The 285,154-nt window shown below is 42.4% G+C and overlaps 2 protein-coding genes across 2 annotated transcripts; one reads left to right on the top strand and one right to left on the bottom strand.

Moving 5' to 3' along the window:
• The first annotated feature begins 34,514 nt into the window (after positions 1-34,514).
• On the top strand, positions 34,515-47,752 carry STARD4 (StAR related lipid transfer domain containing 4). The gene is made up of 6 exons (XM_061623881.1): positions 34,515-34,729; positions 37,995-38,112; positions 39,328-39,377; positions 43,187-43,313; positions 44,658-44,772; positions 46,545-47,752. The coding sequence occupies exons 2-6, from the start codon at positions 38,008-38,010 to the stop codon at positions 46,769-46,771; spliced, it is 624 nt and encodes a 207-aa protein (XP_061479865.1). The 5' UTR covers positions 34,515-34,729; positions 37,995-38,007; the 3' UTR covers positions 46,772-47,752.
• A 20,219-nt stretch (positions 47,753-67,971) lies between these two features.
• On the bottom strand, positions 67,972-257,698 carry CAMK4 (calcium/calmodulin dependent protein kinase IV). The gene is made up of 11 exons (XM_061623869.1): positions 257,452-257,698; positions 177,951-178,029; positions 166,608-166,670; positions 165,941-166,023; positions 133,056-133,128; positions 102,253-102,343; positions 99,077-99,151; positions 93,125-93,200; positions 77,297-77,423; positions 73,245-73,397; positions 67,972-69,222 (listed from the first exon to the last, which is right to left on the bottom strand). The coding sequence occupies exons 1-11, from the start codon at positions 257,661-257,663 to the stop codon at positions 69,022-69,024; spliced, it is 1,233 nt and encodes a 410-aa protein (XP_061479853.1). The 5' UTR covers positions 257,664-257,698; the 3' UTR covers positions 67,972-69,021.
• Between the last annotated feature and the right edge of the window lie 27,456 nt (positions 257,699-285,154).

Raw genomic sequence — 285,154 nt, 5'->3', positions numbered from 1 at the left:
GCTAGTGTATTCTGTAAAAAAGAGGAACAGAGATGCGGCTTTGCAACAATATTTCAGTGATACGTTCGGAATTGATGGCAAAGAAATATCTGTGATAAAGGAAATTCCTATCAGACTTTTATTATATGACTATGACAGCAAGATTATTGGGTGCGTGAAGATGGAAGATGGAACCAACACAGATAATGGAAGAAGAGCGATTTGAAATTACTGGACTTAATAGACTTGATGAGTTGGATTAATTGACATGTTTATCTAGAAAAAAAATTGATGGACATATATCTCAAGGATTGGAAACTTCTCTTTGACTTTTTGTGGAAGAATAAAATGATATGATGTTAATGAGATTTGATACCAACTAAGATAACCGCTGGAGGAAGGTGATTTTATAATCTATTAAGAGACAGGCTTGTTATATATTATAGACTTATAGCTGAACTACGACAAATCGGAAGTCAATAGTTTTTATTCTTTTTTTCCCCTTTTTTATTGTATTGATCTGTGGTGTTTTTTTTTGTATTGTTTTGGTTTTGAAAATCTGAATAAAAATTAATTAAAAAAAAACAAATGGAGAGAATGCTGCTATGTTCAGGTCCTGCTTGCTGGCTTCCCATAGGCATCTGATTAGCCACTGTGATGGACTAGACAGGCATTTGGCATGATCCAGCAAGGCTCTTATTATGTTCTTAAGTAAGATCCACTGATTGAGATTCAAATTCCAATCTCTCCAAGGAGCTATATCATTTACCTTCACAACAACCCTGCGAGGTTTATTAAGCTGTGTCAGGGATTCCTCTGGTTCTTACTTCATGTAAAACAGGCTTCTGTAACCCTTTTGCTGCTAATTCACACAGAATACTTCTTTAAACCCACTTAGTAGCATGAATGGAAGGCTTTAGGTGTGAAGTGACGCCACCACTGGGAGACAGTATAAATCTTAAACTATGTTGTAGGTTCATTAAAGGGATATTATTTACAAAGGGGAATAGGGTTACTTATTTTGGTGCTTGCTGATAGGTTCTAAAGTCTCCAGAGATACCATTGCTGACATCAACCTCTAAGTGGCTCTCCCCACAGGCCAATTTCCCTAAACCTCCACCCCAGCCAAATACTCCCACAACCCAGTCCAGCTACTGGGGCCACTTGCCTCTGTGCCCCAAAACTCCTCTGGTTGTGCTTCTGGCTGTGAGACAGTTTATCCAGTGTTATACCCCTGCTTGTATCACATCCCTCTGGCAAGACCTTTCTTCAGAGCAGCCTCTCAAACTCACTCAGTCACTGCCCTTCTGATCTTCACCAGACCACTATTAATGATACCCTGGGTAATGATATATGGGCCTCAGTCCTTCCCTTAGCTATTCTCAACAACCTTAACCCACTAGACATGTTTGATAACATTTTTGCGTTGTGAAACATCGTTATGAGGACTTGATTAACAAGGTGAATAATACAATTTAAAAGTACTAGCAACCATTGGTGTGCTGTATTTAAAATCAGAACTGTAGACATAAATGTGTGTGTGTGTTTTAGATCTGAAAGAAGTATGGAGGTTTTGCATTCCCTTTTTTGGTTTAAAAATTTGTGTGTGTGTGTGTGTGTGTGTGTGTGTGTGTGTGTGTTGGTGGGCTACTCTGAGAACAGGATGCTGGACTAGATGGACATAAGAACATAAGAACATAAGAAGAGCCTGCTGGATCAGGCCAGTGGCCCATCTAGTCCAGCATCCTGTTCTCACAGTGGCCAACCAGGTGCCTGGGGAAAGCCCGCAAGCAGGACCCGAGTGCAAGAACACTCTCCCCTCCTGAGGCTTCCGGCAACTGGTTTTCAGAAGCATGCTGCCTCTGACTAGGGTGGCAGAGCACAGCCATCATGGCTAGTAGCCATTGATAGCCCTGTCCTCCATGAATTTGTCTAATCTTCTTTTAAAGCCATCCAAGCTGGTGGCCATTACTGCATCTTGTGGGAGCAAATTCCATAGTTTAACTATGCGCTGAGTAAAGAAGTACTTCCTTTTGTCTGTCCTGAATCTTCCAACATTCAGCTTCTTGGAATGTCCACGAGTTCTAGTATTATGAGAGAGGGAGAAGAACTTTTCTCTATCCACTTTCTCAATGCCATGCATAATTTTATACACTTCTATCATGTCTCCTCTGACCCGCCTTTTCTCTAAACTAAAAAGCCCCAAATGCTGCAACCTTTCCTCGTAAGGGAGTCGCTCCATCCCCTTGATCATTCTGGTTGCCCTCTTCTGAACCTTTTCCAACTCTATAATATCCTTTTTGAGATGAGGCGACCAGAACTGTACACAGTATTCCAAATGCCGCCGCACCATAGATTTATACAACGGCATGATGATATCGGCTGTTTTATTTTCAATACCTTTCCTAATTATCGCTAGCATGGAATTTGCCTTTTTCACAGCTGCCGCACACTGGGTCGACATTTTCATCGTGCTGTCCACTACAACCCCGAGGTCTCTCTCCTGGTCGGTCACCGCCAGTTCAGACCCCATGAGCGTATATGTGAAATTAAGATTTTTTGCTCCAATATGCATAATTTTACACTTGTTTATATTGAATTGCATTTGCCATTTTTCTGCCCATTCACTCAGTTTGGAGAGATCTTTTTGGAGCTCTTCCCAATCCCTTTTTGTTTTAACAACCCTGAACAATTTAGTGTCGTCAGCAAACTTGGCCACTTCACAGCTCACTCCTAATTCTAGGTCATTAATGAACAAGTTGAAAAGTACAGGTCCCAATACCGATCCTTGAGGGACTCCACTTTCTACAGCCCTCCATTGGGAGAACTGTCCGTTTATTCCTACTCTCTGCTTTCTGCTTCTTAACCAATTCCTTATCCACAAGAGGACCTCTCCTCTTATTCCATGACTGCTAAGCTTCCTCAGAAGTCTTTGGTGAGGTACCTTGTCAAACGCTTTTTGAAAGTCTAAGTACACTATGTCCACTGGATCACCTCTATCTATATGCTTGTTGACACTCTCAAAGAATTCTAATAGGTTACTGAGACAGGACTTTCCCTTGCAGAAGCCATGCTGGCTCTGCTTCAGCAAGGCTTGTTCTTCTATGTGCTTAGTTAATCTAGCTTTAATAATACTTTCTACCAGTTTTCCAGGGACAGAAGTTAAGCTAACTGGCCTGTAATTTCCGGGATCCCCTCTGGATCCCTTTTTGAATATTGGTGTTACATTTGCCACTTTCCAGTCCTCAGGCACGGAGGAGGACCCGAGGGACAAGTTACATATTTTAGTTAGCAGATCAGCAATTTCACATTTGAGTTCTTTGAGAACTCTCGGGTGGATGCCATCCGGGCCCGGTGATTTGTCAGTTTTTATATTGTCCATTAAGCCTAGAACTTCCTCTCTCGTTACCACTATTTGACCTTTGGCCTGATCCAGCAGGCTCTTCCTGTGATGATAATAAGATACACTGTTTATACAAAAGATACTTATTGTGGACTCGCATTAAATACAAACAGAGTTTCCTAATTGGTGAAGTGGATGCACTCTGTGCATGTCATGGCATTTATTTTTGAGGCTTACAGTTCCTGCTCTCATGTTTCTGGGCCCGTTGTTTGGTCTCCAGCGTGGCTCTGGCCATTTCGGATTTACAACTGCTGCTGCCTTGGCTTTTGTTGTTGCTGCCGCTGCTCTCCGGGTCTTCTGGACTGCCTGTTGGTCGGTGTTTGGCTTTGTCGTCGGTCGCCGGCTGCCGTGGCTGCGATACGCCTGTGAGTCCTGGATCGATGCTGCTAGGTTCTGCTGCTTCTGCCTGCTGCTCTGTCGCTGGATCGATGCTCCTGGGTTCCGCTGCTTCTGCCTGCTGCTCTGTCGCTGTTTCATCGTGGCTTTCTGCCTGCTTGCCGCCACTCCATTCAAGTTCGCTGCTTGGGGCGTGTCTTGTCCTTCTGGCTTGCTTACTTGCTGTTTACTGGGTCGCGGGCAGATATTTTACAACTTTATTTGATGACATTACTTATGGATGAAGCTTGATGCGGAGGAGGATTTTAACGTCGGCTGCTATTGCTGCTGTTTGGGTGCATTTTAATTGTCTGTTTTGTCTGTTGTGTGTATGAATGAGATTGTGTGGACGTGTTTGTGTATATTTATGTGTATTTTTATGCGTTGTTGTGTGAATGTGTTTGTTTGTATTTAAATATTTTTAAAATATGCCTGGGAGAGCATGCTTTGTATTTAACGGGGGGGCTTCCGGGGGCCCCAATTAGCGTAGTGATGGGTAATGGGAGGTATGGCGTTAGGAGGAGAATGTGCCAGGTAAGGGGAACTCGCCCCAGACAAGTTGTGTCTGTGCCTTGTTCCGGTTCTCCTCAAGACCACAGAACTGCTGGTTGTTCTATCAGCCAGCCCTTAGATCTCCAGGTGCTGCTTTTGAATGCCAGGTCAGTATATAATAAAACCTCCCTTGTCCATGATTTAATTGTGGATGAGGGTGCCGACCTGGCGTGTATAACCAAGACCTGGGTGGGTGAGCAGGGAGGAGTTGCCCTCTCTCAGCTTTGCCTATCTGGGTATACGGTGCAGCACTATGGCAGATCTGAGGGCCGGGGAGGCGGGGTCGCTGTGGTCTATAGGAGTATTTTCTCTCTCACCAGGCATCCTGTCCAGATGACGACTGGTCTAGAGTGCCTCCACCTTGTACTGGGCCAAGGAGACAGACTGGGAATCTTGTTGGTGTACCGCCCACCTTGCTGCCCAACAGCTTCCCTAGCTGAGCTGACAGAGATAGTCTCGGAGGTGTTGTTGAGGTCCCCCAAACTTGTGGTGTTGGGGGATATCAATGTTCATGCTGAGACTGTCTTATTTGGAGCGGCTCAGGACTTCATGGCCTCCATGACAACCATGGGGCTGTCTCAATTTGTTACTGGCCCAACGCATGTGTCGGGTCACACTCTTGATTTGATCTTCGCCACTGGTCATGGAGATGGTGATCTGGAGGTGGGGTATTTTTCATCTACTCCATTGTCATGGACAGATCACCGCCTGCTGAGTTTTAGACTTACGACGACTCTTTCCCTCTGCAAGGGTGGGGGACCTATTAAGTTGGTCCGCTCCCGGAGGCTTATGGATCCTATTGGTTTTCAGAGGGCTCTGGGAGTTTTTCCAGCTGATAGCACTGGCGCTCCTGTCGAGGCCTTGGTCGAACTGTGGAATACAGAGATGGCCAGGGCTATCGACACGATCGCTCCCGCGCACCCTCTTCGATGCAGAGCTCATACAGCTCCGTGGTATACCCCGGAGCTGAGAGTGATGAAGCAAGAGAGAAGGAGGCTGGAGTGCAGATGGAGACGAACTCCAGACGGATGCAATTATGCTTTGGTAAGTGCCTCTACTAAGTCGTACATAAAAGTGGTAAGGGCGGCGAAGAAGTCCTACTTCGCTGCCTCTATCAAGACATCTCTCTGCCGCCCAGCAGAGCTTTTTAGGGTTGTACGAGGACTCTTACATTCTGGTCCTCAAGATACCATTGAAACATCTGAAGCTCGCTGTAACGACATTGTAGGGCACTTCCAAAATAAAATCGCATACATCCGTAGGGACCTAGACTCTGATGTTATGACAGATGAATTCATTGAAGTGTCCAGAACACGGTCTTGTCTTTCATTATTGGATGAGTTTCAGTTGGTGCAGCTTGAGGAAGTGGACAAGGTGCTTGGAATGGTGCGGGCGACCACGTCTGCTCTAGATCCTTGTCCATCTTGGCTGGTCAAGGCTAGCAGGACTAGTACCACCGGCTGGGCCAAGGAAGTGATAAATGCCTCCTTGAGTGAGGGAGTAGTCCCTAGTAGCCTCAAGGAGGCAGTAGTGAGACCTCTTTTGAAGAAACCTTCCTTAGACCCAGATAACTTGAACAATTATAGGCCGGTGGCAAATATCCCCTTTTTGGGCAAGGTTCTGGAGCGGGTGGTTGCCAATCAGCTCCAGGTGCTCTTGGATGAGACCGATTATCCGGATCCGTTTCAATCCGGTTTTAGGCCTGGTTTTGGCACTGAAACAGCCTTGGTCGCCCTGTACGATGACCTCTGTCGGGAGAGGGACAGAGGGAGTGTGACTCTGTTGATTCTCTTTGATCTCTCAGCGGCGTTTGATACCATCAACCATGGTATCCTTCTAGGGAGACTCGTGGAGTTGGGAGTTGGAGGCACTGCTTGGCAGTGGTTCCACTCCTACTTGGCGGATCGTCGCCAGAAGGTAGTACTTGGGGAACATTGCTCGACACCTTGGACTCTCCATTGTGGAGTCCCTCAGGGGTCGATTTTGTCCCCCATGCTTTTTAACATCTACATGCAGCCTCTGGGTGCCGTCATCAGGAGTTTTGGAGTGCGTTGCCACCAGTACGCTGATGACACGCAGCTCTATTTCTCCTTTTCATCTTCTACAGGTGAGTCTGTGGATGTGCTGAATCATTGCCTGACCACGATAATGGACTGGATGAGAGCTAATAAACTGAGACTCAATCCAGACAAGACTGAGACACTGTTGGTGAGTGCCTTCCCTGCCCACATGGTGGATGTTCACTCTGTTCTAGATGGGGTTACACTCCCTTTGAAGGAACAGGTTCGTAGTCTGGGAGTTCTTTTCGATCCTTCCTTGTCTCTTGAGGCGCAAGTGGCCTCGGTGGCAAGGAATGCGTTCTACCACCTTCGGTTGGTAGCCCAGCTACGCCCCTATCTGGACAGGGATGACCTCGCCTCAGTTGTTCATGCTCTGGTAATTTCTAGGCTGGATTACTGTAATGCGCTCTACGTAGGGCTGCCCTTGATGACAGTTCGGAAGCTTCAGCTAGTGCAAAACGCAGCAGCCAGACAGCTGACGAGGACCAGCCGGTCAGAACACCTGTTCTGGCCCATTTACACTGGTTACCTATTTGTTTCCGAGCCAGATTCAAGGTGCTGGGTTTGACCTATAAAGCCTTACATGGCGTGGGACCGCAATATCTTGTGGAATGCCTCTCCCGCTATGAACCTACCCGGTCACTTCGCTCAGCATCTAAGGCCCTCCTCTGGGTACCAACCCATCGAGAAGCCCGGAGGACAGTTACTCGATCTAGGGCCTTTTCTCTAGTGGCCCCCGAACTGTGGAACAGCCTCCCCGAAGAAGTACGCCTGGTGCCTACGCTTCTATCGTTTCGGCGCCAGGTTAAGACCTGGCTATGCTCCCAGGCATTTTAAGCATTTATGTTATAATTTTATATTTTTATTTTTTATTTTTTTTTGTTGCTGCTTGTGTTTATTGTTTGTTGTCTGATTTTATTGTTGATATTTTGTATTTTAACTTTTTTGTACACCGCCCAGAGAGCCACTCGCTATGGGCGGTCTATAAATTAAACAAATAAAATAAATAAATAAATAAATGTTTCCTCTGCTCAAGTCTGTGAAAGTTGGCTTGGTTTGTAAGGACTTGGTGGTGCTTAGGCTGTATCACACTTTGATTGGGTAGAATATTCCTTCTCAGTAAGCCAAATGGCAAAAACCTCCTTGCCTTAATACCTTTAAAAAACAAGCACACCATAGGATCTGGAGACTTGACTTAAAAATACTTGTCTCCGTCACTGGCTCATTGTGTGGTGTTGGGTTCATTACTCTGGTATTCTTTCAATCAAAAGGGGAGCCAAATAGCCATGCCTTACCGCAGAAATGAAACAATAGTCAAGTAGCACTTTAGAGACTGTACATAGGAACAGAAATGTAAACAATGAAAAATACAACAAAATGCCCAAAATTAGGTTTTTTTAAAAAAAGGCTAGATTTTGGCTAGACAGTTTCATGAAAAACATAATAGAGGGCAAAAAGGTATAATGAGGTATTCGTAAAAAACACCAGATTCTGACTATAAAATGTTCGACATCCATTAGATTTCCCACTAGCCACTAGACAGGAAAATTTGCCACGTGACACAGCCTAAAAACACTAGATTTAGTGGAAAAATCACTAAATTGGCAACAGTGGTCTCTAACTGCTAACTGTCAGTTAACTCTCAACTGCTTGTGTAGAAAATGAACAAGAAATAATGCTTATTTGGCTTTTGTAGAATCTGCTTGGCTTAAGGAAAATAAAGACAATACCGGTGACTTAGTGAACATTCCTTAGGCACGTACTTTGCTGTTTACATAAGCTGGCCTGGCTATCTCTTTGTTTGTGTAAACTACCTTGGCTTGCAAAACCGGTTTTGCAAGTGCTTCAAATGGCACCGAGTGAAGAGACAACGCCTGTCTCAGGAATGTGGCCAAGAGCCAAAAGGACCTTATATGGAGAAGATCGGGAATAAGGAAGTAGGCTGAGCAGGCAGTTAATGTATGCATGATGTATGTGGTGACAAGGGTATAAGACCTGGCTGCGTCCAGGGAGGGGCAGACTCGGCTTTGTTCGTTTCTCCACTTGCAAGTGCTTCAATAAAACTCTGGCTTTACTTTTAAGACCGTTTCGTCATTCCTTGAGTAATATTGAAACCTTGTACTTGGGAGCGGATCCTCGCCTAACAATAAAACAAATATTGTGGGCGTTTGTTACAAGTGGCGACCACAAAGGGATAGGCAATTGAGCGCCCCACGGCATTCCGGAGGCGACATGGCCGAGTGGAAAGAGCGCTCCGGGCTCCGTTGAGGCCTGTTCCGCATGGTTGACAGGCGTGCCGGGGCGCCGGGGTAAGCGCCAAGCATCTCCATAGAAATCGAAATGAGTAAAGCCAGACTTCGGAAGGGGTAAGTCGCCCGGAACAGGGCCAAAGAAATTTGTGAATGTAAGAGTGTGTATGAGGTGTGCATGAGACGGGACGAATCCTAACGGTTATCCCGAAGCGAGAGTGGACCGGCCAGTAGTGCATTTTCCACATCCTCGCGAGAGGCCGGGCCACAACAGCAGGGAAGCGCAAGTTGTTTGTCCTTTCTGTTTTCGTCCGTAAGTCCTTGTCTGTGTTCTGAGAAAGAAGGGGAACCAGGGACCGAAAAAGGGTCACTTGACAAGAGAAACGGGGACCGGGAGGGTCACCTGATAAATAGTTACAGACAGACAGGGTGGGTTTTTGTCACCTGAAGGACGAGCGTTTCGTATTAGACACCAAAATACCCCAAGCATGGGACAAGGTGCGTCGAAAGCCGTTGCCAAAGGGACAGCCCAGAAGACGAAGCGGAGGGGTGGGCAGCCTTTAAAGGGAAAACCGGGTAAAACACTGCTTGAATGTGTATTGAGTGATTTCTTGAGCTTCAAAATTGGGGTTGTTTTGGCGGGGGGTCCGATACCAACACCGGAGAAATTAGAACAGTTTTGTCTTATTGATTGGGTGGAATTGGGAATTTCGTGGCCACCGGGTGGGACTTGGGACAGTAAGAAAATCAGTCGCCTAATATCCACTCTGTATGATGCCTTAGCAGAGACGGCCGACTCTTGGCATTATGCAGAGGGGTGGAGGGCAGTAAGCCGTAATCCGCCAACAGAATGTGCGCTGGAAATGGTCATGACTCAGTCCAAAGGGGAAAAACCTGTCCTGCCGGACAGTGATGATTTGAATGATCTGGCCATTAGGAGGAGGGTCGTGGCACCACTGGCACCACCTGAGGGTGCAGGTGAGGGCCCGGCTCTAGCTCTGCCCCACCCCCCACAACAAATAGTGCCCCCTCCGCAGCCACCACTAGGGAACCCGCCTCCCTATGCTGACCAGGCAGGGGCTCTGCCACCAACTGCCCCGCCTGAGCACCCCGACCAAGCGGAAAGAGTGCGGGAGGAGTTGGCTCAGTCCCGACAGTTATGGGAAGAGTTGGCCCAGACCCAAAGGGAACGTGACGCGGCACACGAGAACACGTTAAGACTCTATGAGAAATTGGCAGAGAGGGAACGGGAGGAGTTACCCGCGGCTACTGCAAAGAAAAGACAAGAGCTGATAAATGCTATAAAGACAATGGAGGATCCCATGACATTAAGAGGGGGAAAGCAATACGGGTGGAATAGATCCAACTCAGTTTCGGAAATAAATTTTGTGGCACCAATGAGGGAGGTGTTGGACGCAAATGCCCAGGTCGCGTTTGTGCATGCCCCATTTTCCACTTCAGATTTATTTAATTGGAAAAACCAAATGCCGGGGTTACGGGAGGACCCAGATAAACATTATCAAATGTGGGACTCCATTTTTGCCAATCACAACCCCACTTGGGTGGATATACAGACACTTTTGAATATGCTGTTGACACAAGAGGAAAAGAGCCTCGTTCTTTCCCAGGCAAGGGCGGAGGCAGCCCGAAACCAAAGGACAGGAAATAATGCCGCTGATCTGGCACCTGAAGTGGTCCTCCCTATAGCAGATCCTCGATGGGTACCTACCCCCGGTGAGGCAAACCCACTGTTAACCAATTACAAAAGACTCATTCTTTATGGGGTGAGAAATGCCATACCGAAACCAATGAACATGGCCAAGTTGTATCAGGTACAGCAGGAGCCAAAGGAGTCACCCTCCGTGTTTCTAGAAAGATTAAGCACCACAATGCGGAAATACACGTCCTTAGACCCAGATTCGGAAGACAATCAGAGACTGCTGATTACTCTATTTATTGGCCAAAGTTGCTCGGATATTAGAAAGAAGCTACAGAAGATAGAGGGAGTGATGGGCATGCGCATGGGACAGATAGTAGAGATTTCTTACAAAGTATACGTGAATAGGGAGGAGCAAGTGAAGAAGGAAGAAGGGAAGGTTAGGAAGAAAGAATACGGTATGATGGCAGCCGCAATTGTGGAAGAAGTTACCCATGCCACTCAAGGTATGAGGGGGGTATGGATCCCCGAGACACGTCAGTCAGCGGGGAGCCAGGAACCGCCCCACACTACAGAAAGACCAATGCGCCCGGTGTTTCAAAAGGGGCCATTGGGCTCGGGATTGTAAAGTAAGGACTACGGAGAATCGGGAACGGGGACCTGACCACCAGTTATGGCAGGAAGGCAAGAGGGCAGAACAGCCAATGTGGAAAGGCCCACCCAAGGAAATGGCGCAATTTACAGAAGAGTATGATTCTGAATGAAGGTGGACGGGATACAAGGGGGTCCGCAGGCAGAGCCAATGCTAAAGTTAACAATCAATGGAAACCCTTTACAAGGGCTGGTTGATACGGGCGCCTCTTTCTCAATGATGCCCCGGACCTGTTCCCGTCAAAAGATACCCCTTACGTCTCAAGTTGCCACCGTGATGGGAATAGAAGGCAACAAGCAGAAGATACCCGTCTCACAACCCCTAGCCATCAGGTTCCACGATAAAGGAACAGAGTTTAGTCATCAATTTTTGATATCATCTGAATGCCCACTCCCCATTTTTGGCTGAGACATTCTAAGTAAGCTGCAAGTCCGCATCACGTTCCAAGACAATGAATTACACGTACAGGTCCCCAAGCGGAACGAATGTGCCTTCCAAATGGCACTTGCAGGAATAAAGGAAAAGAATGTCCAACAGGAGCCTCTCATGATTCCCAATGTACACCCAGACGTATGGGCAAGAAAAGACAATCTGGCAAGGGCAAAGAACGCTACTCCGGTCCAAGTACGATTGAAGCCCGGATCTGCCCCAACGCCAGTAAAGCAGTTTCCCCTAAGGGCTGAGGTCCGACAAAGTCTACATAAAATGATCATTTTGTTTTTGGAATACGGATGGATACACCAGACCACTAGCCCACACAACACCCCGATATTCGGAGTCCCCAAGGAAGGACGGCCAGGCCAGTATAGGCTAGTCCAAGATTTGAGAATTATCAACGAAAAAGTTCTGGAAGATGTGCCTGTTGTACCGAATCCACACACACTGTTGTCATATGTACCCTTTACATCTACTACCTTCACCGTCCTCGATTTAAAGGATGCCTTCTTCTCCATCCAGCTACATGAGGATAGCCAAGATCTATTTGCCTTCCAATGGGAAGCCCCGGAGGAACCACGGGCCTGTCAGCTCACTTGGGGCGTGCTCCCACAAGGATTCGTCAGCTCACCAAGCGAATTTACCAAGGCGTTGCAGAGGGACCTGGCTGGATGGTACCGAGAAAAGAGACCATCGACGCTGCTGGTTTACGTGGATGACTTGCTGATATGTAGCCCGACAGAAGAAGCCTGTACCGAAGATGGAAAACACCTGTTAAATTACTTGCATAAATGCGGATACCGGGTTTCAAGAGAAAAGGTCCAATGGAATCAGAAGGAGGTGACCTATCTAGGGTACCAGGTCTCATCCCAAGGGCGCCGGCTATCTGATGAGCGAAAGAGGGCTATTTGTGCTGTCCCACCACCAAGGGACATTAAGACTTTAAGATCCTTCCTGGGACTGACAGGGTTTTGCCGACAATGGATCCCAGGGTACAGTGAATATGTCGGACCTCTGTATGAACTCCTCAAGAAGGACTCCAAGTGGCACTGGACGAAAGAATGTGAAAAATCATTTCAGAAGATTAAAAATGTGTTGCAACACGCTCCAGCTCTTGCCTTGCCCAATGGAAGTAAACCTTACAGACTGTATGTGGCAGAGCGAAAAGGCATGGCAATGGGAGTGCTGACAAAGAAAATGGGACCTGACCACCTCCCAGTGGGATATTACTCATCAAAATTAGATCCAGTAGCCCAAGGGTGGCCTGCTTGTCTGAGGATTGTGGCAGCCACAGCAGTGGTGCTAACAAAAGCTGAGAAAATCATGATGGGCGCGCCAGTAACAGTCCTTGGCCCTCATGACCTCCGGAGGATCTTAGGAGAAGCAGCATCAAAGGTTTTAAGTCCGAGTCGCCAAACTCAATATGAACAGCAACTACTGGGTCGCCCAGACCTAACACTGAAAACCTGCAACACTCTGAATCCAGCAACACTTTTACCGGAGCCAGGAGAGCTCGAGCATGATTGCATTGAGACCCTAGATACCACCCTATGCCCAAGAATTGACTTGACAGACCAACCAATAGATGGAAGACACGTGTTCATTGATGGGAGTTCCCGGGTAATAGACGGAAAGAGGAAAACAGGATATGCAGTATGTGAAAACATGAAGGTTCTTAAAAGTGGCCAACTACCCTCGACGCATTCCGCCCAGGTGGCAGAGCTAACAGCAGCAATAGAAGCATTAAAGATGATGAAGGACCAAAGTGTGACCATCTATACGAAATCAAAATATGTCTTTCAAACAGCCCATGCATTTGCAATGATATGGAAAGAAAGAGGGTATGTGAAGAGTGGAGGACAGCCGGTGGAACATCGAGAGCAGATCATCAAATTTCTAGACGCCATCCAGGAACCGAAAAGAGTGTCCATCGTGCATGTGCTAGCTCACGGAAAAGATAAGAATTCGACATGGAGACAGGGCAATCAATTCGCAGACCAAAAGGCGAAGGAAGCAGCACTTGAAGACGATAGCGACACGGCAACAATGTGTGCAATCCAACTACCTCTTCCCACCAAGGTACCAGAATACTCTCAAAAAGAAAAGAGCACAAGGTCAAAAGGCTATAAAACTAGAATCCGGATGGTGGCAGATACCAACTGGACAACTCATCATCCCACGGCAGATCCTCCGTCAACTCATACAGGATTTACATGCGCAAACGCATTTGGGTGGAAACGCGCTGGGAGATCTCCTAATTTGCCAGATCGTGGCACCAGGACTGTATGAGGAAACTAAAAGAGCCATATTCAACTGTGCTATTTGTGCGGCAGTCAACCCAGCACCAAAGCCTCCTGTGCCAATGGGAGGAAGACCATGGGCGTATTATCCATTCCAACGGTTACAAATCGACTTTGCAGAACTGCCCCGCAACCAAGGCTATAAGTACTTGTTGGTAATCATTGACCAACTAACGGGATGGCCAGAAGCGTTTCCCACTCGTAATGCCACTGCAAATACTGTTGCTAAAGTTCTACTGAAGGAAATCATCCCACGGTATTCCCTACCAGAGACTTTTGAATCAGATCAAGGACCCCACTTTGTCAGCCAGATTGTGAAAAATATAAGTTCCGCTTTGGGGTTTGACTGGAAGTTACATACCCCGTGGCGGCCCCAATCATCCGGTCAGGTAGAACGTGCCAATCGGACAATTAAGACACTGCTGACCAAGGTGTGCCGAGAGACATCACTAACATGGGTTCAAGCCTTACCATTGACTCTGACCATTATGCAAAACACTCCCAGAGGAAAAACTAAATTGACACCATTTGAGTCCCTTTTCGGACGACCTCCCCTTGAGTCACGGCCCCAGACAGAAAGGGCTCCCATAACAGGGGATGTGGGTGCAAAACAGTTAAAAGAGTATGTAATTGCCTTGCAGGATGTTCTCTCCTCTCTCCACAGGCATAGTTGAGAATTCCAGAGACTTCCATTGGATTTGGCAATCCATAATTACCGTCCAGGCGATTGGGTCCGGGTCAAGCAGTGGAAAAAGGAGCCCCTTCTACCAACCTGGGGACCAGAGAAGCAAGTCGCCCTCGTGACGGAGGCAGCCGTAAAAGTATTTGGAAGCGACAAATGGATCCATGTTTCCCGTATAAAGAGAGCATCTGAACCACTTACCATTCAGGAACCAGAGAAGAGGGTAGCGAAGGACCCTCCAACTGGCGGGGTGAACAATCAAGAACCCGAAGCTAAGTGGTCTTCGAGGGTCGTGTCGGACTCTGACCTGAAGCTCAAGTTCTCCAGGAGAAGGGACAGTTTATAATCATGAATCCAGTATTACAATTTAGACTGGGGACGGTTTTCTCATGTTCCCTAATTTTAATTGTATTGTGTGTAAATTTCTTTAACCAACCTCGATTTCACGATGAGCAGTGGAGAAATATCAGGTCCGCATCCATCGAGATGGACAGGACAAACACATTTGTTGAACTTGCCCATCAGGTGTCTAAAGTATTTTGTCTCAAAAACTGCTGGATTTGTGGGAGCCCAAAAGGTTTTCCAGAGTGGCCATGGATTGCATTCCCGGTAGCACCCCGGTGGCTTTTAAGTAATGTAAGTGAAGTGCATGTCAATTTAAGCACCTGGACAGAACCCCATATCTCGAAGTTACATGGGGCAGGAATAGGTAAATATTGTATTCATCAGAACATCTCAGGGGGGATACAGGTTGGACATAGTAAATGTAATTGGACCCTGGAATGGAGAGAGTACTGTTCCTTTAGCAACTGTCCAGTCACAAATTGTACTAAGTTTGCCTCTCAATGGAATAACACTCATATCCAATTGAGGAATGGCACATGGTGCTCATGTATTCCTGATGCACGCAATCGAAGTTCATGTAGATCTAAATGTGATGATCCCAACGTAGATATCCAAGTAAATGAATGTCAGGAGAGGAATCTAACAATTCCTACAATCTTAAAAGAACAGAGTTGGTTATGGACACACCTGAATGGAACGGTTACCAAGGGATTTCATAACTATTGGACTACATGGAATCAGACTAATAACCAAACTATCTGTAAATATAAAAATGACTCTTGCATATGGAGATGTAGTTACGAAGAGAGAGGGTACCGGATAAGGACAGGACCCCTTGGGGCAGAGGACAGTTATTATATCCCCTACAAAAAGAAATCCCCAATCTTGCACAATAGCACTAGGCCTGCGTTAAAAGGACATTATTGGATTTGTGGGAGTAAGGCGTATGCCATTCTCCCCTTAAATTGGACCGGCACTTGTTATGTTGGAGTCATACAACCCCTCTATACCATAAAAGGAGGTAGTTTTAATCCTTTAATTCCAGTGTTCGATGAGGAGCGAACTGATAAGAGAAAACGCTCCATAAATGTTAACTTAGCAAGAGGACAGGACAATGGATGGAGGGATGAATGGCCACCTGAACGCATCATCGCCACATATGATCCAGCCTCCTGGGCACAGGACAGTATGTATGGATACAGGACTCCTATTTATTTGTTGAATAGGTTGATCCGGCTACAAGCTGTGGTAGAAATCCTCACTAATCAGAAGGCAAATTCCTTAATTCTGCTTGCTGATCAATCAACTCAAATGAGAGAGGGGATACTCCAGAACCGGTTGGCCCTGGATTATTTATTAGCAAAAGAAGGTGGGGTCTGCGGACTCCTCAATTTAACGGAATGTTGTCTCAAAATAGATGACAATGGAAGAATTGTAAAAGATGTGGCAAATAGGATGAAGAAGCTTGCACACGTACCGGTACAAACTTGGAAAGGGCTCGATCTTGGGGATTGGAATTCATGGTTCAACTGGTTCGGAGGAATGAAGACTATGGTTATACTAGTTATGCTAATTTTAGTAGGATGTATGCTTTTACCCTGTCTGTTACCAATAATCATGAATGGCATTCGTAGCATAGCGGACAATGCAGCAACAAGAAATAGTATGCAACTGTATGGAAAAATAATGTATCAAAGGGTATATAAAGAAGATCCATGGGAGGCAAAAGGAGGGAAGAAGGAAGAGCCCATTTAGTATAATGTAAAATGGGCTCTTGAGGGGGGAATTGTAGAAAATAAACAAGAAATAATGCTTATTTGGCTTTTGTAGAATCTGCTTGGCTTAAGGAAAATAAAGACAATACCGGTGACTTAGTGAACATTCCTTAGGCACGTACTTTGCTGTTTACATAAGCTGGCCTGGCTATCTCTTTGTTTGTGTAAACTACCTTGGCTTGCAAAACCGGTTTTGCAAGTGCTTCAAATGGCACCGAGTGAAGAGACAACGCCTGTCTCAGGAATGTGGCCAAGAGCCAAAAGGACCTTATATGGAGAAGATCGGGAATAAGGAAGTAGGCTGAGCAGGCAGTTAATGTATGCATGATGTATGTGGTGACAAGGGTATAAGACCTGGCTGCGTCCAGGGAGGGGCAGACTCGGCTTTGTTCGTTTCTCCACTTGCAAGTGCTTCAATAAAACTCTGGCTTTACTTTTAAGACCGTTTCGTCGTTCCTTGAGTAATATTGAAACCTTGTACTTGGGAGCGGATCCTCGCCTAACAATAAAACAAATATTGTGGGCGTTTGTTACACTTGGAACCTCCAGCCAGTCAGAAAGAATGTACCTGATCGGGCTCCATCCACTAGACTAGAGTCTCTACTCTCAGAACCCGTCACCAAGCAACAACTGCCAAGCAGGCTTGCAACAATGTACTGCCAAAACAAGGCCTCATGGCAGTCACAAAGATCATTTATTTTTTATTTATTTATTTAATTTAATTTATATACCGCCCTAAGCCCGAAGGCTCTCTGGGCGGTGTACATAAAAGATAAAACAAGCACATATATTTCTTCAAACACAAACACATTCTCACAGCTGCACAGGGATTTGAATCTCACTGCCAACCTTAAGATTCTAGTAGGGTATCCTGGTGAAAAACAGGACAGGGCTCCTCCAGCTTTAACAATAGTGCAGAAAAGATTTCAGCTGGTGTAACTTGTCATGCAGCTTACAATATGACACTGGTATCAACTCACTGCTTTCAAAATGGCAGGCATTTGAAATATATAACTGGAGGTATGTAAAGTGGTCCTCCTGGACAAAGCAAGTACCTTTTCCCAATGTCACCCATCAAAAAGATAGGATTTTCACTAACTGCATCATTTAAAAAAACAAAAAACAAATTATGACAGGGTGTTATAAATAATGTAGGGGAAATCTTAGGCCCAGGGCCTCAACCTGACTGAAAACATTACCCTAGGAAAATCCCACATTGATTTATCAAACAATGCATCATATTTTGGTTGATAAACTAATTGTACCATCACCATCAATTACAAACAGAAGAATACTAGAAGGCAATAAAAGGCAAGCTTAGGAGATTTTGAAAAATTAGTGTTTTTGTGCTACTTATAATATTAGCCATGCAGCGATCTGCTCACCAAATGTCTAAAAACTCATATGCAGAAAATGCTGAATCCAAAATGATCTGCAGAATGAAATAAACAATGTTCTAGCATTTAACTATCAGGCCAATTCTCAACGCATTTGTGGGTAAAAGCCTAATTGAAATGAATGGGGCTTGCTTCGGCAAGCAGTTGGATGATCACAGCTACATTCTTCCTCAGGCAATGCTTTAATAAGTGGTTCAAAATCTTGTTTATTCCAACCAATAAAACTTCACAGGAATTATATTACACGTTCAGCCAACCAGTCTGCCAGATCTGATTGCACATAAGCCAGTTATTTTGGAAACTCAGCAATAATTTGGCCAGTAACCCTGTAAACAGGTAGAAACTCCAACTTTAACACAGAAATAAAATGTGTTTTTGCTTGAAGAAACTCTTTAGTTAATTTTTGTTTGTTTGTGGTAACTATGTTAAAAGTAAATTACAGAGCCATTCTACCCGCTATGCTTAAAAGCTGGCACTAGTGGTTGATCTAGCTCCTGTATCTTGCGGGAGTTCCTGTGTAGACCATCATGCTCCAGCAAATGAGGACCTGCTCACACACATTAACAAGTATGCTTTTACCTGGTGATAATGCCGTAGCTTAGTGGTGGAGCATCTGCTTTGTGGGCAAAAAGTCCCCAGTTCATTCCTTGGCATCTCCAGATAGAGTTGGGAGAGACTCCTACCTAAATCTCTGGACAGCCACTGCCAGTCAGTGGACACAGTACTGTGCTAGATGGACCAATGATCTGACTTGGTATAAGGCAACTTCCTGTGTTTGGTTATTAAATATAAGTGCCTAAAAGAAAATCAAACTTATATTGGGAACCTTTAAATTGGGTCTGTGAGGTAGGGTCAGTGACTGGAAACTAAGGTAGCTCACAAGAAATAAATCCCTTTAAAATGCAATAACCATAAATACAGGTATAAACAGTTGTAAAACAGCTTAAAGTGGCAAGATTCTGAATTTTGGGTTGGGTGAGTAAAGTTCCTTATCACTTGAGGTTGCAGTTGTGTCCATGCTTCCCTGTTTGAATAAGCCCCATTGAAAACATTGGGAATTGCTTCTGAGTAAACAAACAGGATTGCACTATAAATATCTTTATAGGTTGTGGAAATAATAAACATTTTTGATAGTCATATAAATATTTCTTCCTACTATGTCTCGATATGTATCTGATTTCACACTATAGTTGTACATTATTATTTCCTCTACATTTTAAGTGTGCCCTTCCTTCCTTGGGGTGGTCATGGTTCCGCTCTGTTGTTTTTATCCTGAGGGGTGGATTAGGCTGAGAGATAGTGAGTAGCCCATAGTCATCCAGTAAACGTTATAGCTCATTTCCCTTTAAAAAAAATTTAAATGATTTTCATGCAGGCAACGTTTATTGACACGATATGTTTAAAGCACATCCAACTCGTATTTAAAGCATATGACTTCCCCTAAAGAATCCTGGAAAGTGTAGTTTCCCCTGACAGTTATAGTTCCCACCACCCTTAACAAACTACAGTCCTCATGATTCTGTGGTGCAATTCATGTGCCTCAAATGTGTGTTTAATGTGCTTTAAATGAATGGTGGTGTGGATCTGCCCTAGGTATTATGTGCATTTACTAGTGAATTGAAAAGAACAATTTTAACAGATATTTTTTTAAACAGGGGAAGGGCTGTAGGTCAGTGGTCAGGCATATGCTTTGCATGCAAAGGTCCAAAATTCAATTTCTAGAAAAGACTATTGCCTGGAATCCTGGAGAGCCAATGCTAGTCCATGTCATCAGTACTGAGCTAGATTGTACCAAATGGCCTGAGTAAGGCAGATTCCTTTGTTCCTAAAAATGGAAAGAGACCCAAGGGCCACAGTGACTCCAAAATTTATTTATGTATTTTATTTACAAGATGTATATGCCACTTTATTGTAAAAAATCTCAAAGCGGTTTACAGAAGGAATTAAAACAATAAAATTATTGGCAAAAACAGTTAAAAACAGGTATTTAAAAATATTCAAAATAATAAAACCAACAATGAGTTAAAAACAGATAAAAAACACAATAGCTTCTACATGCTTGGGTAGGCTTGCCTGAACAAAAATGTTTTTAGCAGGTGCTGAAAAGAGTACAAAGGAAGAGTTTTCCTAATGTCAATAGGCAGGGAGTTCCAAAGCATTGGTGCTGCCACACCAAAGGACTGATTTCTTACTAGAGCAGAATAAGTACTACGTGGCACCCGTAACATGGAAATCACACCTTGAACTTGGCCTGGTACCAAATTAGGTACATTGGTCCAAGGCCGTATAGGCTTTAAAAGTCAGAACCCGTTATTTGAATTGGGCCCGGAAACAAATTGGGAGCCAGTGGAGTCGATAAAGCACGGGGTGATATGATCCCTGCTCCGCGATCCATTTAATAGTCGGGCTGCTGCATTTTGAACCAACAGCAATTTCTGAACCATTTTCAAAGGCAGCCCCACATAGAGTGTGTTACAGTGACATGTAGAGTGCATTACAATATATGTAAGCAACATCTGCCTCTTCCACCCTAAGTGCTTTGGCGTGTTTGACAGCTTAATTTCTTCCATGTATTTCAATGCATGTTTATTTTAGAATTCACAGAAATTGATGTGAAGCCATTAATTACTGCAGACTAATCTCATAATCACTAACCTAAATGAATTTTACCTACCATCCTCTCATTTGCAATACTACCTGAAAAAAAAGTAAAATAGCCACTATACAGCATGTTCATTGTGTAAACTAAAGACTAATTAAAATGTTTAATGAGTCACTAAGGCTGCAGTCCTAAATACAAGCAAGCCTCACAGAGCTATATAGGACCTTTTTCCAAATAAACATGCTAAGAATTGCACTATATGGATAGAATTCAATGCACACCAAAGTCTCATTGAACGGAATGGGACATGCACCTAAGTAAATATGCAAAGAACTAGGCTGTAATTTTCATTAATAGTTGTGAATGCAGTAAAAAAAGATGCTATATAAGGATAAAATGGATTGCTCAGTGAGCCAGCAGCATGGGAGAAATTAGGATGGGTCATTCCTGTATCAGAAAACAATGGACTGTGCAGTCACAGGAAGTTTAGAAATGCTCATAGTATCCCCTGTACTCTGAATGAATAATGTTACAGTACTCCTCACTATTCTGTAAGCTTTTCTCAAGCGTAATAAGTTCTGGTTTCTTTCTTCTTTTTGCAGAGAGCATGGATTTCCCCCCTCCAACACTGTGTACAGGATATTTTGCACTCTTCTGCCACCTAGTGGCTTTCACTTAGATTTGCACCACACACTACAACTAATTCTAGGCATGTTTATGCACTTATTCTGATAATTCTTAATTCTTCAGATGCAGAGTTTTCAATGGTATCTAGAGTAAACCATGCAAAACAAAGCATATTTTGCTAAAGATCAAATAAGGAACAGATCTGAGGCTTTAAACTTAGTTGACAGAGAACCAGAAGAACTATGGAATGAAGTCAGAGACATGATCAGGGAAGAATGCAAAAAGACAATAGCTCTAGTTAAAAAGAGAGAAAGACCTCAATGGATGACTGAAGAAACTCTTGAAATGGTTAAAGACAGAAGGAAAGCAAAAGGAAGAGGAGATAGAAACACGGCCGGAACCCTAATGCAACAATACAGCGACTAGTACATAGAGACAAAGAAAACTATAGAAATAAAAGAGGACAACAAAAAGGGAAGAACAAGAGCCCTATTCCAAAAGATTAGAGAAATTAAAGGGAAATTTAAACCACAAGTAGGGATGTTGAATAATCAACAGGGGAATACACTGACTGACCAAGATGAAATAAAAGGAAGATGGAAGCAATACACTGAAGAACTCTATAAAAAAGATGCAAGGATGACAGATTCATTCACAGTGGAACCATATGATGAAGAACCAGAGATTTTAGCACGTGAGGTAAAAGCAGCTCTTTAAATACTTGGAAGAAACAAATCACCAGGAACAGATGGCATACCAATAGAGTTGCTACAAGCTACTGAGACTGAATCTGTCCAAATTTTGACAAAAATCTGTCAAGAAATATGGAAAACTAAACAATGGCCCACAGACTGGAAGTGTTCAATATATATCCCAATTCCAAAGAAAGGGGATCCCAGGGAATGCAGTAATTATCGAACTATTGCCTTAATATCCCATGCAAGTAAAGTAATGCTCAAGATCCTACAACAAAGGCTCTTACCGTATATGGAGCGAGAAATGTCAGATGTCCAAGCTGGATTTAGAAAGGGAAGAGGCACCAGAGATCATATCACAAACATATGTTGGATAATGGAACAGAGCAAGGAATTTCAGAAGAAAATCAAATTATGTCCCTTGCTACTATATGCCGACGATGTCGTTTTAATGTCTTTATCGAATATCGGCTTAAAACGGCTTCTACTTGCTTTCATGAGCTATTGCTCCGAAAATTCTTTAACTATCAATTTTCTTAAATCTAAGATCATGGTATTTTCTCGCCGAACCTCTATACACCCTTGGATTATTAAGGGCCATTCTATCGATCAAGTCAGGCCGTTTAAATATCTGGGAGTTATATTTCAGGCAACACTTTCTTGGACTGCCCATATTTCCTCTGTGGTTCAAATTGCCTTGAACACCTCCAAGGCTATACTCCGGTTTTTTTTTTTTACCACGGGTGGGCAATACATCCCTGCTGCGATTCAAGTTTTTAAATATAAAATCTTTTCTCAACTTTTATACGGAGTTCCGATCTGGGCCATGGGCTTTAATCCCAAGGTGGAATCCGTTTTATCTCGCTTTCTGAGATCTATTTTTGGTATGCCCCACTGTGCATCTGTTGCTGCTCTCCGTCTTGAGGCTGGGCTCCACTCCACTGAATGCACGGCGTGGCTTATGGCCTTTAGGTATTGGATTAAAGTAATTTATGCTGATCCCTCGAAAGGTTATTTACATCTTCTATGGAAAGACCCTTTTACCAGTTCTTGGTCAAAGAACTTTCAGAATAAATTAAAGATGCTTGGCCTTTCAATAGACTTTCTATCTGTTATGGATCCGTCCTTAGCCAAGCACACCATAGAACAACGTATCAAAGATATTGATCTCCAATACTCTAGATCGAGGGCCAACACCACTTGTTCTCCTTTGTCGTTAGGCTTGAATTTTGCTTTTCCCAACCATGCTGCCTATTTGGCAAATTTAACTACCTCCACTTATCGTCTGGGATTCTCTAGAGCAAGATTTAATTGTTTCCCCTCTGCTATCCTTGAAGGTCGCTTTCAAGGTATTCCATTGGCGAAGCGCCTTTGTCCTTGTACTTTTACTGAGATTGAATCCCTTGCCCATACCTTGCTCCGTTGTAATGTGTATGATGCAGAACAATCTAGACTTATTTTTCCTATTATTAACCACTTCCCTGGTAGGTCCTCCAAATGGTATTTGCATTACCTTATGTCAGACGTTGATAAGATATTGACACAATCTGTTGCCAAATTTTTTAATCTAGTGCAGAGGCTAAGAAAATCTTCCCCGTTTTAAAGTGTATATGTGTACTAATGACTTATAATGTTTTTATAGTTGCTGTATTACTGGTGAACTTTTACATTTCTTGGGTCTTTGACTGCAATAAACCAATACATACAGGGTCACCATAAGTCATAATCGACTTGAAGGCACATAACAACAACAAAATGTGGAAATGTGGAGAAATGGAAAGGCTGGAAAAATGAGAAACAGAGTGAAACCAGAACTGACACATTCACACATACCAAGTAATTTGTTCCAAATTTGCATCTAATATAAATTAGCCATGCAAATTTTATGCAAATCCATGTTCTTTTTTGCCCTCTTCTTTGGCAATACATAAGTGGCTAGCTACCCTCTCACCTAGTGACCCTCACAGTAGAGCAAAGATTTGAATCCAGTGTCCCCAGTTCATGTCCAGTTCTATTGACTATGCCACACTTGCTCTATTTTTGCAGCTCTAAATCCTGATGGTTTTCTGATGCTAGCTTGTGAAAGGCTACTTCATCTTGCTCAATGCATGCAAAAACTGACTGTGACAACTGGAAATCCTTCCCTCATACCATGAGACGCAGAAGACGTCCAAGAGTGGACACAGTCAGCAACTCAATGACTACTCAAAGAGCACTAAGATACACATCTACAAGAAAGAAATGAACATTCACGGATGGATCACTATAAGAATCAACATACAAACAGATTTCTCAAGGACTGAATCACAAATTTCTAACATGCACAAAGGCTAAGTTGGTGCAATTTATCACAGGCCAGGGTTGGCAGAAACATAATGAGCTATTTAGTTAAAAGTTTTATCTATTTGCTACTATTCAAATTTATACTATCTTATTCTTCTCAGAGGTAATAAACCTCAGAAATTCGACCGACTAATACAGGGCTGTCAATGACAACACCTGTAAGCAGAGTAAGCTTACTCTGTCTTTTATTAGTCAGGTACGGGGGTTACATGTTGGGGGGGAAGTTATGTTTTATTTGGGGTTTTCAGAGCTACACATTCAATATATGTTATAATATATGGTTAAATACAGAAATGTTAAGATGGAAATGGTACAAAGATAAAGGATATTGGTATATTCAGGTGATCAAAACCATCAATGTGCTTATCTCTAATGGTTGAACTTAAAATACTAACTCTAAATGTAAGGGGCATGGGAGACGTAATCAAAAGACGGAGAGTTTCAGACTACATCAAAAGTCAACAACCCTCAATTATATTTCTTCAAGAAATATATAAACCAAAACCTAACTATCATCTTCTTCCACATAAATATTTTGGTAAGCAATTTTTAGCTACGGGAGGAAATCACTCAAGAGGAGTAGGAATTATTTTTGCTAAAACATTAGATTTTCAGGTTCAAAAACAACAAATAGACCCAGAGGGCAGATATATATTCCTTTCAGGATCACTACAAAATCGTAATTACACCCTAGCTTCAATTTACTCTCCTAATACTAATCAGCTAAATTTTCTATCTAAAACACTCAAAAAACTTCAGAAATTCGCCTCAGGTGAAGTTCTTATAGGCGGGGATTTAAACATATGCAGTGACCCTATACTAGACAAAAGCATACGACTACCAAAATCGCTTGCAAAAACATAATCTCCCATACAGTCTCTACTACAAAAACACGGGTTAATAGATGCATGGCGCCACATGAATACTAATATCAAAGATTACACATATCAATCACCCAGATTTAAAACTTTCTCGAGACTAGATTACATCCTAGTATCTTCAACACTCCTCACTAATATCACCAAAGCAGAAATATACCCCAGATTGGTATCAGATCATGCTGCAGTAGGAGTAAATTTAAACACCCTAAAATACACTCCATACAACTCAATATGGAGATTTGATTCTTCCCTTACTACTGATCGATCAGTCACTAACATACTACAAGAAAAATTAAAAGAATATTTTGAATTCAGCACTACCCCTGACATTACAATGAACATTTTATGGGACGCAATGAAAGCAACAATGAGAGGTCACTGTATAAATGAAATGGCCAAAAAGAAACGTCACACCGACCCAATTAAAACCCAATTATTAAAAGAAGTGGACAAATTAGAATCTCAGCATAAACAAAATAATTCAGACACCACATTAGAACTACAACAGAAAAAAAAAGAATTAGAAGCTATAGATTCTATGAAAATAGCCAAATCTCTCTGGTATACTAAACAAAAATACTATGAATGGGGAAATAAACATTCCAGATTACTAGCTCATGCTCTAAAATCACAATATACAGCTACTACAATTACAACAATTTCACATCAAGAGAACATAACCTCTGATATTAAAGAAATTAATAAATGCTTCATGGATTTTTATAAGAAACTATATAATACCACACCTATTAAAACAGAGGAACTCCAAAATTTTCTCCTTGACTTTTCCCCACCCACTCCTTCAGATGCTCAAAAAACACTTCTAAACCAAGATATAACAACAGAAGAGGTTTCTACGGCAATCATAAACCTCAAACACAATAAGGCACCTGGACCAGATGGCTTTAATAGCACATTTTATAAAATCTTCAAAGATATATTAACTCCACACCTCACACAATTATTTAATTATATTTGGTCAGGTGGAATTATCCCAGACACCTGGAAAACATCCCGTATAATAGTTATACCCCAACCAAATAAAGATAAATCAAAAGTGGAATCCTACCGCCCAATAAATCTTCTTAACCAAGATCAAAAATTATTTACTTCTATATTAGCAAATAGAATCAATTCAGTGATAACTGATCTTGTTCATGTAGATCAAACAGGATTCATTAAAGGAAGACATATATCTGATCCCATCAGAAGACTGCTTAACATCATATATCACGACAAAACAAACAAAAAACCATTAGGTATCTTATCCTTAGATATATACAAGGCCTTTGATTGTTTAAACTGGAACTACCTAATTAAAGTACTAGATAAATATAAATTAGGAAATAGGATACTAAACATGATTAATCGATTATATGACATCACCACTGCAGTAATTCGCACTAATCATCTGGATTCTGACCCCATAATAATACAAAGAGGCACGAAACAAGGATGTCCTCTCTCTCCATTACTGTTTGCTCTGGCTCTGGAACCTCTAGCCATGAAATTACGCTCACATGCTCAAATACAGGGATATAAAATTAATACGACTGACGAAGAACATCTATTAAATTTATATGCAGATGACATGACATTAATGTTAGGAAACCCATCACAATCAGCCTCAGCACTTAAACTGATGCTTGAAACATTTACAGAAATATCTGGTCTTAAAATAAATTTCAACAAATCCTCTATAATGTTTTTTCATGTTGGCCCTCAAGACCAATTGACCACCCGCAAAATACTGGGAATTAATATATGTAACTCTGCTTTTAGATACCTGGGAGTTTTAATTCCCAAAAATACATCAAAACTGTTTTATATTAATTATTACCCTTTAATACGAAAAATGAAACTAGATCTCAATAAATGGAAAAAACTCAATATAACCCTATTAGGCCGAATAGCGACTGTTCGCATGAAAATAATCCCCAGATTTCATTATTAATTTCAAGTACTCCCTCTTCTTATTACACATACCACTATTCGCAAATGGCAAACCATGATAAATAACTTCATCTTTCAAAATAAAAGACCAAGACTAGCAATGACATCCTTTTACAAACACACAAGTTCTGGAGGTTGGGGTCTTCCGAATTTACATTTATATTACATAGCATTTCAGCTTCGCCAACTTAGCTTCATCATAATGAAATCAAAAAAATCTTGGATTAGATTAGAAGAAAATATGTTATCGAAAGGCAAGATTTGGAATCTACCCTTCTTACCAATCACCCACGCATGGATTAAAACTATTAATAATCCATATACAAAATCCACATTCTCCATCTGGAAACAATGGCAATTAAAATTATCTTCAATATACTCCCCTTTAACTCCCTTACCTGCTTACCCGAAAGCAGGAGATGACTTCTTGAAAAAATATATAGAAATAGGAGAGGAGAAAAATTATTTTAGATTGAGAGATTTTTCCCCACAAGGTAACCCAATCACTATTCAACAACTAAAAATTGATATTCCATCTTGGAACTTAGATTGGTTACATACATACCAATTACAAACTACCCTAAAGGACCCTCAAATCAAAACATACGCTACTAAAAATATCACACAATTTGAAAAAATATTACTAGATAGTGGTCGCTCTGGTAAAGGAATAGTCTCTAACCTATATAAAATATTACTAGAAATTGATATGGGAAAACTGACAGGTCTGAAAAACCAATGGGAAAAAGATCTGGGATATCAGCTAGAAACATCTGAATGGTCTTCAATCTTTCATTCTAAACACAGCAAAACAATTTCTGCAACACATAAACTATGCTGAAAACAATTCACAGATGGTATTATACACCAGTACAACTCTCTCATATATCTTCATCAACATCTCCCTTATGTTGGAGAGGATGCAATCAGAAAGGAACATACTTCCACCTATGGTGGAGTTGCCCACAGATCAAAAAATTTTGGACTTCAGTACATACCGAACTTAACAACATTACGAAAGAAAAAATACACTTAACACCAGAACTATTTTTATTATCTTTATTCAAAGATGAAAACAAAACATTAAAATCAAAACATCTGCTATGTAAACTACTCATAGCAGCGAGACTAACAATATTACAATACTGGAAAAATCAAGATGGACTTAACTTGCAGATTTGGTTCAACAAAATATGGACGATAGCTATATTGGACAAAATCACGCTGCATCTTCGATTTCTAAGAGGTGCTGCAAAACCGGAATTGTTCACGTCAGTATGGTGGAACTACATGGAATACACCTCACAACGAGACCTACATACCCAGCTTTCTTCATCTGCAAAAACTATCTGGTTTTCCTAAACGAATAATAATACTCCTACCATTTTAAACCATCTCATGTTAATATTGTATTTAATTTTCATTCACTACAATAATCACCTGTATACCAATACTTACCAATATACTTTCCATAACATAGCACATAAACCGAATCAAAACAGGAATTGGCTCTAAAGTGGGGGGAGGGGGGAGGGTATTAAAGTTAAATTGATGTCTTTTTGTATCATTATATTATTCATGTTAAATTACTATGAAATCAATAAAAACAATTAAAAAAAATGTGGAAATGTGGAGAAATGAACTTAAGGCTGGAAAAATGAGAAACAGAGTGAAACCAGAACTGACACATTCACACATACCAAGTAATTTGTTCCAAATTTGCATCTAATATAAATTAGCCATGCAAATTTTATGCAAATCCATGTTCTTTTTTGTCCTCTTCTTTGGCAATACATAAGTGGCTAGCTACCCTCTCACCTAGTGACCCTCACAGTAGAGCAAAGATTTGAATCCAGTGTCCCCAGTTCATGTCCAGTTCTATTGACTATGCCACACTTGCTCTATTTTTGCAGCTCTAAATCCTGATGGTTTTCTGATGCCAGCTTGTGAAAGGCTACTTCATCTTGCTCAATGCATGTAAAAAGCTTTAATTATCTGATTTTCATGACTGTTAAAACCTGATTGATGTTTACATGAAGATGGAAAGCTTGGTTAACAGTACAGAAAACTGAAGAACGGAGAAAAAGGAAGAGGAGGCTACCATCTTTCAAATTGTTCATCATTATTGATTGGTTTGTAAAGCAGAAAGCTTCAGAAACCTGACCTTTAATAAACCTTTCTATTTTCAAAACCAATATTGTTTTAGAAAAGCTATTCTTAAGGACATCCTGAGAAGAGACAAATTAAAGTTGCCATATTTTTAATGTGGTGCTATCATAGCAGCCCAGATTAATTTGGTATAGCTTTCCTAATCATTGCCTTCTTTTGAAGAGAAGTGTCACCTGTCAAATTTCTATCTGTTGTATGGCTATTAGGAGCAGACGTTTTGTCAGTAACAGTAGCAACTTCAAGAGGGCAATCCCATTTACTCAGAAGTAAAACTTACTGTGTTTGGCGAGATATCCTCTTGTGTAAGTGTGCTTAGAATTGCAACCTGAGCCTTTAATTTTTTTTTTTAAGTAAGTAAAATCCAAGTTTAAAGCAAAGCTTGCCAACCTTTCTGGATCAGGGGGCACATTTCAAATTCTAAGAGAGTACTCGGGGCACCAGTAACAAAATGGTTGCCATGGGAATGGGGGATAACACAAAATGGTTGCCATGGGGGCATGGTATAATGAAACACTGTTGCCAGGGAAGCAGGGCCAGAGCCAAGCATGACTGGGCCCTTGGGCGCCAGCCTGTCCCAGGCATCCTGCATCCAGCCCCCCCGAACAGACTGTGTGGGACCACTCCACCTTCCTCTCCTCTCTTTCTGTGAATGCCCTGTGCACTGAGCAAGCAGGTCGCTGCCATCAACCAAGATGGTGGCAGAGGCTTCTCTAAGGGGCTGATACCCCTGCCGCCATCTTCACTGATGGCATGCATGCATGCTATGCTGCGTGTGTGCAGAAACCTGCCATCAATCAAGATGGCGGTAGGGGCATCTGCCCCTTAGAGAAGCCTCTGCTGCCATCTTGGTTGATAGCAGCTGCTCACACAGCGCACAAGACATTCACAGAAAGGGAGGATAGGCAGGTGGAGCAGGCGGGCACTGCAGGTCTGCACAGTCTGTAGGGGCAGGAGCTGGGAGCTCCGTCTCTGTGATCTGCGGCAGGGTCGGGAGTCGACCCTGTCGAGGATCGTGGAAGGGGAGCACTACCCCATACCCTAAGGAGGGGCCCTTCAGGGGTCCCTCTGGGCCACAGGGCCCCCCGGGCAGGGCCTGACCTGGCTGCCCTTTGGTGCCAGCCCTGCAGAGAAGGCATTGCATAACACAAAATTAGAGAGAGTACAGTAATTATTGTTTCTCCCTGCCCCCACTCCGACAGCCTCATATTTACCAGTTATGTTCTGTTGGTCCTGATTGTGAAGATACAGCCATCAGAGGCACAAGAACCCTGTTTTCCCCAATGGCAATCCTCACCCAATCTTAGCCTGGCATCCTGTACTCAGTTACTTGGGAGTAAGCTCCATTAAATACAAATATACTTGCTTCTGAAGTAGACATGTACACCATTGTACTCTAAGTTAACTATACATAGAATTCTTAATGAGTGCCTGGACATCAGCTCCTGCACAGCAGGAGGCATGCCTATGCCTCTTTGCAAAGGTTTCATATTTTACATTTGCCATTTGGAGAGGAGATTCTTTAACATCCACCTACACCTACTGTGTGGTACAGCTTGCAGAAAAGAACTTCTAGGCCCTAGGGAATACCTGATGTCAGATGAACCCACCACAGGAAAGATATATCCTGGTCACTAGGAAAAAAGGAAAGGCAAACTACAGAGATCCCAAGGACTACTGTTAAATAAGGCAGAAGCAGAAAAAGTACATTAAAGGGGAGGGGAAAACAGCAGCTTTTTAGGACCCCAGGGGTTCCTATTGCCTGGTGTCCAAGCAACACACTTTTCAATCACAGCTCTTAAATCACTCATTGGCTAAACACACTGACAGGTGGGAGCAGCCAGGTTGGCTCATTTCATGGCAATCACTTAGATGGGTACCTACACATTTTGCTTCATAACTTTCTTTCTAGGAGGGCTAGATCCTTTTTAAAAAAACAATTGAAAGCTGAGAGGCTGGGAGCCCTTCCTAGGGCACCAATGAAGGCCTTCGTGGGCACACCCTCAAGAACAGCCATTTATAAAGCTATACTCTGTGAATTTGCCAAAACCCATTTTAAAGCTATATACACTCCAGACACTAGACAGACCTCATCTGGAATATTGTGTCCCATTTTGGGTGCCACATTTCAAGGATAAAGACAAATTGGAACAGCCTCAGAGGAGGATGCTGAATATAAGCACAGTATGGAAAAGAAGTTCTACAAGGAAAAGTTGAAATAAATAGGCATGTTTAGCCTGGAGAAGAAAAGCCTGAAGAGGGGGAACATGATAGCACTCTTAAAGTACCTGAAGGGCTGTCACATAAAAGAGAAAACACTTGATCTCTACTGCCTCAGAGGGCAGGCCTAGATCTAACAGGTTTAAGTTACAGGAGGGCAGATATCGGGTGAACATTAGGAGAAACACCTTGATGGTAAGAGCAGTTTCACAATGGAAACAATTGCCTAGAGGGGGCATGGGCTCTCCCTTGCAGGAGGCGTCCAAACAGAGGCTGGGCAGCCCCCTCCTGGAGATGCTCTAGTTCTGGATCCCCTCCATCAAACAGGGAGTTGGACTAGATAGTCTTCAAGACCCCTTCCAACTCTATGGAATAGTCCATGATTCCACCACTTAATTCTCCTGAATATGTAGACCAAGCCTTAGTCCAGCCACTATGCCACACTGTTGGCTGGCTCTCAGATCCTGCAATCGTCTTTGCTTAATGCTGACCCCAGGATGATGCTGAACTTGGTTACTAGTTCCCAGTTCCCGCTTCCTTATTTGCTTGAAAGTTCAAACACTGAAACAGAAGGAAAGTTCACAACTCCCTGAACTCCAAAGTAAAGTTTATATGTCCCTGAACCCCCCAAAACAAAATACAAACCTCTGTATCATATATCTCCATGACTGGGGGACTCTCCCTTTCAAGCACAATAATAAAGTTATTGGATCAAATGACCTGGCTTGAAAAATGACCATAAATGCATGAAGACATCATAAAATAATAAAAATAAGTAACAGGGGTGCCTACCCCAAAATATGCTTTGGGCCAGGACAAATAATACACCTAAACAAATGGAAGAGTGGCCTCTATGAGATGCCAGTGCATCCCACCTGCCCCAGAGCAGCCAGTGGGTACATGGTATGAATAAGGGCATATATGCACAAAACAATAGCCAAAACATATAGAAAAAAATAGGTAACTGGGGGTGCCCACCGCAAAATGTGTTCTGGCCCAGAATCATGACAAATTAAACACCCAAGCAAACAGGAGAATGTCCTCTGTGAAATGCCAGTGCATCCCACCTGGCCCAGAGCTCCCTGTGGGTACAGAGCATGGATAAATGTATCTATGCACAACTATGCACAACAAAAAATTGCCAAATTGCCATTTGGAAAAAATAAGTATCTTTGGGTGCACACTCCGAAATGTGCTCTTGTCCAGGACATTATACATCCAAGCAAACAGGAGAATGTCCCTACAAGATATCAATGCATCCCACCAGGTCCAGAGCTCCCTGCAGGTACATGGCATGTTCAGAGGCATCTATGCAGTATGCACGCCACAAAAAGAAGAAAAATAAGTAACTAGGCACCACAAAGTATGCCTTTGCGTAGTGCAAATCATACTCTCTCTCACTTGGAAGAGTATCCTCTATGAGATGCTAATGGTACATGAGCCAGAGCTTCCTGTGGGTGCCATGGTCAATAACATCTCTGCTTAACAAAAATAGCCAGAATGTGTAGAAGAAATAAGTACTTGGGGTACCCACTCCAAGGGATACTTTGGGCCAGAACAAATCATATACCTGCACAGACAGGAGAGCACTCTCTATGAGATGCCATTGGCTCCCACTTGGCCTGGAGATTCTTGTGGACACAAGGCACCAGGGCTGGTGCCAGGCATGACTGGGCCCTTGGGCACCAGCCTGCCCCGGGCGCATGGCTCCTGCCTGTTCCACCTACCTCTCTCTTGTGTTCTGCTACTGTGCGTGCTGCGCTCACAGGGCTCCCATCAGCCAAGATGGTGGCAGAGGCTTTTCTAAGCGGCTGATTCCCGTTGTCATCTTGGTTGATGGCATGCATGTGCGGTATGCACAGTAGGGATTTTAATTTAAGTTAACGTAATTTTAGAATCTGCTGTGATTGATTTTAGATTGTTTTATTTTTTCTTATGTTTTGGCTGTATTATACTATGTGATTTTATTGTATTTCTTGTGTTCACCGCCCAGAGAGCTATTGCTAGTCGGGCAGTATACAAATCTAATAAATAATAATAATAAATAAATAATAATCAACTAAGATGGCGGTAGGGGTATCTGCCGCTTAAAAAAGCCTCCGCTGCCATCTTGGTTGATGACAGCCCTGTGTGCAGTACATGCAGCAGCAGAACACAGGAGAGAGGTAGGTGGAGCGAGCGAATGGGTGGGCAGCCTGGAAGCGCCATCCTTGCGAAGCCCTACTCTCCCACCCCAATGAGGGGCCCCTCTGGGCCGCAGGGGCCCTCGGCCAGGGCCCCACCTGGCAGTATTTGGCCCCAGCCCTGCATGGCACAGTTACATGCATCTGTGCACCCCATGAATAGCCAAAACATGTAAAAAGAGCGAGCGAGAGAGCGAGACAGAAGGGGGAACATATAAACTTTACTTTGGAGTTCAGGGAGTAGTGAACTGTCCTTCTTTTTCAGTGTTTTGAACTTCCAAGCAAATAAGGAAGTGGGAACTAGTGATGAACTTTAGCATTGTAACCCCATGTCAAGTCCAGTCTTCCAAACAACAATTTCAGCAGCCCTGTGGCATTTATCTATTCCCTTAATATCCACACTATACATTTAAAGCACATAGCTTCCCCCAAAGAATTCTGGGAGCTGTAGTTTGTGAAGGGTGCTGGTGACTGTGAGGGGTAAACTATAGTTCCCAGAAATCTTTGGGAACAGGCACCTATTTAAAATGTATTGTGTGGATGGTGGTTTAACTCTGCAAAGGAGCAGCTCTACCTCCTATTTTTTACCTTCACCCTGGGGCTGGCTCCTCCTTTCCTACTTTCCAGAAAGGTTGCTGTGGAGGCTGCTAAGGCAAAACAACAACAAACTGTCTTGTACTACCATAAAGTCTAAGAAATTTATTATGACATACGGGAACTTTCTGGACCACAATCAGGCATGCAGCTGATGAACTGAACGGTTGTCCAGAAAAACTTAAACCATTCGCCAGTCTTTAAAGCGATTCTTTCTTATTATGCCCACTTCATCGCTTCATCTTTACGTAAGCCAATCATCGCGCCTTGTTCCGCCTTGGCCCAATGAGCAGAGTCCGTCTGTCATCCGATCTGCAGTGAGTAACCCCGGTATTTTGCATGGGTCGACACTAATGGCGGGTTGGTAGTTGGAATAAGAAAGGAGAGGAGGAAGAGGGGCGTGGTACTATTGGCTGCTGCGGGGATGCCGGCTGAGCTCTGATTGGCTAATGGTGTGAGTTGCTGAACCTGGTGAGCGTAGGGACGAAGAACAGAAACCAAGAAGGGCGAAACTCGTTCGTGACCACAGGAGGGACGTGCGCGGCAGCGAAGGCCAAACCAAATCGTTATCTGGAAAAGTCGCCCCTTGCAGCTCGAGATCCTGGTAAGCTTTGGACGGCTGGGGAGCGGGGCAGATGCGTCAAGGGATGCTCCTTTGGTCCGCTAGATGTTGCTGAACTACAACTGCCATTCTCCCCAGCCATTGCCCATACTTGCTGGGGCTGATGGGAGTTGTAGTTCAGCAACATCTGGCGGACCAGAGGCCCTCGCCCTACACCAATACATCATCACACTGACTTTCCAGTTATTCAGGAGTAAAAGGACATGTGGCCTTATCCAAGTACCTATTAAGAATGTATGTGGGCCCCAAGAAAGGCAGAAGCAGATAGTTTCACTTCCTGCTCTGGCTCTGAGTTGGACACCTGTCTTGGTAAGGATTCCTGCTTCAGTAGCAGCTGCTGTTGGTGTGGGGAATAGATGTGTGGGCCTTTTAGAGATCTGGGACAGACGCTTCTTTGTTATGGTTGGCCTAACACATTATTTATCTGTGTGAGAGATCAGTATGCAGGGGAACAAAGTTCATCAAGTTAGGGAGGGCCAGTTTGCACAGCCATATAAAGGTAAGTCATGAATGCTTCTAATGATAAATGACCTGATCTATTTTTAGGGGCTACACATGCATAGATGGTTCTAATAATAATAATAATAATAATAATAATTGTTATTTGCTTTTTTCAGAATGAAACTCAAAGCAACTTACAAAAAAATCTCAAAAACATATACAGAATAAAGATAATAGTACAAAAAGAAAACCTAGAACAATATACCAAGCAAAATTCAGAAACCAATACAATTAATAAACAAGACAATATACAGTACAATTCAAATACAGTACAGCATACAATTAGGTGTCATCTCACAAGCTTAAGTAGATAAAAATAATTAGATAAAGGGACATCCTCATGCATACTCTTACAATTACCATGGTACAGCAATACAAAAATAAAAACTTAAAAGGTACAATCTTAAAGTAGAAAGAAAAAAATCTTTAAAAACAACATACAAACTAGAAGAACCACTTACACTGCCCCCCCCCGGCAAACAGTCTACTATATCTCCTATCACATCTACAAAACGTCATTATTCTGAGTGGAGGCTTGTTTACTGCTGTGGCAATGCCTCAGCAGCAACACAGTATTGGCAGGCAGAGGTGTGGATGCCTCCCCTTCAGCGCAGGTGTAGGCTTCCAAAGGTACTTTGGGGTAAAAGGGGCAGGGCAGATCTCCTCCCAGGCTGGCAGAGCTTCCTCAGGGTAGGCCCTTTTTACCCCAAATGAATGTTTGCCAATACAAATGCCTTTTTGACCCTATTTGTCACCGGCCTCTCCCCTCTGATTCATGCCAGAGGCCATTGTGAGTGCAGGATCAGCATTTGGTTATGCAGCCTGCATGCCCAAGACTTCAGTAGAAAAACACAACAAAGTATCCACATGCTGTAAGCATGACACCTTCATGCTGTCTCTATTCAGTGCCCAAGTATGAGCCAACGCTTTAGTCCAAGACACACATACTAAGGATCTAATGGTATTAATGGAACTTACTTCTGTGTCATGATGTGCTAAGAGAGTGCTAACCATGTGCTGATTGTCCTAAGAGAGGTAGACATTACCAACTGGATGAGCCCTCAGAGCCGGGATGTGGAATCTGTGGTCCTCCAGGTGCTGTTGGACTACAACTCTCATCATTCCAGACCATTAGCTATACTGGTTTAAATGATTAAAAAAGTTGAATCAATTATAAAAATACCCTTCAGTTAATCAGATAGTAAATTTTTAAAAAGATATTAATACAGGCACTTATAAAACCTGCAAACGGCAAGTACTGTCTTAAAGGAGGCATCACCCCCTTTTCTCTTATGTAAAAGGAAAGCTTCTTGTAAAAAAAAGTCTGCTGTGAGGCATGCATGCATCATCTAACAACAAAGAAATCATGCTTCTTGCTTTCATATTGTTTCTATCATGTAGATCTATGCAAATTTAACTGATTCATCAATTCATTAATTGACTAAACTCATCCAATTAACTGACTAAGGCTGTAGTTCTATGCACAGTTTCTTGAGAACATAATCCATTCAACACAGTTGGTCTTACTATTGAGTAAACTTGCGTAGAGTTGCGCTGCAAAATGTTTTCAATCAGGTGACAGCCTTACAAATAAACATCCTACATAGAGAGCAATTTCTTTTTGAATTTGCAGTCTGTGTTTGTTCTGTTTTGCCCTTCGGTGAAGGTTTCATTTCCCTCCAGAGAACAGGCTGCAAAAACATATTTATAAATAGTTAATTTAAGTAATCTGCTTTATAACACCATGTGTCAGCAAAGTTAGGGCCCCTTCACCCGCAGTGGTTTCTTGCACAGGAATAAGTTCCATGTAGGAAAACTACACATGTGCAGTCACACATGATGAGCACACACCTGGCAAAACAGGCGGGTGCTAGTTGTGTGCAGTGGGGTTCATGTGATATACCGATGGTTGTACTACACCCAGAAGTGACACTTTCGTAGGAATCTTCATGCATGAAGCAGTTGCACTGTGTTTGCCATCCTGGACTTCTTCTGGGAGGAAGGGTGGGATATAAATTTAAAAAACAAAACAAATCAAAATAAAATACAATGGAAGGCACTTTAGTTTCCATTTAAAGAGGATGTTATGCTAATGGAAACCAATGTGGGCTAATTTTAGGTTTTGTTTTTGTCCAAGGACCCAGACCATCTGTGTAATAGGCTGTGAGCACTGAATCCTTAGTCTGGCAATCCTCTTTGTCCTCTTGCCTCCTCTTTGTCTTTTTGGGCCCAATCATGTCTGATGTTATAGGGGGCCTATGTTGGCATGAGCCACACAGCCTCTCTGGGCACCGTTTGCTTAGATTCTCTACTGTTACAGAGAGACACATCAACTTGGAACCTTGCAGTAGTTTAAGGATGTGCTCTAGAAATTTTTGTGAGTTCCAAGATCAACCACTGTGAACCTGAACCGCCTTATCTAGGTTAGTGTGCTACGGCCTTCCAAATGTCACTTTCTTTTTGTTTGATGGTTTGACTTAACGTTCAGAGCTTCTCTCCAGAGGGAGTCTGGTAACACTTGCAACATATATGTGTAATTCTTTAAATTTGCATATTTCAGTTGTGGGACTCAAAAAGGAAGTAGTTTCTGCTTTTGGCACTTATCCCAGATGGTCCTGAATCATATAGCTGTGCAACTTAAAAAGAAATATGTGGCTGATCTGCTTATTGTAGTGTTAATGCCAGCCAGGAAACTGTGAAAAAGAAAGTTTGTCTTTGTTATTCTTGTATCCTGTTTTTTTTGTAGAAGTCAAAAGAGAATGGTAGATCTTCCTGATGTAGCTTCTGTGGCTTCAAAGCTGAAAAATACACTCATCCAGTACTACAACATTGAAGATGGTGAATGGAGAATTACTAAGAAAACAGTAAGCATGCTCTTTTTTTTTGGTTAAAAATAGTATGGTGATTTATAGCATTTTAGGCAAGCATATTTGGCATGTTGATTAGAATAAAATAGAACAAAAAGAATAAGACACTCAATGGGGAGATTCCAGAGCCCTGTGTGGGTGTTCCCTTCAGATGATGAAAATCACGCAAAGGAGAGTGAGGGCACCTTCCCCTTTTCCTTCCAGTTCTCCATGATTTGGAGGTCAAACTTCTAAAGCAGGGAGTCTCCTCTACTCACGGAGAGTCCATATGTGATTTAAAACCCTGGCTTCTAAATTGCACGGAGTGTTTCCATGAGTACAGGAGGCTCCCTGCTCCAGGTCATGGCCCTCAAAACTCCTGGGAGGCTATAAACTTTGTAGCACTGATGTGCTGGAGGGGGTGGGGTTTGGCAACTTACCTCTGTTTTTCCTCATGAGTTTATTTAAACATGAGGAGATTGAATGTCTGAATAGGGCTTGAGACAGGAAGGGCCATGGGGTATGCATGCTTAGAGAAAAATGTGTTCTTGTTATCCAGTGGTGCTATCTTGTTATTGCATGAATTCTAGAGTTGACACAAGCATAATATTATTTTTCCTAGACTGCCATAATTTTCAACAAAGCTAAACTAAAATCTAGTTTGACATCACATCAGCTTTTTCTACTATCAAAATCACACCTATCTAGCCTATCTTGAATCCTAAACATTTAATTTGTGTTAATGGTGATGCCTACACAATGTAAATATTATCCTGGTAAAATTTGATGTTGTGATAGTGTTGCTTTTGATATGCTCCATCCCAAACACGGATATGATTTAACAAGTTTAGTTATTAGTTTTTCTTTTGTTGTCATTTAAAAGTTTTTTTTTAAAGAGGGTGGGATAATATGAGTGGCCTTAGTTAATGGGGCATGTATTCTCATTTATATTGATTTAACACTATATTTTGGTGTTTTGTGAATGAGGAGAAAGAAACAGAAGAATTTATATGGCAATGTATTGTGTGAATTTTTTTTAAGTACAGTTGAATTCATGTATGTGTGCTGAACAGGCTTGTAAAAGATGCACAGTATCTGAAAAGTTCCCTCTGAGATCTGTGTAGTCTGAAATGTATTTCTTGACACCATTATTTAATTTTTACTTTCAGAGGTATGACTTGATTGAGGCATTTTTAATATACAAGTGTTGTGATCCTTCATTTTCTCTTGCAGAGAGATACAACGGTTTGGCGGAAGCCATCAGAAGAATTCAATGGATACCTGTAAGTTAATCTGCAGAGGGAATAAACTTTTTCACAAGTGTAATTTCTGGTAGAAAGGGGTGTTGTTATTGTTTTGTGGAGGGAGAAAGTGCCCAAATTAGAGGAGAAGTGGACCACTTGTTAGTACACTGTGTCCTTGAGGCATTGTTGCTGTGTCACCATCCATTTCAGCACAGCTTTCAGCCTGCAAATGTAGCTGCTTAACATCTGCACTTGGTGCGTTCCTCCCCACGATTCCAGACATGAAAGCATAAAGTGTGTAGGAGAAGCAGGCACATGGATGCCGGTCCCCCCCTCCCTGCATGATCAGGGTTCCTGACTGTGATTAGACTTCTAAGTGTGGATAAGAACATAAGAAGAGCCTGCTGGATGAGGTCAATGGTCCATCTTGTCCAGCATCCTGTTCTCATAGTGGTCAACCAGTTGCTCATGGGAAACCCACAAGCAGGACCTGAGTGCAAAGAGCACTTTCCCATCCTGCAGTTTCCAGAAACAGGTAGAATCATAGAGCAGGAGAGTTGGAAGGGTCCAATAAGGCCACTGAGTCTAACCCGTGATCAGTGCAGGAATCCAGGTTAAAGCATACCCAACAGGTGGCTGTGCAGCTGCCTCTTGAATGCTTCCAGTGTTGGAGAGCCCACCACCTTCCTAGGTAATTGGTTCCATTGTTGTAGAACTCTAACAGGAGGTTTTTCCTGATGGTCAGTCAATATCTGGCTTCCTGTAACTGGAGCCCATTATTCCATGTCTTGCACTCTGGGATGATTGAGAAGAGATTTGGCCCTCCTCTGTGTGACAACCTTTCAAGTACTTGAACAGTGCTGTCATATCGCCCCTCCTCTTCTCAAAGCTAAACATGCCCAGTTCTTGCAGTGTCTCCTCACAGGGCTTTTTTTCAGTCCCCTGATCATCCTTGTTGCTCCACAGAACTAGATGCAGTACTCAAGTACTAACCAGTGCCGAATAGAGGGAAACTAGTACTTCACATGATCTGGAAACCATACTTCCATTAATGCAGCCTAAAATAGCATTTGCCTTTTTTGCAGCCACATCGCACTGTTGGCTCATATTCAACTTGTAATCAGCAACAACTCCAAGATCCTTCTCCCACGTAGTAGTGCTGAGCCAAGTATCCTCCACCTTATAACCGTGTGCTTGGTTTCTTTTTCCTAGGTGCAGAACTTTGCATTTATCTCTGTGAAATTTCATTCTGTTGTTTTCAACCCCATCCTATCAAGATCACTTTGAATTTTGTTTCTGTCCTTGAGTATTAGCTATCCCTCCCAGTTTTGTGTCACCTGCAAATTTAATAAGCACTCCCTGCACCTCCTCATCCAAATCATTAATAAAAATGTTGAAGAGCACTGGGCCCAGGACTGAACCTTGTGGTACCCTGCTTGTTACCTCTCCCCAGTTTGGGAAGGAACCATTGATAAGCACTCTTGAGTATTATTCTGCAGCCAACTGTAGATCCACCTGATAGTTGTTCCATCCAGCCCACATTTAGCTAGCTTACTAATCAGAATATCATGGGGCACTTTGTCAAAAGCTTTGCTGGTCAAGATGTGTTATGTCCCCACAGTCTATCACAGAGGTTACCTGATCAAAAAATGAGATAAGGTTCGTCTGGCAAAATTGTTCTTGACAAATCCATGTTGGCTTCTAGTAATCATTGTATTGTTTTCAAGGTGCTTACAGACTGACCGCTTTATAATCTGTTCCAGAATTTTCCCAGGGATTGAGGTCATGCTAACTGGTCTATAGTTCCAAGGTTCCTCCTTTTTGCCCTTTTTGAAGATAAGAACAACATTAGCCGTCCTCCAGTCATCCAGCACTTCACCCATCCTCCATGATTTCACAAAGATAATAGACGGTGGTTCTGAGTATTCTTCAGCTAGTTCCTGGTTACATGTTCCGTGACCATTTGTCTATCAATCTCAAGCTGCAATCCTGCCCCTTCAACTTGAAGTTTGCCAGAAGGGTCATAGACTCTCTGTTGGGAGAAGACTGAGCCAAAGTAGGAACTGAACACCTTTATCATTTTGCCATCCTCACTGAGTAGCTGTACCACCATTTCTTTTCTCTGTCTTTTAGTATGTATGTACCTGAAGAAAGTTTTTTTCTTTCTTTTAGCGTCCCTCACTAGTTTCAGCTCATTCTCAGCTTTCGCCTTCCTGATGCCATCTCTGCAATTCTGTGCTACCCATCTGACTCTTCCTTTGTGGCCTGGCCTTCCTTCCCCTATTTGGAAGCATATTGTCTCCACCTATGGAGGCACAGCATAGCCATCATGGCTAGTAGCCACTGATAGCCTTTTCCTCTATGAATTTGTATAATCCTCTTTTAAATCCGTCCAGGTTGGTGTCCATCACTGTCTCCTGTGGAAGCAAATTCCATAGTTTAACTATGTGCTGTGTGAAGAGGTACTTTATTTTGTCTGTCCTGAATCTTCCAACATTCAGCTTCGTTAGATGTCCAGGAGTCCTAATCCCATGAGACAGGGAGAAAAACTTTTCTGTGTCCACTTTTTCCATGCCATGCATAATTTTACATACTTCTGTAATGTCACCTCTGATTTGCCTTTTCTCTAAATTAAAAAGCCCCCAGTGCTGCAACCTTTCCTCATAGGAGAGTTGCTCCATCTCCTTGAGTGGGAATAGAAGCTCTCTTCTGTGCTGGGTGGTTGGATGTGGAGAGCACGTTGAGATGTTGGGGTCAGGGCTGGCAGACGCCCACTCATGCCACACACGTTATGCCCACACACATCCTTCTGAATGCATGAAAAGGGCTCATGGCCACTATCACTGGATGCTATTGGTCATCAGCTGGGTATGATTCAGACTAACATTTCTCCCCAAGATTCTGGACACCTTGACCACCATTGTTGAGTGCTGCTGTCATCAAGTGGCCATGATTCAGACTACCTTTTTCTACACTAGGACTGAGAATATATACAAGCCATTTGAGTTTCTTTATAGATAACTTGTTCACCAAATTACGCAGTGGAGTATCACAATTTTTCAGCACTGAAAACTTGAGGCCCCTACTGTTCCCTTGTACAGCCCCCATTCACTATAATAGGGCTTGGACAGGAAAACTTTGTAGATTATATTCTGGGTGTATAAATCTAAGGGCCTTTCCATCTAATCCTGAATCTTGCCCAAGAAATGAACAGTTATCAGTTGGGGATCCAAATGTCTGTCTACCATCTACTACATCTGTTCATGGGAAAATGACACTTTCTTGCTGCTCAAACAACAACATTTTGTCTTTGGGAGAATGCAGCACACCCCACCACTGCTGCTAGCCTCTCTTATTGCAGCTGGGAGTGCTCTGTGGAATTTCAGGCGTGTATAACACAACTGGTGACAAGCAGGGGCCCTGCCATTGCAATTTATTCATTATAAAAATGGTTATTTTATTTGTATACAGTTCATGTCATTCTTTGAGGCTGAGTAGGTCTTGTTTGGGGGGGTATCGTAAGAAAACCTTTGGCAGACAGGAGCAGAGCTCCTCCTTCCTCTGTCTTGGACCAAATGAAAACAATCCAACAGGGTACCCTTCCGCACCTGCCCTCAAAATTAACAGAGAGTAACCTTTCACTTGGATAGAAGAGGGTTGGGTAATCTCGGGAATAATGAATGAAATATAATACAGAAGAAAACACTTCCAAGAGTTCTAGATACTGAAGGAAAATAAAAGGGAAGTTGGCAGGTACGTTACCCATATATGAGCTATTTCCAACTGGTGGAATATTCTTAAGGGTTTGACATTTTCTGAACATCATTGTATTAAATCTGATTCTGTAGCTACAAAACACAAGGAATTGTGGAGGATGTCACCAACAGGATAGTAGATCACATTCGTCCTGGACCCCATCGACTCCATTGGGACAGTTTAATGACCTCAATGGACATTGTGGATGAGTTTGAAAAGGTAATGCTTTGCCCATGCATTGCATGTGCACAACCAGACATTCTATTCATAAATTTCTCATTTGGCACAGCAGTTGCAAGACAACATTTTACAGCCAATAAGAAATGAGCCTCTGTGCATGTATATATGCTTCATTCATTATGCTTTGAGTGACAGTCTCACCTTTCTGTACTAAAGAATCCACAGTACAAATGTTTGTTCCACTGGTAACAGTTCTGATATCAAAACCGAGGTTAAAAAAAAAAGTCATAACTTTGGCATTTTTCAAGAATCTTCCAGTTGTGAGGAGCTGAAATACTAGGGCATGATCCTGTCAAATCCAAGCTGTTTTAAGCATTAATTTTGATAGGACTTCCAATGGAACTGACACCATCCAAAAGCAGTGTTAAGCCCCATTGACTTCAGTGGGAAAGTTAATCTTATTGTGGTCGATGGAACTTAAAAGTGTTTACCTCTGGTTGCATCATGCCCTCAAATTTTTCAATTTCAAGCATGCATTCTTTTGAGCTTTAGATTTTTCTAGTTTGCTAAACTGAGCCTTTTAGAAAAAGTTACTAAAAATCCTGCAATCTGTTTATTTTGATGGCGTGAACTGCCTGTCACCTGTAAGCAGGGATTGATGAGTAATAAGCATAAAATGATTTCCTTCGCCTCTTTTGTTGGACAAGGAGCGATCCTCAGCAGGATTGTCCTGGTTTCAGCACAGCATCTTAATGAATCCTGGAACCCAAACAAAGGACAAACAAAAAGCCTACAGATTCTACATCAGTTCTGGCTACTTACACTTTGCCAGGCAACTGTCATTCTGACATATGTGACTTTGAGCCAGTTTTGTACTATCATTGTAAATCTTTTTATCACATGCTGCATTTAACTCCCTATCAAGAATCTTTCACTAACTCTCTTTAAAAGGTTTATTATTTAACATAAGGCGGATGATTCATCTTGGCATGTTGGAGTACTCATGAGCACTTGCGGGATAACCTATTTTTCTTCTTCTTCAATTAAGAGATAATGTATTCATTCTTGGAGCAGGGAGAATTGAATCTATATAAGGCCATTGAGTGCAACTCCCTGCTCAATGTAGGAATCCAAATTAAAACATATGTCATTGCACACGTCATTGATGCAATAGTAGTGCATTAGTGGTGGGTTTATGCTGGACTATCCACACATCATTCTGCTTTTCATTTATTCTGTAATGCCTCCCGTGTTACATTTTTGCCATAGTATTTTCAAAACGTAGTACACACCATGCCTTTCTTTAAAAAATACAGTCTTCACAACTCCTTGCTTTATACAGATGAATATTCCCTAACTTGGTATTTTGTGATTGCTCTGCAGAACTGTTGTATTATGCGTTACACCATTGCTGGTCAATTGTGGAACATCATTGCTCCAAGAGAGTTTGTTGATTTCTCCTGCACAACAGACTATGAAGAAGGCCTTCTGTCATGTGGTAATTCTCGTTAAACATCTTTTATCTTCTATGCCTACTCTTGCATGTGTTGTGTAAATTTGTATAAATGTTAGCAGAGAACATCAGCGGTCTGAAATGTGTGTGTGCCAGTGTGTGTGTTTACCTAAGAAATCAGGTTTTTACCCTGCATTGAGATCACTGAGACTTAAGACTTAGTAAAAGAAGAAAAGCTATTTTATTTATAGAAATACAGAGTAGATAGAAAGGCATACCTAGTTCTAACTAACTAACTAAGTTGGAGGTGCAACGCCCAGGCTTGGGAGTTGCCCTCATGGCTCAGAAGAGAGAGAGCAGAGGCAAAGGTGTCTCCTCTCTCCCCGGACAGTCAGAGAAGAGAAGAGAAGAGAAGAGAAGAGAAGAGAAGAGAAGAGAAGAGAAGAGAGGAAAGGGCGGAAGGAGGAGGGGCAGATAAGCTCCCTAAGACATATCAGTCTAACGACAGAAGGAAGTCAGTCAGAGCATCACAGGTATAGGCAATCAAGCCTATCCATCCGGAGGACTCCAACTCCATCTGCCCTCTGAAACACAAACAAAAGAACAAAACAGGAGTTGCTCTTGTCCCACTTCCAACAGCATGTAAGCCTGTTGAAATCAAATCAAAGGTTTGGGCTGCTGTTTGCCACAAATGGTTGGACTACCATTCATTTCTTCAAAGCTAAAAACTAGCTCTGTGAAGAAGGATAGCCTGGCTGTCATGTGGCAATTGAGTGCTGTATCAAAGTCACTTAATGCAAAGGAGACATGCGTGCATATCATGGCTATCTTACGTTTTCTGGGTAATGTGTGGCAAGTGAACTACACTTGGCCTCAGACTAGGATTCCCAGACTGGACCTGGCTCCTGTGCCTTTCCCAATTGCCTGAAATACAGAATTTGGGCAGGTTCTGTTTCCTCACTATAAAAGTAGTTCTTCCCTCTATGTAATTATTTAGAGGGGCAGAGAACACAGACACATATTTTGCTTGGGAGATTGTCTCGGGTCAGACTGGATTTAGAACATGGTAAATATTGCATATTGACTTTAAAAAAACATGTTTGGGTAACTTCCTCCTCCCCATATCCTGCCTTTGTATGCTGCATGGGTACCCTCTGTTACACAGGACCAGTTTTTGTCCAAGCCTGAGCCTCCTCTAGTCTGTATTGGGGCTGGGCATGTTCGCCATAGGATTATCGGGTAGTACCCTGGATATAAATCCTTCCATTTTAAGTTAAGCTCAATGGTGAGGCAACAATGTATGTATCTTCTACATTTTTCTCTCTCTGCAAATCTATGGTGTTTGGAGGGCTACTTCACTCATTACAATTTCCTTGCATGACAATAATTTCTATGTTGGAAAATATAAATTCACAATGATACTGGAGGGTGCATGTGTGGTTCATGCTGCACTTCCTGTGGAATGCTTGAAATGACTCTGAGATAATGCATCAGCTATCTATGATCAAGTTAGTCCTCTTCAAGAGAGGCATTTTTTCTCTTTGGCCTGAAGAACTGTGGAAGCTAGTGATGAATGCTGATTGCACAAGACTTCCTCACTTTATTTATCTGAGTACAGCTTCCCCAGGTGAGGCAGTGACTGCTGAAACTCCAAATCTCCAGAGTCCAGAATTTTGGATTGTTTGAAGGATGCCTTCCCCACAGGCTCCTTTGGATCCTGGCCATAATAGAATCGTAAAGATGCCCCATGAATAAAAATGGGTGTATTCCTTTTTAATGAGAGTTTCACCCTGCTGCTGTGTTTTGTTTTAAAACAGGTATTAGCCTGGACTATGGGGAAGTAAGAGCGAATTGCGTCCAAGGATTTAACCACCCTTGTGGCTGGTTCTGTTTCCCACTCAAGGACAACCCTAGACACAGCCTGTTGATTGGTTTTATCCAGACAGATCTGCGTGGGATGCTCCCCCAGTCTGCAGTGGACACAGCTACAGCTAGTACACTAGTTACTTTTTATTCTGATCTCAGAAAAGCTCTGAAAGTGTAGTCGGTGCTGACCTCAAACTCTGTGTGTCTCTTGTAATCTTCTGCACCTTGTAGTAGATTCTCCAAACATAGGATAGATTGGAAGCTTCCTGCATGAAGGTCTGTAGTATTATCCTTAGAGGTGCCAGTAATCCCATTTGCACATACCAACCGAAAGCACATTTACACTGACGTTATAACCAATGAGTTCGCTTCTTGGAAAGGATTTTTTTTGGGGGGGAGGGGTTATAGCCCTGAAAGTCCATATGATTTTTCCAGATAATGCATGGAAAATGCATGAGCCCTAATTTTAAGACATGATTTGTATTCATTACTTTGTTGTCTGAATATACACAACCCTTTAAAGCTGTTGGAAACATTGATTTCATCTCATTCATTTCAGGCAGACTATATTAAGAGCATAAGAAGAGCCCTTCTAGAGTAGACCAAAGGCCCATCATCCTGTTGCCCGTGGTGGACAACCAAGTACCTTGACTTAAATGCACAGATTCAGAGCTAACTGGACTATGAATCAGTTCTCATTGCCTCTGAATGGGCATCTTTTGCACATCCCTTGGCTCTTGGTAATATTATATGCAGGTATACATCTGGATGCACATTTGCTTATCAGGTGCATTATGTGAGGCATCCATAGTGTGGATAGACATTGCAATCCACATTGCAATGAGAAAGGGAACGTGCGTTGCCAACCACTGCCTTCGGTTGCGCATGTGTTAGGTTGTGACAATATCTGGATCTTTATATAAGTATTTGACTGTCATAGGAGTAGACAACACAAATGAAGCCTGATAGTTTAAAAAGCTGACTGACCTCAATGGCTTTTGAAGACAAAGGTAATCTTGTTACATCTAGAATGCTGTATATGAAATTTAATTTTAATCCTTCCCCCCCCCAAAAGTAAACAAAAATACATTAGGATACAGAGCTTGAGATTTGTGCATGGTTTGTTTAATTGGACCACTGAACTCTGAAAATGTCTTCATTTAGCAATCTTTGTTGAGAGTTAAAGCTAAATTTATTATAGGATTATGAAATGCATATGACGTGAATGAGCTAAACACTGCAGGAAAAAATGCTGATGTTTGCAAATGGAGTTTCAAAAACATCCCACATATATGCTGTGTGCACTATGCAAGGGTTTGATTGCTGTTTCACTTTAATCTCAAAGCAGGGGTGGGTATAGTGATGAATTTGAATATTTTTGAATTGTACGCACCAAAATTTCCACAGTGGCTCCAAAAATGCTGCCAATGTCATCCAAATCACTGTGGTGCCATCTGTAGCACCCATATAAAGATGCTGGTTCTCACAAATGGCAGCTGTAGAACTGGAAAGGAGAATTATGTGAGCAGTGCTTAATGGCACACGTGTTGCTCCATCCAGATAGGACTAATTGTGCAGGAACCTGCTTTTGTATGTGTTCTGCTCTCTCCTGCCTCTGTTACTTCCAGGAACAAATAGCCGTCATGATTAGAAGCCTCATCTTCCATGAATGTGTCTCAAGAAGTCTAAACTAATGGCTATGGCTTCTTGATTAGTAAGGCTGCCGATGTGTGATAATTCAGCCGGTGCTTTCTGTTATGAGGTGTCTGGTTATGTATTCCCGTTCCGTGCCCGGTACCTGCCGGGCAAAGGGGCGTGTTTGCGGCTGCTGCCGAAGCCAGGCCGCCATCAAGGGTGTGTCCGTGCGCACGTGGCGCGCCAGCGCGCCGTCGTGACGCACAGTAAGGAGGCGGGGCAGCTGAAGGCCATTTAAGGCCACTCCACCAGCCTCCCGCCCTCCTTTGAATTTTGGCGGCGGAGGCCTTGTGGCGGCGGCTGCTGCGCGCCGCGGGGAGCCTTCCGGCCGCGGCGGGCCCTTTGGCCTCCCGCCCTCCTTTGAATTTTGGCGGCGGAGGCCTTGTGGCGGCGGCTGCTGCGCGCCGCGGGGAGCCTTCCGGCCGCGGCGGGCCCTTTGGTGCGCTGGCCTAGCGCGGGCAGCGGCGGCAGCGGGACGCGAGGGGCCTTCGGGCCGCGGCGAGGCTCGGGAGGCCTTCCGGCCACGGCGAGGCCTTTGATGGGCCGGCCTCGCGGCTGCGACGAGGCACATGGGGACTTCCAGCGGCGGCGAGGCACGGGAGGACTTTCAGCCGCAGTGAGGCCTCTGATGGGCCGGCCTTGCGGCTGCGACGAGACGCGTGAGGACTTTCAGCCGCAGCGGGGCACGGGTGGCTTTCCAGTTACAGTTTCAGTTTCAGTTACCCCTGAGGAAGAATCTTTAATTCAGAACATGTCAGGCCTAAACAAACTGCACTGCTATGGGGCCACCTTTGATGCTCTTCTGCTCTCTCCTGTTTCTTTCCTTCAAACTATCACCTTCTGATTCCATCATTTATCATAGAAATAATGTTTGGGATTAAGGGAAACACAACAACCTACTTCTAGTTAAATAGTACCCTAGACTTTCTATCATAAACCTGGAATATGTGGAGTAGGGGGAGAGACAATGTTTAAAATTTAATTCTATGCTGATAGTAAAAGAGAGATTGAAAGGCCAAATATGTCTTGCAACCCAGGGCATGTGTGTCTGTGTTTTAAGTATGCAGAGAGAAATGTTTACTTTAGCTGAAGGTGAATCACAGTCAGCATTTTTATGGATTAAATATAATTTGAAAAGAACAGTAGGGGAAAAGGTTATTTTAAGGATTTTCTATTTAAACTAAACAAAATATTTATGCAGGCAGGCTTCTGTGCAGAACATAGAGGCAAGTATTCAGGGAGAGCTCCTGTCTGTTTCTCTAAGCATAGTAATGCAGCAGGTAAAGGGATGATGCATAGACGAAGAGCTGTCTCTCTACTCTTCTATGTATTTAGGTCCAGTTCCACACTTTATGTGGCAATTGACATTGCCGCTTGCTCACTACATGTCTCTCACAATGCTGTAATGGGTGGCAAACCTCCAGTTAGGGCCAGGAGATACTTCTATTGGGGTCCCCTTCCCATTACAGAAAGCAAAATAGGAATAGACTCCTTTTCTTGATACTGAAGTGTATTTTTAGTTTAAACTAAATGTTACTTTTCAGTTACCAATTACCTAGAGAGGTAGTGGGCTATCTGACACTGGGGGCATTCCAGGGGCAGCTGGAGAGGGGATGCTTTTATTAAGGGATGTACTGAGAAGGCCATCCCACTTCCTCACTGTTTTGCAAACCAGGAAAGTTCAGAGAAGGGGTTAGTCAATTAGGGAGAACTTGAGATGAGAGGGCCCCCCCAAAAATTGCCTGCACTCCCACACCCTCCTGCTGCCTGTGGCCGCCACTTCTTTTGCAGAATAACCTAGAAAGATGCTCTGTCATAACGTAGCGGCCATTTGGATTGGAGCAATGCAATGTAATTACAAAGAGCAGAGGCTTTTTGATGAGGGTGGGGGGCAGCTGGAGACAGAAAGGAGGCTGCAGGAGCCAGTAGGGACCCCCAGTTAGTGCTGCAACCTCACCTCCAAAACTACTTCAACTCCAAATGCAAAGGGAACTCATCCCCCCCTTTTTTCACTGTCAAGCTTCTCCCCCCCCCAAATACGTTCTTCAAAACCCAGGTAAAAATATATGAACCTTTCCATCAGTTAAGTCCCATAAACCTCTGTCCTAAGACCCATTTAATCTGTGGTATTCTGAGTAAACACACATAGGATTCTGCTGTATGTGTGCAATCACATGCCCCCTTCCGGGGGAAGAAGTAACGATACACTCGGGGATTTTCTCATAAGTAAGTATGCATAGAATTGGTCCAATTCATATTTCTCTGAGTAAATTATTTAAACATAATGGAATTAATCACGTGCAGGCTGCACATTTGCTTGCATCTTCTCTTTAGCTAGTTTACAAACTGGTCTGTAGATAAGGTGCCCACCTTTTTTACAGGCCTCTAGTCCTGTGCTTTTAAGAGTCATTTGATCTGCAGACATTAGAAGATGACATTGCTTAACTCCATGCCATCTAATAACTGCTGAATACGAACCTGCTATTAAAGGCACAACAACAAGCCAGAAGGATATGTGGGGCCAGGGCCCCCCAAAGGAGTGGGAAGCAGCCCCCAGCAGAGGCTGCTTGAGAAAAGTGTCCCTTCCCAGCTACGCTCGAGGGCTATGGACCTTGCTTGCAGACTGCCCAGTTATGGGGAGACTCATTTTATGATGTGGTTTTTCTTTATTATGCGGTTTTCCGGATCCTATGGACGCACTGGTCCAGGGGACAATTGATGAAGACATACAGTTGGGCAGGGTTATTGGCCCCTTCCCATCATCCCCTACCTCTGCTCTCTCAGGGCCCCCCCCCGTATAGTGCCCAAAGTGGCAGTGGGCAAAGTCTACCTGATTCACCATCCGTCATACAAGTGGGGTCAGTCAGTGATGGCTTCATACCAGATAGTCTATGCACAGTGCACTACACTTCATTCAATATAGTGCGCACCTGTGGCAGAGATGCCTTATGGGCAAGTGTGGCAGCTAATCTGCCTGCGTTGCCAGCTGTTACACATGGTGGATTTTGAGCTGCTGAGTTTTGCTTTTTAGGTCAACTATGCAGCAGAGCATTACCTATGGGCTGCTGTATTCTTGCATGGAGCACTTCAGCCCCTTCTTGGAAGGGACAGCCAGGAGACGAGAGGCCCCAGAAGCGGTGGGGCACTATTTTCATGATGTCCAGTTCTCGGGTAGGGCAGACTTTGGGTGCATGTTAGCGCTTGATGGCACAGTTTATAGCGTAGCGATGAACTGGGGAGTTCTTTTGGCAGCTGGGGAAGTGGAGGATCCTGCCCCAGTGTTCACCTTCCAGGGTATTAAAATCGACTTTTGGACCCAGGGCTGTAGGCTGCCTGGGAAAAGCTTGAATTGTTGCAGATCAAGATCCTGAAGTTTTCAGGGGCTGGGAAAGTGTTTGCTTTCTGCCCTTCAGGTATTGGGGGCCTTCTGCGGTGGGGTTTATAGTGCCATAACAGGGATTTCACAGCCTTACCACAGGTTCAGGGTTTTGGCTGCCTTATGCGCCAACCTGCGGTGTGGCCCCCTCCGTTCCTGCAGTGCGTCAATGGTGTTTCAGTTAGAGGAAGGACCGACTCTGCTAGTCCCATACCGCATACTGGGAGATGGAGGAGGGGAGTCAGAGATGGTCAGGGCAGGAGGGGATTCCTGGGAGTTGGGGGATGGCAGGGGCTATGCAAAGCGTGGCCTATTCCTAGGAATCACGTCCTGGAATTCATCACAGATGGTAGGAGTAAAGCTTGTCTGCCAGTGTGTCGCAAGGTAGGCTTGCAGGGGGCCTTTAGGACCATTCACATGTCTTGGGATATGTCATGTGCTGGCCAGCTGGCCCATGCACACCCCCATACCCCTTATCCTCACCCTCCATGTTCACCTGACCCGCCAGGGATTGTTGATCAGGGAGGTGCCCTGTGACCATCATGCTTCAAAGCTCAGCGGTTACATGTAGCACCCCTCACACTTAATTTTGGAGCCTTCCGGATGGGGGGTGGGGGTGTTTGGGGCCAGGTCAGACTTCCCTTCGAGCCATCCTGGGGTCCAAGGTTTGTTTCCAGGCAGACCAGGGGTACAAGAGTCATTCCACATTATTTTACCCTCCCCTGGACTGGACACTTCCCCATGACGGCGACATAGTGTTTTTGGCCGGAAGCTATAGGCCTGGTTGCCTGATATTCAGGGGGAGCGATCTTCCCTCATAAAGTTTCGGTCTAGTGTCGCGATGCCTGGGAGCGGACCCATGGGGGTTTGAGGGCCATGCCCCTCCGGAATTGGGGTTGCCTACCTGGCAGTGGAATTGCCTACCTGGGACGGTCTATTTGGTTTTGTATATGCAGGTGCAGGCCGTTAGGAGGTGGAAGTAGGGGGCGCATGGAATACATTCACCGCAGGGGCGAGTCTGAAGGTCTGGGACCCAACTGTTCACGATTGTTTCTGTTTTTGGCAGGTTGCTGGACGGGGATGGAGCAGACGCGCAGTCTACTCTGCAGCCATGGCATGAGCTCATAGGCTGGCCTTGGGGCCGCAAACGCACATTGGTTCACAGCTGGGCCTCTGATGGTGGGCCATGGTTTGGTGACTGGGTCGACAGAGTATGCGCTGGAATGGTCTCCTACCCATGTCGTTCCAGCAGGTTCTGGGCAGAAGGTTACTGAAGGGCAAGACATGTGAGAACATGCAGTTGAGGCCACAATAGCCTCTGGTCGTCTGCTATGGTCAGACAGGAAGGGCAAGGCCCTCAGTGGCAGGCATGTGAGGACATGCAGCTGAGGCCTTGGTAGCCTCGGGTCGTCTGCTGTGGTCAGACATGGAGGGCAAGGCCCTCAGTGGCAGGCATGTGAGGACATGCAGTTGAGGCCACGGTAGCCTTGGGTCGTCTGCTGTGGTCAGACATGGAGGGCAAGGCCCTCAGTGGCAGGCATGTGAGGACATGCAGTCGAGGCCTCGGTAGCCTTGGGTTGTCTGCTGTGGTCGGACATGGAGGGCAAGGCACTCAGTGGCAGACATGCTTGGACATGCAGTTCGGGAGGCAACGATGCCATCCTCCTGAGGGACCTGCAGAGGGGTCTGCATGAGATTCTTATCGGGTGTGGGGTAAAGGGAGACTAAGCAGAGGCTTGTCCCCCTTTTGTGGCAAAGAAGTGCGGGAAAAGGTTTAAAGGGAAAGGGCAGCTAGGTGACACCTTTAGGCACCTTTGGGGGCGATTGGCGGTCCGGGGGCCTGCAGCTCAGGGCTATACGGCCCGGGGGGCAGAACACGGGCCGCCTTTGGGGCCAACGTGCCTCATCCGCTCGGAGTTTCACGGCTCCGGGGGGCGGTGATGCGGGTTGGACCCCCTACACATCTTCTGGGTGTGGCCTGAGCTGGGGGTCTGGCACAGGGCAGCCCCGGGCTCAGGCAAGGTTTGATCGCCCTATGGCTGCAAGCAGGCTTTGCCTGGATCATCAGAATGCTCCCGCACTTGATTTCCCCTCTGCAGGTTCATTATTCCAATTGATTCCGTTTAATAAAGTGGCCCATGATTTAACCCAATGAATGGTGTTTGTGTTTTATTTCGGCAATAGGCCGCAATCCCGTTCCGTGCCCGGTACCTGCCGGGCAAAGGGGCGTGTTTGCGGCTGCTGCCGAAGCCAGGCCGCCATCAAGGGTGTGTCCGTGCGCACGTGGCGCGCCAGCGCGCCGTCGTGACGCACAGTAAGGAGGCGGGGCAGCTGAAGGCCATTTAAGGCCACTCCACCAGCCTCCCGCCCTCCTTTGAATTTTGGCGGCGCCCGCCCGACCCTCCCTCTACTGCAGTGTGATTCATTTGGTCGCTACGGGGCCGACTAGGAATTTTTGGCCTGCCTGCCTTGCTTTGCTGGCAGGTTTCTTTTGCCTACTCCACACTGTGGTTGGGGGGACGGGTCAAGGGTTAGCACGGGTGCCTTTGGGGTTAATAGGCTGATTGGTGTGTTTTTAGCTTCAATATGTCAACGGTCACTTGTGGCAAAGAAGTGCGGGAAAAGGTTTAAAGGGAAAGGGCAGCTAGGTGACACCTTTAGGCACCTTTGGGGGCGATTGGCGGTCCGGGGGCCTGCAGCTCAGGGCTATACGGCCCGGGGGGCAGAACACGGGCCGCCTTTGGGGCCAACGTGCCTCATCCGCTCGGAGTTTCACGGCTCCGGGGGGCGGTGATGCGGGTTGGACCCCCTACACATCTTCTGGGTGTGGCCTGAGCTGGGGGTCTGGCACAGGGCAGCCCCGGGCTCAGGCAAGGTTTGATCGCCCTATGGCTGCAAGCAGGCTTTGCCTGGATCATCAGAATGCTCCCGCACTTGATTTCCCCTCTGCAGGTTCATTATTCCAATTGATTCCGTTTAATAAAGTGGCCCATGATTTAACCCAATGAATGGTGTTTGTGTTTTATTTCGGCAATAGGCCGCAATCGTTTGAAGTGACTCTGGGTCATCCAGGTTAAAGAACAAAATTTAACCGGCCTTGTCTTTTTCGGGAAGAGCACAACAATGTACTTGCAGTTTTTGGTAGCACAGCAAATGCATAATTAATGCATGTGATCAATGTTTGGGAAAGAGCATTTGGCTAAACTCAGGAAATATATTGTAAATGAAATAATCATGTTAAAATAGTACTGTAATTCCTTCTCAAGTTGTATTCATAAACGATTGCTTCCAAAGTAAATCCTGAAAGTTGATCTGGGAGAGAGTTATGCAGACCAGTTTGTACCTATCCAGCAGAGCCCTTCAGGTCAAAAATGCATAAGCTTAGATTTGGCTATGCAGTGGCACAAAAAACACACCAGAACATTTTTCATTCTTTCAAGAGATTATCTGTAACAGTATAGGAATACATTAAGGATGAACATGTAGCACTGTTCGTTTAATGGTTTTGGCATTAGTTTGCCTGCCTTTCAGTCTATTCACCTTCACTTAGCTATGTATGAATTATTGTTGCTGATGAGCAACCAGAACAGCTTCCCTCTTTAGAAACATGGGAAGGATCATAGGAAGCTGCATTATACTGAGTCAGACCATTGGTCCACCTAGCTTAGTATTGTCTACACTGACTGGCAGCAACTCTCTGGGATTTCAGATGGGGGACGTTCCCAGTACTACCTGGAGATGCCGGGGATTGAACCCGGGACTGTCTGCATGCAATGCATGTGCTCTACTGCTAAGTTACAGCCCTTCCCCACCACTGTGGCACTAGCCACAATCAAGAATTGATGGTTTGGTAACTGGACAAATGTAATAGAGGGAGGTTGGCTGCAGCGGAAAAGCTTATTAATTCCTAATATCCTAATTCCTTATAGCAGCTGCTTCCTTTGCAAGATAAGAACAATTCTCACCCTTGCTAACTTCACTCCTAAAGGAAACTAGGCAATGGTAGCAAAGCTCTGCCATTCAAGACCCTCTTTCTTTACCAAGACTGCATCTGAAAGCACATTCTTACTAGGGAGTAAGCCTCATTGAGCACAGCAGCACTTGCTTCTGAGTAAACATGATAGGAGATGGGCTGTAATGGTGAGAATAGCTGTACACTTTGTTTTTCTGTTAAAGGGCTAAATGTGTATAAATATGACATGTTCACCTTTTCATGTGATACATGTTACTTACTAATCCTGGTCTAAAAATTATTTCAAAATGTTTTTATTCTCAAAACTGCAAAGTTTGATGCAATAGAGATAATTCTGTGCTTCTATTTCCATGCTTTTCTTTTTAAAAAAGCTTTTATAATTGGAGTAATTTGTCATTAGTTATCTTGTATCCAAAAAGTCAGCTTCAGTGGCTATTATTGGTAACAAACTAGTGAAGCATGTAGAGATATATACAACTGCTACCATTATTTTTAGTAGATGGCTGTGTCAATGACAATCAGAAAAAACAGTTAAGTGTATTTTCTTTGAATAGAACATCAATGGGACTTTAGCTTGACTAGGTGGTACCCAATAATTTATTCAACATTTTATGCAAAAACAGATTAAGAATATTTAAGAAACCATAGTCCAGGATGCTAGTTTCTTAGGGCTGCTCTTCTATAAACTTGTCAGGAAAGAATTCATTTGAGAGCTTTGGTAGAATATAATCTTCTTATAGCTTTACAATGACTTTTATTTCTTTAAATTGTTAATACGCTTCAATTATTTGAACAGATGTTTTTAAATTTACTTGCTGGCACAAGTGACCATTATTACAGTGAAAGTAATAAATGGCTTCTGGTCATAAGATGATGCTACTACTGGAAGCATATCTAGGAACTCTGATATAGTTCTGTTCTATAACTGATAAAGAGATTGTTTATATAAGATGCTTATGATGTATATTAAAATATTCAGTTCAATATACTGATATGTGTGTGTGTGTTTTAATATAGGATGACTTTGTCAGTCATGGGAAGCTGTCTTTTACAGAGTCAGACCATGGTTTGTGTAGCCCATCACTGCCTATTCAATTGGCAGTGACTTTCCAAGGTCTTGGACAAACATCTTTCCCAGTCCTGTTGCTTGAGGTCCTTTTTGCTGGGATGCAAGCAGAGACCTTCTGCCTACAAAGCGTGTGCTCTTACACCAGAGAAGGGGAACTAGTTCTGGCAGGTGAGCCAGATCCTGCATTCACCCACCCCAATGGGCCACTTTGTCAGGGGCTGGGTCCTAACCACTTTTCAGTTGCCTCATGTTGCTATGATGTCAAGTGATCCAAGCAGGGCTTGAAGTTACCACAAATCAGCTGACAGTGCTGACTTTAAGCTTCCCTTGGGGCAGGGGTCCCATGGGGAACTCATAGCACAGCCAATCGCTGTAGTGCTGCCAATCCCAGCAGGCTTGAAGTTGGCATCTTATCAGCTGATGGGTGGTGACAGGAAGCCTCCCTGCCAATGAGTGCAATTGGGAGTGCTCTTTAATGTTCCTGATTGTGCATTGGCAGCCACATCTCGACCTGCCCCACACTTGACGTCCTGTATGATGTCTGGTTTGGGAGAAACAGCTTTGCAGGCCAAATGTACGACCTATGCCAAGCCTTATTACGTCTGCATGCTGGAGGCTTCCCATGTCTGTCTTACACGGAGGACTGATGGTGACTATGGGTCAGTCTTGGCACTCTAGAAAAGGAAATGTGATGTGACCTGACATCTCCTCCATTCCTTTTCCCCATCCATTTTTCCTTGCTACTGTATCTGATTTTTATTTTGTCCAGCAAACCTCCTTTAGGCCTAGTGCCAGTTATACCATCAGGAGATCTACTCCCCTTTTACTTCTGCTCTCAGTGTTCAAAACGTTACCCATCAGCCATTCTTTTATAGTAGTCCTCCCTTTCGTTTCCCATGCAATATATCTGCTACTGTTATTACTCTTTTCTTCAAAAAACTGACTCCTGTATCTGTTACAGCAACCTGTATCACCTAAGCCGATTTGCACTGCACTCATCTTGCTGGGGCTGTGGGCAGACTTTTAACCCTTCATTCTCCACACTAAATGCAACATTCCATTAGCACATTTTTTAGATTTCCTCTATAATCACAAGTTCACATGTGTCTGTTGTGAGCCACCTCCCATAATTCACCATTTTGAGATCTGGAGTTGGATTTCAGGAGTTACGAGCTAGATCTTGGCATCCTGCACAGATTTCTTTCCTGTCAGCATTTCTAACATAAGGAGCACAGATTTCTTCTAACAGAAAGAGAACAGAACCTGGACACTCTCTAAAAGCTGGTAACTCTTCCAGATCACGTCCAACACACTGGCTCAAGTCTCATCCCCCCCCCCGAAGGATCCCAAAGCACCCTAATCAGAAACCTCAATTTTTCAAACTGGCAAGATGTGGCCTGGCTCTGAATTTGTCACTGTATTTTAATTTTTCATTAACATGAAGTTCTATCCTCCCAGGGTTTCTATATAACTTTGATATCACAGAATGACAAATAGGCATTTCTAGGCATACATGTTTTATTTTCATATGGTACATGCAAATCACTTCTCAAACTTTTCAGCATCAAAGTGTGTCCTCTTCATTCTGCAGATAATCAGTTTTGATATGGGTATATGAAAAGCTATGCAAGTTCCACTTACTAAAGCTTCAGAAAAGGCAGACATGCCTAATTCTGAGACTTTTACAATACTTTTATCATGTAACAAAAGTTTTGCAAGCTTGATCGGTCAGACCTTTTAACCAAGGGTCTGGCTGATGAAGCTTGCAAACCTTTTCCAGTTCTCAGGAATTTCCACAAACAGGTATTTCTTGTTCTTTTGTAACATTGTAAATGATTTTTAATACACTAAACAAAAAGGTGTTAGATGTTTGGAGGAAGCAAATATAACAGAGGTGGAAAGGGGATGCATATCAGTTATGCACACACATATGTTGTCCAAACCAACCCTAAGGGCCTTTTGCTAGTGCTACTTTTATAAAATACAACTTGTGTTAACCATATAATTTGATGTTTTTGTGGAAAGTGGTCCACAAAGAGCAAACATTTTGTTAATGGGGAAAAAGATTTAAGCCAAGTACAGTTAAGTGTGCCTATTCCCACTGATTTAAGACTGCAATCTATAGAGTTTATTTCTGAGTAGACATGCATAGGATTGGGCTATTCTGTGTTGGATAGTGGTCCTTATCTTTTAAGAATCTGGGACACATTACTGTAGTGCCCACCAGGATCTTAAGCAAGAGAAAAATTTTGTTCCTTCTGAAGTCATAAATTGAAATACGAATGTATTTAACATTTATATATGGGTTTCTGTGTTCAAACCACTGTGTGTGTGTATACACACACACACACTAGCACTATAACCTTTACAACAGCCCTGTGAGATAGGCCTGTATTACAGTCCCCTTACTGCACATGATGCTGGAAGCTGAGGTTCAGAGATGGTAGCTTGCCAAAGGCCACCTAATGAGTTCATGGCAACCTTTTTTTCTTAGCCACAACATTGCACTACCAATCCGAGCACCCAAGCTTTCCCACAATTGGACTACATTAGATGTGAACTCATAAACTAGTTTATGCTTGTGCTTGTCTTCATTTTTTGGAACAACAATCCTCCTGAGCTGTATCATAAACTGATTTTGAAAGTTTCATGGGTGTTCATAAACCGATGCATTCAAGGGCTTCTATGTCCATGACTTTTAAACATTTTACTAAGGTCATACGAACATAAGTAGTAGATCAGGCCAATGGCCCATCTAGTCCAGTATCCTGTTTTCACAGTGGCCAACCAGATGCCTATGAGAAGCAGCAAGTACGATTTGGGCACAAGAGGCACTCTTCCCTCTTGGGGTTTCCAGCAACTGGTATTTGGAAGCATACTGCCTCCAAATATGGAGACAAGTTTCCCCCCTCCCCCGCTCATCTAGTTCTCTTATGCTACAAATGGATTCTATATTGGACACTTGAGAGTATTCTGTGGCAACTAGACTAGGGACACATGCTCCTGGTTGGGTTTCTGCCATCTTCTTTGAACCCCCTTGTGAGGTCAGCCTTTAGAGAAAAATCTGGTAGCCACTCCTAATCTGTATCTATACCTGTGGTCTCTTTATGTGTTGTTTCCAAGGGTCAGGCTTCCTGACCTCTAAAATTATTGCTATCAGGTTCTTTATTGAAAATGCAAACGTGGGTGACACCATATAATTGGTGGATCTTTTTTACATTTACTCACATGCAGGATTAATACAGAAATTATAGCAGCAGGAGATGTATATGCTGCTACACTTGGGGGAGCCCTGAGGTTTGCAGAAGTACAAAAATTTTAGGGCAAAAAATCCCCAACAGCCCCGTGAACACTGGGTATGCTGTGTGGGTATGGAATGCTTACTGACTGTTGGAGGTGGGGGAATGGAAAATCAGGTGGGAAGGGAAATAGAATGAATTGTCTAGAAACCTGAACAGGCCACTCCACATGCTTCAACATTTTGTTGCAGGTTTCACTTGTCCCGTTAGCAAAGTCAGCCTTGGCATTATGCATTAACCATTGCTGATGGGTATCTTGGTCCTGGGTCTCCTGTGGGTATAGCCAAGGGGGATAGTCAGACAGAGACTTAAATGAACTTAAGCCAGTAGATTGATTTGCTGCTGGTTTGCAACAAGGAACTGCTGAAGTGGCAACAGAAGCCAGCATTCATGAGAAACATATTCTATGAAATAATTTATAACAGTACTTATTATACTAGGCCCTAATCTTATCTCATCTGTCGTAATAATAAAAATATCCATGTCTAATTAACTGTACCAACAGCATGCATTCAACCTAAGTCTGCACTTCATTTTTTCCTATCATAGTAAGTTGCATTTATGCTACCACAAGAAATGGCACTACTATTCCTTGTGTGTGTTGTGTTAAGTGCCTTCAAGTTGATTACGACTTATGGTGACCCTATGAATCAGAGACCTCCAATAGCATCTGTCATGACCCACCCTGTTCAGATCTTGTAAGTTCTATTCCTTAGGCAACCACAAAATCAAAGTCACATTTTAAGGCTGCAATGATATGCACACTGATTTGGGAGCAAGTTCCATTGAATTCAATGGACCTTAATTTTTAATAAATATGCATAAGAAAAGCTGAATGACTTAAAAACGTGACTTTCCACGGCCCATACAGGAACTAGATATAACACATTCCCTTGATTTGCCATGATGTTTATCGTTAGAACGTTCAGTCCAACATGGCAGAGTGCTGGAGATGCATGTATATTTAATACTGAGACTTACAGAAGAGGATTTATTTCAAGCATACTGAATAGAAAATACAACCATGGAGGATTTAGTGATCTAATGTAAGAAAATTCCTGTCTTCTGGTGAATATGGAACAATGGTGGTTTCTGAACTGTACTGTCATTCCTTAGCTGTCCCATATTGTTGTTGTTATGTGCCTTCAAGTCAACTACGACTTATGGCGACCCTATGAATCAGTGACCTCCAAGAGCACCTGTCGTGAACCACCCTGTTCAGATCTTGTAAGTTCAGGTCTGTGGCTTCCTTTATGGAATCAATCCATCTCTTGTTTGGCCTTCCTCTTTTTCTACTCCTCTTTTTCCCAACATTATTGTCTTTTCTAATGAATAATGTCTTTTCATTATGTGTCCAAAGTATGATAACCTCAGTTTCATCATTTTACCTTCTGCTGATAGTTTTGGTTTAATTTATTCTAACACCCAATTATTTGTCTTTTTCGCAGTCCATGGTATGCGCAAAGCTCTCCTCCAATACCACATTTCAAATGATTTGATTTTTCTCTTATCCGTTTTTTTCACTGTCCCACTTTCACATCCATACATAGAGATTGGGAATGCCATGGTCTGAATGATCCTGACTTTAGATTACCCTACTTGGATTCACAATTATGGTATATTTCAAACATTTGATTACTGATTTCTGCAATAGAAAGATTACTATGGCATAACAAACAACAGTAATGAATCATCCTTAAGCAAAGGTGTGATGTTTTTGTCAGGGGGTAGCCAATCTGGTGCCCTCTAGATGTTGTTGGATTACAACTCCCATCACCCCCAGCCAGCATGTTCAATGGTCAGGGAAGGTGGGAGTTGTAGCCCATCAACATGTGGATGGTTGACTATCCCTGCTCTAAGAGATTGCAGTTTCATTGCCACAGAACAGGGGGTAAAGAACATAAGAACATAAGAAGAGCCTGCTGGATCAGGCCAGTGGCCCATCTAGTCCAGCATCCTGTTCTCACAGTGGCCAACCAGGTGCCTGGGGGAAGCCCGCAAGCAGGACTCGAGTGCAAGAACACTCTCCCCTCCTGAGGCTTCCAGCAACTGGTTTTCAGAAGCATGCTGCCTCTGACTAGGGTGGCAGAGCACAGCCATCATGGCTAGTAGCCATTGATAGCCCTGTCCTCCATGAATTTGTCTAATCTTCTTTTAAAGCCATCCAAGCTGGTGGCCATTACTGCATCTTGTGGGAGCAAATTCCATAGTTTAACTATGCGCTGAGTAAAGAAGTACTTCCTTTTGTCTGTCCTGAATCTTCCAACATTCAGCTTCTTGGAATGTCCACGAGTTCTAGTATTATGAGAGAGGGAGAAGAACTTTTCTCTATCCACTTTCTCAATGCCATGCATAATTTTATACACTTCTATCATGTCTCCTCTGACCCGCCTTTTCTCTAAACTAAAAAGCCCCAAATGCTGCAACCTTTCCTCGTAAGGGAGTCGCTCCATCCCCTTGATCATTCTGGTTGCCCTCTTCTGAACCTTTTCCAACTCTATAATATCCTTTTTGAGATGAGGCGACCAGAACTGTACACAGTATTCCAAATGCCGCCGCACCATAGATTTATACAACGGCATTATGATATCGGCTGTTTTATTTTCAATACCTTTCCTAATTATCGCTAGCATGGAATTTGCCTTTTTCACAGCTGCCGCACACTGGGTCGACATTTTCATCGTGCTGTCCACTACAACCCCGAGGTCTCTCTCCTGGTCGGTCACTGCCAGTTCAGACCCCATGAGCGTATATGTGAAATTAAGATTTTTTGCTCCAATATGCATAATTTTACACTTGTTTATATTGAATTGCATTTGCCATTTTTCTGCCCATTCACTCAGTTTGGAGAGGTCTTTCTGGAGCTCTTCGCAATCCCTTTTTGTTTTAACAACCCTGAACAATTTAGTGTCATCAGCAAACTTGGCCACTTCACTGCTCACTCCTAATTCTAGGTCATTAATGAACAAGTTGAAAAGTACAGGTCCCAATACCGATCCTTGAGGGACTCCACTTTCTACAGCCCTCCATTGGGAGAACTGTCCGTTTATTCCTACTCTCTGCTTTCTGCTTCTTAACCAATTCCTTATCCACAAGAGGACCTCTCCTCTTATTCCATGACTGCTAAGCTTCCTCAGAAGCCTTTGGTGAGGTACCTTGTCAAACGCTTTTTGAAAGTCTAAGTACACTATGTCCACTGGATCACCTCTATCTATATGCTTGTTGACACTCTCAAAGAATTCTAATAGGTTACTGAGACAGGACTTTCCCTTGCAGAAGCCATGCTGGCTCTGCTTCAGCAAGGCTTGTTCTTCTATGTGCTTAGTTAATCTAGCTTTAATAATACTTTCTACCAGTTTTCCAGGGACAGAAGTTAAGCTAACTGGCCTGTAATTTCCAGGATCCCCTCTGGATCCCTTTTTGAAGATTGGCGTTACATTTGCCACTTTCCAGTCCTCAGGCACGGAGGAGGACCCAAGGGACAAGTTACATATTTTAGTTAGCAGATCAGCAATTTCACCTTTGAGTTCTTTGAGAACTCTCGGGTGGATGCCATCCGGGCCCGGTGATTTGTCAGTTTTTATATTGTCCATTAAGCTTAGAACTTCCTCTCTCGTTACCACTATTTGTCTCAGTTCCTCAGAATCCCTTCCTGCAAATGTTAGTTCAGGTTCAGGGATCTGCCCTATATCTTCCACTGTGAAGACAGATGCAAAGAATTCATTTAGCTTCTCTGCAATCTCCTTATTGTTCTTTAGTACACCTTTGACTCCCTTATCATCCAAGGGTCCAATTGTCTCCCTAGATGGTCTCCTGCTTTGAATGTATTTATAGAATTTTTTGTTGTTGGTTTTTATGTTCTTAGCAATGTGCTCCTCGAATTCTTTTTTAGCATCCCTTATTGTCTTCTTGCATTTCTTTTGCCAGAGTTTGTGTTCTTGTTTATTTTCTTCATTTGGACAAGACTTCCATTTTTTGAAGGAAGACTTTTTCCCTCTAAGAGCTTCCTTGACTTTGCTCGTTAACCATGCTGGCATCTTCTTGGCCCTGGCGGTACCTTTTCTGATCTGCGGTATGCACTCCAGTTGAGCTTCTAATATAGTGTTTTTAAACAACTTCCAAGCATTTTCAACTGATGTGACCCTCTGGACTTTGTTTTTCAGCTTTCTTTTTACCAATCCCCTCATTTTTGTGAAGTTTCCTCTTTTGAAGTCAAATGTGACCGTGTTGGATTTTCTTGGCAATTGGCCAGTTACATGTATGTTTAATTTAATAGCACTGTGGTCACTGCTCCCAATCGGTTCAACAACACTTACATCTCGCACCAGGTCCCGGTCCCCACTGAGGATTAAGTCCAGGGTTGCCGTCCCTCTGGTCGGTTCCATGACCAACTGGTCTAGGGAATAGTCATTTAGAATATCTAGAAACTTTGCTTCTTTGTCATGACTGGAACACATATGCAGCCAGTCTATGTCCGGGTAGTTGAAGTCACCCATTACTACCACATTTCCTAGTTTGGATGCTTCCTCAATTTCATATCTCATCTCAAGGTCTCCCTGAGCATTTTGATCAGGGGGACGATAGATCGTTCCCAGTATTAAGTCCCTCCTGGGGCATGGTATCACCACCCACAACAATTCTGTGAAGGAGTCTGCCTCTTTTGGGGTTTCCAGCTTGCTGGATTCAATGCCTTCTTTCACGTATAGAGCGACTCCGCCACCAATACGTCCTTCCCTGTCCTTCCGATATAGTTTATATCCAGGGATAACCGTATCCCACTGGTTTTCTCCATTCCACCAGGTCTCGGTTATGCTCACTATATCAATGCTCTTCTCTAAGACCAAGCACTCCAGTTCTCCCATCTTGGTTCGCAGGCTCCTAGCATTAGCGTACAGGCACTTGTAAGCAGCGTCTCTCTTCAAGAGTCTTTGGCACTTGTGGTTAGGCCTGTGGTAATTTTGCTCTTCTGAATTTATATCCTGTGCCCCTGCTCTCACAATGCCTACTTCTAGGCCTACCCCTTTTAAAATTTCATCATTTCTTTGGTTTTTATCCCGGACCTTTCTCAGCTCCCGTCGGGTTTCCCCCCTCAGTCAGTTTAAAAGCTGCTCTGCCACCTTTTTAATTTTAAGTGCCAGCAGTCTGGTTCCATTCTGGTTCAAGTGGAGCCCGTCCCTTTTGTACAGGCCCGGCTTGTCCCAAAATGTTCCCCAGTGCCTAACAAATCCAAACCCTTCCACTCGACACCATTGTCTCATCCACGCATTGAGACTGCGAAGCTGGGCCTGTCTGGCTGGTCCTGCGCGTGGAACCGGTAGCATTTCAGAGAAAGCCACCTTGGAGGTCCTGGCTTTCAGCATCCTACCTAGCAACCTAAATTTTGCTTCCAGGACCTCACGGCTGCATTTCCCCATGTCGTTGGTGCCAACATGCACCACGACCACTGACTCCTCCCCAGCACTGTCTACCAAACTATCTAAACTTCGGGCGATATCCGCAACCTTCACACCAGGCAGGCAAAACACCTTGCGGTCTACACACCCATCACACACCCCACTGTCTATGTTCCTAATGATCGAATCACCCACTACAAGGATCCCTCCACCCCCTGGAGATATATCCCCGGCGCGAGAGGATAGCTGCTCATCCCCCAAGGAATGGGTCCCTTCTAAGGGATCATTTCCCTCTTCCTCAGCTGGATGCTCTCCTTCCCCGAGACCATCGTTGTCCATGATAGCAGGAGAGCTATCATCGTTGGAGTGGGACACAGCTATAACGTCCCTGAAGGCCTCCTCCACACACCTCTCTGCCTCTCTCAGCTTTTCCAGGTCCGCCACCTTGGCCTCAAGGAAATGAAGTCGTTCCCGGAGAGCCAGGAGCTCATTGCACCGAGAGCATACCCACGACTTCTGTCCAACAGGCAGATAGTCGTACATGCTGCAGGCGGTGCAAAACACTGGAAAGCCCCCACACCCCTGCTGGCTTCTTACCTGCATAGTTTTGTTTAAGGTTTATTACGTCAATGGGTTGGAGACTGCGGTTTAGTTGAGGTCAGGGAACAGACGGGCAGAGTGGGGGGCCCTGGCCTCCTCGCCCTGCTGCCGAACTCGCTCTGCTGCTTAACTCGCCTTGACGCTTCGTCAGCTGGGGCTCCCTCTAGCTTGTGGAGCAGGCTCCCTCGCTAGGGTGCTCTGACTTTATATGTGTGGCTAGTTCCTCCCAGCTACTGCTGTCAGCCAATGATGTGTTACTTGAGGCTGATGGCTATCAGCTGGGGCTTAACTCTTTAGTATTCTCTCAGGCTTCCTTCCTGAGCGAGGGGCGGGGCTGTTTAAGCTTTTGGCTGCTTTTAATCTCAGCAAGGGGCTGCGCCTTCCAGGCAAGTCTTTTGTGTTTATTGTTTTCCCACCTAGAACAGCCTGACCTTTCTTTAACCTAGGGAAACAGAGCTTGTGGTTGTGTTTCAGGAAGGCTGAAGCTGCCCTTTTTAGCAAGGACTGAGCTGACTCTCTCCCTGTATGTATCGGTGGAGTTTCCTTTTCCCCCTTCTCTCCGACTGGAATTTAGCCTTGTTTACAGTGTCCCCTGAAGCTTTCCTGCTAGGGTGGTGTTGAAAACTAGCTTTCTATACACTTCCTTCTCCTAGGATCTGTCTCCTAAGATATAGGGTAGCACAAGTGCAGTGCAACATCTTCATTTTCCCAAGAGTACGAATACTATGACATATGTGATCAAGTGCTCAGCTTAAATCAAATTCACATATCTGATCAAATGTACCTAGAAGAGCTATAGCTGTAGATTCTGGAATGAACTTTCAATTTTCAGGTGTTTTGGTCACTGCATTTGATTTCCCTCCCCCCTCCCCACCTGCCAATGTGCTATAAAAAAGGGCTAGCTCTCTTAAAGGATTTCTGAACAAAAGAGGTAAACCACAATCTTATAACAAGCTAGGAAATCAGTGTGTATACCCTGTGTTTCCCAAATGGCTGGACATAAAGACAATTCTTGGCAGTAATAACCTGGTTCTAACCTCAGGCTGAATACCTGGACCACAATGCAAGTCACAGTGTGCAGCTGAGAAAGCAACACTTGACTCATTTCAAGGGGGCACCCAGCTAATTGTACCCAGAAGTTGTGATCTGGCACTTCTGATGTATGCACAGAACGTCACATGCACAGGATCACCAGTCCTTTTCAATATGAACTCATGCACTGGGCAATCTCCATGCAAGTCCAGAGCATTCCCCTTCACAGAAGAAAAAGAACTACCCCATATATAAAGTGCTTTGGATTGTGCTGAGTTTTTCTAGATAAGCTCAGTTCTTCTTTTTGCCAGACAAGAAGCTGTGTTGCCAAAACAAGTACTTTCCCTTCCAAAATAACATCTTGGAATCAGCTGTTGTGCTTGGGCACAATGATTCTATGTGGGGAAACAAATATTTTTCCTTTAAGTTCTAATTATTTATGCTTTTAAAAATGTGTCAAAATATCATGATAGTGTTTAAAAGCCATATAGGGCACTTTCAATGCAAAAACTACATATTCTGTTCTGTTGATACCATAGTAGTTTTAATTTACCAAGCCTCATAAAAATAATATTTCATTGCCCTTGTAACTGTAACAGAACAGAAAACACAGAATAAATGCATGCTCTTGGTTTCTGTGCACAATATTGGTATAACTAATTTTTGTTTTTTCTGCTAGGAAATACTATTTCAAAGGCAAAGTAGGAGTATAGGAAATAACTGACTAACATATTAGGATATTGGCTCAGATTCTGAAAAGCAACTGAGGTTGCAATCCTATACCCACTTCCCTGGAGTAAGCTCTACAGTACTGAACTCAGTGGGGCTTACTTTTGAGTAGACATGCATGGGATTGTACTAAAAGATCATTGTTGCACACAAATTTCTTTGTATCATTTTATCTATATGTTAAGAAATTTAGGTGTTATAAAATGTATTACAAATGTTATCAATTCTGATTATTTTTCAACACATAGGTTACACCTGGCAGAGTAAACATTGTAACAGCTATTTTACACAGGTGCTTGAGTAGGACACTTTCAGGGGCCTATCCCTAACCTGTTCTTTATTGGCACCCCTGTACAGTCTATAGTGACAGATTAAAAAAAATGGTTACACAGTTCTCCTGCATCTCTCCTAAAGCAAATGTTGAATATTCTTCTGACAGCACATTTCTATAATTGCAGAATGCCCATCTATATAAACAGGTGCACAGTTTCATAGTCATGACTAATTCCAATTATACCTTAACAATGGCACCTACCTGTTCCATTTGAATACTTCCTTTAACATTGTTTTGTAAAAGTAATGCTAGATACTGATATGGCAGAAGTCCTTAAGATATTTTAGTTATCATCAAAATACTGTATAGAAATGGTTACTGATAGAGGTAAGGCATTCTTAAGGAACATACAGTTTCATAGCAGTTGAAAAACATTCTTTCACAGGAATCAGTGGAATGTTTTTGCATATAAATATCTAAGTTCTGAATTGTAAACAGTTTGTAAATGAGCATTGATGAATGCAAAATCATATGCCATTTTTAAAAACACTTGGTGGATCTTAGTGCCCATAAATCTACTGGGTGATTATGAATTTAAAAGGAAGCATATTGAAGAAATGTCATGATCTTTAGAAAATGCCTATGTTGTGTAAGCCATAATCACAATTCACTTCAGGGGTTATCTGTAAACAGTCTACATGAGATATACATGTTGATCATACGGAGTGTTCACACACACCCTGTTCTCTCCACTTCACTTGTTGGTATTACTGTAAATATCACTTTATCCATGGCATGCCAATAAATGACTTTACTATTTTTTTCAGAAGCAGTCACATGCATTGAAGTTCAGGTCACCAGCTACAGCAATTTTCATCTCAAAGCAGAGCCACCTAGAGTGGCCATGCTTATAATTCTTTCTTTCTGAATGGTCACTTGGCTGGTGCATGGAATGACAGAACTTGGCTAGAATAAGATACCCCAATTTTTAAGACTCTCCTTCAGATGCTACTTCCTGAGTGTACACTTTGTGAGTATCAGCAAGGTTTGCTTCTGCTTCTTTTTCCTCCACGTTGTCCTCACTTTCTGGGTCCAGAGACTGGTTTTGGCTGGGCTTATCGCTGTCGTGGGTGCTGTGGCAGCTTGCACTCCCAAGGCGAGTTGAGGCAACAACAGCTTTCACTGCAGCCTGGTTTTAAACAAAACAAAACAAGAGTGGTTAGATTGCTTGGCATGTGTGCTGTGGTTTTATGGCATTCATCTCAAGGTAGTGGCCCATCTGTCCCTACTGCATACCAGCCAAAGCAAGGCTACAATCACTTCCTGGTAGATTCTCTCTTACACAGTGTGTGAATTAACTCTGTGTAGGCTTGCATATGTTAGGATATAATGTATCCCCAAACTGAACAAATCAATATGGTCTAGCAAAGCAGTTTTTCCCAAAAGCCAGAAAAACTGTTTCCATTAAAACTATGCAATGTGCAGCTCAGCACAGACGTGGTTGATATGAGTGGAATAAACATATTTGATCTGCACATTTCCACCTCGTTAAGTGTTCTTCAGAGAACCCCCCCCCTTGGCTTCCTTTGTGTGACTACCACTCATTAGACAGCAACTTTCCAAAGTGAATTACTTTTACCTGCTCTTCTTGATCTGGTAAAGGCCTTACCCAGACAGGAAGGCTGAAAGACTATACATATGGCTGACAGTTCTGTGATCCACAGAAACAGCTGTGAATCTCTGCTTGGACATGCATTTAATTTGTTTTTTCTGACAACCAAAACAATGATTTCCTTTAAAAAGCCAAAATAAAAATGTTTTTAAAAGTTGTTAGGGGTGGTAACTATAGCACGTTGCCTTCTCTTGTCGCTGGGAGAATACTTGGACCATTTCCTAAATACAACATTCTAATTATATCACTTTTTACAAAGACTTTAATCCTATCCATGCCTATTAAGAAGTCCTGCTGAGTTCCCCTGGGCTTATTCCCAGGGACATAGGTACAGGAGCGCAGCCTCAGATGTGTTCTTGGAAGTCATGCCCTCCCTAAATATATGTCAAGATCACTCATAGGCAAAAAACCTTGTGGTTTAAGAATGTACCTATAGCCCACAGATATTTCTATCAAACTTTAAATAGCAGGGAAATTGGGCAGCTATAGTGAATGCACCAGGGGAGCAGGAGACCTGAACTCCTCTCTGAGATATTGTACTGCCCTACAAAGTTGTCAAAATGCAAACACAATTTGGGTTGGTCTTTCACAGTCCAAACCACTTCCTGTTTAGCTTGGGAGAATTTGGTAACATGTGCCTCTGAGCATATGGTGAGTGGTGGCAACACCTGCCATCTCCAAAGATGGAGAATGACATTTTTGTATGTTTGTTGGTGTTCGTCTTTCTTTGCTCCTTTCCTGTGTTACTAATGTTTCTACAGAGAATCTAATCTAGAAAACTTTATTTCCCTCATTATTCATCCTAGAAATCAGTCAAATTTATTTTTATTAATTTCAAAGTCTTTTTATTGGTTAATGTGATATGATGGTGAAGACAGCCTTTTGTTTTTCAAATTGGAGGTTATCTTCTGTTTCTATTTTGAGTGCATTAACAGTTGAATCTGAAACTGCAGTTTGATGTACAATCAGATGGATTACACTATGTTGCTAGTTCAGCAATGACTCTAGCTGTTGGAAAAAAGAGGATGCGTGTTTTCAGCCTGCTATGTTTAAACCACTTCATTTAAGGCAAGGTGGGCACGGTCAATTAAAAACATAGAGCACACCTAGAATTTTGCTAGAATATATTTCATCTCCCACTGTTTTATCTTGTGCAAACTGAGACACTCCTGTTGTCCACTGGAGACTATTCTGCACAATAGTCAGTGCCATTATTCCACAATTATTTTTGGAGTTTTTTTAGTGTACATTTTGCAAAGTGTTGCTGTACTTCACATATTCACAGATATAGAAACAAAAGAAAATGATTTCCTATAGGAAACCTCACTAAAATTGCAAAGTAAATCAGACATATTTAAGGTGACCATCTGAACTATATCAACTGTCTTAACAATGTTGCTTCCTCCCTGCTAAAACAAGACCAGCAGAGTACATGTCTTCTTTCTATTATTTGGGCTGATTGCAGGTGTTGCCACCACTCGCCATATGCTCAGAGGCACATGTTACCAAATTCTTCCAAGGTCCACAAGAAATGGATTGGACTGTGAAAGACCAACCCAAATTGTGTTTCCATTTTGACACATTTGTAGGGCAGTACAATATCTCGGAGAGGAGGTCAGGTCTCCTGCTCCCCTGGTGCATTCACTATAGCTGCATTCACAATTTCCCTGCTTTTCAAAGTTTGATAGAAATATTTGTGGGCTATAGGTACATTCTTAAACCGCAAGGTTTTTTTTTTGCCTATGAGTGAATTTCTCTGCTTTTTAATCTGGGAGGTAAGAAATGGGATCCTGTGCAAGATTTTTGAGAATGGATTGATCATTTGCAAGCTTATTGAGTTCAGTGGGATTTACTCCCCTACAATCATGCTTAGGACAGGTGAAACTGACCACAGGGGATGGGGAGTGGAGGAGGAGAAGGGAAGAGAGGAAGGGCAGAGGGGAGGAGGGGGATGGGAGCAGGCAGAAGGGGGAGAGGACGAGGACAGGTTTGATCATTTGCATGCTTATTGAGTTCAGTGGGATTTACTCCCATGCGATCATGCTTAGGATAGTAAAAACTGACCAGGAGGGAGGGAGGGCTGGAGTGGGCAGGGGAGGAGGAAGAAGGAAGAGGAGAGAGGAAGGAGGAAGAAGACAGGTCATCATTTGCATGCTTATAACGTTCAATGGTATTTACTCCCGTACAATCATGCTTAAGATAGGTAAAACTATCTTAAGATAGGTAAAACTAGGGAAGGAGATTAGGTGGGTGGGCACTGGGCAGAAGGGAAGCCTATTTTCTTTCCAAAAGGAAAACATTGTGAACAGTATCATTCTTTTTCAGCATTTCCCCCACCTTTTTATTCTACAGCAGGCACATGTAGCCTCCCACCCAAATTTAAACCAAAGCTGTCCCTGGCCACATCCACACCAGGCCTTTATTTCACTTTGGAAGTCATGGCTTCTCTCAAAGAATCCTGGGAAGTGTAATTAGTGAAGGGTGCTGAGAGTTGCTAGGATATGCCCTGTTCCGCTCACATATCTTCAAACAGAGTGGCTGACTATTAAATCAGTCTGGCCACTGGAACTCTGTCAGTGGAATAGGAGTCTCCTCTCAGCACTCTTCACAAACTACACTTCCCAGGATTCTTTGGGGGAAGCCATGATTGTCTCAAGTGAAATAAAGATCTGGTGTGGGTGTGGCTCCCTGATTAACCAAGCCAAGCAGCTGGGAGTCTGGCTTTTTGAACACTTGACAGTTGGTTCTTACTGAGCACTATCATTCAGTTCAATGCTAAACTTCTTAAATTAATTAAAAATCAGCCAGACATTTTTTTAACTTTTAAACTGCAGAAGATGAAGCTCAGAGTATGGGGCAAGGTCAGTAACAGGATTACAGGTACTCTGTGAACATGGCTGATTTTTAATGAATTTCAACAGATTATGAGAACTCTGAGAGAAAAAAGTCCAAAAGGGATCTGGGTTTTTCCCTCCCCTTTCAGACTTTGAACTCTGGATTCTCTCTTATTGTTTTGTTTATCGCCATGAAAATTGAGAGGGTTGTTAAGCAAGCGTTTCTGACTTCAGGACTATAAGTTCTGTAAGGTTTTGTTTTGAAATGGGATTATGGGAAGCATCAGAATGGCATGGGAGGTATTTTCAATTTAACATTGCGGAATGTGAAAAATCCATGCTGGCTATAGTATACACTCTCGTGCCTGTTTAATATATTGCCTCAACCCTAATTCACATATATCTTGGAGAGAACAGGATGATAAGGAAAAACTACAGAAGAAGTTTTCTACATTCCTTCTTTCTGAAATAGGTATGTGTCAGATTTTGCATTTATGGTAATATTCACTGCACTGCAATCACATTTATTTTAACTTTCATTAAGACATTGGATATGGGAAATATTACATTTTCCTTGGCATATTTATAGGCTTGCTGTTAAATTTGATAGCAATGCTGCAAAATCACACTAAATCAAAAGCTTTCAGAGGCGATAGCAAAATATACAATAACATACCCCTCCACCCACACACACCAGAAATGTACCTTAAGTTTTCGCCGAGCATTGAATTCTTGGAGTTTCTTTTGGGCTGTATCCATATGAGCAAAATTAGCTGCCTTGCCTGTGACCCAAGGATGCTGTAAAGCTTGAAATGTGGTAAGACGTTTCTTGGGGTCAAGCACAATTAACTTCTTTACCTACATAAGAAGTACATTAAAATATAAGAAAAACTATTTCATAAGCCCCAATCTAAGGGTACATGAATCCAGCATATGCTGCTGCATACCTTATCTGCCAAAATCTTGCTATCCAACAGGTGATTGATGCTGCCAGCGTCAAACAACTGTTTAAGAGCAATATTAGACTGAACCTGAATTCAGACTCTCTTCTACCTCCTCTGATGTGCAAAGGGGAATGGAATTAATAAGTGTATACTCCATCAAAGAACAGCTTGTCAAAATTGACAGAGCCCAACACTTGACTCCTCATTCAACTTCAGGATCACACACCCAGTCCTTTCATTTCTGTGTGCTGTCACTCTTGCAGATGTGTGGCAATAATAAATTAATATTGTGGCATTTCCCTGTATAGGAAATTCTAATTTAAGGGTGGAGCACCTGTGGACTACTAGATGTTGGGCTACAACCTCCATAATCTCTGACCATTTGCTATACTGGCTGTGATGATGACAGTTAGAATCCAACAACATCTGAAGGGTTCCCCACTTCATTGTAGTTAACATAAAACTGCCTGTAGATCCACAATATTAATTTTTTTAGGACAGGGTTCTCAAATTTCATTACAGCAATTCTTTTTAAGTCAAGCAATAAGTGGTCAGAGGCATTCTCAAATATAGGTAATCTTGCAGCCCTAAGCCCCACTGAAATCCATGAGACTTGGGTGCATGGAAAACATTTAGGGTGTCAAAACAAAGATGAATAGGGCATGCTGTCCCAACTTCAAAACACTGCAAATATAATATAACAAAAACACTGAATTTCTAATGCACCATTCATGTAGTTATATAATACGCTAACTAAAATAATCTCATGAAACCACATTTAAAAGTCATGCAACAGTAAATTTGGTAACTGTATCTTTAGTGCAGTAATTAAATTGTCCAGATAACATTCAGCTAGAATTATAGCTGTGCATGTTCATCTTAGCAGTATCAGTAACCCTTGGATCCAATGTATTTTACTTAGTAATACAATAGAGAGAGAATATTCATTGCTCAGAGCCATAGGCTACCACATTTCAGCACATACAAAATACAAAAAATACAAATAAAAATACAGGTCAAATTAACTCATCAAGCGTATTTCAATATAGAACATATAAAAAGTAACAACAGCAACAAAGTTAAAATAAAGCTTCCTCTCCAGGACAAAAGGCACACTGATCCTCCCTGTAAATTGATGCATAGGTATTACAGCCACAATAGAGCAAGAGCACATCCCACTCATCCCATTGTGTTTTTGATGCCAGACTCTTAATTTTCTAGCAGCTAGAGCAAGTTTTGCAACCTGAATAGTGATTAATACAGCATCGCCTACTAGCAATGTACATATCTGCTCTAAGGAAGGTCTGCTTGAGAAGGAGCAAATTATGTAGGAGAGAAATTTATATCTTGGAGTCTCGTACGGGAGCAGCTGAATAAAAAATACGTATTGTCCTCAACTTCACCAAACTCACAGATACAAACTCTTTGATCAGTTAGAATGTTGGAAAAGTAGGTCTAAAGCGGATCCAAAGCATTTCAGACCAATCAGCCTGCTCAGTGTTGTTTCAAATTATACTCTAAATACTTGCGATGCAAACTGAAGTATTGGGCTGCTGAAAAACCAGTTATAGCAGTAGAATAGGCAGGGTTTATAAAAGGAAAGTCCACAAAAGATTAATGTTTTGTTCTCCATCACTTGGTTAAAAAATACTCAGGGTAAAAAAGAGTTGTTTCCTTTGTGGATTTTACTTCTGTCTTTGATCTCATAGATAGAGGATGTTTGTGGCAAAAGTTATCTGCCACTAACGTTAGAAGGCTGTTGTGTTTAATACAAATTGTTGCACTCCAATACTTCCCTCAGGGTCAGACTTGGGGAAATGGATTACTATCAGAAAATATACCAACCAACAGAGGAGTACATCAGTGATGTCTCCTGGCTCCATTCCTTTTCAATTTTTATATCAATGGCATTGTACAGGAACTGAGTGGCCTGGAATATTTTCCAGCTTCAATCTTAGATGTCAAGCTCTCAGTTCTCTTGTATGCTGATGATATTGCTATGATTTCTACCACATTAATTGGGATGTAAAGGTTATGAAGAAAATTGAGTAAATTCTGTACAAAATAGCATTTAACTACCAACCATGACAAAATAAACCTGGTAGTTTTTGGGAGGAAGAAAAAACTCATGTATGGAAGTTGGACAACAAACCCATAGAACAACAATGTAATTTTAGATATTTGGGATTTGGGTTAGACCAACTTTCATGGAAGCCACATCTGGATTAATAATAAAATGATACAGTACAATGCTCCAGCTCTGAGTGGCCTACAAACAGATCAAACTTAATGGCAATGATCTTGTTCTCCTCTGCTGAACACAGGATACAGAAAGCTCTAATGACAAAATAACATTTTAAGTAAGCAAATCATTCACTTACAGTATAATTTTATGCATGTCTACTTAGAAGTAAGTCCCATTTAATTAAATGAGACTTACTCCCAGGTATGTGCACACAGGATTGCAGCTGAACAACATAATCCAAACTGGCTGTCCTTGAAGTGGCAGAAGTGAGAAGTTGGCTCATCAGGGAGAGCCAAGTGGAGAGACATCTCTGCCCAATCCACCCACCCAAAGCCTGGCTTAAGCAGAATACTTGCATGGTGCCTGTGTTTTACTCTAGCAGGATTAATGACAGGTGTGTGGGTGTGGGTGTGGGTGAGTGAGAGAGAGAGAGAGATCAGATAAGAATGCTGTTTTGAAGTAAAGAAAAGAGATCCAATGACAGATAACTTGTATCACATCTGTTTTCACCCTCAGATACTTAATGCTGATTGTGACAAGACTAAGCATGATGAAGGAGCGGCTGTGCCCATTTCCTCTCTGTTACTACCTATACAACATTGTGTATGATGTGAATGCATCACACATTTTTAATGGCATTTTAATGAATATTTTTAGTCTGCCTGTTGTAAACCACTTAGAGGTCTTTTGTTCTAGTAAGTGCTATATAAATGTTGTTAAGGAAATAATAAAATAAAGTACATATGCCCAATTGCATGGGTAGAAACCCAATTCATGTTATTCTAGGCCTGGGGCAAGCTTGTGCCTCCATCACCTGAAGACAGTCACCAGTTGGGTAAATGTTTGAACTGCACCACTAAGGTGTATCTGAACACAATCAACTTTCATAATTTTCAGACTAGAACATTACTAAATGAAATCCAATGTCACACAAGCAGTCTTCTGCGCATGCAGTGGGACTTCTCCTTCCTCTCCTGTCTTTTGTAGTCTCCTGCATCCCCCCCCCAAATCTGCTCCAGATGTGCTGATAATCATGAGGGACTGGAATGCAAAAGTAGGGAACAGAGAAGAACTAGGAACTGTGGGAAAATGGGGCATAGGAGACAGAAATGAAGCAGGAGAAAGACTTATTGAATTCTGTGAAGCCAATAATTTGTTTCTTACGAACACATTTTTTGAGCAAACCAAAAAGACGACTGTACAGTTGGACATCATCAAATGGTCAATATTGGAATCAAACTGAATTGGTAGCAGAAAGTGGAGAAGTCCCATACTTTCTGCAAAAACAAGACCAGGAGCAGGCTGTGGTACAGATTATGAACTGATTGTATCGAAAATCAAAGTAAAGTATATACAGTGTATATATCAGTGTATACAGGGGCTGCAGAAGGGAGCATAGGAACCAGAAGTCCAATTGTATAGGTGGGAGTCTGTTCCACTCATGCATAGACACCACTGCACACAACCCATAATAAATACATATTACAGGAGATTCTAAATGTATGGTGAATGCTGATGATCCTGATAAAATTATGCTGATGGTAAATGGTAAAATTAGCTGAACATACCAAATCCTTGGCATTTAGAGACACATCATCCCACCAGGGGGAAACAAAATCATATTCACAGTTCAGAATCCTTTTGAACATGTACTGGTCTCCTCTTTCATCATAGAATGGTTCAAAACCACAGAGTCTAGAGGCAAGTAATAAAGAAATTTGTTAGTGAAGTAGCTAGACGATGTAGATCAGCCTTAGCTTGCCTGACACAAACAGTATCTTATGTGTGTAAAATATCCAGAAATGAGTATTTGGTGTTACCTCTTCAGTAAATTTGGATATAAAACAAGTAATCTTGGATGTAGAAATCATATAAGATTTTAAAATGTCTTCAGCATCAAGGGCCAAGCTACACATTGGTGAATATTGTAGGGTATGGCTCTTCAGGAATGGAGGGATGGTAGTCATATTATTCATCACCCTATATAATTTCCCTGTTCCTAAAAATTAATAAATAATGGGTTCTAGATCATCCTTTTCCCTGATGTGACTCTTTCCACATGTGGTCTTATGTGCTGCCCTTTTCAACTAGTAGTTTACAGGATCAGACCATAAAAAATTAACATGGCACACAAGAATTTGCAGCAAGTATGAAGGATTATAAATCTTTTTTTTTCACAATATGTTGGAGAAGAAAAAAAATCTAGAAATTTTAATACCTGGTAATATCTCAATCTGGGCTGTAGGTGGACCCAGAGTTGCATCATAAATATACTGTTCTGTGGCTGGCACAGCAGAAAATATGGCAGGCCATCTATTGGCATATATGGAAAGAAAAGGATGCAGTAACACTTGGATTTAAGCAGCTAAGGCTGCAATTCTAACCACATTTATCTGGGAGTGGGCCCTATTGAATTCAGTGGGGCTTACTTTTAAGTAGGCATGGTTAGGATTGCACTGTCGGAGTCTAATGACCTTGGGACTCTTAGGTTTGCAGGTGCCCAAACTTCTTGGGTATCAGCTTTTAACTTTTAACATATCATACATCTTGTATACATCTTGAGAGCAATGCCATCAGGAGTTTAGACCAAGAGGCTAGACTCCTAGCAGGAGCACCCAAGGTGGAATGGTCAAAGCTGAGACACCAGACTAAGATGCATCCAAACTCAGAGGAAGACAATGGTAAACCGTCTCTGAATACCTCTTACCACGAAAACCCTATGAACAGAGTATCCAAAATGCAACACAAGATAGTGCTGGAAGATGAGACGTCCAGGTCAGAAGGCACTAAATGAGCTACTGGGGAAGAACAATGGACAAGTACGAGTAGTGCTGTGACTAATGACGCATCTGGGTCAAAGCCAAAAGGAAGCCCAGAGGCTGATTCACACAGATGTGAAAGAAGAGTCAGGAGTTGTACAACACTCACAATAGGAACATGGAATGTGAGAAGCATGAACCAGGGAAAGTTAGAAATTGTCAAGCAAGAAATGGAGCGTATCAACATTACAATATTTGGCGCGAGTGAATTAAAATGGACAGGAATGAGACATTTTCAATCAGGCAACTACAAAATATTTTATGCAGGAAATGAGAAATTAAGAAGAAATGGGGTTGCTTTAATAGCGAGAAGGGATGTAGCAAAAGCAATTAGGAGCTACACCGCAAGGTCTGAGCGAGTTATATCAATGAGATTAAATGGGAAACTTATTAACATAACCATCATCCAAGTCTACGCTCCAAAGGCAAACACAGAAGAAGAGGAATTGGAGAGATTTTACGCAGAAGTACAGGAGGAAATTGATCATACACCAAAACAAGATGTGCTGATAATCATGAGGGACTGGAATGCAAAAGTAGGGAACAGAGAAGAACTAGGAACTGTGGGAAAATGGGGCATAGGAGACAGAAATGAAGCAGGAGAAAGACTTATTGAATTCTGTGAAGCCGATAATTTGTTTCTTGTGAACACATTTTTTGAGCAAACCAAAAAGACGACTGTACAGTTGGACATCATCAAATGGTCAATATTGGAATCAAACTGATAATATAATTGATAGCAGAAAGTGGAGAAGTCCCATACTTTCTGCAAAAACAAGACCAGGAGCAGGCTGTGGTACAGATTATGAACTGATTGTATCGAAAATCAAAGTAAAGCTAAAGAAGAACAACAAAGCGATCATAATGCCAAAATACAATTTAAATAACATCCCAGAAGAATATAAAGATCAAATAAGGAACTGATTTGAGGCTTTAAACTTAGTTGACAGAGAACCAGAACAACTATGGAGTGAAGTCAGAGACATTATCAGGGAAGAATGCAAAAAGACAATACCTCTAGTTAAAAAGAGAGAAAGATCTCAATGGATGACTGAAGAAACACTTAAAATGGTTAAAGAGAGGAGGAAAGCAAAAGCAAGAGGAGATAGAAACACGGTCAGAACCCTAAATGCAACAATACAGTGACTAGTACTATGCAATTGTTACTGTATAGAAATAGAAGAGGACAACAAAAAGAGAAGAAGCCTATTCCAAAAGATTAGAGAAATGAAAGGGAAATTTAAACCAAGAGTAGGGATGTTGAATAATCAACAGAGGAACACACTGACTGACCGAGATGAAATAAAAGGAAGATGGAAGCAATACATTGAAGAACTCTATAAAAGAGATGCCAGGATGACAGATTCATTCATGGAGGAACTGTATGATAAAGAATGGTCCATTGGCCTCACCTGAAGGGTGATTTTCACAGGTACGCCTGCCATCACTTTGGGTACTACTGCCATCTAGCGTCCGAAGGCAAGAATGCACTGGAGTCATAACCTCGGGCCTCAGGCCCCTCCCACTCCAGTTTCATTTGTGACGAGTCCGCAGTGGCATATCTGAAAAGAAGAAAAGGCCGGAAGGCCCAACAGCAAAGAAAACAGAGACAACATTCCTCGAAACAACAGAGAACAACAGGACTTGCAACATAGCAGCAGAGGTTTTGACTGATGGAAACAGAACAGAACAGAGAACTCCCAGTAGGGAGACTATAGAAGTAGCTCAAAATATCCAGATATCCCCCACCAGGGAGGGACGTGATGGCAGGCGTACCTGTGAAAATCACCCTTCAGGTGAGGCCAATGGACCATTTTCCACAGGTAGCCTGCCATCACTTTGGGATGTACCAAAGTAGCCCCACAGTAGGGAGGGACCACAAACTGCATACTTAATCAGAAAGGACGTGTTGGAGGACACGTCTCCCGAAGGAGGCGTCTGTAGAAGCATAGCGATCAATCTTATAATGCTTCACAAAGGAGTTAGGGGTAGACCAAACCGCAGCCCTACAGATGTCTGCGAGGGGAGCATTAGTTACAAATGCAGCCGAAGTGGCCGCTGATCTGGTGGAATGGGCCGTGATGTGAGACGGCACTGGGAGGTTAAGGGACTGATAAGCCAGGGCAATGCAGGCCCGCAACCAACAGCACAAAGTAGATTTGGAGACCTTTTTCCCCAAGGTCCTAGGGTGAAAGGATACAAATAAGGATTCTGTCTGTCTGATGTTTTGGGTGCGAGATAGGTAAAGCTTGAGAGCTCTCTGGACATCCAGCGAATGCCAGGCCTTTTCCAGGGGGTGTACCGGCTTTGGGCAGAATGATGGAAGCACAATGTCCTGGCTACAGTGAAATAAGGAGTTGACCTTGGGGCAGAAGGATGGGTCTGGCCTCAAGACCACCGAGTCCTTATGAAAAATGCAGAGATGGTGGGCCGATGACAAGGCTTGCAGCTCTGAGATCCACCTCGTGGAAGTAATAGCAATGAGGAATAGGACCTTGAAGGACAACAGTTTGAGAGGCACTGAAGCAAGAGGTTCAAACGGAGGGCGCTGTAAAGCGTGCAGGACCTTCGAGAGACTCCAGGAAGGGAAGTAGTGGCGCACAGCTGAAGAAAGGCGGGTGGCCCCTCTCAAAAAACGTTTGATGAGCGGATGAATGCCCACGGGAGTGGTCGATGAGGAGACGGACAGGATTGAGGAGATGGTGGAGGCATGGCGACGCAGAGTGTTCGGCCGCAGTCCCAATGTCAGACCTCTGTATAGAAACTGTAGGACATGCTGTACAGTGGCTTGAGAGGCCGGAATGCCGTTAGAGGTGCACCAATTGGAAAAAGCACACCAAGTACTCTGATAAATGCGAGTTGTTGACGGTCGTCTCGATGCTAGGATACTGCCTGTTGAGATGAGATTTTACGCAAACGTCCGTTCGGATGAGCACGTGCTGCAGGGAGAACAGTGGTTGGAAGTGCCAAAGGGCCAGATGAACAGCCCTGAGCTCCAACCAGTTTATGTTCTGGCTTAGATCTGCTGTGGACCACACGCCCTGGACGAAACTGGAGTTGCAGTGGGCTCCCCAGCCTAAAAGGCTGGCATCTGTGGTGATTATGTCCCAGACTGGCTCCCGGAATGGCGTGCCCCTGCTGAGGTGTGCCTCAGCGATGGTTCCAGCGGAATCACGCGATGATTGGATGTGGCAATATCCGCCTGAAAGGGTAGGAGGGCCCATTGTAAAGGTCTCGTGTGATGTCGGGCCCACGGGACAATGTGAATGGTGGAAACCAGTGTCCCAAGCACCTGCGCCAGAAACATGACGTCCACCCTTGAGCGATGCATCAGATAGGTTGCCATGGCTATGATGGAGGCAATACGGTCCGGGGAGAGGAAAATTATGGCTAGAGACGTGTCCAGTATGGCTCCTAGGTGCTGGAGGCGCTGGGTTGGCTGCAGATGACTCTTTTCGATGTTGACCAGCCAGGCGTGAGCGTTTAGAGCCTCAAGAGTGAACTGGAGCTGTCTGTCGGCTAGGTCCTGGGAGCGCGCTTGAAGTAGCAGGTCGTCCAGATAAGGGTAGATATGAACCCCTTGTAGGCGGAGGAAAGCCACCATGGTGGCCATTACTTTGGTAAAGACTCAAGGAGCCGATGTAAGGCCGAATGGCATGGCATGGTATTGGAAGTGGTGCTGGCCTAACAAGAATCTCAGAAATCGTCTGTGAGCCTGGCATATTGGGATGTGTAAGTAGGCGTCCTTTAGGTCGATGGATGCTAGGAAATCGCCATTGCAGTGCTTCCACAATTGACGCCAGTGACTCCATCTTGAAGTGGTGGTACTTGATGAAGCGGTTGACAAATTTGAGGTCTAAGACCGCCCTCCACGAAGAGTCTCGCTTGGGAACGGCAAAGAGAACGGAGTAGACACCTTGCAATCTTACGGATGGTGGTACTGGCTCTATAGCGGCTATATCTAGTAGATGTTGTAGAGCATCCTGCATAACCGCCCTGCATGACTTGGCGATGGGGGAGAGGCAGAATCTGTCTGGGGGGATCCGCCAAAATTCTATGTTGTAACCCTGGGTGAAGATGACCCTGACCCAAGAAATGTGAGTCAGGTCGAGCCAGGAGCTTGCGTAAAAGGAAAGTCTGCCTCCAATGGGGATGGCGTCAGAACTGCCTGCACTGACGGGCTCCTCTGGCATAAGAGGAGGAGCGGGTTTGCCTGCCTTGGTATTGGGCTCTGATCTGGAAGCGTTGTCTGGGCCAGGGTGCCCTGGAGGAGTGAAACTCTGTAGACCTGGTGTCTCATCCTTGCCCGCTAGGCTGCGCCCTCCGAAAGGGCTGGAAGGAGCGGTAAGAGGTAAATCGCCGAAAGGATCTGTGGTCGTCTCTTTTGGCTGTGGCTAAAGTAGGTTTTTGATTGTCCTTGGGGTCAACCAAGACCGCTTTAAGGGCATCTTCCCCAAAGAGCATAGAACCCCAGTATGGAGCCATGAACAGGTTAGTTCTGGCGGTAGTGTCGGTGTCCCAATGTCGGAGCCATAGGGTATGTCGAGCAACTATTTCAGCAGCAAGAGCCCGTGCTCCTTGGTGGGTTGTGTCCAACGTGGCATCAGCCGCAAAGGCAGCTGCCTTATGTAACTTAAGTAGACCCTTGCGCAGCGTGGCTGGGTCAGGATTAGGGTCATCCAAAAGGTCATCGAGCCACATCATGGAGGCCCGTGAGAAAATGGAGGCGGCAGCGGAGGCCCGGATGGAGTGAGCAGATGCCTCATGGTTTTTACGTAGGACAAAGTTGAGCCACCTCTCAGAGGGATCTTTGAACTGTGAGTCTCCCTCTTTCAGAAGGAGGGACCGAAGAACCAGATTGGAGATTGGTTGGTCCACCCCAGGGACGTTCAGGAAGTACATGAATTCCGGGGCCAAGGAGTACAGTCTGTTGGCCAACGGTGAGAAGTGACGCGGGCACAGGGGCCGTGCCCATTCTTCCCTGGCCAGCTTGTTAATCGGATCGGGCACAGGGATAAAATGATCCACTGATCTGGGGGACTTGAGAACTCTGGCACCCTTTACTGGGGGGGCAGTAGGTTGCGTTTGCGCAGGTTGAATGCCCAGGGTGTCCATTACTCTACGCAAAAGCAGAGGGTAATCAGCCGGGTCAAAGAGGCGATAGGAGTAGTCCTCGTCCAGATCAGATTCTCCACTCCATTCTTCAGGGTCAGCGTGCAAGAAGGGTAAGTAGTCATGCATCCCTGAGGGCTCGCCGCCAAGTCTGCCCCTAGAACTGTCAAATGGATTAGGCGAGAATGGAGGGACATCATCATAACAGCCAGCTTGTTGTGCAGAGCTGGACTGCCATGAAACTCTGGGCTGAGGGGATAACTGTGCCTGAGGCTGAGGTTGAGCTTGGGAGAGACATCCGAGCACCTCTCGCAGCTGTAACAGAAATTCCGGAGTCAACTGTAGCCCTGAAAGAGGAACAGAAGGCACAGGGTGCTCCTGTGTAGGCAAATGAGGCTGCACAGGAGGAGTCAGAGGAATATCAGCGTGGTGCAGTGTTTGGCTGGGGAAGCCTTCAGATTCGCCCTCTGATGACCCAGAAGGGGATTGGAAGAGAGCAGGTACTGCTTCTTGTGCGGGCTTCTCCAAAACCGGGGCTGAGACATATCGGGCCCTCTTGGAAGCGCCGTGGGCAGACAAATGTTTAGTCTTGGCTAAGGCCTTAGAGTGCTTATGCTTAGAAGGTTTGTGTTGAGGTGGGGCAACTCGCTAATGGCTTGGTCCTGCAGTTTGTGCCACCTCCAGTTGCTGCTCTGCCATGACAGGGTCTAGATACGTGCACACAATGGGGAAGGTGTGGTAACACTCCTATGCTATGAGGTGGGAAGGAGCAGGATGCACAATAGAGAGCAAGGTGCCAAAAGAAAAATTGGCTTGGTTCACTATGGCACCAAAAATTGGGTGGGGAACACGCCCACACTGGAGTGACTGATACCGCACTGACCAGTCATGGTGCCAAAACAGGGAGTTAAGCTGCAATATTGGCCACAAGCTAAGTACACGCACACAATGGGGACGGTGTGAGACCGCTATAATACACTGCCAGGAAAAAAGTTGCTTTTGAAAAAACACAGCGTGGCCAGAGCGAGAAACAAGCACACAATGGGGAAGGTGCGGTACTGCTAATGTGCACAGAAGAGACAAGAGCGCCACCAGAGAAAGGCTTGCATAAAAATGTAGGCTTCTGTACAATGTAGTGTTTAGAAATTTTCCAGAAAGACTGTAAAGGGTTAATGTGTGCAGCAGCTCAAGGACAGCATGAAGGAGAGGCTGCAGCTGGCACAGAGCAAACCCTGTGTATAAAGCCTTGGGAAAGAAACCGCAAGGTGTGGGGGGTGTTAGTAAGTGGACTAGAACTGCATCATTGAATTACTTTGCCTAAGGGATCAGTAAAGATCCATACTTTACACGACTCACTTGTTGTCCGTCTTTATTCTCTTCATTCATGGGCATTCAAGTACTATGGTATGTGGGCATATCTTGGGAATCTAGAGCTACACAACAAGGGTTATGGGCCCAGACTAGAGACCTGGATTACCCAGCTTACAAGAGTTCCAGCGAACAAGAAAGAACAGTGAATGCGGAAATACGAAAGCTGACAGGCATAAGAAATCCGAAGGATCACTGTAGTAAAGCGTGCCAGGATGGCAGTTTCGCTTTCGGCAGGAATGCCTCTTGAAAGGCTGACAGAAACAAACTACTCGAGTTGGCGTTTGAGGATGCAAGCATTCTTGACAAAGGAGGATGTATGGCAAGTAGTGGCAAACAAACCCCCATCTGTCCCACCACCGGAGCAGTGGATTCGACTTGATGAAAGAGCAAGGTCGTTTATCATATTGGCAGTAGATGATTCCCAATTGCTGCACATACAAGATAAGCCGACAGCCAGGCTTATATGGACTGCTCTTAACGAGGTGCACATAAGGAAAACAGCCAGTAGTAAAATTCATTTAGCACGAAAACTATATCAAATGAAGCTGACTGATGAAGTAAAAATGTCCATGCATTTACTAGAGATAAAGAAACTGTTTGCTGAATTGCAAGAAAGGAATGTGGTTCACACGCAATTGCAACAAGTGTATATCATTCTCTCTTCATTAAACTCTTCCTGGGACCCGGTCGTATGTTCATTGGAAGCCATGCCAGACGAAGGGCTGACTGTCCAGTATGTTTCGGGAAAGTTGATTCAGGAATGGGAAAGATGAAAGGAAGCGGAGGAAAGAGAGAGAGAAGCAGAAACACGAGAAAGGAGAGAAAGAAGAATTGAAAGAACTGATACAAGTACAAGGATTTTCGGAATTAAGGCCTGTTATATCTGTGGTTCACATACACATCTACAAAAGGACTGTGAACCAAGACGAAAAGGACGAGGAAGGAAGTTATCACAAGTGCAGCTAGTAAGTGTCGACAACAGTAAAGCCAAAAGCTGCAGCAACAGAGACATTATTGAGTGGATAGTTGACTCAGGGGCTACTCATAGTATGCTTACAGACGAAACATTGTTCAAAACTATGATTCCCACGAAAGAGGATGTGGTACTAGCTGATGGTACGCACAGACAGGTACTGGGAAGGGGAACTGTAAGACTGAATGTACTTAATACTGTAATGACTGATGTATTATATGTACCCGGATTGGAAAGTAATATCTTATCTGTCACGAAATTGAATTCCATGGGTTATGAAGTAATGTTTGGTCACGGAATGTGTAAGATAAGAAAAGGAAACAGAGTTTGTTTACAAGGAAAGCTAAAGAATTCACTGTTTTATGTAATACAGAGCCCGACAGAACGTATAACAATGATTGCAAACGAGAAACCTCATGATAGGTGCATTCACCTGTGGCATAGAAAACTAGGACATGCTTATTTCAGCATAATCAGAAAGACACCAGAGAATAATGAGGATATAAAGTTCAAGGAGTGCAACAAGCATATAGATTGTGAAATATGCAATCAAACTAAGGCCACAGTAGCTCCCATACATAGAGAGGCTAAGAGTGACACAACCGGACCATATCAAACCATACATGTTGACCTAGCTGGACCATTTCAAAGGTCACAGGGTGGAGCCAAATATTATCTAGTAATAGTAGATGATTACACCAGGTTTTGTACTATATATTTGTTGGCATCTAAAGATGAAGCAGAAGGGAAATTGAAACAGTTTATAAAGAAAATTGAAGTGCAACATGGCACACACATCCGTCAAATCCGATCAGACCAAGGTGGGGAATTCACCAGCAAATCATTTGAGCAGTATCTGTTACAGAAAGGGATAGAACATGCGTTGACGGCCCCATTTTCTCTGTTTCAAAACGGAATAGCAGAGGGAAAAAATAGGACTCTGCAGGATGTCATGAGAGCCATGTTGAGAGACTCTGATCTACAAAACGCATTTTGGAGAGAGTGTGTGTTATACGCAAATCACATACAAAATAGGCTATTCCATAGAGTAATAAACATGTCACCATATGAACGGCTTCATGGAAGGAAACCCAGACTACAACATATTGTGAGGTTTGGAGCCAAGTGTTGGGTGCACATTCCCAAGGGTAAAAGGAATGGGAAACTAGCCCAAAGAGCAGAGAAAGGATATATGCTAGGGTTCCAGAATGCATATTATCAGATCTGGATACCAAAGCAAAGAAGGGTTGTGCTTAGTAGAAGTGTCAAAGCTCAGGAACAAGAATGGGATGAGACTGTGTATGTTGATCTAGGACACTCTTATAGCGAAAATACCGAAAATGAAATAGAGACAGGAATAAAGCAAGAGGAAGAGGAACAAACCCTTGCAAGCCCTAACGCGAGTAGCACACCAGATACACAACCTGAAATAACACTTAGGAGATCTGAAAGGGCAAACTTGGGGAAACCACCAGAAAGTTTTCGTATTAATGCGCTACAAGCTCAAACCAGAAAGGGAGTCAAAGGGACACCAGAAAAGGATGAGGATGAGCAGCACCTTACAGAAGGAAGTGTGTTTTTCACCTGTATGAAACCAAATCAAATGCATTAATTGTAAAACGCATGTATAACTGTCTTTATGGAAAGGTGGGAACTGTAGGCTTCTGTACAATGTAGTGTTTAGAAAATTTCCAGAAAGACTGTAAAGGGTTAATGTGTGCAGCAGCTCAAGGACAGCACGAAGGAGAGGGTGCAGCTGGCACAGAGCAAACCCTGTGTATAAAGCCTTGGGAAAGAAACCGCAAGGTGTGGGGGGTGTTAGTAAGTGGACTAGAACTGTATCATTGAATTACTTTGCCTAAGGGATCAGTAAAGATCCATACTTTACACGACTTGCTTGTTGTCCGTCTTTATTCTCTTCGTTCGTGGGCATTCAAGTACTATGGAACGTGGGCATATATTGGAAATCTAGAGCTACACAACACAAAATAGGGTGCACATAAGTACACACACAATGTGTACACAAAGTGCACACACACAATGGGGAAGGCGTGGTATCGCTATAACCCTATGCAGGTCTCAAGGGTTGCAATATTGTTGTGTAAAGCACACATCAGTGGCTAAAAAGCAAGAGGCTATTTTCTATTAACACCAAAAAAGCTAAGCCTTTGCAAATTTCCAAATGAGAAAAATGAGGAGAAAACGAAAAAACAAAAGCAAAACTAGGATAAAAATGGTGGCCAGGAGAGGAGATATCCGGGCAGCCTAGATTAGGGCCCTGCAAGGGTTAACAGGCAGCTAGGAGGAACTGCTGCCGTTTGGGGCGGAGAAACGACCTCAACTTGGTTACACACCACTGAAGAGAATGTGGCGGCGCGGGGGGAGCAAAAATCGCCGCTGCCTCTGAAGACGGAGGCCAGGGGAAGCAGCCACAACAGAGAAAGGAGCCACAGCCGCAGGCTCCTAGCTGGAAAGGCAAAAATGCTGCCCTGGTATTGCAGCGACGGGAGGAAGGCTGACGAGGGAGCCGCAGCCTCAAGCTACCCTGCGCCAAAACAAAGAGGCTTGGGGGAGGGCTGCAGCTGCGGATCCCCCAAACAAAGGAGAAGCAGCCGCCGCTGCTACAGGAAGCTGCAGCCGCGCGTCCCCAAACAGAGGGAGACAGCTCTGTTTTAACATATGTTAAAAACAAACGGAGGGAAGAAAACCAGGTGAGGTGAAAGTGAGGTGAAAGCTGCTCTTAAAATACTTGGAAGAAACAAATCACCAGGAACAGATGGCATACCAATAGAGTTGCTAGAAGCTACTGAGACTGAATCTGTCCACATTTTGAAATTTTTTTGTCAAGATATATGGAAAACTAAACAATGGCCCACAGACTGGAAGTGTTCAATATATATCCCAATTCCAAAGAAAAGGGATCCCAGGGAATGCAGTAATTATTGAACTATTGCCTTAATATCCCATGCAACTAAAGTAACGCTCAAGATTCTACAACAAAGGCTCTTACCGTATATGGAGCGAGAAATGCCAGATGTCCAAGCTGGATTTAGAAAGGGAACAGGCACCAGAGATCATATCGCAAACATATGTTGGATAATGGAACAGACCAAGGAATTTCAGAAGGAAATCACCCTGTGCTTTATAGATTATAGCAAAGCCTTTGACTGTGCAGATCATGAAAAATTATGGAATGCTTTAAAAGAAATGGGGATGCCACAGCATCTGATATAGTTAAAGAGGAAAGCACAAAAGAAGGACTACAGATGAACGTCAAAAAGACTAAAGTAATGACAACAGAAGATTTATGTAACTTTAAAGTTGACAAGGAGGACATTGAACTTGTCAAGGATTATCAATACCTTGGCACAGTCATTAACCAAAATGGAGACCATAGTCAAGAAATCAGAAGAAGGCTAGGACTGGGAGGGCAGCTATGAAAGAACTAGAAAAGGTCCTCAAATGCAAAGATGTATCACTGAACACTAAAGTCAGGATCATTCAGACCATGGTATTCCTGATCTCTAGGTATGGATGTGAAAGTTGGACAGTGAAAAAGGTGGATAAGAGAAAAACCAACTCATTTGAAATGTGTTGTTGGAGGAGAGCTTTGTGCATACCATGGACTGCAAAAAAGACAAATAATTGGGTGTTAGAACAAATTAAACCAGAACTGTCACTAGAAGCTAAAATGATGAAACTGAGGTTATCATACTTTGGACACATCATGAGAAGACATGATTCACTAGAAAAGACAATAATGCTGGGGAAAAACAGAAGGGAGTAGAAAAAAAAGGAAGGCCAAACAAGAGATGAAGTGATTCCATAAAGGAAGCCACAGACCTGAACTTACAAGATCTGAACAGGGTGGTTCATGACAGATGCTCTTGGAAGTCACTGATTCATAGGTTTGCCATAAGTCGTAATAGACTTGAAGGCACATAACAACAACAAAAGCAACATCTTGGGTATGATATAATAATAAAGGCTGTTCATTATATATATGGTATAGATGAGTTTACAATATGAAGCATTGTACCTTCACCTTTCAGAATTTATAATCCTGGAAACAAATACCATGCTGTTCTAGGAGGATAGAATTTGATGCAATTTACTTGTGTTCTGCAAGAATATGCAAAGCCATTGGAATGGAAGAAATCTGGAAAATATGTCTAGATACACCTTTGAAAAGGGCTGTAGCTCTATTTGGCATGCAGAAGATCCCAGATCCAATTCCCAGCATGTCCAGGTATGGCTAGGAATATTTCCTGACTGAAACTATTGCCACTCAGTGTAGACAATACTAAGCCGGATGGACCAATAGTCTGATCTGGTATAAGGCAACTTCCTCTGCTCCTAACACAGTATGCAAAAGGTTGGATAGGACCAAAATATAAAAATGCTAAAAGGCCTGGGTTTATTTTATTTTTATTTTAAAAATGGTTTACAACTGGCATTGAAAAAAAATGTCACAGTCACCAGGCAAACATCCCAGAGAAAAGAATTCCACGCTGGGGTGCCACCATCAGAAAGGCCCTTTCTGTGGCCACCAACCAACTAACAATTGATATGGTGGGAACCAGAGAAGGGCGTCTCAGGAACTGCTCATACACAGATAGGCTCATGTAGAAGAAGGCATTCTTTTCGGTACCTGTGACCCAAGCTGTTTAGCACTTTAAAGGTTAACATCAACACTCTGAATTGTGCTCAGGAACAAATTGGAGTCTAATGTAGATGTGATGTGTTCCCTATACTCAGTTCCAGTCAGTAGTCTAGCTTCTGTATTTTGTACCAATTGACATTTCTAGTCAGTCTTCATAGGTAGCACCATGTACAACTAACTGTAGTTGTCCAAATTAGATGTTACCAGAACATGGACAATTGTATACAAGCTATTTCCATCCATGAGGGGCTGCAGCTAGTGCATCAGCCTATGTTGATGAAGGGTCCTTCACACCCTACCCATTGTAACTTCAGTTAGGGTATTCTTCCTTTCTCCCAATTGCTATCACCAAGATTTCCGAGGCACATACTAAAACCTGATCCAGAGCACAAACTGAACACTCTCTACAACAGCATAAAACTACAACTCCAGATGTTAAAGTGCAGTTTTACCAAGATACAGATGTTGGGCGGCACCAGTCTCTGCACTGCCACTTTCTTGGCCTGACTGAGAATTGAGCCAGGCAAGGCAGAAGCACAGCAGTGGAACAATGTAGGGGAAGCAGCCTCAAGATGCAGCAGTCAGCTGGAGAAAGGGAAGTAGCTGACATGTCTGAGGCAGGTCCCGGGCAAAGGGAGTGGGAACCTGCGTGTGCGGAGAACAGAAGGCAGGAAGGTCTGAAGGAGAAGGAAAGCAGAGGAGAACCCAGTGGAAAAGAAAGAAAGAAAGAAAGAAAGAAAGAAAGAAAGAAAGAAAGAAAGAAAGAAAGAAAGAAAGAAAGAAAGAAAGAAAGAAAGAAAGAAAGAAAAGTGAAAGGAGAGCAGCAGAGGAGGGAAAGGAGATAAAAGGAGATTCCAAAAAAAAAATAACTCTTATGACCAGCCATCCGCCTCTTTCCTCAGCTAACCCCCAGCTCTTCCTGAGGGTGTTCCTCTCAATCGGCTCCCTTTTCTCACAACAGGAGGGCTCTAGAAACTTACTCATATTCTCTCCCAAACATGAGCCAAACTGGATTCCTCACCTCATTCTGTCAAAGAAGCACTAGTGTAGTGCAAATTCAGAAGTGCAGGATCCCTTCATGATAGTCACAGCCAAGCCCCCTCCCATCTTTTTTTTCCTTTTTGGCTGATGGTTTGAGAATGAGAACCTTATCAATGCCTTCTCCCACAACAACAGACATTCCTAGGAGCCAATAAGCATGAAAAGGGAAAAGTGTTAGCTACTGAGAAGAGTCTTCTCAGTGGCTAACTTACCTCCTTTCACTCCGATGGGCTCCAATCAGCAGGAAAGGATAAGGAAGCATGTTAGGAGACTCTTCTCAGTAGCTAACACACTCCCCTTTCATGCTGATTGGCTTATAGGATGTTGGAGACATGGGAACCATGCTAGGACCTGGCTCCCCAAAAAGTAAGGGGTCTAAGACCCCCTGAGACCCTGGATGACTACACCCCTGCATAGAAGGGACAACACCTAAAGTGATGACAATCTTTTAGGCCACCCTTTCTGCGCTACTTGTATTGGCTAAAGGGCAGCAGGGTAGTGGTTAAGAAAGCTGGATATGGATATCAGTGGGCTACCAGTGAGCACAATTCGAGGTGTTAGTACTAGCATATAAAGTCGTAAACAGCTTGGAACCCAAGTGTCTACAACAGCGCCTTCCCCAGTATCAACCATTTTGGACCCTATGATCTGCAGGTGAGGCCTTGGTGGTGATGCCACCACCAAGCACTTCCCAGCTGGTACTGATCCGTGACAGGGCCTTTTAAGTGGTGGCTCCCTGTTTGTGGAATACCTTCCCCAGTGGGGTTCATCTGCTCCTGTGACTATTAACTTTCAGGAGAAATTTGAAAACATTCCTGTTTACTGAGGCATCTGATGGCTGAAGGGGACTGTTCCTGGCAACCCAAAAAACACTGATAAAAGATTGTTTTTAACTGTACTTTAGAATATTTTAACTGTGTTTTAGAATATTTTTTAATTGTAATTATGTTTTGGAATGTTTTTATCTGTTTTTAGTATGGTTTTCTTTTTCTTGTTAAATTATTTTGTTTATGTTTGCTGCCCTGGGCTCCTTCGGGAGGAAGGGGTAGGATATAATTTCAAACAACAACAACAATGAGCAGTGCAATCCAGGGCAAGTTTACTTGGAGATAAGTCCTACTGGGTTTAATAAGGCTTTCTGCCATGTAAAGTGTGCATAAATTGCAGCAAAATTTTAAATTCCAATGAACTCTCGAACAGGGTAAGAAAGTAATCATTTCCAATCACGTATCAATGGCTATTAAGCATTGGCTACTGTTAAAAATTAGTAGCTAGAACGAGAAACTCCATTTTTCAACAAATGAGGGGTAGCACATATTTTAAAATGTATGATTTGAACCAGCCTTCAAACACATTTCAGAACATAAAAACAGGTGCCTAGAAAATGAACTAATAGAAGAATTTCATCTAAACTCACAGGATGTAGGTGATTATTCCCAAGGACCACATGTCCACTTCTGGGCCATAGGCACATCCTCGTAGTATTTCTGGTGCTGCAGATGATAAAAATCTTGTCAATACAACGAAGTTTAATGTAGAAAGAAATAACTTTGAAGTAGAACAGCCACCAACATGTATAGTCTATACTCAGAGATCGAGGTAAGGAAAAGCATAGTTCTACAAATAAATAGAAAGAATGTCACCCAGCCCCATCGCTCCCAGGGAGACTTTCTCTATGTTCTTTCAAGGCTCATGGTGGCAATAAGTCCTGTGTGATAGCCACTCAGGTTGTGTGCCATTTGAATAAATAGTTTTAAAGCAAAACTTGTGGGAGGAGGGTAAAGAGGGCAATGTGAAACACTTAGACCATCTCATAAATTGTTTTAAATTATGTGTTTTAAGGCAGTTTCTGGGCAGATTTTGAAGAATTTCACCTGGAAATGGAACTGAGCAAACCTTATCCCCTCCCCTCTGTGAAATGGCCTGGATTGGCATTCAATGTGTCTGCCCATTCCTTTATATTGATAACATAAATAGAAAGCAATGCTATTGGACCTTGGGTGTGCCACCTCTCTGTCCCTTAACTCTTGCATCTAACAGCCAACTCCTCTGTCCCCTTCCTCAGACTCCTCCTTCACCCAACCCCTTGCCTTAATCTCCTTTTCTATGTAATTCAGCAAGATGTGCCTCAATTTCCATTTCCTTGGCTCCTGTTTACTAGAACCTATCCAGGTTTCTATCCAGCCTGTTCTCCCCTCCTCCACACACATATACATTCACATACACACACACTTGCTTTCAAGTCCATTGCGAGTGCATCCGTAATAGATTCCTTTAGTGATGCCGAGGCAACCCTTTTCTCCAATCAGCTAGCAGTGGAATTTAAAACTGATGTACCATACTGCATTTAATACAGTGCTGCATTAGCTAGCAATGCCCTTTCCCATGGCCAACATTCTCCTGTAATGTCTACTCACAAGTGAAATTTCATTCAGCAAAAATCATTGGCAATTTCAAATAAAAGTTTGTTGCATGCAAGTTCAGTCTGTTTTATTGCACCTTATTGTCCTGACCCTAGAATTGCCTTTCTCTGAACTGTCCCCTTGTCAGTTTCTATTCCTGGAAGAGTTATGAGCATTTACTTTCTTTAATTTTCTTTTCTTATCAAAATAGTGAAATACAGGAACCAAAAAGAAATAGGGCTGAACCTTCAAAGAGAAAATGTTAAAACACTGGATGTCAGTTATCTGGAAATCACATAATCCGGAGGCTCCATAAAAATGAGTAAACAAACAACAGCAACCCTCCAAAAGGGCTAGTGTGGGGGCATCTTCAGTATTTCCAGTTTCAGGTCTGAGGAAAGGGACAGAGAAAAATACCTCTGACTTCAATGAGGGCTAGACAAATGTGTCAGTTTTGCCTTCTCTCAGTTTCTCATTTTTCCATTCTTAGGTTCAGTTCTCCACATTTCCACATCAGTTTGCAATTTGTTTTTAAAAAAGGACATGAAATTTCATCAGCATTTTAGCGTGAGTTTCTCATAATATACATGTTTATGTGCTATTCTGCCTAAGATATATATTTCTGCAAAGCAATTTTCCCTAATATAATGCATTTTTGTATGTTATTTTCAACAATACATTAATTTTTATGCTTCCTTTATCCCAGAGTATATATGTATATTTTACTGTCTGGAGAACTGCATTACAAAATTTGAAGAAGTGTGGATTTCAAAAGTTTCCTGTGTTTCAGTCTTACTCATTCTTACTTGAACTCAGTGGAGCTTACTTTTGAGCAGGGATGGATAGGATTGCACCTTTAATTATTTATAATTCTTAATGTCCTTTCAGATTTGAAAAGTGAATTTGTATTCTCTGCATGTTTTTATCAGTGCATTATATGAGATGTCAGATCTTAGACTGCTATACATAACGTATACAAAAATTATAATCTATTATTTTCATTTTATAGTTGGCTTGTCTTGTTACGGAAGCCCACTGTGAATTGTTTGCAAGGCACTTTGAGGATAAAGTTGCTCACCTCCATAGCAATCTTGATGCCCAGTCTACATATACTGTAATCCCCAGTGAGGTGTCAAGTGCAACGTCTGCCGCACCTTCTTGGGATCAGTTTCAGTTGATCCAGCCTGATGACATGGACAAGCTGCTTGTGACAATACGACCAGCAACATGTCCTCTCAACCCTTGCCCTTCTTGGCTTATTAAAGCTTGCTGAGGAGGTCTGACTAAGAGGATCCAGGGTGCAGTCAACACACCTTTGTGAGGGGGAGTAGTTCCAGCTGCCCTGAAAGAGGCAGTGAACACTCCTTCTTCACTCCTGAAAAAGCCCACAAACCTATTGGTTTGTGACAATTACTGCCCAGTCGCAAATGCTCCCTATTTAGGGAAGGTGATTGAGAGGGTTGTGGTGCAGCACTTGCAAGTACTCTTGTATGAAACAGATTATCTTGACCTAATCTGGGTTCAGGCCTGGTTATGGGGCTGAATTGGCCATGGTCGCCCTGATGGATGACCTTTAATGGGAGGACAGGGGGAGTGTGATCCTGTTATTCCTACTTGATCTCTCAGCAGCTTTTGATACCATTGACTATGGTATCCTTCTGAGCCAATTTGGTGAGATGGATATCGGTGGCACTGTTTTTCAGTGGCTCCGATCCTATCTCCAGGGTCATTTTCAGATAATAGCATTGGGTGATTGACTGGAAGTTGTACTATGGGGCACCACAGTGCACCATCTTGTGCCCAATGTTGTTTAACAGCTATATGAATCCCTTGGGAGTGGTCATCAGGAGATTTGAGGTGAGGTGTCAGCAACACACTGATGATACCCAGCTCTGTTTCTCTGTAACATCTCCTAGCCACTGAGGTCACCTGGGCCTCTAGTGACAAAGATGGATCTAGGAGCACCCACAGACTATGAACCTGCTCTTTCAGAGGGAGTACAACCCGATCCAAAGCAGGCACCTGACCAATTATCCGAAGTCGGGAACCAACAACCCACAGCACCTATGTCTTGCTAGGATTCAGACTCAGTTTATTGGCTCTCATCCAGTGGTGGTGCAACTGCTCACTGTGGGAGGGTATTGCCAACATGTAACCCTGCTGCTGAAAGAATTGCACTGGCTGTCAATTAGCTACCGGGCCAAGTTCAAGGTTATAGTTTTGGTGTACAAAGCCCTACTCAGCTTGGAACCAGGATACATGAAATATCATCTTATCCCTTATATACTCAGTCGATCACTGTGCTCTGCAGGTGAAGGCCTCCTGCAGATACCATCTTATCAGGAGGTCCATTCCACACAGCATAGGAAGCGGACCTTTAGTGCTGTGGCTTTGGAATTCCTCCCCTTAAATATTAGACAGGCACCATCTCTGTTATCTTTTTGGCTTCCTCTTTCAACAAGCCTTGTAAGTAGAGACCTTATCCCAGTGTGTGTGTGTGTGTGTGTTAAAATGCCTTTAGTGTTTTTGTTTGTCACCCTCAGCTCCTTCTGGTAGGTAGGGTGGGATGTAACTTTAATAAATAAATAAAATGCATCATTATTCTCAGAACTTAATTTCTCATGAATAGCTAACAACCCAATTTCTCACTGCATGTGGTTGATCCACATCTTTCTAGTTTGGCATCTTGTTTTTGTCTGAACATTATTTTTGTTGCTCTGTTTAATTTTTAATTAATAAATTAAAAACAGTAAAAGCCCATGGCTGGTATGCAGGGCCAGTTCTAAAGGGCGGCCAGGTTGGGCACTGGCCCGAGGGCCCTGGAGCTACAGGAGCCCCTGAGGGGCCCTCCACTCCCGTTCCGTGATCCGCACGCCCCCATGCCCCCCCTTACCTGTCAGCCGGCTTTTTAGCATTGCCCTTAATGAAGATGGTGGCTGCAGCTTCCCTAAGGTACTGAAGCTGCTGCCGCCATCTTAGTTGATGGCAGAGATGTGCACGCGTAGCACGCATGTGTGCCATCAACAAAGATGGCGAAGGAGGCTTCATTCCCCTTAGGGAAACCACGGCCGCCATCTTCATTAAGGGCTATGGTAAAGACTAGACAGGTAGGGGGCTGCATGGGGGGGCTGTGCACACGTACGCACGTGCACACCCACCCACCGGGGGGCCAGGGCAAGCTGATGCCCAAGGGCCCCCGCATGCCTGGAGCTGGCCCTGCTGGTATGTGTTGAAACATAAAGGTTTATAAATGCAAAGTAATCTAATCTGAACTCTTGCTAAACACTTAAAATAGTTACAGAGCAACCTTAAGATTGTCTGTAGAGGGGGATGATTTCATGGTGGAAAAACTTTCTAAGCTTGCAGTGGCCAAGGCAGAAGGTGGTTGTGGTTGGATTTTCTGGAAACTTCCTCCCCAATTTGGCCTTTTTAATTTCCCCTCCCATTGACCCTAATTGGAGGGAAAATAGCTAACTTCAGGGCTGGTGTACATTTGCCAGCTTTTTTGGGGGGGGGTGTATCAGAAGAACAAGGAGGCTTTAGATCTAGTAGTTTCAAAGCTCTTTCGATACCTTCCCAGAGCACTTTTGTTTTTGGGCCCATTGCCTATAGAATACCACCAGTGGTATAGCAATGGAAGTGGAGCTTCCCAGTGCCATACTGGGTAGGCCTCCATCTATGAACATCTCTCTCCATCTGCAGATAGAGATAGGGCTGGCACAAGACATTTTGCTGCCTGAGACCAGAGCTTGGAAGTAACTAGTCACAAGTAATGAATTACTTGTAATTTATTACTTTTTTGAGTAACAAGTGGGTAACTTCATTACATTTTGCTGGTAATAGACAAGTAGTAACTTCATTACTTTTGAGGAGTAATTGTAATGTTTCCAGCATTACTTTTGTGCATTACTTGGGGGGGGAGCAGGGGAAGTCTTCTGCTCCTCTGTTTTGTAAATAAAAATCATGTGCTTCAAATTGGGCTTCTGTGCAGCGTTGTTCTTCCTTCATGCTCTATGGGTGCTTAGGAGGTGACAAGGGAGGAGGTGGAGAGCGAGACAGGGTGGAGAAAACAATTGTTTAAAAATTGACAGGAGTGGAAGGAAAAAAGAGCTGGAGGCAATATATATACACAAAAATATGTGTTTTGGGGTATCATCATTGCTGGGGGTGGGGTGTTATGCCATTCTGTTAATCTTATGGATAAAAAAATCTACTATCCTCTGTGTGTGTGTGCTTATTTTTAATGTTGTTTTAGGCTACTTAGATGTGCAGCAGCCAAGGCCACCACTTTGTAGGCAATTTTTTTTAAAAAAAGTAACTAACATGTAATCGTAGCAATTACTTTTGAGTAAAAGTAAAGTAATCAGTTACTTTCAGAGCTATTGTAATTGTAATGTAATTACTACCTTTTGGGGGCCATGTAACTGTAACTGTAATTTATTACTTTTTAAAAGTAATCTTCCAAGCTCTGCCTGAGACAAAGCAGCAAATGGCATCCCTTCAATCAAGGCACATACTACTCAAGGCTAGTCAATTTATTTTGGCACCTGAGGCAGAAAGTACCACAAACACCTGTCCATCTTGCTGGCAGCAAAATTACAATAATTTTTAAAAATCAAATAACGGTTAATTTGCTGCCCTTTCATGACACTCAGAATTAGCTGACATGTCCACCTTCCTCTGCTTAATGGTAAGATTGTCCATATAGAGGTAGGCCCACATTATACCTGTTAACTGTACTTTTCTCAAGTGAAGCTACAGATTATTCTGATATTTTGTCACTTGGTGCTTGAAAATAAAATGAAGATACATTATTATAAGTGTTGTATGTAATCTGCTCTGATAATGCAATTTGCAAGGTAGTCAATTTATATTATATATATATACTATAACCAGAAACTGTAAACATCTACAGTAATTGAATACAAATAGATATCTAACATGCTGTAAGCAATAAAGGAGCATACCACAATACCCTGGAGTTCCACAGACTGTTTTCATGGTCACTTGATCTGCAACAATCTTGGAAAGCCCAAAATCAGCTGTTACATATAAATCAGAAAGGAATTATCATCATCATAATCTTTTGGGAAATGTTATACTAATCATGTAACAATAAAACACTAATCAAATTTCTAATCATATAAGATACTGATCATATAACAATTAAACACTAGTCAAATCATATAAGATTTTGGGTGGATTAATACATCCTATCCTAAACTCACTGATTCCAAAAGTGTCATTAAGCGAGTGGAAAACACTGTTACTCATGTGAGATACTTTCCTAGGGACCATAGCACTGCAGTCTAAATTGCTTAGATAATGATTTTTTCCCTTATAATTGAAAGTAGTATGCCCTCCTTCAAGACTTTAAAATTTGGACAACAATTTTTGCTAACAGATTAAATTTAAATATAACTGCGTGCATTAATGATTATCATACTCGATTTATTAACAGCAGAAAACTCTCAACCAATATCAGGAAACTGTTATACAGAAATAACTCCATATGCTATCTTGTTTTTAGACACAGAAAAAGCATTTGATCATCTGGAATGGAGTATTTATACAGTGGTCTTGACAAGCTTGGCCTTAGATGGCAATTTATGTCATGGATTAGATTAACATATTCTGACCCTAAAGCTTTCATAATGGCTAATGGGAACAGTTTTCAGGGTTTTTTTTACTCCTGGCTGAGGAACAAGGTAAGTGTCCTCTCTCCCCACTTTTATTTGCAATATCTATTGAACCTCTCACGGAAGCCATCTGCATTTCAAAAGAGATTATTTAAAAGTGGGGAAAGGAATTCAGAATTACTCTTTACACATATAACTTTAAATGTTAAAAAACCCTCACCAACTTTTCCAAATAATCTTTCTCTGCTTGACAACGTTGGTAAGGTTTCAGGATACAAAGTTAATTATACTAAATCAGAATGAATGGGATTTTATATGGACCAGCAAACAAAATACCTAGTTCAAAATCAGGTTGGAATCCCACATAGAGTAACATCTATAAGATATCTGGGTGTTTTTTTAATCTCTTCTGATCTTAACCAAGTAGTTATGAATAATCATTAAAAATTGTTATCAGAAGTTAACAAAGAAATCCACTACTCGTCTAAAATAAGGAAATCATAGATGGACAAAATTGCCTTGGTTAAGATAATAATCCTGCCAAAAATTTTGTTTTTCCTCTTAAACATTCATCTTCTTGTTGCTCCAGACATCATTAACAGTTGGCAAAAACTAATTGACGCTTTTGTCTGGAAAAATAAGAAAGGCAGGGCCAATTTTAAAACCACATCAAATAGTATTGCTAACGGAGGCCTTGCACTTCCAGATATCAATAAGTATCATCAAGCTGCAAATATCCTTGCAAATATGACATACTAGTTTGATTCTGATTGCTCAAAAGTATTGGAAGAAAAAATATTCTCTCTAGAATTGAAAAATATGTTATGGTACACTACATGAGCAGATAAGTTTCTTTTAAAATCTAATTAAAAGCCATCTTCACCATTTGAAATAGTTTTTGAACCAAATTAGGTCTGAATTTATCCCCATTAACAGCTTTGATCTATAGTGATTAAATGCATGGGTGTCATGCTCCGGGTAATATTGATTTATGGGGAAACTTGACTTAATTGAGTTTCAGAATTGGTATCTAGATGGTGTAGTAAAATTGTATAATATTCTTAATGAAATGCAAGGAGCCCCTTATTATTTCTTTTACTATCTCCAATTTAGAAATATCATATACAAGTTGCAAAATAAATTTGGCACCTTATGAGATCCAACAGAATTTGAACTTATAATATCTACTCATAAGCCCACAAAATTGCTAAGTAAAATATATAAGATTGTCCTTTGTACTGAATTAAGATCTAATGCGTACCAGATGAAATGGGAAAGAGATGTGGGTTATCAGCTATCTTCAGAAACATGGAAGGGGATTTGGAGACATGTACCATATTTTACAACTGATGTAAAGGAAAATTGCTACAAAGTCATGTTTCGATAGTATCTGATCCCTAAAAGACTTAGGCTGCAATCCAAGATACATCAACTCAAAAGCAAGCTCCATTAGGTTCAATGGGACTTGCTCCTAGGTAGGTGTGTATTGGATTGCAGACTTAGTCATATCTATAATTCCACACTGGATGTTTGCTGGAGATGCAAAGCTAAAAAATGCAGAATTACTCCATATTCTATGGTCCTATCACAAAATCTCTTCTAATGTTTTTGTCATTCAGATAAAAAATATAGTTGGGTATGATATTCCCATGGATCCTCTAATCTTACTTTTTGGTTATCTTCCTATCCTATCTGATGATAGAGTAATGATCATATACCTTCTAACATCAGCCATGTTGACTATAACCAGAAATTGGAAAAAATCAATTACTCCAACAATTAATGAATGGATTATCAAAGTATGGGATATAGTCAATGGTAAAACTTACTACTATAGTCAGAACAAGTGAAGGAAGACAATCAGACTCTTTTATACAGAAATTGAACTTATTTGCAAGGTACTGGGATAGTATGTTTCGTTATAATATCAATCCTTATAAGATCTTGGGAACTCACTGAATAGATGTTACAAGCTTCATATTTTTCTAATTCTATTTCTTGATGTAATCTATAAAGTATTTTTAACCAAATGTGTTAAGAACCCCAATGTGCCTACTACAATTTTTATATATATTTCTTTTTATTACATAATTGAACATACATTTATATCTTATTTTTTTCTTTTTTGTAAAACCTGTGTTAGCCATGACAGTTTTGTTGATCTATTGTTATTTGATTTTGTTTAACTGAACTACACTAACTAAAAAGTAAAAAAAAAAGTAGTATGCACGGTGGGGCAATATAATGTATCCATTAGTGCTGATGCACTAAAGTGTAGGGAAACAGAATTCACTGAAGTGTAGGAAAAGGAGAACAAGAGAATCACAAGAAAATACTGTCACACAAAATAACATGTTGGATATGGACAATTGATTATACAGGGATGGTGATTATTCAGGCTCCAAGAAGTATGTGCATCCTCTCCCAAGTATTGAAATTAATGGGGCAGCTGCACTAGAGCACCAACATGCAAACTATAGCTGGTACAGGAGAATATCATTTACCTATTTTTAAAGGTGCATCTGGAGCTGGTGTTGCATATAGTAGATTTTCTGGTTTCAAATCACGGTGAACAATTCCATTGGCATGTAGATACTAGAAGGAATAAGTGAAAATACGCAACTGTAACTGTATTGGTGACAAATGTCTTTTTACAGAACCACAATTCCATGCATTAAGAGGAAATGAACCAAGTATTAGAAAAAACAATTTGTTATCCTGAGACTTTTGAATGCAGCTTGTTACCTCAAGAGGAAAACTGAAAATTTAAGAGGAAAAAATCGCCTTTTAATAGAAAAACATACTTGAGGAGATTATTAATACTTCTTTTAAAAACTACAGTGTGACTTCTGTAGTTTGTACTAGATGTAAACATATCAAAGACAGAATAACCAAAACAGTAGCAAGCAGGTGTTCCATTACAGATAGAATAATTTTAACTCAGAATAGTTATTGCAAAATGTTATTATTTAGATTTATGTCCTCTAAGTATTGTTATGTATATACGGCCTTGCTCATATGTTCTGCTAAAAATAAGTCAAAACACTTTTAAAGAAGAAATTAAGATTCTAGTATTGTACATGTGTTTATCATTTCCATTTTACTTTTCATACTGGGGCTATCTGCAGTACAATGTTAATCTTGTGGTATGCTTGTGTATCTTTCAGATACTAGTATTTTATGAGACAAATTGAACTTCAGATATCAATATTTCTATAGTACATTGCAGACCTAAAATATTACTAAAATGAAGAGAAGAAACCTCTAGACTATGGCTGCATCCAGATGTTACGATAAATTACAATTTATCATAATGAGACTGAGATCTATAGCAAGCTTTGGGCTCATGTGCTCTATCCTCTTCCTCCAATGTGGCTGCCAAGAGGATTTCAGAAGCTTTTCCTTCCATTTTTTTAAACTTAACAGCAGCTTGTCATTTTGTCCAAACCAAATGAATTGTGGTTAATTTTAACATGGTTTGTTTGAAACAAGCGAACTTCAAATCATGGGTGGTAGACTGTTTGAAATAATGGATTGTTTCAACAAACCATAGTTTAATCACAATTTAGGGTTGTAATGTAATGCTAAACCATGCTTAAAATAAAAAAAGAAGTGAAAGCTTCCAATCTCCTCATAGCCACACTAAAAAAGGAGTTAGGTAAGGGGAAGAATGCAAGCTTGAGGCTTGCTATTGCTTGTTCTTGTCATGATAAACTATGGTTTATTGTGACATCTGACACAGCCATGATTGCTCTGTACAAAAATACAATTAGATGTTCTCATTTCAGAAGCTACCAATAATTTATAAACATTGTTTATTTAAGCTGCACTCACAAACTCAATTACTTGTTAATAACGTCCAGCAATAAAAGAGATGTAATAAATATGTGCATAACAGGGATTTTTGATGTAATGGTTTCACTAACTGCAACCATAATGGCAATAGTGAATATGGTATTATTATAAAGAGACCTTTAACAAGATACCCAAAAAAGATTGTTCTCATAGACAAAAATATATTTTATTATAAAAATAACACCTAAGTTAATATAATTATTTCATTACAATAAGGGTCAGTCTTGAGGAGGTCTGTTAAGTTCCCATCTTGCTTTCTAACCATTCCTCTATGTACCTACATATTAATATGAAACACTTCATGTGCACCAATCCAGCTTGGTGCTATGTGGGTGAGCAGGCCTTTGTCTGTATTGCCTTACCTAGGTGGTGATAGGCTATGAGCCCAGGAGGGGGTGGCTGAAAAAATGAGATAGCCTTTTTTTTTTAATAGCCTATGACCCCCATATAATTATCAGCCATGTTGGTCAATGCCTGTTTTGTTGGACTGGAGTGAAGGTGTTCTAGGGAAACCATCATAAGATTCTCTTCTCAGAAAAGAAACTACTTGGGGGGAAATCATGAATTATATCTTTTCATTTACATGTTTAGATAGTAGTTTCTAAAAAACTGAACTGTTTTAATAGGTCTGAAGATAAACTCAAACATTTTTGATGGATAACTATAAAACTGAAATGAAGTGGCATACAGAAAAACATGAGAATTAAAAGGAGTAAATTTTTGGCATAATCACAACTGTAAAATTTAAACTGTAAATATTTCTATGGTCACAGCTATATGTGAAACCTTTGCCACCACAATTCATTAGGTATCCACATCACATGATTTACTACTATTTTCTAGTTGAAACATTTGGGTGTGTGACCTCTGAAGAATCATTATGATTTTCTCACCCATATGTGAAAAGTGAAGTGCTTTCCAAGCAGATATAAACATCACTGCTTTTAAAACAGCATTTTAGCAATGGAATATTTATACTAAAACGCTTCCAGTCTGGATTTAATGTTAAATTAAATTTAGCATTTGAGTGATTTTAAAATGCATTAAAATAATTTAAAAATAGTAGCCATGGAGATTGAGACCATGGTGCACTGGGAAGGGGTATAACCCTTCCCCTTGCACTATAGTGACTGCAAAAATTGACCACCAAATTCTTGTTCCTTATGGGCTGCTATTGATGCCAAGGATAGCTTCCTTCCTTTGGGAGGAAAAATGGGATATAAATGTAAATCAATAAATAAATACTGGTCCCCCCCATAACTTATTTATTTTTTAAAAAATTGTTACATTTATTCACATTTAAACAGATTGGGTTGTATTCAACAAAGTCCTATTCAGAGTAGACCCATTGAAATTAATAAACCTAAGTCAGTCATGCCCATTGACTTTAATGGGTCTACTCTGAAAAGAATGAGCTTTGAATACAACCCAATACCTAGTTTGGCCCTAGTTGTTACCAAGAAATGATCTCTTTTGTCAGGGGAATCTGAGGCTTTTCACATGTTGTTGGACTACCACTCCTGTCATCCCTGACCATTGACTATGCTGGCTGGGGCTGATGGGAGCTGGAGCCCAACATCATCTGGAGGTCCCTAAGCCCTATCTTAGGTTACATGACTACACTATTGTGAACTTTATTCTCCTCATTCTTATAACAAGCTCAGGATGGTTTGGCAGGGGTATCCCATTTTATCCTCACAGCAACCAGGTGTACTAGGTTATGTCAAAGTTGTGAATTTAATGTACAAGCATGGAATTGAGCCTATGTCTCTCTACTTAAATCCTAAGGCCATAATGTTATACACACCTGGGAATAAGCTCCACAGAACTCTATGGGATTTGCTTCTGTGTAGACTTGCATAGGATTGCATTGTTAGCACACTAAATTGCTGTGTCACACTATATTTATTCCACTGTTCTCGAAAAAGCATATCAAATCCAATACTCTATGAATTGTGCTTTTCCAGAGTAGCTAATTTCTTTACATCTTTTTAAAAAAAGGATTTCTCTAGTTTATTCTGTGATATTAACTTTTCCAAATGTGTGCATATGAATGATTGAAACAAATCAAACTCTTCAGCTGGAAAAGAAATTAATTTATGACACTTACATCAAGTCCTAAATACATTACTTGGAATTAAGTTCCACTCATTTTCAACATGTTACATTGAAGTACTATATTTAGGATCAGGCTGCAAATTAAGAACTGCTTATCTTCCATTATAAAAAGGACGTAAAAAAACAAAAGTTACAGGCAAAGCCTATAATATACATAACCTGCTTCTGTGGGGTGGGGGTTGGGAATCTAAAACGAGACATGAATAAAATTATGTGCTTTCTGCTAGTGAATGCTAGGTGATTTCTGAATGCTTCTGAGTGCAAGGGAACAATTCACATCACACCAAGTGTTAGCAAATTCGACAGCCTTATTAAAGTCCTCTCTTTTTTGGATGACTGCTACAAGGTTAGAATTCTAAATAGTTAAGATGTGAGCCTAGAATACTAAATATAAGAAAATGTTGAATGTTTTGAAGTTGGATTTCCACTGGACTTATGAACATGTCAGGTGATGTGGAGATCAAATAATTTAATAAAACACTTATATTTATTTATTGTGTGTGTATGTATGTGTGTGTCTGTATAAACTTCTCTGATTAACCTCAGGAAGTAGTTTCCACTTAAAACAGCAAGCATTAATAACCAGTATATAAGAAAACAGTAAAAAAAAAAGAAGAAGAGCAAATCAGCTCTCTTTTCCCCTCAGATTAAGATGCTTCTTGAATAGCCTTGTAGTGCATTTGGGGGAGGGAGGAGCCACTTAGGCTGGATCATGCGGAGCTAGATGAGGTTACTGAGAACATGGGAAGTTGCTTTATACCGAATCAGACCATTTGCTCATCTGCTTCAGTATTGTCTATGCTGACTGGCAGTGGCTCTCCAGTATCTCACACTAGGGTCTTTCCCAGACCTACCAAGAGAAGCCAGGGATTGAACATGGATCCTTTTTCATGGAAAACATGTGCTTTACCATTGAGCTACAGTCCTTTCAATTCTGAAGTAATCCTGAGATGGCAGTTGGAGAAGGAGGAGACACCCCAGTTGAACCAGTGGGAGCTAGATGTTGGGCAGCTCACCAGACTCTCTGTCTTCTCTTTCTCAGCATAAAACGTCTCAATAAATGTTCACTATTTGGGGGAAGGGGTCAAATAATGCATTTTGTATGTGTGTGTGTAAAATGTATTAGCCTAATCCCTGCCACATGTGCCTGGCAGCTATATGCACAACATCAACACACCTTGCATCTGTGTCCAGTGGCTATGCCCCCCTTTGATCACATAGTATTTATTTTATTTATTTAATTAATTAAGCTTATATACCGCCCGACTAGCAACAGCTCTCTGGGCGGTGAACATTAAAAATACAATAAAAATAACACAAAACTGTACACAAAACTGTACAGTCTAAAATCAAAATATAATAATTTACAATTAACAGGAATTAAAATGCCTCAGAGAAGAGAAAGGTTTTAACCTGGCGCCGAGAAGATGATAGTGTCGGCGCCAGGCGCACCTCCTCGGGGAGACCATTCCATAGTTCGGGGGCCACCACTGAGAAGGCCCTAGATCTTGTCACCACTCTCCGGGCTTCCCTATGAGTCGGAACCCGGAGGAGGGCCTTCGTAGTAGACCGTAGTGTACGGGCCGGTTCATATCGGCAGAGGCGTTCCGACAGATATCGTGGTCCCGCGCCGTATAAGGCTTTATAGGTTAATACCAACACTTTGAATCTGGCCTGGAAGCATATTGGAAGCCAGTGCAAACGGGCTAGCACAGGTGTTATATGCTCAGACCGCTTAGTTCTTGTTAGCAGTCTGGCTGCCGCATTTTGCACTAGCTGTAGCTTCCGAATCGTCTTCAAAGGTAGCCCTACGTAAAGCGCATTGCAGTAGTCCAGACGTGAGGTTACCATAGCATGGTAGGAGTGCATTGGAGGGATTCAGTGAACATACTAATGTAATACTAATCAGGATCCTCACATGGAGGAGCTCTATGCATGATCACCAGCTGAGTGAGTGACTAGCAGGTTGTCCTGGCATGTCAGTAGCACAGGGAAGGACTTGCCTGTGGAGTCCTGTAAGCTGCCCCTCACATTTTTCACCATGTGGGTGAGGTCATCTGAACTATCTTTACAATATTTTAAAACTTGTATAATGCAGCTTGCCACTTAGTTTAGAATGCTTAGTTTTGTCTCTTATAAAATATGATGAACATTACTATAATTTATATATTTAGTAATTATATTTTTCAAGCACTAATAACTGTTCTTAATTTGAATGGCTTGCCCAATTCATGGCCAAACTAACATATTTTGTTTATAACTTTGAAAATACCTTGAAAGTTCACATCTAGTACTGTCTACTTATCATGGTCCATCATGTCTCCTTTCATTTCAGGAATTTTTGACTATATGCTTTAATAATTCCACCTTAAACCAAATAATACTGCATGAATTTGAAATCTTGTATGTTACTTGCCTTTGCCCTTTGTTGACAGCTACCCAAAACGCTATGGAAAACACTTAAGAAAAAAGAGTGGCATACTGCCAAGCGTTCATGGTTTATCACCTCATGTTTATTCTAGTCCAGCGTTTCCCAACTAGTGGGCCACCATATGTTGTTGGACCACAATTCCCATCTTTCCTGATCATTGGCAATGCTGGCTGAGGCTGATGGGAGTTGTGGTCCAACAACATCTGGTGGCCCACTAGTTGGGAAAGGCTGTTCTAGTCTATCCCTATTCTTCCTCTCTTAAACAGTTCTTTTTAAACTTTAATTCTCTTCCAGTTCTTTCTCCCAAGGCTTTGTCCAACATCTTTGCTCACAAAATCTCTTCTACTTGATGCCCAAAAGGGGGGGGGGGAGGGAAGTGGGATGGTTTCAAAATGGGAGAAAAAAGTATTAGGATTGTTAGGCCAGACTTAGTTATATCTACCTGAAAAGAAGTGGCAGGGTTATAGATCTGCCTGAAAAGAACACTCCCCTTGTCTTCTGACATCTCTCTCCCTTCTTCTTCTGACACTTCTGCATTTATTTGAGCTAGCTCTATCCTAATTTCCATCCTGTCTTGCTTCTTGTCCTACTGTTTTTCTCTCTCTTTTGCTTTCATTTTAATCTACAACTCTTCGTGACCCTTTCCCTTCTTTTCCTCTAAAATCCATTGTTCGCACCATTTCTCTCTTCTATCTATAATCTTCTGGCACTGAAATGCATCTGAGCGTCCTTTGAGCAAATGAATTTACTTCATGAAACATGTCTGACATACCCAAAGGAAATTACTATTTGTCACTTCCTGAGCACTGCACCACACAGAGCCTTTACTTTTTTCTGCTCCAAAGAGCTACTTTAATATAGCTGTTGAAGAGTCTTCTATACTTTAGACAGTTGTATCTTCTTTGATTTCCTGCTGTATCATGATGTTTGCAGGTCAAAAGCCTCTTAAGAATGAGAATGTTGTTGAAAGGACAGGACTCTGGGGGCTTTATAGCCTTTTAATTTCCTTGTCACTTGCTTTATCACCAGATTAGTGTAACCAACTGGGCAAGGAAGGTTCACATTCTCCACTTTAAAATAACTGTAACACTACTCTGGTACTGTATATATCAGTTATATATATATCAATTATATATATATGAGTTTTGCCAAAGTTCCACTTTTCTCATGCCAGCAAAAGATTTAGCATATGAGTTTTAATCAATTCATCAATGTCATTATGCAGCTTTCTAACAACCTGTTGTATAGTGCAACAAATGAATTAATTCATTCATCCAAAATTGGATGGAATTCGACTTCCGGGAAGGGTTGCTTTGCCTGTGCTGCCTCTGAGCGAGCTCTCGTCTCAGAAGAAGCTTTTTCAGCTCTAAAATCAGTCACAATGTTCTTTTTGACTGATAAAGATTTTCTCCCGGGCAGGAAGAAACGTAGAGATCAACCCCAAAGCCTGTTTTTGTGGGGAGGACTGGATTTCATTTATTTATGAGAGAAAGTTCAAACTGCAATGCCGGACAGACTTTCATCAAGCTCTAGCTGATTATAGCGACACGTTTATCTTTTCTTTAAAGAAAACGGACTCTAACAGGCAGATAAGCATCCTTCTTTCTATCTTCTTTTTTTACTTGGCTTAAATTGGTGCAGCAAAAAAGAGATTTGTCAATGAATCAGCTGTGAAGAACTCTTAGGTGAGTTTTGGCTTTTCTCTTTCACTAACGAAATTAAGGAGGAAAGAAATCGAAAAAGCTTATCTTTGTTTTTATCGCAAAAAGCTGTCCTGGAGGTGCATTCTAAAGATATCAACGGAAGAGGGATTTCTATTTTGAGGAGGGGGGGGGATTCTTTTTGGTCTATTTCATTTTGACGAATCTGCTTGTTCATGACGCCAGGCCCTGCAGGCCCTGCAGGAGAAAGAAAGCATCGCCCCAAGGGAAGGAGAGGCTGCTGCTGCTGTGCTGCTGCTGCTGCGGGACCACCACCTCCACCACCCTTCCCAGAGGGACTTCTGCCTGGCAGGACCAGGCCCCAGGTACCCAGCCAGCCAGGACTGATTCTTACCACCTGTCCCTCTTTGGAGGGATACATAAGCCGGCTGGCTGAGGTGGCCTGGGAGACCCAGGCCCTGCAGGAGAAAGAAAGCATCGCCCCAAGGGAAGGAGAGGCTGCTGCTGCTGTGCTGCTGCTGCTGCGGGACCACCACCTCCACCACCCTTCCCAGAGGGACTTCTGCCTGGCAGGACCAGGCCCCAGGTACCCAGCCAGCCAGGACTGATTCTTACCACCTGTCCCTCTTTGGAGGGATACATAAGCCGGCTGGCTGAGGTGGCCTGGGAGACCCAGGCCCTGCAGGAGAAGGAAAGCATCGCCCCAAGGGAAGGAGAGGCTGCTGCTGCTGTGCTGCTGCTGCTGCGGGACCACCACCTCCACCACCCTTCCCAGAGGGACTTCTGCCTGGCAGGACCAGGCCCCAGGTACCCAGCCAGCCAGGACTGATTCTTACCACCTGTCCCTCTTTGGAGGGATACATAAGCCGGCTGGCTGAGGTGGCCTGGGAGACCAAGGCCCTGCAGGAGAAAGAAAGCATCGCCCCAAGGGAAGGAGAGGCTGCTGCTGCTGTGCTGCTCCTTTCTTTTTCTTTTTCTTTACTTTTTGTTGGTGTGTTGATGCAATTTGAGATGAATGGGTGCCTGATTATATGAATGTATGTTTGTTTATATGCTGTATATATGGCTGTATATATAGCTGTTTTTATACGTTTAATTGTTGTATATTTTAGTTGTATTATGTGCTTCAGAGAGAGTTTTATCCATCAGGCGGGGAGACTTGAGGGGGCCCCAATTGCCGTAGTGACGGGCAAAGGAAGGTATGGCGCTGTGAGAAGGACGTGCCAGGTAAGGGGAACGCGGTCCAGACATGTTGTGGCTGTGCCTTGTTCCGGTCCTTCCCACACCCGCAAGGTCGTTGGTAGTCCTATCAGCCAACTCTCAGATCTCCAGTTGCTGTTATTAAATGCCAGATCGGTATATAATAAAACCTCCCACGTCCACGATTTGATTGTGGATGAGGCAGCCGATCTGGCATGTATAACCGAGACCTGGGTGGGTGAGCAGGGAGGAGTTGGTCTCTCTCAGCTCTGCCCACCGGGGTACCTGGTCCAGCATCATGGTAGATCTGAGGGTCGGGGAGGTGGGGTTGCTGTTGTCTATAAGAGTTCCATCTCACTCACCAAGCACCATGTTCATTCAGTTACTGGCCTGGAGTGTTTACACCTTGTGTTGGGCCAGAGGGACAGGCTGGGAATCCTTTTGGTGTACCGCCCACCTTGCTGCCCAATGGCTTCCCTAACTGAGCTGGCGGAAGTGGTCTCGGATATATTGTTGAGGTCCCCCAGACTAATAGTACTGGGGGATTTCAACATTCATGCCGAGACCACTTTGTCTGGCGCGGCTCAGGACTTCATGGCTTCCATGACAGCCATGGGGCTGTCTCAATATGTTAGTGGTCCAACACATGTATCGGGGCACACTCTAGACCTTGTTTTTGCTACTGAGCATGGGGAAAGTGATCTGGATGTGGGGAGTTTTACAACACTCCCTTTGTCATGGACAGACCACTGCTTGCTGAAGTTTAGACTTTCAGTAACCTCTTCCCTCTGCAAGGGTGGGGGACTTATTAAAATGGTCCGCCCCCGGAGACTAATGGATCCTGAAGGTTTTCAAAGGGCTCTGGGGGATTTTCCGGCTGATAGGACTGGCGCTCCTGCTGAAGCCCTGGTCGCTCTGTGGAATACGGAGATGACCCGGGCTGTAAACACGATCGCTCCTGCACGCCCTCTCCTGTGTAGAGCTCATACAGCTCCATGGTATACTCCGGAGCTGAGAGCGATGAAGCAAGATAGGAGGAGGCTTGAGCGGAAATGGAGACGAACTCCCGACGGATACAATTATGCGCTGGTTAGTGCTTCGACTAAGCTCTATGTAGGAGCAGTGAAGGCAGCTAAAAAACATCATTTTGCTGCCACTATTAAATCATCTCTTTGCCGCCCAGCGGAGCTCTTTCGAGTTGTCCGGGGGCTTCTCCATTCAAATCCTCCGGACAGGGTGGAATCATCGGAGGCCCGCTGTAATCAGTTTGCCGATCACTTCCAGAATAAGATCTCATGTATCCGCCGGGACCTAGACTCTCAAGTTATAGCAGTAGATCCTAGTGAGGTGTCCGGAGCACAGTCTTGTCCTGTTTTGTTGGATGAGCTTCAGTTGGTTCAACTCGAGGACGTGGACAAGGTGCTTGGACAGGTACGTGCAACCACTTCGGTACTGGATCCTTGCCCCTCCTGGCTGATAAAAACTAGCAGGAATGGAACAGGTAGCTGGGCCAAGGAAGTGATAAATGCCTCTTTACGAGAGGGAGTGGTCCCGGGCTGTCTGAAAGAGGCAGTGGTGAGACCACTCCTGAAAAAGCCTTCCTTGGACCCAGACAATTTTAACAGCTACAGGCCAGTGGCGAATGTTCCATTCCTGGGCAAGGTCTTGGAACGGGTGGTTGCTGGCCAGCTCCAGGCGCTATTGGATGAAACTGATTATCTAGATCCATTTCAATCGGGTTTTAGGCCCGGTTTTGGCACTGAGACAGCCTTGGTCGCCCTGTACGATGACCTATGTCGGGAAAGAGACAGAGGGAGTGTAACTCTGTTGATTCTCCTTGATCTCTCAGCGGCTTTTGATACCATCGACCATGGTATCCTTCTGGAGAGGCTCGCGGAGTTAGGAGTTGGAGGTACTGCTTGGCAGTGGTTCCGCTCCTACTTGGCGGGTCGTCTCCAGAAGGTAGTGCTTGGGGAACATTGCTCGACACCGCGGGCTCTCCAATATGGGGTCCCGCAGGGGTCAGTTTTGTCCCCCCTGCTTTTTAATATCTACATGAAGCCGTTGGGAGAGGTCATCAGGAGTTTTGGAGTGCGTTGTCATCAGTATGCTGATGACACGCAGCTCTACTTCTCCTTTTCATCTTCTTCAGGTGAGGCTGTCGATTTGCTGAACCGTTGCCTGGCCTCGACAATGGACTGGATGAGAGTTAACAAACTGAAGCTCAATCCAGACAAGACTGAGATGCTGTTGGTGGACGGGTTCTCTGATCGGATGGTGGATATATACCCTGTCCTGGACGGGGTTACACTCCCCCTAAAGGACCGGGTTCGTAGTCTGGGAGTCTTTTTAGACTCTTCCCTCTCACTTGAGGCTCAAGTAGCCTCGGTGGTTAGGAATGCGTTTTACCAACTTCGGTTGGTAGCCCAGCTACGTCCCTATCTGAGTAAAGAGGACCTTACATCAGTGGTACATGCTCTGGTAACCTCACGTTTGGATTACTGTAATGCGCTTTACGTAGGGCTACCTTTGAAGACAGTTCGGAAGCTACAACTAGTGCAAAATGCGGCAGCCAGATTGCTGACAAGGACCAAGCGGTCCGAGCATATAACACCTGTTCTGGCCAGCTTGCACTGGTTGCCAATATGTTTCCGGGCTAGATTCAAAGTGTTGGTATTAACCTATAAAGCCTTATACGGTGCGGGACCATGATACCTTGCGGAACGCCTCTTCCGATATGAACCGGCCTGTGCACTACGTTCTGCTACGAAGGCCCTCCTCCGGGTTCCAACTCACAGGGAGGCCCGGAGGGTGATGACAAGATCTAGGGCCTTCTCAGTGGTGGCCCCCGAACTATGGAACAGTCTCCCTGAGGAAGTACGCCTGGCGCCGACTCTGCTTTCCTTCCGGCGCCAGGTCAAAACCTTCCTATTCTCTGAAGCATTTTAAGTTACATTGATCTAATTTTAATAATGTTTATTGTATTGTTGATTGTATTTTAATATTATTTTGTTATTCATTGTATTTTTATACTATTTTATGTTCACCGCCCAGAGAGCTATCGCTAGTCGGGCGGTATATAAATTTAATAAATAATAATAAATAATAATAATTGTTTTGATGTTGGGAACTAAGTTTGTTTTGTATTCCTGAACACATAGAGATAAGGCAGGCTGTATTGTCTACACTGATACAAGCAAGCCTGAAATATTAACCCAATTGTGGCTGAAATAATTTTTGTCTCTGTGGTTTTAAGAATGACAACCAGGAAAGTGAATGAGACCATGGAAGAAATTATGTTTCAGAAAATAATGGGTGAGATTGAGATAACGAAACAAACCCTGAGACAGGGTAGACAGGAGATGAAAATTGAACTTAACAAAATGACGCAGGAGCTTAAAGAAATAGTGGATTCTGTGAGAGAGGAGTTTGATGGGATAGGGAAGCCCTGGAGATTGGAACAAATGTGAAATTTGAAAAAGATTTGGATTTTATGGATGTTAGAAATAAAGTTGACTGTTTGGAATTCAACGTTGTCTCTGAAGAAATTAATGAAGATTTTGGTGGTAAAGTTATCAATGTCTTGGATAATTTTCTGGACTGGAATGATGTGATGGAGTTTGACATAGAAAAAATCTATGGAGTTGGCTACAGATATGTGACAGTGGAGAAACTCTTAAGAGATGAGCCAGTGCATTTTGTAAAAAAGAAGAACAGAGATATGACTTTGCAGCAATACTTCAGTAACATATTCAGAATTCTTGACTGGAATGATGTGATGGGGCCTGGCATGGAAAAAAATTATGGAATTAACTACAAATATGTGACAGAGCAGAGATGCACCCAGAACAGAGATGTGACTTTACAACAATATTTCAACAACATATTCAGAATTGATGGCAAAGACGTATTTGTGATGGGGGAAATTCCCATCAGACTCTTGTTATATGACTATGGCTATGACAGCAAGATCATCATGGGATACTGATAATGGATGAATGGATACTGAAACCACTGGATTTAACAGGACTATTGAAGATGGAAGATGGAATTAATATTTATAATGGAAGAATGGTTATGGAAATTATTGGACTTAACAGATTTGACGAGATGGATTAATTGATATGTTTACTTGGACTATGGCTATGACAACAAGATTATTATGGGATATTGATAACGGAAGAATGGCTACTGAAATTACTGGACTTAACAGGATTATTGAAGATGGAAGATGGAGTTAATATAGATAATGGAAGAATGGCTATTGAAATTATTGGGCCTAACAGATTTGAATTAGATGGATTAAGCGACATGTTTATTTGGAGAAAAATTGAAAGATATATCTTTCAAGAAATTGAAACCTCTCTTTGACTTTTTGTGGAAAGAATAAAATAATGTTTATGAGATTTGATGATTAATTAAGATAATTACTGGAGGAAAGTGATTTTATAATATAATTTTAGAGATAGGATTGTTATATATTCTATACCTATAACTGATCTGCGACAAATCGGAAGTCGACATTTTATTTTATTGTTTAATTGTTTTTGTTTTGTTTTGTTTTTTCGTCTTTGAAAATTTGAATAAAAATTAATGATAAAAAAAACAAAATTGGATGGAATTCAAAGTAAGGATGAAGACAGACATAAAGTGCAGTGAATTTGCTGCATTCTGACTTTGTTTTCAGGGTAGTCAGAATATCTGCCTTCATTCTAATATATCCTTGGTTATTTGATTTCAAGATGGGATTTCATTCATCCATAATTTTGAACTGCATTTATGTTCCCCTAAGGTGGAAGGCAGATCTGAAATAGAAATCAGGACAGCATTATCAAAACATTATAAACATATTAGTGTGCAGGTTACCTAGAAGCAGAACTTAGCCTTTGTGGAGTCAACAGGGCTAAGACTAAAATGATATTTTAATTCTGAGATGCCCATTTTAAAGGAAGAACCTTGAAAGAATAACTGACAGGCAGCAGATTGTGGACTGCTAATAGTGAGAACTGAGCCCACTAATAAATTATGTAGTTAAGTATGCACTTTATGTGCATGGGGAATATTCTTGTGGCTGAAAACACTGCCATTAAAAGCAGCCATAGTTATTAGAAATTGTACCTACCTTAACTATGTAATTTCAAAAACAGCAGCTGCAAATCTAATTACCCTGTAATATTAGACACACACATATACACACTTGTCCTGCTGAACTGCACTGCACAGCAGCATAGAATACAATAGCATGGCAGATTGCTAAAAAAACAGAAGAATCTGGGCTCCATATGACTGTGAAAGTTGAATATACAGCATATTGAAAGAGGTGCAGCATGAATGAAATACAGAACATAGGCTTCACAATGGAGTTGTAATATACATTTCCAGTTATGAAAGCCAAATATTAGGCTTCAGCTATGGACTTTAATAATTACTTATTTAAGAAAATTGATGAGCCAGATCTTGTTATCTGAAACTACGGTAGCGAAACCCAACCTTGAACCAATGGCAGGAATAAAGTAGCGGACTCAGGGAATGCAAGAAAAAGCAAGTAACTAATCAGGGAGCCAAAGAGCAACAGAATATGGCTTATAACAAATTGTGTACATGTTTTAGAATTTGCCTTCTAAACCACTGCAACTTCCTCCAAACGGGCCTTTGCAGCTGCTGTATTTCTACTCTGTTGTTGAATCAGAACATTATGGCTACAGTTAGCTGTCCTAATCATCCCTGTTTATGCATTCCACCTCTATATATGTGACTGATACCCACACAGGGTGCAAGCCATTTTTTCCATGACAAAATATCTAGATCTGCACATGTGAAATTAGTGTTAGGGTCTTACACAGACTGCTACACAGTTGCAAGTCTTATTTGTCATTCATTTCATGCACAGAAGCAAATGAGAGGATTAGCTCTGACAGGAATTTAAAATGATCATAGTCAAATAGTCCTGAAAACTAATCTGACAGGACTGTCCAAACGACTTTCATTCTGCTTCTTCCTCTACAGAAGTCCATCATCTTTTCAGAGTGTTCTGCTTCTAAACAATTAATGCTTTCTATGTAGTCTGCCCTGTGATTCTCTCTGATCAAACAGGTTTTTCAGGATTTTGAAATGCTGCCAAACTTGTTTGACCAGAGATGATAAGATGACAGTGTGTGATCAGCATGGGCTACAATGATTTCATGATGCCATCTGGAATGCTCTCCAAAACAAAAGCAAAAACCTATTATTTGTCTTAATTCCTAAAGTAATAGTCACATAGTGATCCAGACTTTGCTATTGGTCTGCCAATGCAATAGTCCTATTAACGTTTTTCAAAAATGCTATATCAACATTTTAATTAGCCTCATGGATCATTTAGCTTGTAATGCTTTAAAACAAGAACCATAATGATCACTAAGATTTTGTAAACTTGGAAGCATTCTATACAAAAGATGGCACCTGTAAGCAGTGTTTGGTAATTTGTAATATTTACAGTTATCAGTGTGTACACATCTGATGATATCTTTCTCTCCTCCCCGTGGTTGGGAATGTTGTCTTTCTTTCACTTCCCCAGTATGTTTATTCAGATGTAGGACCATCTCCCACTTTGTTCAATGCAACTTTTTCCCAAGGAAAATTGGATGCTGCCTTGGAGTTACTGGAGGTAGGACTTTTCCATTAATTCATAAACAGGAGGCTGAATCAATGTAGAGAATCAATTATATGACCAAGTCCACAAATTACATGTCTGAGTCCACAAAGACTCATCAGAGGCCCAGAACCAAAGACCTGGGATGGCCTGTTTTGTGGGTATTTTTCCTGATAACTATAGGATCATGATTCAGTCACAATTCCAGTGGTAAAGATTTGAGAACATGGTTATCACTTACATTGAACTCAATAGACTTACATGTGTTTAAATTTGACTGGATTGTCCCTCCAGATCATGTTTTATATAGGAATTTTGTAGGTATGCATCTAATGGATATTATGAATGGAAGAAATTCATGCATAAATTTTGAGTAAGCATGTACCATTTTATGTTAAAATTGTGATGCAAAATCAAATGCTAGGTAGAGATGTACTACCCTTCCAGTACAAGAATCACTTACACATATCCACAAATGCATTGCTGAATTTTCCTCTACACTGTTCAATTTTTATTTTTGCAGATTAATATACAAAGGTAGAGAGTTAAAATGCATTTCAAGTGGAAATGTACAAAAGAACGTGCTACAAAAAGCAATAAGGCACAATGTCAGTTATTTCTTGCCCTTTGTGAGAATGGCAGGCTTTAATTTAGTCTGTACACAATATCTCCAAATTACCAAAGGTACTAATATAAAAGAAAAAGGTGAAAGGAACGGAAAGAGTAATTTAAAATATATAATCATTAATAAAACATTATATATATGAGCTGAATAACTCGTTTTGAAAATACAAAGCCTCTTTTTTCAAATAGATTTTACCAAGTCAAGTGTATTAAACTTGACGAGTTTTAGAACTGCAATCTTTGCTTTCACAGATGACAGGCTTCCTGAGGAAATGACAGTGTTTGCAGAGTTACAAAGGATGTTCATTTAAAATCGATTTGATGCTGGCTCATATCTAAAGGCAGACCACAATACAGCTGACACAATGGTATCCGAAGCAGGATGTAGTCAACAGAACTTGAGATCCAACCTTGCAAATCTATAGTTCAAGCATAAAGTTTTAGCTTACTCAATAACGTTGGCTAAATAAGCACTGCTGAATTTTCAGGCTTACAAAGGTAATTTGTTTTGTATATTTGTATGGTGACAGTGCTGTAGTCAGCATATAGTCTTCATTGTTACATACTTCTGCCTCATTTTCAGGTGGGTCTTCAAAAATATTCATGACTTCCTCAAAAATCAACATAAATAGTTCCACATGTTTTGTGTATTTTAGTGCCTCTCAGCTGCCAACATATTCAGCCAGAGAATTTGTCAGGTGGGCAGAGCTGTGTTGATATTGCCATTACCCATTCCTGCCGACTAGGGCTCATGCAATTTCTGAGCACAGCAAGAGCTCCAGGTGATGAAGCAATGAGGATGACAACCAAAGAGCAGGAAGAGAAATAATTGGGCAAAAATAACTAAACAGGGCTAGAGTTCATATTCCATATTTTGAGCATATCGAGTAATGATGGTGGTGACCAATGAAATGATTACAGTTCTTCACCACTGCATCAGTGAAGTGTTGATCGGTGGAGCTTTTCTGAGCAATTTATTTATTTATTATTTGATTTATATCCCACGCTTCATCCCAGCAGGAGCCCAGGGCGGCATATATTGTGATATCTGGAGATAATGGAGGTAGTATGCAGACATCATGGTCAATGGCTACTACTATGTAATGTCTATGTACTATCTCCAGTATCAAAGGCAGTATGACTCTGAATATCATTTGCTGGGGATTACAGCTGACAGAGTACTATTGTACTCATGCTCTGCATCTGTTTGGCCACTGTAGGAAGAAAATGCTGGACTAGACACACTTCTTGTTTGATCCAATAGACCTCTTTTTATCTTCTTATAGATTCCTCAGTTTGACCCATCTTGATCTTGACCCATTCCAATCTGGGTTCAGGCCTGGTTATGGGACTGAATCAGCCTTGGTCGCCCTGATGGATAACCTTTATCTGCAAAAGGACAGGGGGAGTGCTGTCTTGATTCTTACCTGATCTCTCAGCAGCTTTTGATACCATTGACCATGGTATCCTTCTGGGCTGACTTGGTGAGATGGGCACTGGAGACACTGTTTTACAGTGGTTCCAATCCTATCAACAGGGTTGTTTTCAGTGAATAGCACTGGGTGATTGTCTTTCAGCCCCCTGGCAGTTGTGCTGTGGGATGCTGCAGGATACCATCCTGTCCCCAATGTTGCTTAACATCTATATCAGTGGTTCCCAACCTGGGGGCCAGGACCCCCAGGGGGGCCGTGAAGTAATCCAGAGGGGGCCATGAACAGTAAAGAAATGAATTGTTTATTAATTTTTTTAAAAAGTCTTCACTCCCTCTACACTGTCTGCTTTCCGCTGCCGCTGCAGATGACACCTCCCCCTTGCTCCAAATGAGAGGGGAGGCCTTTCCCTGAAGTGCCAGAGCATCTTTCAGGTGCACTAAGGGCAGGCATCTGCCTATTAAATACATGGCAGATGCCAAAGGAGGCTGAGGGTGGAGCTACCAGGAAGAAGAAGGGATTACTATCACTAATTCCCATCTCCTTGCACTGCCGCTACTGGCAATGCCCTTACTTAGAATGAGAGGAGAGGGCTTTTTGTGAAGCAAAAAGAAGCAAGCCTGCCAAGAAAGGCTGCTTTTCCCCTTCCTTCTTGGCAGCCAGCCTGCCTCCCTGGGGCGAGGGGGTCACAATTTTTTTTCAGCTTATAAAGGGGGTCCCATGCTCATAAAGGTTGGGAACCACTGATCTATACGAAGCCCTTGGAAGCGGTCATCAGGAGACTTGGGGTGAGGTGTCAGCAGTATGTTGATGATACCCACCTCTATTTCTCTGTAACATCTGAATCAGGAGATGCTGTGCAAGCCCTGCACCGGTGCCTGGATTCAGTGGTGGGCTGAATGAGCCAATAAACTGAGTCTAAATCCTAGCAAGACAGAGGCACTGTGGGTTGGTGGTTCCTGAGTTCACATAATTGGTCAGTTGCCTGCTTTGGATGGGTTCATACTCCCTCTGAAAGAGCAGGTTTGTCGACTGGGGGTGCTCCTGGATCCATCTTTGTCATCAGAGGCCCAGATGACCTCAATGGCTAGAAATGCCTTTTACCAGCTTCAGCTGGTAAGACAGCTGTGGCTGTTTCTGGACTGGGATAGCCTGGCCACTGTTGTCCATGCACTGGTGACCTCCAGGTTATTGTAATGCACTCTATGTGGGGCTGCCCTTGAGGTTCATCTGGAAGTTGCAGCTGATGCAAAATGTGGTGGCTCGACTGCTCACCGGAGCAAGGTATCACCAATGACACCCTGCTGCTGAAAGAACTGCACTGACTGGCCATTAGCTACCAGGTCAAGTTCAGAGTTCTGGTTTTGGTGTACAAAACCCTATACAGCTTGGACCAGGATACCCCTTATATACCCAGTAGATCACTATGATCTGCAGATGAGAGCCTCCTGCAGATACCATCTTATCAGGAGGTTCATTCCACACCATAGGAAATGGACCTTTAGTGTAGTGGCACCTACCCTTTGGAATTCCCTCCCTTTAAATATTAGACGGGCGCCATCTCTGTTATCTTTTTGGTGCCTGCTGAAGAACTTCCTCTTTCAACAAGCCTTTTAAGTAGAGATCTTATCCCAGTTTGTGTCTGTGTTGGAATTGCTTTTTAAGATATTTTTAAAGGTTTTTTAAAAATATGTTTTTAAAGATATTTTGTTTTGATATGTTTTTAAAGATATTTTGTTTTGATATGTTTTTAAAGATATTTTGTTTTAATATATTTTAAAATCTGTTTTAAGATGTTTTAGAGTATTTTTAGTGTTTTTGTTTGCCACCCTGGGCTCCTACTGGGAAGAAGGGTGGGATATAAATTAAATAATAATAACAACAATAACAACAATAACAACAACAACAGAGTGAGTGAGTGATTACTCAGTGACCTGTCATGACACATTTACAAAAAACTTTGTGAATGAAAACTCTTGCATCCTACTTAGATTTGGTTGCAGACAATAGCCCAACGAGGTGTCCTGAGCCTCTTATTACAACAATTGCTTGAATAAGTTTTATTTGATATGGACACATTCTTACAGCTATTAGTTTGATGAACTGCACTCCAGACCTTTGTCCATCACAGCTAATTCTATTGTGTGGGAGAGAATGTCCAGCTCTGGTAATAGGCCTCTTTGAGAAGACCCCTAGGCTGTGGTTTGTTTAAAAACATTAGTAAAAGATTATGATCTCCTCTGGCACATGAAAGTGGAAGATTAGGGAGGGAAGAAAACATGAGCCCAAGACTCCTACAGTTTTTTTATATAGTGGGAAATCATCCTATTACATCTGAACTGGGTCACACTGGACTAAGAATGTGCCCTAGAACATATTTGGCATATCCCAGTAGCTGTGCTTTGTTAAGGAAAATCTATAACTATATATGTTGGCTATCTTTTGTGGAAGCCTTCCTGTCATTGCTTATTTTCTCACTGAGAAAGTCCTGAGAAGCTTTGAAAGACTTGCAGAGCTCCCTGGAAGAGTTTGAAAATCTATTTATATATTATAAAATATATATATATACACAAGTATATTTGGTAGTTGTGATACAATAGTGTTTAATATGTTTCAGTAAGTTATTTGGCATTTAATAGAATTTCAGTTGGTATAGCGCAGTGGGGAGGAGAGCCTGGCTGGGAGTCCAGAGTCTGTGAGTTCAAATCCCCACTCATGTCTCCTGGGTGTCAAGGGCCAGCTAAAGATCACCCCTACAGTGAGTGGCTCAGGGGTTACGTGCCCTGCCACCTGTGCAGCAGTGGGCAAGCTGCACCATCCCAAGGAGACCAGTTGCTCCCCAGCTGGCAGTTGTGGACAAGGAAGGGGCTGGCTAGTGCAGCTGTGGCAAGCTGAGCAAGCCTTAGCCAGCTGGGGAGGACTAGCCTCAGAGGAAATGGTAAACCTCCTCTGAATACCACTTACCATGAAATCCCTATTCATAGGGTCACCATAAGTCGGGATCAAGTTGAAGGCAGTCCATTTCCATTTTCCCATGTCTGACAGCATTTGATAGACAACATGTGGTCGTAATAAATAGCTGATGGCTTAATAATATTTCACATTTGTTCTGCTTTTGTGAGATTTCAGTCTGGAAATCCTGTTAAGCCCAAAGCATTTTAATTCAAATCAGCGAAGTAAACATTTCACATACAAAATGTGAATCTGAATTCCCCACTGGAAAATTCTGTCCTTTTTAATTTTAATTATAAAATTTATTTCAATGTTTGGTTTGGACCTAATTTTATCAGTTGCTATATCTAAGTTCCTGACTTCTATCTGAGCTGGACATAAAATTTATATAATCAAGTACTGTCTACCCTGACTGGCAGTAGCTCTTTAAGGTATGAGCTAGTTTAGATGGAGATATCAGGACTGAACCTGGGACCTTATACTTTGCAACGCATATACTCTACAACAAAAAATATGTCTCACACCTGCTCTAGCCTGTCTGCAGTGAGCAGAACTCACAATTGGTCTATTTCATTAATTTTAAAAATCCAGCTAGGATATGTGTGTTTAAAGTATTTGTATGCAGGGCCCATGAGAGGGGGGTGCAGGGGGTACATCTTGCCTGGGCCCGGAGTCAAAAAGGGGCCCTGGGAGCCAAAAGAGGGGAGCTCCCTTTTACTCCCTTTGTTATGTCATTTCCTGCTGGCTCCCATTCTGCAAGCCTGCTACAAATGGTGCTTTTTTTCCTTTCCCCCCTAACTTGTACAAAAAAGCATAACATTGTTCAAACTAATACTTGTATTTCTGTTGGATTCTGAAAATACAAATAATCAAACTTGAGGATTTTTTTCATTTTTTATGAAACTTACTCTGGAAGAAACTGAGCATGCTCGGTAGCCAAGGTAACAAGAGGAAGAGATACTTTGACCTTAAGAGGGCGTGGTCATTAGGAAGCTAGATTAACCCTTCTCCTTTAGTATGAAAGGAAAAATGCGGTTTGAGGGCTCATATAAGGTAAGCAGTGTGTGTAATATTTGCAAGTGTTGAAATGAACTCCAAACACTGTGTAGAAGGAACAAACGTTATTGAATAGTGTGTTGCTCCAGAACCAAGAGCTCTACTTTCGTTTTCCTACTGGTCCCACCCCCAACTGATTCCCCATACAACTACTTCTAATTCACTTGAGTTCCTACTCACATTACATCTCCCTTTTTATTTATAAGAAAAAGATAGAAACTACTGTCTATATCGAATTGGTTTTCTGATCACTCTGCCTCTTGATGTAGTAACAGGTAACTCAGAATCCAAAATCTTTTCTGGTATATCACTGGCACTTTGTGCTACAGCTGTTCCACTTTTGTTGTCTTGAGACTCTGACAGGAGGTGCAGTTGCAGTCTCAGTAGTCTCATCCATTTTTTGTTCACAACTTGGAGTGCTTTGAAGATCTCTTCTGTTCCTTCTGTAGACAGCTAAATCATCAGTCTGAACGAAATATGATATTGGAGTCATGTTTTGTCCAGTCACTGGTTTCCACACTCCATCTTGCCGAACATTAACAGAATCACCAACCTGCACAGGTGGTAAAGGCTTTGAACCTTTGTCAAAGTAAAGCTTCTGTTTTTCTTGTCTTCTCTTCAGATGTGTCTGTATGTCACCTTTTACCTGCTGAGGTAGTAATAACGGTGCTGAGGTAGGCAACCTGGTTCTTAAACGTCTCCCCATTAAAAGTTGTGCAGGTGAGGCTGTATCTACTGTAGGCATATTTCTGTAATCCAATAAACTAAGATAAGGATCTGTGTTATTCAGACTAGATTTCTTAAGAATCCTCTTTACTGTTTGGATCGCCCTTTCTGCCATTCCATTTGATTGAGGAAATAGTGGACTGGATGTTGTGTGAACAATGTCCCAATCTTTGGCAAACATTTTAAAGTCTCTAGAGCAAAATTGAGGGCCATTATTACTGACAACCTCTTCAGGTATACCATGTCTTGCAAATATAGATTTGCAGTGTAAAATTACTGATCTACTTGTAGTGTCTTCAAGCAAACATATTTCCACATATTTTGAATAATAATCAACCAAAAGTAGATAGTCCTTTCTTTGAAATTCAAACAAGTCCATTCCTAGCTTCTGCCAAGGTCTTCTTGGAATTTTATGAGGTAACATTGGTTCTTTTTGGTTTTTATTTCTGAAGGTGTGACATGTGGTACATGACAGTACCAATTCTTCAATTTAGGCACACATATCTGGCCAATATACAGCTTCTCGCGCCCGCTTTTTACATAATTCAACACCCAGATGACTCTCATGTATAATATTCAATATCTCTTTCCTCAAAACTTGTGGTACTATGATTCTGTCACTTTTAAAAATGAGTCCATCATGAACACTTAATTCCTCTCTGTAATTCCAATAAACACATATATACTCTGGAACTTCTACTCTTCTATCTGGCCACCCCTGCAAAATGGCATTTTTCAGGATTTGCAAAATGGCATTTTTCAGGATTTGCAAAATGGCATTTTTCAGGATTTGCAAAATGCTATCATTTTCAGTAGCCACCTGAAATTCTTTCAGTTTTGATTGATTTGGAGATTGGTAAATAAGATAACATGAGGTTAACAGCAGTTGGCTTCTTCAGAACGTATTCCTTCACCCTGTTCAAGATATGCCCTGGACAGGGTATCAGCAATTATTAATTCTTTGCCTGGTCTATAGTGCACTTGTAATTGATATTTCTGCAGTGTTAACTGCCATCTTTGGATTCTTGGAGGTGCAGTATGCAAAGGTTTTTTGAAAATTGGCTCCAACAGTGGTCCGTTTCCACAGTCACTTTTTTGCCATAGAGAAATTGATGGAATCTTGTGCATCCAAACACTATTGCCAACATTTCCTTTTCTATTTGGGCATAGTTCTGTTGGGCCGCAGTCATTGCTTTAGAAGCATATGCAACAGATGCACCTCTTTGCAACAGTACAGCACCTAAGCCAGTAGAACGAGCGTCCACTGACAGAGTTACAGGTTCTTTCACATTATAATATTTCAAAACAGGAGCTTTTGTTAATAGTTCTTTCAACTGTGTGAATGCTGTTTCATGAGCTGACATCCAGCAAAATTCAACATCTTGGGCCAACAGCTGTCTTAAAGGGGTTGTTACTGTTGACAAATTTGGGATAAACTTTGCTAGGTATGTTACCATTCCTAGATATCTTTGAAGATCAGCTTTGTTACTTAGACTGGGCATATCAGTGATGGCCTCTATTTTAGATGAATCAGGTTTTAGTCCTTCTTTGGTTAAGATGTGTCCTAGATATTTTATTTCAGTCATAGCAAATTTGCATTTCACTTTGTTCAGTTTCAGATTCCTCTCTCGGCACCTGTCCAGAACTCTCTTCAGTCTCTCATTATGTTCCTGTTTGGTCTTCCCCCAAACCAGGATATCATCTATGTAGCATGTGACCCCATCAATACCCTCAAATGTCTGTTGGATCATACTCTGATAGACCTCAGGAGCTGAAGAGATACCAAATGGCATTCTTGTAAATCGGAACCTACCAAAAGGTGTATTAAATGTGCATAGCCTGGAACTGTTGTCATCTAGCTGAATTTGCCAGAATCCACTACTGGCATCAAGAACCGTAAACAATTCTGTTTCTGCTAGCTTACTGGTAATTTCTTCTACAACAGGCAATTGAAAATGTTCTCTTAAAATTGCTCTGTTCATATCTCTTGGATCTAAACATATTCTTATCTGGTCCCGGCCAGGCTTGTCTACAACCACAATTGAATTCACCCACTCTGTAGGTTCTTCTACCTTAACTATGACTTTTAATTGCTCCATACGAGTCAGTTCCATTTGGACTTTATCCCTTAGTGCCACTGGAACCTTCCGAGGTGCATGAATTACAGGTGTGACAGAGATAATTCTAGGAGAGCCCCCAAGCTATGAACCTGCTCCTTCAGGGGGAGTGCAACCCCATCCAGGACAGGTTGGACAACCACCATCTGGTCAGAAGAACCACCCACTAGCAGCATCTCAGTCTTGTCTGAATTGAGCCTCAGTTTATTAACCCTCATCCAGTCCATTGTCGCAGCCAGGCACCGGTTCAGCACATTGACAGCCTCACCTGAAGAAGATGCAAAGGAGAAATAGAGCTCTGTGTCATCAGCATACTGATGGCAACGCACTCCAAAGCTCCGGATGACCGCACCCAATGGTTTCATGTAGATGTTGAACAGCATGGGGGACAGAACTGACCCCTGTTGAACCCCATACTGGAGAGTCCAGGGTGCCGAGCAATGTTCCCCAAGCACCACTTTCTGGAGGCGACCTGCCAAGTAGGAGTGGAACCACTGCAATGCAGTACCTCCCACTCCCAACTCAGCCAGTCTCCCCAGAAGGATACCATGGTCGATGGTATCGAAAGCTGCTGAGAGATCAAGGAGAATCAACAGAGTCACAGAGTCATACAGGACGACTAAGGCTGTTTCTGTGCCAAAACCAGGCCTGAAACCCAACTGAAATGGATCCAGATAATCAGTCTCATCCAAGAGGGTCTGGAGCTGGCCCGCAACCACTCGTTCAAGGACCTTGCCCAGGAATGGAACATTTGCTACCGGCCTATAGTTATTAAGATTTTCTGGGTCCAGGGAGGGTTCCTTCAGGAGTGGTCTCACTACCACCTCTTTTAGGCTGCCAGGGACCACCCCCTCTCGCAGAGAGGCATTAATCACCTTCCTGGCCCAGCCGGCTGTTCCATCCCTGCTAGCTTTTATTAGCCAAGAAGGGCAAGGATCCAGCACAGAAGTGGTTGCACGAACCTGTCCAAGCACCTTGTCAACATCCTCAAGCTGCACCAACTGAAAATCAACCAAGAAATTGGGACAAGGCTGTGCTCTGGATACCTCACTTGATTTTGGCTCCACAAGCCAGATCCTTATCAAGATTGGCCTCATGGGCAAAATCTGCCAAGTGGGTGGGGCCACCCACATGGCAAATCACCTGACATCGGTGACATTAGGTGATTTGGGACCTCAAAGCACTTCATTAAAACAGAAGAAAAAAACTTCATTTTAGCAGGAGCTCCAGCGCAACCTCCTTCTTGATAACAAAGAGGTTTGCATTGAAACTGCAGCTAAAATGAAAGCCTTTTCCTCCGTTTTAGCAAAGGTTTCAATGCAAACCTCTTCCTGATTCAGCCAAACTGTGCAGGCTTTAACTCTCTGCTCATCAGCTGATGAGAGGGAGGTTAAATCCTGCTGCCTTTACTGTGTGTGCCAGTTCCCTTTGGGGAACTGGCATGCACAGACACTGCAGAATTTAGACCCATTAGCTGTCACCTGCCCATCAGAGTGATTACAGCTGATTGACAGGAGTGTGTAGTTTTGAAAAAATGTCGTGGAGCCTCTGGCAGGCCAAGATTGGCCCATGGGCCAGATGTTTCCCACCCCTGCCATATCATCATAACCATACCTGAGCCACAGCCCAAGTTGAGTGGGCTCTTGGGTCCAAGATCCCCACGTCAGGATCACCAAGAGCCTTCACTCCTGATAAGCCAATCCCCTCCACAGAGACCTATATGTCCAGGCTGACCCATAAGTACTGGCAACATGCCTCAAGAGAATTGTTGGAAAGGAGGAAATCTGCTAGGCTCCAAGTCAGATGCATGTCCTGGGGAACATAAAAACCTTCAGTCAATTATTTGTTGCAATCAGTTGCTCACTTGGAGTTCTCCTATGAGCTGCAATTATCAGCCTGTCTTGCTCCATCATACCTTGTAGGCCAGAAAAGGCATCTACTGAGCTTCACGGTTGAATGAAAATTTAAATTTGGGTCTCCTCAGTCTTCATCTGACTTTTAACCTCTATACCACACTGACTCTCTTTTCCTACATATTATGTCTGTATCACATTTATATCCTAGTTTTCCATTAATCTGTAATGGTATATGATCTAAGGATTAAAATAAAATCTCAACAACATTAAGGTGACTTAATGGTTAGAGCAGCGGTTCATATTGTGGTCATCATTACAAAGCATTAGAAAGGAGGAAGCAGCCAGAATATGACATTTAATCTACAAAACTACTATGAAATTCATGGTCAGCCATAATTTATAACTGCCTGTGCCATTAACTGTCTTCGTTTGAGAAAAATGAAGTCAGTAACCAGCCATTATCTATTTCTATATATCAGTTCAGTAGACCTGCATGAGTCATCATATTTCAACTAGCATATTAGGAACTGGATTCTAATGAACTTCATTGAAAGAGCAACAGAATTCTTCAGTTCCTACAGAATGGAACAGAATATTCTAGCATTTCATGACCTGACATTTGTAATATAAACAGCCATATAACCCAGGCAATGGAATTAAAATGAGACACAAGGCCACACTTTTTTTTAGTTAAATGGAACGTAATAGATTCTAGATCTTTGGCTAGTTCTGTTTCCCTTACATTTTGGGGCAATTTGCGTTAACGTCTTCATGCAACAGCCTCTTATCCGTCTGGAATTATTATAAGTATTTCCAAGTTAATGCTTTTAAAATAAATTTGTACATGTTGAGGGATATTGATAATAGACTGAAATTCACTTCATATTAAAGGCAAAGGGAGCATTGGTAATAAGATTCCTGAAGCACAAATCAATGTGGTGATTAAAATATCATTACTTAAAACTGTAAGGACTTTGTCACTCACTGCAGTCATGTGTACAGCTGATACTGACATGACAATGAATGGGGAAGCTCATCATGACCCAGGATCCAGACGCAGACTCCTCTATGGATGAGGAAGAGCAGCCTGAAGAAGACAGGGTGGTGCTGGTGGTGGGGAGGATTTGTGAGGAACTCATGCCAGGGTCATCTTGGGAAGCTATCACTGGATAACACTCTTTGCTGATTTTTTCACCAAAGATGAGATAGGATCTGATCCTATATCTCACCCCCTTTTACCAATCCCAGAATGGCCTCTTTTCCAGCATCCTCACGTGCCAACGAATCCTCTGCAGCTGCCATGCTGTCTTCACTCTTACATCAAATCCAAGGGCAGCAAGAGCCACCCCAATATGCCAGTGCCACCAAAGTATGTGACGCAGACTGTCTTGATTGTGAGTTGACAATTCAAAGAGAGTTTGGCTCTGTATTTCAGAGAACAACCAGCTCTCAGCCAGAGGAACAATTCAGGCTCTTTTCTGATTTAGCCCCACATCATGTTTCCCTGTATGCTGTTCAAGGTCATAATGCCTTGCCTATAAATCCTGACCACTGACTCTTGAATTGTCTGTTTAATCAGATCCTGCTTTCTATTTCAGAGTCCTCAATGTGACTACTTCCTAGCTGGGATTAAATTGAAGGTACTCTCCACTGTGCAGCAGCTCCTCTGTGGACATTTGTTTAAAATTTCACACTCCTCTTGTTGCAAGTTGTAGTTACACCCACAGAAGAAATTTGGTTGTTTCCTGCATCTTTCTTGCATGTTTGATTAATGTGACTCATGCAGCTGGGTGACAGCAGCATTTTTAACAACTATCTATTTGAGTTTGAGATTTGTAAGCATACAACTACTATACACAAATCTGAAAAGGCCAATGAAGTTTTGGCCAGATTCATTGTGAAGCTAGCAGGTTTCCCTAATTTTACAATGACATTATCAAGTTTTACTAACTTAAACTTTAATTTTTTTATCTAGGATCCACTTTCAAGTGAAATGTTTATCAGTAAGGCCACATATGATCATCATTAATAAATTACCTAAATTGCCTGGGTCTTAAGGACTGCCGTTACCCTTAAGATCCCTTATATTTGCTTAAGTTGTGACCTTTAAATCCCTACATGGTTTCGGCCCAGGCTATCTGAAGGAGCACCTCCAGCATCATCAGCTATGCCGCCCAACAAGATCAGCCTCAAAAGGCCTTCTCTTCATCTCATCAGTCAAAACAGCCAGACTGCTGAGGACTAGGGAAAGGGCTTTTTCAATTGTGACCCCCACCCTGTGGAACTCCCTCCCAAATTATCTCCACCATGCTCCCTCTATGGTGAGCTTCAGACGGGCCTTGAAAACCTGGCTCTTCAGGCAGGCTTTTGGGGTGGGCTAGATTTTATTATCATTGTTTTCAGATTTTTAATCTCTAATGTATTTGTATGTCTATTTTGTACGTCGCCCAGAGCGACAGGATAACCAGTCAGAAGGGCGGCCAATAAATTCAATAAATAAATAAATAAAAATAAATGAAGTGAGGATCTGTTGAAAGTTCCCTCCAACTGAGAGCTGAAATCAGTATGGGAATGAAGCAGAGCTTTCATAGTGATTGGCCCAACTCTAAGGAATATGTTATCTTAAGGTATCTGCCTCAGCTCTAACATTATAGTCATTTAGAAGGCAAAATAGAGCATGATTTTTATATTACTATATCATTACTATATCAAGTTAAAACACCCTATTTGCTTATGGTTTGGATCAGTAGCAGATGGTGTGGTGGGGCTGTTCTGCCCACCTGTCCTCCCTCCAGCTGTGTTGCTGCTACATACTGAGATGGAGAGGGAGAGGCAGCAGTGAGGTCAGCAAAGTGCAAACCTGCTGGCAGTAGTGCTGGATTGGCTTTTCTGGCACATTTGCACCATGTTGACCTTTCCATCACATTGCCTCTCCCCCTCTCTGACCTGATATGCAGCAACAACGGAGCCAGAGAGAGGTCAGGTGAGCAACACAGCCCAATGCCATTCACTGGTTTGTGTTCCACAGTGCAGTGATACTGGGTGGAATCCAACATTGATTGAATGGACTACCATTGTTACACTGGATCTTTACCATTCTCTCTTCCCCCTTGCAGCCAACGTCCCCCAACACTCTGGAGCAGACTTTGAGAATGCACAGTGAGCTGCAAGGGGAAAAGAGAAAGGTGGTGTTCTGTTGTGTGAACAAATCATTTCGGCACAACATTGCATTATAACCCACTGAATGGGTTTCAGAGGCAGTACACTTCTGAATACCAGTTGCTGGAAACCGTAGGAGGGGATAGTGCTCTTGCACTCAGGTCCTGCTTGCAGGCTTCCCATGGGCATGTGGCTGGCCACTGTGAGAATAGAATGCTGGACTAGATGGGCCATTGGCTTGATCCAGCAGGCTCTTCTTATGTTCTTATGAATGCAAGGGCTTGTCCTGCAAATTGCTTGGTTCCATAATTACTTCCCATGTTTGCACTGGCAACGGCTAAGACATAAACACAGGGTAAGCTTTCAATTTGGGATGAAGTGGTCATCTAATTGATTCACCACATGTCCAGACACTAATCAAGAACATAATGAATCATGTAATTTTTAAATACAGTCCTTCACATGGTAGCCAGGTGTGAATGTGCAGATAACTATCTGGCCACTGATTATACAGGCGGGCCCCGCTTATACGGCAGGTTCCGTTCCGGACTGTTGCTGAAAAGTGGAAACCACCCAAAAGCAAAACCCATTGACAATAATGGTGTGCGTCGTACGAAAATGACGCGAAAATGGTGCGCAATGAGCAAAAACCGCTGTAAAAGTGGAACAAGCGCCTTAAAGCAGGGACTTTCCCTAACTGAAAGTCACCGCATTAGCAGAACACCAAAAGGCAAAGCACCGTAAAACGGGGCCCGCCTGTAGAACTGGTGCAGTTTACACCTTCCCCAAGAGCTACAAATCCATTTCCCATTTGAGTATAAAACCCAACACAGTCCTTAAACATCTGCTTTTTTGGGGGGGTTAATGCTAAATACAGTAAGATTCACCAAAATAAAAACAATGGTAAATGTGCTTTACCAGAATAAATAGTCTGGAGATAGTTTCGAGTGCACTGCCAAAGCTGTATCCTCATTCTTGACATAAACAACCAAGAGTGAAAATGAATAGGTTTCACAGCAATCAGGCTATGATAACAATCATTTAGGTATGAGGCATGAAAAATAATGCTGTCACAAGATCACTTTTGTCTTAAAGATGTCACTTAGACGGGCAGAAAGAAAGCCAATCCAAGAACTGTAGTCAAGCTGCTGTCATACCTGTGAGAATATTGATTATATAAACCATTCCCAGTAAGTGAAACATCATTTTAAGCTGAGTCTGTAAGACCAGTAATATTTATTTATTTATTTATATTTATTTATTATTTGATTTATATCCTGCCCTTCCTCCCGGCAGGAGCCCAGGGCGGCAAACAAAAGCACTAAAAACTTTAAAACATCATAAAAACAAACTTTAAAACACATTAAAACAAAACAACATTAAAAACATTTCTTTAAAAAAAGCTTTCAAAACATCTTCTAAGATTAAAAACATTTTAAAAAAGATTTAAGAACAAATTAAAAAGCAATTCCAACACAGACACAGACTTACAGCAACTGCCTCCAGGATTTGTTTCACAGCATCAGCAGCATCTCGTTCACTGTAATATCCTTTTTCCACAATCCTATAGAGAAACCAGAAGATGTAGTTCAGACTGAAGGATTACAAAAAGAGCACAATCCTAGGTAAATGTGCCATTAAAAAGTAATCACAGAGTAATCAGAACAAACACATTTTATAGTCTAGCATATCTCCTGTAGAATAAAAAATGCCACTTGTTCATAGCTTAAAACAGATTCACTCTGGTATGCAACTACTCTGATTCTCAGCTAATACAAAAGGATTATTTCAATACATTAATTTTGCTGGTCTCTGACTGAAATAAAATTACTACTACTACAACTACAACAACAACAACACATCAATATTAGTGCTATGGGAATTAAATTTGCTCTAACAAATATTATACGCTTAAAATGAAAGTTACTATAAAAATGTTAATACTTATGAACTCCAGCATTAGATACATAAACTCCATACACTTAGTCAGACTCAGGAATAAACCCCACTAAGACCAATTATATTTATTCCTGATCAGTTGTGTAAAGGACAAAACCAAGGCTTGCAAGTCTAACCAGGCCAATATTAAATAAAAGTTATAGGAAAGTAAGGAGGAATAAGGCCATAACATGCCTTCCATTTAGGGTTGCCAGGTCAGAAGAATCCCCAAACTGGAGATTTTAGGGGCAGGCCTAAGTGACATCATGGGGGTGGGCCCAAGTGATGTCACGGGGCGGGCCCGAGTGATGTCATTAAGCATGATATATTAAGCATCAATCACAGTTGCTTGGAGCATACAATTTAAAAAATATCTTATTGGAAATTAAGCTAGAAATCTTAGCTAAAAGATGGAGCCTCCGTAGGGAACATTTAATCTAGCCTACTTGCTTTCGGCAAGAAGGGTTAAGTGCTTTCAGGCCAGGCCAGTCACAAGAAGGCCGCTGTAGGAAGAAAGGAGCCTAGTGTTGTGGAGATGTTAGATGGGAGCATTCGGGAGAAAAGAGGAATGCCCCCGAAGGCTTCAATTCTAAACACACTTACTAAGGGACTAAGCCCCATAGAACTCACTTCTGAGTAGATATAGTTTGGATTGTGCTGTTAGTAAAGCTTGACTAGGGATTCTCTGCAAAGACATCCATATCCAAGCAGGGTTGGCAACCCTCTGTCCGGAATGCCCTGCCCTTATCTTTTAATGTGGCTGCTCCAAACTTCTTTGCAGATTTGACCCTTCACTTCAGAAAGACGTCTGAGAAATGAGTAAGAGAAGTTTCTCTGGTCTTTTCTGTCTACCCTGTGGGCTGCTATAAACTCACTTTGACAGCCAACCCAATTCCAGTGAGTAATAATTGACAGAGAGAAAGCACACATGTTTTGGTCTACCTTCACAGGCAGCAGCTGGGGAACAACAACAGCAGCCACACTTTCAAATATGTGAATTCTCTTTTAGCACTATTGGGCAAGAAACAAACTTGCCATGCAACCAACAAGGTGCATCATCAATGGGTTTTAGGGGGTTGAGCTGAGCACATGCAACCACTGCTGTTGCTTCTATGGATGTAAGGGAGTGAGGTTAAAGGTAAATGAAATGCAAACAGAAAAACAAAAACAAAAGACAGTGATGCTTTGGTATGCTACCATACCAAACACAACAAGATTCCTATGAGTAAGGCAGACAACTTAGCATCCCACAACCAGTCAGGATTCATAACCGAAAACTAAAACTAAAAAATCCTGGCATTCAGTCAGTTAATGCAGAATGCTGCAGCATGATTGCTGACATGAGTGAGATCCTATCAGCACATAGTACCTCTGCTGTGAAATCTGCATTGGTTGCTGATTTGCTACCAGGCCAAGTTCAAGCTGTGTTTTCCATGTTATGGGTGCCACATAGTACTTGTTCTGCTCTCGTAAGAAATCAGTCCTGTAAAGTGGCAGCATTTTGGATACTATGTTCATAGGGTTTTTGTGGTAAGAGGTATTCAGAGGTGGTTTGCCATTGCCTTCCTCTGACTTTGGACACATATCATACTTTGGACACATAATGAGAAGACATGATTCACTAGAAAAGACAATACAGAAAAACAGAAGGGAGTAGAAAAAGAGGAAGACCAAACAAGAGATGGATTGATTCCATAAAGGAAGCCACAGGCCTGAACTTACAAGATCTGAGCAGGGTGGTTCATGACAGATGCTGTTGGAGGTCACTGATTCATAGGGTTGCAATAAGTCAAAATCGACTTGAAGGTACATAACAACAACAAAGTGGCAGCACCTACGCTTTGGAACTCCTTGCCTATTGACATTAGGCAGATGCTTCTTTTCAGCACCTGCTAAAATCATTTTTGTTCAGGCAAGCCTATCCAGGCATGTAGAAGCTATTGTGTTTTTAAAACTGTTTTTAATTCATTGTTGGTTTTATTATTTTGAATGTTTTTAAATACATGTCTAACTGCTTTTGCTAATAATTTTATTGTTTTAATTCTTTTTGTAAACCGCTTTGAGATTTTTTACAATAAAGCATTATCTAACTGTTGTAAATAAAATACATAAATAAATTTTGGAGTCATTGTGGCCCTTGAGTCTCTTCCCACTTTTAGGAGCAAACAAATCTGCCTTATACTGACTCAGGCCATTTGGTACCACATAGCTCAGTACTGATGACATGGGCTAGCATTGGCTTTCCAGGATTCCAGGCAATAGTATTTTCCCAGAAATTGAATTCTGGACCTTTCCATGCAAAGCATATGCCCTACCAATGAGCTACAACCCTTCCCCTGTTTAAAAAAGTATATTTTAAAATTGTTCTTTTCAATTCACTCCTGAATGCACATCATACCTAGGGTAGATCCACACCATTCATTTAAAGCACTTTCAACACCCATTTGAAACACATGAATCCCACCGCAGAATCAGAACTGTAACTGTGAGGGAGAAACGACACTTCCCAGGATTCTTTAGGGGAAGTCATGTTCTTTAAATGCGAGTTGGATGTGCTATAAATGTATTGTGTGGATCCACTTAACAAATTTTGCCTGTATGTAAATTGTTTTAATTAATTTTTCAAAATGCAAATGAACTATAAAGTGTAGTGGGTGACCATGGGCTACTCACCATCTTTCAGCCTATCCGCTTCTCAGGATGAAAACAATGGAGAACCATGACCACCTCAAGGAAGAAAGGCATACTTAAAATGTAGAGGAAGTATTGTACAACCATAGTGTGAAATCCGATACTTATTGGGACACAGTATGAAGAAATATTTACATAAGCATGACTATCAAATATGTTTTTTATTTACACAACCTGTAAAGATATTTATAGTGCAATCCTATGTTCATTTATGCAGCAGCAAGTCCAAATGTATTCAATGGGGCTTATTCAATCAGAGAAAACTGCAGCCTCAAGTGATAAGGAACTTGTTCTTTTAACAAGCCTTTTAAGTTGAGACCTTATCCCAGTCTGTGTCTGGGTTGGAACTGCTTTTTAATATGTTTTTAAACCTTTTCTTCTTCTTTTAAAAAAAAATGTTTTTAAAGCTTTTAAAAATGTTTTTAAAGATGTTTTGTTTTAATATATTTTAAAGTCTGTTTTTATGATTTTTAAAGTGCTTTTAGTGCTTTTGTTTGCCGCCCTGGGCTCCTACTGAACCCAAAATTCAGAATCATGCCACTTTAAGCTGTTTTGCAACTGTTTATACTTGTTTTATGGTTATTGGTTTTTAAAGAGATTTATTTCTTATTGTGGGCTGCCTTGGTTTCCAATCACCAACCCTACCTCACAGGGTTGTTGGAAAGACTCCATGCACACACACACACACACACACACACACACACACACACACACACACACACACAAACACTTGTAAAAATACACCCCATATAATAGTTTATTGTCAAACCAGTTGGTCATTGCAGAACATTTTTAAAAAAAAATAAAATCAGTGTTAGTTTCCTACATAAGAAAAAGGTAAACCCTGCCTAATTGCTTTAAAAATAGGGTTGGAGAGGGAGGAAAAGATTTACAACATAAACACAATTCTTTGCTATGTTTAAGCAAAAGTCCCATTAACTTACAGCACAATCCTAACCATGTCTACTCAAAAGTAAGTCCTAATGAATTCAATGGGGTTTACTCCAGGTACATGGGATTAGCATTGCTTTACTCTCAGAAAAGCAAGTATTGGATTAAATACTTTCATATTGCCAAGGTTTTCAAAGCACTGCCCTCTCCAACAGCCCAGGGTCTGACTCTTTGCACACAAGAGAGAAAAAACTTTAAACCATGTTCTTACTTACTCACACGGAACATCTCAAAGCCACCATTTCCTAACGTTGCAATTGTCTAGGCACTGGGTCAACAAATCACAACCCTGGCTTCACTTATTGGCTACAATCCTGAAAGGGCAGGGTTAGTAGTTGCTATAACAGATCTGTTAAACAGATTTAACAGTCGCGGGGGACAGCTGACGTTTTGGTGTATATCTTGGGAACCAGACCACCTAGAAACTTTTTTTATAAAATTGAAGCTGAGAGTCCGGAGATTAAGGCAAGTTACCCAGAGGGGACCCCCAAAAGCTGGAAACTCCAGCTGAAAACCAGACACCTGGTAAAGCTACTTCCATTTTAGAATGCATTTTGTGTATATATTTTAGTTTAATTCATTCTTTCATACATGAGGTCTTTATAGCTTTCAGGTCTAAGTGCTGGTCTCTGTTTTTCCTGAATGTGAATCTCAGCGTTGCCATTGCAACTAATGAAGAGCTAGGCCACACAGTTAGTTTCCCAAACAAGGAAGGAACTGTGGAATGCAGCTCACATAGGAAAACATGAACAATGGATATAGCTGCAACCATCCCCATGATTGTGGTGACTGGAGAAACATTAGGTTCAGAGATGGGCAGTGTTCCTGACATATAGGGGAGAGTTCTAAGTAAACCATCCAGCCCTAGCAACCTAAAGGACAGGTGAGGCTACTGCATCTTAAGGCCAGCAAAGCATAACAACAACATGATTTCCTAGAGATTGTACAGGATGCTACTTGAGTTCATAACTTTTTAGAAGATTTTGACTGTATTGCACCTATTAAAACTGCAGCATACGAGTCAAGAATTTATACTGTTAAAGCTCCATTGTGCAATGGATCTGTTCCAGAATAAGTGATTTGAAGACTGCAAAAATAAAGAATCTGTCTAGAAACAGCATTTTGTTTTCAGATCATTCAAAGCTGTTCACCAATTGTAGAAAAACAACTGTGAAAATGTGATCACAACATAACTCCTTACAAAAAAAATTGCTTCATGCTATAGTAATAACTACAGTTCAGTGAAAATAATACAGCAAAGTAACTTTGAACAATCAGTTATTGCAAATTGCTTCTGAGTTAGAAGTAGAAAGTAAGTTGGTATATTTTGAGGCACTGGTGCATTTGGGAGTACATGAACATCACCAGCAAACCTTTCCCATGGACTCACTTTATTACTATACTGATCCCAAAGGGGGGGGGAAGACATTAATCTAGCTCAGGTCAAAGCTTTTTATTGTGCAGAAACATTGTTCAGTACTGGGTTGCCAACTTTAAATTTAAGAAATACCGGCTGTCTGGGTCCATAGCGAGAATCAGAGGATGCCTGGAATAGTTCTTGGCAGTCAAAAGTACAAGGAAATACATTGCTGGTGCTTTCTCTGGTGTTTACTGGTTTTTTAAGGTACTGATATAAGTTACCTCTCAGAACATCAGACCAGTCAAATAATAATGGATAGTTGACAATGCTACTTCAGCAATTTATCACAATATTGGAGCACATGCAAACATATGGGACAAGGGAAAAAATACACTATAGAAGGAATCTTGCCAGATACATAATATTTTATTTTAAAAGAACAGGTCCTCACCTTCTATTGTCATTCTTCCTTTTCAAAGTGCTAAATTATTTAGATCTATTGGTGTTCAAAGTATCTCAGCAGTGCAAAAAAGTTTATGCTATTACTCATCCTCTTATTCCTCAGTTTTGAAGCAGAGAGCAAAAAAACCCACAAAAAATCTTCTCAATATGTTCAACAAAGGCGACTCCCCCTCCTTTCCCTAAGACATGGCCAATGTGATCGCAAAAAAATGAAAATCTGTCATTAGATAATTATTATTAGTCATTTTTTTCAAAAGGAAACTCAAAGCAACTTACAACATTAAAAACAGATATAAAACAAGAATAAAACATCATAAAACACTCATGAAGGACATAAATATAAGATCCAACTCCTCTCCACCTGCCTAAAAACAAACAGAAAATTAAACTACAAAGGCCTGGGTGAAAAAAATGTTTTTACCTGGTGCCGAAAAACAGGCAATGATGATGCCAGACATGCATCCCTGGGGAGAGCATTCCACAAATGGGGAGCCACCACTGAGAAGGCCCATTCTTGTGTTGCAGCCCTCCATAGTTGCCTTGGAGGGGGCACACAGAGAAGGGCCTCAGATGACAAATGCAGGGTCTGGGTTGGTTCATTTGGCGATTCTTGAGGGAGTGGGGTCCTGAGTGACATAAGGTTTTAAAGGTCAAACCAGCACTTTGAATTTGGCCCAGAAACTAATTGGTAGCCAATGCAGCCATGCCAGAATTGATGTTATGTGGTCTGATCATCTTGCCTCGATCAGCAGTCTTGCCGCTGAATTCTGCACCAGCTGCAGTTTCCAAACCATCTTCAAAGGCAGCCACATATATACAGTAGGGCCCCACTCATATGGCGGGTTATGTTCCAGGCCCCCGCCTAAACGCGAAACCCACTGACAAGAGGAACTCATTCAACAGAATGGTGCCCAATGCCCAAAAAATGCCGTAAAAGCAGAACAAGCGACATATGAGTGGGACTTTAATTGAAAGCCGCCGTATTAGCGGAACGCCAAAAAGTGGGCCACTGAAAAGCAGGGCCCTACTGTATTGTACTGCAGTAATCTGATCTAGAGGTTACCAGAGCCTAGCCAACAGAAGCTAGGCTATTCTTGTCCAATAGTAATGTAGCTGGGCCACCAGCCAAAGCTGATGGAACGCACTTCATTCCACTGAAGCCACCTGGGCCTTAAGTGATAGTAGTGGATCCAGAAGTATCCCCAAGCCATGCATCTGTTCCTTCAGAGGGAGTGTAACCCCATTCAAAACCAGGCCATGCCCCACCTATCTGGTCTAGGGAACCACCCACTAACAGTGCCTCATTCTTATTACACAGCCACAAGAGTGGCTGTAAACTATAGCCAGCGTGGATTTTTCACATTCCACAATGTTAAATTGAAAACACCCCATGCCATTCTGATGCTTCCCATAAATTCATTTCAAAACAAAACCTTACAAAACTATCTACAAAACCATCTAGGGAGACAATTGGACCCTTGGATGATAAGGGAGTCAAAGGTGTACTAAAGAACGATAAGGAGATTGCAGAGAAGCTAAATGAATTCTTTGCATCTGTCTTCACAGTGGAAGATATAGGGCAGATCCCTGAACCTGAACTAACATTTGCAGGAAGGGATTCTGAGGAACTAAGACAAATAGTGGTAACGAGAGAGGAAGTTCTAAGCTTAATGGATAATATAAAAACTGACAAATCACCGGGCCCGGATGGCATCCACCCGAGAGTTCTCAAAGAACTCAAAGGTGAAATTGCTGATCTGCTAACTAAAATATGTAACTTGTCCCTCGGGTCCTCCTCCGTGCCTGAGGACTGGAAAGTGGCAAATGTAACGCCAATCTTCAAAAAGGGATCCAGGGGGGATCCTGGAAATTACAGGCCAGTTAGCTTAACTTCTGTCCCTGGAAAACTGGTAGAAAGTATTATTAAAGCTAGATTAACTAAGCACATAGAAGAACAAGCCTTGCTGAAGCAGAGCCAGCATGGCTTCTGCAAGGGAAAGTCCTGTCTCAGTAACCTATTAGAATTCTTTGAGAGTGTCAACAAGCATATAGATAGAGGTGATTCAGTGGACATAGTGTACTTAGACTTTCAAAAAGCGTTTGACAAGGTACCTCACCAAAGGCTTCTGAGGAAGCTTAGCAGTCATGGAATAAGAGGAGAGGTCCTCTTGTGGATAAGGAATTGGTTAAGAAGCAGAAAGCAGAGAGTAGGAATAAACGGACAGTTCTCCCAGTGGAGGGCTGTAGAAAGTGGAGTCCCTCAAGGATCGGTATTGGGACCTGTACTTTTCAACTTGTTCATTAATGACCTAGAATTAGGAGTGAGCAGTGAAGTGGCCAAGTTTGCTGACGACACTAAATTGTTCAGGGTTGTTAAAACAAAAAGGGATTGCGAAGAGCTCCAAAAAGACCTCTCCAAACTGAGTGAATGGGCGGAAAAATGGCAAATGCAATTCAATATAAACAAGTGTAAAATTATGCATATTGGAGCAAAAAATCTTAATTTCACATATACGCTCATGGGGTCTGAACTGGCGGTGACCGACCAGGAGAGAGACCTCGGGGTTGTGGTGGACAGCACGATGAAAATGTCGACCCAGTGTGCGGCAGCTGTGAAAAAGGCAAATTCCATGCTAGCAATAATTAGGAAAGGTATTGAAAATAAAACAGCCGATATCATAATGCCGTTGTATAAATCTATGGTGCGGCGGCATTTGGAATACTGTGTACAGTTCTGGTCGCCTCATCTCAGAAAGGATATTATAGAGTTGGAAAAGGTTCAGAAGAGGGCAACCAGAATGATCAAGGATGATAGAAGTGTATAAAATTATGCATGGCATTGAGAAAGTGGATAGAGAAAAGTTCTTCTCCCTCTCTCATAATACTAGAACTCGTTGACATTCAAAGAAGCTGAATGTTGGAAGATTCAGGACAGACAAAAGGAAGTACTTCTTTACTCAGCGCATAGTTAAACTATGGAATTTGCTCCCACAAGATGCAGTAATGGCCACCAGCTTGGATGGCTTTAAAAGAAGATTAGACAAATTCATGGAGGACAGGGCTATCAATGGCTACTAGCCATGATGGCTGTGCTCTGCCACCCTAGTCAGAGGCAGCATGCTTCTGAAAACCAGTTGCTGGAAGCCTCAGGAGGGGAGAGTGTTCTTGCACTCGGGTCCTGCTTGCGGGCTTTCCCCAGGCACCTGGTTGGCCACTGTGAGAATAGGATGCTGGACTAGATGGGCCACTGGCCTGATCCAGCAGGCTCTTCTTATGTTCTTATGTTCTTAAAACTTATAGTCCTGAACTCAGAAATCCTTGCTTAACAACTCTCTAAATTTTCATGCTGATACACAATACAGTCAGAGAGAATCAAGAATTCAAATTCTAAAAAGAGAGGGAAAAAACCCAGAACCCTATTGGACTTTTTTCTGTCAGAGTTCTCATAATCTGTTGAAATTAATTAAAAATCAGCCATGTTCACAGAGTGCCTGTAATCCTATTACTGACCATGCCCCATACTCTGAACTTCATCTTCTGCAGTTTAAAAGTTAAAAAAAATGCCTGGCTGATTTTTAATTAATTTAAGAAATTTTGCATTGGACTGAATGATAGTGTCGGGCATGCTCAGTAAGAACCAACTGTTAGTGTTCTAAAAGCCAGACTCACAGCTGCATTGCTAATCAGGGAGCCACACCCATGCCAGACCTTTATTTCACTTGAGACAGTCATGGCTTCCCCCAAAGAATCCTGGGAAGTGTAGTTTGTGAAGGGTGCTGAGAGGAGACTCCTATTCCACTGACAGAGCGCCAGCAGCCAGACTGATTTAATAGTCAGCCACTCTGACTGAAGGTCTGTGAGGGGAACAGGGCATCTCCTAGCAACTCTCAGCACCCTTCACTAACTACACTTCCCAGGATTCTTTGAGAGAAGCCATCATTGTCCAAAGTGAAATAAAGGCCTGATGTGGATGTGGCCAGGGACAGCTTTGGTTTAAATTTGGGGGGGGAGGCTACATGTGCCTGCTGTAGAATAAAAAGGTGGGGGAAATGCTGAAATACTGTTCACAATGTTTTCCTTTTGGAAAGAAAAAGGTCTTCCCCTCTGCCCAGTGCCCATCCACCCTATCTTCTCCCATCCCCCTCCTCCTCCCCTCCCTGCCCCTCCCTCAGGTCAGTGTTGGACTACAACCTGGGAGACCAGGGTTTGAATCCCCACAGAGCCATGAAGCACACTGGGTGACCTTGGGCCACTCACTTCCTCTCAACCTCAGAGGAAGGCAATGGTAAAACCACCTCTGAATACTGTTTACCATGAAAACCCTATTCATAGGGTCGCCATAAGTCAGGATCAACTTGAAGGCAGTCCATTTCCATTTTCAAACATGATTGCACAGAAATAAATCCCACTGAACTCAAAAAGTATGCAAATGATCAAGCCCACCCTCTCTTCTCCTCCTCCCATTCCCTCCCTCTTGCCGCTTCCCTCCCCCTTCTCTTTCCACTCTCTCCCCATCCCATCCCCTTCAAATCTCCTCCTTTCCCTTCCCCCTCCCCCTCCCCATGGTCAGTTTTACCTATCTTAAGCATGATTGCATGGGGGGAAATACCATTGAACTCGATAAACATGCAAATGATCAAACCTGCCTTTCCCCTCCCCTTCCTTTGCCTGCCTCCAATCCGCTCCATCCCCTTTCCCTCCCCCTCCTCCTCCCCCTCATGGTCAGTTTTATCTATCCTAACCATGATTGCATAGGAATGATCCCATTGAACTCAATAAGCATGCAAATGATCAGACCTGCCTTTCCTCTCCTTCCCCTCCTCTCTTACTTCCTCCTCCCCTCCCCCTTACTTCTTTCTCCTCCCCTGTGCACTCCAGCCTTCCCTCCTCCTCCCCTGGTCAGTTTTAACTATGCTAAGCATGATTGCATGGGAGTGAATCCCACTGAACTCAATAAACATGTAAATGATCAAACCTGTCCTCCTCCCCTCCCCCTCCTGTCTGCTACCATTCCCCTCCTCTCCCGGACCTTTCTCCTCCTCCTCCTGCTCCCCCCATCCCCTGTGGTCAGTTTCACCTATCCTAAGCATGACTGCAGGGGAGTAAATCCAACTGAACTCAATAAGCACGCAAATGAGCAATCCATTCTCAGCAAATTTGCACAGGATCCCATTTCTTACCTCACGGATCAAAAAGCAGGGAATTTCACTCATTGGCAAAAAAACTTGTGGTTTAAGAATGTACCTATTCCCCACAGATATTTCTACCAAACTTTAAAAAGCAGGGAAAGTGTGAATGCAGCTATAGCTATAGTAAATGCACCAGGGGAGCAGGAGACCTGACCTCCTCTCTGAGATATTGTACTGTCCTACAAATGTGTCAAAATGGAAACACAATTTGGGTTGGTCTTTCACAGTCCATCCACTTCTTGTGGACCTTGGAAGAATTTGGTAACATGTGCCTCTGAGCATATGACGAGTGGTGGCAACACCTGCAATCAGCCCAAATAACAGAAACAAGACATGTGCTGTGCTGATCTTGTTTTAGCAGGGAGGAAGCAACGTTATTAAGACAGTTGATATAGTTCAAATGGTCACTTTAAATATGTCTGATTTACTTTGCAATTTTAGTGAAGTTTCCTATAGGAATTCATTTTCTTTTGGTTCTATTTCTGCGAATAAGTGAAGTACAGCAACACTTTGCAAAATTTACACTAAAAAAACTCCAAAAATAATTTTGGGATAATGGTACTGACTATTGTGCAGAATAGTCTCCAGTGGACAACAGGAGTGTCTGAGTTTGCACAAGATAAAACAGTGGGAGATGAAATATATTCTAGCAAAATTCTAGGTGTGCTCTATGTTTTTAATTTACCGTGCCCACCTTGCCTTAAATGGTTTAAATATAGCAGGCTGAAAACATGCATCCTCTTTTTTCCAACAGCTAGAGTCATGTCTGAAGTAGCAACATATTGTCATCCGTCTGATTTTACATCAAACTGCAGTTTCAGATTCAACTGTTAATGCACCCAAAATAGAAATAGAACATAACCTCCAATCTGAAACACAAAAGGCTGTCTTCACCATCATATGACATTGACCAATAAAAAGGCTTTGAAATTAATAAAAATAAATTTGACACAGGTTTCTAGGATGAATGAGGGAAATAAAATTTTCTAGATTAGATTCTCTGTAGAAACATTAGTAAGACAGGAAAGAAGCAAAGTAAGAAGAACAGCAACAAACATACAAAAATATAATTCTCCATCTCTGGAGATGGCAGGTGTTGCCACCACTCACCATATGCTCAGAGGCACATGTTACCAAATTCTTCCAAGCTACACAGGAAGTGGATTAGACTGAAAGACCAACCCAAATTGTGTTTGCATTTTGACCAATTTGTAGGGCAGTACAGTATCTCAGAGAGGAGATCAGGTCTCCTGCTTCCTTGGTGCATTCACTATAGCTGCCCAATTTCCCAGCTTTTAAAAGTTTGATAGAAATATCTGTGGGGTATAGGTACATTCTTAAACCACAAGGTTTTTTACCTATTAGTGAATCTAGATTAAGTTTCAGTTTGTTGGCTCTCATCTAGTCCATTACTGAGACCAGACATCAATCTAGCACATCCACTGCCACACCTGCAGATTTGAAGGAGACATAGAGTATCATCAGCATATTGTTTACAATGCACTCCAAAACTGTAGATGACCACTTAGCCAATTCATGTAGATGTTAAACAGCATAGGAGACAGAACTGAGCCCTGTAGGACCCCACATTGAAGGCTCTATGGGCCCAAATGACACTCTCCAAGCACCACTCATCCAAGTAGTACTGGCAAAAGTGCAAAGCATCCAGAGCAGCCATTTCAGTTCAGAACAATGTCTGAAAGCAGTGGTCAGGTGGATGTGGTAAAAAAGAAAATCCCTGGCGTTTAATCCAGACAAGATGGAAGTAATGCTGGTGGATAATCTCAAGGCGCATCCCGTATCAACAAGCCTGAGAGATGGGGGTGCCTTGCTCCTCAATAAGCAGGCAGTGGCAATAGTCAGATGTAGGTAAGGCGAAAAATTTGATTCAGTTTGCATTTAAGAGCAATCTTACCTAATTCACTGTTTCTGAAACAATATTCAAAGTGAAACACAGCTATCCTTCAAAATTTGCAGTTCTCTGAATTTTGCAACGCAGTTCTCCAGCCAAATAATGCGAACTGCACATACTAATGTAAATTGTGTATATAAATGCATACATTTGTGAAAACAACATACAAAAATGCATTATAGGAAATTGCTTTGCAAAAATACACAGCATTAAAATTGCATATAAAAAGGTACATGGAGGAGAAATTCACACAAAAATGGTAACAAGTTTTCATGAGAATTTTTTTTTAAAAAAATCACTGACTCATGTGGAAATGTGGAGTACTGAACTTAAGATCTGAAAAATTAGAAACCGAGAGAAACCAAAATTGGCATATTTGCCTATCCTTATGGTACCTTTTTGATCTGTTCTCTTTATGGTAGGGGAGATCTCATCATACTGATCCATGTTTTGTAACCCCAAGGATTAGAAATGTGCTCTATGTGGGGCTTCCTGATGACTTGGAGGTTGCACCTTGCACAGAACACTGAACTTGGCTCCTGATGAATGTACAGTGCCATGAAAAAGTATTTGCCCCCTGTCTGATTTTCTGCATGGTTGCATGTTTTTGGCACTGAATGTTATCAGATCTTGAACCAAACCTAATAATAGGGAAAAGGGAACCTGAGTGAACAAATAACACAAAGTTTTGATACTGAGTTCATTTATTTATTAAAGAAAGTTAAGCAACACCCAATGCCCCTGTGTGAAAAAGTAATTGCCCCCTTAGACTCAAAAGCTGGTTACGTTGCCTTTAGCAGCAATGACTGCAACACTTCCTGTAGTTCTTGATCAGTCTCTCACAGCGCTGTGGTGGAATTTTGGCCCGCTCTTCCATACAGAACTGTTTTAACTCAGTGACACTTGTGGGTTTTCGAGCATGAACAGTGCCTTTCAGGTCCTGCCACAACATTTCAATGGGGTTTAGGTCTGGACTTTGATTGGCAATTCCAAAACTTTAAATTTCTTGTTCGACCATTCTGATGTAGACTTGCTTGTGTTTTTTGGATCATTGTCTTGCTATATGACCCAGCTGTGCTTCAGCTTCAGCTGACAGATGGATGGCCTGACATTCTCCTGTAGAATTCTCTGATACAAAGCAGAATTCATGGTTCCTTCAATGATGGCAAGTCATCCAGGTCCTGATGCAGCAAAGCATTCCCAAACCATGACACTGTCACCACTATGATTCACAGTTGGTATGAGGTTCTTCATGTGGAATGCAGTGTTTGGTTTTCACCAGACATAACGGGGCCCATGTTGCCCAAAAAGTTCCATCCATTGTTACAGAACTTTTGACAATCGTCCAGGTGATTTGGGGCAAACAGTGTTCTATGGACAGATGATCAAAGATGGAACTTTTTGGGCCCCGTTATGTCTGTCATGCCTTTGGAAAAAAAGCTCCTATTTGTGCCAATGGAAGGTTCACTTCCAAACCAAACAGAAGACACGGAGGAACCTGATCCAGATTGGGGCTGCAACAGATATTCCCACACACACCTGCCATTTACTTTTTAAAAGCAATTCATACAATAGCTAAATACATTAATGGTATCTCATCAAGTTTGGCTCTGATGTGACCTCATCCATTCAACATGGACTGCACGGTGAGAATAATTCAGCTGGTGTTAGACATGTGTATTCATTCAACTAGCTTGTAATTGATTTAGCTTTTTAAAAAATATATTTTCACCTTCCCCCCTTTCACCTACAGATTGCCAAAAAAGAAAGAAAGATGGAGAATATTCTACTAAAGTAAAGGATAGCATCACACCTCCAGAAGATGGAAGATAACAGAGGAATGACAGAATCAGGATTTTTTTCTGTCCCTTCACCTTTCACCATAACTTCGCTATAATAGTTCTGTGTTGAAATCTATCCTTCAGTTTCTTAAAAGTTTTCTTCACCTAAGAAAGAGTTCGAGTGTTTCTATTTTTCTGTGTCATTTTCAGGGAACTTGAAGATTTCTTTAGAATTTTTGAGCTTACCTTATCGATGAGAGGTGGCCATAGGTGGTGTTTATGTGTGTGTGTGTGTGTGTGTGTGTGTTTACCATTTTCTCCAGCATTCTGCAGCATCTCTGGCTGCCCACACTTCCTGATCTGGAAAAGCCCCATGAGAGGAGTTACTTCATGATATCTTCTTCTAGGCTATAACTGAAATGCAGGCACCAGGGAAGGTTACACATCACAGATTATTGGTGAGCTGATTTGTAGAACGATAAAAAGGACACTTGCATACACTACTCAGCCACCTCAAAAGAAGGATAAGTGCAACAAAACCCCATGAAAATTTCAGCAAAATTTCTCTCTCCTTTAATAAGAAATTTCTTTTTTGATTAGTTGATGGAGAATGGTTTAAAAAGAGAGAGAGAAAATGTTTTAGCACAGCACTATCCTACAACCTTTGCCCAGTTTTGTACAGGCATACCACGCTTTAACATACGCAATGGGACTGGAGCGTGTATGTAAAGTGAAAATGTACTTAAAGTGAAGCACTACTTTCTTTTCACTTATCGATGCATGTACTGCGCTGCAATCGTCATATATGGGCATAACGGATGTAAATAACACATTTATAACTAAAATAAACATAAAATAAAATAAAGTAAGTTTACCTTTAATGTCAGCTGGCAGATGCGAAATGGATGAACAAAAATTTACATGTATTGCAGGAAGGATGAAGGAGAGGACATATCTTCTATTTCATAAGTCGAGTCATCAAGGGCTAGACGCTTTCTTGCTGGCGACTTGGATGGACTACCTGAAGTAGGAGTAGGGCTTGGGGCTGATGTCGATGCTAGAGATGGATCAGTGGATGTTGATGGTCTGGGAGATTGACTGGGTGCTGCTGCTGGCCTTTTGAGAAAGTAGGTGTCTGTGGAGGTTTGAACTGTAGCTCTTTTCTTTTCCCTGTAGATTTCTTTGTAACAGGCATAAGCCCCCAAAATGTTTGCATTGACTTTGGAACTTCTTTCAAAGTCCTTATCATGCTTTTCAAAAAGAGCCATGACACTATCAAGATGACGGAAAGCTTCCAACAGAACTTTTGAAGTTAGGCCTTCAGGCTGTTCCATGGTCTCATCCTCATCCAGCACATTTTCTTCCTCTCTCTCCTCTTCAAGTTCAAGAAGATCTTCATTGCTGAGGGGTTCAGTATGGGATGCCAGAAGTTGAGCAACATCTTCTACCTCCACTTCTAGCTCTAACTGCCTTGCCATCTCTACAATATTTTCAGTAACATCAGCTACAGGATTTTCAAAGGCTTCGACATCATCAAATAACTGTTGGCATAATTTTTCCCAGGCCCCTTTCATTGTTGTCATTGATGTCATTCCAAGCATCTCTTATAGTTTTGATGCAATCCAAGATGTTGTAGCTTTTCCAGAATTTCTTTAGGATTTCTTGCCCTGTCCCCTCTTCATTTTCTATTGCTGCAATACACTTGCTGAAGGTTCTTTTCAAGTAGTTCAACTTGAAGGTGGCTATGACACATTGATCCATGGGCTGAATGAGTAAGGTGGTATTTGGTGGTAGGAATTCCACTTGAATGTTAGGGTTCAGTTCATCTAACATTTGAGGGTGGCCAGGAGCATTGTCTACAAGGAGCAAAATTTTAAAAGGGATATTTTTTCTTTGCTCCTCATGACTGTGCTAACTGTCGTTCGAGTGAAGTCTAGCCTTCGGCCTATCTCAGCTTGAGAAACACCTTCATCAGACAGTTTAATCATTTTAAGCTTCATATCTAAGGTGATAGATTTACAACTTTTCTTTGTATCTACCATTATGTACTGTACTGTAATACTGTACAGTACTGTACTGTACAGTACTGAAGGCAAGGGAAAACAATACCAATATACACACACACCCCACACACACGCTATTGGGAGTCACAAGCTAGCAGTGGCAAAAGCCAGAACTAATGATGGGCAGAGACAGAGAGAAAAAGCAGGAAAGGAAGATGGGACAATGGACAGGTATAAAATGGGACAGTAAAATGAAATCAGGGGGATCTAAAGAATTTTTTTATTTTTTATTTTTTTATCACAGACAATTACAGTAAAGCAGATGGGACAATGGAGAGGTACAAAATGGGACAGTAAAATGAAATCAGGGGGATCGAAAGAATTTTATTTTTATTTTTTTATCACAAACAATTACAGTAAAGCAGATGGGACAATGGAGAGGTATAAAATGGGACAGTAAAATGAAATCAAGGGGATCTAAAATGAAATCAGGGGGATCTAAAGAGCACGAGATGCCCCCCCCACACACACACACACACTGCTGCCACCAACCTAGGCCGGGGCAGGCAGAGCTCCGATCGCTCTTTACAGTACTGTGAAGTAAAGTACTTAAATGTAAAATAAAATACAGTATCTTTAAATGATTATGTACAGTACTGTAAAACTCTCCAAGGCAGCAACTGCTCAGATCGCTAGATCACTCCACTCAGAATTGCTCCACTCAGATCGCTAGATAGCTCCGCTCAGAATCACTCCGCTAAGATTGCTAGATCACTCCGCTCAGATCGCTAGATCGCTCTGATGACGCTTCGCAATGCATGTGGCACGTGGAACGCAAGTTCCCTCAGTGTCCATTATTGCGAAGCACGTAGGTTAAAGTGGGGTATGGTGGAGTATGAAGCATGTACATTACAGAGAGACAACGTTAAGTGAAGTGACATTAAGCAGGGTATGCCTGTACTCTATTACATGGGCTAGCCCAAGACATAAATCAGGTTATTCTGGTACCTGAGCCAGAAAATCCCTAAAGTGCCTCTTCCCACTCCTTGACAGTAAAAATACATTAATAATAAATTAAATAATTAATCATTTGTTAATCCTCTGAAATAATGAATCCTTCCCTCCCATCAGCTCTTCCTTAGTCTCAGCTTTTCCCATTTTAATCCAGTTCTGCAAATTTCTGGACTTCTAAATATTTTCCTCTAAAAGGAAACTATTTAAATTAGAAAAGGAAACACCTGCATAAGATAGCTGAGTGAAAAGCACTCTGTCTAAGAACAACCATTCGTACTGTCATATGCACCCCGTCTGTGAATTACATTTTTCACAGTACATTGCTAGGGTGCACATTTTCCTGAATTAAAAAAGTTGAAAATTCTATTTCCCCCTAAAGACTAAAAAACTGCCCCCTTCCAATTTATTACACACAGAAGGAACACAATGTTACTGGTAATGGGCTCAGGGTTGGTGTGAGTATAGCGATAAAAGAAATTTCTTTTTAATTGCCTGGAAAGTTCCTAAAAACACATCTGGATCCTGCCCTAAAACTAACAACTCTACATTTATTGCAAAGGGAAAAACCCATTAACCCTGTTTCAATTGGGAGTGCAACAGCTGGAGATGCACATGTACAGCCCTTTCAGAAATCTGGCAATCATGTTGATTAGTTGTTGCTGGCGAAGGAGAACTATATCCAGCCCTGCCACTCTTGAACAGCTGGTCAGCATTAACACATATTTTCTAAAAAGGGTGATGTACACATAAAGACACATTAGCTGAATCTCTGCAGCTCCTTTTTGTATGCATGGTTTTTCAATGAGTTAGGTGGATGCATATGAAACCTTGCTTCCATATGGGTGCATTCCGAAGCTGGATTGGTCTGCAAAAATCTTATGTTCAAATTTCCTTTAACTGTAATCCTTTCTAAGAACACCTGGTGATGAACAAAGTGTGAGCTCCATCTATTTCATTTAATAGATGTATTCTGTTTTCTCCAGCATACCATCATTTGTGTTATATTTCTACAGTACTAATGTCTGCACCTTTCTATACTATATACCATTTCTGGAAGCTGATTTAGCATTACATTTATGCATAGATTTTCTTTCATGCTTCTCTGAGGCTGATTAATAAAAATGGAAGTTTATGCTAACCAGCCCTGTCAATTAGTGCCCAATTTGAATCTTGTGCCTCTTTAAGGCCATCTTCACCTCCTGGTTTTACTTAATGCTGCTGACACAAGTATTTCAAATGGAAGCTTTTTTGTAGTACAGAGTTGGCTGTAATTGAGAAGCAGTTGAAAATGCTTACAAGAACCAGCATTCCCCATCCTGGATAACTGGGTTCTACTATTGCACAATGGGGTAGGGATGGGTGAGAATTTCGATTCAGTTTGCATTTCAAGCAGAGTTTATCAAATTTGCAATTTCCAAAACAATATGAGAAGCAAAACACAGCTATCCTTCAAAATTCACATTTTTTAGAATTTTGGAATGCAGTTCGCCACCTAAACATTTACAAAAATGCATATATCAGGGTAAAGTGTGCATAAAAATGAATACATGAGTAGATAACATGGAAAGGCATTAAATGATGAGAAATGGCTTGTAAAAAAGGTTTACCTTTGTCAAAACTGCCTACAAAAATGTTTTTATTTGGAGAAATTTACACTAAAATGATGGTGAATTTTCATGAGGAAAAAAATTCTGCAGATCACTGTAGAAATGTAGAGAACTGAATTTAACATTGGGAAAATGAGAAACAGAGAACCAAAACTGACAGATCTTTCCATCCCAACAATGGAGTGGCTTATAAATTTCAAATAGCAAGTTCCCGTTAGCTTCACTGAAATATTTTATTGCATAATGTGAAGAATTCTGTACTTTGCTGAATGTATTGTACTCTCTTGTTTTATATTATTTTTCAGTTTTCTAAGATTTTATAATAGCTAGATGATAGCTATAAAAGCCAGACATTAATGTACATATAAATTTAAAATTGCTATGTTAAATCATTTAAAAATTACAAGTACCTTTGGAATTTTTTACACAATAGAACTGTTAAGTTTGAAAAAGAATTAAAAAGAAAATTATATAGCCATGAGAGTGGCTGTATACTATAGCCAGCATGGATTTTTCGCATTTTGCAATGTTAAATTGAAGATACCCCCATGCAATTCTGCTGCTTCCCATAAGCTCATTTCAAAACAGAACCTTACAAAATGTATAGACCTGAACTCAGAAACGCTTGCTTAACAACCCTCTTAGGTTTTCATGGCAATACACAAAACACTCAGAGAGAATCGAGAGCTCAAACTGTAAACAAGGGGGGATATCCAGACACCTGTTAGACTTTTTTCTATCAGTGGTCTCATAATTTGTTGAAATTAATTAAAAATCATTTATGTTCACAGAGTACATGTAATCCTATTACTGACCTTGCTCCATACTCTGACCTTCATCTTCCGCAATTTAAAAAATGCGGCTGATTTTTAATTAACTTAAGAAATTTAACATCAAAGTCAATGATAAGCATGGGCATGCTCAGTAAGAACCAACTGTCAGTGCTCTAAAAGCCAGACTCACAGTTGTTTGGCTTGGCTACTCGGGGGCCACATCCATGCCAGACCTTTATTTCACTTTAGACGGTCATGGCTTCTCCCAAAGAATCCTGGGAAATGTCATTTGTGAAGGGTGCAGAAAGTTGTTGTTATATGCCTTGAAGTCGATTATGACTTATGGTGACCCTATGAATCAGCAACCTCCAACAGCATCTGTTATAAACCACCCTGTTCAGATCTTGTAAGTTGAGGTCTGTGGCTTCTTTTATGGAATCAATCCATCTCTTGTTTGGCCTTCCTCTTTTTCTATTCCCTTCTGTTTTTCCCAGCATTATTGTCTTTTCTAGTGAATTAAATCTTCTCATTATGTGTCCAAAGTATGATCATAGAATCATAGAGTAGTAGAGTTGGAAGGGGTCTACAAGGCCATCGAGTCCAACCCCCTGCTCAATGCAGAAATCCAAACCAAAGCATTCCCGACAGATGGCTGTCCAGCTGCCTCTTGAATGTCTCCAGTGTCGGAGAGCCCACTACCTCTCTAGGGAATTGGTGCCATTGTCGTATGGCTCTAACAGTTAAGAGGTTTTTCCTGATGTCCAGTCAAAATCTGGCTTCCTGCAACTTGACCCCATTATTCCGTGTCCTGCACTCTGGGATGAGCGAGAAGAGATCCCGGCCGTCCTCTGTGTGACAACCTTTCATGTACTTGAAGAGTGTTTCATATCTTCCCTCAGTCTTCTCTTCTCAAGGCTAAACATGCCCAGTTCTTTCAGTCTCTCCTCATAGGGCTTTGTTTCCAGTCCCCTGATCATCTTTGTTGCCCTCCTCTGAACCCGTTCCAGTTTGTCTGCATCCTTCTTGAAGTGCGGATACCAGAACTGGACGCAGTATTCCAGATGAGGCCTAACAAGTGCTGAATAGAGGGGAACTAGTACTTCACATGATTTGGAAACTATACTTCTGTAAATGCAGCCTAATATAGCATTTGCCTTCTTTTCAGCCACATCACACTGTTGGCTCATATTCAGCTTGTGATCAATGACAATTCCAAGATCCTTCTCACATGTCGTACTGCTGAGGCAAGTATCCCCCATCTTATAACTTTGCATTTGGTTTCTTTTTCCTAAGTGTAGAACTTTGCATTTATCCCTGTTGAATTTCATTCTGTTGTTTTCAGCCCAATGCTCCAGCCCATCAAGGTCCCTTTCAATTTTGTTTCTGTCTTCCACAGTATTAGCTATGCCCCCCAATTTTGTATCATCTGCAAATTTGATAAGCATGCTTTGTACCTCCTCATCCAAGTAGTTAATAAAAATGTTAACGAGCACTGGGCCCAGGACCAAGCCCTGTGATACCCCACTCTTGACTTCCGCCCAGTTTGAGAAGGAACCATTGAAAAGCACTGTTTGACTACGATTCTGGAGCCAACTGTGGATCCATCTAATAGTTCCATCCAGCCCACATTTAGCTAGTTTGCTAATCAGAATATCATGGGGCACTTTGTCAAAAGCTTTGTTGAAGTCGAGATATATTATGTCCACAGCATTCCCACAATCTACAAGGGAGGTTACCTGATCAAAAAACGAGATGAGATTAGTTTGGTAGGTTTTGTTCTTCATAAATCTATGTTGGCTCCTAGTAATCACTGCATTGTTTTCAAGGTGCTTACAGATTGACTGCTTTATAATCTGCTCCAGAATTTTTCCAGGGATTGATGTTAGGCTGACTGGTCTGTAGGTCCCCAGTTCCTCCTTCTTGCCCTTTTTGAAGATAGGGACATTAGCTCTCCTCCAGTCATCTGGCACTTCACCGGTCCTCCATGATTTTGCAAAGATAATAGAGAGCTGTTCTGAGAGTTCTTCAGTCAGTTCCTTCAATATTCTAGGATGATTAGGTATTCCTTGACCGTTTATCAATCTCATGCTCCAATCCTGCCCCTTCTACTTCATGTTTCCCGGAGGGATCATAGACCCTTTTTAGGAAGAAGACTGAGTCAATGTAGGAATTGAGCACTTCTGCCTTTTCTTTGTCATCTGTTATCATTTTGCCATCCTCATTGAGTAGCTGTGCCACCATTTCTTTTATCTGCCTTTTACTATGGACAAACCTGAAGAAAGCTTTTTTGTTGCTTTTAGCATCTCTCACTAGCCTCAGCTCATTCTCAGCTTTAGCCTTCCTGACCTCATCCTTGCAATTCCATGATACCTGCCTGTACTCTTCTTTTGTGGCTTGGCCTTCTTTCCACTTCCTGTATGTGTCCTTTTTTGTTTTCAGGTCATCTCTAAGCTTTTTGTGAAGCCACATGGGCTTCTTCTGTTGTTTTCCCTCTTTTTTCCTTGTTGGAATTGCTTGCCATTGGGCTTTTTGAATTTCCTTTTTTAGGAACTCCCACCCATCTTGGACTCCTTTTCTCATTAGGGTGGCTTGCCATGGAACCGTACTTAACAATTGTTCTGAGTTTATTAAAATTAGCTTTCCTGAAGTCCAGGGTGCACGTATGGCTACTCTCAGCTTTTGCTTCTCTTAAAATCAAGAATTCAAGTATGGTGTGGTCACTTTTCCGCAGAGTTCCCATAATTGCCACTTCATCCACCAAATCATCTCTATTGGTTAGAATCAAGTCCAGGATAGCTGATCCTCTGGTTGCTACCTCCACTTTCTGTAGGAGAAAGTTATCTCCAACAAAAGTCAGGAATTTCTTGGAGGGGCCATGTTTGGCAGAATTTGTCTCCCAACAGATATCGGGATAATTGAAGCCCCCCATTACTACTACATCATGCCTCCTTGTAACACTGGCAATTTGCTTTTCAAAAGTTACATCCTCATCTTCTCTTTGATTGGGTGCTCGGAGTAGACTCCAAGCACCACATTCCTTTTATCACTTGCCCCATTAATTTTAATCCAGATACTCTTGGTGGAGCTACCAAGCTCATCTTCCTGTATTTCTGTGCAGATATATATATATTTAACATATAGGTCGACTCCACCTCCCTTTTTATTCCTTCTGTTCTTTTTGAACAAGTTATATCCTTCAATTGCTGTATTCCAGTCATGGGAGTCATCCCACCAAGTTTCAGTTATACCTATCAAGTCGTAATTACCCTCCTGTATTAAGAGTTCAAGTTCGTCCTGCTTGTTTGTCCTCCCATGCTCTGCACATTAGTATACAGACATCGAAGACCATGTGATTTATGGCTTGGCTTCCTTACTACATTTTTCTGAGGACTGTTACTGGGCCCTATTAGAGCTGATCTCTCTGTTCCCACTACTGTGCACAAGCCTTCATCAGTTGTTGCCACCAAGTTTACTTCTCCCTCCCCCTTAGGATTCAGTTTAAAGCCCTCTTGATGAACTTCTCCATGCTGTGGCCAAACACCTTCTTCCCAGTCCTTGTGAGATGCAACCCATCACTTGCTAGCAGTCCATCTTCCAGGAAGCATAGCCCGTGGTCCCAGAATCCAAATCTCTCATATCAGCACCACTTTCGTAGCCATTCATTCACACGGAGTATTTTTCTTTCCCTTTCTACTCCTCTTCTAAGTACTGGAAGGATGGATGAAAAAACTATCTGGGCCCCAAAGTCCATGAGTTTCTTTCCTAGAGCTTCAAAGTCTGATGTGATTTCTTCACAGCTCTGTTTGGCAGTATCATTTGTTCCCACGTGGATGAGGAGAAAGGGATACCTGTTGGTGGGCTTGATGAGTGATGGCACCCCTTCCCTCACATCTCTAATCCATCTTCCTGATAGACAGCATACCTGGAGAGTCCATGGATCTTCTTGGCATACTTGGGTTTCGATCCCACGCAGTAGGGAGTCTCCCACTACTAGTACTCTTCTCTTCTTGTTCTGGGGCGTGGTTTCATTGGCCCTGCTTGATTGAGCTTCAGCTTCTTGCTTGTTGTCACATTGGGTCTCCTGTAATTTGTCAACAACAGGCTGTCCTCCAGTCTCATCCTCGAGTGGTTGAAAGCAGTTCCATAGTTCCACTGGGGAAGGGTGTCTTCTAGCTCTTCTGCTCCTGTCACCCTTTCCCACGGAGTTTCCTCCACTTTGTTGTTCCTCTCCAAAGCAGTCTCCTCTTCTGCTACCACATGTTGTTGTTCTTCCAGCTCCACTTCTCTTTGCTGCTGTTGTTCCAGCAAACTCTTCATCTTCTCTTATAGGCCTCAGTGTGGCCACCCACTGTTCCAGGCCTCTCACTTTTTCTTCCAACAGTGCCACGAGCTTGCACTTGTTGCATGTGTATGCCACGTTCTTCTCAGGGAAGAAAACAAACACGGCACACACCTTGCAGGTTACAAGCACTGGAGTATCTTTCCCATTCATACTCACTTCTACCTTTTGTTTCTTTCTAACTTCAGTCAGGCAAAATAGGTATTATAGACATTGGGCTACTTTGCAACACTAGCCACACTCTCTCAGTCATAGTCCTATCTCCTTGTCATGTAGCGTCCAGCCAATATACTTGAGATAGACATCAGACAGGAAAGAAGTGCTGTAATGTTGCATCCATTGACCCATCTCTTCAATGCAAATGGCACGGATTTCAGGTCCCAGGTCCCGATAGCGATGAACAAAAAACCCCTTGAAGATGGCGTTCATCAAATTCTCAAGCTCTTCCTGCTTCTCCTGGAATTCATCAAATGATTCTGTCAGCTGCCGGATGATCTCTGAGTTCTGCAGACCTTTCAGCATCCCCAGGGTCACTTCACCTCTGCAACCACAAGGAAGTTGAACAGCTCCAGGAACCCAGATTCCCTGTCTTTCTTATAACTCTCGAGCCAGTCATCAGCTACAGACTCTGTGGTGCTTCTGCCCAACTTGAAGAGGTTGCTGGGCTCCCAGGGGCGCTTGCAGGCAGGGGGTCCTTTGGGGCAGAGCCTCTTCTCCTTGGCTGCTTGGCCACCTGGCTCCACTGCAGGGCACCCTGGCTGGTCCTGCCCTGGCCCTGGAGCGCTTCCTCGAAGTCGCTGCCAGAATCAGATGCCGGGTCCTCAGAGCTACACAGGCCTGGGGCAGGAGATGCCATGGCAGGGGAGTCCAATCTGGCTGCCCAGCGAAGGCGGGCCAGGGAGGAGCCTGGCCGCAGCGAGGAGGAGCAGGAGGAGGGGGAGGGCGGCAAGTGGGCCCAGAGGCCCCGCAGAGGTGGAGGCATGGCAGCACCTGAGGAGGAGACTGTTGTCTTTGTTGTCTTTGCAACATATCTATGGATGCTCAAATACTGATGTTGCATAGTTCCCATTCATTTGAATAAAGCACTGAATGAGAAGTTTCTCATAATTTGTGCTTATTGTGTATAGGTGAAGGATTAACATGGGACCGGAAACTATAGTTTAATATTCTACTGAAGATTTTTTCTTTTTTATCACACATACAACAGACTTTTCCCCACCCCCTCTTCTCCCACTTTAATTCTCCTGTGCTAATATATAAGGCACTATCTGCCAGCATTCAAACGGTAAAGATATATAGTTTAGTCATTTGGAAGGGGTGACTGAAGGGAAGAACTAGAAGGAAAGTACAAAGATGTAATTTATACATTATTGGAGAGGCAGGATCCTAAAATTCATGAATATTCAAGGTTCATGTGAAAAAACATAAAAGATATTCCTAGAGCCAAATGTCTCCATAGTCATGGACTATCATTAGTATTTTACTCTATAATGAAATCCTATATACGTAAATTGACGTCTATTCATTAATTTGTTTTATTTGTGTTTACATAGTCTTTGTAATTGTTATTTTTCATTTCTTTATATATTTTAGCACATGCTAATTGTAATATGAGATGTAAGAGTAATCTGAATTTAGATAAGTTGAGGCAAACAATGATATTAATATCTTAAACTTATTAATTGCCTTTCACTTGAAAATATAGTCATTTACCAAAGTTAATAAAAATGATCAGTCATTTATTAAAACAAAAACTAAGGCTCAAAGATATTATAAAACATCACAATTGGATAAAAACTGCATAAAATGAAGATTACATCATGGGTAGTGGCTGAGATAGCTTGAGATAAGTTTTCACCTGCTAGTGAGTTTTCTTGGCAGGGCATTCCCCAGAATAGGTGCTCGGGGGGGGGAAACCCTATTTGGTATGCCATGGATCCTTAGTTTCATTGAGTGGAACAGCATGGACAAATGCAGCATCAATAAATCTCAAAGGTTGGGGGAGATTGGACCCAACATTCCCACACAGTACAGGCCATTTACAGGTTTTTAAAGTAATCACCATCACCTTGCATTGGGTCTATGTGAAATGAAAGCCAATGCAGATTGGCAAAAATCAAGACAATGTGCTCTCTGCAGTAGGGCTGTGCACATACCCCCGATCTGATTTATGGCTCTGATTTGTAATATAGATCAGGCCCAATCTGGTCTAGACAGATTTGGACCCATTTCGACCCAATTCAGATCTGAATCTGGATCACAATCCAGATATTCTAAATCTCTGGAAATCTCATTGACTTACATTGCAAACCTGAAAGGTCCATAACTTTCTTGTTTATTTACCTACAGACATGAAATTTGGAGACATTGTAGATTCTATAGAGGGGGTTAAACCTGCCACATTGCAGGTGGATAGCACCAGGGGGTTTTGTGCTAGCCACCTTTAAATGTTAAAATGTTTTAAAATTAAAACAGACATAAATGCTTTGTTTTTTCCACACAGGAACATGGAATTTGGTGGCATGATAGCCCCTATAGAGGGGAGTATCCTGCCAAATTAAAGGTGAGTAGCTCCAGGAGTTTTCATACTAGCCACCTTTAATGTTTGCTTTTTCAAACCACAAATGCCACCCAACCCCCACCAAACATTTCTAAGAGACAGAACTTGCAAAAGATTTCTGCATTTGAAGACTTCACTCCTTTCAAGCACTGTGATTGGAGAGTGTTGAGCAGGATGCTAGCATTCTAGCCTTCCTCCATATCTCCCCACTCTGGTGTTCTCCTTTATGGTGTTGTAATTGCTCCATTTCAAAGAAACCCTGTCTGAGTTAATTAGAGATTGTTTTGAGCTACAAATCTCTACAAATTGATTCGGGACTAGCTGATCTGCTCTGTAGAAATTTGTAGCTGCTTCAGCCTGATTTGGACAGGATACAAATAGGCTTGAATCAGCCATATTTGGTTTGTGATTTGTACAAATATAGTGCACAGCCCTACTCTGCAGCCAATCTTAGTCAAAAGGTCAGCCACAGAAATCTACATTAGGGAACTCTCAAATCCAACAGGTGCTAGAAAATAAGAAAGCAGGGTATCTTCATTTGTACACTGTTCAGCCCAGAAATATGGACATGATTACCATGAGTCTGTCTTACCTCTAAGATCATACTGCACTACAGTCAAAAGATTAAAAAAAATGATAAAATGTTTTAAATGGACTAATTTTTACAAGTATAATTCATGCTAATGATATAAAGCTACTGTTACCTTGCTGATTAGGTATTTTATCCTACATTTCCTTTTCCTATCAATGGCCCATCTGTTATTTCATTATTTATTATTTCATTAAACTTATAGACCGCCCCATAGCCGAAGGTCTCTGGGTGGTTCACAAGACAAGAAACATCAAAAATACAATAAACGTGTAGCAATATAAAAATACATTAAAAGTTTAAAATGTTAAAATTAGAACAATATCAAGGCATACTAAACATGTTGAAAAGCCTGGGTGAAGAGAAGAGTTTTAACCTGGCGCCGGAAAGATAGTAACGATGGCACCAGGCATATCTCCTCTGGGAGATCGTTCCACAGTTCGGGGGCCACCACAGAAAAAGCCCTTTTCCGTGTTGCCACCCTCCAAGCTTCCCTATGAGTAGGAACTCGGAGGAGGGTATTTGATGATGAGCGTAGTGTACGGGCAGGTTCATAATGGGGGAGGCATTCCAACAGGTATTGTGGTCCTGTGCCGTATAGGGCTTTGTAGGTCAAGACCAGCACTTTGAACCGGGCCCGGAAACAGATAGGCAGCCAGTGCAGGCGGGCCAGAATCGGTGTTATATGGTCAAACCGTCTGGTCCCCGTTTCTTGTATACATTTCCCTACTTGCAGATCTAACCACATGCACTTACTGCATTCATCTGCTAAAAGGCTCACTGTTCATTACTCACTGTTGCTCTGTTGACCTTCAATAATTAATAAACCTGTTTGACATATTGATGTGACCAGCATATTGATGATCTATGCTGTTTAGAGTTGTCAGTACATAGGAGCATGTGAGGGACAAAACTTCCCATATATGATCCACATTAATGGTATACAATGTTACATTTGCAAGGCTACAAAGGAGAGAATGTATTATTTATTTTTATTTACTTGTTTATGACTTTTTTATCCCACTCTTCTTCCAAAGTAGCATACATGGTTTCCTTTTCCCTTACTTTATTTTCACAACAACCCTGTGTGATAGGTTAAGCTAAGAGAGAATTATTGACCCAGTGTTCTGCCACCCCCTTTGAGTTTGCTGGGGGAGGGGGGAGATGTTCTTTTATGATGAGGTCAGATAAGCAATAAAGTTTGACATCATCTGTGCTAAGTAATGTGGCTTTATTCAGCTAACAGATTATTCTTCAGCATTAAAAAAAAGATCCTTCATTGCAGAAGATACTACCAATCTCAGCTACAAGGGAGGTCCTTTCCCCTATATTATAGGGAAGGAAGCCTCTTGTGGGTCAGTTCAGCAGACCTACCGAGGCTTCCACAGAGTATGTGCTAGTGATGTGTGGTGGCTGATGGCTTCTGCCTCTGTCATTTCTGTGTCTTGTGTGTGTGTGTGTTTCCTTTATAGGCAGAAAAATGGCTGGCAAAGGTAAATGACTAATAGGTGGCATTGCCACATCAAAGAATACTTTAGTTCTTTACTACACAATCTCATGATCCTAGCCTGTGTAGACATAACATAACTGATAAGGCACCTGGTACTGTGGACTGTTCTTCTGCTCATCCCTTGCCTACTTCAAACAATGCTTTAGAGATAAGTCACCTTGTTCCATAGCTTAATTACATCAAGGAGCCAACCAAAACCGTCTGGGTGACCTGGAGTGTCCAGCCCCTCCCATCTTGTTCTAACTTGAATGTCTGTTATCATCCATTCTTACACAGAACTACTATGGCATATTAAAACATGGTATTAAGCAATATAAGACCCTAAAATAAATATCAGATAGGGCATTAAAGGGGCAAATGGCTGGAATCCACATACTCTCTAGACAACATTATTTTTTGACAATACACCCAGTGTGCATCATGGCTGAGTGGGGATTTTAACCTAAGTCTCCCCAACTTTAGTTCACTCAGTCAGGATGCTCATTGGGTGACCCTGGGTGAGTTCAAGGCTCTGACCAATAGGTCACCCATGTGCCCCTCCTCTTCACTAGGGTGTACAAAACTATTTCAAAGAGGCATCAGTAATGCTTTTCAGTACTGGCCATAAAACAAATCAAGAGAGTGATGGTTGCAGCATCTGATGAGCATCCCTGCAAATCTGCACAGGGCTGGGCTCAGACAACATCAAATGCTGGAGTATAATCAAACCAGGGGGCCATCATAGCTAGGAAATAGGGCAAGGTAAGCAGTTCTCAGCATCTGAAGTCCAATCTTGAAGATGCAATAGACCTTTGTGTGGACCAGGATGAATGTGGACATGGAAGTATACAGAGGGATGAAGTGAAGTTTTGGAGTATTCACAGGAAGAGTAAAAAGAAAAGTTAGAGAAGCTCAGGCTTGTCCTTCTGTTGTAGTGATTCCAACAGTAAAAAGACATGGATCTGGCTCTCTAGCAATCATGATGGATCATTTGCACATCTTGATTTTGCTAATAAAATACACTGCAGCAACTAGTGTCTACAACCAATACCATATGTGAACTGAAGGACTGAAATCCTTTAAGATATTATGAAAACTAAACTAAAACTTTGGGGGAGGGGGAAGATTGCTTAGCAAAAGCAAAGGAGCTTTCTGCAGGATCTACCCTGATGTGATTCTTTACAGCCTCCAAAAGGGTACATGTAAAATGAAGCCAAGGAAATAAACACACTGGAAACTTCCATCCAAAGCATAATTTGGGTGAGGGTGACAACTTTGAATGTATACTTAAAGGCCTGAATTTTTACTATTGTTTAAAACCCTTAATATATGAACATATATAGAAGTAATCTGCATAATTGCCTGTTTAACTAATGATTCACAGGAAAGGATGTAGACCAGAGGTGGCTACAGGCTGTACCTGGCACCACAAGCAATTTCTGGCAACCCCCCAAAGTCCCCAACAAATTTGGCTTCTTTTTTTAAAAAATAATGTTTATAGTGTTCTCTCCAGCAGGTGGTCCATTATGCCAAGGGTTCAAACCTCTTCACCAATCTCATAAGCAGGGGGAGGGGTGATGTCACCTCTTTTTATCTTTGCAAAAGAGCCCCTTCTTCCTCTGGTGTGATGCCAATGTGAGAAGGTCTCAGAGAGGCTGAGGAACAGGCTTAGGAAACAGGATGACACATTCCTTCCCCTTTCTTCTCTAACAGCATCTAACAATGGCACCATAGCAGAGAGAGAACGGGCCCTTTTGCAAATGTAAAAAGAGACTTTGTTTTTGCTCCCCACAGCAATGCTGCCACAGTTTTGGAGAGCAAAAACTCTGCTGAATGTGTGCTCCTGAGTGTCTCAGCCTCTGTGCTGTGCATGTGTAGATATATGTGTGCATGTCAGAGTATGGGCTGGCCATACCCATTTTTGGCAACACCTACTGCTCACATGCGTGCCCTGAAGGATTAGCCAAGGGTGAATACAGCCATCAGGCAAAAAAGGGGGGCTAGTCATTACTGGTTTACAAAAATCTTAGTTAATAAACTATGGCTTAGTGTTATGTCTGAACCCAGCACAGTGCCTTGATTTGGTCTGTTAATTATAGTTTGTTCACAAAAATAAGCCATGATTTGTTGTTGACTTACTGACCTTAACTATGGTTTAGAGTTATGTGCAAAAAATTGGCACCTTCATAACTATAAGACTTATATAGTATAAGTGTTGTTTGTTTTGTCACTCCATCCAAATCGTCCACTAAGCAACAGAGACACTACACAAGAGCAGCTGGAAAATGAAGCAACTCTCAATGCTCAGCTCCTGCCACATTTCCTGAAGCTTATGTCACTGCTAACTTTGGTAACAGAATCCTTTTTCCCACCCAACTCTGTCCCTATAGCTGCAGCAGCTGGAGCTGGAGCTGAAAATGTAGAAGGAACATTGTTGAAGTATTATTTTGCAAATGTTTCTGCTATTGAGTGCTTCTGATTGGTGAGTGGATGATTTTGGGGAATGTGCCTCTCTTTAATTTGGGCTTCAAGGAACAACACAATGGGGGGTGTCAAAATGATGTTCCATTTCTGACAGTCATTACAACTAATAGATAAAACTACTTAAGGGCGCATTAGTAAAATCGGTCTTTCAAACCCATTCAGCAGCAGAGGGGTAAGGAAGAGGCTGAAAGTGGCTTCAATATGAGGGTTGCTTACTAAACTCAAAGCATAAATTCATAGTAACAAACAATTATCAATTGGGGAAAGGAAATTAAAAGGCACAGCTGCGGAGCAAAGGAGTGCATTTCAAAACACAGTAAGTTACATAAGAGCATGGGTGTTTCTTTTGGGGGGAATGGAAGGAGGGAACAGCTGTTTGATGAAAACCAAGAAGATTTCAACACCCTCACTTTCACAGTCAACCCATGGAAAAGGAAATGGTGACACGACAAGGCAATGCCAGTAACTGGGCACTGCAAAGGCTGAAGGGATGTTTGGCGGATAGGCAGCTGAAGGTGGGAAACAGATAGGACTGAAGGATGAAACACACCTCACTTACTTTGATCATCTGCATATTGTCCTTTGGTTTAAGCATGGTTTGTTCAATTGTTTAAATAAACCATGGTTAAAGAATGGTTTAATATAGTGTGCAAACCAGACCATTGCTGGGACAAAAACAGACTTCAACTTATTAGTGTTCACCAAATACCAGAAATTTTGGGAATTTGAAGGCACAGACACCATGTAAAGTGTAATGCAGCCCAAGTTCTTGTTAGGAAACCTTGCTAGAAAGAGGCTGATGATGGATGGATGCTACTTCCAATTGCATCTGCCTGAGTTCACAGCTTCTCTTGGCATTGCAGGATTGGTTTTGATGCACTATTGCTCCTTAGACCTTTTAACTATTGCCCACACCTTAGAGAGTCTTAGATGCTTAGCTGAGAATGGGCACATAGCCTGTTCCTCTTATGCCCTAGCAGGACAATCCTGGAGAACGAAATCTGTTCCCAGGCCTGCCCTATGGGCCAATGCTGTAATGCCAGCCACTGGAGAGCAGAGCCACAGCATTTTGCAGGCCAGGTCAGCATAGCTGAGCTGAAATCCCACCACACTACCCTTGGTCTCCTGATTTCTCATCCACACTGTGCAAAACTAGTCCCCATTCAATAGTAAGACTCTTCATAATAATGATATTCCTGCATTAGACATGGAGTAATTTTCACACATCACCTACCTGTCAAACAGTTCTCCTCCTGTGACCAGCTCTAAGACAAGGCTGATTTCTGTGGGAGTTTCAAATATCTCCTTCAGTTTTATCTGAGAAAGGCACAAAATAAGGATTTTTTCTATTTTCTTTCTCTTCGGAGTATGTATATACTTTGAAGGCTAACAACAAGGAAGTTACAGTGAAGGATGAGTTTCCCATTTGCTTATTCTTGAGGATTGTTTGAACTTATTCTAATTCTTAATTCCTAAGACCTCTGTGTCTTTCATTCTGTCTAGAGGCTCCACAGTAAAACAGTGCATGTACTGAAGAAGGCTCTTCTTCATGTTCTCAATGCCATCACTTGTAATCACTTGGAAGCCCAATGGAAATAATTTTGAATAGGACTAGAATCTTGAGAAAGGCACAAGAAGAAAAACATGGTTTTAAAAAAGTAAATAAAAGGGGCCATATATGAATCTATTAGGAATCCTTGATCTTGTCCAGTCATTAAACTGGACAATAAATATTAATCTTTGTTAACTGCAGCTTTTTCTTTCTCTCTATGGTATGGTTGCAACAGTAGAGTTCCTATGTGTGGCAAAATAGGACACTATATCAGCACTGAAAAATGTTACATCTGTACTGCAAATGAACAAGCAAATACAAATTTGGGTTGCAAAAATATCCAACTTACAATATTTGGATGTGAAAGTCGAAGCAGAACCCCTATTTCTGTTCGGACAATCTTCTTGTCTACCTAGTTAAAAGAAAAAAGTATGTAATATGTTGTTGTTGGTATTCATCATAATCATTTTTTTATTATTGTACAATCCTGAACACATTTACTAGGAAGTAAACTAGCAAGTTCCACTGAAGTTAGTGGGACTTACTAGCATTTTAATATATTTAGGATAAGGCTGCAAGTTAAAAATAGATTTATGAGCAAAGTGCTAGTATTCTTAAAGAAAATACAAAGATTTCAGTGAGGTTATATACAAAATTATGATGGAAGTATGATGAATTGCCTTGTAAGAGCCAAATGTTCCAAAGTCAAAAGGTAAATTGTACTCTGCTTCTGATACATCTAAAGAACATATCGGGGGGGGGGAGATGTATACCCTTATGTTATCAAGAAACTCAGGCATATAGTTTACCTATAAAAGCACAAGAAGCAGAAGAGCAGGTTAAACATGTTACTGATTATGTAAGTAAGATTTTGAAACCAATGAACAGATGGTGTTGAAGTTGGATTGATATCAGGAATAAATAATCTAACATATCTAATATTCCAAATTCTAATGATGTCCATACTAAAAAAGAGATTAACATCTCATATGAAGGCTTACAATTTATTTGTTTAAACTGGTTGTAAACAGTATGAAGGGAAAAGGAACAGTGGAGAGGGCTTGCATAAAGGGTGCTATGGTAGGGGTCTGATCTACACCAGGCTCAATTAATCACTTGGATTGCATGGGATGTCTTCCAGACATTCAGTGACATAATTTGAGTCCCTGGAATTTTTTTAAATGCAGTCTGGAGGGGATACACCCATCAATAAACATAGGTTTGTATCAAATTGTGTTGCTTCACTGATGGAAGGCTCTTTGATCCAGTGGGGGCTTGAGTTAGTAGAAATGAAAGACCATTTTTGTTGATTCCCCCTTCCCTCTACAACATCCTGTGCTGCTCCAAAAGTGGGGGAATTCTTTGGTGATGTAAGGGGTTGCAGGAAAAAGGGACACTTTGCAAAGGGACACCACGTCCCACTCTCCACTGTTTCAGCTGACTGAAGGCTCCACTGGATCAGAGAGCTTTCCATCAGCAGAGGGACACAATTGGATACAACCCTTTATCACCAAGTCTTGTTCAACAAGGCTATTTTGTAAAATCCTGCATTACCATTCATTCTGTTGATGCAGTACATTTACAAAAGATATTAGAAAAGCATGTCCATGCTGAAAGCCACCTTGTGCTCAAGTAACTTTCATCTGTGCATAAGCCCGATGACATCAGCATGAAGGAGTCTGCAAAAATCAGTACAATAAGCAAATGAAGCTCACTGGGAGACCTTGGGCCAGTCACTGCCTCTCAGCCTCAGAGGAAGGCAATGGTAAAACCCCCTCTGAATACCGCTTACCATGAAAACCCTATTCATAGGGTCACCATAAGTCGGAATCGACTTGAAGGCAGTCCATTTTCCCCTGAATAATTTAAAGTCTAAATAAAACACAGTATGTTATTACAAGACAACAGGAAGACAGTAGGCATAAGGGATTACTAAACACTGAAGGAATCTGCCAATACTGGTGAAAGGAGAAAATGCTCCAGACACTGAGGTCAACATCACTGAAGATAGGGAAAATGAGAAAAAGAAAGCATAAAAATAAAATTAATGGTAGAAGTGTTCTGCTTCAGGTCTGAAACCTGAAACAAAGATGATCAGTTATTTTAGACAGATTTGAGAATATAACAAGATACTTATACAAGGAAAACAAAATTTACCCTACATCTGAGAAAAATAGTAATGTTTAAGATACAGAAGCAAGGTGTACATGAAGCAAGACTTCCCTTTGTTTTATTAGGTTAGGAAGCCTTCCTTTTGGTACACATCAGTGCCCGCAAGCTACTTCTCTATGAGACAGTAGTGACTCTCTAGTGCCAATATGTTACAGAGGATTCTCTTTTTACAACACTAGAAAGTTAATTTTAGACACGTGCTCAAAGATAGAATTTTATATCACTCGTTTAGACATTTGGGAGAGATGTATAGTTTTCTCTGTGCTCTCAAAAGACCCAGCAAGCTAGTTGAAACAAGAGAGTAGGGAATAAATGCCTAAAGGGTAAACAAGACGGAAGAAAGGAATATCTTATTGCTTTTTAAGCTTCAGTAGCTTTTCAGACTGGCTCTCCCATTAAGATGAATATTCTATGTTTTAGTAGAACTCATCACGCAATGTTATAAAATAAAACATTAATTACACAGTCCTTCAGTACATTCTGCCCACCCAGCAGGGGTTTTTGTTTCCAGTTAATACAATGTGCAGAAATTCCATTTGAGAGTTTCCATCCTTAATTTTCCAGAGGAAACTACACATGTTCATACAATGGAGTATTTATTATTGGTACTTATTATTGTCATACTTAGAGATTTTAAAGTCTTACTGTTTGTTCAAAAAAGTTATATGAAATTAATAACCCATGGTTGCAATGAATGTAATCTACCAAGCATCTGCTGCTGCGTAAGTGCTGTTTATTTCCATACTGAATGAATGCAGCACATTTAGATAAACATGCAGCATAAATACTAGGTGAAATGCACCCTTTATCGTTACAATTTACAGGCCATCAACTCAATTCAAGGGGGAATGTTCTCCTTACTGCTCCTTACTGTTATAAAATGTAGTCAAAGTAGCAAGACTACTGACTGATTAGCAAAAAATTCTTTACATGAATGGAGTTTACCTAAGGCTGGTTTAAACATAAGGCTCCTGATTTCCAACTTGGTGTGCACAATGCAGACATCAAGTTCCTGTGAGTTGGCCTTTCACTTCCATGGAATGGGCAGCCCAACATGTATACCAAAGTGGAGAAATACTTGCAGAAGTTTCTCTGCAAGCAGATCAGACCTTCTGTGCCTACATGGAAGTTACTAAATTGGGCAAGTATATTTTTGCAGTTCTTATCTTTCTGAAGGCACTTAATATTCTTCCTATTATCAAATATATAAATATGGCAATACCTTTTCTTCGAACAACTTCTTTAGAGTTGCACAGAGCTCTTCAGTGGGCAACTCCTGAAACAACATTTTTTTTAAAGATCACCAAAATGCTATAATAGCTCTATGCCCCTTTTTGTCGTTGCCCGATAGATGCAATGGAGCTCATTGTACAAGCAACAGTGTGTTCTTAAACAAGTCTAGTTAGGTCTTACTAAAAAATTATCTAACCACTCTCTAGACTTTGTTACAAATACATTTGTGAATAATTATTTGTAAAATATGCTCATTATCTATGGTTACATTTAAAATGTTTCGCTACCGCAGCTTTATGAGCCTTTTCATACCATGGCAACAACTCAGGTAAATGTTTATGAGAACACCCCTTGGTATCTTACATTACAGTGCTTCTGTTTCTCAAAGCTGAAGGCCATATTTATTTAATAGTTATCATTTATTATATACCTCATAAATGAGAAAGTATGCCGTCACCATTAATAGTCCCAAATGTTTATGATAAACCCTTGCAGGAAGGGGAATCTAATAACTGGAATAACCTGAGAGCATGCCACATTTTCTGGAAAAGTGACACCCATTCTTGCTGCCTACCAACTTACTACCAAGCCCTGCTCTGGTGCCCATAGAAACAAGACTTGACTGTACATTACTTGGCTTAGTTCCAACAGTCTGGTCAACAGCTGGCACAGTGAAATATTGCTGACTATTCCTTGTTCTAACCTTGAGCTTCAGGATTCCAGGTACGTTTGACACCCTGCAGAGTGAAAGCAGCTTGTGTATGGGGCGAGGGAACAATTTGGAGCAGAGATGTGGGCATGAAAATTGTTAGGGAACCTAGCTACTGTTCTCCTCTAAATCCCCCTCCAAAAGATGCTGTTCTTTAGAAAAAAAGTGTGTGAGAGAGATTATGCTAGAGCTTTGTTACATGCAATTCTGCATGATGTGTAATTAGCCCACACACACACATTCAAAAGAGAGGGTTTGGTAATAAAACACCTGCTTTGTGTGCAGAAGGTCCCAGCTTCAGTCCCCATCATCACCAGTGAAAAAGCCAGTCTGCTTAAATTAAAATTCTGCCTGTTGAATAGCAACTAATTGGAAAATTGGAATCAGGGCACTACTGGTTTTACTTATCAGAAAAATAACCAGGTGGGTCTACAAGCTACACCAACTATGTTTTTTCTTTCCCAAAAAGTATTTACATTCCCATGGTTAAAATAATGTTAGACATTCCCCCCCTTGTCCCTCTGTACACTTCCTCAATCTGTTCTAGAGCAAAACTGAAGAGGGTGTGGGGCATGTGCAGAGGAGGAGAGAGGGGAAAGTCCTGTTGCAATAGCAGCAATTTCTGTGCTGATCAGCTGAGTTGGTTGAGTACCACCCATTGACAATGAATGGTATTAATTTCAAAGCATGTTCCTAGTTCAGCTCTGCTCTGTGTGGCCAGATCTTCCGTCATACCCATTTTTCTCCTCCTTCTTTCCCCTTTTTCTCCTCCCACCCTTCCTGTAGCGGCTGCATTCTTAAGCCCATTTTCTCTGAAATAAATCCCATTCAATCAAATGTGATTTACTTCCAACCAAGTTAGCACAGGGTCTTGCCCATGGCAATTGACATTGTGGGAATTGTTATGCTATATAGCCATATATGATATAGTGTATCAAATACGGTATGGAATCACTGCTTTAATTCTGCTTACAGTGGGCAGTGGAAGAGAAATGCCTCAGCAGTGCAGAAAGGTCCTACAGAGCAATCCCAAATACAGGAAGCCAGCAGAATTTATGCCAGTTTAAGTTAAACTTTCTGTCAAGAACCAGTCCCCAAAACCTGGGAACAAACTCTTGGGTGTTTCAGCAGTTGCCAGATGGCCAGGATCTGAAATTGACCCTGTAAAGTAGTACACTGCTACCACTCCTTGCGTTCAACCAGCCTGGACCAGGAGATTTGCAGATCACACATCCCTAAGATTCCAAGAAGCAAGTGCAAAAAATCACTCTTCACTTCTGAACCTTAACCTCACAAAACATACAGTAGCAGTTAACCAAGAAGTTAGAAACTGGATTTAGTACCAAGGCTTTATCCAAAGAAACACCAAGTAAAACTGAGTTGATTTATTTAAAATAAATAAAAATAGCAACATAAAAAGAGAACCAAGAAACCATTAAGAATTATAGTTAACAAATACAAAACAGAAATACAAAACAGAGAATTTGGGAATTACAAACCAGGATAAAACAATAAAGCTAATTTCACTAGCTCTGGGTACATACCAAAAGAGCATTTTACCCCACAGAAACAAAGCACACAACACACAGAGATGATGCATAGGTGTGAAGCACAGAACCAAACATGGGGCTAGCTTTATACTAAAAAAAACATAGCAACTAGGGTGAATCTTATTAGCCAATCAGAAGGTTTCAAAGCTGGATCTTCCAATACTTTGGTGGACATATGTTCCTACAGCTGAACCAACCTTCCCATTTAACAGGCCTCAGCTCTGACATTGGAACACAGTAGAACTAGAAAATGCAGATGTTTCCATCATGAGATCATTTCCAATTTACTAAGAAATAACCTCTCCAAAAACCAACTTTTACCTAGGGGCCTGAATAGGGAAATCATTTTCTTGACATCAGTTACTCCCATTCCAAACTTTGTTCCAGAGCAGGGCTACTGCCAGCTGAGTCAGTCTGATTCTAGCAGAGGGAAAACAAGCCTTTAAAACAGAGTTTGACTTACACCACCCTTTTTGCCGGCATAAATTCTGCCAGATTTCCAGATCATATGACTGAGCTGAAAGAAGTTTGGAACAGGTGTAAGTCTCCCCTTCCCCCATCCTGCCCCCACCACACCCCTTTTTTGGACTTATGCTGGCATAGGTTCTGCCAGCATAAGTTCCACTGGTTGAGCTCTGGTTGAACCAGCATAGTCCCAGTTCAGCTAGGTTGAGGGAGTTATGCTGGTGCAGCCCTGGCTGAGCACCAGTTCAGCCAGGACAACCCAATATCTACCTATTCCAAACTCTCTCATCCTGATGGATCTTGGGTTTGGATTGCACTATAAGTGTAGAAACAACCCAAGAAAAATCCTCCCTGCAATCCTTGAAGCAGTTTTACACTTTTTAAAAGTTTCATTGCTTAATGAACGTTATTATAAAGTAATGCAGAAACATTATTGTAATTATAATGTTATACAATTACAAACAGCAGGCAGAGAGCAAGACTGATGACTGAGCTAATGTTCAGTTTGCTGGCATGCACATGGAAGCAGCCAAGCATCATACATTGGCATAATATTTGATCCAAGGGGAAGAGCAAAGAAGGCAGAATTTTCAAGTTGGGATGAAAACTGAAGTGATAGTGGGATGGTTCTTCTTGAGGGCTCAGATTTGTGAAAGCACACAATCCTATTCCTGTCTACTCATTTCTGAGTAGGACTTATTTTTCCCTGTTGAGTTCAGTGGGCCTTACTTTCAAGTGAATGGATATAGGATTGCAGCTTCAGGCAATTTTACTTTATCTCTAAAGCCTGGGGATATCCCTCAATCTTTACAGATGTTAGGTAAAACTGCCTCACACACCTCACAGGTAAGTAGATAGCTTTATTTTTGAGGGAAACAAGTACACTTGGTGCCATCACTGGATAATTTAGCTGCTTGGATATAACCTAAAATTGTCTCAAGTCCCAAAATAAGAGTTGCTGTAAACACTGGACCAAGATAAGGATTAAAATATATTTTTTTCTTCTCTTTTTCTATGGGAAAATTAGTGCCATGTTTTTCTTAAGCATCACCACTGGGCTCTTTCCTATAAAGTGACTACTTTAGAATGTTCTCATGTCAATCATGGGATCAGTTTTAATTTATAAATGGCTGAGGTATCAACAGTTTATCCAAACGGGATTCTCCATTGCAGCACATTTTTCATTCCAGTTTCCACAGTGAGAGGAAGTCAGGGTCAAGCAACAAGGTGCTGTGAGCCCTCTTTTTATATTACACCTGTTTTCATCATTAGGTAACCAAACACCTTTTATCTATTCCCTTAATCTTCCTAGAGTGTCCCTCTGAGCAACTTCATCTTCCTTCTTTAGCTTATTGAAGAATATAAACAAAACATGTAGATTAAATAATACTGCAGGGCAAAGCTGAACAGCTCTGTTTAAGTTCTTCAGTTCTCAAATATAAATATCCTATCATGTACTCCCTTTTACTCAGGTTTCAGAAGGCTCACGTAAGTAAGCAGATTTTGCAATTTGTGTAAACCTTGATCCTCAATGGAATGCCACATGATCCACTGGGAAAAAAATGGTAACATAAATATTTTGTCTGCAGGGTGGTGTGTGCCAAAGTCTGCATTAATTCAATCAATTTCTTTGGTATACTTTGAAATAAAGTTTCTTCCATAACATTCTACTAAGTCTTTTTAAACTGAACTTTCAAAATGGAAGAAGCTATTATAAATTTCTTTAACCCATGTGTATTGTTGCTGGTGGTTGGATATTATGAATAACCATGCCTGTCATTCAATAAATCATCCATCTGAAAGACCCATACTCACCTCTTTCCTAAACTGATGGGCCTTAATCTGGACTTTTTCCATATTGAAAACTTTCTATATCCTCAATGAAAACCTTGCCATTTTTACCATATCAACTAATTCTGTCAGTTGTTAAGATGAGGAGGCTAGAACTACACTTATTAAGTTTAGACAGATAGTTACATAACATCTGCCTGGCTTTTGATAGCTGCATTGTATTGTGCTTATGCTTTGAACAGTGTTGTCAAGATCTTTTACTTGAAAACAAAGAGTTAAATATGGCCTGAAAATGAGGATCAGCTCTCAAAATGCCATGGTCTCCTTCTGGGAGGAAGGGCGGGATATACATTTAATAAATAAATAATAAAATAAATAACAGGCATATATTTGCAGTTTTAGATACTAAATTTGTTGATTGCACCTCTAGTAACTTTAGTAAAAATTCTGAGAATACAATAATATAATATTAAAGCAACACTCTTTATGACCAATTTATTCCCAGCACATTTTTAAATCTGATGTGGAAGGTAAGTCCAGACTCAATGGAAGAGGATGAATGAATAGTGATTGACCTCTCCTAGTGAAATATGAACAGAAAAGAGAAGTCCTCTTTTTGGGGGGAATAGGCTGCCTACAGAGATACAGTGTGTTGGACTGGGACCTGCTCTTCTGCGTACAGAAAGGCTCTTTCCATTTGTGGAAGTGACTCGGATACAGTGGAATCTCCCACTGGAGGAAAGGTGGGGGAAGTGATCCTTATTGTCTATCCCACTGCACCTCCAGTGCAACCTCTTATGCTATTCCAGAGGATCCTCCAATTCTCTAGAGCAGTATTCCAGGGGGCATAGGAGGTTGCAGAAGGAATAGAAAATCAGTAAAATTTGCCTTCTCCCCTCTCCTGACAGGTGCATCCGTTAAACAGAGTTCTGCTCTGTGCAACTCTGGATACAATCAATTGTAGGGTGGGTAGGTACATTCTTCCTATGTCTCAGACTACAACAATTATGTAATATGTCTTATATCCATTGCTACAAATTTTATTCCTTTCTACTAAAACGTTTTCCCTCACCCATGCACTGAAAGCTGAAAAGGTGCCCTGGCTGGATCTTGAAAAGGAAATGCATATGGCTTGATCTCTCCTCCCCGCCTATTGCACTTGATTTGTTATTCTCTTATACCCAAATACTTCACATTCTCTTGCTTCCCCACTATTCTGTTTAATACTTTGAAATTACCTCACTTATCTGAATTTTGTATCAAAGCTAAATATAAAATAAATATGAGACATTTTCAGGTTCTTCCATAATCACTAACTCTAGATAAATCTTCTGACTGCACTTTTTCGTATTTTTAATCCTAATTCTATTTCTATAATACCATAAAATGTACAGCACCCAGAACATGCCACAATGTGAACTTCTCAAAGTACTGTGTACTAGCAAAGTTGAAGTTGCTTTTTAAGATTTTTAAAAGATTTTTTTTTTAAAAAGTTTTTAAATGTGTTTTGTTTTAATATGTTTTTAAAGATGTTTTGTTTTAATATATTTTAAAGTCTGTTTTTATGATGTTTTAGAGTGTTTTTGTTCGCCGCCCTGGGCTCCTATTGGGAGGAAGGGTGGGATATAAATAAGTAAGTAAGTAGTGCCTGCATTCAACCTACCTGTACTAGAAGCAGAGCTTGGAGAAGTTATTTTTTTTGAACTACAACTCCCATCAGCCCAATCCAGTGGCCATCCTGGCTGGGGCTGATGGGAGTTGTAGTTTAGAAAAGTAAATTTTCCAAGCTCTTACTGTAGAAGTTAACAATTCATTATATACATATAAGCAGTTTTTCTCTGGTTTTAAACCAGGGGTGGCTAACCTTTTTTAGCCTGAGTGCTGTACTGAGGGTTGGCCATGGCTAAAGTTGGGCATGGGTGAAGTGGTCAACATATTACTCCCCCGTGGGCAAACATGCTCACCACACATGCAGCACATATAAACACATACAGACCACATGTACACACATACAAACCATACATACTCAGCACACATATACAGAGCACATGTACGCAGCATGTACATTCAGGTTGGCAGACCAGAAAAAGAGACAGACAAGCAGGCAGGCAGGCAGGCAGACACACATACATACATACATACTCAGCAGAGAAGTGGGTTTCTCCCCATCACAACACTAGGCTAGGAGGAGAGGTCCCTTCCTGTTCCCTGAGCCTCTCTAAGACCCTCTAATAAATGTGCTATGCCAGAGTGAGAAAAGGTGCCTAATTTTGAAAGAGGGTGGGCAGCTACTAAAAATGGCTTCATGGGTTGTGTCCAGCCCAACAGCCATCAGTTTTTCATAAGGATGGGATCCATTGGACAGTGCTGGTTCAAAAGCATCCTGTCTACCTAACAGGCCAGTATCAGCTCAAGTTCCTTCTTTGCCTACTATCTGCTGCTTTTACTGAACCTTTTTTCCCTCCCCAAAATGTTGATATTAATATTGACATTTTGAAAGAAATATTGATAAAAGTATTGTTCTTAATATTGATATTTTAGAGGTGATTTTTAAACTGTTTTCAAAAATAGCTGTAGAAAATCGCTGCAGAAAAATCCTATCGCAATGATAGAGAATAAGCGAATTAATGGAAAATTAAGTACCAAATCTGAATTGGGTGGAATTCTAGCATATCCCTAGTCTTCCACTCCTGTTTTAAATTATGATGGGTTTAAATCTAAAGTCAGAATAACCAAATGCTACTCAGATGGGAAAAAATAGAATAAACCAAATAATTGACAATGTGCTGTCCTTTGACAGTACTCAACATCTGGTGGTTCAGGTAGATGAGCTTAAGTGGAGTACAGTTAGCACTGTCAGCACATTCCTCTTAGAAATGGTGAAAAACTGTTCAAAAGAACAGTCACAACATACTTATTTCTCATTATGAATCACATATTGTAGCTATGACACATTTGTACTATGTACAAGTTTTTTACATTTTTTACAAGTACCCATTAAAGATGCTGGGATATAATTCTAGATGTGGGAACTAATAAATGCATATCATATTTTATGGAGCTGTTTGTTTTAAAACATATTTCAACTTGGGAGAATTTCATTTCATCCAAGAAACTTTGCAGTGTTTTCTTGCTTTGTTGGAAGAAGTGTCTGAGGATATTCTTCTTCCTACTGACACCTGTGGTAGTACTGGTGGTGAAAGGCTCAGTTTTGACCTTGCTGGGAAACATTGGATGGTATCCAATTTTGTCCGTCTGCTGATGGAAGGCACTTTGATCAAGTGCAGGCTTCTGTTCATGGAAAAGGATGGAAGAAGCAATATTTACTGATTCTTCCTTCTCTAGATAGATTTCGTAATGCTTCAGATGTTTGGATTCATTTGTTTTAAAAGTCAGAACTAGAGATCATGTACAACTGGAGCATGACATATGGATTAGTTTGCAGTACCTCTTATTTTTTATGTCCATGGCTTCCTTCAGCTTTATTTTCATCAGGAACTCATCCATTAGATGCTTTCTAACTATGCATTCCTCTCTAACCATTTTACAATATACTGCTAGAATAGAAAAAATGAGTAAATGCATAGCAGATCATTGGGAATAGATTAATTCTAAAGGCTGATGATGTACACACCATTAATTTAAATCAAATGAAGCTGGAGTGTCTACACTGGTCAGACTGTGTACTTAAGAAATGGATACATTTGCAATGCACCCTCTGAAGTAGAACTATGTAGCAAAAATCCAGGAATAAGGAAAAAATGAAACTTACAGTTTTCTTCAAGATTTTGACAGCAAACGGCTTTTGTGTTCCTTTCTGCCTGCATCTGTAGACAATAGATGTTGCACCTCTAAATAAAAGAGAATATAAATTCATGCTCAGTTATGTAGAATATATATTATATTACATAACATATGGTTTTCTCTCACAACTGGTTTGCTTTAACATTCCTTGAAATTAAAATAATACAAATTATGATTTTTCACTGTGGTATTTTTATTTTCCATTTTGATTCAAATACTTGCTTAAGATATATTTTGTCTATATTCCTCAGTAATGTAACACCTACACCAAGTAATTGTGCCCATTATCACAACCCCATTCTCCAGAGATACTTAACTATGGAATCATCAACAGTAAAAAGACTCCAGTGGTAGTGACATTGTAACACTCCTGCAGAACAGAAAACTGTTTCATTAGTAGATCTTTCTGTTCTGCGGGAGAGTTGTTATTTCACTGTTGGAATGACTTTGACACATTGGAAAATCTAATATTCAGCAGTCAGCCTTGATAGTTTTTAGCTCTTTAGTATTCAACTTTTCATACATGCCCCAATTCTTTAAAAAAAGAAACAAAGCAGAATTGGGTGATATGCTGTCTTATATGGAATATTTATACTGCAGTATTAGAGTGTTATTTGGTAGAGCTCTTTGAACATTCATTTTAAAAATGGATGTACAGGTGGGCCCTGCTTATACGGCAGGTTCCATTCCGGACTGCCGCCGAAAAGCGGAAACTGATGAAAAGCGGAACCTATAGACAATAATGGTACACGTCGCACGAAAATGACGTGAAAATGGCGCACAATGAGAAAAAACACCGTAAAAGTGGAACAAGTGCCTTAAAGAGGGAACTTTCCGCATTTGCACAACGCCGCATTAGCGGAACGCCGTAAAGCGGGGCCCACCTGTACCCACCATTTCCCTGGTGCAGAATCTGTTGATTTGGAAAATATTTTAGCAAGGCTTCAAGTTGCCATTTGTGTGTGCACACAAACAACTTCTTATTTACATGTTCAGATATTTTGGAAAAGTGTGGAAAATTTGTGAATTTGTCTTCATCCTAAGCATGTGCTTACTGAATAAATAACATTCATTTCTAATTGATACATTTGAGGTGACTAAAGAGAAGGAAGAACAGAACAGAAATTAAGGTCAAGTAGACCTGACACAGCAGCATGCTCAGGACATTTTAGAGAAATTTGTGGCTCAAGGCAGATTTGGAAGACACACAAAAAGGAGCTTTGAGTAAAAGTCCTTTCAATAAAGGTGAAGGAGTCAATAATACTGGGGCCACTCAACAAATTGTCAGAAATGGCAACTGAGAAAATTCTTGTTATAATCGCTGTACTTTCTTCCATTCCCATTCACAACACTTAACCCTGCCTTCCTCCAGGCACTGGTTGACAGACAAAATTCTTATCTCAAACAGCTCTATGGGACGTATGTGTCTCTCTGTTCACCCTTTTCAGCTTCTATGAGAAAGGTGTGCAGGAAGTGAAGTGAAGTAGTGGCAGCTTAAAAAAGGCAATGTCTTTGGATCTGGGAACTAAGTTAGGTCTACATTAGGGATGGGATCCATTGGCTGCTGCCACTTCAAAAGCATTCCGTTGACCCAACAGGCAGTATCGATTTGTGTTTGTTCTTTGTCTCCCACTAGCTGCTTTTACCAGTCCAATTTTTCCCTCCCCAAAAATATTGATATTAATATTTTTTCTTTCAAAATATCATTTTTTCTTTCAAAATATTGATATTTTGTAAGGAAACGTTGATAAATGAAAGAAAATATCAAAATTTCTGAAGAAAATATTGATTTTGAAAGAAAATATTGATAAAGGAAAGTGGCTTTGCCGTGGCCACCTCCTCCCCTGTGACTGAGGCTGGTCAGTTTTCAGGTTAGCAGAGACTGGCTGTTTTCCTTTTGAAAAGAAATGGAGAAAAGCAGCTTTCAGTGTTCCCCCCCCACACACACACTTCCTCCTCAGCAAGCCCTGGGTGAGACTTGGCTGGCTTCCTTCTGCTTGGAGCTTGAATTATTTAAGTGGAGAAGGGTGGCAGAGAGGAGAGAGAGAGACCTGTACTGCTGTGCTGTGCTGTGAGTAAAGTCAATAAAATAGCAATATATTAAAGGGAGTATTCAAGGGAGGAAATCCGGTATTGGGGGAAAGCCGGGGGAAGTTTGGAGCAAACAGGATCAATCTGCAAAGATGGAGAATATGTGGACTACTGAAAAATCCGTGCTCAATGTGTATTCAGCAGAATTCTCACCCATCCCTAGTCTACATGAATTGTTTGCAAAATGGTACATGGTCACTTGATCAGTAATAATGGTATGTATGCATAATGTTGAATCAAATGCCACCTCAACTGTCAATCTTGTCCCTGCCTCCATCCTTTAGGCAGACTGTCCATATTGGGCAGTATTTAACTAATACATCCCATCAGTGTAAGGATTACTGTTAATGTAGTCGGGCTTTCCCCTGCTCTCCTCTCCCTGTGCATGCCCACACTCTCCCCAAATCTGCTCCAGAGGGCTGGGGAAACCCCTAGAACAGGATGCTTACCAAGTACTATGTTGGATGCAACCCATTTTTATTATTAAAAGCACCTCATGATGCATTTCTCTTTATTCATCATCTTATTAATTTTTAAAACCCCTTTTTAAAGTGCAGAGCTGCTCCAACATTCTGGAAAATGTAATGAAGGAGTTTCCAGACACTCACTATTCTACAATGTCACATCTATCTTTGCTCTGTGTTGCACAAACCAGCTGCAGCAGATTCCGAAAAAAACAAAACATTTTGCTTAGTAAATCTACAAACTTACTATGTATCTTTAAAAAGAATCAGATCAATCCTGTACTGCATTTCACATACAATATCAGCACCACCACAGACACCACCACAGATCGAATTGTGCCTACATTTTATCTGGATAAATTCTCTAAATGGATCTTAAATAGATCTGTGTGTATATATTTAAAAAATCCAATTTCTGTTTTATATAATCAAAGAGCTGTTACCCAAATCAAAATAAAATGATGCAAACGGATGAAATGTTCAAGGCTTTGTACAAAATGATCCCCTTATGCAGTCAATGGACAAATTACCACATCAGATACTATAAAAACTAACTTTTTCTACATGTATAAGATATAAAGTATGTAATATGGGACAATACAAAACTGATACTCCACAATGAATAATAATAAAAATTTTGAATAGATAACCATTCAGATAATGCTGTAGTCTCAATGACCTTTTGTGTGTGTGCAACTCCCCATCTCATGCCATTTATTTATGCACATGTAATTACCCAGAAATAATTTATTGGGGAGACAGCAAGCCCCGCCATCACCAAAGGATATTGGGGGGGGGAGAGAATTTGACTTTGGCCACACTAGTTTCTAGTTGTTTCAGAATTTGATTCTGTTCCTTTCCCCCTTTAATTGTTGTAAATTCCCCTTCCCCTACTCCCTCCCAGGGCAATTTATTTTATTATTTATTATTAGATTCATATCTTGCCTTTCCTCCACAGTGGCATACATGGTTCTTCCCCTCCTGTTAGACCGCATCTGCCCTCACAGAGCTACAATTGCTAGAATTCCCAGGGCAGATGAATTGATTGTTAAACCACTGGGGGAGGGGGATAGGAGTTTCCTAACAACTCTCAGCACCCTTAACAATTTCCAGGATTCTTTGGGGGAAGCCATGACTGCTTAAAGTGGTATAATAGTGCCTTAAATGTATGGTGCAGATTAAGCCATAGTGTCTCCCCATTTCAAATACAGAACCTGATCAGACTGGCAGCTGAATCTTATTTGAACATTGCAGAAGGGCTAGTTTAGGGGTTGCATGGCAGCCTACATTGCACACACAACTTTCCTTATTCCATGCCCCTCAGCATCTGCTGCCAGAGGTTACTGGTAGAGCTGGCACTGTGGTGGAAAGTCTTATTTCAGAAAGAATTTGGTGCTGGGGAGGAAGAGGCTAACATTTTCCACATGCCCTTTTGCTTAACTGAATCACATGCCTTCATACCATTTGCCCTAAAATACAATTTTGTTAGAATTTTTCTGCTTTGATTTTGACAAGAAAGGAAATCAATATCCTTTTAGATTTTGGATTCCTGTCTTTTACCTCGCAGACTGCTTTTGTTTGTTTGTTTTACTATTAGGTCTGACAGGTGAACCTATAATCATCATTGGTTTATTTGTGTACCACTTTTCCAGCATAAGCAATGCCCAAATGAGCTCACCATAATTAAAAGTCTATTCTATTCTGGATAGACTTGAAAACAATGGGGGGGGGAAGCTCTGGCTAAGAAGTAGAGCATCCAAAATTGTTGAGGAAAATACTCTCTCCCCACTCCCCCATATGTCACCTTGCAATTCAAACAATATCATCTCTAAAATATGTCACAAAATATAAGATAAACACAGCGTGGTTTTTTTATTTCTGAAAATCACATAATTCCCCAAACCAGCTATTTTACCATTAGCCCAATGATAGCAAATGTATTGCCATGATCTAAAGAGCATTTCTGGCTTGCTATAGCCCAGTGGAATGTTTGCTTATTCTGCCTTGAATAGCTTCCCACCCTATCCTCAGCTTCTATGCCATATTTTGAACTGCTTTTGAAAGCAGTTTGTTTGCCACACAGCATGGATGGTGCTGATACAACAATAAGAACTACAGTCCTATGGGGTCACAGAATTAGTTTTATGGTTCTCTGGATCCTTGTTTATATCTTAGCAGTAATTAGTGCCTTTCAACAAACAAAAAGAAATGATGACCTATGAAGCTATAGGTTCTGATCCAATCACTTCCTTCCACATATTACTTTAAGATCAGCAGATAATGCTGTCTTGATTTATTGGCCAGGTTCACACAACATGCTAAGCCAAACTTTGACTCTGTCCAGTTCAGAGTGAGAACCACCAGTCGGAGACGAGGGTGCAATCAATTCTTGTTTTATTAAAGTAATGGATACATCAAAGGCTGTACGCCTCACAGAAACCCCTATGCTAACTCACTACAATCCCTAACTGCACTCTAGACATGCTCTGCAACTCGTGAGGAAAGTTGACTCAGCACCCACTTCTGGGCGTGGTAGCCTCAAATAGGAGAGGTCTTGGGGCGTAACCTCTCACTCCGTCGCACACACACCCTCTTCTGCCCTGTCCGCTTCTCCTGACGTCATGAGTGCAGTGAGGAAGGGCGAGCCTCCGAGGGCTCATCAGAAAGCACATGTTCCTGATCGGCAGGCGGGAGAGCGGAAGGCGGGGAAGCGTTTCTAAGATACTGCTTAGTGAAGGAGGAGTGTCTGCTCTCTCAGGAGCATCCCCCAACAGTCCCGTAGTAGTGCTGGGGGGCTGAGCGCTGTCCCATTGAGGGGCAGGACCAGCCATGGGAACTTGTGGGGCGGGTGACTCGCTCTCTTCCCCAAGGTCGGGGTTAGACTCAACAACAGCTGGATCGTCCATGCTTCCTAACAGCTGAGGCTTCTGAAACTCATGCCTTCCCCCTCCTTCCTCGGGAAGGAGGCTGGGTCCGTCACCCCTGGGCTCAACAGACTTAGCGAGACCATACAAACATGCAGACTCCTACAGAGGAGCTCACAGCCACTTTTGGTTTCAGCAAGTCATCTGAATCAGGATTCATCATTAAGCTCTCTCCTTACAAACTGCAAGCTGTAGCCAGAACCTAAAGTTTGACTTAGTGCATCATATGAACCAGCTCACTGGCTGTATTTGGTCAATTATATTTCAGTTCATTAAACCAAGATATGCTGAGTCTTTTGTTCAGGAATTTTGTGGCATGTCTTGATAAAATAAGTTTAAAGTTAGTTTAAGATCCTGCCTGATTACAAAGGTGGCAACCATATTTTCCCAGTTCTGATGAAATGGGAAACTGTGGTTAACTAGAGACTTTCTGGCTTACTGAGGCACACTACAAAGGCAGGAGCAAAGGAGCTGCATGAATAGACACAAGGCTTGTGTATCTTAACTTATTAAATTGAGATACGATCATACAAACTTTGCTATTGTCTATGCAGCAAGTGTGGGAAATACAAGATATGCCTATACAATAAGGCTTTGCAAACAATGTTGCAAAAGCTTGGAAAGCTGCTTCTTTTTGATCCACAGGGAATTAATTTTTCTTCTTCTACCTGTTCGACACATTCTTGCATACTATTCTAACAGACATCTCAAGTGGTATGCTTCTTATGATCATTTTATAATCCCTGAATGATTCAGCACCATCAGTAACTATTTCTGCTATGGGCAATTATATTTCCAAGGAACCTGAGCAGATTGGTAGCTATACTGAGATGACACCTCAAAATTAACAACTGCAGACTGATCAGCTGCCAAGAACTGGTCATTTCATTGTTTGTGAAGCCAGGGGAGAATCCATGGGAAGTTTAAAAGAAGTATCATTAGATTTGTAAAACTATATACCAGTGTTCTTCAACCTTGGGTCCCCAGGTATTGATGGATTACAACTCCCATCATCCCTGACCATTGACCATGTGCTATCTGGGGACGATGGGAGTTGTAGTCCAACAACATCTGGGGACCCAAGGTTGAAGAACAGTGCTATATACATTGTAATTTTGGTGGTGCAATTCGTTGCGGTTGCTGGGATATGCAGTGCTTACATGATGAACAATACTTTCCTTGTGAGAAAGCTAATTACCATCTCAAAGGATACAGTATATCAGATTAGTCTGGCATGATCAACCAGTGGTAAATTATTAATTTTAATTATATTAGATGATAATACTACCACATACGAATCCAAATCAAAGCATTCCCGACAGATGGCTGTCCAGCTGCCTCTTGAATGCCTCCAGTGTTGGACAGCCCAATACCTCTCTAGGGAATTGGTTCCATTGTCGTATCGCTCTAACAGTTAGGAGGTTTTTCCTGATGTTCAGTCGAAATCTGGCTTCCTGCAACTTGACCCCATTATTCCGTGTCCTGCACTCTGGGACGATCGAGAAGAGATCCCGGCCCTCCTCTATATAACAACCTTTCAAGTACTTGAAGAGTGCTATCATATCTCCCCTCATTCTTCTCTTCTCAAGGCTAAACATGCCCAGTTCTTTCACTCTCTCCTCATAGGGCTGTGTTTCCAGTCCCTGATCATCCTTGTTGCCCTCCTCTGAAACTGTACCACTTTGTCTGCATCCTTCTTGAAGTGCGGACACCAGAACTGGACTCAATATTCAAGATGAGGCCTAACCAGTGCTGAATAGAGGGGAACTAATACTTCATGCGATTTGGAAATTATACTTCTATTAATGCAGCCTAATATAGCATTTGCCTTTTTTGCAGCCATATCACACTGTTGACTCATATTCAGCTTGTGATCAATGACAATTCCAAGATCCTTCTCACATGCCATATTGCTGAGCCAAGTATCCCCCATCTTATAACTGTGCATTTGGTTTCTTTTTCCTAAGTGTAGAACTTTGCATTTATCCCTGTTGAATTTCATTCTGTTGTTTTCAGCCCAATGCTCCAGCCTATCAAGGTCCCTTTCAATATTCTTTCTGTCTTCCACAGTATTAGCTATGCCCCCCAATTTTGTATCATCTGCAAATGTGATAAGTATGCTCTGTACCTCCTCATCCAAGTCATTAATAAAAATGTTGAAAAGCACTGGGCCCAGCACCGAGCCCTGTGGTACCCCACTCTTTATTTCCGCCCAGTTTGAGGAGGAACCATTGATAAGCACTGTTTGACTACGATTCTGGAGCCAACTGTGGATCCATCTAATAGTTGTTCCATCCAGCCCACATTTAGCTAGCTTGATAATCAGAATATCATGGGGCACTTTGTCAAAAGCTTTGTTGAAGTCGAGGTATATTATGTCCACAGCATTCCCACAGTCTACAAGGGAGGTTACCCGGTCAAAAAATGCGACAAGATTGGTTTGGCAGGATTTGTTCTTCATAAATCCATGTTGGCTTCTAGTAATCACTGCATTGTTTTTCAAGGTGCTTACAGACTGACTGCTTTATAATCTGCTCCAGAGATTTTCCAGGGACTGATGTTAGGCTGACTGGTCTGTAGTTCCCCGGTTCCTCCTTCTTGCCTTTTTTGAAGATAGGGACAACATTAGCTCTCCTCCAATCATCTGGCACTTCACCAGTCCTCTATGATTTTGCAAAGATAATAGACAGCAGTTCTGAGAGTTCTTCAGCCAGTTCCTCCAATACTCTAGGATGCAGTTTATCGGGCCCTGCTAATTTGAACTTGTTCAAAGTGATTAAGTATTCCTTGACCATTTGTCTATCAATCTCAATCAAGCTTCAATCCTGTCCCTTCTACTTCATGTTTCCCGGGAGGGTCACAGATCCTTTTTTGGGAGAAGACAGCCAAAGTAGGAATTGAGCACTTCTGCCTTTTCTTTGTCATCTGTTATCATTTTGCCATCCTCAATGAGTAGCTGTGCCACCATTTCTTTTCTCTGTCTTTTACTATGGACATACCTGTAGAAAGCTTTTTTGTTGCTTTTAGCATCCCTCGCTAACCTCAGCTCATTCTCAGCTTTAGCCTTCCTGACCTCATCCCTGCAATTCTATGATACCTGCCTGTACTCTTCCTTTGTGGCCTGGCCTTCTTTCCACTTCCTGTATGTGTCCTTTTTTGTTTTCAGGTCATCTCTAAGCTTTTTGTGAAGCCACATTGGCTTCTTCTGTTGTTTCCCCCCTTTTTTCCTTGTTGGAATTGCTTGCCATTGTGCTTCTAGAATTTCCTTTTTTAGAAACTCCCACCCATCTTGGACTCCTTTTCTCATTGGGGCACTTGCCATGGAACCGTACTTACAATTGTTCTGCGTTTATTAAAATCAGCTTTCCTGATGTCCAGGAGGCGTGTATGGTTACTTTCAGCTTTTGCTTCTCTTAAAATCAAGAATTCAAGTATGGTGTGGTCACTTTTCCGCAGAGTTCCCGTAATTGCCACTTCATCCACCAAATCATCTCTATTGGTTAGAAAAGTCCAGGATAGCTGATCCTCTGGTTGCTTCCTCCACTTTCTGTAGGAGGAAGTTATCTCCAACACAAGTCAGGAATTTCTTGGAGGGGCCGTGTTTGGCAGAATTTGTCTCCCAACAGATATAGGGATAATTAAAATCCCCCATTACTACCACATCATGCCTCCTCGAAACATTGGCTATTTGCTTTTCAAAAGTTACATTCTCGTCTTCTCCTTCATTGGGTGGTCGGTAGTAGACTCCAAGCACCACATTCCTTTTATTACTTGCCCCACTAATTTTAATCCAAATACTCTCAGTGGGACTACCAAGCTCATCTTCCTGTATTTCTGTGCAAGGATATATATTTTTAACATATAGCACGACTCCACCTCCCTTTTTATTCCTTCTGTTCTTTTTGAACAAGTTATATCCTTCAATTGCTGTATTCCAGTCATGGGAGTCATCCCATCAAGTTTCAGTTATACCTATCAAGTCATAATTGCCCTGTATTAAGAGTTCAAGTTCATCCTGCTTGTTTCCCATGCTCTGCACATTAGTATACAGACATCGAAGACCATGTGATTTATGGCTTGGGTTCCTTACTACATTTTTCTGAGGACTGTCAATAGTCCCTATTAGAGCCAATCTCTCTGTTCCCGCTACTGTGCACAAGCCTTCAGCAGTTGTTACCACCAAGTTTACGTCTCCTTCCCCCTTAGGATTCAGTTTAAAGTCCTTCTGATGAACTTTTCCATGCTGTGGCCAAACACCTTCTCCCCAGTCCTTGTGAGATGCAACCCATCACTTGCTAGCAGTCCATCTTCCAGGAAGCATAGCCCGTGGTCCCAGAATCGAAATCTCTCACGTCAGCACACCTTCGTAGCCATTCATTCACACAGAGTATTTTTCTTTCCCTTTCTACTCCTCTTCTAAGTACTGGAAGGATGGATGAAAAAGCTATTTGGGCCCCAAACCCCTTGAGTTTCCTTCCTAGAGCTTCAAAGTGATTTCTTCATAGCTGCATTTGGCAGTATTATTTGTTCCTACATGGATGAGGAGAAAGGTATATCTGTCCGTGGACTTGATGAGTGATGGCAACCCTTCCGTCACATCTCTAATCCATCCTCCTGGTAGACAGCATACCTGGCAAGTCCACGAATCATCTCTGCATACTTGGGTTTCGATCCCACGCAGTAGGGAGTCTCCCACTACTAGTACTCTTCTCTTCTTGTTGTTGTGGGACAAGGTTTCATTGGCCCTGCTTGATTGAGCGTCAACCTCTTGCTCGTTGTCACACGGGGTCTCCTGTAATTCTTCCTCCACAGGCTGTCCTCCAGTCTCATCCTCGAGTGGTTGAAAGCAGTTCCATATTTCCACTGGGGAAGGGTGTCTTCTAGCTCTTCTGCTCCTAATTGTCACCCTTTCCCACGGACTTTCCACCACTACATTGTTCCTCTCCAAAGCAGTCTCCTCTTCTGCTACCACATGCTGCTGTTCTTCCACCTCCACTTCTCTTTGCTGCTGTTGTTCCAGCATTCTGTCTAAGAACTCTTCATCTTCTCTTATAGTTCTCAGTGTGGCCACCCGCCGTTCCAGGCCTGTCACTTTTCCTTCCAACAGTGCCACGAGCTTGCACTTGTTGCGCGTGTACGCCATGTTGGTCTCAGACAAGAAAACAAACATGGCACACAACTTGCAGGTCACAACCATCTTATTTACTTTAATTCTCTTTCTGAAGTATAGAACAATTATTTTCCAATTGTTAGATGGTACCCAAGAGGTAAAGGATTTAGTTACCCTCCTACACGTTTACGTTTATACCAATCTGAAAGTGGTATATAATATATATTTTTTCTTTACTTGTGATGCTTTATGTATTCTCTCATTATATGGGGCTGTACTGTAAAGGAAAAGAAATCTGAGAGTTTTGCTAAAAGATCATGGGGGGGGTCAGTTAGCTAGTGGGTAGGGTGGGGGTGGGACACTAAATGTCCAAGATATTCTGCATCAAAATGACCACAAACCAATATGTGAAAAGTCATGACATGAACCTCAATAGCTACATTACTGATGCAGCTCTTTAAAAAAGGAGGCAATATATTTCAATATTTATTTTTCTCTATTTGTACCTCCAGGAGGTTTTTGAAAAATAGACGAGGAAGGTATTAAGATTTATAATAGCCATAAAGCAACAGCAGTTGTGGAGCTTTCATTGCCATTGTCATTCAGATTAACACAAATGCTTATCTAACGGAGCTATGAAAACTCCTGATGTGCCACATGGAGGGGATTTGGATGCCACAAAGATATCCCTCTGCCTAGCTCCACTCAGTTCTGCCTGTCTGTATATGTGTGAGAGAGTGTGTCTGCTGCTGGGAATGTCCCCAGTGCACCTGTGAATACACGGGTGGGCAGAGGCTATCGCTGGCAGTAGCCAGCATAAACTGGTCATCTGTTGGGTGGAGAGGGGCACACTTAGGTCAGCCAAGGATCTGCTGGATCCTAAAACAAACTGATGTGGAAGTGTGGAATTGAACTTAAGACTGGAAAAAACTCAGAGCAGGGATTTCAGTGTGGCTTCTCCTGTTCTGTGCAATAGCATCCCTGTCAAGATACAACAGACACCCACTCTCTGCGCTTTCCAGAAACAGTTGAAGACATTTTTTTCCAACAAGCTTTTCTAGCTGGATGAATAGATTTCTGCTGCAGTTGTCCATTTTGTATTGTTTTTAAAATTCATCTTTGATGCTTTTTTGTTCTACGTGTTTTTATTATATTTTGTACATCACCTTGAGATATATAAGTGGAATGAGATTATTATGATGATTGATGATGACGATGATACTGAAAGAAGCCAGAACTGACAGATTCACCCATCCTAGCTGTAAGCTTGTAAATAACCATCTGCATGTTTGTAAGGATTAGTTGCATGTGACTAAACAAGAAAGCTTTTGTAATCTGGAAGGGAGATGATAGTTTTTCTTTCCTCCTTTCAGGCCATCAATGAGACATTACATAATATAAATAGGTATATGAGAGCAGATAGGCTATTATTTCCATGGGTTAGTAACTTTGTAGATTTATTTGCAGAGCTGCAGTAGGATGGGAAGTTGTACTTTTTTCTACACATGTACATCTTGTAATGCAGTCCACTACTGCAAGTTAAGAAAGCAACTACTTGCTGCTTGAAAAGCTGAGGGACAGTCAGTCAGTAAAAACTGAGGAAGGGGACACTTTTTCTAAATCATCTTCCTTCCTCATGTTTTTTCCCTCTCTCCCTGTGGCACATTCTGATCCAACTGAAATGCCAAATTCCTTGTGGCAGATATATAACAATAATTGTGCATACAGGTATGATGCTGCATATAAAATGAGAGTCAGCTGCTTAGTAGTTCCCATGGATCACTATATTAAAAAATACACTTCTGTAAATCACATGAAAAGCATCTACTCCTGTTGGATCACTTCCTATTACCCCCATAGGTTTCTCTGCAGAACCCTTAACATATTGAAGTAGATGTAGAATGATAGGTCTCTAATTAATAATCTCTAATAAATCTTGTTCACACAGTCAAAGAAGAAAGATGCAGGATGGGCAGAAATGGTCATTTATAAAAATGAACACAGGTCTGGTAGACTCATCTGCACAACTGTCAGGTAATAACAGAGCAAGTATTGAACAGAAGCGTAATATCTTCATAACATACAAATTATGATAGTTAACTAATATGGGCCTCTGGCTATAGACATAACACTGTATTCTAAATCACACTTCCATAATCCTCCAATGAATCATGTTTCGGGGAAGGGATGTTCTATAGCCCTACACAGAAATATCTACTGTGGATGACTGGATCTACAACGGCAGAAGAAAGGCACATAGTTTTTGTGACAAAGGACAACACAAACCTATGGCAAATGTGAGTACTACATACAGAAAGTGAGAATAAACAATAAAAATAAATTGTTTATAAATGACAGGCAGAGCAATTCAAACTATAGGAAGCTAGTGGAACTTATGCCAGCTGAGCCCCTGCTCAGCTGGGGTGCAGGATTTACACTGGCATAGCTCTGGTTCAGCCAGCACAGTCCAAGATCTGCTGGATCCAAACCTCCCCATCCTGACAGATCTGGGGTTTGGACTGTGCAGTAAATTGGCAAAACACACACATACTTGAGCTTGGGACCTCTTCACCCATTATTATTATTATTATTATTATTACTTCTTCTTCTTCATATTTGGGGGATGGATGCATGTATTAGCATGAATGACAGCAAGTGGTCTGAGAACTTTTCCATTTCTAAAAATTCATACTTTCAGAAAATTAACTAGTGACATAATGGATACAATACCAATTAAATTGGGCAGTTTCATAGTTGTAATTAACTTTTTCCAGATTACTCTGCATAGGACATATCTATTAGGGCTCTGCACTGGCTTCAGACATATCTGGATTCCAAACTGAATTGAGCTGATTTGGGTTGATCCGGGATTTGCTCGGAACAGATCAAGGCAGCACCAGATTGCCCTGGGTCCACTAGGACTGATCTGGGGCTGCCAAAAAGGGGCAGCCAGTTTAAAACCCTAATGAAACATGTTGGGAGGGGGGAGACATTGCCAATAGTCTCTTCCAAGTGTTTGTCCTTCTCCCCTCTCTCATCACCACCAATCGCATGTTAAATTAGAGTAACCCCACACACACACTGAGGGAAGGCATAAAGACTTCACCACAGCAGCCAGATAGAAGAGCAGATCAGAATGCAAAGAAAAACTACTGAGCAGAGAAAGCCCAGGGGTGGAACAGAATTCCAAGAGAATTCCAAGAGGATGCCCACTGGAGGCCTATGACAAGGAGCTGCATGTCAGCTAGAAGTTCTGAAGGCTGGAGGGTTAGCGTGGAACCCACAGGAACTGTTGTCAGACAAGAGCTATGCTCCCTCAGGCATTGGGAAGGCAGGGGTAACCAATGTGGTGCCCTCCAGACTATAACTTCTATCAGTCCTAGCCAGCATGGTCAATGGTCAAGGATGATGGGATCTGTCGTCCACAAATCTGGAGGGCACCACTTTGGCTACTCTGGTGGCAAAGTCTGGACAAGTTTCAAATCCTTGTTCAGTTTTTGGGAAAAGTCTTTCTTCAACCATCACCAAAATTTAATAATTATCGTAAGCGGGACATGAGTGCAATGGCCCTGAGTGCAACAGGAGGAATAATAACCAGCTCTGGTTCTGCTAGCAGATGGCTCTGAACAAATTACTCCAAAGGGAGTTCACCCCTTGACAGAAAAAAGGCTGTCCACCTGTGTTTTAAATAGACAACATAATAGTGTGATGTTTAATAAATCTGTACAAGTTCTAGTTTTTGCCTGATTGTCATACATATCATTGATTTGTTAACAGTCCTGAATGCTGTGGATCAGATGTGATAGAAATAGGGATGGAAAGAGATAGAAACACACAATCACTACCTATCTCCCTGTGTTTGTGTGTGTATGTGTAGATATCTATCAATCACTCTTATATCTGTATTTAACAGTAATACAACTTGATCCATCTCCAGAGTGGTGGCAGTGGTGATGCTGTAAATGTGTAGCAAATGAAAAACTATGCAATCAACTAACAGAGTCAATTTCATTTCTTAGAGTAGTAAAAATACTTTAGGTCCTGTGTTCTCAGACAGAGAGATATTCCACAGTATTCATAATATTTATGCTACAATCTCATGATTTTAGGTCCTTAATTAAAGAGGAAATGGAACCCTGTCATTTTAAAATGGGAACAAAACAGAAATGACTGATTGAAGGTAGTTGAAAAAAATTGCCAGTGTCTGCAACCATTTGATTTGCTGTGAGGCAACTATCCAAAAACTACATATAGATACAGACAGAGAACAATTTCCCCAAACTTTTGATGTCTGGAGCATAGGCTTTTTCTCCTGGAATAAGCAAAATCAAGAGTGTATGGGGCTTTCCTGCTCTGACATACAGTGGAATATATATATAGTTTTCAAATGACATTTTTGCCTCTCATAGCACACAGTTGTACCCTGGCACAGAGTCTAAGAATCACTGTTTGTTGTTTTTTTTAAAAAAAAATTATGAAAACATAAAAACCATTGCAATAGCAAAATGTAAATACTGTAAGATTAATTTAGTCATATCTATCTCATGTCTACCACAAAGGTTTGCATTTTTATCACTGAGTTATTTTACTCACATTTTTAGTTACACAATGTGTACAGATAATTAATTTATTATCCTTTCATTGCACCATATACTCAGGCATGTTCACAAGAAAGATGTTTTCAGAGATATCAACTCTACAGACATAATTATAGCAAGTTTTGGAAAGTTTTCTTCACAAACTATTACCATGAGGCTGTTACAAATATTTATTTATTAACAAAACATCTTTTAAAATATGTTAAAACAAAACATCTTTAAAAACATCTTTTTTTAAAAAAAGCTTTAAAGACATCTTAAAAAGCAACTCCAACACAGATGCAGACTGGGATAAGGTCTCTACTTAAAAGGCTTGTTGAAAAAGGAAGGTCTTCAGTAGGCTCTGAAAAGATAACAGAGATGGCACTTGTCTAATATTTAATGGGAGAGAATTCCAAAGGGTAGGTGCTACTATACTAAATGTCTGCTTCCTATGTTGTATGGAGCAGACCTCCTGATATGATGGTATCTGCAGGAGGCCCTCGCCTGCAGACCACAGTGATCAACTGGGTATATAAGGAGTAAGACGATCTTTCAGGTATCCTGGTCCCAAGCTATATAGGGCTATGTATACCAAAATCAGAAACTTGAACTTAGCCCAGTAGCTAATGCACAGCCAGTGCAATTTTTTCAGCAGTGGGGTGACATGTTGGCAATACCCTGCCCCAGTGAGCAGTCGAGCCACCACATTTTGCACCAGCTGCAACTTCCAGATGAACCTCAAGGACAGTCCCACATAGAGTGCATTACAGTAATCTGGAGGTTACCAGTGCATGGACAAGAGTGGTCGGGATATCCCGGTCTAGAAACAGCAACGGCTGTCTTACTAGCCAAAGCTGGAAAAAGGCACTCCTAGCCATTGAGGTCACCTGGGCCTCTAGCGACAAAGATGGATCCAGGAGTACCCCCAGACTACAAACCTGCTCTTTCAGAGGGAGTATGAACCCATCCAAAGCAGGCAACTGACCAATTATGTGAACTCGGAAACCACCAACCCACAGCGTCTCTGTCTTGTTAGGATTCAGACTCAGTTTATTGGCCCTCATCCAGCCCACCACTGAGTCCAGGCACCAGTCCAGGGCTTGCACAGCTTCTCCTGATTCAGATGTTACAGAGAAACAGAGGTGGGTATCAACAGCATACTGCTGACACTTCACCCCAAATCTCCTGATGACCATTCCCAATGGCTTCATATAGATGTTAAGCAGCATTGGGGACAGGATGGTACCCTGCAGCACCCCACAGCATAACTGCCAGGGGGCTGAAAGACAATCGCCCAATGCTATGATCTGAAAATGACCCTGGAGTTAGCATCAGAACCACTGTAAAACAGTGCCTTCAATACCCAGCTCATCAAGTTGGCCCAGGATACCATGGTCAATGATATCAAAAGCCACCAAGAGATCAAGTAAGCATAACAGAGTCACATGCCTCCTGTCCTTCTCCCAATAAAGGTCATCCATCAGGGTGACTAAGTCCGATTTAGTCCCATAGCCAGGCCTGAACCCAGACTGGAATGGATCAAGATAATCTCTTTCATCCAAGAGTACTTGCCAGGGCCCGCACCAGGTGTGACTGGGCTTTTGGACACCAGTCTGCCCCAGGACCCCTGCTCCCAGGTCCTCTCCCAGACCATGCGGGACTGCTCCACCTATCTCTTCTCTGGGCCCACAGGTCGCTGCCATCAACCAAGATGGTGGCGGAGGCTTTTCTAAGGGGCTGATACTCCTGCTGCTATCTTCGTTGATGGCATGCATGTGTGCTATGTGCATACGTGCACATGTCTGCCATCAATCAACATGGCAGTAGGGGCATCAGCCCCTTAGAGAAGCCTCTGCTGCCATCTTAGTTGATGGCAGCTGCGCGGGCAGAGCACAAGGCATTTACAGAAAGGGAGAAGAGGTAGGTGGAGCAAGCAGGTGCCGCAGGCCTGCATGGTCTGTAGGGGGGGCTGGGAGCTCAGTCTCTGCAATCTGTGGCAAGAAGTTGACCCTGCTGAGGATCGCGGAAGAGAAATGGTACCCCCACACCCTAAGGAGGGCCCCCTCTGGGCCACAGGGGCCCTTGCCCAGGGTCCAACCTGACTGCCCTTTGGCGCTGGCCCTGCTATTTGCAATTGCTGCACCACAACCCTCTCAATCACCTTCCCTAAAAAGGGGGTATTTGTGAATGGGTGGTAGTTGTCACAAACCAATGGGTCCAGGGTGGGCTTTTTCAGGAGCGGTCAGATCACCGCCTCTTTCAGGACGGCTGGAACCACTCCCTCCCGCAACAACACATTGACCATACCCTGGATCTACTCTGTTAATGCCCCTCGGCAAGCTTTAATAAGCCAAGAACGGCAAGGGTCAAGAGGACACGTTGCTGGCTGCATTGTCGCAAGCACCTTGTCCACGTCATCAGCTGCATCAACTGAAACCGATCCCAAGAAGTTGCAGAAGACGTTGCAGTGGACACCTAACTGGGGATTAGATGTGAGTGGGACATCACGATTGGTATGGAGGTGCTTACCCTCAAAGTGCCTTGCAAATAATTCACAGTGGGCCTCTGAAGAGTCTAAAACTCCATTTTCTAGAGGTGATCTTTACAGACCCCTGACAATATGGAAAAGCTCCACTGGACAGCATGTGAGGATGTGATGGTGGCAGAGAAGTGGGCCTTCTTTGCTGCCCTCACCACCACATAGTAGGTACAGTTATGTTGTTTTACTCATGACTGATCAGCCTTACGTCATGTCTTTCACCACTTGAGCTCTAGCCGTTATCCAGCATGTTTCATTGCCTTAGTTTATTGATGTACTAAGGTGCAAACTGGGCTCCACAATACCGGAGAGGATGCTCAGGAGCAACCGTATTTAGAGCTGGATGTGCCTCATTGTTCCGCAGCATGACAAGGGCTTCAACAGGGTAACCTGTTCTATCTACTGGGAACTCCCCCAAGGCATTCAGGAATCCAATGGATTCCATTAGTCTCTGGGGGCTGACTATCTTAAACTGTCCACCACCCCTGCAGGGGATGATTGGAGTTGTAGTCCAACATCTGGGGACCCAAGGTTGAAGAACAGTGGTGTATATGATCACAGCCTTAGATGCAATCCTATGCACACTTATCAGTGAGTAAGCCCCACTGAACATACTGGGACTTACTTCTGAATAGACATGCATAGTATTGTGCTGCCAAGGCATCATTCATATAATAAATAGAACTAACATTTATTATTTAATATTAGAACTAATATTAAAGCAGTAGGAAAGAGGAAATATTCAGTTTTGAGGTATAAAACTTTCTTCCCCAACATGAATTAACAATATTAAGGCTGTTTCATACAACACAAATGCATGCATGCAAGATAACTTCCATGTAGGAAAAAATGTATGCAAGCTTTCATATTTTGCTGCATACCAATATTTAGATGTGACAGCATGCACCAATTTCTTAATCACATATACACATAACAAAATTAACTGTTGCATGATTTTCATACATGATGATGTACTGTATACTTTTTTCTCAACAATTATCTATATAGTAAAAATGTTATGCTGATTCCTAATTAAAACATCTTTGAAGATAACCTAATTTTGTGGGGGGGTTTCAGACTGAATAATTTAATAATAGATGTCAAAAATAAATGACTTAAACTGGATAATTTCCAGCCACTAAAAAGCCATTCATGTTGCAAGTATGATTTTTGTGACAGCACTAGCTTCTCTTGGATAAGTGATATAATTAGCATGAAGAGTGACTCCAGAGTATTATTTTCTCTGGGACGGGAGAGTAGGAAAACTCTGCACTTTGAAAAGAAACAAATTACAGTAAAAGAGTTATTGTTGTGCGAAGAAAAAGCTTTCAGAATTGACTGCCCACTAGCTTTTTCATAAGTAACTTGGCTATATGGAGAAATCCACATGCTATGGGGAAATGAAGTGACTATGCCACAGGGAAAGAGTCTCCATAGAGAAAAAGTTGGAAAACATTCAGAAAGGTTACTCTGACACAGAACAGTGGCATATCTCCACAGATTTACAGGGGTCATAAAGCAGCTGTTGGCTTGTATTGTTTGGTAATTCTCAGTGGGCAAGCAGGTGTGAAGTGGAGATAAAACTGCACATGGAAAGGAATAGGCCAAGAGAGGAAAAGATGTTCAAAGTTAATAATTTTATTTTGAACTGCCATAAAAAAGTTACGAAAGCTGTTGTTGTATAGACTTAGTAAGGAGGGAAAGAAAGCAGAAGTAATTGGCACACTGTATTTTACAAAAACTTAACCTCTTTTTAGGTGCTAGAATACTTGTCACATAAAATATCTTATATATTTATAAGAGAATTTCTAGCCTGCCTTTCATCATATGATTTCAGAGCAGGATACAGTATAACAGTAAAACAACACTACAATAAAACCAAGACAGTACAACTTATGAAGCAGATAAAAATTCAACATGTTCTTAAAAACACTCAGGGAGCCACTATATGGGCTTCTGGCAGTGACAAAATTCCTAATAACCTCAAAGAAGCTTGGATAAACAGATGAATTTTCATTTGGTGCCAATTGACAAAAGTGTCATAGCTAGTTGTGTCTTTAGGGGATGGCATTTGATAGGTGGGGTGCCACCATGGAGAAGGCCCTATTCTTCCCATGCCCTCCTGATGGTTGTGGAACTTTGAGAAGGGCCTCCCATCAGGGAAGCATAGCAGGCTGAGACAACTAAGACTTTCCAACATCATAAATAAGATAGCAAACAGATATTGAGTCTCATGTTTTTCTGAGGCTACATAAGGTTTTTCTGAGTATATTTGCTTATCATTTTGCAGCCAAATGATAACCAGTTTTAGGGCACAATCCAACTTGTATTTCTACCAGGCTGAGGGGAGTTGGATGTGGTGGACCCCCGGCTGAGCTGGCAGGGTCCCAGCTCAGCTAGGCTTTGCCAGTCTGCCAGCAGAAGCCCCTCATCCTGGCTAAGCCACAGAAGTGCCAGGACTCTGCCACCTCAGCTGGAGGTCTGCCAGGGAAGCCCAGCCTTGCGGAAGGGGTGCCAGTGGAAGCCATCGCAAGGTCTCAAAAAGGGGTGTGCAGGGGGCATGTTGGAGGAGGAGCCAAGGAGAGGAGTCTTACTCAACATCCAACTCCTGTTTGGAGCACTCCTGCAGGTCCCAAGTCAGGAAAAAGTTATGCCAGGAAAAAGGCTGGTGGTCTATGGAAAAATTTCCAATGTAAGGCAATGGGGAGGACCTGGTCCCCTCCGATCGGGGCCAGGCACACCAGCCTTCCCCACCCTTACCTGCTAGATATAGCAGAGCCCATGGCCAATCAAGCGGCAGGAGAGGGGCTCAGGGCACTCAGGGAAAAGGGACTTTACTCTGGGAAGACACATTCCATGAGCACCGGATACTTTGAGCACTTTTCTCACAAAGCCCATATCTCCACAGAAAGGAGGAGCAAAAACGCTCCATATACTACCACCTCTTTCTTTAATTTCCCTTTCCAACAGGTATCCACCATCACCAGGAACACTGCAGCTCCAGCAGCAAGCATCATCACCACACATGCACTAGGGGACACACCAAGGGAGTTTGCAAACAAGGTCAGTCACGAAAGGCACTCTCCCTCAAAGAGCCCTGACATGCTCATCCCCACCATGGAGGGCTGGGGATGGCCCCGGCCACCCCTCCCCTTGAACAGGCCACCCCAGCCCTCCCAGCAGCCCAGGAGTGGACGCCCAGACCCTTAGCACCCATTGACCTAAGAGGGGAAGTCAGTGCTGGCAGCCCCATCCACAGCCACCCACAACACTGGGCCAAATAACCCCAGCACGGGGAGAAGGTGGCCCTATGGCCACAGTTGTAAGGCAGTAAGGGGAGCCTACCATTATGCTGTGCAATTCCCTTGCAGGTATGCCATCACAATGGAAGTAGCAGCACTCACATCCACCAGAGGAGCCACCACAGGTGCAAGAGCCACACCTGCTCACAAGCAGGGATGCCTCCAGACAGCCTCTCCCTGGCCCCCTCATGGTATGTGCTCTTGGTTTTCCAGGTCTCATCCCAATCTTCCTGGCCAAGCAGCCTACAGAAGACAGCCCACCAACACAAACAGCAGCATCCAAGAAAAGTGGGAAGCATCCCCAGGAAGCCTACCAGCAGAGAAGGTGGAGAGGCTGGGCGGTGCTGCAACCAAGCACTAAGAACTGGCATTTCAAGGCCCCCACAGGCCTCCTCTATTCTTGTCCCCCCACTCTTCTCACTGATGTTGTCACCCCCCTTTCTCCACAGGCCAACACCCTCCTGGAGCAGCACACACCATGGAGGATTCCTGTCCCAGTGGAGATGAGGCCCAGTAGTCATGGAGGACCACCCGCCTCCCCACCTGAAAGCAGGAGTGGCCTGCTGCCCTTCATGTTCAATAAAGTTGACGTGTTGCTGCTAACTGTGGTGTGAACTGGGTGGGACATGAGAAGGCTACAGGGGAGGTCAGCTAATATGCCTGCAGACCACAACCCCTGGGGCCAGCACTACTGGTAACAGCTCTGCAGACCAGCTCTTTGCGAGTTGAGATCTGGAGGTGGGAGGTGAGGAAAAAAACCCTCACACAAACACACCATGTATACACACCCCTCTACCCACATGGAGGAGGTGAAGGGGCAGCCAGAGCCAAAGGATCCCCCCCAGGCACAGATGGGTGGGAGGGGAGGGAGGGAGTGAAGAGTCCGAGAGGTGTGGTGGGAGTGTAATTCCTCCACTGGGGAAGTGGGAAAGGGTGCGTTGGGGGGGTTGATGGACTGGGAAATGAGCTGCCAGGCCCCAAGATTGACAAGGCAGTGGTGATGACATGGCCAGGAATGAGCTGTATGGAATGGGGAGGGGCATGGTGTCAAGGTCCAAAGAACTCTCTAGGAATGCAGTCATGTGCAACCACCCCGAGCGGATCAACACCATGGTGGGGAGGAGACTCAACCTCCAACTCCCCCAGGCTCCCTCACCAGACCCCAGGGAGGCCTGCATGCCAGGCTCAATGTCCAGGGGTAGCTGCCACAACCTGGCAACATTGTGCAGCATCGCACAGGCTAACACCATCTGGGAGACCTTCAGCGAGGTCTGCATCACCCAGTCCCCTGTCAGGTGGAGGCAGTGGAAGTGTGACTTGTGCATTCCAAAAGCTTGCTCAATTGCCATCCTCATATAGCGGTGAGCCTGGTAGTATTGTGCTATGCAGCCAGGCAGGTCTGCATGATACGGTGTCATCAGGAAGAGCCTCAGGAGATAGGTGGGAAAGACAGGACAGGGGTCAGAGCCTGGCTAGATCCTGAGCCCCCCATATGGTGCCCAGCACTCTCTGCCTACTGACCAGTCAGGGGGCCATGCCTCCATGGTGTTCAGCAGTTCAGAAGCCTGCAGGACCTGGGCATCATGCATGCAAGTTGAGTGACTGTATAACTTTCAGCAGCAGCAAAACTGCCTTTCTACAATAATATAGCAGGAAATCTAGAACTGAAGATCAAAGCAGGATCTTGGTAGGCATGCACAGTAAACAATTTCAGTTATGATTATAATAAAAGTGTACATGTAGGTTGTTTTAATTACTTATAAAAATAGCACATTATACATTTTATCTTTCAAATAATTTTTGAACAAAAATGCGAAAAAGTGTACATGCTGCAGCTTATGATGCCATTACAATGTTTTATACTTTTCTAATTATAAGAAGCCAAACAAGTTTAAATTTTCCTGGGATGTTGAAGAGGGCAGTTTATTTGTCTAATTCATAGCTTGTTGCGAAAACCTTCCCAATATGAAGCTTTAATCCTATACTCACTTTTCTGGGAGTAAAGCTGCAATGCTAATCCCACATGCCTGGGAGTAAACTCCACTGAATTTAATAGGACTTACTTTTGAGTAGACATGATTAGGATTGTGCTGTAAATCAATGTGACTTTTGAGTGAACATACCAAAGAACTGTGGCCAGGAGAACAAAAAGCAGCACAGCAGGATCTTGGTAGACAGTTGTTCACTGCAAACAATTTCGGTTATGATTATATAATAGAAGTGTACATGCAGGGTTTTTTAAAAATTACTTGCAAAAATAGCATCCATCTTTACTCCTGAGTGTTCCCATCTAATATCTCCACAACACTAGGCTCCCTTCTTCCAACAGTGGTCGTCTGGTGACTGGCCTGGCCTTACGCATGTAAACCCTTCTTGCCAAAAGCATGTAGGCTACATTAAATGTTCCCTACCCAGGCTCCCTAAGCAGAAAGAATGATCCCATCACTTCAGCTGGACATGGGAACACCCTCATTTAGCTAGGATTTCTATCTTAATTTGCAATCAGAGAAATTTTTTTGTTTGACTGGTATGCTCCAAGCAACTGTGGTTGATGCTTAATGTATCATGCTTCACTAGGGCCTGCCCTTGAAATCTCACAGTTTGAGATGCTTCTGACCTGGCAACCCTAAGTAAGACTCTGATATTCATTACATTATTTTTAAATGGTGTGTGTGTGTGTGAAAATCCTATATATTTACACTAAAAATAAGACTCTTTCCTATATCGTCTTCTGAAGCTTCAAATTAAGCTAGCAAACAATAAATATGGCTTGTTTAACTTTTCATCCTTGTTCCAGAGCTAGATTAATGCAAACTGGTATAGTGGAGTCATGCCAATTCTCATCTGACTGAATCAAATATTGAAACACTCAGGTCCCCTATTTTGATCCCTACATTTCAAAAATTTTAAAAATGGGAACAGGGTTCACAGCATCATGATCTAGATTATAATCTTCAAGAACTCATGCATACTTTATCTGTTGATTCCAACGTACAACTCATAACTTACTTTGAAAAGTGAAAGTAATTATGAATCTTACTATGGCTCAAGCATCTGAACTTTGATAGTTCTGCTTTTGTAGAATGAATTTACAGCACAATCCTATGCAAGTCCACTCAGAAGTTTGTCCTGTTTAATTCAGTTAAATATACTCCTAGATAAGTGTGCATAGGACTATAGCCATTATTGAATTAGGCACACAGTAAAAGTTGTGCATCTCATTGTAGCTCTCCATCAATGACGTTTTCTGGGTTTTAAGGTTCATAGCATTCTGCCTAATAACTATAATGCGAGATGTATCGAAAGGCTATGTGAGTGGAAATAAGAACAATCATATAAACTCACATAGCTGTCCTACACTACTCATATTATATGGTAAATTTATTGTGTTTTGCTACATGTAAAAGTACCATAAGTTTCACTTTAATAAAAACTAGTCTGGAATTACATCAAATGACTTTTTGTCAAGAAGTGTGTCTTCTTCACAATTTTTGCCTTATGTCTTAAGGAAAATCTGGGGAGACAATGAGAGCACGCACATTTTGAAAGCCCTGTGTTTCCGTGCTTTGAGTAGCACCTCAGCTGTGTGAGACTGATCAAATCGGTGCAGTTGGAAAGGGATTCTGGCTTTTCTTTGGTTGTTTAGTAATTCTGAATGGTCTTACCTTGGTGGACAACAGCACGGAGTTTACCTATGTATCGGGCCGAGGAAGCAGTGTTGTCGACTATGTCTTGATCCCCCATCCTTTGCTTAACTTGATTTCCAACTTTACTGTGGGAGACAGACTTAGACAGCAAACATCTCCCCCTCAATTTTTCCAGGAATTTTTCCAGGAAGGAAAATTCTAACTCCCTCCAGAAAACTACACCATCAAAAACCAATATAAACATCTGATAGCCACCAAAAAGAGACAGGCAACCCATGACGGGTGGAAGGCCTTGATAAATGCCTCTCAAATCAAAAATTCTAAAATCTTTTGGTCCCTTGTTACTGATGCTTTAACATCCTCCAATCCTACCCCTTGCAACATTCCTGCTAACATCTGGGAACAGCATTTTGCCGGGCTGTTTGAGGCCCCAAGTAACCAGCTTCTGACCCATCCACCTACCGCAGACCGCACAGCCCTTCCAGCCTGGCTGCCTGTCACACAGAGTGAGATAAAGTCCCTGATTAGCACCCTGAAACCCGGCAAGGCCCCGGGTCCTGATGCTATTCCTCATGAATTGCTGAAGTCCCACCAAGCCTAGTGGGCCCCCCTATTGGCTAGCCTATTTACCCAGATTAATAACTCCGGCCACCTCCCAGCGGCCTGGCTCGAGGCCATCATTATTCCAATTTTCAAGAAAGGAGCCAGAGACGACCCCTCAAATTACAGACCCATCAGCCTCTTATCAGTCGTGGACAAGCTGTACGCCAGCTATCTAAATTCCAAACTGATCTGCTGGCTTGAGGAGAAGAACGTTCTGAGTTGGGAACAGGCAGGTTTCAGGAAAGGCAGATCCACCCTCGACCTAAATCACATGGCAGAAAAATATATGAGCCCCTGGGGAAATGGCCTGTTCGTTGCTTTTGTCGACCTCAAATCTGCTTTTGATGCTATTCCAAGAGATAAACTCTGGGCCAAACTTTCTCAAACCAACATGGACAGGAGACTCCTCTACCTCATTTATTGCCCTCATCAAACTACATCCCTCTGAGTTCATTGTGGTGCCGATGGGACTTTAACAAACCCTATCTTTGCCTCCAAAGGGGTCAGACAGGGCTGTATCCTAGCCCCCATACTCTTTAACCTTTTCTTAAATGACCTCAGTACACGTTGCCATTCCCCCGCCTTCCATCCCCCCAAGGTGGCCGATCAAAATTGCCCACTACTGTTATACACAGACGATGCCGCCCTCCTGTCTTTGTCCAAAGTAAGTCTCAAACGGCTTTTCTGTGTCTTTATGGCTTACTGTGCCACAAACTTTTTAACTACAAATTTTAATAAGACCAAAATCCTGGTTTTCTCCCGACACTTGCCAGTGTCTGAGTGGACAATCAACGGTCAGAAAATAGCCCAAAAGTCAGGCAATACAGATATCTTGGGGTCATGTTTCATTTCTCTCTTTCCTGGTCACCACATATATGCTCTGCAGTTCAAACTGCTTGGAATACATTAAAAGCCATTCTCCATTTCTTTTATACCAGGGGTGGGCAGTACATACCTGCTGCTACCCAGGTTCTTAAGTTTAAAATGTTCCCTCAACTCCTTTATGATGCCCCATGTGATGTTCCTGCTTATAGTGTAAATATGGTAAGTGCTGTTTATATAGAAGACATATGGTAAGTGGAGTGAAAGAGGAGGGGGGAGTACATGAGCAGTAGAATGCTGGATGATTGGCTGAGCGTTTGAATGGCTGGGAGTATAAATGGAAGAATGACAGTTGAATCTGGGTGGATGTTGGGAGTGTGGAGAAAGGTGTTTGAGGGTGGAGGTCAGGAGTGTGGAGAAAGAGGGAGTTGGAGTTCTGATTAATAATAAGTCAAGTACAAAACAGGAATAGATGAAACCATACGCTTGTGAAACATTCTAAAACTAATCTTGTTATTTCTGATATTTAATAAATACTTATTTGGTTTACCAAAGGCCTGATCCTTGGCTGGGGGATATACATACCAGAAGGGAGGGCAAGGTAATTACCAAGGCTGAACAGAAACAGTATCTAATGGTGGCAGTGATGAAGGGAGGAATAATAACAATTCAAGTATCCAGAGCAACCCAGAGTTGTATGCGTTATCTATAAAGATACAAGGGGGTTGGGAACAGCATAAGCACGCAGTCACAAAAGTAACCAGCTAGAGAGAGACTCAGGCAAAGTCTCTGGGAGTATTGGTTATAGGACGTGACTGGTGGTGCTGCCTAGCAGGGGGATCTAGTGAGATCTGTGCTAGAGCGGAGTGAGAAACCATATAAAGGACGGTCCGGACTGGTGGTATCCCTGGTGGTGCCTAGTGAAAGGCAGTAGCCACAAGCAGGTGGGAACCTGACAGGGAGAACCAGGGAAGGACGTCACACCCCACTCTGGGCCCCGAATTGCAATCCCAAAGTTGAATCAATTTTATCAACCTTTTTAAGAACAATCTTTGGAGTGCCCCGATGTGTCCCAGCAGCTGGCCTTCGCTTAGAGTCCAGCCTGCCATCACTTGAATCCCTCGCTTGGTCCTTAACTTTCAGATACTGGGTCAAATTAGCCTATACAAGCCCCCCTTCAGGATATCTACATCTCCTCTGGCAAGACGTCTTTTCCAGCTCATGGTCCAAAACACTTCTCGCTAAACTGGCCGCACTAGGCTTCTCAGTAGACTTTCTATCCTCATTAGAGCCCGAAGCAGCCAAATGGGCCATTGAGACCTGGATTAAAGACATCTACCTCCAAAGCTCAATGTCAAATGCTGCTAAAACTTGCTCCCCAACCCATTCCAATTTAAGGTTCACATTCCCTAACCCCACCCCCTATCTGGAAAATTTGATTATACGCAAATACCGCCAAGCCTTCTCTAGGGCCCGATTCAACTGCCTCTCCTCCTCACTTTTAGTAGGCCGCTACCAGGGCACACACCCCAAACTTTGTTTATGTCCCTGCACGAACGCAGACGTCGAGTCACTGCCCCGTTTTTTTCACTTGTTCTTTTTACAGGGCTGAACACTCTAGGTATTTAAACCCCATTTAAAAAAATTTCCCTGGCAGGCCCACAGACCTTTTACTGCAACATCTTCTGGCCGGTACTGACAAGTCAACAACCCTATCTGCTGCTAAGTTCATTTCCGCCGCCCAAACCATTTGTAAGAAGATCTTCCCTAGTTAACAATGCCTTGTTTTAACTTCCACGAGCTCTGTCAGCTCTATTTTATAACTCATGGTTTTTACTATCTGTATAATCAATTGTATATTGGGTCTATGACAGCATAATAAAATTTGATTTGAAATTTGATTTGAAATTTAGTTGTAAAACACAAAAAGATTAGGTCTGGAGAAGATTCCATTTGGATTTCTGAAACAAATATTTGTTAAACTGGAAATACTGTCTATTATATCCAATTTCTTTCCTTCCTTTTTAGCTTATATTTAGTAGTGATTCAATTATTATGAGCAGATGGTTGCCATGGCCTTTATTTAATGCATATGACCTTCTGATATCCCTTTCTGCTTGTGTTTCATGATTAAAACGAATTTCCTTGCATATTTAATTTTAGTGTCTCTTATCATGTGTACAATGAAATTCTCACCATGTCAGGTTCACAGGCATAGATTAGCCTAGGCACTATAATTGTCATGTTTTATGTTGTAATTATGATATGTTATGCTTGTTGCTAATTGGCTATAAGCCACTTTGAGATTCATATGAATGGAAAGTGGCATAGAGATACAACAAACAAACAAATAATCAGTCAAACCCCACTCTTAATTAAGAGAATACTTGCTAATCCTACCTTACACAGCACTGTTCCTTCCTTACTCCTGAATTTGCCCTAATGCTTATGATCTCCTCCTGGAAAATCTAATACTTCAAACAACATCCGTTTGCCAAGAATTATTACCAGATTTCATGTAGGACACTATTGTAATACTGAGGAAGATTAACCATTTTTGGATCCTATTGGAATACACACAGTCACTCTTTCAAGAACAGAAACCTTTTTGTATTTTAAGATGCTCATGTGAGTACATCCTGACTTGAAAATAAAACGTTCTTGCAAAACCTTGAGATGGGTTTTGCTTAGTCTTTCTGTTTTCTTCAAGTTACACTTGCCAGTGACTGTCTGGAGGCCTAAGTGGCTTACACCTTTACATTCCACCACTTAGAGTGGCCCTGGTGCTTTGCTATCCCACCAGTTGTCACCACTTTATAAATACCCACTTGGTTGAAATAAGTTTCAGGCTGGTGAGAAAGAAACAAAGGGATCTTTTTTCCTTCCTCATCCTGAAACCTCCTCCGCACTGCCATCTCATGAGCCCAAACAGTGCTACAATGCTCCTGCTTTTGGCTTATATAATCTGCATCGGCAATGGAAGATGAGTTTTAAAAATAATCTCAAGAACAAGACACTTTAAAAGTTCAAACACCTTATGTAGTCATTCCTTATTAAAAGAAAGATGTGGGCACACCCATCAGTAGGCTACATGGACATATTTCTAAGTATAGCATAGCAATGATGGTTTTGAATGACAGGTAAATAAATACTGCTACGCTTCACAGTATACAATTTCTAGACCTCTATTGCTACCCAGCCTCCTCAAAACCACCTCCATGAAACTATTTAAAAGAATTTGCTTGCTGCAGTTCCTCTGGCTTTTAGATTCAGTATCTATTTTAAAATACTTGTGTTTAAACATGCAGTTCCACCAATTTATCTTTCATCTTAGAGAAAGAGAAGCAGAAGTATACAGTAGAACTCTAAAATCAGCAAAATCACAAATACTACTGAAATGCTGCAGTTGGCTCTCTTTTTACATGAGATCTCTGCATTATCAAACTACTCAGAAATCAAAACTATAATTAGTATAATAAAGTTAATAAAGATAATAAAGTTAGTTTTCTTGGTCCAAAATACATTCAAAGCTGAAAAAGGGTGCTTCAACAATAGATGTTTAGTAAGGAATTGTAAGGAGAGCATTGATATAGTGAGCATAACGGAGACCTGGTGGAATGGAGAAAACCAGTGGGATACGGTTATCCCTGGATATAAACTATATCGGAAGGACAGGGAAGGACGTATTGGTGGCGGAGTCGCTCTATACGTGAAAGAAGGCATTGAATCCAGCAAGCTCGAAACCCCAAAAGAGGCAGACTCCTCCACAGAATCGTTGTGGGTGGTGATACCGTGCCCCAGGAGGGACTTAATACTGGGAACGATCTATCGTCCCCCTGATCAAAATGCTCAGGGAGACCTGGAGATGAGATATGAAATTGAGGAAGCATCCAAACTAGGAAATGTGGTAGTAATGGGTGACTTCAACTACCCGGCTGCATATGTGCTCCAGTCATGACAAAGAAGCAAAGTTTCTAGATATTCTAAATGACTATTCCCTAGACCAGTTGGTCATGGAACCGACCAGAGGGACGGCAACCCTGGACTTAATCCTCAGTGGGGACCGGGACCTGGTGCGAGATGTAAGTGTTGTTGAACCGATTGGGAGCAGTGACCACAGTGCTATTAAATTAAAGATACATGTAACTGGCCAATTGCCAAGAAAATCCAACACGGTCACATTTGACTTCAAAAGAGGAAACTTCACAAAAATGAGGGGATTGGTAAAAAGAAAGCTGAAAAACAAAGTCCAGAGGGTCACATCACTCGAAAATGCTTGGAAGTTGTTTAAAAACACTATATTAGAAGCTCAACTGGAGTGCATACCGCAGATCAGAAAAGGTACCGCCAGGGCCAAGAAGATGCCAGCATGGTTAACGAGCAAAGTCAAGGAAGCTCTTAGAGGCAAAAAGTCTTCCTTCAAAAAATGGAAGTCTTGTCCGAATGAAGAAAATAAAAAAGAACACAAACTCTGGCAAAAGAAATGCAAGAAGACAATAAGGGATGCTAAAAAAGAATTTGAGGAGCACATTGCTAAGAACATAAAAACCAACAACAAAAAATTCTATAAATACATTCAAAGCAGGAGACCATCTAGGGAGACAATTGGACCCTTGGATGATAAGGGAGTCAAAGGTGTACTAAAGAATGATAAGGAGATTGCAGAGAAGCTAAATGAATTCTTTGCATCTGTCTTCACAGTGGAAGATATAGGGCAGATCCCTGAACCTGAACTAACATTTGCAGGAAGGGATTCTGAGGAACTGAGACAAATAGTGGTAACGAGAGAGGAAGTTCTAAGCTTAATGGACAATATAAAAACTGACAAATCACCGGGCCCGGATGGCATCCACCCGAGAGTTCTCAAAGAACTCAAAGGTGAAATTGCTGATCTGCTAACTAAAATATGTAACTTGTCCCTCGGGTCCTCCTCCGTGCCTGAGGACTGGAAAGTGGCAAATGTAACGCTGATCTTCAAAAAGGGATCCAGAGGGGATCCCGGAAATTACAGGCCAGTTAGCTTAACTTCTGTCCCTGGAAAACTGGTAGAAAGTATGATTAAAGCTAGATTAACTAAGCACATAGAAGAACAAGCCTTGCTGAAGCAGAGCCAGCATGGCTTCTGCAAAGGAAAGTCCTGTCTCAGTAACCTATTAGAATAAGAAATTGGTTACGAAGCAGAAAGCAGAGAGTAGGAATAAACGGACAGTTCTCCCAATGGAGGGCTGTAGAAAGTGGAGTCCCTCAAGGATCGGTATTGGGACCTGTACTTTTCAACTTGTTCATTAATGACCTAGAATTAGGAGTGAGCAGTGAAGTGGCCAAGTTTGCTGATGACACTAAATTGTTCAGGGTTGTTAAAACAAAAAGGGATTGCGAAGAGCTCCAAAAAGACCTCTCCAAACTGAGTGAATGGGCGGAAAAATGGCAAATGCAATTCAATATAAACAAGTGTAAAATTATGCATATTGGAGCAAAAAACCTGAATTTCACATATACGCTCATGGGGTCTGAACCGGCGGTGAATTCAATCTGATTTACGTGTAGACATATACAGGATTGCACTGTTAATCTCTCACATCTCATTTAATCAAGAACTGATTAATGAACAAACCAAGTGCTGCAACCATCAGCTGAACATGCATTTATGTGTCTGCCCCTGTCTCTCATTATGTGAAAATATAGCCAATGCTATATAAGTTGATTAAATATCCTGATTCTTTTTTGGAGAATCCAAGGCTATTTCCATTTCTGTCACAATACTTTGATCATCCTGATTAAATATCATACTGGGCAACATGCTGGACAATAAAGCTGATACTATATATCAGTCTCTCCCTTCCAGTTAGGCTGCTGTGAAGTTCCTGCCTTTCTCCAAAAACCCAGAACAAAGTTAGAAAATAGACACTTCTCTCCTCAGAGTTCTCTGCATATGCCAGGGGGTAGAGTAGATATCCCAACATAAGTGAAAGGTCCTCTCCTGAGTTCTCCAACGGCAAGAAAAACTAGGATCTCTCATATTGTGCTACTGTGTGGAAAACGTTCACCAAAATTATTTATTTATTTGTTTTATTAAATTTATTAGTCGCCCATCTGGCTGGCTGTCCAGCCACTCTGGGTGACGTACAAAATAAAAACATACAAATAGATTAAAACATAAAAAATCTCAACAATAATAATAAAACCTAACCCACCCCAAAAGCCTGCCTGAAGAGCCAGGTCTTCAAGGCCCGGTGGAAGCTCATCATAGAGGGGGCATGGCGGAGATCATTTGGGAGGGAATTCCACAAAGTGGGGGCCACAATTGAAAAAGCCCTCTCCCTAGTCCTCACCAGTCTAGCTGTTTTAACTGGTGGGATGGAGAGAAGGCCTTTTGAGACTGATCTTGTTGAGCGGTATCCCTGATGATGTTGGAGGCGCTCCTTCAGATAGACTGGGCCGAAACCGTATAGGGTTTTAAAGGTCAGAACCAACACCTTGAATTGGGCCCGGAAAACAACCGGTAACCAGTGCAACTCCTTCAGCATTGGAGTGATGTGATCTCGCCGGCGGCTGCCTTTAATCAGGCGAGCCGCCGCATTCTGTACCAGTTGCAGCTTCCAGACCGTTTTCAAGGGTAACCTCACGTAGAGCGCATTACAGTAGTCTAGGCTAGAGGAGACCAGGGCATGTACCACAGATGGGAGCAGATGATTGGGAAGGTAGGGGCGCAGCCTCCGTATCAGATGTAGTTGATACTGCACCGCCCAGCTCACAGCCGAGACCTGAGCCTCCATGGACAGCTGGGAGTCGAATGACTCTCAGGCCGCGGACCTGGTCTTTCAGGGGCAATTGTACCCCATTGAGCACCAGGTCAACATCCCCCAATCTTCCCTTGTCTCCCACAAACAGTACATCGGTTTTGTCAGGGTTCAGCTTCAGCTTATTCCTTCCCATCCAGCCACTCACCGACTCCAGGCACTTGGATAGGGTTTCTACAGCCAACCTTGGTGAAGATTTGAATGAGAGATAGAGCTGCATGTCTGCAGCCCAAATCTTCTGATGATAGCCCCCAGCAGCTTTATATAGATGTTGAACAGCATCAGGGAGAGGATGGAGCCCTGTGGCACCCCACAAGTGAGAGGCCAAGGATGCAAAACTTCATCCCCCAATGCCACTCTCTGGTACCTACCAGAGAGGAAGGAACGGAACCACTGCAATACAGTGCCCCCTATACCTCTTCAGGCGGTCCAGAAGGATACCATGGTTAACGGTATCAAAAGCTGCTGAGAGATCCAGGAGGACAAGGAAGGTGCATTCGCCCCTATCCAACGCCCTCCTCATATCATCCACCAAGGCAACCAAGGCCATTTCAGTCCCATGTCCAGGCCTGAAGCTTGATTGAAATGGATCCAGATAATTTGCTTCCTCCAAATGCACTTGCAACTGCTTCGCCACCACCCGCTCAACCGCCTTGCCTAGGAATGGCAGATTTGAGACTGGGCGAAAGTTGTTCAGATCTTGGGGATCCAAGGAGGGCTTCTTTAGAAATGGTTTTATTACTGAGAGCTGATGGCATTACTCCCTCTTCCAGGGATGTATTTACCACAATCTTGATCCCCTCGCCCAGTCTGTCCTTGCAGCTCACAATGAGCCACGACGGGCAAGGATCGAGTAAGCAAGTGGTTGGCTTTAAGGCTGAAAGCACCTTGTCCACTTCATCAGAGGGAAGAAGCTGGAACCGATCCCACACCACTGGAGCACCACTGGCCACCTCTGGCCACCTCTGGCTCGCTCACTGTGTCCACAGCGCATAGAATAGCACTCTTAATGTGATCGATTTTCTCCATAAAGTGCTTTGCAAACTCATCACAGGAGGCCTTAGCATGTTCCATCAGTTCCGGGGCAACTGGACCGACCAGGCTCCGGACCACTTGGAACAGCCCCCCTGGGACAGCACTCTGCAGACGCAATAGAGGCAGCATAAAAATCCTTTTTTGCTGCCCTCATTGCCACATGGTAGTCTGCCGCAGCCGCTCTAACCCATGTCCAATCGTCGTCAGAGCGAGATTTCCGCCACAGGCACTCTAGCCGTCTCACCTCCCGTCTCAGAGTTTGCAACTGTGAAGTATACCATGGTGCCATCTGAGCTCTATTTAGGGGGAGAGGGTGTTTCGGAGCCACCCAGTCTAATGCCCCTGTGATTGCAGCATTCCACCCCTCCACTAGGGTCTCAACCGAGTGCCCGTGTGCATGCTCCAAAGAATCCCCAAGTGCATTCAGGAATCCATCTGGATCCATCAGACATCTGGGGCGGACCATCCTAATGGGTCCTCCACCCCCACAGAGGGTTTGTGGCACCAAGAAGTCCACCCTCACCAAGTAGTGATCTGACCATGACAAGGGGGTGATGGATGTACCCCCAATTTTCAGATCACTCCTCTCCCGAGACAAACACAAGGTTGAGTGCATGGGTGGGCCCCGTTGGAATAAGGTGCAGCTACCAGCAAGCCATGGTTTCCCTGAAGTCCCGAGGTGCCCCTGTGAGGATGGCCACTGAATGTACATTAAAGTCTTCCAATACCAACAAGTTTGGGGACTGTGCACACACATCCGAGACCACCTCCAGTACCTCGGCCAGGGAGTCTGTCATGCAGCGGGGTGGACGGTACAAGAGCAGAATCCCTAGACTGCCCTTTGGGCCCAACCTCCAGTACATGCAGTCAACAACCTTGGTCAGGTTGCCAATGGGCTCCTACTGGGAGGAAGGGTGGGATATAAATCTAATAAATAAATAAAATAAAATAAAATAAAATAAAATAAAATAAATGTATGGACTTTTACCACTTGTGTTCATGAATTCTATACACACACAAATTATAACTAACATTTTGTAACACATTTCATATTATATTTTTATACATTTTGACACATGGTGCCAGATCAGTATAAGTTCTTAAATATGTAACAGGGTGGCTTTACAATGTCTGAGTGTATTCAGTGGCCATGTTTGCATGTAATACTTCATCCAAGATGTGTGATTTGTTTAAATCAGTTTTAAAAAACCTGTGACTCCAACTCCCATCAGCCCCAAGCTGCATGGGCAGTGGTCAAAGATGATCGGAGATGTAGTCCAACAACAGAGCTAACAGGAGTTTGGCAGAAGAGTTTGGTGGGGGAGGTCAAAGGGGAGGTTCCTAAAAATATTTTTCCCTTGTACAGCACACCACATACCAGTGGGACTCTCCTATTTATCCTAAAGGAGGACAGGACAAAACCCAGGTCATTTCAATATAAGTAGAAAGAAAGAAAGAAAGAAAGAAAGAAAGAAAGAAAGAAAGAAAGAAAGAAAGAAAGAAAGAAAGAAAGAAAGAAAGAAAGAAAGAAAGAAAGAAAGAAAGAAAGAAAGAAAGAAAGAAAGAAAGAAAGAAAGGTCAGTAGAGACTATGGAAGGGAAGGACACTCCAGTGGTGGTGACCTGCAAGGTGTGTGCAATGTTTGTTTCCTTGCCTGAGAACAACATGGTGTACACATGCAACCAGTGCAAGGTGGCGGCGCTGTTGGAAGAAAAAGTGAAGGGGCCTGGAACAGCTGGTGGCCACACTGAAGAGTATAAGAGAAAAAGAGTTCTTAGATAGAATGCTGGAACAACAGCAAAGAGAAGTACAGGAGGTAGAAGAACAGCAGCAGGTTGAAGTAGAAGAGGAGACTGTTGTGGAGAGCAACAACGAAGTGGAGGAAACTCCATGGAAAAGGATGACAGTTAGGAGCAGAAGAGCTCGAAGACACCCTTCACTGGTGGAACTACAGAACCGCTTCCAGGCACTTGAAGATGAGACTAGAGGACAGTCTGCAGGGGAAGAATGTTAGCAACAGTGATCAAGAGGCTGAAGCTCAGTCAAGCAGAGGCAATGAAAGCATGCTCCACAACAAGAAGAGAAGAGTAATAGTGGTGGGAGACCCCCTACTGCATGGGATTGAAACCCAAGTATGCTGAGAAGATCCATGGACTCTCCAGGTATGCTTTCTCCTGGAGGACGGATTAGAAATGTGACAGAAAGGTTGCCATTGCTCATAAAGCCCACTTACAGATATCCCTTTCTTCTCATCCATGTGGGAACGAATGATACTACCAAGCAAAGCTACAAAGAAATCACATCAGACTTTGAAGATCTGAGAAGGAAACTCAAGGTCTTTGGGGCTCAGATAGTATTCACATCCATCCAGTACTTAGAAGAGGAGTGGAAGGGGGGGGGATACTCTGGGTGAATGACTGGCTACCGACACAAGATATTTGGATTCTGGGACCATGGGCTATGCTTCCTAGAAGATGGACTGCTGGCAAGTGATGGATTGCACCTCACAAGGACTGGGAAGAATGAGTTTGGCCAAAGCATGGAGAAATTAATCAGGAGAGCTTTAAACTGAATCTTAAGGGGCAGGGAGACATAAACTTGGTGGTAACGACTAACAAAGGCTTGTGCACAGTAAGAGGAACTGAGGGAACGGCTCTAATGGGGCCTAGTAATAGTTTTCATAAAAATGTAGGAAAGAAACCAGGTCATAAATCACATGGCTGTCGATGTCTGTATATTAATGCCCAGAGTATGGGAAACAAACAGGACAAACTTTAACTTTTAATACAGGGGGGGAAATACGACTTGATAGGTATAACTGAAATTTGGCGGGATGACTCCCATGACTGGAATACAGCAACTGAAGGATATAACTTGTTCAAAAAGAATGGAAGGAAGAGAAAGGGAGGCAGAGTTGCACTATATGTTAAAATTATATATACCTGCACAGAAATACAGGAGGATGAGCTTGGTAGCTCCATCAAGAGTATCTGGATTAAAATTAATGGGGCAAGGCATAAAAGGAACATGGTGGTTGGAGTCTACTATTGACCACCCAATAAAGAAGGCGAGGATGAAACGTTTGCAAAGCAAATTACCAAAGTTTCAAGGAGGCATGATGTAGTAGTAATGGGGGACTTCAATTACCCCAATACAGGCATACCCGCTTAACATCACTTCACTTAACGTCGCCACTAACGTACATGTTCCATACGTTCCCATACCCCACTTTACTGGCATGACGCCACTGCCATCTAGTGGTGATTGCATACAGTACAAGTGAAGACAATTGCTTCACTTAAAGTTTATTTTCGCTTAACGTATACTCTCTGGTTCCATTGCGAACATTAAAGCGGGGTATGCCTGTATCTGTTGGGAGACAAATTCTGCCAAACACAGCCCCTCCAAGAAATTCCTGACTTGTGCTGGAGATAATGTTTCCCTATAGAAAGTAGAGGTTGCAACTAGAAGATCAGCTATCCTTGACTTGATTCTAACCAACAGAGATGACTTTGTGGAAGAAGTGGCAGTTATAGGAACTCTGGGGAAAAGTTACCACACTATATTTGAGTTCTTTACTTTAAAGGAAGCAAAAGCTGAAAGTAGTAAGTACCCTGCACTTCAGGAAAGCTTCAGGAATTTTAATAAACCCAGAACAATGGTAAGTAAGGTTCCTTGGCAAGCAACCCTAATGAGAAAAGGAGTCCAAGATGGATGGGAGTTTCTAAAAAGGAACATTCTAAAGGCACAATGGCAAACAATTTCATCATGGGAAAAAGGGGGAAGACAGCAGAAGAAGCCATGTGGCTTCACAGAAAGCTTAGAGATGACCTGAAAACAAAAAAGGACACATACAGAAAGTGGAAGGAAGGACAGGCCACAAAGGAAGAGTACAGACAGGTAGCATGGAATTGCAGGGATGGTGTCAGGAAGACTAAAGCTGAGAATGAACTGAAGTTAGTGAGAGATGCCAAAAGCAACAAAAAAGCTTTCTTCAGGTACATACATAGTAAAAGGCAGAGAAAAGAAATGGTGGTACAGCTACTCAGTGAGGATGGCAAAATAACAGAATACAAAGAAAAGACAGAAGTGCTCAACTGCTGCTTTGGCTCAGTCTTCTCCCAAAAGGGGGTCTATGATCCTCCTGGCAAATATGAAGTTGAAGGGACAGGATTGTAGCTTGAAACTGATAGACAAATGATCAAGGAATACCTAACCACTTTGAATGAGTTCAAATCTCCAGAGCCCTATGAACTGCATCCTAGAATATTGAAGGAACTAGCTGAAGAACTCTCAGAACCACTGTCTATTATCTTTGCAAAATCATGAAGAATGGGTGAAGTGCTGGATGAGGGGTAATGTTGTCCCTATCTTCAAAAATGGCAAAAAGTAGGAACCTATGAGCTACAGACCAGTCAGCCTGACATTGGTCCATGGGGAAATTCTGGAGCTGTAATGTGATCTATCTCTTGAAAACAATACAGTGTTTGCTAGAAGCCAACATGGATTTATGAAGAACAAATGCTGCCAGACTCATTTTATCTCATTTTTTGATCGGGTAACCTCCCTTGTAGACTGTGGGAATACTGTGGACATAATATATCTCGACTTCAGCAACCTTTTGACAAAGTGCCCATGATATTTTGATTAGCAAGCTAGTTAAATGTGGGCTGGATGGAACAACTATCAGGGTGGATCCACAACTGGCTACAGAATTGTACTCAAAGAGTGCTTATCAATAGTTCCTTTTCAAGCCAGGGAGAGGTAACAAGCAGGGTGCTTCAGGGATCAGTCAATGAAGGGATTTCAAAAGTGGAATATCATGGTCAAAATGACAGGCCAGATAAATGACCTTAGCAGCAGAGTTTGAATAGAGACCAAGGAACTAAGTTAGCAGAAGACCAGTCAAAAGATGGTTGCAATAGTCAAGACAAGAGATAACCAAAGCATGAACTAACATCTTTGCACAAGAAACAGACAAAAAGGGTCTGATTCTGGCAATATTATAGAGGAAAAAATGACATGACTTTGCTACAGCTTCAATATGAGGAACAAAAGAGAAGTATCAAAAGTAAAATCAAGACTGTGTGCTTCCTCCGCAGAATAGAGAGGGACATTCAGACTTAGCATCTGCATCACCATTTGTGGTTTGTTTCTCCCAAACAGACCACGATGGGGAAGTCAACGACATATCTTGGCTTCACATCACGGGTTGGAAAGAAACAAACCATGAGCGATGGACATCACACTAAGCCAAGACTTGTGGTTTGCTGTTCTCAGCTGTACAAAGGAAGGAACAAAATGAGAGCACTTGAACTGTATACACCAGCATTCAGGTTGTGCACATTGTGGTTTAAACAAATGACACATTTCAGCTTAGAGTTATGTGTGAATGTGGCCATTGTGTCATTTAGTACAAAAATACATAATATAAATGAAATTGGGTGATCATAATCTGAAAATAATTCCTACACACCATATGAGCACATGCTTTTGGTTAAAGTCTTTTGAGCCTGGGCTGGTTATTTTAAAATGCAACTGTTTACTTGCAATGAAATGTTCTTATTAACATATGGTCTACCTAACTGTTGCAGTTCTGGGCACAGAAGGGTTTGTTCTAATTTAAATATAGCATATTATATATAAATAATAATAAAATCAACAATTACAAGAGATATTCATTTAACTCACAAATTTAAAAAGGATATCAGCAAGGGTATGTTAACAAATATTTCCAGTCTTCTGGAAGTGTACATGTTAAAACACAAAACACTGCTGGACCAGACAAGAAGGTTCATCTGAGCTACCACTCAGTTTCTTGCATGATTGGGGCTTGTATAAAGTTATATGCAGTGGAGGCTGGTCCATTAGAGCAAGTGGGGCACAGTCCCACCAACCTTAGTCTGCCCTCATTCAGGCCTCACCTGTCTGCCTTCTTATTTAGAACTAGTCCAGGGGCTGGCACTACTTGTCAGCTTCCTCTCCCTTAGTTTCAGTGTTGCCCTCATAAAGCTCAGTAGGGAAGGGGGAAGGGACAAAACTAGAATTTGTTCACTCTGTAATTGTTGCAGGCTCTGCCTACTCTTTGGGCTCCCTGCATTCTGCCCTCACCAGTCTTGATGGGCACCAGCCACTACTGGTTATAGTGCCAGAAGTTTCACATGTTAAAGATTGCGGTCTAAAACACACTACAGTAGGGCCCCACTCCTATGGCAGGTTAGGTTCCAGACCCCCGCGGAAAAGCAAAAACCGCCAAAAACCAGATCAGCTATAGCATGGGGGTCTGGAACCTAACCTGCTAATTGCACCGGAGGAGAAGATCAGCTGTAGCACACTATAGCTGATCTTCCCCTCCTCTGGCACGATCAGCTGGAGTGCGTGAGTCTGATCGCCCTGAGGAGATCAGCAGTAGGTCACTACAACTGATCTTCCCCTCCTTGGGCGGGATCAGCTGGAGTGCGTGAGTCTGATCGCCCCAAGGAGAAGATCAGCTGTAGCTCACTACAGCTGATCTTCCCCTCCTCTGGCGCGATCAGATCGAGCGTGGGGATCTGATCACGCCAGAAGAGGAGGAGATCAGCAGTAGCTCTCTACAGATGATCTTCCCCTCCTCCAGCGAGATCAGCTGGAGTGCCGGAGGCTGATCGCCCTGAGGAGAAGATCAGCTGTAGTGCACTACAGCTGATCTTCCCATCCTCCGGCGTGATCAGATCGAGAGCGGGAGTCTGATCGCGCCAAAAGAGGAGATCAGCTTTAGCTCTCTACATTAATCTTCCACTCCTCCGGAGAGATCAGCTGGAGTGCGGAAGTCTTATCGCCCTGAGAAGATTGGTTCAAGCCTGCTACAGCTGATCTTCCCCTCCTCCAGTGCGATCAGCTCAAGTGTGGGAGTCTGATCAGGCGAGAAGAGGAGGAGATCAGCTGTAGCACTCTACAGCTGATCTTCCCCTCCTCTGGCAAGATCAGCTGGAGAGTGGGGAGCTCCAGCCCCCCCTCCAGCTGATCGCCCCACTGGTGCCGTATTAGAGGAATGCCTAAAAGCGGGGCACCGAGAAGCGGGGCCCTACTGTACCTTGACACACTATGGAAGTAAGTCCTGTTGAACTCAAAGTGGCTTACTGTTGAGTAGACATGAACAGGCTGCCACTGCACAACTGTTTCTTGAGCTATAAAGGAGCAATGCCTTTTTCAGCCTTGGTGTGTCATGTACTAGCCCTCAGTTATTGGGGCTCTTCTGCTGTTATTATAGGCTGCATTCAGACATGGGGTTTATTGCATTCGTTTTAGTGAATATTATGGTAGCACTTCTGTCCCGATTTCTAACATTCCTTTCACACTGCAGTAGCTGTTGCATTATGGAAATGTGGCTTTTTCACTGATATATCACCATGTCACACTAAATTTCATTCACTCCAGTGGGAGTGGTGTGACACAACAATGAATGTCATTGGACATGTCACTACTCCCCCACCCTTTCCACACATGCACACTTCTGTTCCCCAATGATTCCCCATGAAAACTATGCCGGTTTACTGCCCCAAATTTCGTCACTTTACTCCCGGCAATTTTCTGGGTTAATGGGATTGCAAATGGATTTTTTCTGGAAGCAATTAACATGGAAATCAGTGCTAAACTTCCACTATATTCTGCTAGATTTCCAGAAGTGGCTTTGATATCATGTGAATATCAGATAAAATGCAGAAATTATCAGGTAAGGAAGCATGACAAAACAGAACAAAATGCTGTCTGAATGGAGCCATAATTGTCTACTGTGATAATTGCTGGTTTTATTTTTAGGTCACATAGTACAATGCTTTGTAGCATTCCTATTTTATTTATTTAATAAAAATATGTTTAGACTGCCCTTCATCCTCACAGATGACTAATTTTAATCAGACCAAAACATGAATACAATAAAACAGTAACAGCAAACCATAAAAAACAAACAAATTAGAGACAGCTAAAACAATAGAACAGACTGGTTTGGTATCAAATATTTGTCTAATGTTTAAGTCAGGCCATGCTTGTTGGGTAGCTGCACTATAGCAACAACCAAACAGTGAACGCACAAGGACAAATATATTACAAACTGTGACTGATACTACATGTTTATGTTATAAAAGATTTTCTTACATAAATACGAGATTCAGTCTTTGTGTAGCAAATAGTTGTTTGGAAATATGTAGAAAAAGTGAATAGATGGTGATTACCCAATGATACATGCTAATCTGTGTGGGATGCAATTTAGCTTGGCAATTTCTATGGAAAATATGAATATGAAATCTGATATGCTCAACGTTGTCATGGACATTGGCTTTAGTCATGCAAAATGGAGAAACTTCCTTCTCTGTTGGTCATGGTGGAAATTTTTAGCTAAAGGAGGACAAGCAAAGTAACTAAACTTAACAGAGGAGTCTTGCTCCTCACCAAAGCCCTCTAAAATTAATAGAGGCACCACACTCCTCACTATTCTAACCACCATACAAAACTGTGAAAATTAAGAAACAACTTTTCAGACTATTGGAAATCTTGCTCAGCTCTTCCATAACTCCCACTGAGCCATTTAGCAGCTGGTGGGGCTGTGCAGTTGGGGCTGCCCTGTTCTCCTAGCTTCCCAACACCGTGCATTGCTGCTGGTTACTGAGAGAGAGAGGTGTAGGGTCAAGGAAGCAGAAAGCTCCATGCAGTGCAAGCACAGCATTGAGAGCACTGGATTGGCTCTGCTGCTGTGCTGCACTATGCTGAGCTCAGTTACCTTGCCCTTCCCACTCTCCAGTAGTACACAGTGTGTGGAAGTCAGAGGAGCAATGCAGCCCCACCCTCACAGCCCAGCTGGTCGCTAATGACTGAGGCTACACCAGGCACTGCCAATAGAATTTCACGCCTATCTTCACAACTTCAAGGGCTAGAAACTTGTTCTTTAAAAAAAATAAAAAATAACATAACCATGATCAAAAATTACTAATCCAGCATACCAATTTTGTATTTGTGTGGTGCTGTCATACAATGTGCACATTTGCTGTCATGACAGAAGAAGAGGAGGAGGTGTGGGCGCCCTCTCCCAAATAGGTTATACCCAGCACTGTTGCCTGGTTAGAACATACTGCTATATGCTCTCTCAGTGCTAACTTCCTCATTTACAGTGACTACATGCATAGCTGTAATAGCTCCCTCACTTTTCCCTTCGTTAACATTTATTGTTATGCACTCAAACTTCCTGGAGTAGTAAGAAGTTCCAGAGGCAGTGCTAGTTCAGTTTTGGAGGAGAGAGCACTGAAGACTAAAGACATTTTTGCAATATTTGGTTTATTTTCAAACATACTGAGCATAAGTGAAAGCAAGAAAGATGCACATTTCTGTCAGGCAACAGATTGCTACTTCACATCAGATCTCCAAATGAGACACCTAACACACCAATATACTACTAGCCTCAAAGATCACAGCATTCTTTCTCTCTTCTGTCTCTCTCCCAGTATTATACAACTGCTTCTCTCTCTCTCTCTCTCTCTCTCTCTCTCATACACACATACACACACACTAGGGATGAAGGAGAATATCCGCCAGATTGGACCTGGCACAGGATTCCAGCTGAATTCAATAGTTTGCCATCTTTTCGGACTAGCACCTACTTCTTCCTGTGGGCTACAGCTGTAATCAGCATGGATTTTGCGGCCGCGGCTGCAAATTGGCAAGAATTTATTCTTTTGAGCTTTCCCCCCTATTTTACACTGAGTTATTTTTGTAATGCTCCATAAATGGCGCATTTCCATTAAAAAGCCAGCGTTTCATGCCCTTGTGACCTCCATCACTTGTCAATCAACTGCTCGCCAAGCCCCGGGCATTGCTAACAAGAAAAAGCAGCTTCAGATAGCCAATTTAAAACTCTGTTTCATCGTACTTGCAGATATCAGTGCCGTGAAGCCTCCTGGGTTCATTCTTTAGCCCCATTTTTCTCTGCTCTCACGCCTCCTCACTTCCCCAAATTTAGGAACCTTATTATTTTACAGAAATGTTCCCAATGAAGCCAATTTTGAATCTAGATCGTCCTAAGAGTAAAGGGTCACCCATTTATAAGGCTGACACCATTTGGCTCCAATCAGGTAACAGAATCCAGAAACATTGAAATACTGTTACATTGAAATACTCACCTGGAAGCCTCAACTGGTGGTGGAGCAGATGTGATACGATCTCAGGAGCTCAACTGAATAAGAATTGGGACCTAAAAAACTTTAAAAAAACATTGCTAAGATGGAGACAAATATTACAGGACAGGCTGCGGCACACAAAATGGCACCTAAAAATAAAAACTCCAAAAGCAATACAGCCCTTTCTGTAACAGACTTGATTGAAGTAGTCTCTGACCTTCATGCTGATTTAATCAAAAATATGCAAGATGGCTTTCAGTCTCTGGAAGTAAAGCTTGTGGACCTGACTGTGAGACTTATAGCAACAGAAAAACCAGCAGAGGAAACAATGGAATTGCTATGTCATGAACTACAAATTAAAATTTTACTGAAAACACAATAGAATTTGATCCCTAAGGTCAAAGATCATGAGAGTAAGAGGTATAGAAAAAAAATTGTAGGGTTGTGTATTGAAGGAAACAATTGAACAAAATGATATAATTGACTTTCTACTTATTTGGTGGAAGGAGCTTCTTCCGGATCTGGACCTTACTGGTTTACATATTGAAAGGCCTCATAGAAGCCTGGGCCTTTGCCCAAAAGAAAACTGCCTTCCCCGTGATGTGGTTGTGGCATTCAGCAATTATGCTGTGAAGGATAAGCTAATGAGAGCTTTGAGAGAAATGGGTCAGATTGAATATGATGAACAACCAATAATATTTGTACAAGATCTAAGCACAGAAACACTAAGAAGAGGAGGGTATTCAAACCCGCCACTGATCAAATGAGAGAGAAGCTGGCATTAAGTACAGATGGGGCTTCCCATTTGTCCTAATTACAGAAACAGATGGCATGCAACACTGAGCATCTTCTAAGAAGGAGATGACACATATTAAGTTGAAAATCCCTTGGGAAGAGCAGGAGACAGAAACAGAGGAATGGGAGGATTCTGTTTTTCCATGGGAAGCCTGGAAGATGGTTCAACCCCCATCATGTAAAAAGAAGCACCAAAAAATGTAGTTTCAGGGACTGCTTCATACATCTTGTTCTATAGGAAAAGATGAGATGTGATTGATATGTTTGGGAGCTTAATCGACGTTACTGTTTTCTTGAGAACTGTTTTTGGTTGTCCAGGTTATAGTTCAGATTTTATTTGTGGTATGAGGTAACGGGTTTGATTATATGTGTAATAATAATTAGGGGGGGAGGGGGGGACTTTAATTTTATAGGTTAATTACTATGTCATGGTTCATGATGCACATGGTAATTTTTTTCTCAATATGTCCAGGCTCAGGAACAGTAGAAGTCCTATGGGTTCACACTATAGAAGCCCCTGATTTGCAGGAGCACCTACTGTGGCATGATTGGGGGGATGTGAGAGGGAGGGAGTGGTAGTTGGGATGTGTTTTGTTGTTGGTTATAGGGGGTACATTATGACAGCTGATAGAGAGAGCTCTATAACTTAGGGTGCACTGATGTCTTAGGGAGGTATATTGATCACGGGACTGCAAAGATATGACTAATGTTACAGTGTCTACCCTTAATGTTTGGGTATTAGGAGATGTTGTGAAGTGACAGAGGATTTCTGACTACCTATGTGGGCAGAAGCCCTATTTCAAATTCTAACAAGAGACCCATCACATTGATAAAGATACCAGGCTCCGTAAGCATCCTTATTTGGGGCTGTAATATTCAGCCTCCTGGTCAAGATAAGCAAGGAGCATAGTGATTCTTCTTGCATATTCCTTTTCATTTATAGTGATTTGCATTAAGATAGACTCTCAGGGACAGTTGGTTTTTGTTTATGGGCTGCATGGGGAATGAGCTTTTATACTTGCTTCCATTTATGGTCCAAACATGAATATTTGTTTATTCTGAAAAAAGGAGATATCATTGCAGTGGGAGATTTTAATGCAGTATGTAATAAGATAGTGTGCAGGAGTACCACGGTAGAACTCTGAGTAGAGGTAAAGACATACTCCCCATATTGAAGAAGTTTCAGTTGGTGGATGCCCGGAGAAGTCAGAACCAGGGAGTCAGAGACTGTACTTTTTTCTTAAAGAAGCATCACTCTTTTTCTAGGTTAGATCATGTATTGGTCTCTGACTCTCTGATTCCTACCCTAACTTCAGCTATTATTAAACCTTGGTGGGTATCGGATCATGTGCTGATGGAAGTTACTTTAACTTTACAGGATTGCTTACTGGGTACTCCAATATGGCAGTCTGATTCAACACTGGTGAGTAAAAAGCAGTCAGCAAAAAAGGAGGACAGAGGCAAATACTTTAAATTTAACAACACTCTGGATGTGGAGCCCCGTATAATATGGGATGCATTCAAAGCCATGATCAAAGGCATCAAAGGCATCCTCTGAACTGAAAAAGAAACTAAAACCTATTAAAGATAACCTTGTAAAGGATATTCAAAGGCTGGAAAGAATACATAAATGCACAGGCTCTGCTTAGGTTTATGAAGAATTAACCAAATGTAGGTGAGACCTGAAAGTACTTGACTCTCACTCCATGGCTAAATCTCTTTTATAAGTCAAGCAAAAGTTTTATGAAGGAGGCAACAGAAATTCTAAATTGCTGGCACATAATTTGAGGAGGAGACAGAATAAAATCTGGGTTTGTTCCTTAAAGTAGGCAAATGGCACAGTCACAAATAATTCTAAAGTCATAAAAGCTAGGTTCAGTCAATACTGCTCTCAACTGTATATGTCAATGCACCCTAAGGGGAATGATATTAATAATTATTTGTCTTTGCACTTGCAACCAGTATTGGTTGAACAGGGGAAACTGTAAATTAGACCTATTCCTGGTGAAGAGGTGTGCTCATGGCCATTTTTAAATAGAAGGATTATAGAGAATCTGACAGCTTCAATAGATTGTTTCATAAAAAAATCCAAGATGCTGTTGTTCAGTACTTGACATGCTTATTTAATTATGTTTGCTGAGGGGGCAAAATTCCAGATACGTGGTCCACTTTCAGGATCATAGTCATACCTAAGCCAGGTAGGGATAAGATGAAGATGGGCTCATACCACCCAATTACCCTGCTCAATCAGGATCAAATCTGGATTTTTATTTCTGTACTGACTTCCAAATTGAGCAGGGTGATTGCTGCAATTGTGGACCCTGATCAATCAGGGTTCATACCTAACAGACACAATGCAGTCCCCATGCATTGCTTGCTTCATGATTTATGATAGCAAGAAATGGCATTCTTCTTTGGCAGGCATATCATCATACATGTACACGTCTTTGACTGCCTAGAATGGCGGTACTTGCTTAAAGTATTAGAATAATATCAATTAGGGGATAGTCTCATTGCTGTGGTGGCCAGCTTATATAAGAAAAATTATGCTATGGTTCACACAAATGACTTTGATACATCACCAATCTCTATTAGATGTAGAATTAAACAGGGTTGCCCCCTATCTCTGCTGCTTCATCCTTTCCCTGGCTTTGGCTCTAATCCTTGTATTTCTGGCAACTGAGTGGAGGATGGAGAGCATCTTCTGAACCTTTATGCAGATGATATGGTCTACATGGTGACAAATCCTAGAACAGCCTTACCGGAGTTGAAGATGGAGCTCTCTAGATTTGAAGGAGCAGCAGGACTGAGAACTAATTTGGATAAATCTTTAATTATGTATTTTGGGATTGATGCTAAAGAACAACTGGAACGATCATTTTTTTCATGGGTACCAACATCTGGGAAGGGCCCATGCCCAATAGGAGGAGTTGCTGCACAGCAGCACAGGAGTCTGCCGTTGGATCATACCTCCTAGGATGCCCCTGCTACAGAACAGCTTGTAGTAGCAGGGGCTTCTGGGAGTTGTGGTCCAGAGGCAGAACACAAGGACACCATACACAGGGAAAACAGCCATCCATGGAACCCAGCAGCAGACTGGGGAGTGGGGGTGCATAGCCTTGGTTTCTCAGGTCACCCCTAGTGAGGGCAAGTCCAGGGACACCAAAGGGGAGGGAGACTGGTGGGTGTCTGGGAATGTCCACTCCTCATTGAGGACAGGTGAGATAGCGGATGGGGGAATGAGTCACCATCCCACCTGTGGTGGGTCCAGGGAGCCAACAGCCCCTCACAGCCTGAAGAACACCCTGGCAACACAATTGCAGGCAAGCGCTCCATGTGAGTCCTGTCCTTGGGGCTCCATTTCCCCATCCAATCCCCCCTTCTGGCTCCAGGGACCCCTGCATGCCCAGTTCAATGTCCAGGGACAGTTGCTGTACCATCACTACATTGTGCAACATGACACAGGCCAGCACCATATGCAACACCTTCATGGGGCAGTGTATCACTTCCCCCCCCCTCGAGTGATGCAGGCTGTGGAAACATTTTGTTCTGCTTGTTTAAAAAACAAAACAAAAAACTGCCACACATCCCATCAGCAATGGATAGTGATTCCGTGTGACTGAGAAAACGTTAAAGCCAGAGTTATTTTACTCAGGGGACATGGTCATACCCAAGGTATATCCAAAACCACGGTACAGTGAGAACCATTATAGTGAGCTTCACCTGTGTATTAAAGTGATGTTTGTGTGTTACGCTATTACTCATGCAATGTGAAACTATATTATGTATTTCCCTTTTTTCTTAACTAAAGAGTAATTTTAAAATGATTGTTATATTTCAGGCATATTTATTTATTTATTTATTGTATTTGTATACCGCCCCATAGCCGAAGCTCTCTGGGCGGTTTACAGCACCTAAAAACACTAAAAACACATATACAAATTTAAAACACATCTTTTAAAAACAATTTAAAACACAATTTAAACATTTAAAAAAACAAAACACATGCTAAAATGCCTGGGAGAAAAGGAAAGTCTTGACCTGGCGCCAAAAAGATAGCAGTGATGGCGCCAGGCGCACCTCGTCAGAAACATCATTCCATAATTTGGGGGCCACCACTGAGAAGGCACTCTCCCTTGTTGCCACCCTCCGAGCTTCCCTCGTAGCCAGAATCGGTTTTATATGTTCAGACCGTCTGGTCCCTGTTACCAATCTGGCTGCTGCATTTTGCACAAGCTGTAGTTTCTGAACCATCTTCAAAGACAGCCCCACATAAAGCGCATTGCAGTAATCTAACTTGGAGGTTACCAGAGCATGGTCAACTGAAGCCAGGTTATCCCTGTCCAGATAGGGGCACAGCTGGGCCACCAACCGAAGCTGGTAGAAGGCACTCCGTGCCACCGAGGCTACCTGTGCCTCAAGTGACAGAGATGGTTCTAGGAGAACCCCCAAGCTACGAACCTGCTCCTTCAGGGGGAGTGCAACCCCATCCAGGACAGGTTGGACATCCGCCATCCGGTCAGAAGAATCACCCACTAGCAGCATCTCAGTCTTGTCTGGATTGAGCCTCAGTTTATTAACCCTCATCCAGTCCATTGTCGCAGCCAGGCACCGGTTCAGCGCATTGACAGCCTCACCTGAAGAAGATGAAAAGGAGAAGTAGAGCTGCGTGTCATCAGCGTACTTATGGCAACGCACTCCAAAGCTCTGGATGACCGAACCCAACGGTTTTATGTAGATGTTGAACAGCATGGGGGACAGAACTGACCCCTGCGGAACCCCATACTGGAGAGTCTAGGGTGCCGAGCAATGTTTCCCAAGCACCACCTTCTGGAGGCGACCTGCCAAGTAGGAGCAGAACCACTGCAATGGATTACCTCCCACTCCCAACTCAGCCAGTCTCCCCAGAAGAATACCATGGTCAATGGTATCGAAAGCTGCTGAGAGATCAAGGAGAATCAGCAGAGTCACACTCCCCCTGTCTCTCTCCCGACAAAGGTCATCATACAGGGCGACCAAGGCTGTTTCTGTGCCAAAACCAGGCCTGAAGCCTGACTGAAATGGATCCAGATAATCGGTCTCATCTAAGAGTGTCTGGAGCTGGCCCGCAACCACTCGTTCAAGGACCTTGCCCAGGAATGGAACATTTGCCACAGGCCTATAGTTATTAAGATTTTCTGGTTCCAGGGAGGGTCTCTTCAGGAGTGGTCTCACTACCGCCTCTTTCAGGCAGCCAGGGACCACCCCCTCTCGCAGAGAGGCATTAATCACCTCCCTGGCCCAGCCGGCTGTTCCATCCCTGCTAGCTTTTATTAGCCAAGAAGGGCAAGGATCCAGCACAGAAGTGGTTGCACGAACCTGTCCAAGCACCTTGTCAATGTCCTCAAGCTGCACCAACTGAAACCCATCCATATCCATATAAGAGGTTTCATGCAATGAAACAAAGTCACTTTTTTTCTTGCCACCTACCCTTCCTGGAAATACCTTCTATGAAGGAAAAAGACACAGATGATTTTTCACTGTTCGTAGAAATTCGTCATAGAATCATAGAATAGTAGATTTGGAAGGGGTCTACAAGGCCATCAAGTCCAACCCCCTGCTCAATGCAGGAAGCCAAATCAAAGCATTCCCAACAGATGGCTGTCCAGCAGCCTCTTGAATGCCTCCAGTGTTGGAGAGCCCACTACTTCTCTAGGTAATTGCTTCCATTGTCGTATGGCTCTAACAGTTAGGAAGTTTTTCCTGACGTCCAGTCAAAATCTGGCTTCCTGCAACTTGAGCCCATTATTCCGTGTCCTGCACTCTGGGACAATTGAGAAGAGATCCCGGCCCTCCTCTGTGTGACAACCTTTCATGTACTTGAAGAGTGCTATCATATCAGTCTTCTCTTATCCAGGGTAAACATGCCCAGTTCTTTCAGCCTTTCCTCATAGGGCTTGGTTTCCAGTCCCCTGATCATCTTTGTTACCCTCCTCTGAACCTGTTCCAGTTTGTCTGCATCCTTCTTGAAGTGTGGAGACCAGAACTGGATGCAGTACTCAAGATGAGGCCTAACCAGTGCTGAACAGAGGGGAACTAATACTTCATGCGATTTGGAAACTATACTTCTGTTAATGCAGCCTAAAATAGCGTTTGCCTTTTTTGCGGCCACATCACACTGTTGGCTCATATTCAGCTTGTGATCAACGACAATTCCAAGATCCTTCTCACATGTCGTATGGTTGAGCCAAGTATCCCCCATCTTAAACTGTGCATTTGGTTTCTTTTTCCTAAGTGTTTTCAGCCCAATGCTCAAGCCTATCAAGGTCCTGTTGAATTTTGTTTCTGACTTCCACATTATTAGCTGTGCCCTCTCCAGTTTTGTATCATCTGCAAATTTGATAAGCATACTCTGTACCTCCTCATCCAAGTCATTAATAAAAATGTTGAAGAGCACTGGGCCCAGGACCGAGCCCTGTGGTACCCCACTCTTTACTTCCACCCAGTTTGAGAAGGTACCATTGATAAGCACTCTTTGAGTACGATTCTGGAGCTAGCTTTGGTTCCACCTAATAGTTGCCCCATCCAGCCCACATTTAGCTAGCTTGCTAATCAGAGTATTATGGGGCACTTTGTCAAAAGCTTTGCTAAAGTCGAGATATATTACATCCACAGCATTCCCACAGTCTACAAGGAAGGCTACCTGATCAAAAAACGACATAAGATTGGTTTGGCAGGATTTGTTCTTGATGAATCCATGTTGGCTCCTAGTAATCACTGCATTGTTTTCAAGGTGCTTACAGATTGACTGCTTTATAATCTGCTCCAGAGTTTTTCCAGGGAATGATGTTAGGCTAACTGGTCTGTAGTTCCCCGGTTCCTCCTTTTTGCCCTTTTTGAAGATAGGGACAACATTAGCTCTCCTCCAGTCATCCGGCACTTCACCAGTCCTCCATGATTTCACCAAAATAATACACAGCGGTTCTGAGAGTTCTTCAGTCTGTTCCTTCAATACTCTAGTATGCAGCTGATCGGGCCCTGCCGATTTGAGCTCATTCAAAGTGATTAGGTATTCCTTGACTGCTTTTGGCATCTCTTGGTAACCTCAGTGCTTTCTCAGCTTTAGCCTTCCTGACCCCATCCCTGCAATTCCGTTCGTTCTGCTCTTTTCCCATGCTCTGCACATTATTATACAGACATCGAAGACCATGTGATTTGTGGCTTGGCTTCCTCACCACGTTTTTCTGAGGACTGTTACTGGGCCCTATTAGAGATTATCTCTCTGTTCCCATTACTGTGCACAAGCCTTCATCAGTTGTTACCACCAAGTTTACGTCTCCCTCCCCCTTAGGATTCAGTTTAAAGCCCTCCTGGTGAATTCTCCATGCTGTGGCCATTCTTCCCAGTCCTTGTGAGATGCAACCCATCACTTGCCAGCAGTCCATCTTCCAGGAAGCATAGCCCGTGGTCCCAGAATCGAAATCTCTCATGTCAGCACACCTTCGTAGCCATTCATTCACACGGAGTATTTTTCTTTCCCTTTCTACTCCTCTTCTAAGTACTGGAAGGATGGATGAAAAAGCTATTTGGGCCCCAAACCCCTTGAGTTTCCTTCCTAGAGCTTCAAAGTGATTTCTTCATAGCTGCATTTGGCAGTATTATTTGTTCCTACATGGATGAGGAGAAAGGTATATCTGTCCGTGGACTTGATGAGTGATGGCAACCCTTCCATCACATCTCTAATCCATCCTCCTGGTAGACAGCATACCTGGCAAGTCCACGAATCATCTCTGCATACTTGGGTTTCGATTCCACGCAGTAGGGAGTCTCCCACTACTAGTACTCTTCTCTTCTTGTTGTTGTGGGACGAGGTTTCATTGGCCCTGCTTGATTGAGTGTCAACCTCTTGCTCGTTGTCACACGGGGTCTCCTGTAATTCAGTTTAAAGCCCTCCTGGTGAATTCTCCATGCTGTGGCCATTCTTCCCAGTCCTTGTGAGATGCAACCCATCACTTGCCAGCAGTTCATCTTCCAGGAAGCATAACCCATGGTCCCAGAATCCAAATCTCTCATGTTGGCACCACCTTCGTAGCCATTCATTCACATGGAGTTTTTTTCTTTCCCTTTCTACTCCACTTCTAAATACTGGAAGGATGGATGAAAAAACTATCTGGGCCCCAAAGTCCTTGAGTTTTCTTCCTAGAGCTTCGAAGTCTGATGTGATTTCTTCATAACTCCTTTTGGCAGTATTATTTGTTCCCACATGGATGAGAAGAAAGGGATACCTCTCAGTGGGCTTGATGAGTGATGGCAACCTTTCCGTCACATCTCTAATCTGTCCTCCTGGTAGACAGCATACCTGGTGAGCCATGGATCATCTCGGCATACTTGGGTTTCAATCCCACGCAGTAAGGAGTCTCCCACTACTAGTACTCTTCTCTTCTTGTTGTGGGGTGTGCTTTCATTGCCCCTGCTTGATTGAGCTTCAGCCTCTTGCTCGTTGTCACAAGGGGTCTCCTGTAATTTTTCCACCACAGGCTGTTCTCTAGTCTCCTCCTCGAGTGGTTGAAAGTGGTTCCATAGTTCCACTGGAGAAGGGTGTCTTCTAGCTCTTCTGCTCCTAACTGTCACCCTTTCCCATGGAGTTTCCTCTACTTTGTTGTTCCTCTCCAAAGCAGTCTCCTCTTCTGCTACCACATGCTCTTGTTCTTCCACCTCCACTTCTCTTTGCTGCTGTTGTTCCAGCGTTCTGTCTAAGAACTCCTCATCTTCTCTTACAGTCCTCACTGTGGCCACCCGCTGTTCCAGGCCTCTCACCTTTTCTTCCAACAGTGCCACGAGCTTGCATTTGTTGCACGTGTACGCCATGTTGGTCTCAGACAAGAAAACAAACATGGCACACACCTTGCAGGTCACAACCACTGGAGAATCCTTCCTGTTCATACTATCTTCTACCTTTTGTTTCTTTCTAACTACTTGTTTTGGAGTGGCCTGTGCTTTGTCCTGTCCCACTTCAGGGTAGACTTGAGAGTCCCACTGGTATGTGGTGCACTGTACAGGAAGAATTAGTAAAAATATTTTTAGGGACCTCCCCTGTTGAACTCCCATCAAACTCCTTTGTCAAACTCCTGTTTGCTCACCCTGTTCGCTCGCTCTCTGAATGCTGGCTTGTTTATATCCCCTCTCCTGTGGACCAGCTGAGACAGCTCCGTCTGCTCTGCTCAGTTAGGAGTCAGAAAACAGAATGAAAGTCCCAGCACACACAGCTGCTGCTTGTTGCCATTAGCAGTTCTCAGGCCATGCCCTTAAGCCAATAGCTGTCAGGCCACACCCCTTCCAATCAAGCTGCTATGGAGCCCTTCAGAGCACACAGCTTAGAGCCCTATTGGCCATTTCCTTTTCCTCGCTCCAGCTCCTTTGTCAAACTCCTGTTTGCTCTCCCTTTTCGCTCACTCTGTTCACTCACTCTCTGAAAGCTGGCTTGCTTATATCCCCTCTCCTGTGGACCAGCTGAGACAGCTCCCTCTGCTCTGCTCAGTTAGGAGTCAGGAAACAGACTCATGCAACATCATCCACCATCCAAGCCAGTATGTGTTGCTTTTTCAGCTCTTTAAATCACAATATAAATGGACAGAATAGCTGCAGCAATGAATCCAACCACTTTCCCTCTAGACACCTGTCCTTCCTGGCTAAAGCTCGCCAGATTGGGGTGGCCAGGTGGGTTCAGAGGGTTGTGAAATCATCATTGTGTGATGGAGAGGTGCCAGCCATCCTTAAGGAGGCAGTGGTGTTGCTACTCCTTAAAATATCCACTCTGGACCCAATTATGTGTGTCAACTACTGGCCAGTTGCCAATACCTCATTTTGAGGGAAGGTGATGGAGAGAGGGGTGGCAGAGCAACTTCCTGTTTTTAAATATCATAATATCTTATCCTAACTTCAATTGGTTGTTGAATTGCTGCAATGATGGTACCATAGAAAGTAAATAGGTATCCTTTACAGCAGCCTTTCCCAACCAGTGTGCCTCCAGATGTTGTTGGACCACAACTCCCATCAGCCTCAGCCAGCATTGCCAATGGTCAGGAAAGATGGGAATTGTGGTCCAACAACATCTGGAGGCACACTGGTTGGGAAAGGCTGCTTTACAGGAACAACTTCTAATGATAAGAATTTACAAGAAATCTAGAAAAAGGTAGAGTTTCACTAAAGTAGATGATGATCTCTTTGTCCATAATCCAAAACAGCATGAGTTTATGATGGGTGATCTCTGTGTGCCCCTTGAAAGTAGCCTTTGCCTTTTAAGAACAAACTGTGGAAACATCACGGACACATGATTTTCTGAACTGTGGACTATTGTCCACAGCTATTGCTAATATTAAGACAATATTAATGCTGAATCTACACATGCAGCAGAATGGAGTGCCAGAGTTCGATAGTGAGAGAACATACATCAAAGGTTCTAACCCAGCCTTCTCAGTTTTTTAAACATAAGGGAACATTAAAAATTGTATTCCATCCCACACCTCCATACTGAAGTGGTACTACCTCATTCTGCTTTATATGGAAATCCATATTTCCATACACTGGGAGAAAGGGTGGGATATAAATCTAATAATAAATGATAAATAAATAAAATAAATATTTGCACAATCATTTCTACATATATGCAAAGCATTATGACAAGACCTCAACAGATACAATTTTGACTTATATGAACTCATTCACAGTAAGGCGTCATGCACAAGCTTATGCAAGTCATCTTTGTTTTTAATGCATATATAGTGAATCAGGTTGTGTGTGTGTGTGAGCGTGCGTGTGTGCATGCGTGTGTAGTGAGAGACAGCATACCAGGATGTGCTTGCACAGGAATTGTGTAGAGAAAGGTTTGCTCCTAAACAAAACCTTATTTAACACTTTGTTGCTGCTATTTAATTATGGCTTATTTGGGCTTTGTGTTTTTTTACCCACACATAAGTATACAAAGGGTGTTGTAGTATGATGATATGAATAACTGTTTTCAAAAAGAAAGTGGAGAGAAAGGAATCAATTTGTCAAATTGCCAGTCTTGAAAAATTAACAATAATTACCTATTTAGCCATGCTGTGTAAATATCTTTTATATTTTACTAATGACTCACTATTATCAAACAGCAAACTTGAAATTCTCAATTAAGCTGTAACAGAGAAAAAAAGTATATTTGGGACACTTTCGTTTGCCATGAACAAACCAAAGCTGACTTGTCTTATAATTATACTGTGAATAAACTTGTACTTTAAAAGTTATTGAGGCTACAGTCCTACACACTTACTTGGGATATGTCCCATTGAACTCAGTGGAGCTTATTGTGAATAGACATATATAGAACTGCACTGTCAACAGCAGCAGTTGATAGGGCAGCACAATCAGAGAGGCACTGCTCATCTGGCCAATGCTGAGCATTGCTGCCAGTTACCAAGAAGGAGACAGGGAGAGGCAAGGCATGAGGAGCTCAGTGTGATGCAGGCATGGTGGCAGGACTGTCGAGTTGGCTCCAACAATATGTCTGCACTGCCTGTGCCTTGCTCCTCCCCTTCTTGGTAACCAGCTGTGATGCATGGGAAACCAGGTGCAACAATGCCGCTCTGCCTGCACAGCACCTCCAACTGCTGCTGACTGTCAATGACCATTCATCTCATCTTAATAACTGTGCAAATAAGATCAGATATAGCTTTGTAATCAACTGCTGCCACTCATGAATTCAGACTCCAGGTTTCCCACAAATATTGACTTCACAAATTATTATATTTCTAATGTAGTGATCGAAATGAGACATGAACCTTAATCAGTTTGCAAGTTAAAGAATGTAAATAACACTCTCTCCAATTTACACTGATTTCTGAATAACAGAATTAATGTTATCAGTCAAACCTGAGTGTCTGCAACAGCAAATAATGTGACTGAATGCAAGAAGGCCTACATGTAGGTATCATAACAACTTATAGTGTTACTAACATGACAAGTGAGCTTTGAATCAGGGTTCTTGATTCTCTAGTTTTGATGCTATTCCCTGCTCATGTACACAGGCATAGCTCTACAAGTGATGTTCTCCCATTTTTCAGAACTTTTCTGTTCCAGTTGCGTTGATCAGGTGGCTGAGATCCAGCGATGCTGAAATCTAATAAAAGTGTAAGGAGATAATGATCACTATCTATATGATCCAAAATATCCATTTCTTTTATGGAAGCAAGTAGAGAAGAACTAACTATAGCACTAAACCCTCTCCCCAGTTTGATCTTGCCAGTCTTTGCTAACTCTAGCCTAGCAGAAATATACAGGGCTGCTGACAGATACCAGTGCAGTAAAAAGCTGCCTGTTGTACTACACTGTTTGATTTTTACTATTGCTTTTGCCTGTACTCTTATTCCACCCACACTCCAGCACTCTTGTGACCCCCCCCCATGGACTCTCTTTTCTGCCTTTCACACTTCATCTTATGATTTATCTCTCCAATTCCATGCAACACCTGTTCCTGACCATCACACTATTTCCCCTTCAGAAAAATATGCCAGGTCTCAACTCCAGCTCTCATAACTGTTACTGCTCCTTTACCTTTTGGGGCTCCTTCACGGAGGAAGGGTGGGATATAAATTTAATAAGTAAAATATATAAAAGAAACAACTCAGGTTGTCTTTTACCATTATTATCAGTTTAGTTCTGGGGGGGGAAAGGAAATGGACTGCCTTCAAGTCGATTCCGACTTATGGCGACCCTATTAATAAGGTTTTCATGGTAAGCGGTATTCAGAGGGGGGTTACCATTGCCTTCCTCTGAGGCTGAGAGGCCGTGACTGGCCCAAGGTCACCCAGCGAGCTTCATGGCTGTGTGGGGATTCAAACCCTGGTCTCCCAGGTCGTAGTCCAACACTCTAACCACTACACCACACTACAGTCTACAGACCTTCAAATTCCAAAAACAAATATTTTATTCCATACAAGGGAAAAAGAAACTAAAAAATACAAGGAAGTCCACTAGCAATACGTATTTCATTGTTAAAAAGCTAAACAAGATTGGGACAAAATTAAAACAGCCAGTGTCCCTAACAATTCTTCAAAAGTTGTTTTTGAATCTTTATAGCTTGGAACACAAGCTTTGCAATTGATTAAGTCCATAAGATTGTGTATCCATGACCAGGAAGGCTGAATATGAATATCAAGACTGACTTTCTGGGAAGGCAGCAATCAAAGAAAAGAAGTTTCTATAAGAACAACAGTTAACACATGTTTCTAACTCTCTGCATATGGAATACTATTACATATTGCTTCTAAAAAATATCTGAGGGGATAACAATGAAGTGTGTTCCACATGGTTTCCTATATTTTGAGTCAAATAATCATGTAATGTAATTAGGAAAACCTCCTGTGTCTCTATTCTAGGCAGCAAAATCTTGCTACTGCAACCATTGCCAATTTAGCCCTCCAGCCATAGTGGCCCCAATATGCCATGCACTTGGAGTCTGGCAGTTTGAAGCCAAGCAGGAGTTTCACTGGTGAAACAGTATGGGTCAGCTTTCGACACATTTATCCCTGGTAGATGCAGTGTAGCAATGGCATACAAGGAACAGCCAGAGCTTGTAATTCATTACTTTTTTGAGGAACGAGTGGGTAATTCCTTTACGTTTTGATTGTGATAGAACTAGGAGTAATTTTATTACTTTTGAGAAGTAATTGTAATGTTTCCAGCATTACTTTGGTGGAGAAGCAGGGGAAGTCTTCTGCTCCTCTGATTTGTGGATGAAAATCATGTGCCTCAAACTGGGATTCTGTGCAGCATCGCTCTTCCTGCGTGCTTTGTGGGTGGGTAGGAGGTTATGAGGGAGGAGGTGGAGAGTGAGACGGGGTGGAGTGGAAAACAATTGTTAAAAAAATGGATGGTGGTGGAAAAGAATGGAGTGGAGGGAAAAAGGAGCTGGAGGGAACATGGATAAAGGAGGAGGAGGCAGAAGCAGAATGGACATAAAGAACTGTGGAGGTGAAAGATGGCAATGTGTGTGTCTGTGTGAATACTGTGTTTGCACTTGGTACACAAAGTGGCCTCCAGCACCTTCTCTGGCTACTGTGCTGCATTTGCAGTATTTTAACTGTTTTGCATCTATGGGGAAAATGTTTGCTTGAGTGAGTTTCCCTTAGTTGGTGGCAGGCAGGGCCCGGGAGGTGGTTAAATGAGAGAGATTATGTTTGCTAGCTGAGGGGGGGGGAGTTGCATTTGGTTTGACATGCAAAGATCTGAGTAGTAGCCTCTGCCTCCCTTCCAACCTCCCTTACCAGCGGAGAGACCACCATTGCTATCTTATGGATAAAAATAATTATTTTACTACCTCTCTATATGAGTGTTTATTTTTAATGTTGTTTTAGGCTACTTAGATGTGCAGCAGCCAAGGCCAGCACCTTGTAGGTGTTTTTCTAAGTAACTGAAATGTAATTGTAGTGATTACTTTTGAGAAAAAGTAATCAGTTACTTTCAGAGCAATTGTAATTGTAATGGTAATTACTACTTTTGGGGCCATGTAATTGTAACTGTAATTTATTACTTTTTAAAAGTAATCTTCCAAGCTCTGGGAACAGCATACCACACAGAACTGGGTGGAGTGTGGGACATGGTAAGAATAAAGAAGAATGTCATAAGATATCACTTTAGTATTAGGAGCTGTGATTACTCAGAACAGAATCAGGTCTGGATTATCAAAGGTGCACCCAAGGGTCATTATTCACATAAACTCAAATTCAGAGATTACTTTTTAAGGAAGAGCTGCTTTACACTTTTGTGATATTACTGCTGACTGCCACATTTTTACAATTTTTTTCATACTGAAACAATCAACATAAAGGTTAAGTATATTTATATATTTGAAGTCAAACATAGTGAAGAGCTGCAATTGTCCTAGTTCCACTCATTGGTCTCATTTACATACTATAGTAAACCATAATTAATGGTTTGCTGTGAACACTGAGATTGCTCCTGCTTCATTCCTCTGCTACTACAAGCAGGAGCAACAAACCATGAACAAGCCTTGGCTTCAAGTTGTGGTTTGTTTGGCGTGAAACAAACCACAATACCCAGTTTGGATATAACACTAAGCCAGAGATGGTGGTTCACTAAGGGAGGATTGAAGCAAGAACAATTTAAGCATTCATTGTAAACCATTAATTATGATTTACCATGATATGTGAATGAAGCCATTATGATGATGCTTTTGTTCCTTCCATGCTAAAATATTTCTGCATACATAGAAGAGGTTCTGTGGGCAATAGTAATGCTGCACTGTTCAAAATGACCCCAATATATTGACTTAAATAAAGGTTTGTGAGGGCTTCCCAGCAGATAGCAGCTATTTCAGGGAGCTCTCAGAATAAGAAGGATTTCCTCATCCATTGCAATACAGACTTTAAACTAATATTTCAAAGCTGAACGTCTTAGTTGTATCTGTTTAACCACCTTCTGGCAAAATTCTGGAAAGCAGCATAGAATAGGACTGAAGGAGCAAGGCATTTCATGCACTTTAATGATCAAACACAAAACTTTTCCCACTTCAGTTAATGCACATTACCACTGTTCACATTATGCTTTTCTCACACAAATTACCACCACACCCTTCCAACTTGTGCAGGAGAAGATTCATCCCACATTTGCTTATCCCAGAGGCTGGGCCATACAATCTTGCAAATAGATTTGGGGACAATGCCACCACAATGTGATTGGCAGCAATGTGACAGTGTGAAACTCGCCTCCTCTTCTGCATTATTAACTTTCCTCATTCTCATTCTCTAGGATCTTTTTTTAAAAAGTAAGCTTCTGTTGATGAAAAAGGTCTGCTTTGCCAATTTCCTTGGGGGAGATGGTTATAATTGTCTTCTAACTTATTAGTCACTTGAGTTTTAGAACCAGCTCAGCATAGCAGCACCTATGGTGCTAATGTTTATGTCTGTCCCACCCTCTCTTATCAAGAAAAATATTTTCTATGTTAGTGTTCTAGCCTAGTGTGAGAGGAGAGCTTGGAAGTAATTACTTCTGAGAAAAAGTGATTACTTCTGAGAAAAAGTAATCAGTTACTTTCAGAGCAATCGCAATTGTAACAGTAATTACTACTTTTTTGGGCCATGTAATTCTAACTGTAATTTATTACTTTTTAAAAGTAATCTTCCAAGCTCTGTGTGAGAGGCTAGTACCAAAAGCTCACATGTGCTTAGCTATTCTGCAGCAACATTACTGATCTGGGAGGAGTAGTCACAGAAGAAGGGAGGATCCTGTAGCTAGAAAGACTGGAGGGGGGTATAGCTACTTTGCCAAGGGATATACCCACCTAAAAAGACCCTCTGTAGATGCTGGTGGCAGTCTAGCCAACAACTCATAATGCATAGATACTGGGGATAGGTTTCATCAGAACGTGCCTGATCTGTGTAAGAGTGAATATTCCAGACCATACAGGTGAGCCATTTCTTTGCCACATGCTAATCTTCCAATCACAGGAAGTGCTTTGATTTCCAAGACTGCAGATGCAATCCATCCTTTTCTAAAGTTTTCTCCACAAATAAGAGAAATGGAGAAATTAGGCTGCTTCACACTTTATATCTAAGGTAGTAGCAACTCCTTCACTGGATCATCACCTTGTAGTGGTGAGTGGACTTGTGTGTTCCAGTGAACCCTGTGAGCGATGCCGTCGGGAGTCATGTACTCCCAGCAGGGTCACCCATGGCGGTAAGGTCAAGGGAGAGGAACCAGACAAAGAATGATCCAAGAATGTCCTCAATGCCAGAACAGGTGGAGGATAACAATGTGTATGTTACAACGGCTGTGAAGGTGAATGAAGGCTGCAGCAGATATAAGATTTCCAATGGTATCCATGCCATTGGATCAAAGCCTTTTTCTGTCAAGACTGTGTGTTGATCATTGTGCGCCAATCTCCCCACATAAAACAAATTCACGCACAGGCATCTTCCAACCAAACCAAACCCAAAGCCCCATGGTGATTGGCGAATGGTGATGGGGGCAGGACTGTGAAATCTGGAAGCCCCTAGTCATGGACCAGCACATGAGTGGTGGATACAGACTCAGTCATCCTGGTTCAAGGACCAAGGCAGTTGAGTAGTTCGGCAGTGATATCCACAACTGAGCAGTCCTATTCAGGATCCACTCTGCTCACCCCGTATGGGGAGGGGGCTAGAAAAGGTGTCCTAAACATAGTCTGTCTCATCTCTCTCCCTGACTGGATTACCATGTCCAGTGCGGTCACCACTTAGCAGTTGCAAAAGACAATTGAACTTTGGAACATGGAATATATGGACATTGCTGGGCAATACAGATAGTGAACATCCTGAACGCAGGGCTGCCTGCCATCATCGTGACAGAGTTGAGACATTTTAATATTGACATAGCAGCATTCCAAGAAACTCAAAGAGCAGGAGAAGGACAACTGAAGGAAGAAAAAGGAGGTTATACCTTCTTCTGGAAAGGACTGCCTGAACAAGAACGATGAATACATGGAGTAGGCTTTGCTATTAAAAATAATATTGTGAAGCTCTTGTCAGAAGTTCCTATTGGCATTAATGAACGACTCTCAACTCTCCAGTTAAAACTTGCCAAAAACCAGCACGCAACTATTCTAAGTGCTTATGCACCAACATTAGATGGAGACATCAAGGAATTTTTTTATAACCAGTTGGACACCATCTTATCAGAGATACCTGAGGATGATAAAATTATCCTCTTGGGCGATTTCAATGCAAGAGTTGGGCGTGATTTCAATTTATGGCCAGAAACCATTGGGAAAGAAGGAGTTGGCAATAGCAACCTGAATGGCATTCTACTTCTGACTAAATGTGCAGACCATAATCTTGTTATTACAAACATACTCTTTCACCAGAAAAATAAATTTAAAACATCATGGAATCACCCTTGGTCAAAACACTGGCATCTCCTGGATTACATAATTGTCTGTGCCAGAGATCATTGTGATGTACTCCTCACTAGGGTCATGACGAGTGCTGATGACTGCTGGACAGATCACCGATTAATTCAATCCACTATGGCCATTAATATTGTTCCTCAACGTAGGCTCCAAGGAAGAAAACCAAGGCATAAAATGAACAGCCATGCCCTTCAAGATCCTAAAGCAAGCCTGCTTTCAAACAACTCTCAAAAAACATTTACTGATGGAACTCTCTGAAAATGTCGAGGAACACTGGATTAAACTGAAGACATCCATTATTACAGCATGTGAACAAACTATTGGATACCAAACTAAGAAACATCAGGATTGGTTTGATGAGAATGATAGCGAGATTGAACATATCATCGACAAGAAAGGGAGAGCCTTCCAGATATGACAGAAAAACATTAACTGTGCTGCTAAGAAAAACATCTATGCCAGTGCAAAGGCTGAAGTCCAAAGAAGAACTAGAGAACTTAAGAACGCCTGGTGGATAAAGAAAGCTCAAGAAATCCAGTGCTTTGCAGATGCTCACGATGCACAGGGCTTTTTTAATGCCACAAAGGCCATCTATGGACCAACAAATCATAGTACAAATCCCTTATGTTCGATGGATGGTAACAAACGTCTTAAGGATAGTCTATTGCACTGCGCTGGAAAAAACATTACCAAAACCTCCTTAATCATAACTCTGTTGTGGCTGGTGAGCTTCTTGCAAATTCCACAACAACAAACTAGAGACGAGCTTGCAGTATCCCCTAATTTGGATGAAGTCAGTAAAGCCATCAATCAAATGAAGAGCAACAAAGCTAGAGGACCTCATGAGATTCCTGATGAAGTCTTGAAAGAAGGTGGACCTGAACTTACACAACAACTTCACAAACTCATTGAAAAAATCTGGATGAGAGAGGAGATCCCAGAAGACTTTAGGAATGCCATAATTAACACTCTTTTTAAAAAGGTGTCCTGCCCAGAGTGCGATTCACGAGATGGAGACGAGGATGAAATTAATTCTTGTTTTATTAGAGTAATTGAGACATCAAAGGCACCGCACTTCATAGACCTTGCTACACTAACTCACTACTGTCCCTAACTAAGCTAGCTAAGCATACTCTGCAGCATGTGAAGAAAGTTGACTCAGCACCCAGGTCAGGGGGGCGCTGGCTTAAGTAGGGAAGGTCTTCGCCCATAATCTCTGACTCCTTCAAAAAGCCTCCCTCTGGATGAGGTGCTTCTCGCAATGTCTCGCACGGGACGAAAGGGGGCGCGTCTCTGCCGGCTCATCTGACAATATAGTCTCAATAGGTGCCGGCTTGTCTTCAGGAGGTGGGGATGCGTTTGAAGTTTCAGGAGGGGAGCTCAGCGGGGGTTGAGTTGGCGTGCGCGTCAGGACATCCTCCAACAGCTCTGTTGAGGCAGCTGGAGGTGGCGCAATGTCTTCTTTGGCAGGAGAACTGTCCGTGGGAACTGGCACAGAGTCAACCACACCCCCTCCCCCATGATCCTTGAAAGTGTCTACACCCTCTGATTCTTCCCCTTGCTCTAACTGAGGGATCTGCAACTCATCCAGCCCCCTTCCTTGGTTCCCATGAGGGAGCTGGGGCTCAACAGAAGGGTGATAGAACAGACTGTGGGAACTATAGAGGTATCTCTCTTCTTGCTACTGCAGGTAAAATCCTTTCAAGGATCTTCACAAATCACCTCCTACCGATCTCAGAGGGTGTCCTCCCCGAATCTCAAAATGGTTTCCACCCTTCCAGGGGGACAGTGGACATGATCTTCACTGCACAACAGCTTCAAGAAAAATACCGGGAGCAGAATCGACCTTTACATATGGCGTTTATTGATCTGCCTAAGGCCTTTGATACTGTGAATCGAACCATTCTCTGGACCATCCTTCTGAAAACTGGATGCCCTGATAAATTTGTGAATATTTTGCGACTCCTTCATGACAACATGACAGTGACAATTTTGGATAACAATGGCTTTCAGAGCAATCCATTCAAAGTCGGATCAGGCGTAAAACAGGGATGTGTCATTGCTCCTACGTTATTTGCTATCTTCATTGCTATGATTCTACACCTTATTGAGGGGAAACTTCCTACTGGTGTGGAAATCATATATCGAACAGATGGAAAGCTTTTTAATCTCAGTAGGCTGAAAGAAAAAAGTAAGGTATGTCAACCTCTGTCGTAGAACTTCAATATGCTGATGATAATGTAGTCTCCACACGTTCAGAGAAAGATCTTCAAACTATCCTAAATGTTTTTGCAGAAGCATATGGAAAGCTTGGGCTCTCACTTAATATTTAAAAAACCAAAGTGCTTCATCAACAGGTGCGAACTAGTCCCTCTGTAGCACCATCATCTAATCTTTTCTTGCTGCAGTTGTGGGTGGTTTTAGATTAATTTTAGATTGGAGTTGTTGGGTTGTATGCGTATTTTATATGATGTATTCATTGTATTTAATTCTAATTGTACGTCGCCTAGAGTGGCCAGTGACCCAGCCAGATAGGCGACCTAGAAATAAAATTTTATTATTATTATTATTATTAATTATCAATCCAGCTTAATGGTGTGATGCTGGAGAATATTGATCCCTTTTCTTATCTTGACAGCCGTCTCTCTGTAAAAGCTGACACTGATGCTGAAATTCAATATCATCTGAGCTCTGTGAGTGCCGCATTTCCCCGAATGAAGTGTAGAATGTTCGAGGATTGGGATGTTTGCAAGGAGACCAAAATGCTTATTTACAAAGCCATTGTACCACCGACCTTACTGTATGTCTGTGAAACATGGACCATTTATAAATGCCACTCCCAACTTCTTGAAAGATTCCACCAATGCTGCCTTCAGAAAATTCTGCAAATTACTTGGGAAGACAGAAGGACTAATGTTAGCATTTTGGAAGAAGCAAAGACTACCGGTGTTGAAACAATGATCCTTCAACATCAACTTCGCTGGACAGACCATGTTGTTCAAATGCCTGATCACCGTCTTCCAAAGCAGCTACTTTACTCCCAACTTAAAGATGGAAAATGGAATATCAGTGGACAGCAAAAGAAGTTTAAAGATGTTCTTAAAACGAATCTAAAAAAATGTAACATGAGCATTGAGAACTGGGAAGTCTTGGCCCATGAATGTCCCAAATGGAGGTCAGCTATTATCAAAGGTGCTATGGAAGAAGCATGAATAGAGGGCAAACGGGACAAACAAGCTAAGCGGAAGGCATGTCAAACAAATCCTCATCATGACCATCTTCCATCTGGAAACCTATGTCCTCACTATGGGAGGCTGTGTGGATCCAGAATTGGCCTCCACAGTCACTTATGGACCCACTGTTAAAGACCCTATCTTGGAAGACAATCTTACTCGGCCACGAGTGATCACCAATAAAAAAATGATGAGTAGCAACACACCTAGAGTTTTTACTACATTCTTACTGCACAAACATGCTGTGTGTAGCTAGGATACAGCTCTCTATAATGTGCTTATGTGGTGAAATAAACACATGTAGATTTGCATCTTGAATTAGTTCAGTCTATTTTAATTGCCAGCATAGGAAGTTGAGTTACAAAGGCATAATTGAAATAATAACAACTGTGTGGGAAATCATGTCGCACAAACAACTTTCTATATGGAATAACAGTTGTTTTCAAGTGGCTATTGTAATGCATTAATTGAGCCTGACGCATGAACTTTCCCTATCTCAGTCTCCCTGGTAAAACACCAAGTAATCAAACACCTTCAATTTATTCCATCTACGTGACTGGTCTGTAGAAGCACTGCTTCCCTAGGAGTCCTCTATAAAATACCTGCACAGTTTTTTTTCCAAATCAGTAATAGAAATTCCTTTGGCACATCACCTTTACAACCAGCTCAAATACTGCATCACTGAACTTTTTGGTATTGATCTGGAGAGGAATAGGGGGGAAGTGGGCAACCCTTCTCATTAGAGAATGTCAACAGCCAAAATCTGAAAGAATTTCCGTTTGGGAAAAGAAATGGCAAATTTTAAAAGCATCATTGGTGCAACTTATGTCTGCAGCCTTTCCCAAAAGAAAAAGTCCACTGCTCATTTCTATACATGTCATATAAATGTTCACAATTTTAAAATAAGCCGTTATCTGACATTACCTAGGGCTTATCCAAACAGAGCGGGATAATCCACGGTTTCCATATTCGGTTTGTCATCTGATAGTCCTCACTTTGCCTTTTAGTTCGCTCTTTCCCAATTAAAAAAAATGCTTTTTTGCACCTGCACACGCAGCGGTAAGACCCCTACATTCTTTTTGCTTTTTCCAAGCTCCGCCTCTAAAACCTCCCCCTATCAACCAATTGGTCAGCAAAAAAACGACGTATGCTCCTCTCCCCCTTTGCAACGAAGCACAATATGGCTGTAAAGGAGTTCTCGCCTCGAAAGGAAAGGTTGCTGGTCGGTTTCACGCCTGCCTTGTTTGCATTTCCGATATTATGCTTAAATGAATGTATGCTTTTCTGCCTTTATTGATATTTAAGGAGATACACACGCTGGCAATTGCACTTATTTCCCCAAAAAAGCAAGAAAGGAGTCACACACCCCTCCCTTCTCCCTTTCCTTCCCACAGAGAATGAAATTGACAAAGATCTCCAGAGCAGGCTTGAAACCAACCAGCAAACCTTTTGTTGTTTGTATTTGCGATATTACACTTAAACAATGTATGCTTTTCTGATTTGAAGCAAGTAGAATGAAATTGACAAAGCTTTCCGGAGGCAGGCTGAAACCGACCACCACCCCTTTCTAGCTTGCTGTGCATTGCAGATCTCACCCAGAGCGGCCGCCCAGTTTGCAGGCTGGCAAAAAATTAAATGCATCTGCGCAGTAGTTGCAGACACCCCCCCCAACACCCCACCATTGCGATGATTGGTTCAATTTTCCCAAGTTTATTCTCGCACATGCGCAAAAGTGCAGATATGTGATTGGCTGGAATGAGGAGAAGGGGCGAGGGGAAACGCCCAAGAACCGCCTATCAGCTGTAAAGTCTGCAGTATTGCATCCTAACTCCTGAAGGCACAGCAGATGATTCCCGATTTTAAACAGCAAATCGCATTTTTGCTGGTATTGCAAGGAGCGGATTTAACCCGCGAAAATACGTAACAGCGTGAGACATCATTTGGACAACTGAAAAATAATGAACACACATAGCGGGCGTGTCACACATTTTACAGTCGTCTGGATGAGCCCCTAGATAACAAAGCAGCAGGTTGGCAACTAGCCAGCAGGTAACTCTACTGATGCCAAAAGAACAACATCTCTCTATCTGCAAAACAGGGGTGTGTGCTTAAGGGCTCGCTCTTGAGAGGCATCATGTGCTAAAGGCATTATGGGAAAGTTGTCAAGGCTCTTTAAACCTCTGACTACTGCTCTGCATGATTCATCCATATGGACACCAATGATGCTTCTAGAATCAGAATCAAAAAAGATTTGGAGAAGATTATAAAGCTCTGGGCAGTAGCATTGCCCACATCCCTGCTGCTTACTGAGAGGTAGGGGGAAGGGCTGAGGCAACAATGAGGTTGGTGCAGTGCAAATGCACCAGTGGGAGTACTGGATTGGCTCTGCCAGTGCGTTCGAACTGCTCTAACCTCAATGCCTCCTCCCTTTCTACCTCCTGGAAAGGAGTAGCAATGTGGGCAACAGGAAGTCAAGTGGACACCACTGCCCTGCTCTGCCCCACTCCAGCCTGCCAGCCACTGCCGGCTCTGGGAGTGAGGCAAAAGAATACTGAGTCCTGAGTAATTCCATCAATTAACAGAATGAAAAAGGCCATAAAGAACAAGCATTCAACAGATGTCAGTACAAGGGCAAGATATATTCGAGCAGGAAATGGATGGACAGTACAGAAAACATTATGTTAGTTTCTGAGGTTGAGGTGAAGATTCTAGATGCAATCAAATCTCTAGTGAGGAAGGGATGGGCACAAAACCTCCGTTCATTAATTTAAAAAGTGCTGGCTTGCTATTAGTAGAACCACTAGCAGTGCACTAACAGGATAGCTAGCCATGTCATCTGAAAAATCCTCAAGAGATATCATATCTGGAACATGCCCAGAATGGAAAACCAAACTTACAGTATGAATAATGACATTCATCAGGCCAGAAATAATCCAAGACATACATACATGTATGCACATTCACTTACACCAGCTGACCTGGCACATGGGGAAGAAAAGGACAATAGTGATTCTAGAACAGGGGTAGCCAATGTGGTGCCCTCCAGGTTATTATTATTTATATACCGCTTACATGCCAAAATCACTTCTAAGTGGCTTACAAGTATAAAAACGATTATAAAATAGCCACACATGAAAATAAAACAATTCCATCAGAACATTTAAAACATTCATAAATAAACAAGCCTGTTAAAAAGCATAACCATTAAAACAGTTAAAAGAACAATTAAATCAGAACGGTCAAGTTCAGGGCAATAGTTGTCTAAACAGGCATGTCTCCAAGAGCTGGCAGAATTCCAGAACCAATGGAGGGCTCTTCTATTTCAGCAGGGATGGAGTTCCACAACACTAGCTGAGGCTGATGGGAGATGGAGTCCAACAACATCTGGAGGGCTCCAAGTTGCCTACCCTTGCTCTACAAGATCTATCTTGATTTTATTCAAAAAAAGAGAACAAAGGTTATACAGATAATTTGATGACCTGCTACCTTAATTTCAGCTAAATATATTTAAATTTTAATATTGGCTTCCTATTGTGGTCTTCTGTAGTAAGAAATGTTTTTGCCTGGCTGAGATCCTGAGAAAGTTTTCATTATCTCTTTCTCTCACACACACACTCCTAGCTTTCTGGGGCATCAGTGGTCATCATAGCAGATATACAGCTGAACGTCAAGTAGACTAAAATAATGACAACAGAAGATTTATGTAACTTTAAAGTTGACAATGAGAACATTGAACTGGTCAAGGATTATCAGTACCTCGGCAGTCATTAACCAAAATGGGGACAATAGTCAAGAAATCAGAAGAAGTCTAGGACTGGGGAGGGCAGCTATGAGAGAACTAGAAAAGATTCTAAAATGCAAAGATGTATCACTGCACAACAAAGTCAGGATCATTCAGACCATGGTATTCCCGATCTCTATCTATTGATGTGAAAGTTGGACAGTGAAAAAGGCGGATAAGAGAAAAATCAACTCATTTGAAATGTGGTGTTGGAGGAGAGCTTTGCAGATACCATGGACAGCGAAAAAGACAAATAACTGGATGTTAGAACAAATTAAACCAGAACTATCACTAGCAGCAAAAATGATGAAACTGAGGTTATCATACTTTGGACACATAATGAGAAGACCTAATTCACTAGAAAAGACAATAATGCTGGGGAAAACAGAAGGGAGTAGAAAAAGAGGAAGGCCAAACAAGAGATGGATTGATTCCATAATGAAAGTCACAGACCTGAACTTACAAGATCTGAACAGGGTGGTTCACGACAGATGTTATTGGAGGTCACTGATTCATAGGGTCACCATAGGTCGTAATCAGCTTGAAGGAATATAACAACAGTGTGATCTTATACATATCTACTCAGATGTAACCTCCTACTAAGTTCAGTTAGACTTTCTCCCAGGTATGTTACTATAGGCCCCCTCTAGGATCCACACCTTAATATGATGAGGGGGTTTGAGTGAGAGCAATGCCGTCAGGAGTCTAGGCCAAGAGGCTAGACTCCTAGCAGGGGCACCCAAGGCAGAATGGTCAAAGCTGAGACACCAGACTAAGATGCATCCAAACTCAGAGGAAGGCAATGGTAAACCATCTCTGAATACCTCTTACCACGAAAACCCTATGAACAGAGTATCCAAAATGCAACATGAGACAGTGCTGGAAGATGAACCCCCCCCCCCAGGTCAGAAGGCACTCAACGAGCTATTGGGAAAGAACAAAGGACAAGTACGAATAGTGCAGTGACTAATGACGCAGCTGGGTCAAAGCTGAAAGGAAGCCCAGAGGCTGATGCACACAGATTCGAAATGAGAGTCCGGAGTTATATGATGCACACAATAGGAACATAGAATGTGAGAAGCATGAACCAGGGAAAGTTAGAAATTGTCAAGAAAGAAATGGAATGTATCAACATTACAATACTTGGCGTGAGTGAATTAAAATGGATGGGAATGGGACATTTTCAATCAGGCAACTACAAAATATTTTATGCAGGAAATGGAAAATTAAGAAGAAATGGGGTTGCTTTAATAGTGAGAAGTGATATAACAAAAACAATTAAGAGCTATAACGCAAGGTCTGAGTGAGTTGTATCACTGAGATTTAAAGGGAAACCTATTAACCTAACCATCATCCAAGTCTACACTCCAACAGCAAATGCAGAAGAGGAATTGGAGAGATTTTACACAGGTGTTTGTTGTTGTTATGTGCCTTCAAGTCGATTATGACTTATGGCGACCCTATGAATCAGCGACCTCCAATAGCATCTGTCATGAACCACCCTGTTCAGATCTTGTAAGTTCAGGTCTGTGGCTTCCTTTATGGAATCAATCCTTCCTCTTTTTCTACTCCCTTCTGTTTTTCCCAGCATTATTGCTTTTTCTAGTGAACCAGGTCTTCTCATTATGTGTCCAAAGTATGATAACCTCAGTTTCATCATTTTAGCTTCTAGTGACAGTTCTGGTTTAATTTGCTCTGACACCCAATTATTTGTCTTTTTCGTGGTCCATGGTATGTGCAAAGCTCTCCTCCAACACCACATTTCAAATGAGTTACGCAGAAGTACAGGAAGAAATAGTTCACACACCAAAACAAGATGTTTTGATAGTCATGGGGGACAGGAATGCAAAAGTAGGGAAAAGAGAGGAACTAGAAATTGTGGGGAAATGGGGCTTAGGAGATAGAAATGAAGCAAGAGAGAGACTTATCAAATTCTGTGAAGCTAATAATTTGTTTCTTGCAAACACATTTTTTGAGTAACTGAAAATATGACTGTACACTTGGACATCACCAAATGGTCGATATAGGAATCAAATTGATTATATAATTGGTAGCAGAAGATGGAGAAGTTCCACACTTTGTGTGAAGACAAGACCAGGAACAGACTGTGGTACAGATCATGAACTGGTCATATCAAAAATCAGAGTAAAGCTAAAAAAGAACAACAAAGCAATCATAATGCCAAAATACAATTTAAATAGCATCTCAGAAGAATATAAAGATCAAATAAGGAACAGGTTTGAGTCTTTAAACTTAGTTGACAGAGAACCAGAAGAACTATGGAGTGAAGTCAGAGAAAAGAAATTATCATTTCAGAGAAATTATCAGGGAAGAATGCAAAAAGAAAATACCTCTAGTTAAAAAGAGAGAAAGACCCCAATGTATGACTGAAGAAACTCTTAAAATGGTTAAAGAGAGAAGGAAAGCAAAAGGAGATAGAAAGATGGTTAGAATCTTAAATGCAACAATACAGGGACTAGTACGCAGGGACAAAGAGAACTATTACAATAGTTATTGTATAGAAATAGAAGAGGACAACAAAAAGGGTAGAACACGAGTCCTATTCCAAAAGATAAGAGAAATTAAAGGGAAATTTAAGCCAAGAGTAGGGATGTTGAAAGTCAACAGGGGAACACACTGACTGACCGATAAAAGGAAGATGGAAGCAATACATTGAAGAACTCTATAAAAGAGATGTAAGGATGACAGATTCATTCATGGAGAAACCGTATGATGAAGAACCAGACATTTTAGAATGTGAGGTGAAAGCTGCTCTTAAAATACTTGGAAGAAACAAATCACCAGGAACAGATGGCATACCAATAGAATTGCTACAATATACAATATGGAGTGAGAAATGCCAAATGTCCAAGCTGGATTTTGAAAGAGAAGAGGCACCAGAGATCATATCGCAAACATATGTTGGAAAATGGATTGGACAAAGGAATTTCAGAAGAAAATCACCCTGTGCTTTATAGATTACAGCAAAGCCTTTGATTGCGTAGATCATGAAAAATGATGGAATTTTTTAAAAGAAATGGGGGTGCCACAGCATCTGATTGTCTGATGCACAACCTATACTCTGGACAAGAGGCTACTGTAAGGACAGAATATGGAGAAACTGACTGGTTCCCAATCAGAAAGGGTGTGAGACAGGGGTGTATTTTATCACCCTATTTGTTTAATCTATACGTGGAACATACGGAAAGTGGGACTGGACCAAGATGAAGGAGGTGGGAAAACTGGAGGGAGAAATATCAATAATTTAAGATATGCAGATGATACCATACTACTAGCAGAAACCAGTAATGATTTGAAACGAATGCTGATAAAAGTTAAAGAGGAAAGCACAAAAGCAGGACTACAGCTGAACATCTAAAGTAATGACAACAGAACAAGACTAAAGTAATGACAACAGAAGATTTATGTAACTTTAAAGTTGACAATGAGGACACTGAACTTGTCAAGGATCAATACCTTGGCACAGTCATTAATCAAAATGGAGACAATAGTCAAGAAATCAGAAGAACGATAGGACTGGGGAGGGCAGCTATGAGGGAACTAGAAAAGGTTTTCAAATGCAAAGATGTATCACTGAATGTTACTAAATTACTATAGTAACAATGTTACTATAGGACTGCATCCTTAGACATCAATAAGATATCTTAATTCTTGCCTGAGCCACCTGCAGCATTTTTGTTTGTTTATTTTCAGATAAATGTTCTTACTGTAGAACACAATGTTGTTCCTATTGCCTAGTTTTGCTACCCTGTGATCTGATATGTGCAGCATTGGTGTGTAGATAGTTCTGTCTTGTGGCAGGGGTTCAGAAAAATAGCATTTTGGTCTTTCAAACATAATTGGTGCCACCAACAATGAAGCACACTTGAGCTTGTGTGTGACATATCAATACTTAGAACATAAGAACAGCTCTGCTGGATCAGACCAAAGGGTGTTCAGCATCCTGTTCTCACAGTGGTCAACCAGATGCCCATAAAAAGCAGGACACAAGAGCAACAATACTCTCCTTCAATTCATACTGTTAATGTGGAAGAAGAAAAAAACAGAAGGAAAAACAAATGGACATCCCAGAAATGAAAGCTTTACCCTTTTTGTTAGAAACAAATTTAACCCTGATGTATAAAGCAGCCTATATTTTCACAAAATCTTGGCTGGCCTGGGATTGTTAAACTCCACTCTGATATGACTGGCTTAACAATAAACTGCAAAGGAATATAAATGAGAACTTTTGATGTTTCTGGGATTTCTAGAATATATTACTAAAGTCCTTTCTTTCAAAAGGAGATGTTGCTAGCAGGTAATAGCTTAATGATAGTAATATAAAATAGATGTACATTCTAATGTCCTCACCACTAGTTTCAGAACTCAGTATTCTTTAAATATTAACATCATATTGCAGATATATAGGACTAAATTATGAAACCATGTGAAACATTAAAATATGAGCTATAGTTCTCTGAAACCTTACCCATGAAATTTTAATGTCTCCTTGAATGAGGCAAGTAAGTGCCAATTCAAGATTAGTTTGATGCAAAATCTTTACCGTGAAAATGTTTATAAGGAGAAACCATTTTCACACTTCTGTGTATTTTAATGTTTTATTTTAAGATAATGATTATGATAATTACAAATCAGGAGGCTAAACAAAATAATCCATTACTTACAAAAACAAATTCTTGTCAGCCTTACATTTCCATAATTCACATACCAGTAATTAACAAAACATGTCCATCTCTCAGCAAACATACAATTCTGAGTACTGCCATTTCTCTCATAAATCAAATCAGTTAATTTGTACATTTCTGTCAGCAACAAACACTTCATCAACCATCCCCACATAGATGAAACCTGTAGACTTTACTCTACTTGTGTGCTCACACTATCTTTGCTGCTATTAACAAGGTCATTTTTCAAAATTTCACTCTTTTGGAATATCCTCCTTGATCCAATTAAACAAAACTGGAGTAATTCCAAGTGTAATCCTCATCCTTTCTATTATGGGGCATGTTATTTGCCTCCAAAATTGTGCCATCTGAAACTCCCACCACATATGATGTACGTATCCATTTGTGGCTGAAAACTTTCAACAGTTAAAATGCATGTCTGAACAGATTTTATTAACCCTAAATGTATATGTACTGCTTTCAAGTCAATTCCGACTTATGGTGACCCTTTGACTAGCTTGTGTCAAATATCAACAATTTATACTGGGGTTCACATACTAGGCTCACTGATGTCTTTTTTACCAATCACCTAGTCCATTTTTGTTCAGAGGTAACTAATGTCTCTTTCCCACCTTTCTCTAATTACATAATCTCTCCTATCAAAATCCGTAAGTGTTTTGTAATTTTTTTGCCAGCATGCCCCTTACCATGCTATGTGATATTTTCTCCTCTCAGTATGACAGCTTCCTTAATATAAATTTAGGGTCCAATATCTCAGACAAAAGATTCCTTATTTGGACATTTTTAAACTACAGAGGTGACAGTCCTCCTGCTTTGGGGGAGATGTCATGCCTAGATAACAGCCATCCATTTCCCATTAATTCCCATATCTAGATTTCGCACACTTTTCCCAATTTACAAAATCATGTGGCTGATTTCCCCTGTGAAATTTTTAGTTCCTTAATACTGACACTAATAGAGAAACTTCTTGGCTTAAATTTCTTTTAAACATTCCATGTTTTTAACAGTTTATATGGAATTAAATTTTATTTCAACTATTCTCCTATTTCCCACATAAAAGAGGATGCTGAAATGTACTATAACCTTCACATTTTAGCACATAAAGCCAGCCTCTTCCTGTAAAAATACTTCTGCCTGCAATAATTTTACTTAAATATATGTATCTTTCAGACACCACTGCTAAAGTAATTCACAAATAGTGTTGTTAATGTCTTAGCACAACAAATGAATATAAATACAGATCTAAATATTTTTTTAAAACATCAGGACTTCAGCAAGGTGCACATACACTTTGTAATTTGGAATAACCCCTAATCCCAACACCATACTGGGCTGCATCCAATGCTACTGTTCTGTTCATGCAACAGACTTCTGCTTGTGGAATGGAACTTCCCCCTCCTCTCCCATGCAGGCCCTCTTCCCGGGCACTCTCAAAACTGGTGCAACTACTTCTCTGTGCAGGTCAAGTGTTCTTTTTTCAAAGTCAAAAGACAGTTTTTCTGCTCTCCAATTTTGCATAGTCTAGATCAGCCTTCCCCAACCTGGTGCCCTCCAGCTGTTTTGGACTGCAACTCCCATCAGCCCCAGGCAACACATATTGGCTGGGGCTGATGGGAGCTGTATTCCAAAGCAGCTGGAGGAACCCAATTGGGGAAGGCTAGTCTAGGTATTTCATAAATTTACGATTTACAAGAAGACTGCAGCCCATTCAAGTCAATATGTAAAATTACTTTAGTGCCTTGTGTCCTCTGCCTTTTCCCTCAAATTTTCCTCTCTTTCGCTTACTCTTCCTTCAGGTTCCTGTTTCTTCTGCTGTTGTCTGCAGTGCTCCCCTAATCCAACCACCTTGCTTCTGATCTTCCCTAACTCTTTCCCCAGTTCTCTGCCCACCCCACAAAGTTAGTTCTATCCTTATAGCCTGTGTGACTATTATCCCTTCCCTCAGAACAACAAATATCCTGACAACTTTTTCCTCTGGACAGTTGGATTATTCACCAACAGTCCAAATCATCACACTAGCTCTATTAATTGATGTCAAAGAAGCTCACCAACATAAGCCAATGCAATACAGTACAGAACACAATGTGTTTATATTAATTTTTAAAGTTTTTTCTGTTCTCCATCACCAACATGCAAATAAAACTGATTTTGCCTGTTAGATATGTGTCTTACTTTCATATGTTCACATTTCATTTAGTTGTTACAATGTGTCCTATGAATTTTGCCTCATTTCTTTTTATGACTTCATGTACCTCTAAGATAGAGGTATCAATCAATATCAATCAACTGAGAATAAGAATTGCCTCATATTGCAGTTTTGTGTTTAAATTTGCTTGACCTTCTGTTTTAATTATGTTCTTAACAGAGCCTAGTAAATATCTTTTGTGGGGAGTGCTTGGCAACTCCCCACACTCTACACATCCAGGCTCTTTCTACCTTATTCCTCAACTCCATTTGCTCCTACCCAGTAAATTCTGTTCTCCCTTTCCTGCCATTGTCCCCAATGCTCTGTTTCTGTGGATGCTAGCCAGCCACCATAGTGGTAGTCTCATTAGAAAAAACTGCAGCAGCAGAAACAGAAAGTAAGCATTGAGATGCTATGAGGCAGGTGTCAGGACAAGAGTGGAGATGGGACACAGGTTCATTTTGCCAAATGGCTGCTCACTGGAAGATCTTTTGCTTCTCATCCCAAATTTAGTAAGAAAATGAGAAATGCATGGGTGACTTAGGCTCCAAACCTATACACACTTACTAGAAGTAAGTTTCACTGGACACAATGCAACTTACTTCTCACTAAGCATGCAGGGTCATGCTGTTAATGGAGTTTTGGCGACAACTTCGCAATGGTTTTAAAATGTCAGATACCAATGGCATATGGTTATAGTATATTCATGACTACTCTACACTACCCTGGTGTCAGGAAGGGTGATGGCTAGTTTTAAAATATTTTAATTAATAAATAATAAAATACATTAATATTTTCAGCTGAGATTTCCAGATGCACATTTCCAGATGCACTGGAACATACTGCTAATTTTTATTTTCTTTTTTCCTTCATGGTCATCCATGCCATTCTCACTCCTTTTATAACCATCAGTAAACTGGAAATTCTCCACTGAAGACTACACACCTACATTTTTGTCAATGGGTGTTAATAGGGAGGTGACACGACAGCACAATCCTCCCCATATCCAAGGAAGCTACTGTACTTATAGCCCTACTATTATCTAACTAAAATGTTGACACTTTCATTGCCTCTCCCAGTTAAACCAAAGGTTGCTGTTTTCACAGCCTCTCCACAATCAAATAAAATGTTGTTTCTAGAAAAAAAACTTTCACATGGGGGAAGTAGGTTAGACGTATGTTCTAAACAATTATTTCACTATTTTTTAAATCTTTCAACTTAAAATGAATCTTCTTTACCATTTGAAAACTCTGTGAAACGATCAGGTTTTTACCTCTGTATCATCTCCTGCTTTAGATGGCAAGTTGATCCAAAATTCTTGAGGAACACAGAAATGCATTTTTGGAAATGCTTTGTCAACACAACCACAAATGTTCTGTTAAGCCTTAAGTATGCAACAGCTGTTACTGTTGAATAATTGTCCTGAATAATTATGCTCTTGAGATGGTATTTGGAAACATTTCTATACGTTTCAGAAGATGAGGCTCCAAGCTTAGCCTCTTCCCAGATAATTAGTGCTAGGCTGTTCATTTCTTTGAACCAGAGCATCAGTTTATTATTCTTCCTTTCAACTGTTTTAAATGATTCATTCCCCCTCTCTAGCAACTACTGACAGAACCACAAATGCAAGCTAGTATTTAAATTCAGTTTTCAGTGTCATTTGCCTTATAGAAGAAGTTTAACATGGCTGAAATAATAATGTTGATTACCCAAATGTATATGTAGTTTTTTTTTTTTAATGCAGATCTCTCTCCTATTAGAGCACTACAGATGGTGCCTCTTTCAATACTCTCTCCTACACATATAAAGAAAGGGACAACAGCTCAATCGTTTACAGCTCTTTCTTCTCTCGATACAACGTGGGAGGGAAAATAGGGAAGGGGAGAGGAAGACTCTTTAGCAGTGTGTGGCTGCTGAAGAGAAGTGTTGAGGCACCAACGCAGCACACTCACTCAACTTTGGGTGTGCAAATGACCCATGCTCCCCAACATCAGCAGGTGCAAAAGGAAGGTACCAAGCGGTAATCCCATTTCAAGATGATGTGTGACACAACCTCAGATCCCTCTCCAACTTGCCACCTCAGAGGCAGGATATACCCTCTGCCCTGGCATATTCTGGAATCCATCCTCCTTTGCCTTAGAACTGCCATCCCACTTCCCTCACCCACCCACCCAAGGTGTCCTAACTCCCCACCCCCACCGCGAGTCTTCTTTTTTTCCTCCCAAACGCCGCTCTAACGCTAGAATCCTCACCGCCCACATGGCTGTCTAGGAATCTATCCTCTCTGCGGAAGAACGATCTCTCTTTGCCTGGACCAGCCCCCCAGTCCATCCACCTACCCCCCCGAATCCATTGCACCGCACAGGAGTCTGCTCTCCCTGGCATGCCCCCTGCATTGTCCTGCCTAACGACAGCCTTCCCTGCATCACCGGCGCCTCGCTCTACACCAGGGTTCACCCTCCCTTGGCTTGCCCTGCCCTGCAATCCGCCACCGGCACGGCTTTGTCAAGGAATGCATCTTCTCTGCCTCTGCCTGGACATCCCGAAGAACAGCCCAGCGCCAGCCAGACTAAGGTCAAGGAAACCATCACCACACAGACCCACACGCAACACCCTGCACGCACGCACACGCACACACACACACACACACCAGGGTTTTGCCCTGCCTAAAAAGCTGAAGAGCTGAGCCCGGCATTGTTCTTCTTCTTCTCCATCATCACCTGGCTTTCCAGCACCTTGCCGTGCTCTTTTCTCAGAGCTGCCCGCGCAAATCTCTCGCCTCCTTACCGTCCCAGCTCTGACTCCAGCTCATAATAATCGGCCAAGGTGTCTCTATTGGAGCCGTCGATCCAGTATTCCGGGACAACGGCGGCGGTGGCAGCAGCGCCCCCACCCCGGCTCGAGGCAGCGGCAGCACTAGCAGGGCCGCCGGTAGACGAGGGGGCGCCGGAGGGGGACGACGAAGACGAGGAGGAGGAGGGCATGGTGACTTTCAGCATGCTGCGGTGGAGGGCAGCGAGTGAGGTTGGTGTCCGCTGGGGCTCGCCGACTTTTCAGGGGCTGAGAAGGAAAGAGAGACAAAGCGGGTGGCGGCTGGCTCTGCGCCTCAGGCTCCTAGCGAGGCTCTCGCTGCCGGCGGCTGTCTGAGGAGCCGGAGCTGCCAGCCAAACTTCGAGCCAGGCGCAGCAGCAGCAGCAGCAGCAGCACAGCCGCTCAGACTGACTGAACCGAAAGGGACCAAGAGGCGGCTGCAGGAGGAGCGCGCGCTCTCGCTCAAGCACGCGCGCCCATACACTCCCTCCGTCCCTCCCTCCGTCCCTGTCTCACACACACGCTCCACAGAGTGTGGCGGGAGGGCGGCGGCGGCGGCCAGGCGTAAGCCCCCAGCTCATCCGGCCCGGCCCGTCAGCCTGACGAGGGGTAGGTCGGGACTGGGCAGGGTGCGTGCGGCGGGAGGGGAGGCGTGCGACGGTGCGGATGCGCGCGAGTGTGTGCCAAGGGGACGGATGGTGAAGGGAGGCAGGAGCCAAGCGCCTGGCTTCAGAGGTTTCTTTCGTCGAATGAGTGGGTGGCTGCGGCTGCTGCTGCTTCTGCCATCGCAACCCACGAAGGCAACGGCTGGCAGCCGTCCCAGGCTCGGATCAGAGCAGTCCCTGCCCTCCTTGCCTGCCTGCCTGCCTGCCTGTATTCCTCTGCGCGCGCGAGCGGTGTTGTATGTGAGACACAACCAGCCGGGCAAGGGACCCCGCTTGTGGTGCCTTTCCGCGGGGCCCTAATGCCCCTGGTTTCCTCGCCCAGATAGAAGAAGAAACGCGCCCAGCCGAGCTGCTTATCTTCTTTCCAGTCCTCTGGACTCTGGCCAGGCCATCCCCTCATCCAGCCCCACCATCCGCCAGTATTCTTCCCAGCTTTTACTACCCCCACCCTCTGTGTGTTTCAACCGTGGAACCAAATAGGATAGAGCAGAGGCGGGCGTTCTTTGCCAGGTTCAGGCTGCAAAAAACGAGTTCAATCATGTCAGGGTTTATTCTAAGCTCCCACCACCACTTCACAAGCAGCCAGCACACTACCTGCCCCTGAACTAGTTAAGTAATTTGTCCCATGATATACTATTAGCTGGTCTTTTTTTTGGTGACAGTACTCACCCATACTGAGTACCTGGTACCTCTTCTTTTGCTGCCCGTGCCAGCCATCTTGTGCTGGCACCCACAGTATCTTTATCAAGATATGAGTACTGGCACCTAATTTTTGTAACCAAAAAAGCACTGACTAGTAGTATAAGGTGATGAATATTTGAAAGGAACCAGTATTTATCTTCATCTTCTTTTTATCTTTTCTCATTTGTTTCTTTTTTAGGAACTACCTAGCAGCTCCTTATTAAATCCCATATGCTCAATTACTTATTTCACACTGCACAATTTTTCTGACTCTGCACAAAATGTATGTAGCTGCATGTTAGAATAAATCTTACATCACATGCAAAAACATGTTTTCCTTTATGTTGGAAATCCAGTAGGGTATTTGGAGTTCTAGACCTAAGTAATGTGCTTTACATTTGGAGGAGTATTGTTCAACTTGGGGCAGTTTCACCCACTGGGCAGAGGCAAACCCAAGTTTATCAAAGGAGGCTAGTCATGATGGCTATGCTCTGCCTCCACAGTCGTAGGCAGTATGCTTCTGAATACCAGTTGCTGGAAACCCCAGGAGGGGAGAGTGCACTTGCGCTCAGGTCCTGCTTGCGGGTTTCCCACAGGCATCTGGTTGGCCACTGTGAGAAAAGGATGCTGGTCTAGATGGACCACTTACCTGATCCAGCAGACTTTTCTGATGTACTTATGTTCACCACTAAATGTACACTCATTAGCGAGATGCAATGGGCTCCTTCTGAGAGGGAGAGGGGGGATAAAATTTAATTAATAAATAAAATAAATATGATGCACACATTTGCAAACTTGCATTTGTCATATTCACCCTTCATTTTTTAGGTAAAGACAAAGCTTTCATATACTAGACCCTACTTTAGATGCAAGAAGTGTTGATTGGTGTGTGTGTGTGTGCATGTATTAGGGGTAATATGAATTGAATAGGTAATGTGCATAACAACCAGCCATTGCATACACTCATGGATTGTGTGCATTCGGCCTCTCCATGTGTATAATGGCCAGTTGTTATGTACATTGGCTGTTGAACTCATATGACCCCTAATATATACATGCAAACACGCATGGGCAGAGAAGGAGGGAGATGCAAACAGTGTGGTCCAATGACAATGGAATTTAAAAGGTCCAGATTGTGACAATTCTATGTAAAGTGATCATTTAAACAGCAGGGACTGGTGATATCATCATCCCTAGAATTGCTGAGTTAATTAACCCCTTTGGAGGACAAGAAACGATCTTGAATTGGATTTCTTTATCTCATTTTATGCTGTAGACCCCTTTGAAATTACTTTGTTGGACAATGGAAGTTTTCAGTGGAGAGTCCAGGGAGACTGAAATGATCTCCCTTCAGCTTCTGAATGGTGCCGTTTCTGATGGTACATTTGTGTTCATTTATCCATTTGCATAAAGACTGATCTGACTATCCTGTGTAGAAACTTGTACAGTAGGGCCCCACGCATATGGCGGGTTACATTCCAGACCTCTGCCTAAAAGCGAAACCCGCTGAAAAGCAGAACTCATTCAATAAAATGACGCCCGACACCCGAAAAACGCTGTAAAAGCGGAACAAGCGCCATATGAGTGGGGCCTTACTCTAATTTTAGCCGCCGTATTAGCGGGCTGCCAAAAAGCAGGGTCCTACTGTATATTGCAAATGCCCAAAGGGTACACTTTCACATGTATAGATGTACATTAAAACATCCAGAGAATATAATGTGTAAAGTGGTCCGTAGAATTCTTATGTAGTTTAATGCATTGCCAGTGACACATTGTTAGGGGAAAGTAGAAGACGAGGAGTTAAACATTACATGTCTGTGACAACAACCATACCTTGCCTTCTTAGGATCTGAACAGACTATCAAGCTAAGATTTATAGTCAAGGAAGATAGCATATACCACGACCAAATGGCATTAACTATACTGATGCATATCAAATTTGTATATGTGTATATTTACTGCTGGCCTACTAGTAACTATTATCAGGGAGTTACATGTGCAAACAGTTCTGGTGTTGGTCAGATGCCCAAAGGATGGGAAACATTTTTCAGCCAAAAAGGTGCATTCCCCTCCAGGCAACCTTCTGTGGACAATATGCCAGTGGTGGCCAAAGCCAAAGGTAAAGTTTGGCAGAGCAATGAATGCGGATTTAACCTTTGTACAGTAAGCTAATTTTTATACACTCTTCCATGCAGGTAAGTAAGAAGCATTATCAGAGTTCAAGGATACATTGAAGATAAGCAAAAATGTTCAAGGAGGGTGCAAGCTGGGCTACTAAGGGACATGGCTGAGGAGGGGGTATGGCCTGGGGAGAATCTTGGGGCCAAAGAGAGAGCCCTGGAGGGCAGTATTTGGCCCCTAGGCCTGAGCTTCCCCATCTCCAAGTTACTCCATTGAAGAGGGTTTAGCACAACCATTATAATGCAGATGGAACCAACAGCAGGAATCTCTAATGCTTCCATAACTATATTTTTCTTTGAATAAATATTTATTGTAGGGCACTCATGGATTGATAGAACTAATGTGTTAAGTTTAAAATGTGAATTCTTTAAAATAGATTTTAATCACAGCCATTAAAGGCTTTTTACAATATTTTTTTAAATTGACTACAAAATAGGCTCATTTCAAGTCCTAGATGTTCATAATGTTCATTCCAGTAATTTTCCAAGCATATCCATTTCTCAGTGAAAAATATCATTTCTCCTTTGTACCAATTGTGCTAGTGTGCACATTTCTGCCAATTCCAGACACTTTATTAACCATTCCCATGCAGTGGGGACCTGTGGGTTTTTCCATTTACATGCCCACACTATTTTTGCAGCCATTAATAAATTCCATATTAGGAATTTTATTCCTTTTAAAGTATCCACAATCCAATCAAACATAATCATCATGGAGCGTTAAAGGGTTTTTCATGGCACTATTGGGGAACAGCCTCCCCGGTTCCTATACATGCATGCACACACCTATTTATATTTTCTCTTTCAGGCAGTGTGCATGTGCTGATTTCCCTCATAGTACATTATTATGTTATTTAGCTGAAAGGAACTAGTTAAAAGTAATTATGTAGCTGAAATTTGGAAATGTGGAGTTTAGAATTTAAATTTCTAGGCTAATACTGAGTTGAGCCCAAACTTCTCTGAAGTTCAGACTTAGTCATAATTTGTTCCATGTCAAACCATCCCTGCTACTGGAGCCACTCCCTTTCTTTCCTATTGAAATGTACCTGGTGAAGGTAGCAACAATGGAAAAGGCTGCAACTGTAGCTTTCATTCATCATTACAGCAGCACTGCGGGCACCAAGACTTTACAAAGGACCCAGAAGTTCTGGGAAATCACTGTTCCAGTGGATCCAGGTCTCTAGTCCACTGTTCCTCCAACATTCCACAGTAGGGATGGGGAACCTGCAGTTTCCAGATGTTACTGGATTACAAATCCTGTCATCCTTGACAGTTTGCCATGCTAGATGGGGCAGTTAGGAGTTGAAGCTCAATCAAGGCTGTTACTGCGGGTTTTTTAATTTGATTAATCTATTTTTTTTAGCTGTCTGCATAAGGAAGAGGTGGCTTGAAACAGCTTTCAAATGGACCTGCCCTTAAAATGAGCTAATTTGGGCTCAATCTGAATGAAGCGCAAATTACTTCATTTTAGATGAGCTTGGGAAAGAACATCTATCGCTGATGAAAATATTTCTGCTGCACTTACCATGGTGTGGTTTCCATCATGCCTGAACTGTGGGGCCTTTATTCTTTTAAGACACAGTTTATGCATTCATGTCTCCTCCTTAATACCCCACTTAACTGTTTCTTCCTGCCCAGTCTGGAACTAGTCTTGACTCCTGCACTTCCTGTTGCTAGGTGACATCTTACCTGTTTTTGTGACACGTGGTTATTTTGTGAGGGCAGAGATAATGAAGTATCAAACAGTAGCCAATGACTGCAATATATTAACAAATTGCATGATGGATATATACATTTTTTGTTGTTGTTGTTGTGCCTTGTATACCTCCAGGTTGTTTTGGATTACCAGAGATGAGATGCAGACAAGAGGTTTGCTTACAAAGAGTTAAAATTTATTGAGTAGCTTACAGCATTCAGCCAAGTATTCCCAATAAAAGTGGATCAGTCCCACCGCTCTGCAGTAGCGGACGTCAGAGACTGAACACCCATACCGGGCACAGGTCATGTTTATATAGCATAAATCTTGGCACATATTATTGGCATACACATGCAGTTACATATATGATTAATGAGATTACACACTTTGAAGTAACATATAATGACATCTGTTGCATATAATTGGCTGTTCTGACCTTTTCACAGAACACCTTCAAAGCAGACTAATTATTAGAAAACTACAATATCTTTCCTGGAGCACCTTGACATCTTCTCTTGGCAAACTACATAGCTACCATCTTTATCTCCATCTTTGCTAACAAGCAAAGCTCATCATTGACCGTTACTTGACTCGAGCACTAACAAGCAACGGCTGCACTATCTGCTCATTGACCGTCCTTCGACTCATCCACCTGTACCCTTGAATCTATGCCTATCAGGAGGGCTCCTTTAAAGTCTTTAATTTAACAAGGTGCTTTTCAGCAGCATACTGGCAAGGCATCATATCCTCATTAAAACACCTAGATTAGACTGCAGGTGGTGGCTATGAGGTGATCTGACATACCCAAGGATGCTGGGGCCTGAAAGGGGAATACAAGCCTCCAGGCTAGCTAACAAATACATATTGAATATATATATTGATTAACTTAAGGCTATAATAGTTTGCTTAGAATCATTTGCTGGCACAGGATATACATGCCTTCAAGTCGATTTCGAATTATGGCAACCCTATGAATCAGTGACCTCCAACAGCATGTATTATAAACCACCCTGTTCAGATCTTATAAGTTCAGGTCTGTGGCTTCCTTTATGGAATCAATCCATCCCTTGTTTGGTTTCCCTCTTTTTCTACTCCCTTCTGTTTTTCCCAGCATTATTGTCTTTTCTAGTGAATCATGTCTTCTCATGATGTGTCCAAAGTATGATAACCTCAGTTTCATCATTTTAGCTTCTAGTGGCAGTTCTGGTTTAATTTGTTCTAACTCCCAATTATTTGTCTTTTTCACAGTCCATGGTATCTGCAAAGCTCTCCTCCAACACCACATTTCAAACGAGTTGATTTTTCTCTTATACAATCGGTTTCTCCATATTCTGTCCTTACAGTAGCCTTCTGTCCAGAGTATAGGTTGCGCATCAGGACAATCAGATTTATGTAACTTTACAGTTGACAATGAGGACATTGAACTTGTCGAGGATTATCAATACCTTGGCACAGTCCTTAACCAAAATGGAGACAATAGTCAAGAAATCAGAAGAAGGCTAGGACTGGGGAGGGCAGCTATGAGAGAACTAGAAAAGGTCCTCAAATGCAAAGATGTATCACTGAACACTAAAGTCAGGATCATTCAGACCATGGTATTTCCGATCTCTATGTATGGATGTGAAAGTTGGACAGTGAAAAAAGCTGATAAGAGAAAAACAACATTTGAAATGTGGTATTGGAGGAGAGCTTTGCGGATACCATGGACTGCAAAAAAGACAAATAATTGGGTGTCGGAACAAATTAAACCAGAACTATAACTAGAAGCTAAAACGATGAAATAGAGGTTATCCTACTTCGGACACATCATGACAAGACATGAGTCATTAGAGAAGATAATAATGCTGGGAAAAACAGAAGGGAGTAGAAAAAGAGGAAGGCCAAACAAGAGATGGATTGATTCCATAAAGGAAGCCACAGACCTGAACTTACAAGATCTGAACAGGGTGGTTCATGACAGATGCTCTTGGAGGTCGCTGGTTCATAGGGTCACCATAAGTTGTAGTCGACTTGGAGGCACATAACAACAACAACGGTCCTGTGGATACTGTGATGTGCCAGGATCACAATGTACTGTTATGGGTTTGGAGGTTAAGATAGATTATTTCTATGAGCCCCCTTTCAGTCTCTGATTTGGAATCCTGCACCTGGAGCTGGGCTCTGTAGCTGAGAGGCCTGTTCTGTTGGTCAGATGAGTCTCTTTTGCTAATCTAATAGAGTGGCCAGGTGGGCTAAGGGGTGCCAAGTGCCCATTAACTGGTGGAGATCCTATTGTTTTTGAAACTCTTCAGGAGAGCCCCCTCCCTCTTGAGGCCAAAAGAGAGGCTTGTGTTTTGAGGAGAGTCTGAGGAAAGGCTGGGAGCTGGAGACATATGCGGAGAGGCTGGAGAGAACCAGTCAGCACAGATTGCTGAGTACAGTAGGGCCCCGCTTACCGGCGCTTCACATTCCGGCATTCCACTAATGTTGTGATAAATGAGAGGTATATAGTTTGGAAACTATAATATGTGTAGTGTTAATAAGCCTTACACGGTGTGGGACTGCAATACCTTGTGGAACGCCTCTCCCGCTATGAACCTACCCGTTCACTTCGTTCAGTATCTAAGGCCCTCCTCCGGGTACCAACTTATCAAGATGCCCGGAGGATTGTTATTAGATCTAGGGCCTTTTCTGTGGTGGCCCCCGAACTGTGGAACAGCCTACCTGAGGAGATACGCCTGGCGCCTACGGTACTTTCCTTTAGGTGCCAGGTTAAGACCTGGCTATACTCCCAGGCATTTTAATGTTCAATGTTTCATGTTTAACGTTTTTAGTTTAACTTGCTGCTATTTGTTACTGATTTTATAGTAATATTGTATTTTAATCCTGTTTTGTACACCGCCCAGAGAGCTACTAGCTATGGGCGGTTTATAAATGAAATAAATAAATAAATAAATAAATAAATAAGACACAGCAGAAAATGGATTAACCTGATTTAACTTAGAAATAGAAAAGCAAAATTCCTCTGTGGATACTAAAAGTGCCTGAGAAGGCTAGATGCTCAGTTGCTGTTTGATACTTAAATGTTAGCTTGCTTTTCTCATGAAACTGGACACCATCCAAGTAGATAGCGCGAGGAACAGCACAAGGAGTGCTCAAGGCCAGAACGCTCTAAATGCAGAGACAATGGAGTCGCTGACAAGTGTTGCTAACAAGCAATAATGGAGGGGCTGTGTGTGAGGAGGATATGGAGCCATATATCAATGTAATCTGTGTAGCTATGCTTTCAGACCAGGATTCGGGCGTTAGCCGAATGCTTCGTCTCTCTTTTGCAGAAGATATTGGTAATCAATCAATAAAGGTGTTGTTTTATATCTGGTTTCTCATCTGGTGATTATTGAAGCTTCCTCCAGATGTAAAGAGCCTTTTGGCGTAACAATGTGGCGACAGGAAATTCCTCTTTTTAAAGCCGATTTTGCGACATTTTCATGTCATTTTTGCACGACGGCCCCATTATAGTCTATGGGTTCCACTTTACGGCAATTTCCGCTTTACGGCGGGGGCCTGGTCCCTAGCCCGCCGTATAAGCAGGGCCCTACTGTACATCCATGCGCAATGTGGTGTGTATCTGAAGGTACCAAACAAGACCAGGTGGAATTCCACCTTTGATGCGTTGAAGCAACTACACGAGCTCCTGTCAACTGTGCCACTAAAAATGAATGCCATAATGGATCACTGCTCCTTGTCCAGGATCACAGCTGCTGAGACTGTAGTGGTGTAGGAATATACAGAGATCATGGGGCCTGTAGCCCAGTCCCTAGACATCCTGCAACGGGAGAATGGCATGTTCATGGGGTATTTGCTACCAACGCTCTACAATCTGGACCACAAGTTAGAAGGACTGGAAAACAAACCTGTGAGGTACACATACTGTTTTCAGCTGCTGAGAGGTGTGTGTGAAGCCCTAAGAAAGCAGTTTGCAGCTATCTGGGAGGACAAGAGGCTTCTGGCAGCCTGCCTACACCCTCGCTTCAAACTAGAGTGGCTGGAATCGTGCCAGCAGGGCCGGATTTACGTACAAGCTAAAGAAGGTACAGCTTAGGGCCTCACATTACAAGGGGCCTTGCGTTAGAAAGAAAGAGTTTACAACATTGCCACTGGCAATTGTTTAATTGTGTTATGTGTTTGACAAACTCCTAAATAAAGAATGTGCACACATATAACTTGCATTTTAATACCTATATTACATGACTATCACATTCTGTTTAATTGTACAGCCCGTATTTTGCATTTAAAATTTTTATTATTTGTTGAAGAGGGAAGGGCCTCACTCATGTTATAGCTTAGGGCCACAAGAAGTTTAAATCTGACCCTGTGTGCCAGGCAACCATCCATACCAACAAGTAAGAACATTAGGGAAGCCCTTTAGGTGGATTACTCCAAGGGAAATGTTGTCTCAAGGGAGGCATCAGAGGGCTTGAGGTGGTAGGCAGGGCTGTTCTTCCTGGGGCTCCTCATCACAACCTTGGGTTGCTGCAGGTAATCCTTAAGGGCCTTCAGTGTTGCCCCATGAGTGTGGTGACTTGGTCACCCTTCCATGTCATAACCCACAGGCTCAGGCTGACAGTTGGACCCTGAATCAGGGGACATGACAAGCATCAGGAAATGAAGAGCAGATGGTGGTTTCCTAACATATGTGTGTTAACATATCCTCTCTCTTTCTTAGATACACAATGGAAGCCTTTTTGAAAGCTGAAATAAAGATGGGTGCACTTAATGAGGACAGTGATCAGACAAAGACCAGGAAGGAGATGATTTGGAAAATTACTTCTTTACCAAAGGGCAAGAAGTCAGCAGTGGACACTGCAGATGAGGAATTGTTGAGGTACCTGAGGTCTCCCAGCAGGGAAGTGTCATCGCTCCATGGCTTTCTACATGTGCTGTGGTGTTTTTTGCAATGCAACACAGCATGCCTTCAAGCACCGCAGTAGAACATCTGTTCAGTACTGGTGACAATGTAATGACTGTAAAATGACATTCCTTGTCTGACATGCTCTTTGGGCATCTTGTTCTTTTGAGACATAACAGAAATGTATTGTAAAAGCAGCATTTCAAGTGTAAAATTTGATTTCAAGTGAATTATATGTGTGTTGGGGTATAATCATTGCTGGGGGTGGGGTGGGGGATGTGAAGTTTTGTTATGCCATTCTGTTAATCTTATGGATAAAAAAATATTCTACTACCCTCTCTGTGTGTGTGTGTTTATTTTTAATGTTGTTTTAGGCTACTTAGATGTGCAGCAGCCAAGGCCAGCACCTTGTAGGCAATTTTTTTAAAGTAACTGAAATGTAATTGTAGTGATTACTTTTGAGAAAAAGTAAAGTAATCAGTTACTTTCAGAGCAACGGTAATTGTAAAGGTAATTACTACTTTTTTTGGTCATGTAATTGCAACTGTAATTTATTACTTTTTAAAAATAATCTTCCAAGCTCTGCATTTGAGACATGGGGGAATCAAACCAGGAAGCTGACAGCAGGACCAAGGAGGAGGCTATTTCCTTGGTATTGTGGGTCATTCAGCTGTAATTTTCTTAGCAAAGGAGATATTTTGCCAGAGCATTACAGCAGTTCCCAACAGGATGTCTGGCTCTATTAACCCTCTCTCGTTCAAAGCATCAATCTTACAACACTAATTAAAAAATAGCAAGAGAGGATCCACCAAGAGAATCATGGAGAGGAAATTAAGTGAGGTGGTGGAAGAAAAAGCAAGGAAGCTCTCTGATGAAAGTGTCCGAAGTAGCATCTCATTACGTGCTTCCAAGTTATATATTTAGGTTTGCAGTGTAAGACAATGCAAAAGAATAGATTTGTTTGAAACTACTTTTAATGTTGAATTTTAAATTGCTGTAACCCATCCTGGGACCTTGTGGTGAAGGGTGGTAAGAAACTGAAATTATGAGGAGGAGGAGGATTTAGGGTCACAGACAATGGGGGAGAACATTCAAACAAACAGTTGCCATACATTAATACTCAATATTTTGCTTAGCTTTGCTGCCTTAAAAATTAGCCTGGAATGAGACAGTAGCCTTTTCCCAATGAAGATTTTGTGTCCATATCAGCGTGGAGAAGATAGCCTTCTTGCTAATGTGTTTGACACCTCTGCTTTATATAATTTCTAAAGAACAGAAATGTCGATTAGTTTCTGTATGCTTATATTCCAGCTTGACCTCAATGTGTCAGTACACAAACAATACAATTTCATGGTTTATGCAAACAGTTTGTTATTTCTTTGTCACACACCAGGCTAGCTGCAACTGGAAGCACACTTCAATTCAAAACTGGTTAAGCCATTGGTGCAATGCTATTACCAGAAAATGTTTAGTCTCCTTTTAATCACTACAGTTCCTTTACTGTGGCTGTGATTATACTGGAAATAAACATAGAAAGTTAGGTCTCTATTTCTTTCCCACCCATCCCTTTTAAGAGAAAGCTTCTTTCAAGTAACATAATACTGTAGTGAAGTCTAGAAGAAGGTGAACTGGAAATTATGACTCAGGTGGTGAGCTTGTGATGCAGTGTAAAGGTGAAAAATGTGGAGAAGCTTTTGTCCAAAATATGCTGCTCCTGGGGGCAGTACAGAGAAAACAGATGGCAATAGCTGCTACTATTTAGTGGCAGGTCAGGGTCAGTGGTAGGCTGTCCCATAAGAACATAGGGAGTGGCCTTAGACTATTGGTCCAACTAGCTCAGTGCTGTCTACATTGACTGACAGCTGCTTTCCTGGGTTTCACGCAGGAGTCTGTCCCTGCCCTACCTGGAGATGCTGGGGACTGAACTTCAGACTTTCTACATGCAAGGCAGGTGCTCTACCACTGAGTTACGGCTCTTCCCAGTGGCACCAGTCAAGGATTTCATTTCTGATTCTCTACATGTATTAGACATCAGTCCTATATTTTACTACACATTACATTCTTAACACATACTCAATATTTATTTAATACTTATTAGATTCCAAGGCTAGTAGAACCAGAGCTTGGAAGATTACTTTTAAAAAGTAATAAATTACAGTTACAATTACTTGGCCCAAAAAAGTAGTAATTACTGTTACAATTACAATCACTCTGAAAGTAACTGATTACTTTACTTTTTCTCACAAGTAATCACTACAATTACATTTCAGTTACTTTAAAAAAAAAACTCCTACAAGGTGCTGGCCTTGGCTGCTGCACATCTAAGAAGCCTAAAACAATATTAAAAATAAACACACACACACAGGGGGTAGTAGAATAAAAAATTTTATCTGTAAGATTAACATAATGGCATAACAGAATCTCACATCCCCCCAAGCAATGAAGATACCCCAACACTTGAAGATTAACATAACGGCATAACAGAATCTCACATCCCCCCAAGCAATGATGATACCCCAACTCTTGAAATCAAAATTTACACTTGAAATGCTTTTATAATATGTTTCTGTTATGTCTCAAAAGAACAAGATGCTCAAAGAGCATGTCAGACAAGGAATGTCTTTTTACAGTCATTACGCTGCTACCAGTACTGAACAGGCGTTCTACTGCGGCGCTTGAAGGCATGCCTGTGTTGTGCTGCAAAAAACACCGCAGCACCCGTGGAAAGCCATGGAGTGATGACACTTCCCTGCTGGGAGACCTCAGGTACCTCACCAGTTCCTCCTCAGCAGTGTCCACTGCTGACTTCTTGCCCTGGGGCAGAAAGTTAAAGAAGTCATCTTCTAAGTCATCTCCTTCCTGGTCTTTATCTGAAGACTGATCACCGTCCTCATTAAGTACACCCATCTTTATTTCAGCTTTCAGCAAGGCTTCCATTGTGTATCTAAGAAAGAGAGAGGATATGTTAACACATATATGTTAGGAAACCATCATCTGCTCTTCATTTCCTGATGCTTGTCATGTCCCCTGGTTCAGGGTCCAGCCTGAGCCTGTGGATGATGACATGGAAGGTAGAAAGGTGACCAAGTCACCACACTCATGGGGCAGCACAGCAGACCCTTAAGGATTACCTGCAGCAACCCAAGGTTGTGATGAGGAGCCCCAGGAAGAAAAGGCCCAGCCCCTGCCTACCACCTTAAGCCCTCTGATGCCTCCCTTGAGACAATATTTCCCTTGGAGTAATCCACCCAAAGGGCTTCCCTAATGTTCTTACTTGTTGGTATGGGTGGTGGCCTGACACGATTCCAGCCAATCTAGTTTGAAGCGAGGGTGTAGGCAGGCTGCCAGAAGAAGCCTCTTGTCCTCCCAGATAGCTGCAAACCGCTTTCTTAGGGCTTCGCGCACACTTCTCAGCAGCTGAAAACAGTATGTGTACTTCTCAGGTTTGTTTTCCAGTCCTTCTAACTTGCGGTCCAGATTGCAGAGCGTTGGTAGCAAATACCCCATGAACATGCCGTTCTCCCATTGCAGGATATCTAGGGACTGGGCTAGTGGCTCCATAATCTCTGTGTATTCCTGTACCACTTCAATCTCAGCAGCTGTGATCCTGGACAAGGAGCAGCGGTCCATTATGGCGTGCATTTTTAGTGGCACAGTTGACAGGAGCTCATGTAGTTGCTTCAACACATCAAAGATGGAATTCCACCTGGTCTTATTTGGTACCTTCAGATACACACCACATTGCGCATGGATATACTCAGCAATCTGTGCTGACTGGTTCTGCTTGGACCACAACTTGCTGCACTTTCCCATCAAGGAACGAAACTGTTTCTTGAAAGGACCAAGAAGACTACTTTTGGAGGAGTCAGAAAGCATGGCCTCTATGTCTTGTGTTGCCACAAGGTTGAGGGTGTGGCTAGCACATCTCTGGTGTGGTGGTAAAACAAAATCCTCTCCTGAGTCTGCAGCTTCTTCCTCTGCCTCAGGTCCTGTGTCCAGGATCTCACAGATAGGCACAAACTCCACCTCAGCCTCCTCCTCCTCCTGGTTATCACCATCATCGTCACTGGTGCCTGCAGCTTCCACTGGTTCTTTGGCCATGAAAACTCTGAACACTTTCACAGAGTTGGAACCATTGTCTGTAGTAGTGCACATAACTTTGTTGTGGATCCTGTACTGCACATGGACATCATGCAGTGCTTTTGAAAGGACATCGTATGTATGGCGCCCCTTCAGACGCTTACAAGCCAAGGCCCTGACCTCACGTTTCAGGGTAGTTGGGTTGATCCAGTGGGCTGTTACCCCAAAGTAACTCTTCTTGCCATTGGTCCAACAATCTGCAGTGGTTGCTATATATGCCACAGCACCCATTCGGTTTGCAAGAGTTTCTCTCATGTGGCATGCTGTCTTCTCAATTCTGTCTCTCAGAGTCTTGGCACATATGATGGTGAGATCTTTGGGGAGTCCAATGCGAACCAGATTAATGAATGATGGTTTGTCCACAGTCTGAAGTGGTAATGTCTCCTCTACAATGAAATCAATGATTCTCCTGTCGAGATTGCTCTGGGTGACAGGCTCCCTGCCAGATCCCCACCTCTCAAGGGTTGTCTGCTGCTGCTTCAGCATTTTGGGAGGAGGGGTGTCATGCATTGGTTCAGGAAGGCCACGTCTCCTTGCCTTTATTGCTTCTTCAATTGCTCTCAGCTTCTCAGGGTGTGCCCTCTGAGGAAGAAGAACAAAGCATGAATCCAAGAAAAAATGGAAGAGGAACTTCACAATTTAAACATAAATAGACAATGGACACTCTTTGAGGACCAGCATGACAAAGGCTTACCTCAAAATGTTTCTTCACATTGGATGAGGGGAAAACAGCTGATCTCAGATTTTTGATCCTTGGAAGGCAGTAATTGCATCGTACAACAACATTTTTCCCACTCTGGCTCACAAATGTACAAGCTTTCTTAAAGCCAAACCATGGTACTTGCTGTTCTGCAGATGTGGCTGTGGGCGACTGGCACTGCTTCATGCCCTCCTCCTCCTCATGCACAGGGCCTCTTTTCTGAACCTCACTTTCTAGTTTTGCCTCCTCAGGATCAACAAGCTGTGACTCAAGTGGCCGCACTAACTGACTGTTGCTCTCAGCAGCAAAACCTGCAACAGGCGTCTCTGTAATAAACAAGAGATAATGCTCCTATATGGGTGAACTTCAGCTGTGATGTGCCCCCATCTCTTCCCCATGCTGCAAGATCCCCCAGTCAGAGTGGAAGTAAGCAGGTCGATAGCACAATTAAAAGAGATCCTATTTGCATCATTTTTGCTCACTGAATAACCCTGCCTGGGCCAGTCTAACCTACTATCTCACAGGGTTGTTGTGAGAACAAAATGAGACTAGGGTTCAAATCCCCACATAGCCATGAAGCTCACTGGGTGACCTTGGGCCAGTCACTGCCTCTCAGCCTCATGAAAACCCTATTCATAGGGTCACCATAAGTTGGAATCAACTTGAAGGCGGTACATATATTTTTTATTTTGAATATGATGATTATGATAATAAATATGCAGCATTTCAAATTAATTCTGTATGAGAAGCATTCCATGCCAAGCTTGGAAAACCAAGGATGAGGTATAAAATGTAGACAAAAATACTTTTGACAAAATGCCGTTTATCTTTTATATATATGAGCCTGGGTAGGGAACATTTAATCTAGCCTACTTGCTTTCAGCAAGAAGGGTTAAGTGCCTTCAGGCTAGGGCAGTCACCAGAAGGCCACAGCAGAGACAAAGGAGCCTAGTGTTGTGGAGATGTTAGATGGGAGCTTTGGGGAGTAAAGATGGAGGCTCCTGAAGGCTGCAATTCTAAACACACTTACTAAGGGATTAAGCCCCATAGAACTCAACAGGACTGACTTCTAAGTAGATATAGTTTGGACTGTGCTGTTGGTAAACCTTGACTAGGGTTCTTCTGCAAAGACATCCATATCCAAGCAGGGTTGGCAACCCCCTGCCTGGAATACCCTGCCCTTATCTTTTAATGTGGCTGCTCCAAATGTTTTTACAGATTTGACCCTTTACTTCAGAAAGAGGTCTGAAAAATGAGTAAGAGTAAGAAGTATCTTTTAAAATTGTTCTTTTCAATTCACTCTTGAATGAACATCATACCTAGGGCAGATCCACACCATTCCTTTAAAGCACATTCAACACCCATTTGAAGCACATGAATCCCACCACAGAATCATGGGAACTGCAATTTGTTAAGAGTGGTGAGAACTATAACTGTGAGGGGGAAATGACACTTCCCAGAATTCTTTAGGGGAAGTCATGCACTTTAAATGCGAGTTGGATGTGCTTTACACAATATGTGTATATTCACACAATATGTGTATATTGTGTGAATCCGCTTAATAAATTTTGCCTGCATGTAAATTGTTTTAATTAATTTTTCAAAATGAAAATAAGCTATAAAGTGTAGTGGGTGACCATGGGCTACTCACCATTTCTCAGCCTATCTGCCCCTCAGGATGAAAACAATGGAGAACCATGACTACCCCAAGGCATACTTAAAATGTAAAGGAAGTATTGTACAACCATAGTATGCAATTGGATACTTATAGGGACACAGCATGACAAAACTGGGTGAAAGTAAAAGTTCTACACTTAGGAAAAAGAAACCAAATGCACAGTTATAAGATGGGGGATACTTGGCTCAGCAGTACGACATGCAAGAAGGATCTTGGAATTGTTGTTGAACACAAGCTGAATATGAGCCAACAGTGTGATGTGGCTGCAAAAAAGGCAAATGCTATATCAGGCTGCATTAACAGAAGTATAGTTTCCAAATCATGTGAAGTATTAGTTCCCCTCTATTCAGCACTGGTTAGGCCTCATCTTGAGTGCTGTGTCCAGTTCTGGTCTCTGCACTTCAAGAAGGATGCAGACAAACTGGAACAGGTTCAAAAGAGGGCAACAAGGATGATCAGGGGACTGGAAACAACGCCCTATGAGGAGAGACCGAAGGAGCTGGGCATATTTAACCTGGAGAAGAGAAGACTGAGGGGAGATATGATAGCACTGTTCAAGTATTTGAAAGGTTGCCACACAGAGGAGGGCCGGGATCTCTTCTCAATGATCCCAGAGTGCAGGACACAGAATAATGGGCTCAAGTTGCAAGAAGCCAGATTTCGACTGGACATCAGGAAAAGCTTCCTAACTGTTAGAGCCATACAACAATGGAACTAATTACTAGAGAGGTCGTGGGATCTCCGACACTGGAGGCATTCAAGAGGCAGCTGGACAGCCATCTGTCGGGAATGCTTTGATTTGGATTCCTGCATTGAGCAGGGGGTTGGACTTGATGGCCTTATAGGCCCCTTCCAACTCTACTATTCTATGATTCTATGAAAATATTTATATAAGCATGACTATCAAATATGTTTATTTATATAACCTGTAAAGATATTTATAGTGCAATCCTATGTTTGTTTACTCAGAAGCAAGTCCCAATGTATTCAATGGGGCTTACTCAACCAGGGAAAACTGCAGCCTCAAGTGATAAGGAACTTGTTCTTTTAACAAGTCCTTTAAGTTGAGAGCTTATCCCAGTCTGCGTCTATGTTGAAATTGCTTTTTAATATGTTTTTAAATTTTTTCTTAAAAAAATGTTTTTAAAGCTTTTAAAAATGTTTTTAAAGATGTTTTGTTTTAATATATTTTAAAGTCTGTTTTTATGATTTTTAAAGTGTTTTTAGTACTTTTGTTTGCCGCCCTGGGCTCCTACTGGGAGGAAGGGTGGGATATAAATAAAATAATAAAAATAAATAAATAAACTTCATTTTTTAAAAAAATGAGTATTAGTTTCCTACATAATAAAAACTGTGATAAACTCTGCCTAATTTCTTTAAAAATAGGGTTGGAGGGAGAGAGATTTACAACACAAACACAAGTCTGCACTTTACTCACAATCATGAAAGGGCGGGGTTGCAGTCAGAGCTTTGAAAAGTTACTTTAAACTACAACTCCCATCAGCCCCAGCCAGCATGGCCACTGGATTGGGGTGATGGGAGTTGTAGCTAGAGCATGATCTGTTTAAAAAAAAGTTGTGCAGGGGGGGGGTTACGTTTTGGTGTATATCTCGGGAATTAGACCACCTAGAAACTTTTTTTAAAAAATTGAAGCAGAGAGTCCAGAGAGTAAGGGGTGGTAGCCAGAGAGCCGGAGCCCCCCCCAAAACCAGAGACTCCAGCTGAAAACACACACACCGGGGCACACACACACACAAATCATCGTCACTCACCTCCACAGCTCTTCGCCATTCTGCCTTCCTTGCCCTGGCTTTTTCCTCCGGCGTCCATTTTTTCCTCTCAGAGTCAGACGCTAGCAGGCTCCCCCTGCCTATTCATCTCTTCTATCGTGCCTCCTAACACAGATCACGAGGGAAGAGACAGTCTGCGCAGAGGTCCAATCAGTGTGAGGCACATGTCTTGTGTTAACCAATCACAGCCAGGAGCTGACTTCCCCTTGTTCCCGCCCCCAAGTAACGTCCAACCTAACGTGGAAACGTTAAAGTTGAAGCTGAAAAGTAGGGAAATTACTATTCGTTCCGTTACTTGCCAAATGTAATGGAATTACCCACTCGTTATTTAAAATTGTAACGAATTAAAAGTAACTCGTTAAAAATAACGAGTTACTTCCAAGCTCTGAGTAGAACAAATAGTAGCTTGCATAGCAGATGCATACACATCATATACAAATCTCCTGTTTCCTTGTACACTATTATGCCCTCTTAACCAAGCCTTAGCACGTGTACAAATGCTTGCCTTTGTATATCTCACATATTTGTAAATGCTTTGATAGTTGCTGGTTGCTTATCATAATAATACTAGAGTAGTACATGCGTGGATGTGAACTGAATTTCTCTCTAGGTACCAGGCCTGAGACTAGGAAAGGCTAATGGCATATGTGAAGGCCATGATGGTTATGAAAAAGGATGTTGAAAAACACTTTGCAACAATTATAGTGATAAAGTATCAGTCTGAGCTCCTTTAAGCTATTGCAGAAGAACAGGATGCCCCATGACCAAAAGCCCTGGCACATAACAACAATGGTGCCAGTGGCACTGAAATTGGTGGGGAATCTTTGGCCTTCCAGATGTTACTGAACTACAACTCCCGTCAGCCCCAGAAAGCAGGGCCAATGATCAGGGATGATGGGAGTTTAGCAACATCTGGAGAGCCAAAGGTTCCCCACACCTGGCTTAAACCCTGGACTTTGTGAACTTATAGCCTTCCCCCCTTTAGATGACCCTGTGCATCACTTCAGTTGTGATGAACACATTTTCTCTTCTCTCTCCCCCAGTGCTATTCCATGCTTTACAACTGCTTCGATGTTCCTGATATGTTAGAGCAAAAATACAAAAATGCTTTCCAACAACACCCAAAACACACAGGGTATTTGTAGTTTTGTTTTAAACTCATTTAACTCATAGCGCCATCATGGCTACAGCAATTCCCACCATCGTCAGACCAAAGGGCTCTGGCGATGGTGGGCCTTTGCAGCCATGCCGGGGAAGACCTGGAATGGCTTCAACCCCCCCTACCCTCAGTGTGACGTGGCCACGCAAGCCTGTCAGGTAGGGGGCGGAGCAGGGTGGCTATTTAAGCCCTGCTCCATCTCCTATCGGCCTCTTTTCAGCCTCATGCGGGAGGAGCAGGTCCCCACTTACTTTGGCTGGAGGCTTATTCCTTTGAAGTGTGGGGTGGTGGAAGGAGGCTAAGGAAAGTGAGCAGCTGTAGCATGGCTCAAGGTGCAATCAGCTGAGTAGCGGCGGTGGCGCACCAGCACAGGCTGCGATCAGCTGTAGCGCCGCTTGAGCAGCGATGTGCAGCAGCAGCACAGGCTGCGATCTATTAGAGCACGGTGGCGATTGCGGGCTAAGGCAGCAAGTGAGGCTGAACGGCAGCAGCACAGCAGTGCGGGCTTGGTGGAGTGGCAAGATCAGTTGGCAAGGGACTCCTTGTGGTTTGCAGACAGTGGTTGGGCCTGGCCCCGGGGTTGCTGAAGGCAGTTGGGGCCTGGCTGCATTTCTGAGGGAGCTACGGGTGGCATTTGGCCCCTGTTAAGTGTGTCTTCTGTTTGTCTTCTGCTGCTCCTGGGAGGTGGATAGCAAGTGGCTATTTAGTCCATTCAGCTATTTCCCACCAATTTGTCCTTTCCTTGGGGGGGGGTGGCCATTTTGGAGCACATTTTGCTGCTTCGTGTGGCCAGCCATTTTGAACACATTTTGTGTGGTGGCCATTTTGGAACACATTTTGCTCATTCGTGTGGGCAGCCATTTTTGAGCACATTTTGTCTGGTGGCCATTTTGGAGCACATTTTGTTCCTTCAGGGGAGCAGCATTTCGAATAATTGTCTGCCTTCTCTGAGGCAGCCATTTTGGGATGCATTTGTTTAACCATTATGCCTCCCAAGAAGGGCGCCGGGGGTTCCAAAGGAATGGGGAAGACTGTGAAGCGGCCGGCTCTGAGGCCACTGTGACACCCTTCCCTGGCTCTCCCTGTCAGGTTCCTACCTGCTCGTGGTTACTGCCTGTCACTAGGCACCACCAGGGACTCCACCAGTCCGGACTGTCCTTTATATGGTTTCTCTCCCCGCTCTAGCATAGATCTCAACAGATCCTCCTGCTAGGCAGCACCACCAGTCACGTCCTATAACCAGTATTCCCAGAGACTCTGCCTGAGTCTCCCTCAATTAGGTTACCTCTGTGACTGCGTGCTTAAACTGTCCCAATCCCTTTGATTTACTCAGACTGCTTATAATTCTGGTTTGCTCTGAATACTTGTGGTGTTATATTCTTCCCTTCACCCGCTGCCACCATTTGCTACAGTTCAGCCTTGGTATTTACCTTACCCTCCCTTCTGGTCTGTGAAACCCCAGCCAAGGATCAGGCCTTTGGTAAACAAAAGTATTTATTAAATATAACAAAGATAACAAGATTTCTTTAAAAGGCACTTAAGCATATGGTTACATCTATTCCTGAGGTACTGGTCTTAGTATTAATCCGAACTCCACCCTCTCCTCACATCCACCAACTCTCCACACAATCTCCTCTCAAAACCCACCAAAACAACCCTCTCAAGTCCACCAACGTCCACCTTCCACCCAGATTTACCTGTCATCCTTCCATTTATACTGTCAGCCATTTTAAACATTCAGCCAATCATCCAGCATTCTACTGCCCATTCACTCCCCCTTCCTCTTTCATTCCACTTACCATGTATCTCCTATACAAACAGCACTTACCCTATTTACACTAATAGAGGAACATCACAGCCACCCACGCCACCTCAGGAATCCTCATCCTCAGAGGAGGAGGGCCCTGATATGGCTTCCATATTGGCTCGCATTGAGTAGTTGGAGAGGTGGAATAGGCAGCCTCAGGAAGTTAGCGGGGCAAGAGTTAGAACAGCTAAGGAGCCGCAGAATAAGAAAAGTATGGCACTGATTGGGATTCTGTTTTAGGCCAATTGGCGGCTTTGGAGGGTTCCTCAGGTCAGTTTTCACCTCCTTGTTCGGCCCCTGAGGTGGAGGTGGTGGCTCCTGAGAGTCCTGCGGTGGAGAAGGCTGCGGTTCATCCAGGTTATGGTGAGTCTACACGTGCAGATAATGTGTGGGGAATGCCTGGGTGCCCTGGGATGGGGCCTGTGGGTACGGCTTGGGGAACGCATCGGGGTGGCCTTATTCTCCTTATGCAGGTGCAGTGCCTTGTGGGTATGGAAGGGGGATGTCTCATCCACTCCAACAGCAGCCTGTGAGTGAGGCTTGTAGGCATGTCTGGACTTCTGTGGGCAGCCCTAACATGGGGCCGCTTCAAGTGCCTGCTGATCCTTTGGCTTATGTTCAGGCTGGTGCTTTGCCGTTTGGGGAGGCATCCTCTCCCCTGGGGGCTCATTTGTTGCTTCCAACAAAGGAGCATATATGGAAAAGGGAATACTTTGACATGTTCTCCTTATTATACCAAGAGTCTGAACAGAAGGAGAAGGATAGGCAGGAAGAACGGTATAATGAGAAATTTAAAAGGAAGAAGGTGGATAGGACTTGGGGCAATTGGTTGGCAGCATTTTTGATCTCTATGGGGTAGTGATCCAGTGCCAGCCCATGGGGGTGACAGCCTTGGTGAAGTACCTTGATATAGTTGTTTGAGCGCATACGGAATTCATGGGGTCAGCATGGCTGGCCTATGATGAATTCTTTAGGATGAGGGCGGCAGTGGATCGTTATCTGCAGTGGGACAGGAAGGACCCTGAGTTGTGGTTGCAGTTTATGACTGCAGCTCGAACTGTTCAGGGTGTCAGGGCAGATAGTGGGCATTTGCTTGGTAAGTCTGCCAGTGTGGCTCCTACCCATGGGTCTACGGAGCAGAGGGTTCAATCCCACCTGCTCTGTTGGGAGTTTAGCGCCACAGGGCTTTTGTAACAGGAACCTGTGTAAATTTAGGCACGAGTGTTCCATTTGCACTGGGTCCCACCCTTTCACCAGTTGCCCTAGGGCTCGAGAATTTAAGGGTTTTCAAAGGGGGGAAAAACGGGCTGAAGGACAGCCTTCAGGAAAGGGGCCTCACGCCAATTAAAATTCCCCAGCTTATGTGTTTGCTCTGGTATTATCCTAGAACGGCAGATGCAGCTTATTTGGGGAAGGTTTTCATTGTGGTTTTAGAATTCTGGTTGTTGGGGAGCATAGGCCTTATATGTCAGGGAATCTTAGGTCTGTAGTGGGTATGGAGTTAGTGGTGCAGGAGAAAATGAAAAAGGAAGTGGCTGAGGGATGGGTCTTGGCCCCGTTTGATCACCCTCCCATGCCCACACTATGGGTTTACCCCTTGGGCATTGTTCCTAGAAAAGATCCTGGACAGTTTAGGTTCATTCATCACCTGTCTTACCCGAGGGGGTAGTCGGTGAATGATGCTATTCCCCAATGTTTGTGTTTGGTGCGTTACGCTTCCTTTGACATCGCAGTTTGATGGTCCGGCGTTTTGGCCAGGACACTCTCATGGGTAAGTGTGATATTAAGTCAGCATTTCGCCTCTTATCAGTCCACCCTTTGGACTTTGATCTGTTGGGATTTTCTTTTAAGGGTTTGTTTTATGTGGATTGAGCTTTGCCCATGGGGTGTACTATTTCGAGTTCAGCTTTTGAGCGCTTTAGTACATTCCTTGAGTGGGCTCTTAGGAGGTGAGCTGGCTATGATGCAGTAGTGCATTATTTAGATGATTTTCTGTTTGCAGGTCCTGCTGGTTCACAGCAGTGCAGCCAGCTGATGGGGACATTTGGGCAGTTGGCAGAGGAGTTAGGTGTGCCTTTGGTCAAGGAGAAAACCAAGGGCCCATCTCCTGTGCTCACCTTTTTGGGTATCGAGCACGACTCAGTAGCACAGGCTTGTCGTTTACCGGCAATCAAGTTGGGGGATTTGAAGTGCAGGGTCGATAGCATGCAGGAAGCAAGGAAGGTTACACTCATGAAGCTTCTGGAGTTGGTAGGACATTTAAACTTTGAGTGCAGAGTAATAGCACCTGGCAGAGCATTTTTGCACAGGATTAGTGAAGGGCCTCAGCAGGCCTCATCACTGGGTCAGAGTTACTAGGGACATGAGGGAGGATTTGCTAGCTTGGTCGCATTTTTTGGAACAGTTTGATGGGGTTTCATTTTGGCGTAGGGGTTTGCTGCTGGAGGCGGAGTTGCAAGTTCACTCTCATGCCTCTGGGGCTTTAGGCTTTGGGGTTATTTTCAGGGATAGGTGGTGTGCTGAGGCACGGACAGGGGCATGGGCAGAAGCTGGCATCACTAGGAAGTTGACAGGGATGGCCATCTTCCAGACTGGTATCAGGAGTAGCAAACACCCCTGAGACGTACGACGGGTGGACTTCACACATGGTGCATTGTGTCCAAGACTGTGGTTGCCATGCTTTCTTAGTGATCATTTCATCATTTTAAGAAAGGTATAGTCCTGAGGCACATGGGGCCATCATGTTGCTGATGCTAAGCAGGCCTGGGTCTGGTCAGTGCCGGGATGGGGACTGCCTGGAAACCACATGTAGGCTGCCTTGGGTTTCTTGAGGAAAGAAAGGCAGGATATTTACTCTATATTCAGAACATGCCATGTCTAATCCCAACTGCTTTAATGAGCCAGTAAAAGCTTCTCTGATAATAAAGTAGCAGATTACCCAGTATGGGATATTATGGAAGCTACTATTCACATTACAATAAAGTGCAGTGACCGTGCTCTGCCTTTGAGAATCTGACCACAGATTTTAATTACTGTCATGTTTGGGGTTGGATCACAACCAGTTCATTACACACTCTTTCAAGACTGGTGTGGCTTCTATTGCAGCTATGTTGGGTTTGGGAGCACAGCCATGCAGGCAGTGGAGCGCTGGCAATTGGGTGCTTGCCAGGCTTGTGTCAAGCCAATCAAGGGCCCATGTGGATCGTTGCACTAAAGAACATACTGTTAATTGTTGTTTCTGTTTTTACAGATTGGAGGGTGCTGGAGAGAGTCAAGGTAGTCATATGTGGCCACAGATGGAGTTCTGGGCCATGAGGAGGGCGTTGCAGATCAGGCACGAAACCCAGTTGGGGCTCAGCCATTGCACTTTGGTCCAGTGGCTGGGTAGACGTGGCATGCTGTGGGACCACCTCCTACCAATGCTGATGCATAATTGGTGCAGCACCCTCCACAGCTTTTGGTTCTCCATTAGGGAGTCAATGACCTGGGAGTGTTGAAGGGGAAAAGCCCTTATTACTCAGGTTTGCCTGGACTTTGAGGCCATACATAGTGGGTGGCCTGGGACTGTGACTGTTTGGTCCGATATCCTCCCCAGGAGAATGTGGTGGAATGGGATTGACCCCAGGAGCCTGAACAAGGCTAGTTGAAAGGTAAATAGGGAAGTCCGGCTCTGCCTTGCTGTGAAGCAGGGCGAGGTAATACATCACCCAGAGGTGAAGTGTGACAGGGCCCATATTTACCGGCCAGACAGTGTTCATATATCTGACCTGGGTAATGATCTGTTTCTTGCTGATCTGCAGAGTGCCTTGTGTGAAATAATTTGCTGCGGGTGGGGGAAGAGGGACTAAGCTGAGGCTTGTCCTCTTCTATGGCAGATATGTGCAGAATTTCACAAGGTAGGGTTTGATGACCACCCTTAGGAACCCTTTAAGGTGATCGGTGGGTTCTGAGGCCTGCCTTCCAGATTGTGCGGCTGGTTGCAGGATAAGGCTCACCTTTGGGGCTAACCTGTAACACCCACTCAGAGTTGTGCGGCCCTGAGGGGGGGTGGAGCAGGAAGGCCTCCCTAACCACCCTGCGGGGATGGGGCTTGGAAGAGGGGGTGGGGCTTGGACCACCCCCTTTTCCCATGGCAGGGTGCCCTTGCCCAATTGGGGATGAGATAGGTTCCGCACTTGTCTCTGCAGATCATTTTATTATGCAATCAAGCATGTAATTGGTTTTATTCCAATAAACGTGGCCCTTGATTTACCCACACCTCATATTGTCTTGCCTTTTCATTTCCTGGCTATGCGCTGCAATAAAATGGTGTTTGCCTTTGCTGCCAGAACACTAAACACATCTACTTACCTTTTACATATTCAAAGATGTGTTCCCAATGCAGCTATATTACTGAAAAGAGGACAGTGCCTTTTTGAGATATGAGCTTGATTGGCATCCAATCCTTGATTGGCATCCGATTGGCTTAAGATATTTACCGTCACGATGGCAGCAGGGTTGCTACTGTATTTACTTGAGGATAATTATTGTTGTGCATGGACAAAGTCTGTTGCCCCAAAAACTTGTTGCATGAGACTATCACCCCCTTTTCTTCTTCAAAACGGATTCCATTCTCCGTTAGTCTTGGGAAAGCAAAGACTCTGGCCCAATCTGGCCAATACCTTGAAAACACTTTCATACCACTTTATTTTATTTATTTATTTATTAGATTTATATTCTGCCCTTCCTCCCAGTAGGAGCCCTGGGTGGCAAACAAAAGCACTAAAAACATAGGTGTGCCTGGAGAAAGCATACCTGTTGAACTTTGAATTGGTATACCATGTTTCCAAACTGTATTGCATTGCTTTAGACTTAAATTGTTTGTTTACATCTGTGCCTGGAAAGGAAGAAGTTTGGTCTTGTGTGAAAATCTCAGAATATGAGGGTGAAGCTACTCTGCCCAAAAACTCTTAATTCATCCATCCTTGCAGGATATGAGCCAGTAGCGCTGGAGCAGAACAACTCTGGAGACAGTGTTCCAAAGCAACACATCATGTGGGATAGATGAGTATTGCTGTCCCCAACAGGTGACTTCCCATTATGTGCAGTTCTGCAATTGCTCTTATTGACTCTTAAATAGAGGAGACTGGCACAGGGCAGAAGAGCTTCAGGCAGCCCAATCCTATACTTGTTTAACTCAGCATGTTTAACTTGCTGCTTACACCTTTTACAAGTGTGTTTAGGATTGCAGCCTTAGCCCTTTTGCAACCTGGGTTATGAAGACTAATTACTACTTTGGTTGAGTTATGAAGAAGTGGTATGTTTGTTGCTTCTGCCAAGAGGTTAACAACCGACTATGGATCAAGGGGTAAAACACATTTTATTTTTCTGTTCAATTTCTTACCTGCCCTTCACCATAAGGTCCCAGGGCAAGTTACATCAATTTAAAATTCAATATTAAAAACAGTTTAAAACAAGCTACAGTCACATGAATATGGTGGGTACTGAAACTATATATCTCAGGTGTCAAAGATCAGGATAAAAAGGCGCGCCTTCTGCAAATAACAGAAACTATATAATGAAGGTGCCAGATATACCTCCTATGGAGTATGGATGGGATCTGCTTGTTGGTGCTGGTTCAATTGCATTCCAATGAACTGGACAGAAGTTTCCGTTCTGTTTGTTTTCTGCTATCTTCTTTTACTGTTTTGATAAAGTCACTTTCACATTAGCAAAGCAAAGAGACAGGCTGCTCAGTTTCATGTTAGCAAAAATCCATTGTGGGTAAAGCCGTGGAAGCTCGCAGCATTCAGGATCAGTCACAAAGATATCAAATATGCAAACTATCAGGAAGTCCTGTGCCAAATTCAATTTTAGCAAAATTCTTGCTCAGCCCTACTGGGGAGAGAATTCCACAACCTAGGAGCTGCCACAGAGAATGCCCTCGCCTGGGCCGCTATCCACAAATGTCTGAGGGCCATGACACTCCTAAGAGTGCCGCCCTGGGCTCCTGCTGGGAGGAAGGGCAGGATATAAAACAAATAATAAATAAATTAAAAAATAAGAGTGCACCCGCAGTTGATCTTAACTCCCAAGAGGGAAGGAGGTGATCGTTCAGATATTTGGGGCCTAAGTCATTTACGGCTTTAATGTTTTTAATTGTTGTAAACCGCCCAGAGAGCTTCAGCTATGGGGCGGTATACAAATGTCATAATCGTAATCATAATAATCTGAGCACCTTGAATAGGGCACTGGCAATCAATCACACCTGTGGTATTCTTTTCTGTTGAAAATCACCTCCCCCACAGCTGCCTTT

The sequence above is a fragment of the Rhineura floridana genome, chromosome 1, assembly GCF_030035675.1.
Source record: "Rhineura floridana isolate rRhiFlo1 chromosome 1, rRhiFlo1.hap2, whole genome shotgun sequence".
In the NCBI taxonomy this organism is placed as follows: domain Eukaryota; kingdom Metazoa; phylum Chordata; class Lepidosauria; order Squamata; family Rhineuridae; genus Rhineura; species Rhineura floridana.
The sequence above is the reverse complement of the archived record's forward strand: the minus strand, read 5'-3'. Positions and strand labels throughout refer to the sequence as shown.

Excerpts from the sequence above, each read along its gene's own strand:
- STARD4 (XM_061623881.1), top strand. The coding sequence starts at position 38,008 with ATGGTAGATCTTCCTGATGTAGCTTCTGTGGCTTCAAAGCTGAAAAAT. Across the intron at positions 39,378-43,186 it reads GAAGAATTCAATGGATACCT|CTACAAAACACAAGGAATTG; the intron begins GTAAGTTAATCT and ends CTGATTCTGTAG. Across the intron at positions 43,314-44,657 it reads TTGTGGATGAGTTTGAAAAG|AACTGTTGTATTATGCGTTA; the intron begins GTAATGCTTTGC and ends ATTGCTCTGCAG.
- CAMK4 (XM_061623869.1), bottom strand. The coding sequence starts at position 257,663 with ATGCTGAAAGTCACCATGCCCTCCTCCTCCTCGTCTTCGTCGTCCCCC. Across the intron at positions 102,344-133,055 it reads AAATCCTGGAGGCAGTTGCT|TATCTACATGCCAATGGAAT; the intron begins GTAAGTCTGTGT and ends TATTCCTTCTAG. Across the intron at positions 99,152-102,252 it reads AGATGCACCTTTAAAAATAG|CTGATTTTGGGCTTTCCAAG; the intron begins GTAAATGATATT and ends TATATGTAACAG.